The 284,067-nt window shown below is 51.9% G+C and overlaps 5 protein-coding genes, 1 non-coding gene and 4 pseudogenes across 13 annotated transcripts in view; 5 read left to right on the top strand and 5 right to left on the bottom strand.

Annotated features, from left to right (window-relative positions):
• The first annotated feature begins 16,284 nt into the window (after positions 1-16,284).
• LOC141407864 (ADP-ribosylation factor-like protein 5A pseudogene) lies at positions 16,285-17,050 on the top strand (annotated as a pseudogene).
• Positions 16,974-18,507, top strand: LOC102139725 (actin-related protein 2-like; annotated as a pseudogene).
• A 27,070-nt stretch (positions 18,508-45,577) lies between these two features.
• LOC102142823 (putative POM121-like protein 1) lies at positions 45,578-47,982 on the top strand. Its single transcript, XM_065522433.1, has one exon. It carries the CDS (start codon positions 46,160-46,162, stop codon positions 47,879-47,881), a length of 1,722 nt encoding a protein of 573 aa, XP_065378505.1. The 5' UTR covers positions 45,578-46,159; the 3' UTR covers positions 47,882-47,982.
• Positions 47,983-54,149: 6,167 nt separating this feature from the next.
• BCR (BCR activator of RhoGEF and GTPase) lies at positions 54,150-189,678 on the bottom strand. Of its 2 annotated transcripts, none has more exons than XM_045364424.3 (23): positions 188,266-189,678; positions 115,551-115,732; positions 108,110-108,214; positions 107,624-107,809; positions 100,997-101,104; positions 97,944-98,004; positions 96,414-96,466; positions 95,785-95,925; positions 85,679-85,800; positions 84,586-84,754; positions 82,477-82,596; positions 81,610-81,685; positions 80,131-80,235; positions 79,340-79,414; positions 76,985-77,082; positions 74,458-74,589; positions 62,659-62,718; positions 61,703-61,812; positions 60,314-60,453; positions 59,136-59,270; positions 58,064-58,169; positions 57,434-57,596; positions 54,150-56,723 (listed from the first exon to the last, which is right to left on the bottom strand). In XM_045364424.3, exons 1-23 carry the CDS (start codon positions 189,542-189,544, stop codon positions 56,634-56,636), a joined length of 3,816 nt encoding a protein of 1,271 aa, XP_045220359.1. In that variant the 5' UTR covers positions 189,545-189,678; the 3' UTR covers positions 54,150-56,633. The 2 variants fall into 2 exon arrangements, with proteins under 2 accessions (XP_045220359.1, XP_065378504.1); XM_065522432.2 differs by lacking the exon at positions 188,266-189,678 and adding an exon at positions 121,219-121,367.
• Positions 105,035-106,141, bottom strand: LOC107131045 (F-box/WD repeat-containing protein 4 pseudogene; annotated as a pseudogene).
• Positions 118,828-118,936, bottom strand: LOC123567402 (U6 spliceosomal RNA). The gene has a single exon (XR_006690311.2). It is a non-coding gene; the product is annotated as a U6 spliceosomal RNA (small nuclear RNA).
• Positions 189,679-206,150: 16,472 nt separating the features above from the next.
• RAB36 (RAB36, member RAS oncogene family) lies at positions 206,151-225,392 on the bottom strand. 6 transcript variants are annotated; one of them, XM_065522434.2, is made up of 11 exons: positions 225,119-225,193; positions 223,992-224,072; positions 219,570-219,661; positions 217,512-217,577; positions 216,904-217,005; positions 214,067-214,131; positions 212,365-212,416; positions 211,429-211,510; positions 211,154-211,244; positions 209,457-209,554; positions 206,151-208,926 (listed from the first exon to the last, which is right to left on the bottom strand). In XM_065522434.2, exons 1-11 carry the CDS (start codon positions 225,185-225,187, stop codon positions 208,675-208,677), a joined length of 1,050 nt encoding a protein of 349 aa, XP_065378506.1. In that variant the 5' UTR covers positions 225,188-225,193; the 3' UTR covers positions 206,151-208,674. The 6 variants fall into 6 exon arrangements, with proteins under 6 accessions (XP_065378506.1, XP_065378507.1, XP_045220367.1 ...); XM_065522435.2 differs by having other exon boundaries at positions 209,435-209,554; XM_045364432.3 differs by having other exon boundaries at positions 224,641-225,193.
• A 3,152-nt stretch (positions 225,393-228,544) lies between these two features.
• Positions 228,545-284,067, top strand: part of RSPH14 (radial spoke head 14 homolog) — an 83,382-nt gene continuing 27,859 nt past the window's right edge. Inside the window, exons 1-4 of the mRNA XM_005567809.5 lie at positions 228,545-228,668; positions 230,784-231,034; positions 232,307-232,409; positions 236,714-236,832. Of these exons, the coding sequence (XP_005567866.2) occupies positions 230,836-231,034; positions 232,307-232,409; positions 236,714-236,832 (421 nt within the window). The 5' untranslated portion in view covers positions 228,545-228,668; positions 230,784-230,835. The remainder of the gene's footprint in view (positions 228,669-230,783; positions 231,035-232,306; positions 232,410-236,713; positions 236,833-284,067) is intronic.
• On the top strand, positions 233,720-233,785 carry LOC123567346 (U7 small nuclear RNA; annotated as a pseudogene).
• The window catches only part of GNAZ (G protein subunit alpha z), a 54,224-nt gene continuing 15,970 nt past the window's right edge, over positions 245,814-284,067 (bottom strand). For both annotated transcript variants that reach the window (XM_065522437.2, XM_045364436.3), the window contains 2 exons: positions 274,591-275,762; positions 245,814-247,726 (listed from right to left, as the gene is read on the bottom strand). In XM_065522437.2, coding sequence (XP_065378509.1) covers positions 247,382-247,726; positions 274,591-275,313 — 1,068 coding nt within the window. In that variant the 5' untranslated portion in view covers positions 275,314-275,762 and the 3' untranslated portion in view covers positions 245,814-247,381. The remainder of the gene's footprint in view (positions 247,727-274,590; positions 275,763-284,067) is intronic.

Here is a 284,067-nt window from a genome sequence, read left to right on the forward strand (position 1 = left end):
TTTAGGCATCATTTCTGAAAGTTTAACTTGGGTCTTATATCTTCTGTATCTCTACTTAACCTGGTAAATCCATCCTCTACCCTCATAATCAAGTAGAATATAGTTGTAAGAATTGCTGTTGTGCTCCTGCCTGCAAAGTTTATCATATGTCAAATTTAAAGGCCATTTTGGATTAATTTTTCTTTTTGTTTCTTATAGCATATTTTTTCTTTGCAGACAGTGTTGATTGGATGCAGACCATGTACGTTTGTCCTTGTTGGATTCAGAATATTTTTGCATTTCTTTCTCTATTTTTGTCTTTTATTTTTGGATCCAGTAAAAATATTTGAAAACTGTTTGAACTTTCCTCACCTTTTACACTGTCTTAGTAGAGAACTGGCAGTCTTATGTGACATTTTCCCCAGTACTGAAATTCTTGGATAGTGGATGCAAATCTGTTCTCCATTCCCTAAAATATTTGCCCCAGTTCTTGTCTGAGCCCTGAGCCTGAGGGCCTTCTCTGGGTAATTTCTCAAGATCAGAAGGGCCAGGTGGGTTTCAGAATTTTACTCAATAGAAGGAGTTTCAAAGGAAGCAACAGTTAGGCCCTGTGCACTTGAGAACCACAGGGGAACTTGGACTCATTAGGGTCCCCAGACCAAGGTTCACGGTGCCCATAGAATGAATGCAATTTTCTATAAATAACTAAATCACAATGACTATGTATGAACCCTTAATATATGCCAGATGCCTTGGTGATTGTTTTACAAACATTACCTCAAGAAAACTTTCATAACATGGAATAGGATGATGCCAAGCCCTATGCTCAAGGCCCAGTGTTTATTAGGAAATCAGTATTGGGAGGTTAAATGTTTTCCCAAGTCTCTCCCAAACAATACTGAGTGGAGTCCAGATTCCATCCAGGAGATGCACATCAGAGCCTAAACTTCCAGCCCCTCCCTGCCCTGCCTCCTGCACCCTGCTCTGTCTCCTCCTCCTCCCACATCCAAGGTCTTTGGGGTCCGTTTTGTTTTCATTTGCTAGCGCTTCCTTAATGAGATACCAAAGACCTGCTGGCCTAAAGAGTAGACACATCTTTTCTCACAGTTCTGAAGCTGGGGAGTCAAGATAAAGGTGTTGGTGGGTTTAGTTTCCCCTGAGGCCTCTCTCCTTGGCTTGCAGGTCACTACCTCCTTGCTGTGTCCTCACGTGATCTTCCCTCTGCACGCTTGTCTCTGTTGTCTCATTTCTGTGTGTGCAAATTCCTTTTCTTAGGAGGAAACCAGCCAGATTTGATAACAAGCCACTCTCATGACCTCAATTTCACTCCTCTCTTTAAAGATCCTATCCCCAAACTCAGTCACACACTGTGTGTTAGAGTTTCATTGTACAAATTTTGGGACACAATTTAGTCAATAATCCCCTACCCTATAGACTCCAAAAATTCGTGTCTTCCTCACTTGTAAAACACATTCACCCCATCCCAACAGCCCAAGTCCTTCACTAACTCAGCATCAGCTCTAAGACCCAACTCTCATTTGTATAAAATGTAAATCAAGTGTGAGTGATTCTCCAGGTGTGATTCATCCTGAGGATTTAAAGGATAACAGCTTTGGGGAGTTTCTCCTTCTTTCTGCTGCTATCATCTGGGTGTCTAGAAAATAAAATGCCTACTTTATTTGCTAAGATTGAAAGAAAAGCGTGAGTCAGCATCAGCAACATTTGTGAGTTCAATGCGGGGGAAGTCCCGTCTGTGCATTCTTGAAATAATTCAATAATCCCAATGCCCATGAAATTAAATTTAATAATCAATAGGTATGGAATATCTCTGTCAGTGTTTAGAAAAGAGCAATAGTTGATACAGAAAACAAAATATACCAAAAGTTGTTTTCAGAGTAGAATACATCCAAGTTAACGATGATGAATCATAAACAGAAATGGTTTAGTCCAAAGAAAATTAATCACTTGTATAGATATGAAACTACTAATTCCAATTTTAGCATTAAGCATCAATATATTTTTAAAAATTTTATTTTTTATTTATTTTTTTACTTTAAGTTTTAGGGTACACGTACACTATGTGCAGGTTTGTTACATGTGTATACATGTGCCATGTTGGTGTGCTGCACCCGTTAACTCGTCATTTACATTAGGTATTTCTCTTAATGTTATCCCTCCCCCAACCCCACAACAGGCCCCGGTGTGTGATGTTCCCCGCCCTGTGTCCAAGTGTCCTCATTGTTCAGTTACCACCTATGAGTAAGAACATGCAGTGTTTGGTTTTCTGTCCTTGTGATAGTTTGCTCAGAATGATTGTTTCCAGCTTCATCCATGTCCCTGCAAAGGATATGAACTCATCCTTTTTTAAGGCTGCATAGTATTCCATGGTGTATATGTGCCTCATTTTCTTTCTTTCTTTTTTTTTTTTGGAGACAGAGTCTTGCTCTGTTGCCCAGGCTGGAGTGTAGTGGCCGGATCTCAGCTTACTGCAAGCTCCGCCTCCTGGGTTTACGCCGTTCTCCTGCCTCAGCCTCCCGAGTAGCTGGGACTACAGGCACCCGCCACCACATCTGGCTAGTTTTTTTTGTATTTTTTTGGTAGAGACGGGGTTTCACCATGTTAGCCAGGATGGTCTCGATCTCCTGACCTCATGATCCACCTGTCTCGGCCCCCCAAAGTGCTGGGATTACAGGCTTGAGCCACCGCGCCTGGCCTGTGCCTCATTTTCTTAATCCGGTCTATCATTGATGGACATTTGGGTTGGTTCCAAGACTTTGCTATTGTGAATAGTGCTGCAATAAACATACAAGTGCATGTGTCTATATAGTAGCATGATTTATAATCCTTTGGGTATATACCCAGTAATGGGATGGCTGGGTCAAATGGTATTTCTAGTTCTAGATCCTTGAGGAATCGCCACACTGTCTTCCACAATGGTTGAAGTAGTTTACACTCCCACCAGCAGTATAAATGTGTTCCTATTTCTCCACATCCTGTCCACACCTGTTGTTTCCTGACTTTTTAATGATTGCCATTCTAACTGTTGTGAGATGGTGTCTCATTGTGGTTTTGATTTGCATTTCTCTAATGACCAGTGATGATGAGCATGTTTTCATATGTCTGTTAGCCGCATAAATGTCTTCTTTTGAGAAGAGTCTGTTCATATCCTTCGCCCACTTTTTGATGGGGTTGTTTAATTTTTTTCTTGTAAGTTTGTTTAAGTTCTTTGTAGATTCTGGATATTAGCCCTTTGTCAGATGAGTAGATTGCAAAAATTTTCTCCCATTCTGTAGGTTGCCTCTTCACTCTGATGGTAGTTTCTTTTGCTATGCAGAAGCTCTTTAGTTTAATTAGATCCCATTTGTCTATTTTGGCTTTTGTTGCTATTGCTTTTGGTGTTTTCGTCATGAAGTCCTTGCCTATGCCTATGTCCTGGATGGTATTGCCTAGGTTTTCTTCTAAGGTTTTCATGGTTTTCGGTCTAACAAGTCAGAAGACAGGTGATTTCTGCATCAATATTTTTATGTACAAATAGGAAACTTCTCAATGGTTACAAAAAAGTGCAATTGTCTTCTACTTAATGTTAGAATTCCTTTATGGGGTCACTTTGTTCTTGACAGTGGAAAGAAAAGAATGTTCCTTATATAGAGGTTTCCTTATACCTAAGAAAAGGAAAAAAAAGACTTTTACAGAAAATAATTTGAAGCATAAACACTTTTCCTGGAAACTTGCTTTGGGGTCTTTATATCTTAAAATCTCAAATTCTTTATTTCCTTGTCACATTCTGAATTTTACAGTCTTCATGCTTTATATAAATGTCCAATACATTTAAAACTTAAACTTCATTTACTTACCTGTTATAATCCCCAGAACTTTAATGATCTTGTATGTTTTGGTTTCAGATACAAGGCTCATCTTAGGACTTTTTTCTCTGAGCCTGTGCTGGATTATTCATGACTTGGTACAAGCTGCCTTGACCATTTGCCCCTCCTTCTTCCTCTGTTTTGCCTCCTGGGGGGAGTCTATTCCTCATATACTAAAGCTCTCCCAAAACTCAAAGCAAATGGATAGAAATAAAAGTAATGAGATTGTGACACAGGGCTGCCTTGGGCAGACCTAAGATCCAATCAGATAGATGATACACATATATTCATATATATATATATATGTGTATATATGTATATATATGTATATACGTGTGTATGTGTATATATATAAAGACCCAGGCCACTATGGGAGGTGAAATACAGGGTTGCCCTCAAAGAGACCTCCACCTAGAAAATATGCTGGTGGACTTTTCAAATTTCAAGTGACTCTGCAAACAAGGGACCACATTCTATAGGCCTTCCCTTGTCTGCCACAGAACTCAGAGTGGTTTTTATAGTTTTAAATGGTTACATCATGAATGGTGTTAAGTACCTGCATAATAGTCTCAGAGTTGAGTCTCGGGCACCAAAGAGTAAAATCCTTCTTATCTGGACATTTAAGAAAAAGTTTACCAAATCCTAAAAAATACACAGTGCTGAAACATTTGAGAAAATGCTCCACTTCAAGCAGAATAGGTGGAATCAAAAATAAAAGTGTAACAAGTAACATTTTAAAATCTGAAATATTGGCAAAAATTCAAACTTTCGACACTGTACTCTGACCAGGTATTTATGGCTGGCATTATAAATTGGTAGAACTGGCCGGGCGCGGTGGCTCACACCTGTAATCCCAGCACTTTGGGAGGCCGAGGCGGGCGGATCACAAGGTCAGGAGATCCAGACCATCTTGGCTAACACAGTGAAACCCCGTCTCTGCTAAAAAAAAAAAAAAAATACAAAAAATTAGCCGGGTGCGTTGGCAGGCACCTGTAGTCCCAGCTACTGGGGAGACTGAGACAGGAGAATGGCGTGAACCTGGGAGGCGGAGCTTGCAGTGAGCCAAGATCGCGCCACTGCACTCCAGCCTGGGTGATGAGCAAGACTCCATCTCAAAAATAAATAAATAAATAAATAAATAAATAAATAAATAAATAAATAAATTGGTAGAACCCCTCTGGAGAGGAATCTGAGAATAATGAGTAAAAATTACAAGTGCACATCCTTCTGACTCAGAAATTTGGCTTCTAGAAATTTAATTTATCCTACGTTCATATTCACGCATGAACCCAAAGAAGTCTGCATAAGGATGTTCACTGCAGTGTTTATTTGTGAGATGAAAATCATGGCGATAACCCTTAGAGTCGAGTTGGCTAAAATTCTACCGTGGAATACTCTGTAGCCTTAGAATGAATGGGGAGTGCTCTATGCCTAGGGTGTCTCAGGAAAGAAGAAATGGTGCATGCATGGGATGCTCTTTAACCTTACACTTCACTCTCTCCTTTTCCACTGAGTTCATCTACATCTGCCAAAGAGGTTAGGGACAGCGGGAGCCTCCCTCCGGCTGGGCCTGGCCACCTTCTCTGGCCTCTGGATGCATCCCAGCCTGACAGCTTGGCTGCAGCTTTATGACCAACACACAGCCAGAACCACTGAACTAAGTGGCTCAGCAATTCTAGGTGCACCAAAGTATCGAAATCACAAACGTGTTCTCTTAATATGCTGAATATTAGGAATGATTTTTATGGAGCAATAGACAATACCCTTTGGGTTTTAAAGTAAATTTAATGGTGTATGTTTCAGATATACAACATGTTATTGGATACAAATATATTAAAATGGTTACTTTGTTTGTAATATAATCTATATAATTAAAGTTCATGGGCCGGGCGGTGACTCACGCCTGTGATCCCAGCACTTTGGGAGGCCAAGATGGGTGGATCACAAGGTCAGGAGTTAGAGATCAGCCTGGTCAATATGGTGAAACCCTGTCTCTACTAAAAATACAAAAATTAACCAGGTGTGGTGGCAGGCACCTGTAGTCCCAGCTACTCGGGAGGCTGAGGCAGGAGGAGAATTGCTTAAACCCGGGAGGCGGAGGTTACAGTGAGCCGAGATTGCGCCACTGCATGCCAGCCTGGGTGACAGAGCAAGACTCCGTCTCAAAAAAAAAAAAAAAAAAAAGTTCATAAAAGCCAAACTGTATATGAGGTTGGTACACAGGTAATTGTGGTTTTTGCCATTGATAGTAATGACAAAAACTACATTAACTTTTGTGCCAATCTAATGTAATAATGGTTCTGCTTAACAGCTGGCTCAGAAAATATAAATTTTGAACCCAGCTCTTGTCCGAATATTTTCTAAATTCTTACCATTAGTAGATGAATAAAGGTTCAGCAACAGAAGTATTGACACCCATGGAGATTAGAAATGCTGGATGTCAATGAGAAAGCGGGGCTGACTCAGGTTGACTCTTCCCTGGGGAGCCATATTGGAACTTCCATCCTGTGTGGAGACCATCTGCTTGTGGGGAGTTTCTAGGACAGGGACTCAGTGATATGAGGAGCAGGGGATTCTGAATGAACACTGAGCCCATCGATAAAATTCTCCCCAGCTCAGCAACCTTAGGTATTGGGGCAAAGAGCAGGAGCAATAAAAAGAAAACAGCTTCCTTTTTGTTCCTAATCCCTTGGAAACATCTTCAGATCTTAGCGGTCACTGCCTCAGGTGCAGGAGGTAGCTCAGCCAGGAGGGCCATCCTCCCTAGAGCGTGGTGGACAGAGAGTTGAGTAAGATGCGGTTTCTGGAAACTCCCCATAATGGCTTCCGTCCAGATTGGGCTGCACAGCGTGGGAGATGGGGATGCAGTTAGAGTGAGGCTGTTCCTCGAAACAGCAGGGACTGTGTCAGTCAGGAAGCTGCTTGTCACTGTCCCTGCATTTGAAGAGCTAGGAAGAGTTGTGCATTCAGGGACCACAGCACAAAAGCAACAGGAAGCTTTCCCTGTGCTGGATGAGAAACCACAGAGCAGGTTTCCTTTGGACTTCATGGTGGAAAAGGAGAGGAGCTGAGAGAGAATTCTCGAGGCCGTGCTGCAGGAAGCCCCTTGCACAGGGTGAAGAAGCATCTTCAGAGCAAGGAGGAAGCCTGAGAGCCCAGGGCAGGTTTTGGATGAGGAGGCAGCTGAGATTGAGGGCTGGAGACCCCTCCTTTACAGCCACAGCTTCCTTTATCTTCCTGCTCCATCAGCAGATGTTGACCCATATGCACATCTGGGATCGGGCATCCTCAACACTGTCCCTCTGTGAGACTCAGTGCCCAGCAGCTATGACCGACCTTCCTGCTGAGAGTCACATTTGCAGTGGACTCAGCTGTGGACATGGTCCTACTAAGCACGGGATCAGAGTCAGTAGCATACAGAGCCCAGCGTTGGGCATGGTGTGCATTGGCCCCCCCGCTGCTGCACACCCAGCATGGTCCTACTGTGTGGAAATGGTTCTGCTGCCTAGAGTGAGCACTGTCCTTTCTTGGGGAACTTTGTGCAAAGCTTTACAGAAATCTCTCATGACAAATGATGGGGTTGAGAAATGCTGGCTCCAGACAGCTGACAGCCAAATGGGAGCATGGGAATCTTGAAGACTCTGCCTGGAAAACAGATTAACAGCTACAATAGACATTCATGCACAACTGGGGAAGTGTGAGCTTGGACTGGAGAGAAGATTGTTGTTCGTTATTGAGAGAGAGAGGGAGGGAGAGAGAGGCCCAAGAGCACAAGGGAATCAGTTGCTGCTACAGTGAGAGGGAAAATGGTGCTTACTATACTATTCTCTCATTGTTATTAATTGAACGATTTCAAAATTAAACTAGGCTCACTTTTATCCAGAGTATGCAGTATTTTTATTATGGAATGAGGAGTAAACCAACTTGCTCTTCAAAATGTTGACAGAAAAAGTGTGACATAGAGGAGGCAGGTAAAATAAACATTTTCCTTACCGTTTTAATTATTTGTAAGTGTGCGATTCAGCAACAGTCAGTACATTCAGAATGTTTCGCAGCCGCAGCCATGACCATTATTCATCTGCAGAGCTTTTTCACCATTCCACACAAACACTGTGGGCCCATTAGACACTGACTTTAGAAACTTTGGAGGTTGGGAACAAATCGCAGAGTGTGTTGTCAGGAGAAAGTCCCCAGGTAGGACCCTAGGTGGTCTTTGCATATCCTCCACAGTTTCCTTGGAAACAAAAACAAAAACAAAACAAATAAAATGGCTTCCAATATTTTTTTCCTTTCTAGTAAAGAGTCTGTGAGTTGATTTTCTTTCTTTTTGTTTTTTTTGAGACGCAGTCTCGCTCTGTCGCCCAGGCTGGAGTACAGTGGTGCGATCTCAGCTCACTGCAAGTGCAAGCTCTGCCTCCCGGGTTCACACCATTCTCCTGCCTCAGCCTCCAGAGTAGCTGGGACTATAGGTGCCCACTACCACACCCGGCTAATTTTTTTTTGTAGTTTTAGTAGAGATGAGGTTTCACCATGTTAGCCAGGATGGTCTCGATCTCCTGCCCTCGTGATCCACCCACCTCGGCCTCCCAAAGTGCTGGGATTACAGGCCTGAGCCATCACACCTGGCCCTGTCCTGATTTTTAAATAGTATTGCGTCTACCGTATGTGGAAAGTAAGAGAGAGCCCTTTGTTTTCCTCAGTAGGTTTTAATTATGTGATCTCCTTGTAGAAGTAACGGAAACTCTGGAGTTTCCTGTGTGGTTGTGAATGTGTAATTAGCTTTGGGCAGGGCTCCCAGAGCTGTGAACCCTGTCCTGAGGAGCACTGGGACATTCTAGTGAGCGTTCAGGCCACCCAGATTGCAGCCTCGTGAATGAAGGGTTTATTTCTCTAATGAGAGTGGTCTGTGTCTTCACCCAAGTAATGTTTTAATATAAAATGATGACAAATATTTTAAATTTAAAAATAGGTATCTATAAATTAATATGATTTTTAAAAACAACTTCAATAAATGTTTAATGAAGTCATTTCAATACATTTGAATAATTTAGTGTAGACTCAAGGGGTGCATGTGCAGGTTTGCTGCGTGGGTGTGTTGCAGGATGCTGAGGTTTGGGGTGCGGATCCTGTCACCCAGGTAGTGAGCATAGTCTTTCAACTCAAGACCATCCATCATTCCCTCCTTCCAATTAGTATGATTATAACTAAGAATTTTACTTTTACAGCTCTAATTTAATACATATTGATCTAGACCTGGCAATAACTATTCTGCTCTAAGAAAGTTGGAATGGAGTCTTGCTCTGTCGCCCAGGCTGGAGTGCAGTGGCACAATCTTGGCTCACTGCAAGCTCTGCCTCCCGGTTTCACACCATTCTCCTGCCTCAGCCTCCTGAGTAGCTGGGACTACAGGCGCCCACCACTAAGCCCAGCTAATTTTTTGTATTTTTTTTGTATTTTTAGTAGAGATGGGGTTTCACCGTGTTAGCCAGGATGGTCTCGATCTCCTGACCTTGTGATCCACCTGCCTTGGCCTCCCAAAGTGCTTGGATTACAGGCATGAGCCACCGTGCCCGGCCAGAAAGGCTTTATGTTAAATAACATGGTCCTTTCAAAATGAAAAATTTGATTAAGAATACCAGCATGGGCCTGGAACAGTGGCTCACGCCTGTAATCCCAGCACTTTGGGAGGCCGAGGGCGAATCACCTGAGGTCAGGAGTTTGAGACCAGCCTGGCCAACATGGTGAAACCCCGTCTTTACTAAAAATACAAAAATTAACCAGGCATGGAGGCAGGCACCTGTAATCCCAGGTACTCGGGAGGCTGAGGCTGGAGAATCACTTGCACCCGAGAGGCAGAGGCTGCAGTGAGCTGAGATCACCCCATCACACTTCAGCCTGTGAAATTGTGCAATATTCATTGAGATCAAAATCTCGCATTCCTAACTTGTGTTATATGTGTATTGGAGGACATATGGAGTGGCAGAAGCAAAGTAGGGTTTGAATTCAGACTGTTGTTCCTCAAGAATGAATTGACCTGGAGAGAATTACTTATAATCTCTGATCCTTAGTTCCTTCATCTAGAGATACCCACCTGGGCTTTTGTGAGGATTCAGTGAACTGTACGAGGTACTGCACAGGACATGGTGCTTGCTGCCTGGGAGAGGCTCAAGGCCTTCAGTGCCTTTCCCTGTTATTTTGGGAGCAGTACATCTGTGTTGGTGTTTTTAAGAAACACTGTTTGACAAATACATGGGGCATACATGGACTATTGTTGTTTCAGATTTTTCTTAGAACACAGAGGCAGGATCCACAATGTTTTTATGAGGAGAGCTACTTTTTGTCCCCTCATCCCGCCCAGACCTTGACTTTACTGGACTAGAGGTTTCAGTGATGCGTGCTGATGTGACACCCTTGAGCAAAGTTGGAGAAGAGATAGTGGTAATTTCCACCACTTCCCCTTCTCCGAGACTGGAAGTGCTATGAACTGTGCTCCTTAGCTCCTCCGCTCTGTAGTCTCTGCCTGGGGGCTCCAGAGGGGCTCTAGGAAGGAGTGTCAGCCAGTGATTCCTCCCCCTTGGCCAGGTGGGGACCCAGAATCTTCTGGTGAATTCTAAATTTTTTTTTTTTTATGAGCCCAATGGTTGTTTTAGGCATTTGTGGAAGCATTTGTGATTGTCTCAATGGTTGATGGATGCTATAGGCATTTGTTTAATAGGTAGGGCCCATGGAATTCAAGGCTTAGTGCAGTGACAGTTCTGTAAAATAGAATTTTTCCTATGATCTGCACAGCTTTAGAATATCTTTTTTTTTTTTGAGACTGAGTCTCACTCTGTCGCCCAGGCTGGAGTGCAGTGGTGCGATCGCAGCTCACTGCAACCTGGGTTCAAGTGATTCTTCTGCCTCAGTCTCCCAAGTAGCTGGGATTAAGAGATGTGCCACCACACTTGGCTAACTTTTGTATTTTTAGTAGAGGCAGAGTTTCACCATATGTTGGCCAGGCTGTTCTCAAATTCCTGACCTCAAGTGATCTGGCCCCTTCGGCCTCCCAAAGTGCTGGGATTACAGGCATGAGCCACTGCACCTGGCCTAGAATATCTTGCTGAATAATTTATGTAGATAGAAAAAAAACTGTTTAAGACTGAACCTGTAACTGAATTCCATTTTACATAAAGGATTTTTAAAAATATAATTTTAGTATAAATGGAAATTTCAGGAAATGGAATTAGTCTAGTATATTTTATAGTATATTTTGAAATCAGGTAGTGTGATGCCTCCAGCTTTTCTTTTTATTTAATATTTTTTTGTCTCTCTGATGTGTTTTGCATTTCCATGAGAATTTTAGAATAGTTTTCTGTTTCTGTGAAGAATGTCTTTGTAATTTAACGTGGATTGCATTGATTCTGTAGATCACATTGAGTGATAGAGATATTTTAACAATATTCTTCCGTTCTTCCGGTGCATGGACATGGGATATCTTTCCATTTACTTGTGTCTGCTTTAATATCTTTGATCTATGTTTTATGATTTTCATTGTAGGATCTTTCAGCTTTTTGGTTATGTTTATCCCTAGGTATCATTATTTGGGGGTGGGTAGCAACTGTAATGAAACAGCTTTCTTGGTTTCTTTTTTATGTGTTTCACTGTTGATGCATGTGTGTGCTACTCATTTGTGTATATTGAGTATTTTGTAACTTTACTAAATAAATTATTTCTAATAGGTTCTTTGTGGAATCTCTAGGGTTCTCTGTGTATATATGATCATGTCACCTGCTAACAGAAACAATTTGACTTTTTTTTCCCACCCAATTTGGATGGGTTTTATTGCATTCTCCTAATTGCTCTAGCTGGGGCTTGCAGGACCATGACGAATAAAAGTGGTAAAAGTAGCCACACTTGAACAAGATCTTAGAGGAAGAGCTTTTAACTTTGCCCCATTGATTATGATGTTAGTTATGGGTTTGTCATATACAGCCTTTATTGTGCTGCGTTCCTTCTCTACTCATTTTGAGTTTTTATTATGAAGTAATATTGAATTTTATTTTTTTCAGCATCTACTGAAATGATTGTATGGTTTTTGTTCTTGATTCGTGATGTGTGACATTTATTTATTTGTGTTTGTTGAATCATTCTCATATTCCTCTGATGAATCTCCAAGTATTTTGTTGAGGAATTTTTGCATCTGTGTTCATCAGGGATATTTGCCTGCGGTTTTCTTTCTGTGTTGTGTCCTGGTCTGGTTTTTGTAGCAGGGTAATGCTGACCTCATAGAACAGGTTTGGAAGTACTCCTTCCTCTTCATTTTTCAGGGAATATTTTGAATAAAGTTGGTATGACCTTTTTAAAAAATGTTTGGTAGAATTCAGCAGTAAAACCATAATTCTTATGTTTTTATTTGATGGAAGATTTTTATTACTGCTTTAATTGCATTACTCATTATTAGTCTGTTCAGGTGTTTTATTATTATAACTTGTGAAATTGCTATGTTTCCAGCAATTTATTCATTTCTCCTAGATTTTTCAATTTGTTTGTATATAGGTGTTTTTAGTAATCTCTTATGATCCTTTGTGTTTCTGTGTTGTCAATTGTAATGTCTCCTTTTTCATCTGTGATTTTACTGCAGTTTTCTTTCTGTTTTTCCTAGGCTCGTTATAGCTTGTCAATTTTTTTTTCAAGAAAAACCCCAGCTCTTTGTTGCTTTGTCTTTTTGTAATTTTTTTTTTAGTTTCTATTTTTAAAATTCCTTCTCTAATCTTTATGATTTATTTCTTTCTGCTAATTTTAGCATTTGATTTTTCTCACTTTTCTCATTACTTGAAGTGTACTGTCAGGTTGGCTATTTGAGGTCTTTCTACTATTCTGATTAGGCATTTAAAGCTATGCACTTTGCCTTTTACAACTGCTTTTGCCGCATCCCACAGGTTTTGTTATGTTGTGTTTCTATTCTTATTTGTTTCAATTAATTTTTAATTTCCTTTGTTCCTTTCAATGAATTTTTAATTTTTTTATTTATTGGTTGGTCGTGAGCATGTTTTAATTTTCATATATTTGTACAGCTTTTAAAGTTCCTGCTATTACTCATTTCTAGTAGTATTCCACTGTGGTCACAAAAGATAGTTGATATGATTTCAGTTTTTAAAAATGTGCCGTTACTTGCTTTTTGTCCTAACGCACAGCCTATCCTGGAGAATAAGCCATGTGCTACTGAGTAGAAATGTGCATTGTGCAGTCATGGAGTTGTGCAAAGCTGTGTAAATTTCTGTTAGGTCTATTCCGTGTAGAGTACAGCTTAACTTATGATTTTTTGTTGTCTGGATGATCTGCCCATTGACGATAATGGTGTGTTGATTATAGTGGAGTGTTGAGGTACTCTATTATTATTATCATTATTATTATTATTATTAATTATTTTTTGAGATGGAATTTCTCTCTTGTTGCCCAGGCTGGAGTGCAATGGTGCAATCTCAGCTCATTGCAACCTCTGCCTCCCAGGTTCCAGCAATTCTCCTGCCTCAGCCTCCTGAGTAACTGGGATTACAGGCATGTGCCACCATGCCCTGCTAATTTTTTGTATTTTTAGTAGAGACTGGGTTTCTCCATGTTGGTCAGTCTGGTCTGGAACTCCCAACCTTAGGTGATCCACCCACCTTGACCTCCGAAAGTGCTGGGATTACAGGCGTGAGCCACCGTGTCCGGCTGGAATCTTAAAAAGTTTAATACATGGAAGCAGAGTAAAATGGTGGTTACCAGGGACAGGGAGGTGGGAAAAAAGGGGATCTGTCAGTCCAAGAGTACAAAGTTGCAGTTATGTGATTATAGTTATTAATACTGTATACTGGAAATTTGTGAAGAGTATATTTCTTCTAACTATATGAGAAGATAGATGTGTTCATTAGTTTGACTGTAGTAATTATTTATGTGTGTATATATATATACACACAAACACATAGATTTTCATATATATGAATCAAAACAGGCTGTCCACTTAAATATATTTAATTTTATTTTAAAAATAAAAATATGAAACAGAAAAAAAGCATGCATATAGTCTTAAACTCAATTACGGATATAAATAAGTGCACTGCTAATCAGAGCAGTGAATTAAATATCAGTTACATTTGTTTGTTTATATTGTAACCGTTCCTTTTATTTTCATATGTTTTCTATTTATAATTAAGCAAATATTTAATGAGTTCACAATGCAACTATATATTAAATATGCTCACCATATTTGAGAGGTGATGAATGTTACAAGTTTTAGGTCATAGTCACTGTAAGAATGTTCCCTTGGGAAGTGTTATTTTCTGTTGGTTTGTATTTTAAAACGTTTACCACCACCAAGAGATAGCCTGGGTTTTTCTCATCTTCACCTGCCATAAAGAATGTTATAATGAACGCCTCTGAGCCTATATCACTATGGGCTATTAAGCATGCTTCTGACAGATAGCTTCTTAGATTTGGAATTGCTGATCCAAAATCAATGAACATGTTAAAATATGACAATTTTCACCCTCAAATATGCTGTTAAAAATCATAATTTCATTAATTTTATGTAATAGTACAGTACCAATTTTCCCACGCTTCACACTACAATCAGATACTATAAATTTCTTTAATTCTTATATATATTACAGGCAATAAAATCATCTCATTGCTCTTTCAACTTGAAGTTTCTGATTACTGTAATTCTAAATGTACTGTGTCATGTTTATTATATAGTTTATATTACATTTTGTGAACTCTACTTTCAGTCTCCTTTACTGCAAAAAGTAATATGTGTGGAAACAAAATTGGTTTTATTCAAGAGTATCTTTTCTTTGTCTAAGGTCTGTTTGAATTAGGCAAGAAAAAAATCACATATTCATCCAAACAGTACAATGTCTGTGTCCATTTCACAGTAGCAATACAATGTGAATAGAATCACACTCATGTCTCCCATGACAAAACTAACGCCTTAAGTACAACATTCATTTTGCATTGAAAATTCATTTTTTAAATATTTTCAGCTACATATGGTCAATTTCTCTTTGTATGTTGCATAGCTTCCAGTTGCATCTAGGAGTCTTTTATTTTTCGATAGTTTTGGGATACTGGTGGTTTTTGCTTACACAAGTAAGTTCTGCAGTGGTGATTTCTGAGATTTTGGTGCACGTGTACCTGAGTAGTGTACATTGCACCCAATATATATTCTTTTATTCCTCACCTGCTCCTCCTTTTCCCTCCGAGTCCCCAAAGTCCATTGTATCATTCTTATGCCTTTGCATCCTCATAGCTTAGCTTCCACTTACAAGTGAGAACATATGATACTTTGTTTTCCACTCCTGAATTACTTCACTTAGAATAATGGCCTCTGGCTGCCTCCAGGTGGCTGCAAAGGCCATTATTTCATTCCATTTTATGGCTGAGTAGTATTCCACGGTGTATATATACATCATATTTTCTTTATGCACTTGTTGGCTGATGGGCATTTAGTTGATGGGCATGGTTGATGGGTTTCATATTTTTGCAATTGTGAGTTGTGCTGCTATAAACATGCATGTGCATCTGTCTTTTCCATGTAATGACCTCTTTTCCTCTGGGTAGATACTCAGTAGTGTCATTGCTGGATCGAATGGTAGTTCTACCTTGAATTCTTTGAGAAATCTAGGAGTCATTTTAATATAGATAACTGAATTGCAGTTAATTCTCCATCTGGTTTTCCACATTGGTTACTTACTGCTGCTGATTTGAGGCCATTTTTCATTTATATTACTCTATCATTTTATTCATTGTCACATCTCTAACAGTACATGCTGCTTCCAAAGCATATCATGTGAACAGATTAAAATTCTCAAAGTATAATTCTTTGTTGAAGCATTTGTAAGTTTTACACAAGCCCTTACATGATCTGTGTTTTGATTTTTAAGTCATCATCTCTTCTATTTTATTTATATTTACTTTTCTTCTTGTTAGATGTAATCTTATACAAACTTTATAGATAGAAAGATGTTGGGAAACTATCACATAGTCTGTTATGTTTATGGTTTTATTTTAATAGGCCAAATTCGTTGATGAAAAGAGAAATCTTGATAGTTTTTTAATTATGTAGGACACGACATTATTTTATCAGAAAATTGTACGTTGAAAATGTATCATTGTGTATAAAGTGGCATGGATTCAACTTTATATGTGTGAATTACATTTGTAATGTTTGAATAGTGGATTACAGTTTTAACATACTTTCACTTCATTTGGTCCTGTTAGGTAAGCAAGGGACCTTGTGTGTTGGAAAAAGAATTACTTCGGTGCAGCCGCCCCAGAGGAGCTGGGGGAGGGCGCTGGGCCGCGAGGCTCCTCGCAGACGACGTGGCAGAGATTTCGGCGAGCCAGGCAAGTGCCGCGGCGGCAGCGGCCGGACCTTGCGCGCAGCAGGGCGGCCTGGACTAGGGCCTCCCTCCGGTTCCCTGGAAGCGGGCCCGCGGCGAGCACCCAAGCAGCAGCAGAGGCGGAGGCTCCAGCGCGTCTGTCTTCTCCCTCAGCCTGAGCCAGGGGAGTCCGGGCGGCCCGGGTGTCTGGAGCGGGGGTCCGTGACGGAGAATGAGAATTTTCTTCACCAGAACATGGAGACTGTTCCATCACCAGGAGCACAAAGTTTTCATTGTTGGGCTGGATAATGCAGGGAAAACTACCATTCTTTACCAATTTTCTATGAATGAAGTTGTACATACATCTCCTGCAAGAGGAAGTCATGTAGAAGAGTTAGTGATTAATAATACACATTTCCTAACGTGGGATATTGGTGGCCAAGAATCTCGTCGTTCTTCGTGAAACACCTACTATACTAACACAGAGTTTGTAATAGTTGTTGTGGACAGTACAGAGAGGATTTCTGTAACTAGAGAAGAACTCTAAAATGTTAGCGCATGAAGACCTAAGAAAAGCTGGTTTGCTTGAGTTTTGTTAATAAATGAAATGTTAAAGAATGCATGACTGTAGCAGAAATCGGCCAGTTTTTGAATCTACCTTCTATTAAAGATCACCAGTGGCATATCCAGGCATGCTGTGCTCTAACTGGCGAGGGATTGTGCCAAAGACTTGAATGGATGATGTCACCACTTTAGATTAGATGATCTCTACTGACCTCATAGATTTTGTATAAATGAAGTGCTGGACTTTACCTGAAAGCTGCCAAAATTAATGGTTTAGATATATTTATAATAAACATTTAAACTTTTTCTGTAAGAAGAAATATTAAGACCACTTATTTGAACAGAAAGATGGAGAAGGAGGAGGGAGAAGAAAAAATGCCCCAGCGACGGCGGCTGTCGGTTGTGCGGCGGCAGCGGCTCTCCCCCTGGCGGAGGATGGACAGCCAGGACGGGAAGGGGGTGGTGTGCGGCAACGGCACCGGGTTTGTGAAGTGTGGATGTGCAGGCTCTAACTTTCCAGAACACATCTTCTCAGCTTTGGTTGGAAGACCTGTTATCAGATCAACCACCAAAGTGGGAAACATTGAACAAGGATCTTATGGTTGGTGATGAGGCAAGCGAATTACGATCAATGTTAGAAGTTAACTAGCCTGTGGGAAATGGCATAGTACGAAATTGGGATGACATGAAACACCTGCAGGACTACACGCTTGGACCAGAGAAACTTAATATAGATACCAGAAATTGTAAAATCTTGCTCACAGAACCTCCTATAAACCCAACCAAATACACAGAGAAGATTATAGAGGTAATGATTGAGATTTAGCAGTTTTCCAGTGGGTATGCAGCCATCCAGACCGTTCTGACTTTGTACACGCCAAGTTTATTGACTGGTGTAGCCGTAGACTCTGGAGATGGTGTGACTCATATTTGCCCAGTATATGAAGGCTTTTCTCTCCCTCATCTTACCAGGAGACTGGATATTGCTGGGAGGGATATAACTAGAAGCGTGTTGCTTCTATTGCGAGGATACGCCTTCAACCACCCTGCTGATTTTGAAACGGTTCACATGATTAAAGAAAAACTCTGTTACTTGGGATATAATATTGAGCAAGAGCAGAAACTGGCCTTAGAAACCAAAGTATTAGTTGAATCTTATACACTCCCAGATGGACATATCTTCAAAGTTGGGGGAGAGAGATTTGAAGCACGAGAAATTTTATTTCAGCCTTATTTGATCAATGTTGAAGGAGCTGGTGTTGCTGAATTGCTTTTTAACACAATTCAGGCAGCTGACACTGATACCAAATCTGAATCCTACAAATACATTGTGCTTTCTGGAGGGTCTGCTATGTATCGTGGCCTGCCTTCACCGTTGGAACGAGAACTTAAACAGCTTTACTTAGAAGGAGTTTTAAAGGGTGTTGTGGAAAAACTTTCTAAATTTGAGATCAGCATTGAAGACCCACCCAGCAGAAAGCACATGGTATTCCTGGGTGGTGCAGTTCTAGCAGATACCATGAAAGACGAAGACAACTTTTGGATGACCCGACAAGAGTACCAGGAAAAGGGTGCCCGTGTGCTGGAGAAACTTGGTGTGACTGTTCGAAAACTCCAAAGCTTGTTCCCATGATACCCGTAATGCTTTTTTCCTTTATTGCCAATCTTTGAACTCATTCAACTCTGGGACATGGAAGAGGCCTCTCTCTGCCTTTTGACTGGAAAGGTCAAGTTTTATTCTGGTGTCTTGGGGAAGCTTTGTTAAATTTTTGTTAATGTGGGTAAATCTGAGTTTAATTCAACTGCTTCCCTACATAGACAAGAGGGCTAAGGGTCTTGTCTGCTGCTTTGTTTCTTCTAAGTAGGCATTTAGATCATTCCTGTAGGCTTCCTATTTTCACTTTACTACTCTAAGGCTGCTAGTTGTAATCTTTAGCACACTAGGTGGTATGCCTTTATTAGTGTAAGAAAAAAACTTTAACAGGAGCTTTTACATGTTACTGAGATGGGGGGCGGTTCGGGATGGGTGGGCAGCTGCTGAACCCTTTAGAGCATTTCCTCTGTAGTGTGGCGCTTTCAACTGTACTGCTGCGGCTTTAATTACCTTAAAGCTTCTCCTGTGAACATCTTAGGGAAATGTTAGGTTCAAAATGAAAGTGTTTTGGGTAGTTTTTGTTGGGATGGGGGGATAACAGTGAGTGGTCTTCTGAGTTTTATTTTTGAGGTTTTCTCTCTGGAGTACACAGAGGAACTTTATTTACAGTAGTTTGATTTGGCAGGTTTTCTTCTACTTGTGCTCTGCCTGGAGCTGTTTCCATATGATATAAAAAGCACAAGTGTAGTATTTATGTGTTTTTTAAAATCAACTGTGTTAGCTGGGACTAGACTCCCTACAATGTATCAGTGGAAAAGTAACATTTAAAAATCATTTTGGGCCGGGCGCGGTGGCTCACGCCTGTAATCCCAGCACTTTGGGAGGCCGAGACGGGCGGATCACGAGGTCAGGAGATCGAGACCATCCTGGCTAACACGGTGAAACCCCGTCTCTACTAAAAAATACAAAAAACTAGCCGGGCGAGGTGGCGGGCGCCTGTAGTCCCAGCTACTCGGGAGGCTGAGGCAGGAGAATGGCGTGAACCCGGGAGGCGGAGCTTGCAGTGAGCTGAGATCCGGCCACCGCACTCCAGCCTGGGTGACAGAGCGAGACTCCGTCTCAAAAAAAAAAAAAAAAAAAAAAAATCATTTTGGTAATTCAAATTACAGATTTAAAAGTGCTTACGATCGGGTGTTTTGTTAATGCTTCTGTTTATTCCAGAAGCATTAAGGTGACCCATTTCCAAGTGTCATTCTTGCAAATTACTCTTTTATGTAACTGACCAGTGCTTAATAAAAGAAGCAGGTACTTACAAGTAATTACTGGCAGTAGGTTATAATTGGTTTAAAAATAACATTGGGATATGGGACTTGTTGCTAGTTGGGTAATTTTCATTAGTTTTTTTGTTAGTTTTGATTTGAAAACTGAAAGTAGAGTAAAATTTGACTGTTTAAAATGTTGGCCCCCCCCAAAAAATCAAGATTTAAATTTTTTATTTGTACTGAAAAACTAATCATAACTGTTAATTCTCAGCCATCTTTGAAGTTTGAAAGAAGAGTCTTTGGTATTTTGTAAATGTTAGCAGACTTCCCTGCCAGTGTCAGAAAATCCTATTTATGAATCCTGTAGGTATTCCTTGGTATCTGGAAAAAATATCAAATAGTACCCATATATGAGTTATTTCTAAGTTTGAAGAATAAAAAGAAATTGTATCACACCACAAAATACAGGTTCTGGAAAAAAATATTTTTCTTCATTTTAAAACTTTTGTTAACTAATAATGGTTTTGAAGGAAGAGTCTTAATTTGGGGGTGACTAAAATCAAAGACATTATTGACTTGAGGGGCCTCTGTTTTGTAAGAATACATAATTAGCTTAAATAAGCGGTAAAAGGTTAGTTTTAATTGTGTAGCTTTTGTTAATATTGTCTTTTTTGTCTGTTTTACCTCAATATGAACAGATAAGTTTGCCTGCATGTTGGAGATGCCTTGGAACACATGAATAGCCCGTACTAGATCTTGGGAATGTGGATTTTAGAGTCACTTTGGAATAAGTTCTTATATAAATACCCCCGGCATTTTGAGAATGGGGCTTGTTAAAGGACGCATATGTAGGGCCAGTACCTACTGGCAGTTGGGTTCAGGGAAATGGGATTGACTTGGCCTTTGATCCTTTGATCATAATTTTAAAATATGGGAGTAGAAAACAACAAATAATGGAATGGACTCCTAAAACAAAGCATTTATCATTTGTCCCTTGAATGTAGAATTTGTTTTTGATTTAATAATTCTGGTAAATGTGACAGTTAAAATGGTGTATTATGTATATATATATTGTAATTTAGAAATTCCATTTTATAATGTTACTATTCCAAGGTGAAATAATGCATTTGAATTTGGGATTTGGGTGGAGTATTAGGTTTAACTGGAGTTGTTGTCAAGTATGAATCCCCTAGGGAAAAAAAAGTTCTGTTTTAAAAAGCAATCTGATTCTTAGCTCTTGAAACTATTGTTAAATTTCCAGTAATTACAAATTATAAATTTTTAAATTACAATTGCCAGTACTTTGACCTTGGAGAAGGGTTTCTTAGAAATACATTTAGTAGGCCGGGCGCGGTGGCTCAAGCCTGTAATCCCAGCACTTTGGGAGGCCGAGACGGGCGGATCACGAGGTCAGGAGTTCGAGACCATCCTGGCTAACACGGTGAAACTCCGTCTCTACTAAAAAATACAAAAAACTAGCCGGGCGAGGTGGTGGGCGCCTCTAGTCCCGGCTACTCGGGAGGCTGAGGCAGGAGAATGGCGTAAAAACCCGGGAGGCGGAGCTTGCAGTGAGCTGAGATCCGGCCACTGCACTCCAGCCTGGGCGACATAGCGAGACTCCGTCTCAAAAAAAAAAAAAAAAAAAAAAAAAAAGAAAGAAATACATTTAGTAATCTCCCCAAGATTTAGTCTTGCATTTAAACTTTTTTCTTTAAAACATGGTGTTGGTTGTTCACTTTTACACAGTTCTGAGTACTGTTAGTATCTGGAAAGTATCTTGACATAGTGGAAAGCTAAACAGTCTAAATTTTTTTTTTTTTTTTTTTTTTTGAGACGGAGTCTCGCTCTGTCGCCCAGGATGGACTGCAGTGGCGCGATCTGAGCTCACTGCAAGCTCCGCCGCCTCCCGGGTTCACCCCATTGTCCTGCCTCAGCTTCCCAAGAAGTTGGTACTACAGGCGCCTACTACCAAGCCCGGCTAATTTTTTTGTATTTTTCGTAGAGACGGGTTTCACCATGTTCGCCAGGGTGGGCTCAATCTCCTGACCTCGTGATCCGCCCGCCTCGGCCTGCCAAAGCACTGGGATTACAGGCGTGAGCCACCGCGCCCAGCCAACAGTCTAAATTTAACATGAAATACTTCTTTTTCATTCAGAAAATGCAATCAGATTTTTTCAAAGTCAAAAAAAAAAAAAAACAAAAAACAAAACAAAGATGAAATCTCACCTTCCAATTTACTTTCTCATTAGTTTTTACCAAAGTAAGTTATTAAAGCCGTGTTATTTTTCTCCTAATGAATCCTCTGAGGGTATTGTGTAGCCTGTGGTAAGTACAAAGGGAGAGGAAGACATTTTGAATTTTAAGAGCTTTTTAATCAGTATAACCCTCCCTAGTTGAATGTTGTTTTCTTCTTGTTCCATTAAGTCAAAATACAAATCAGCACAGATACTGTTTTCAATCTTTTAAAATGTGATGTTACTTATGAAAAGTATCTTGGTTAAGGTTGTGTGTGTATTTTGTATACACCTCAATTTCAAGTTAATGGCATTGATTCATGTTCTTAAAACAAATAATACAAATATTAATAATATCCTTTGTTATAACCATAATAAGTATAGTATTGGCATCGGTGTTCAGTGCCATTTTATACTTTCTCCCTGTGTTCTCTGTATTGTACTAACCAACTTCCCAAGTGATTGAGGTGTTTGTTAAAAAAAAAAAAAAAGGAAAAGGAAAAAGCATGACATTGTGTATCGATTTTTTTAGTGTTGACCAAAATCACACACATGGAAACATGTAATTCAACAGAGTGGAATAGCGATCAGATTCTCGGCTTAGTATTACTAATGGGCAGGATTGTACAGCGAGCAACTATTAGATTATTCCTTTCAGTGTTTTGTATGGCATCTAAGTTACTGAATAAATTATTAATCCATTAATCATGAATCAAATTATGATTAAAATTATTAAATGGATGCTCAGCATTAACTGAAAACTATTGTGTGAAACGTGTCTACCCAGAAAAGTAACATTCTATAAATACTATTAAACAACTTAGGTGTATGATTTTTAAGTATTAAATTATATGTCAAGCAGTTAAAGTGAATTTCAGAGTAAAAGTACGGCATGTTTCTGAGCAACATTAATAATTCCTTAATTTGCAAATTTTTTCTTTCTTATTTGGGTACTTGGAATATAGTGTGAGATTTTTTATTTCTAAATTTTGTTGCATCTTCTATTACATAAATGCATTGTTTGACAATTATAAAATGCAAGTGTTTTTTGAATGATTTTAAGAATTTGGCTTAAAAATTGATTGACACAATGTATTATTTGTACTAAGAAGCAACTTGACACAGTACACTCTATGTTTGCTTAGGGTATTTTTCTTCAGTGCCTGAAACTCAAAGGTATTCCTGTCACAGCTGGAAACAAACTTATCCTAAATGTGTTAAAACATATTCTTGGGTACTTTATTTGTGTATCATTCATGCCTTGAAAATCTGAAGGTTAATCCAAGCTCACATGTTTTAGCATATTTGAGGAAGAAAAAAACTACTTTTAATAGCAGCCTTTTAAATTTCATGAAGATTTTGGTGAGGAATAATAGTATATACTTAAGTATTGACAAAACTTTGAAAGTTTCTTTCTATAAAATGGGAAATACTCAATATCTAAACCCAGGTCAGGCAGGGAGATCAGTATTTAACATTGTATGTTTTATATTTATAATGCTCAAAATGCAAGGATAACATTTAGTCTTTGTCCACATGGTTTTAGAAAAGTAAATCTTAAATTACCAAGCTTTTCTCATGTGTTCTCATACTTTCTCAAATTACTATAAAGAATTATTTGTTATCTGTTGAAAAATCCCCTTCACTCAAATCTGTATTATGGTTTTACCAAATATTCTGTGATGTAGCCCAGAAAATCCGCACCTTTTGTCCTTTTTATGTTTTAATTTGAATAATCATGTACCTTGGATTGCTGCCACATCAGTTTAACATGATATCAGCACATTCCCATGTCATCAAGGTATTGGCTCAGATTTGTTCTTATTTGGATGTTTAAAGCTTGCAGTAACTTGTTACAGTTGGTTTAGTGTAGTGGGTTATTGACATGACACCATGAGAAGATGTGGAATTTTATACCACATTTATAAAACATGATTTTGTTTTCTACCCTTCAAGGTAAACATGAAAAATAAGGCGGTATCTGTGTACCTGTACATAAATCCAAAATTATAGTTGGGAAGAAAGAAATTGATATATGAAAATGTCAAAAAAAATTACTTTGGTGCAAGAAAGGTTAATTGATGATTAGGACTTTCGATAAGTTAGCAAATTGGATACTGTATTCAAATCTTGGATTCAATATTGGGCTGACAATAGTACTGTTTTTAAGGTTTCTATGAGGACTAAGTGAGAGAACTTACTAAAAATGCATTCCATATATGTTTATTATGTCATTATCTCCTTACTCCCTTTGTAGAGTTTATGAAGCAAGTCTCACAGAAGTTTGAATCACTTGTCAAATATAACCTATTTCAGAATCCCCGAGGATTTATGCTTTCTATTCTAAAAACTGCTTTGTAAAATGTGGAATAAATGACCAGTGCCATTGTCTAGTCCAATTTGTTTATTTTACATCAGAGAAATCTGAGTCACGGAAGGCTTACTGTATCAGCCCATGGCCAGGCCATTAGGTTTTGAGTAGGTCGGAAATTGTGATGGTACCTTCTTTTGTATTTTAAGATGTGTTAATATTGTGAGTACAAAAATGATGATTTCATAACAGAGTGTGAAATCTGAGTGTGGTAATCCAGCAAAGTGCATTGTAATTTTAAATATGGAAGAATATTACTGATTTTGAGTTTTCGTTTTGTTTTAATCTGTGAGAAATACTGCATCTCACATTTGCCATGTTTAAAAATGTATGCATATAAACTCAAACATTTATTTTTTCTCCTCCGAATAGCATCAGGTCATCTAACACAGGTGCTGTTCAGAGGAGAAACAAATAAATGTTTGAGTGAATGAATATTTTTACAAGATTAATATTTTAATATAATTTCTGAAATTAAAGAAAATGGTGTTACATAGTTTAGTTTAATCCATGCTTTCCATAGCAATTAACCTGTGTGCTTACGTTTCAAAGCAGAGAACCAAAACGAGATGAAAGCTGTTTATTCTTGCAGTGTGTGACTGATCAATCTAAGTTGTAGATGCAATTTCTAGCATTCATTAACCTTATCCTTTTATAAAAATTCCTATGGGATGAACTGATAATTTGGAGCCTATTACTTGCACAAAAGCGACACTTCTTGCCCTGTTGAAAGAACTAGACATGCAGTTATGTGAGAAGTAAAATAACCTAATATGTCTTTACAGAAAATGTATTCTGAGAAGAAATAATGTTTTGAATTAACGGTAAATTATTGAAGAATTCACCAGCTTTTCAGTGCTTTATTTAAGCAATAAACAATACATTAGAATTTTCTTTATAATATAAATTTACAAATAGTCATATGTGGGAAGAGTTATAGAAAGCACCTTAATTAAGTAGACCAACAATTATAAAGTGATATGAAAAGTATTTTACAATATATATTTACTAGTCAAAATATTGCCTTATAACTTATCATTCCAAACATAATTTATACAATAGAGCAAATTTAGAGGAAAGAGCTTTATTCATGTAAGAGTTCTTAAAGGAATTTTTATAAGAATCATTGGGGATATTTTTGAAATTATTTTAAAAATTATTAATAGTTGTGTTAAAATACTCATAAAATGAAACTTATCATCTTAATGTTTAAGCACACCATTCAGCGTTGTTAAGCCTATTAATGGCACTGTGCACTCCGTCTCCTGAACTCTTTCTCTGAGCTCATTATATAGCTGTTCATTCCCTTCCCACCCTCCCCTCCTGCCAATCACCCTTCTTTCTGTCTCTAACTTTAGGTACCCCATGTAAGTGGAATTGTAGAGTATGTGTCTTTTTGTGACTGGTTTAACATAGCATAATGTATTTCATGTTGTTGGATGTGTCAGAATTTTTGTCCTTTATAGCTGAGAGTAACATGCCATTTTGTATCTATACTATGTTTTTTTTTTTTTTTCTCTTTGACATGAAGTCTCTGTTGCCCAGGCTGGGGTGCAGTGGCACAATCTCAGCTCACTGAAAGCTCCGCCTCCCAGATTCATGCCTTTCTCCTGCCTCAGCCTCCCAAGTAGCTGGGACTACAGGTTCTCGCCACTATGCCTGGCTAATTTTTTGTATTTTTAGTAGAGATGGGGTTTCACCGTGTTAGCCAGGATGGTCTCGATCTCCTGACCTCTTGATCTGCCCGTCTCGGCCTCCCAAAGTGCTGGGATTACAGGCGTGAGCCCCCGTACCCGGCCTCCATGTTTTGTTTATGCATTCATCCATTGGTGGTTACATAGTTGTGTCCACTTTCCGACCATGGTGAGTATTATTGCTATTAACATTGTGAACACTGTTGTTATTAACATGGAGGTACAAATATTCTGAGACTCTGCTTTCAGGGGTAGATTCCCAGAAGTAGAACTGCTGGATCATATGTTGATTCTATATTCAGCAGAACTTCCTGGTGTCCTGCTGGGGCCTGGTTTCTGCCTGGGGCCGGGTTTCTACCCGGGGTGTGGGTATCTACTTGGTTGCTGTTGTTTACCTTGGTCCTAGATACCCTCCTGGGACCTGGTGTGCACCTGGGGCCTATGTCCACCTTGGACCTGTTGTTTCTCTGGGGCCTTGTGCCACCCTGGGTGTCAGTCTGGTTTCTGATATCCACGTGGGGCCTCATAAGCCACCTGGGACCTGCTGGTCCCTTGGAGCCTGGCATTCTGGGTCCTGATGTCACCATGAGGTGTAGGTATCTACCTGGGGCCACAGGTCCAGCTCTGGTCTAAGTGTCTCTGAGTGTCCCTGTGGGGCCTGATACTCACCAGGGGCCTAGGCGTTTATTTGATGCCTGGTGTCCATGTGGAACATGCCATCCCATGAGGATAGATAATCAGGTGGGGACTGGGTATCCATCTCGGGCCTATTGTCCTCCTGGGGCCTCAGTGTTTACCTGAGTCTGATATCCATCCTGTGCCTGCTGCCTACATCGGGCCTCATGTTCCCCTTGATGCTGGATGATCACCCGAGTCCTTGGTATCCTTTGTGGCACAACTGTCCACCTATGGTTTTGCATCCAGCTGTGGCCTGGATGTGACCCCGGTGCTTGATGTACAGCTTGAGACCATGTCCACCAGAGGCTTGATGTCCATCTGGGGACCGGTGTCTACCTGGGGCCTGATGTCTACGTGGGGACTGAGCACTCACCTGGGGTCTGATGTCCATTTGAGGCCTCCTGTGTTCACCTTGGGCCTGATATTTACCTGGGGCCTGGACATCCACTAGGAGCCTGGAGTTCAAGTGGGGCCTCATATTCCACTGGGGCCTGTGTGTCAATCTGAGACCTGACATACACCAGGACGTCTGATGTCCCAACTGGGACCTGGTATGTACGTGGGGCCTTGTGTCTACCTGGGGCCTGGTATTTACCTGGGGCCTGGGTGTTCACCTGGGGCCTGATACTTAGCTGGGGCCCGGTGTCCACCTTGGGTCTGCTTGTGTGCCAAACTGTGACATAATTTGTCCACTTGGGGCCTGATGTCCATGCAGGCACTGGAGTCCCCTTGAGACCTTGTGTCCACCCAGGACCTGCTATCAACGTGGTGTCTGATGTCCAGTGTCTGTTTGTGGCCTGATGTTTTCCTGGGTCCTTGGCTTCCACTGGGGCCTTCTGTCCACCTGGAGGGAGTGTGTCGTCATGCACTGGCCCTTGTCCTGGGGAGAATGGGTGGGGAGATTCCCTGGCCCTGCCCTTCAATGTCCAAGAACTCTCCATCCTACATATTTTATGGGGAGATTCCTCTGTTGCATTTGGCCAGAGAATATGTTACCTTTCGGTTGTTGAGGACTGGTGTTTACGACTGGGGACTTGGGATCCACTTGAAGGTTGGGTGTCCATGTGTAACCTGATGTACCTCTGGGTCCTGTAGTAGCTTCCTGCTGTCTCCCTGTGGCCTGGGTGTTTCACTGGGGCCTGGGTATCAGCTGGGAGCCTATTATCACCAGCAGTCTGGTGTCCACCTGGAGCCTCATCAGGCTGCCTGGTCTCTGGTGTCCACCTGAGGCCTGATGTCCATTTGTATCTTGGTCTCGTCCTGGGTCCTGGTGTCTGCCTGGGGCTTGGTGCCCTCCTGGAGACTGAATGTTCACCTCGGGCCTTTTGTTCACCTGGGTCCTAGATATCCACGTGAGATCTGATATGCACCTGGGGCCTGTGTCTACCTTGTGCCTGTAGTTCTTCTGGGGCCTGGTGTTTACCTGGGCCTCGTTTGTCCATCTGGTACCTGCTCTCCACCTGGGGCCCACATAGCCACCTGGGGCCTGGTTGTCACTTGCAGTCTGGTGTCCTCCTTGGACCTGGTTTCAGTCTGAGGCCTAGTGTTTATTTGAATTTCATATCCTTGTGAGGCCCAGTGTCCGTCTGGGGCCTGAGTGTCCATGTGGGGCCTGATGTTCAGCAGGGTCTCATGTATCCACCTGGGTGCCTTGTATCCACCTGGATCCTGCTGTCCACCCAGTGCCTGCTATTCACCTGGGGCCTGGAATTCTCCTTGGTCTGCTCTTCACTGGAGGCCTGGGTGTCAACCTGGGGCTGAATGTCCACCTGGGGGCCTGAGTGTCCACTGGGGCCTGATGACTTCCTGGAGCCTGGATGTCCACATGGGATCTGAAGTCTGGACCTGTGGGGTTTTGGTTTTGACTCGGGGCCTGTGTGTTCACCGGGGGCCTGATATTCACAAGGGGCCTGGAGTTTATCTGGGGCCCGGCATCCACCTGGATGGAGCCTCGTGAACACTGGACAGCCAACACCAAGTTGACACTGTGTCTTAGGCGTATGCCAGTTCCCAGGTGGACTCCAGATTCCACATGGACATCAGGCACCAGGTGGACATCAGGTTCCCAGTTGAAAAATAGGTTCCAGGTGTACACCAGGCTTCAGTTGAACATCAGGCCCCAGGTGGATCCCCAGGCCCCACATTGACACCTAGGCCCCAGGAAGACATGAGGCCCCAGGTGGATACTTACGTTCCTGGTAAACGTTAGGCCCCACGTGGACACCCTGGCTCCAGGTGAATCTAGGGCCTCAGGTGGCCCTCAGGTCCCAGCTGGGTGCACACTGGACTCGAGGTATACATCAGGCACTGGGTTTACACCCAGGCCCCAGTGGGACAGAATGTCACAGATGGACTTCAGGCCCAAGGAGGATACCAAGGCTTTGGGCGGATACCCAGGCCTCATGTGGATAATAGACCTCAGGTGAAAATCAGGCCCCAGTTGGATACTTAGTCTTCAAGTGACATAATAATGCCCCAGGCAGACCGCAGGCTTTAGATGGATACCAGGCTCCAGCTGGACATTAGGTCCTAGGGTGACACCAAGGCTCCAGGTGAACCGCAGACCTCAGGTGGACATCAGGCCCCTGGTGGATACCTACACTGCATGTGTTGACATCAGGCCCCAGGAGGACACCAGGCCTCAAGTGACCATGAGGCCCCCCAGGTGGCCATCAGGTCCCAGGTTGACTCTAAGGGCCCAGGTGAATACCAGACCGCAGATGAACAATACGTACCCAGGGTCGGTGGACATAGGCCCCCACCCCGCGAACAGCAGGTCCCAGGTGGATACCCAGCCTGATGTCCACCTGCAGACCAGTGTTCACCTAGGGTCTGATTTCTTCTTGGGCCCTGGGTGTTTTTCTGGGACCTGTAATCTGCCTGTGGTCTGGTGTTTACCTGTGGATGGTATTTACCTTGGGTTTGGTGTCCACCTAGGGCCTGGTTTCAGCCTGGGGACTGGTATGTACCTGGGGCCTTGTGTCTGCCTTGGGCCTGCTATTTACCTGAGGCCTGGTCGTTCACCTGGGTCCTGATATTTAGCTGGGGCCTTGGGTCCACCTGGGGCCTGTGTGCCAAACTGTGACCTGATTTATCCACCTGGGACCTGCTGTCCGTGCAGGGACTGGGGTCCCCTTAGGATCTGGTGTCCACCCGGCGCCTGGCGTCAACCTGGTATCTGATGTCCAGCGTCTGTGTCCTGACATTTTCCTGTGGCCTCCGTGTCCACCGGGGCCTTATGTCCACCTGCAGGGGGTGTGCTCCCATGCACCTGCCCTTTTCCTGGGGAGAATGGGTGGGGAGTTTCCCTGACCCCGCCCCTCATCGTCCAGGACCTCAACCTCACCCTCCCGCACAGGCTGTGAGGAAGGCGCCATCGTGGCTCAGGTGGTGCCTGGGTAAGTTGCCCCTAGTGCTTTGGCCATGGCATGAAGATCTCAGGCGGGTGCTGACCTTGGGGTCCCGGAGCCGTGCCCCACCAGACTGTCCATGGGAAAGGATGCGGTGCCCAACAGTGAGAGAGCACCACGATGCCAGCTGCCAGGACCATTTGTGAGCATGCAGGGTGGCTCCTTGAGAGGGCCAGGATCCCGGCCCAGGCCACTCAGGTCATCAGTGGCCACGCACCAGAGCTGAGGGAGGGGGCTGGGCCAAGGCCGCGGGCCCTCGGGGAAAGCCACAGAGGCAGCCAGTGATGCCCAGGGACTGCAGGAAGCTTCTCCAAGGTAAGCTCCGGAACTGCACTGCTTTCTGTATCTTTTCCCAGTGGTGAATTTCTGCAAGGTGGGTTGGACATGTTCAGGGTGGCCTTTGCAATTTGTAGGCTTTTAAGCCATCTGGGAGAGACCCACACTTGAAAATCTACACAGATGCTGGCTTGATTCGGCCTGTCACTTCATTTCACAGTGTGGTTTCTAATGTTTCTTTGGAAACCGGGCCTGGGTTAGTTATTTCTCCATATCACCCTTTCTTTCTTGGGTTTCTTGGCACGCACGGTTGCCTTTTCCTCTTTTCTTACATTGCAATCCCAGGTCCCACATTTCCATTCTTCTCTTCTAATCTGCGCGTCCTCCATGCAAAGCCTGTGGCGGGTCTTGCTCTGGGGCTAGTTGAGCAGTACTGTGCTCATGTTGGATGCAGGAGTTTCATGGTTGGTTCTTTCGGTGTGTCTTTGGTCTTCTATTAAGAGTTTCTTTACTTGAGATTGAGAAGTATACTTTTCAGTTTCCCAAATACATATTTTTGGGGGAGATGACTGTATTGCATTTGGCCAGAGAATATGTGACCTTTCGATATTTGAGGGACTGGTGTGTACACCTAGGGGCTCAATACCCACTTGAAAACTCGGTGTTTATGTGGAACCTCTGGACCTGGTTGTCCACATGGGTCCTGGTGTCCACCTGGAGCCTGATGTTTCCCAGGGGCCTGGGTATGCACTTGGGTCCCGATGTTCATCCAGGACCTGGTGTTCACCTAGGGCCTGATAGTCACCTGGGGACTGGTTATGTACCTGGGGCCTCATGTCCACCTGTGGTGTAGGCATCTATGTGGGGCTTGTGTGTCAACCTGGTGCCTGATGTCCTCCTATGGATTAGATACCCAACTGGGGCTTGGTGTTTACCTGGAATCTGATGTCCAGCTGGGGACTGGTGTCTGGATGGAGTCTTACAGCTACCTGGGGTGAGGTGTTCTCCTGGGTGTGGCTGTGAACCTGGGGCCTAAAGTCTACTTGGAGTCAGTGTCTACCTAGACCCTGATGTGACCTGGGGCCCTATGTAAACTTGAGGCTTGGTATTTAGGTCGGGTTCGGGAGACCACCGAGGGGTTGATCTCAGTTGGGGCCTGACATTTTCTTAGTGCCTGGTGTTCACCTGAGGCCTTGGTGTCAACTTGGGACCGGATATCCAACTGAGGCCTGAGTGTTTCCTGGTGACTGAGGACTTCCTGGGACCCAGATTTCCTGGACCTGGGTTTTCACATGGGGCCTGATGTCTGGAGTTCTGAGTCCTAGGTGTTTACCTGGTACCTAGATGTGCAGTTTGGCAGAGCCTCCCTAACAAAGGCCTGGGGGCCACCAGGAGGCTGTGAAAAAGAAATAGGGCATCTGTTTCCCAGATGCTTGTGAGTTTGTCAGAGCCTTCAGCGACAGGTGCCCTGGACATAGGAAGGATCCCGGGCTCCGATATCACCCCAAGGCCCATTTGTGCCCCAGCCTAGACTTTCCTCAGCCACCAGGGGGTGCGTGGAGTGGGGAGGGCATCTGTTCATGCGCGGCGGCCTCTCACTCAACACCGCCGTCTCTCTCTCCTCCGCAGCTGAGGTGCGGGACCTGTGGGAAGGAGGGGGAGGGCAAAGGTCATTGTCACACCACCTGGGCTGCAGATGACAGGCAGGTTCTTACCGAGGTGGCACGGAGGGCCCCACCACAACCCTGGTGGAGGGTAGGTTCCAAGGTGCAGCCCCAGCCCCACCCCTGCCTGGGATGTTCACCTGGGCCTGGTGGAGGGTAGGTTCCAAGGTGCAACCTCAGCCCCACCCCTGCCTGGGTTGTTCACCTGGGCCCGGGGAGGGGGGCAGCAGTCTATGGGGCTGTTTTGTCCCAAGGACTCAGGAAGCCTGGGGCTCCTTGTGGGTGGAGAAATCAGAACGCTATGCCTGAGTTTTCAGAACAGCCCAGGGCTTGCCGCATGTTTTCGAATAAAGGGTAGTTACCCTGTTCCAAGACAGAGCTAGTCAGGGCTGAGAGGAACAGAGGCGGGAAGGCACCAGCACACAGAGGTCCCCAAGTACCCAGCAAGGCCTCCTCACACAGAGATGTGACAGTGGAGGGTGGAATGTCACCATGTGACTAGGGAATAGGCAGGCAGCACGTTGACCCCTGCCTGGGAAGGGAGCTCCTGGGCCTCTGGCTTGGGCACCTCAAGACCAGTCATGAGCTCGGCCCCAGGACCTTCACGCCAAGGCTAAGAATGTTTTGCACTTTTAAATGGCTGGGGGAAAAAATCAGAAGACTATTTTGGGCTGGACACAGTGGCTCATGCCTGTAATCCCAACACTTTGGGTGACTGAGGGTGGATGGCTTGAGCCCAGAAGTTCAGGAGCTCAAGACCAGCCTGGCCAACATGGTAAAACCCCACCTCTACAAAAAATACAAAAATTAGTGGGGCGTGGTGGTGTGTGCCTGTAGTCCCAGCTACTCAGAAAGCTAAGGTAGGAGGATCACTTGAGCCTGGGAAGTCAGGACTGCAATTAGCTGTGATCAAGCCACTGCCCTCCAGCCTGAGCAACAGAAGTGACATTGTCTCAAAAACAAAAAACAAAAAAAAAGTTATTGAAACACAGTCACATTCATTCATATCTGTAGTGTCTGTGGTTACTTTTGCACTACAATGATGGAGTTGATTAGTTGCAACACAGACATTAAGGTCTTCAATGACTAAAACATTTACTATCTGGCCCTTTACAGACAGTCTGTCAATCCCTAATTTATTATAAGCCTTATTCTCCCTCAGCTAATTCCCTCACCCCAGGAATGTTCATTACTACCTCTTCTTTGTTCAAGTCCCAGCTACTCCTCAAAACCCAAAACTCCCTTCTTCCCCTTTCCCAAATCCTAACCATATCAGCAGTTTGTGTGGAAGTAGGTAAGCAAAACACTATTTGTTATTATGCAAATCAAGGCATTGGAGATGCTGTCTCTATATGTACAAGGGGAGGCTGATGACACCCCAATTCATTTCCAATTTCTCAAAGCAGGTTGGCAGGCAGCATCTAGGAAGGAGAGAGCGAGCAGATGATGCAGACAGAGCACTGAGAAATTCCTCAGTAACGCATGAGAGTTAATGTGTCAGTCCCCTTGTCTGCTATGTCATCCTTTAGACACCAATTCAAGACAGCATAATTCAAAAAAGAAATGAGGAAGAAAAAGGTGATGAAGGGCAGAAGGAAAAGGGAAGAGAACTTGTCACTTCACGATGTGGAGACTGTCACAAACTGTGGCGAATGGAAAACTACAGCCGGGTGTGGTGACTCACACCTGTAATCCCAGCACTTTGGGAGGCTGAGGTGGGCAGATCACTTGAGGTCAGAAGTTTGAGACCAGCCTGAACAACATGGTGAAACCCCGTCTCTACTAAAAATACAAAAAATTAGCCGGGCATGGTCGCACATGCCTGTAATCCCAGCTATTCAGAAGGCTGAGGCATGAAAATCGCTTGATCCCAGGAGGCAGAGGTTGCACTGAGCCAAGATCGTGCCACAGCCTGGGCGACAGAGTGAGACTCCGTCTCAAAAAAAAAAAAAAAAAAAAAAAGAAAACTAGAGACTCTAGTGAGCAAAGAGGCAGTCCTCCATCACTAGGAGGCCCAAGCAGAACAGCCTATAAAGTAGGGAGCATAGCAGAGCTTTAGCTTGAACACTTCAACTCATCAGGTGTCCTGATTTCTTGAGTTAGCACACAAAATGCAGGGCAAAATCTGCTGGCTTAACACTCAGGGATTACTACCTTCCTTGCGTGCCATTTGGAAACAAATATTTTTGTTTGTTTGTTTGTTTTGAAACAGGGTCTCACTCTGTCACCCAGGTTGGAGTGCAATGCTTCGGTCACAACTCACTGCAGCCTCAATCTCCCAGATTCAAGGGATCCTCCCACCCCAGCCTCCTGAGTAGCTGGGATCACAGGCGAGTGCCACCATGCCCGACTAAGTTGTTTTTTTATTTTTAGTAGAGATGAGGTCTATGTTGCCCGAGATGGTCTTGATCTCCTGGGCTCAAGCAATCCTCCCTCCTTGGCCTCCCAAAGTGGTGGAGACCACTTTTGGACCGCCTCGGTAGGAGACCGAGGCAGGAGAATCACTCGAGCCCAGGAGTGCGAGATCAGCTTGGGCAACTGGTGAGACCCTGTCTCTACAAAAATAAAAATTAGCTGTGGTGACAAGTACCTGTAGTCCCAACTACTCAGGATGCTGAGGCGGGAAAATCACTTGAGCCCTGGAGGTGGAGGCTGCAGTGAGCTATGATTGCACCATTGTTGCCCTCCAACCTGGGCAACAGAGCAAGACCTGTTTCTAAAATGATAAAAATAATAATAATAAAATGTACATTTCTAACTTCATTTCAAAGTTAAGGCCAGTTGCAGTGGCTCATGCCTGTAATCCCAGCATTTGGGAGGCCGAGGCAAGAGGATCTCTCGAGCCCTGGAATTCGAGACCAGCCTATGCAAAATAATGAAACCCTGTCTCTAAATAAAAATAAAATAAAAGTAAACAAAGTCAAATTTTTTAAAAAAATCAGAAGCCAGGCACGGTGGCTCTAGCCTGTAATCCCAGCACGTTGGGTGACTGAGGTGGGTGGATCACAAGGTCAAGAGTTCAAGACTAGTCTGGCCAAGATGGTTAAACCCTGTCTCTACTGAGAATACAAAAGATTAGCCAGGGCCGGGCGCGGTGGCTCAAGCCTGTAATCCCAGCACTTTGGGAGGCCGAGACGGGCGGATCACGAGGTCAGGAGATCGAGACCATCCTGGCTAACAGGGTGAAACCCCATCTCTACTAAAAAATACAAAAAGCTAGCCGGGCGAGGTGGCGGGCGCCTGTAGTCCCAGCTACTCGGGAGGCTGAGGCCGGAGAATGGCGTGAACCCGGGAGGCGGAGCTTGCAGTGAGCTGAGATCCGGCCACTGCACTCCAGCCTGGGCGACAGAGCGAGACTCTGTCTCAAAAAAAAAAAAAAAAAAAAAAAGATTAGCCAGGTGTGGTGGCACGTGCCTGTAATCCCAGCAACTCTAGAGGCTGAGACAGAATTGCTTAAACCTGGAGGGGCGGAGGTTGCACTGAGCTGAGATCATGCCACTGCACTCCAGCCTGGGTGACAGAGCGAGACTCTGTCTCAAAAAAAAAAAAAAAAAAAATCGGAACTAAAACATTTACCTGCATTACTTCTAGACTCAACAGAGTAGGGGTTAGCACAGGCATAACCAGGTTGCATATCTATATACAATCTGCTTTGGCAGGAAGGACATCCTTTTTTTCCAGGCTTAACCATGCTAGGTGACCCAGATTATTTTAAATTATAGCGTCAACAACTTAAAGCACCTTTTACTGTAAGGCACAAGCTCAGTAATGAATAGGGCAGTATAATAAATACATAAAAGCTCAGGAAGAAAACAAGACTCTTGAATGGGCCTGGAAGTTTCGCCATGTTCCCCAAGTACTCTTAGTTGCATCCATCAGAACCTTTCAACACATACACATATACCTCACTCATCCTTTTGTCAAGAGTGTCTATTAATCACTCTCTCAAAGGAGAGAAAAACAATGAAAAAATGGGGCAGAAGATTTAAAATTGGCTCTACCACACCAAAGTTTCAAAAAGCATGAAAGAAGAAAATTCAATTGCTCCCGGGCAAGAATTCTTGGGCCCAGTGGGGTAGAACCAAACCATGATAAGGAGACACCAGTGTTTTGTAAGCAAGAGAATATATTAAGGAGAGAAAAGAGCATTTATTGGGAGAAAAGGTCTCACGGTGATTGTTCTGGAATAAAGTAGCCCCATCAGACTGCCTCAGGAATGCACGGTGGAAGAGGTGCCACTGGAAAATGGCTTAGTAGGGATCTTCCCCAAGAACACTAGAAGAGAGAGAGGAAGAACAGAATAGCTTTAAATTTTAGCAGATATTTATTTTTCTTGTTTAATTAAAATAAACCTTATTGACCTATTTTTTGAGAGACTGGGGTCTTGCAATGCTGCCCAAGCTGAGCTCAAACTCCTAGGCTCAAGAGATTCTCCCACTTTAGCCTCCTGAACAGCTGGCACTACAGGTGCGCACCACTGGGCCCAGTGTCATGGCTATTTCTTGACAAATCTTGACAATGCCACCAGCATGTTTTTCTTTAGAGACAGAGTTTCACTTTGTAGCCCAGGCTGGAGAGCAGTGGTGTGATCCTAGTTCACTGCAGCCTCAAACACCTGGGCTCAAGAGATCCCCCTGCCTCAGCCTCTCAAGTAGCTGAGACTACAGGTGCGTAACACCACACTCGGCTAATTATAAAATGTTTATTTGTAGAGACAGGGTCTCACTATGTTGCCCAGGCTGGTCTCGAACTCTTGGCCTCAAGCAATCCTCTCCTCTTCACCTCCCAAAGCCCTGAAATCACAGGTATGAGCCATCACATCCAGGCTGCCACCAGTTTCTTTGCATACTTCTTTCCGAGGCTTGACCAGGACATTTTCTTTTGTGTACGGCTCAGCATTAAAGAAAAAAAAAAAAGTTTAGGTTGGGCACAATGGGAATCCCAACACTTAGGGTGGCCAAGGCGGGAGATTTGCTTGAACCCAGGATTTCCACACCAGCCTGGGCAAGATGGTGAGACCGTGACTCTCCAAAACAATTTTTGAAAATTGGCTTGAACCCAGGAGTTCCACACCAGCCTGGGCAAGACGGTGAGACCATGACTCTCCAAAACAATTTTTGAAAATGAGCCAGGTGTGCTGGTGCGGGCCTGCAGTCCCAGCTAGTGAGACAGCTAAGGCAAGAGGAACCCTTGAGCCCAGGAATTCAAGGCTATGGTGAGCTGTGTTCACCACTCCAGCCTGGGTAATAGGGTGAGACCCAGTCTCTGAAAACAATTAAAAATAAAAAAAGTTTAATAACGAGTCTTCTTTTTAGAGGCAATGTATTTTTCCTCTTTAACTTTTTGTTTTCCTTAGGCTATACGCACAATAGACAAAGTTGAAATTTAATCTTAATCTCTTAAACCCTTACTATTCAAACACATCAAACTTAAAAAAAAGGTGAAAGGTGTACAAGAAAAAAAGGGAAGTAATCTGTGCCAAATGCACATTCCTTCCAGAATTTGGGACAAAAATGATGCCTACCTGGTCTCTGGGTGCTAAAATAAGACATTAGAGACACTCCCCTCCTTCAAGAAATAAGACTGGAATCAGACGCTAAGATACAATTAAATAGACTTTGAAAGTTGGTATGCACTACTGGGAAGTGTCTCACAGCTGGCAGGGTCAAGTGCAACTAGAATAAAAGCTCCTAAGGGCAGGATTTAAGTGGCCCATTTCCTCTGTAACAGTGCCATGCCCAGCACTGTACCAGCACAAAAGATTGAACAACTTTCTGTCAAGCCACACACTTACGGTCTCATCGTGCAGTGGAGGCCGCAGACGAGACACAGTGTGCCAAATCCCGAATGTACAGGGTACCAGACAAGTCTGCAGGAGGCAGGAGGACTAGGGAAGCCTTCCAGACAAGGTAATGCCTGAGCTGAGCCGTTTTTCTTTTGAGTCTGGAACATTAATTTAATTGGAGGAAAACAAGGGACATGAAAAGGGCAAGGAAATAAGAAAATGAGCTGAGTTTTGAAGGCAATGATCAGATGAAGTGAGAGAAGAATATTCCAGCAGAGGGAGACAAGGAGACTGGAGAGATTTCAAGGGGCCAAGAGCTGTTCGTTGCAGCTCAGTGAAGCACCTAAACAGAGATGGGGGAAGGAGAACAGGGGTCAAAGGCCAGTATTGAAGTGTTCTGGATACCAAGCTAAGGAGACCTTATTACGAAGGTAGGGGGGCTGTTGAAGGGTTTAAATGGGAGAGTGACTGTGAACAGATTAATAGTTTGGGAAGATACAGGCAGAAGTAAAGCTCAGGATTTAACCAAAAACTAAAGGACAGAACCACAACGAAGATATTAGAAAAGATCAGGAAAAACACTGTTAAAAGATATTCACTCTCTTCTCTTATTTACAGATTTCCTTTATGGAGTTACCAAATTATCTTTGAAAATAGAGAACTCAGAAGTGGCTGAGAGCAGTCAAGTCTTCAGAATGTAAAAACTGCTATTCTGAAGAAGTAGATATTACATTATTAATTTCAAGATGCTTTAAAAATATGCCTTTTGGTGCACTGCAGGTTTTAAGAGTATGTCACAATAACTCGAAATCTTGAGATTAACAGAAGAGCACTATAAATTTTAAAGGCTTGACAGACAGACAGGGATCATCTCTTATGTTCACTTTGGAACAGATCGTAACTGTCCTTCCCCCTCGACATACCCAAAATACATTATTTAAGCCTACTTTCTTCATGGTCATGTTATTTCACAGCAAAAGACTGAGGTCACAGTGATTTCTGAACTGATAGAAAACACCGTGGGGTTTCTTTACCTCGCAGCTAGTCTATTCAGCACTAACAATTCCAAGCACCAGAAGGAATTTCCCTGCCTAGGCTTATTTTGTTGGCACACCACAACACAAAAAAATCTCCTGGGGCCAGGTGAGGTGGCTCGTGCCTGTAATCCCAGCACTTTGGGAGGCCGAGGCGGGCAGATCACCTGAGGTCGGGAGTTCCAGACCAGCCTAATCAACATGGAGACACCCTGTCTCTACTAAAAATACAAAATTAGGCAGGGGTGGTGGCACATGCCTGTAATCCCAACTACCTGGGAGGCTGAGGCAGGAGAATCACTTGAACCCGGGAGGTAGAGGTTGTGGTGAACCGAGATCACACCATTGGACTCCAGCCTGGGCAACAAGAGCGAAACTGTCTCAAAATAAAATATCTCCTGACATTTTATATCTAATAAGAAAAGATCTATTTAACAATGTAGGAATATCTTTAATGCCAGGCAAACTTAACAGCTTTCTCAGTGGATTTCTCAGTAAACTGAAATATCAGATGCATTGTGAGTCAAGTCAGTTATAGAGAACCACTGCTTCAGAGAAATCACATCTGAGGAGGAAACACTGCAGATACACCTCCTAAAAGTTCATGTTTAAAACAGAAATTTTGATACAAACTTCACTTTAACTACAACTGTAATTGAAATTATTACGGTTATTCTCCACTCACTAGATACCACACTTGACACTCAAGTATTTGGTTGGCTGCCAACGTGCACCAGTGATAAAGCTTTCCTATGGCACAGCATTCACTTTCTTACTGAAAATGTCAAGAAAACCCCTACACACCTGCAACCATTAGGAAGCATTCTCCAGCGATCTAAAAAGTCGCTGAGTCGGCTAAGCGACTCTGTGTGGTGTACACTAAATCAAAGGGGAAAAGGTCTTTTTCTGGAGGAAAAAACACTGGATTAGCCATTTATTCATAGAAACAATTTTACCCACAATTCTTCTCCTTTCACTATATACCCTTCTATATTGGGTTGGTTATTTTACAACATACATGTATATTGTAACAGCTGTGGTTTTTTTTTTTTTTTTTTTTCCTTTTTTGAGAGGGAGTCTCATTCTGTCGCCCAGGCTGGAATGCAGTGGTGAGACCTCAGTTCACTGCACCCTCCGCCTCTTAAGCAATTCTCCTGCCCTGGCCTCCCAAGCCGCTGGGATCACAAGCATGTGCCACCACGCCCGACTAATTTATATATTTTTTGTAGAGACGGGGTTTCACCATGTTGGCCAGGCTGGTATCGAACTCCTGACATCAGGTGATCTGCCCTCCTTGGCCTCCCAAACTACTGAGATTACAGGTGTGAGCCACTGCGTTTGGCCTTATTATGTCTGGTTTTTGTTTTGTTTTTTTGAGACGGAGTCTTGCTCTGTTGCCCAGGCTGGAGTGCAGTGGTGTGATATTGACTCACTGCAATGTCTGCGTCCCGAGTTCAAGTGATTCTCCTGCCTCACCCTCCTCAGTAGCTGGGATTACAGGTGTGTGCCACCACGCCTGGCTAATTTTTGTGTTTTCAATAGCAACAGGATTTCATCATGTTGGTCAGGCTGGTCTCAAACTCTTGACTTCAGGTGATCCGCCCTCCCCAGCCTCCCAAAGTGCCGGGAGTGAAGGCGTGGGCGCCCGGCCTGGTTTTTAATTACTAAGAAAAACTTACTATAGTCCTTTTGGTATCACCTACGTTAGCAAAACGGCAGTCCCCCTCTGCTCCCGGAAGCCACCAGAAATGACTGCTGTTGTCTACAAAGCCTACAACTCTGATTTCATCTCGAGATGTGTCCTACTGGGTGACTGCAAATGTCATTCTTTAAAAGCTTGTATCTATGATAAGCTTGGGAAATATCAAAGGCGTAAGAGGCTCTTTTGACAAAAGAAAATACTGTTCCCTGAAATCCCAGCTACTCGGAAGGCTGAGGCAGGAGAATTGCTTGAACCCAGGAGGTGGAGGTTGCAGTGAGCCGGGATTGTGCCCCTACACTCTAGCCTCGGCAACAGAGTGAGACTCAAAAAAAAAAAAAAAAAAAGGAATATCCCCAACCTTCATGTCATGAAGGCCATGCAGTCTTTCAAGTCCCGAGGCTACTACATGAAGGAACAGTTTGCCTGGAGACATTTCTACTGGTACCTTATCAATGAGGGTATCCAGTATCTTCGTGATTATCTTCATCTGCCCCCGGAGATTGTGCCTGCCACCCTACACTGCAGCCGTCCAGGGACTGGCAGGCCTAGTCCTAAAGGTCTGGAGGGTGAGCGACCTGCAAGACTCACAAGAGGGGAAGCCGACAGAGATACATACAGAGGGAGTGCTGTGCCTCCTGGTGCCGACAAGAGACCCGAGGCTGGGGCTGGGTCAACAACCAAATTCCAGTTTATAGACGGATTTGGTCATGGATGCGGTCAGCCACCTCAGTAAAATTGGAGAGGATTATTTTGCATTGAATAAACTTACAGCCAAAAAGACTTAAAAAAGAAAAAAGAAAAAAAATTAAATGATGTCGCAAATGACCCCATTGCAATGATCATACAGGTTTTTTCCTTTGATAGTTTGTACTACTATAATAGCTTTTTCTTTTATTACATCATCTTAGTTTCCTAGAAAAACCACAACGTGGTCGTGATACATGTTTAATCCATTACTGGATTATTTGCTAATATTTTATTTAGCATTTTTGCATATATGTCCATAAGAAGTTAGCTTATACTTTTGCTTCCTTGTACTATTGATGTCTGGTGTGGTATTAAGCCTATACTAAATTCACAATGAGTTGGGGGAGAATTCCATTTGCTTCTTTTTCTGAAAGATTATATAGGCCGGGGCCGGGCACAGTGGCTCACACCTGTAATCCCAGCACTTTGGGAGGCCAAGGCCGGCGGATCACGAGGATAGGAGGTCGAGACCATCCTGGTTAACATGGTGAAACTCCATCTCTACTAAAAATACAAAAAATTAGCCTGGCGTGGTGGCGGGTGCCTGTAGTCCCAGCTTCTTGGGAGACTGAGGCAGCAGAATGACCTGAACCTGGGATATGGAGCTTGCAGTGAGCCCAGATCGCGCCACTGCACTCTAGCCTGGGCAACAGAGTGAGACTCCGTCTCAAAAAAAAAAAAAAAAAAAAAAATGTAGACTGGGCACTGTGGCTCATGCTTGTAATCCTAGCACTTTGGGAGGCCAAGGCAGGCAGATTACCTGAGGTCGGGAGTCCAAGAACACCCTGGCTAACATTGTGAAACCCCGTCTCTACTAAAAATACAAAAAAATTAGCTGGGTGGACCTGTAATCCCAGCTACTGTGGAGGCTGAGGCAGGAGAATGGCTTGAAGTTGGGAGGTGGAGTTTGCGGTGAGCAGAGATCACGCCACTGCACTCCAGTCTGGGCTACAGAGCGAGATTTCCTCTAAAAAATAAATAAATTATTTTTTTAAAATTATGTAGAAGATAGACTTTCTGTTCTCTTTAATGTTAGCTGGACTTAATCTATAAAATCATCTGGGCCAGGCTTTCTTTGGTTTTGTTTTTTGTGAGATTTTTGAAGGGATGGGATACAGATTTTAAAATAACCATTCAATTCCTGTAATGGTTCTAGATCTAGACAAACATTTCTTTTTTATGAAGTTGTATTTTTCTTTTGAGACGGAAGTTCTCTGTTGTCCAGGCTAGACTGCAGTCACCTGATCTCGGCTCACTGAAACCTCCGCCTCCCAGGTTCAAGTGATTCTCCAACCTCAGACTCACGAGTAGCTGGGATTACAGGCATGTGCCACCATGCTCAGCTAATTTTTGTAGTTTTAGTAGAATTGGGGTTTTACTATGTTCGCCAGGCTGGTCTCGAACTCCTGGCATCAGGTGATCCGCCAACCTCGGCCTCCCAAAGTGCTGGGATTATAGATATTAGCCACCGCACCTGGCCTGAGTTATATTTTTCTATAAAACTGCTTGGATATTTTCAAAAATCACTGGTATAACATGGTTTATGTAATGTCCTTATTTTTGTCTTAATAATTATTTATTTATTGAGATTGAGTCTCCGTGTGTTGCCCAGACTGGAGTGCAGTGGCCTGATCTTGGCTCACTGCAACCTCCACTTCCCGGGTTCAAGCAATTCTTGTGCCTCAGCCTCCCGAGTAGCTGGGATTACAGGCACCCGCCACCACACCCAGCTAATTTTTGTTTTGAGATGGAGTTTCACTCTTGTTGCCCAGGTTGGAGTAAAATGGTGCAATCTCGGCTCAGCACAACCTCCATCTCCCAGGTTCAAGATATTCTCCTGCCTCAGCCTTCTGAGTAGCTGGCATTACAGACATGCGCCACTACGCCAGGCTAATTTTATATTTTTAGTAGAGATGGGGTTTCTCCATGTTGGTCATGCTGGTCTCAAACTCCCGACCTCAGGTGATCCGCCGGCCTCAGCCTCCCGAAGTGCTAGGATTACAGGAGTGAACCACCACGCCTGGCCATTTTTGTATTTTTAGTAGAGACAGAGTTTCTACTAAACTCTGTCTTGAGGTCAGGAGTTTGAGACCAGCCTGTCCAAGATGGTGAAACCCTATCTGTATTAAAAATACAAAAATTAGCCAGGCCAGGTGGTGCATGCCTGTAATCCCAGCTACTAAGGAGGCTGAGGCAGGAGAATCGCTTGAACCCAGGAGGCAGAGGTTGCAGTGAGCTGAGATTGTGCTATTGCACTCCAGCCTGGGGGACAAGAGCAGAACTTCATCTCAAAAAAAGAAAAAAGGATGAAAAATTTGGAAAAATATGGAAGAAACCAAATGGATTTCTAGTTCCTAAGCAAATTGAAGACAGGCATAAAAGTGCATTAATAACCCTTTCTCTTTTTTTTTTTTTAATATGTTTTAAGACGGAGTCTCGCTCTGTTGCCCAGGCTGGCATGCAATGGCGGGATCTCAGCCTACCACAACCTCCCTCTCCCAGGTTCAAGTGATTCTCCTGCCTCAGCTACAGGAATAGCTGTGACTACAGGTGCGTGCCACCATGCCTGGCTAATTTTTGTATTTTTAGTAGAGACGGGGTTTCACTATGTTGGCCAGGCTGGTCTCCAACTCCTGATCTCGTGATCCGCTGGCCCCCACCTCCCAAAGTGCTGGGATGCGTGAGGCACCACGCCTGGCCATTACTTTTTCTTTTCTTTTCTCTCTTTTTCTTTTTCTTTTCCAGACGGAGTTTCGCTCTTGTTGCTCAGGCTGGAGTGCAAGGATGTGATCTTAGCTCCCTTCAGTCTCCAGCTCTGCAGGAGAGCAGGAATCTTCAGTGATCCACTGGCGGATCTGCAGCCATTGTGCGCGCGCCTGGTCTTCCCATGTCTTTTCTGCGCGCGCCTCTCCCTCCAGTACCTGTTGGGCGAGCGTCCTCCAGCCTCCCGCCATTGCCAGCAGGTGCTGAGATTGCGCCATTGCACTCCAGCCTGGGGAACAAGAGCAAAACTCCGCTTCCAAAAAAAAAGGATGAAAGTTTTGGAAAAATATGGAAGAAACTAAATAGATTTCTAGCTCAACTAAATTGTAATTATTCAGTGTCTATTAAAAACCCTTTTTCTCCTTTTTTTTTTTTTTTTTTTTTTTTTGAGAGGGAGACTTGCACTGTAGTCCAGGCTGGAGCGCAGTGGCCAGATCTCGGGTCACTGCAAGCTCCGCCTCCCGGGTTCACGCCATTCTCCTGCCTCAGCCTCCCAAGTAGCTGGGACTACAGGCGCCCGCCACCAGCCCGACTAATTTTTTGTAGTTTTAGTAGAGATGGGATTTCACCGTTTAAACCAGGCTGGTCTCCAACTCCTGACTTAGTGATCCGCCCGCCTCAGCCTTCCAAAGTGCCACCGTGCCCAGCTTTTTTTTTTTTTTTTTTTTTAAGGACAGAGTCTCGACCGGCCCGTGGCTCACGCATGTAATCCCAGCACTTTGGGAGGCCGAGGAAGGTGGATCAGGCGGCCAGGAGATTGAGACCATCCTGGCTAACACGGTGAAACCCCGTCTCTACTAAAAATACAAAAAATTAGTCGGGAGTGATGGCGGGCACCTGTAGTCCCAGCTACTCCAGAGGCTGAAGCAGGAGAATGGGGTGAACCCGGGAGGGGGAGCTTGCAGCGAGCTGAGATCGCGCCACTGCACTCCAGCCTGGGTGACAGAGGGGAGACTACGTACAAAAAAAAAAAAAAAGTCTGGCTATGTTGCGCAGCCTGTAGTGCAGTGGCGGGATCTCGGAGCACCACAACCCCTGCCTCCGGGGTTCAATGATTCTCCTGCCTCAGCCGCCCGAGTAGCTGGGACTACCGGCGTGTGCCACCATGCCTGACTAAATTTGTATTTTTAATAGAGACGGGATTTCACTATGTTGGCCAGGCTAGTCTCCAACTCCAGATCTCATGATCCGTCCGCCCCGACCGCCCAAAGTGCTAAGATTGCAGGCATAAGCCACGGTGCCTGGCCTCTTTTTTTCCTTTTTCTCTTTTTTATTTTGAGAAGGAGTGTTGCTCTTGTTGCCCAGGCTGGAGTGCAATGGTGCAATCTCAGCTGACTGCAATCTCCGCCTCAGCAGAGCAGAAATTTTCAGTGATCCACAGGCAGATCTGCAGCCGTTGTGAGCACCTGTTCTTCCCACAACCTTTGTGCGCCGGTCTCTCCTTCCAGTATCTATTGCGTGCCCCCACCAATGTCCACCTCCTGCCATTGCCAGCAGGCACCTCCCACGTGGTGTCTTGCCGCGCTAATCCGTTAAGGTCGCTCTATCACTCGCGCCGTTCTGTGCACGCGCACCCACTCCCTTAGGTTTAAAAGGCGCGTTGCCTGGCAACAGAAGAAACTGCTCGCTTAGCCTTCGGCCGAGTTGGCAGCTCGACGAGGACCTCAGAGCCCAGCTCTCGAGAGTTCAAGCGTTGGATGATTCCCCACTGCTCCCAGGAGCGGTTACCTGGGCACTCTGTGCCCCTTATTCCTGTCCCGGCCTGTGGCTGAGGACCTGCCAGTAGGGCTCAGTTGCCTGGAGCCCGTTCAACCCATCCCCCAGTTCACTTTGCTTGTGGGATCTCCCCGTTGCTCCTGTCCCTGGACGGAGTGGCAGGACATCCTACAAGTATCCAGACACTTGGCATCAGTGGTGTCAAGACAACTCCAAGAAGGTTTTCTGTGATTCTTCAAGCCCTGCGTTCCTTCCTGGTGATCCTGCCTTCAATTTGATTGTACAGGTACCACAGCAAGCCAGTGCTGTGTGCTCCAAATTCCAGGGCGTCCTGCAGCTCAGCCCCTGCACTGAGCACAAGGAATCTCTGTGGAGCCCAGGGGCAGGGAGTCACCCCTTTGGGGCCCACAACACCCGGCTGTCCCCAGACTTGTGTCCAGGGAAGATCGTGTTGAGGGGACCTTAAGGAGAGCGGGGCAGGGATGCCTAAGCAGGACAAGGACCCCAGAGTCCAAGAGAATCCTGATGATCAGAGAAGGGTCCCCGTGGTCACCGGGGATGTACGGTCTGCATTTCGGCCCCTGCGGGACAATGGAGGCCTCTCTCCCTTTGTGCCCAGGCCTGGGCCACTGCAGAGAGACCTCCATGCCCAGAGGTCAGAAGTCAGATATAAGCAGACATCCCAGACCTCCTGGACGAGCTCGTGCACCAAACGCAATGCCATCTCGAGCTCCTACAGCTCCACGGGAGGCTTCCCGTGGCAAAAGCGGAGGAGGATGGGGGGGCCAGCCTCATCCCACTGTCAGCTGACCCTCAGTTCCTCAAAGACAGTGAGTGAGGCCAGGCCTCAGGCTGTCCCTTCGGGTCACACCCAGTGTGAAAAGGCAGCGGATACAACACCAGGGCAGACACTCACTCCCAGGACTGGCTCCCCCAGATCCCAGACCTCTAGGCCCCGTAGACGCAAGTTTCCCCTGCTGCCACGCAGGCGAGGGGAGCCTCTGATGCTGCCACCTCCCTTAGAGCTGGGGTTCCGGGTCACTGCTGAAGACCTGGACCTGGAGAAGGAGGCGGCATTCCAGTGCATCAACAGTGTACTGCGGGGTGAGGCCAAGGCCATCTGGGACTGCAGACCCTCACGGCCTTCCCATGCTTTGTCCTCACTTGCAACAGGGACTTGTGGTCTCCCTGCTGTTTCTAAAGCACCCAGGATGGATGCACAGCAGGACTCCTGGGGCCCAGTGGCTCCCCTAGCATCTGTTGCAGAGGCTCCCTCTACAGCTCCTGTGTCTAGGAAGAAGCACAGACCACCAGGCCCCCTGTTCTCCTTCTCAGATCCCCTTCCTGCCACTTCTTCCCACTCCCAGGACCCAGCCCAGGTCACCTCGCTGATTCCTGCCCCCTTGCCAGCTGCAAGCATGGATGGGGGCATGAGAAGAGCAAGGCCTGGCACTTCTGCTCCTGCAGCTGCTGCAGCGGCCCCTCCCCCCTCCACTTTGACCCCCACGTCGAGGTCCCTACTGAGTGGAGTGGATGGAGGCCCTTCACATTTCCGGGCCTCAACCACAGCTGCAGCAGGTGCCCAGAGGTCAGAAGTCAGATATAACCAGAGATCCCAGACCTCCTGCATGAGCTCGTGTCCCAAACGAAATGCCATCTCGAGCTCCTACAGCTCCACGGGAGGCTTCCCGTGGCTAAAGCGGAGGAGGAGAGGGGGGCCAGCCTCATCCCACTGCCAGCTGACCCTCAGTTCCTCAAAGACAGTGAGTGAGGCCAGGCCTCAGGCTGTCCCTTCGGGTCACACCCAGTGTGAAAAGGCAGCAGATACAGTACCAGGGCAGACACTCGCCCCCAGGAATGGCTCCCCCAGATCCCAGGCCTCTAGGCCCCGTAGACGCAAGTTTCCCCTGCTGCCACGCAGGCGAGGGGAGCCTCTGATGCTGCCACCTCCCTTAGAGCTGGGGTTCCGGGTCACTGCTGAAGACCTGGACCTGGAGAAGGAGGCGGCATTCCAGTGCATCAACAGTGTACTGCGGGGTGAGGCCAAGGCCATCTGGGACTGCAGACCCTCACGGCCTTCCCATGCTTTGTCTTCACTTGCAACAGGGACTTCTGGTCTCCCTGCTGTTTCTAAAGCACCCAATATGGATGCACAGCCGGAGAGACACAAGTCCCAAGACTCCTGGGGCCCAGTGCGCCCCTAGCATCTGCTGCAGAGGCTCCCTCTACAGCTTCTGTGTCTGGGAAGAAGCACAGACCACCAGGTCCCCTGTTCTCCTTCTCAGATCCCCTTCCTGCCACCTGTTCCCACTCCCAGGACTCAGCCCAGGTCACCTCGCTGATTCCTGCCCCCTCTCCAGCTGCAAGCATGGAGGGCAGCATGAGAAGCCCAAGGCCTGGCACTTCTGGAGCCAGTTCCAGCCCTGCAGCCACACCCACGGGCTTTGGGAGCAGAGAGGCAGCCCCAGCTCTGAGTTCCCTCAGAAGAAAACAGGTAAAGAGAAAGGCCCCGATCACCACCCATGGCAATGGGGCATGAGGGGGCCTGAACACCAGGGGGCCCCCCAGGCTGAGCACATCCATGGTGACTGCAGGACCTGGCACAGGGAGCAGGTCTGTTGCTCACATCCTGGGGAACCATTTAAGCAGACACCCCCAGTTGCAAGTCGAGGACCCAGTGCCACTGCAAACAAGGCAGGCTGCACATGCAAGTCTGGGCCGGCCTCTGACCCTAGCAACCCCACTTCCCATGTGGGCACAGCAAAGAGGAACCTGGCCTCTAAGGCTCCCTCGTGAGCTGTCAGGGGTTCTGCTGGACACACGTCCAAAGGACCTGTCATCCAAAGGACAGCTCATCCTTCTCCACATCGGGCTTTTGAGCCCGTCATAAATTCCTTGCCTAGAGTGAAGTCCAGGAGAGTTTTCTCTAGGTTTCCTTCCAATATTTTTGTAGTTTTGTATCTTAACATTCACATTTAAGTCTTGGATCTATCTCGAGGTGATTTTTGTATATGCTGAGAGATAAGGGTCCGGCTTCATTCTTCTGCATGTGGCTCTCCAACCCTCCCAGCACCATTCATTGAAGAGGGTGTCCTTTCCCCAGTGTGTGTTTCTGTCGGCTCTGTCAAAGATCAACTGGCTGTAAATATGTGGCTGTTTTTCTGGGTTCTCTCATCTGTCCCGTTGATCTAAGTGTCTAGCTTTATGTTAGGATTATACTGTTTTGGTAACTACACACTTGTCAAACATTTTGTAGTTGTAATTTGCAGTGAAATGGGATGCCTCTAGTTTTGCTGTTTTGACTGAGGATGACTTTGGGTCCTTGAGCTCTTTTTTGATTCTTTTTTATGAATTTCAGGACTTTCCAATTCTGTGAGTGGTGACATTGGTATTTTGGTAGGGGTTGTATTGAATCTCTAGACTGCTTGGGGCAGTGTGGTCATTTTAATGCTATGAATTCCTACCATGAGCATGAAATGATTGTCCATTTCTTTCTCTCCTCTTAAACATTTTCTCAGTGTTTTGTAGTTTTCCTTGTAGAAATCTTTCGCCTCCTTGGTAAAATTTCTTCTGTGGCATACATTTTTCCATTTTGTTGCTATTGTAAATGGGATTGCCTTCTTAATTCTTTCCCAACCAGACCATTATTGGTGTGTAGAAATGCTGCTGATTGTTGTTGTTGTTGTTGATTCTGTATCCTGCAAATCACTGTATTAATTTATTTATCAAATCTAGGAGTTTTCTGGTGGATGTTTCTAGATCCAAGATCACATCTTCATCAGACAAGGATAATTTGATGTCCTGTTTTCCAGTGTGGATGCCTTTTACTGTTTTCTCTTGCCTGATTGTGTGATGTAGAATAGGAGTGGTGAGAACCGGCATCCTCATCTTGTTCCTGTTTACAGAGGAAATGCTTTCAACTTTTCCCTACTACCTTCTGTAGTAGGTTAGCTACGGCTTTGTCGTATGCAGTTTTTATTATTTTCAGGTATGTTGTTTTGTTTGTTTTTGTTTTTTGAGACAGAGTCTCGCTCTTGCCGCCCAGGTTGGAGTGCAATGGTGCGATCTTAGATTATGGCTACCTCCACCTCCTGGGTTCAAGCGATTCTCCTGCCTCAGCCTCCCGAGTAGCTGGGATTACAAGCACCTGCCACCACACCCGGCTAATTTTTGTACTTTTAGTAGAGATGGGGTTTCATGTTGGCCAGGCTGGTCTCGATCTCCTGACCTCAGGTGATCCACCTGCCTCAGCCTCCAAAACTGCTGGGATTACAGGCATGAGGCACTGCGCCCAGCCCAGCCATTTTCAGGTATGTTTCTTCTATACCTAGTTGGTTTGCTCCTTTTTTCAAGACATGGTCTCACTCTGTCTTTTGTGGTGGAATACAGTGGCACCATCAGAGCTGGAGCTTTGAACTCCTGGGCTTAAGCTACTTCAGCCTTCTGAGTAGCTTAGACTATGGGTGAATGTCACCAGAGCAGGCTAGTTTTTATTTTTTTGTAGAGATCTATGTTCCTCAGCTCGGCCTTGAACTGTTGACCTCAACTGATCCTCTCAGCTCAGCCTCCCAAAAGCACTGGGTTGACAAGGATGAGCCACCGCCTGGCCCAGAGTCACATTTTAACATCACATCCTCACTGCTGGGCTCAAGTTTTGGCAGTGACTGAAAACCCTCAAGGAGAGTTTCTGGTCAGGCCCTGCCCAGTCTGTGCATAGGAGGGGAATGGAAAAGTGGCCTGTGGATGGTTCTTCTGGACAACTGACCAGACAAGCACTGAGATGCCGTTTCCTGGAATACAGGGCTGTGTGATGTCCAGCCCAGCTGCCAGGTCCAGGGCCCTCGGCACCATCTAGTTTGGGAGCTTATGCAGAGGTGGCCTCGGTTGCCCAAAGCAGCTGGTCTCCCTTCCAATCTAGTCCCATTTGACAGATGCAACTGGGCCCCGTCTTCCAGGAAAGCATTTCAGTGTGTGCTGTCTTTGTCCCCGCACTGGCTGGCCTCTCTGTACCGTGAGAACTTGGGTTATGCAAGGCTCTGCCAGTCAGCTGAGCATCACGAAGCAGCTCTCTTCTGTTCCAGTGAGGCCGACCAGGCTCCAGCACCCCTGCCCCGGGTCTGACCGTTCTCCCCTCACCTGGAAGTGACCCCCAACCCGATCCTGCTCCCTGTCTTCTGGCAGCTGCTCTGGGGAAGGGCATTTTGGCCTCAAGGGCTGAGCGTGTCATTTTCTGTTTTCTGTTTATCTTTCCAGAGCTGTTTGGGACAGCCCATGTGTCAGTCCATGTACTGCTTTGGAAGGCAATCGGGGCTTTCTTTCAGGGGTGGGTATAAAAGTTCTTGTGGCTGGGCGCAGTGGCTCACCCCTGTAATCTCAGCACTTTGGGAGGCTGAGGCAGGCAGATCACAAGATCAGGAGATGGAGACTATCCTGGCTAACAAGGTGAAACCCCGTCTCTACTAAAAATACAAAAAAATTAGCTGGGCATGGTGGTGGGCACCTGTAGTCTCAGCTACTCCAGAGGCTGAGGCAGGAGAATGGCATGAACCCAGAGGCGGAGCTTGCAGTGAACCGAGATCGCAACACTGAGCTACAGCTTGGGTGACAGAGTGAGACTCCATCTCAAAAAAAAAAAAAAAAAAAAAAAAAAAGGAAGAAAAAAGTTCTTGTGACATTTGTGTATGAAATCAGCCTTTGCTACATGGATAGGACCAGCACGCTTCCGCGGCACGACTCTGCAATCTTACAACATTTTTTTTTTAAATTTTGTATTTTATTTATTTATTCCTTTTGAGACAGAGTCTCACTCTGTCGCCCAGGCTGAAGTGCAGTGGCAAGATCTTGGCTCACTGCAACCTCCAGCTCTTGGGTTCAAGTAATTCTCCTATCTCAGCCTCCTGAGTAGCTGGGACTACAGGCACACATCACAACTCCTGGCTAATTTTTGTATTTTTGGTAGAGATCGGGTTTCGCCATATTGGTGAGGGTAGTCTCGAACTCCTGACCTCAGGTGATGGACCTGTCTTAGCCTCCCAAAGTGCTAGGATTACAGGTGTACATTTATTTATTTATTTGCGACAGAATATTGCTCTGTATTAATTAATCTATTTATTTGAGATGAAGTCTTGCTCCATCGCCCAGGCTAGAGTGCAGTGGTGCAATCTCGGCTCACTGCAACCTCTGCCTTCCAGATTCCAGCAATTCTCCTGCCTGTGTTCTAGGTAGCTGGGACTACAGGTGCCTGCCACCATGCCTCGCTAATTTTTGTATTTTTAGTATAGACGATGTTTCACTGTCTTGGCTAGACTGGTCTCAGACTCCTGACCTCATGAACCACCTGCCTTGGCCTCCCAGAGTGTTGGGATTACAGGCCTAAGGCACCGTGCCTCGGCCACATTTATTTATTTAATTTTTTAGAGACAGGGTCTTGCTCTGTTGCCTAGGCTGGAGTGCAGTGGCGCCATCTCAGCTTACTGCAGCCTCCGCCTCCAAGGTTGAAGTGATTCTCATGCCCCAGCCTCCTGAGTAATTGGGAATACAGGTACGCACCACCACGCAGGGATAATTTTTTCTGTTTTTTTGTAGAGACACGGTTTCACCATATTGGCCAGGCTCGTCTCAAACTCCTGACCTTAGGTGATCTGCCTGCTTCGTCCTCTCAAAATACTGGGATTACAGGAGTAAGCCACCATGCCCGGCCTCTCACTACATTTAAATGATGCAGTGACTCATGTCTGTAATCCTAGCACTTCGGGAGGCCAAGGCAGGTGGATCACCTGAGGTCAGGAGTTCGACATGAGTCTGGCCAATATGGGGAAATCCCATCTCTAGTAAAACTAGCTCTGTGGCTGAGCTGGGTACGTTGCCTCACACCTGTAATCCCAACCCTTTGAGAGGCCAAGGCGGGAGGATTGCTTGAGGCTGGGAATTTTGAGAATAGCCTGGACAACATAGCCAGACCCCATGTCTACAAAATAATAATGATTAAAAAAAAAACAGGTGCAATGGCACACAGCTCTAGTCCAAGCTACTTGGCAGGCTGAGGCAGGAGGGTCCCTTGAGTCCTGGGATTGGAGGCTGCATTGAGCTATGATGGCACCACTGCACTCCAGCTTCGGTGACAAAATGAGGCGCTGTCTCTAAAAGAAAAACAAAATTGGCCTGTGAGTGTGGGTTTGATTTCCAAACAGGACCCAGAAGGCAGGGGACAGAGAGTGTGGTCACCCTTAGGTGCTGAACACTCAGAAACGGGCCAGCGGCAGCCCTCGCCTCGCCTGCAGACACCAGATTGGGCAGAACAGCACGTGGCACTCACAGCTCTTGCAGCGAGGGCAGAACCCAGTGTGGACCCTTCTGCCTCTGGGAGGGGCTGCTGAGGCCTGTGGAGAGGCCAGGCTGGAGGCTCGTCCCCTTGTCCAGCCCTTGGTGTGGTCTCTGCCAGGTCCCCAGCCCACCAGTGCAGGGCGCCCCTGAGCCTGCTGCTGCCATGGGCCTGTCTCTACCCAGGACGTCCCCACACCCTCGCAGTGTCAGGGAAATGGTCATGGTGGCGGTGACACTCCCCAGGCAGGACTGTTGAGAGAAGCTGAGAAGGGTCACACTGCAGGCAGGGGCCCGTGTGACAAGCCCCTCTCACCCCGAGAGAGCTGACCAGGCAGCTCATGAGCAGAGCCACGTCCCCGAAGTTCGAGAAAGATTCTGGCTGGGCTCAGCCACCTCACTGGCCCCGGGCAGCCTTTGTCGTGTGAGCCTTGCTCTCCTGGGGAGGCTGAGGCTGATGGCTGATGTGGGCATTGCCGAGGGTAACCTGTGGCCCAGTGGATGTGGCCGGGTCTACTCAACCTGCACTCACCCAAGTAGGACCCAGGCTGCACGCCCATCTCCAGCCCAGGGCAGCTCCCCTGTAAGCTGGGCGAACTACTGAGGCCAAGGCGGGAGGCGGCTGACAACACCCACGGCCCATGCGGAGGTGGTGGAAAGGCTGGACTCAGCAGCAACACCAAGCAGAAACCACCCGAGACTGAGGGGCTTGTGCCAGAGCGGTGGCCACAGGTAAGAACCCGGGACCAGGCTGTGTGTGGTGGGAGTCCTCCCTGTCCCAGGGCTCAGCACAGCAAAGACAGACCAGCTGCATCATCCTGGCAGCCATCTGTCCCTGTCCCACCTGCAGAGTCAGAACAGCCTCTCCCCAGTGGGGATCGTCTCTCCCTGCCCCAACCAGACTGCCCCCACTCCGTGGAGTTATGGCTGCGGCTCCAGTGTCCTAACGCTGCCCAGCTGGCACTGCCTGTGCTCACCCACACCCCCCAGGCCGGCCTTCCCTGCAGCCTGGGCTTAGCCACCTTGGCCTGATTGAGCACTGAGGCCTCCTGGGCACCCAGCCCCATCATGCACCTGCTGCTTCCAGCCCCACCCCACCGGCTCAGGGGTTCTTCCCAGCGGCGCTGATCATGAAATCAACATGCACGCAAGTCGTCTCAGGGGACTTTTTAATGAAAGTGTCCGCAGTTCTTTCCCCCACGGTGGTGCATAGGTGGCTGAGCTCAGATTGCAGCTGCTAAGACACCAGCCACTTACTGAGAGAAAGCCAGGCTGCTTCAAACCCAGGGCCTGAAGCAAAAAAGCATCACTTCTGGTCAGGGAGTCTTGCAAGCCATGCCTTGTGGGAGGTCACACTGGCATCTAGGCCTTTGCCTGCATTGCAGAAGGAGAGCCGGGTCCCCTCCTGGAGAACGCTGCGTTCCCCAGCCCCTCACCAGCTTTGCCACCACACAGGCTTTCGAGGCAGGAGGCCGGTAAGACACAGCTCTAGACCCAAAGCAACCATCAGCTCTGGGGCCCTGCGGGAGAGGAGCACTTTTAGAACATGGAAAATTGTGGTCATCCCATCATTAGACAGCACACATCCTACATAAATAAAGTCATATGGGGAAGGAGGTTGGGGAGGGAACAAAAAATTGGCACAGACATTGATAGATTGGCTTCCAGTCTCAAGGCGACAGATGCACATCATGAGACCAGAGGAGACAGAGACAAAGGCTGGATTTGGCTTTTCTAAGCAACATGTGTTCCTGCGCAGGGCTGGATGGTCGCTGAGACAGAGATGGAAGCCAGGACAGGGGAGCCCACAGGGCCCAGATAGGTACAGAGGGCAGAGGTTCCTGTTCTGTCCTCACCACCCACGAGAGTGACACTGCTTGTAAACGGTGGCCGTGCTCACCTAGCAAGAAAAAAGCAAAACAAAATCCATACCACACACAGATGCAAACAGAAAGCCGTCCAGAAGCAGAGAGAAGTGTCAGGTGCACGGCCCTGCTGTCAGTCTCCCTGATGAGCTGTGGGCTCAGCAGGAGCTGCCCATTGACACACAGGGGAAACCCACTGCTTCCACCTTGGGAGCGGTCGCCAGACAGAGCCACACTGGGGGCTGGTGTCATCCAGGGACCCCACACACTCTCTTGAATTCGATCCTGCTTCCCTCTGGGCAGCTGCGTCCTTTCCAGGACCGTCTGGAAACTCGGCTCTGCTCTCCCTTCTCTCCTCCCTCTGCCCCAAAGCCCTCTTTCTAAAAAAGTGATGCAGTGTTCATGGGGTTATTTCTTGAAAATACTTGGCGGCCTCCACGCTTCCGTTTTCTTTGAGCCAGGTGGTCAGGAGGGTTTACAAAGAATGCCTGGGCTCCCCCGCAGGTGCCGGCAGAGGGGGTAGCGATTGGTCCTGTGCCTCCACCTGCTCTGGGAGGGAATCTTCCATCTCTAGGACTGGCCCCTTCCTAACCCTCCATGTATCCTGTTCTCCAGACTTCAGAACCCCACTCCTAAGAGCAGTGGGGCCAGGCGCTTAGAGGAAGAGCAAATGCTGCCAGGACACGGATTATCCACAGAATACATTCTAGCATCGTATTAGGTATCTGAATCTGTTAGGAAAAAAAATTAGAAACTACGTATAAAACTTAAAAATATTCAAGTATCAAAAGGTTATTTAGGATTAAAGTTTTAAAACAAGTCATCAGCAAGCTGCTACCACCAAGTGGAGACTTTTACAAAAGTTGAGCGAGTCTGCTGAGCTGAGGGGACAGAAATGAAGTCACCTGTGCTGGGGCAGGGGCAGGGACACCTGGGGCAGGGAGTGTGTGGGCAGAGAGAAACCAGAGAAGTCCAGGTCTGTGGAAGCCAAACAGGAGAGCGTGCGCCGGAAGGGCGGTCAGGATCCGGGCACAAGGTCGCTGTTCCTGGAGAACGAACCCTAAAGTGCATAGCCTGAGACTCCCTCCTTGGGGGTCCTGTCCCCCAACATTTCACAGGCCTCCTGGAGCTGCCTTCTAAGGAGGACAAACATGGCAACAAAAGACCCATTTCTGCACAACAATCCTTCTGGAAAGAAAAGAAAAAGCCAAGAATGGAGTCAAAACGCTACCCAGTGCTGACTAAGCCTCTCAAACCCTGTTCTAAATGGAGTGTGGTTTCTAAGTCAGGGAAATGGAAGAGGCCCTACCCACACAGGGACAGGGCCATGGCCCCACAGGCTGAAGCAGCAGCGTTTATTCAAGATACAACAGTGAGGGAATCTGGTCACATTCCCTTCTCCCCACAGAGAGTGCATCTTGACAAGTGATCCAGTAGAAACCTTTTAAACTCTATAAGTTAAGTTCATAAAAACCACTGTTTTCACCCTGTCTCCCAGGGCCAGGCCTGGACTCTCAGATGCACTGGCTTGGGGCGCCCTCGGGTGGCCACAGGGAAAAAAACCACAGTCTGAGGCCAGTCTGGGGCTTCCAGACCTAGGCGGGATTTGCCCAGTCCACCTGTCCTTTGCCTTTGGGTCGCTGTTTCTTGGCAGATGGCCCGACACTTGGTGGCCCAAGGACACCTCAGGAAGGTTCCCACTCTACGGATGGCCTGATTAGCCAGAGGTTTCCAGGCCGTCTGTTCGCCTCCTGGAGATGAACTGGGGCTCTTAGACTTCAGTGGAGAACAGGATGCTCTGTCTCTTGCTGTCCGGGGCAGGGATGGCCTCCAGCTGCAGGAAGTACAGCAGCACCTGGACCTGCCCGGGCAGAGTGGGGAAGAGGAGAGCGGCTCAGAGGGGGGCTCACAGCAGCTGGTGGGGAGGTCTTTGGGGCGTAAGCCTCCAAGTCCACCTCAGGTGCTGGAAACCCCTGCTGGTGTCATGAACCCCTTACAGTGAGACGGGGGTGGGGTGGGGTCCTGACAAAGCATGACTTGGTAGGGTGGTGTTTATTTTAGAGATGCACAGGGCCTTGCTCTATCCCCCAGGCTGGAGTGCAGTGGCTCCATCATGGATCTCTGCAGCCTCTAACTCCTGGGCTCAAGCGATCCTCCTGTGTCGGCCTCCCAGGTAGCTAGGACTACAGGTGTGTGCCACAATGCCTGGCTAAGTTTTCTTTTAATTTTTTCTAGAGATGGGGTTTGCTATATTGCCCAGACTGTTCTCAAACACTTGGGATCAGTTATCCTGCCTCAGGCTCCTAAAGTGCTGGGATTACAGGCATGAGCCACCACACCCGAACACTTGAGGTGGTTTTAAGCCCCCAGCAAGGTGCACCAGCAGGACCAGGAGGTGGCCTGGGCCCCCCCGCCATCACTCCCATCCATGCAGACCTAGGCAAGTCCCTCTCTCTGAATCTCGGCCACACCACATACAATGCAAGTAGGAAGATGGGCAGGACTGGGGGGTGGGACAGGCAGAGGCCACCTCTGTCAGGCTGGGTGGGCTGGAACCTGTTCTTCCCATACCTGGGACATGACCTCCAAGGACCAGCTGTCGGTCATGGTGATGGGCTGGCTGGGGTTGGCAGGGAGCTTGCTCTCCTTCTCGGAGGGCCGGAGCAATGTGGGGCCAAAGACCGTGGCGAGGTTGTGCAGGGACATCTTATTGACTGCCTCCTTCTCTGCCACCCTGTAGAGGACCAAAGCAGAGGTGCTGTTTCACCACCACCACTAGCAGAGAGGCGGAGGGGCTGTGCCACGCTGGAGTCCTCAGGAAGGGAGTGACCTCGACCCTGGCTGTGCTGCAAGCTGACTCCAGCCCTGGTACTGCTGGGTCTCGGCGGCCCAGGAAAAAGGGCCAGCTCCGGGCTGGTGGGGAGGTCTCCTCCTTGATGTCACTGGGAGGGAAGAGGGGGGTCCAAGTACACTGCTGGCCATGGCCAAAGCTCTGAGCTCTTTAAGGCCACAGTCCAAAGCGAGGAGGGTGGCAAAGATGAGAGGCTGGGGCAGGGGTGGCAGTGGCACTAGTCCCCAAAGGCAGTGAGTGACTGCAGTCAGGGGAAAAGGTCCTCGGTGCTGGAGGTCCGGTGGGAGCAGAGGGGCACCCCATGGCCTGGGGACCTGCAGCCATGGGCAGTCACAGGAGAGCTGGGCTACCTTTTCAGGTGGTCCAGAAGGAAAAGGAAGGTGAGCAGGTTGGCCTCCGGCAGGGACAGCAGCAGGTTGAGCATGCAGCTCTCCTTTGCAACCGGGTCTGAAAGAGCTGGAGAAGGCGGTGGGTCACTCCGCAGGGTCACACTGAGACAGAGACCTCTCCTGAGGTGGTTACGTGGAGTGCCTGGGTCTTGTGTCCCTGCACAGCCCAGGCTCTTCATCATCCTCAGTCCCACAGCTCTGGCCCCCAGTGAGGAACCTGAGAGGGGCGCTGGTGTGCGGTATGAGCCACCTGAACACCTTTTCTCTACCTCACAGGGGTCAGCAGCACCCAGCAAACGGCAGCAGGAGGAGCCGTGAAAGCCGCTCATGGGCAGAGCTGCCCTTGGGCATCTCCCGCCACCACCCCCTCCCCAGGGGAGCCCAACGCAGGGGAGGCTCGGCGTGGAATGAAACGGGAGTGAGGGACACAAGGAGGTGGGAAGTGGGAAGTGGGAAGTGGGAAGTGGGAAGTGGGAAGTGGGAAGTGGGAGGGCCCCAGCCCCACCAAGTACGCAGAGACCCCCTCATTGTCCTGGACACCACAGGGCCACCTGCAGCCTGGGTGTGCATGGGCCCCGCGGGCAGAGCTGCCCTAAGGGTGACGTGGAGGTTACAGGTGCTGCACGTGCCAGCGCCCACTCTAGCCATCAGCCTGCAGGTTGACTAAGGGTCAGGCCAGGTTTGAACCCATGCTTGACTGGGCCAGGACCCATGGCCAGAGCACCTGGGCGCTCCTTCAGTCCTGTTCTGCAGGAAGGAGGACAGCAGACTTTAGGACCCCACAGCACGGCAGTGCTGACCATTTCACCCTCTTGGTCCCCTTGAGGAATAGGGACGGGGAGCCCTCTGGGGATGGGCGAGGTCTTCCAGGACAGGCTTGATTTTGGTCCTGTTTTCTGAGGTTGGGTTAAAACACCGACCATGGCAGAGGGGGCACAGCTCGGGTTCCCACACATCACTTTTCACAGCCTCCAAGGGCAGCAGTGCATGTGGAGGAGACGTTTCCCATGAGGCCAAGGCCTTCAGTGCTCACCGATGCCCTCGGCGAAGTTGGGGTAGAACTCGTCGGTGAAGAGGGGCTCGGGCAGCTCACGGAAGTACAGCTTCAGCGTCCCTGCGATGGCGTTCACGTCCATCTCGCTCATCATCACCGACACGTCCTTGTTATCTGGAAAGAGCATGGAAATGCAGCGGCCTCCTTCAGGATCCCAAGTGAGTCTCCCACCATCCCTGCCTTGGCTAAAGCACCGTCCCTGCCACGCTGACCACTGTGCGGGTCCCTCCCCGGCTTTAAGCAGCTCATCTGACCCCTCCCAAGAGCTGTGCGTAGTTCTGTGTCTGCAGAGTTGATGGGGCTGCATGGGCATTCCCATTCCTCTCCCCTGCTTGGCCTGATGTCACGGCCAGGAGGAGGCCAGCATGGCAGGACACGGTGCCTGTGTGGGAATCGGGTGACTCTGCCCTGTACCTAGCAACCACCCCTGCACCAGTGTCTTCTGATGGCAGGAAGGCTGTGGGAAAATCTGATTGGTTTCAGTGTTTGAACCGGTGTCTTCCTTTGGACCCAATTGGTCACTGGTGCTTACGTCCTCACCACAGGCCAGGTCTATTCTGGGCCCCCAGAGGGAGCTGAAACTACCACAGGCCCTCCCAGGGGTGCTGGGCATTCTAGGGGTCCTGGTCAGGGTCAGTGGTGTGTGCACCAAAGAAGGGTCTGCAGGCACAAAATCCTGTTGCTTTGAAGATGCTGGGAAGGACCCTCTGGGGTCTCGATGCCCTCCCCTGGCATTTGTGGCAGTTCCAGGTCCTTCATAGCCTGTGAGGGTTGGTGAGATAGAGGCGGAGATGACACAGCCCTGGCCTGAGTTGGGTCCCATCGGTGCCCTCTGTCTGCCGCATCCTCACACAGGGCAGTGGACAGACTGTACTGAGTCCTGGGTGTCCACCCCCAAGGCAGGAAGGCCAAGGCCCTGCAGAAGCCCCTGGTTCACCCCAGCAAGCGGCATGTGTAGCAAAGATGGTTTGAATACTGGCTTCTGTAGAAGCTTTTTCTACAACTCTTGTTTTCTCTTTTTTAAAAATAATAAAACAGTAAATGAAAAAAAGACACAGCGAAGGATATGACATGCCCAGGCCATGGAGTGCTCTGAGATCTCATCGCCAACACCACCACCCACACCTCCATCCCGTCCTGCGCAGGCCGACACTCACTGACGTCGAAGGCTGCCTTCAGTGCCTGGATGTCCGTGGCCACTCCGGACACGCGGTAGATGCCCACCTCCTCCATGCCTCGGCGCTCGATCTCCTCCACGCACTGGCGTACGATGTAGGGCACCTTGGACCTCTCTCTCCTATGGAAGGAGGAAATGTTCTCAATGTCCTGACAGCCCTGCTTGGGCCACAACACAGGAAACCTGTCCCCTATCTATACACATGGAGGTGGAGTGAGGACAGTGACGAAGATGCCCAGGTCTGGGACTGCACACACAGCCTTCTGCATGCCTGCCCTCCCTCTGCAAGCCCTGTCCTCATTGCATGTACTTTCTCAGGACCTTTCTAAGAGGCTGAAGCAGCCAGACCCTCTGCAAATCACACATGATCTTTGTGGGAAGGTCAGGAGTCCTAAGTAAAGTCAGCACAGAAAGGGCATCTGATAGATTCCAGGCCTGGGGTTAGCAGCCTGTGCCCCCAGCTGGGGGATCAGACCCGGTGTTGGTCCTGCCACCCGCGTGCTGTGTGAGAGGAGAATCCCTGACCCCTGCCCTGGGCTTGGACCTTAACACATCTGACAAATGAAGGGTTGCCTCAGCACCAGCAGCTCCTGTGCTGCTAAGTGCTTTTCTCCTCTGAATCTTAGCGATGAACAATTCCAATACCGCCACACAGGACACTAGAGTAAGAATACTTCAAAGTGAGCGCCGTGCTGAGGCCTTTAGTTCTGTTTTGCAACTGGATTTGGGAGCACATCAAAGCTGCTTCTCAAGCCACCCTCATTAGCAGTGGTTATTTGGGGGAGCTGCTGCTGGAGTCCTCGCTGCTCATGCCCAGAGCCCTCCCAGAGTGCTATGCAAGTGGCTGCCGTGCAGTTGGGGGTGGGGAGTGGTGTTTAGACACAGAAAGGAGTCCGGGGTGTGACTGATGGAGGCCCCAGCCCACATGACCAGCAAGTTCAGGGGCCCAGCTGGATTCCATCCTGGGGAAGCAAATGAATTCTCAGAGGAAGTGGTCTGTGTCTGCAAGAACTGCTCTCAAACCAAACAGGTTTCTCTTGGCAACTGACTCGTGACAAAGGGGCAGGGGTTATGGCCATTCAACAGGAACCTGGGACTGTGACAAATTCCAAGCGAGGGCAGAAAACCGTGCACTTGGGCAGTTCCTGGAGCCAGCCCTACTGCTTCCAAGCAAGGCGGCAAGGACATTCCTGAGCTGGTGTTGAGTAAACACAGGAGGTAGCTGAACACACCAAGTGTTCCCTGGGGCCCGACCTCACTGTGCAGCGGCCACGCAGAGAGAGGAGAGACCCACACATGCTCTTCTCTGCAGAAACAGCTGAAGGGACAGGCACCCTCAGTGCATGAGCCCAAGCCCCTCCCCACTCACTTGGTGACCACAGCAATCTTGACTCCGAAGACCCCTGTCTGTTTTCGGGATGGCATCCTCTTCAAGCTGAACTCCCTGCTGTTGAACTTGATCGAGAGCTTTACTTCAATCTATAGAGGGGAGAAAGGGCACAGTCCTCTGATCTGTCTGGTCCTCAAAGCCCAAGGTCCCAAGGGCCCCTGGGAGTCTCATCAAATATTTCTACCCCCAAGGCATGCAGCGGTCTCAGCATGAGGTAGGGCTGCCCCTCAGGGAATCCCCTAGTCTACTTCAGCAACAGCCGGGATTGTTGAAGATGGTGTAAAAGACTGGCTTCTGCAGAACCACCTCCTAAAATCCCCGCTGCTTCTCTTGCTTGCTTGCTTGCTTTTTTTAGATATAGGATCTTGCTATGTTGCCCAAGCTGTACTCGAACCCCTGGGTTCCAGTAATTCTCCTGCCTCAGACTCCAGAGTAGCTGAGACCATAGGTGCACTGTGCCCAGCTCTCTCTTTCTTAGTAACAATTAAAAATTAAGTGAGAAAGACTAACAATAATATAAGAAAAAGCCAATAATCGCAAATATTAACGTTTTGCCATATATGCCCAGACCTTTTTGGGTGTGTCATTGCTTTTAAGGTGTAAACCTTTCTGGGGTACCTAAAGACAAATCGGGGGTCTCCATTTCTACAGGCAGCCCCCAGGTCCCCGAGTGGAGGCCCCACCTGTCCTGGTGGTGCCATGAGACCTTTGTTTGAGGAGGGATGCTCAGGACCTGGCTGGCAACTGCATCCCAGTCAGTGAATGACGATTCCCGGGCACCGCGATTCTGCTCTTCGGGGAACCTCCCTCCTCCAACCAGGCTCCGTGTCAGACGCTGGCTCAGGCTCAGCCACCTCTGACCGATTTGAAATGAACAGAGGCCACCCTACCCTTCTGGGGGAAGTGGGTGCCAGAAGAGTCCCACGGATACGTACCCCATTCATGGCGATGACGGTGCGCTGCCAGTCTCTGTCCTGCAGGGCCTGTGGGTCCAGCTGAAAGCAAGGAGTCATGATTGGCAGAGGCCCTGGCGTCTGTTCAGAGGCTGCACGGGGCAGCAGCCCACACCCGCCACTTCTCCAGTCCTTAGTCAGAGGCAGAGCCTGACTGTGGCCAGCATCTCCACCCAGAGGCCAAAAGAGGTAGAATAAGGAGGGGACTGCCAGACACCCCTGGAACCCAGGGCCCCACTGCTCCCAGAGCCCTGCTGCCTGGGGCTCCCACTCCCTCCTCCCTCTGCCCCTCCCAGTTGGGAGCTGATGCACAGGCTGGCAGACTCTCTCCAACCGGCTCCCATCACCACGGGTGCTATGTGGAGCTCAGTGAAGGGCGAGCTGTCCAGCAGCAACTTCAGTAACAACTCCTGGGGCCCTGGTATCCACTGCTGCTGTCTGGGGAACTGTGGACGCTGTTCTCCCCCTGCATGAACAGCTTGTGGCAGGAGGAGCCCGCAGGCCACACCACTCCCGTGGTTCAGAATCAGGCCCAGGAGGACCCAGAGCCAAGCCCTAAATCGAGCAGCTGGTGAGGCGGCCGGGAGGAAGCCCCTCTGTGACCTCTCTAACTTCTACCCCCACCCAGCCCTGTCCAGGCAGCTAGCCTGCAGGAACTTGTGCTTAATGTCACCTGAACACAGTCTGTGCTGGTACGAAACACCCTGTCATGACCAAGCCACACGTCCCCCGTCCGTGAAGGCTGTCTCCCGTTTTATGGGGAGCACCAGCTCTGTGTCAGCAGTTCCTGGGTACACAGAGACCACTGGCTGGGCTGGGTGAATGAGCAGTACCATCGTGTTAAAAATACACCTTCCTGGGCTCCACCTGTAGAAAACTGGACTCATAATCTGGGTGGAACCTGGGATTTGCACAACTAGAAACCCCAGGTAGTTCTGGAGTGAAGCCAGGTCACGGAGCCACCATCTGACTCCAGACAAGGCCACTGCATCTGGCCTTGTGTTTCCACCCCTTGATGCAGGTGATGGTTCATTTCAGCCACAAGGCAAGCTGCCTAAGAGCAGGGACCACACCTCATGATGTCTGCACACATTCACGTGCGTGCACACATACACACATACGACGGTGCTGAGCACAGCCCCAGGCCTAGAGAGGAGCTGAGGACAGGCGGCATGTTCACTGCAAGGGACCCTAGAGACCACAGCCACCTGGGCCTTCTGCAGGTGAAGTGGCTAGAAAATAAGAAGTTCTGGAGCAGGTCAAGGAGCCCAACCAGCTGCCCCTACTTCACAGACGTGTGCACCTGGGCCTCCCTCCCTGCACCTGCTCAGCACAAAGGCTCACCACAGGCACACCTGGGGCGTGACCCCTCCTCACCTCCCCTTCTAGGTCCTACCAGTTAACGTTTCCCAGGGATCTGAAATGTACAGCCAGAGTGACACAGAGAAGCAAAGGGTGGCAGGACGTCTCCCATCAGGGGCTATGTGGCCACAGGCTCTCATTCTGCTTCTGGCCCTGAAGGTTTTCAGAGGCCACACTCCAGGCCTCAGGGACCCCACCCTGAGAAGCAGCAGCTGTGAGCAGGGACCGGTCAGTCAGAAGCCACACACAAAAAGGAATCTCTCAAGTGGCACTTCCCCCAGAGTGAACCCTAAGCAGAGGAAGGAGAGGATAACATGAGGGATGGGGACAGAGTGCGCTTTCTCTGGAAAGGGAGACTTTAATACCCCTGCTGGGAGCTTTAAAAAATTGAAACCCTGCCTGTAATATCAGCACTTTCAAAGGCCAAGGCAGGAGGATCACTTGGGCCCATGAGTTTAAGACCAACCTGGGCAATATAGTGAGACCCTGTCTCTATAAAAAAATTTTCAAAAACATTAGCCAAGCATGGTGGCACGTGCCCGTAGTCCCAGCTACTCAGGAGGCTGAGGTGGGAGCATCACTTGAGGCTAGAAGGTGGAGGCTGCTGTGAGCCAAGATCATGCCATTGCACTCCAGCCTGGGCAACAGAGCAAGACCCTGGCTGTACTAACCAACCAAGTAACTGGAAACACAGAAACATGTTAAGCAGGAGACATTCTTCCCTTTCCTTCAAAAAACAGCCATCACTGGGTCCCTCTCCCCTTAAAAACCCAGAACAGGCAGAAGCAGCTAACAAGCAACCCAGAGTCCAGGTAAACAGAGACAGAGAAGCTGTCCACACATCAGGCGGCTGCCCCTCAAAGCCCCCCTGGAACCACGGCCCACACGTCAGCCCACCTTGCCCTTGCACACCAGGTTTTGGATGTGGGTCCACAGGGCAGTGCCGCGAGCACACCGGTACTTTTCAGCAGAAGCTGCCTGGCTCCAGCCCGCCCGGCCGGGATGGAAGTACTGAAGGAGGCCCTGCATTGCGGCCGGGGCGGGTGTCGACTCTCGCATGCTTGACCTTGCTGCTCTGGGAAGCTGGTGGGGCTAAACGAGAGCTTCCAGCCTCCACGGCCTTTTGACCAGGCTTTGAGGGAAACCCCGCCCCACAGTCCAGCGGGCCAAGGTCAAAGCTTCCCATCACCCCGGGTTCCACTTTTTTGTCTGTGTGTGGGAAGAACATCCTCCCACCCCAGCCTATCGGTTACGGGAATTTCCAACGTGTCTCCATCTTTAAAGCCCAGAAAAGCTGAGCTTCCTTGTTAAGTGGCTAGTTTCCTGTTGCCCAAGTTTGGAGACTGAGTAAAGTATGACTGCTCAGCCTGCCTTGTGCTGGAAGCGCTCTAGAGTGTACAGAATCTGTACCACTCCCAGCACGTAACCCCAATAATCACATGCAGTGCCCCTGATGGACCCAGGGCGGAGGACACCCTGCTCCGGTCCTGCTCCCCCAGACTAAGCTGGCCGAGCAATGTGCAGCCTGGGCGGGGCTCCAGCCAGCGTCCACTCCCCAGCACTGGTGCTGTCCAGCGCCCACCCCAACCTGGCACTGATGCTGCCAGCTGGACTCTTTACTGGGTCCCTCTCTGTGACTCCCAGTGACTGAAGACCAGGTTGTTGGCCTCCGGGCACCAGCTCTCACGGAGGTCCTGACTGGCGGCTCCAGTGGGAAAGGCCGCCCCGAGGCTGGCTCTGTTCCAAAGAACTGAGTGTGCTCCGCAGAGCGGAAGTCGTATAAAGAATAGCATGATAATGAGGCCTGTGCCTCGGCTTGGCCAACCCCAAACATTGCTCAAGGCTGGCACGCTCTCTCGTGAAGTTATTTAAAGCACCAGAGAAGTAAACAAGGAAAAGACGGGGGTTTGGAAAAACAGATGACCAAGGGGGAAACAGTAGTTTTCCCTTAAGGGAAAAACTGAGGCACTCCAGATGCTTTCCAGGGTCCCCCTGGGTTGCAAGGTCTTGGTGAGAAATACGCCTGCTGCCTGGACAGGGACCGGATGGGCGGGGGCCTGTCTGCTCACGCGCAGTGGTCTCAGGACGACGACTAGGTCGCTGCTCATCTCCCCCCGAGCTGGGTAAGGCAGGAGCCTTGGAAGAATGACTGTGGTCAGCGGGCCTGGTAGATGGTGGCCTGGAGGTCTGCCTAGAAAACTACCATGCACATCCATCCCAGGGAAGTGGTGGGGTGGGGGCTGAGGGAGGCCAAAGCCCAACTGGGGCAGGTGTTGCATGCTGCCCTGAAGCGTCACTGACCACCTTGCATGGTGGCTCTGCTGGGGGCCCAGCACTGCCCTGCTTGCTCTGTAGTCTGTGGCTGGATTGAGTCACCAGTGGGCAGGCAGAGGACATCCTCTTGCCCACCCTCAGCAGGGGCAGGGAGGAGGCTGAGTAAACCATCCAAAGGAGGAAATGCTCATTCACTTAGCTCCTTGTAGACAACAGCTTCCTCCACACCCATCGTCACCAGCCTGGATGGTCCCGCAGGGCATCCCCAGTTGTTCCCGTCTGGGCCCCATGTGTCTGCACTATAACCTACTCCCAGGGGTGGGTCTTTGCTGAGTCTACCAGAGAACCTCTGTGTTCACCAGGAGAGAGATCACAGGCCTCCTGCTGAAGTCTATGACCACAATCTGCTCTCCTGAGATCCAGCCCACACCTTTTTTTTTTTTTAGGACGGAGTCTCACTCTGTTGCCCAGGCTAGAGTGCAGTGGCGAGATCTTGGCTCACTGCAACCTCTGCCTCCTGGGTTCAAACCATTCTCTTGCCTCAGCCTCTGGAGAAGGTGGGATTACAGGCACCTGCCACCATGCCCGGTTAATTTTTGTATTTTTAGTAGAGATGGGGTCTCACCATGTTGGTTAGGCTGGTCTTGAACTCCTGACCTAAAGCAATCCACCCACCTCAGCTTCCTAAAGTGCTGGGATTACAGGCGTGAGCCACTGTGCCTGGCCTCTATCCCACTTTTAACTCTTTGCTGTTCTTCTCTGATCCTAACTAGTATCTAATATCACTTCAAAAGGAACACCCCCTTCTCCCTTAGGCTAGACTATAACCAGCATTGGTGAGGATGTGGAGAAATGGGCTCTCATACATGGCCAATGGGGATGTAAAATGGTGCAGCCACTCCAGACAATGTAGGGCAGTTCCCCAAACAGTCACCTTGTTGCACAGCCCAGCAATATCACCAAGTGTCTCCTAAATGAATGAAAACATACGTCCATATAGAGACTGGTACCAAGGACCAGTACCAGTCTGATGATGGCTGCATCAACCGTAACAGCCTAAACTAGAAATGATCCAAGTGTCTGTCAAACAGTAAATGCAGAAACAAAAACATGGTATATGTATGCAACGGAAAATTATTCAGTCATAAAAAGGAATGAAACAATGCTACCACATGAACAAGTCTCAAAAACATAATGGTAAGTGGAGGAAATCAGTCAAAAAAGTCGGCTCTAGTATGATTCCATGTTTATGAAATGTGAAGAAATGGGCAAATCTCTAAAGACAAAGGCAGATCAGCTTGGGTCTGGGAGTGGCTATAACTGGGAACAGGGGCTGGGCATGGTGGCTCACACCTGTAATCTCAGCTGTTTGGGGGGCCGAGGCAGGAGGATCACTTGAGCCTAGGAATTTGAGACCAGCTTGGGCAGCACAGCAAGACCCTGTCTCAAAAAAAAAAAAAAAAAAAAAAAAAAAAAAAATTAGCCTTGCATGGTGGCGCATGCCTGTGGTCCCAGTTACCTGAAAGGCTAAATACTTGAGCCTGGGGCATCAAGGCTGTGCTGAGTGCGGCTGCACCACTGCACTCCAACCTGGGCAACAGGGCAAGACCCTGTCAAAAAAAAAAAAAAAAAAGGAACAGGGAAATTGTTTGGGGTGATAGAAATATTCTAAAACTGGATTGTTGGTGAAAGTTGTAGAGCTCTGTAAATTTACTACAAAATCATTCAGTTATAAAAATGGATGCGTTTTTGGAGCATCCATGGAAGCTCCGCCTCCCGGGTTCACGCCATTCTCCTGCCTCAGCCTCCCAAAGATTACAGGTGCCCGCCACCACACCCAGCTAATTTACTTTATTTTATTTTTTAATAGAGACGGGGTTTCACCATGTTAGCCAGAATGGTCTCGATCTCCTGACCTCATGATCTGCCTGCCTGGGCCTCCCAAAGTGCTGGGATTACAGGCGTGAGCCACCGCGCCCGGCCTACTTTAAGTATTTTTAAGTGTGCAGTTCAGTGGCATTAGGCACATTCACGTTGTGCAACCATCACCACTGTCATCTCCAGAACTTTTTTTTCATCATCTCAAACTGAAACTCTACACCCATTAAACAATAACTCCCGGGGGCAGGTGCAAAAAGAACAACTCCCCATTCTCCCTGCCCCAGCTCCTGGTAACCTCAAATCTACTTTCTGCCTCTATGGATTTGACTACTCTAGCTACCTCATGTAAGTGGAATCATACAGCATTTGTCTTTTGTGTCTGGTTTATTTCACTTAGCAGCATGTCCTCAGGGCTCACCCATGTTGTAGAATGTGTCAGAATGTCCTTCCTCTTGAAGGCTGAGTAATATTCCATTGTATGGATTGACAGACATGCACCAGCAGGTGGATGTCTGGGTTCTTTCCAGTCTGAGGCTGGCATGGTCAGTGCTGCTGTGCACATGGACATATCCACCCGACTTGGTGTCATCTTTGCATTCACAAGCTGTTGCCAGGCACTTCCGTGGGCTCTTGGGGGAACAGGTGCTGCAGAGTGGGCAGTCCAACAGGGAGACTGCCTGAAAATGGGTGGACCTCACTGCATGGTGGGGACTTGAGAGCAGCTGCCAGGGAGGCACCAGGAGGGCCCCAGTCAGACCTGCTGGCTTGTGCCTCATCAGATGCCCACATAACCTGGGCTGGCAGAGAAGTCTGGGAAACTCCAGCCAGCCAGAGCACCAGCTTCAAATGAAGCAGAGGCTCACTGGCAACAACAAAAATGAACTCTGATGCCCCCACGGGAACGTGAGTTGTGAGCCCAGCAAGACACATAAACAGAGCAGGAGAAATGGGAGAAGACAAAAGTCTATGACTTGATATAATGTTGCCTTCTAAGGAGAATAGACAGGGCTAATGTGATTTAGCAACCTAGAAAATTTGCAAATGAAGAGAGATGCACCTATAATCCTAGCACTTTGTGAGGCCCAGGAGGGTGGATCATTTGAGGTCAGGAGTTCAAGATGCACCTGACCAATACGGTGAAACCCTGTCTCTACTAAAAACACAAAAAAATTAGTTGGGCATGGTGGCACATGCCTGTAGTCCCAGCTACTTGTTAGGCCAAGGCAGGAGAATCGCTTGAACCTAGGAGGCAGAGATTACAGTAAGCCAATGTCACACCACTGCACTCCAGCCTGGGGGACAGAGTGAAACTGTCTCAAAAAGACAGAAACAACTGAAGGAAGAAATTCCTAATGGCAGCAAGGCTCCAACTTCCCCAGCTCTGCCGGCTGGTGACTCCCTCTTCCATACCCCATCCGATGAATCTTGGATGGATATTGATGCCTTCACCCTGAAAAATCCCTCCCTGAAGATGCAGACTCAATGTCCCTTGCTCTGTGAAGGCATCTCTGTCCCCTGACCTCACTTCCCAAACAACCGTGCCATCTGAGCCAGCAGTCACTCTGGGCCAAAGTCTGCCCCAGCTCTTGGCACATTTGCCACATCCTTCCTTTCCAGCTTCTCTGATCTAGACCATGAAGGCTGGGGACAGGGGTCTTCTCGTTCTTGGGGAGACCCCCAGGCATGGCACACAGGAAGCCTTCCATGACTAGGGTGGCACAGCAGGTTCCTGGTGTCTGAGGATGGACCAGGATGGTCTCGCTCACTCAAATGGCTCATTCAGGGTCGGAGCTGGTTTGGAAAGGACACCTGGCTTGGGTCCTCTTGCACCTGCCCACACACAAGGGCTTTGATTCGTGCTGTCAGTGGCTCTTTTCTGAACTGTGGGCACCACCACAGCTTTGTCCCTGCTGTACTGTGTATCCCCTTGCCTTTCTGGCTCTGAACAAAGCAGCTCACTCATCCTGATTTCTACAGCTCCCACCCCCCGCCACCCCCACCCTCATGGAGCCTCTATCATGCAAGAAGGGAGGTGGGGACCTGGCAAGTCATCCAGGACAGGTATTTGAAAAGCAGGAGCCAAAATCTGAGACTCGGGCAAGTGGTTCCTAAACCCAGCTCATCAGCACCATTAAGGGGAGCAAAAAAACCAGACCGCGCCAAGCCCCCCGCCCAGAAGATCCTGACTCCTGCTGCCCACAGACAGGCGCATGAGCAGCTTTGCTGAGAACTCCTTTCCATCCCAGACCCCTGCCCTTGGGGGAGCCCCTGGGGCCTGCCAGGGGCCTCTGCCCTCATGGTTGGATCTGGACACTCCTGGGATGCTGAGGCTTCTCTACCTGCTGCAACTGCCTCACCTCACGGGAGGGTCTCTCTACTCAACTTCTGAGTCAAGGTGCATAATCAGGGTGGGGGCTGTGGGCCCCTGCAGCGGGCTGCAGAGAGCCAAGCGCCTCCCACACAGTACAGTGCAGAAGGCGCCTGGTGTCACTGGGAAAAGCCCAGATTCAAACAGGCTGGGCTCCGGAGTCGTGCACACCCTCCCTCAGGTACCCCTGTGCAGAAAACAGTGTCCACAGGGGAGAAAGAGGCCAGGCTGGTGTCGCAGAACGTCAACGGCATAGTCACCGCCACTCCCCCGACTTCCTTCCTCCTGGGATCCCACAAACAACCCCCCGGCTGGGAGCCTGGAACTCCAGGGACCACAGCAGCCGCCATCTACTTGGCATGAGTCATGAATGCCCTTCACACAGCAATCGGATTCCTTCCTGTCTAGCCATGGTTCCCACCCATCACTCCCACTGACACAGGGACCAGGGGCTGGAGCCGGACAGTGTCTGCTCCATTGCCTCCTCACAAACGACAACAGATAAGGATAAGAACAGCAGCAAACGCTGACCCCCCACCCGTGAGAGCATGCGTCACTCAACCCTCAGGGTCCATGGCCCCCCACCCCCATTTAAAGGCGAGGAGGCTGGGCGCAGTGGCTCACACCTATAATCCCAGCACTTTGGGAGGCCGAGGCGGGTGGATCACCAGAGATCAGGAGTTTGAGACCAGCCTGGCCAACATGGCGAAACCCCGCCTCTACTAAAAATACAAAAAAATTAGCCAGGCATGGTGGCACATGCCTGTAATTACAGCTACTCAGGAGGCTGCGGCAGGAGAATCGCTTGAATCCAGGAGGTGGAGGTTGCAGCGAGCTGAGATGGTGCCACTGCACTCCAGCCTGGGCAAGAGAAGGAAGAAGGAAGGAGGGAAGGAGGGAAGGAGGGAGGGAGGGAGGAACCCATTTGAGCGAGTGGGACAGTAACTTGCCCAGGTCACACTGAGTGTGGTGGGGGAGAGACAAAGACTCTCCTTGATGGAACTCATCTGGTCCCTCCAGCTCTTTATTCCAGCTAGATCCCATCCTTGGGCATGTTCTCAAGAATCCAATTTTTGCAACAATCCTGCTAAGTCAGTTTAGCCAGAACCCCCTGCCCTTGCTATCTGATCAGATTCCTCATCCCATGCCATCCCCCAGGGGAGATCGATCACTCTGGCCTGTCTTCAGCAAGAATCCTGTCGGGTCGGTTTCACCAGAAACCCTCTTCCCCCTGATGTTACTTCATCATTTTCCATCCATCAACCCCTACCCTTCTTCTTGGCTGTAAGTCTCCACTCGTCCATGTGAATTCAGCATTGAGCCCATTTCTAAGCTTTCCATTTCTAGTCTTTTTCCCATCACAATAGTTACAAATAAAACCTGCTTTTACCACTTTAACGGCTGTCCAGCTTGGGTTTTTCTTTGACACTGCTCTCCTCTTCCCCAGGACGGAGTGGGGTGCTCGGCCAGCACCCCTAGACTGACAGAAGAGCACAGGTCATGTGCACAAGTACGTCAGTAGCACCGCAGAAAAGAGTTTCAAAAGAGGGCCTGACACAGTAACACAGGAAGAGGCCTATCAGCTCTTTTCTCTCTTTCACTGAGACCCCCAGTTACTTAGCAACAGTACTCAGAGGTCCTGGTTCAAATTCAGCCACTCCCAGGATTCCAGTTGAAGATGTGGATGAGTTGAGTCAATGGTTGGCAGAACTGGAACCTACCTTTACCTGGTTTGATGAGCTGAAAAAAGGAGCCGAGGACCCAGGCTGTGAGTATCCCTGGGCTGAATGGTGAGGCTGTGCCAGATGCAGGCTGGACTGTGGGGGAGGAATGCCCTAGGCTGAGTGGGGGAGACGGAAAACACGGAGAGGGAGAGGGAAGGGGGAGCAATGGGAGCACAACCGGCTTTGTAGTCTGCTCCCTCCACCTCCCTGAATACCCGGGACCCTGATTCTGAGCAGGTTAGAGAAGCATCTCCTGAGTGTCAAATGAGCTCTCTCAAAGATCTGCTGCAAGGACCAAATGAGAAAGCACATGTGGCCAGGCACAGTGCCTCAGGCCTGTAATCCTAGCACTTTGGGAGGCTGAGGCAGGAGAATCGCTTGAACCTGGGAGGTTGCAGAGAGCCGAGATCACACCACAGCACTCCGGCCTGGGCAACAAGAGCAAAACTCCAGTCTTAAAAAATAAAAAAATAAAAAAACCTTAGCTGGGCATGGCAGGGCATGTCTGTAATCCCAACGACTTGGGAGGCTAGGGCAGGATTGCTTGAGCTGAGGAGTTTGAGGTTGCAGTGAGCTATGATCCTGCCATTGCACGCCAGCCTGGGAGACAGAGCTAGATACTGTCTCAAGAAAACAAACAACAACCACCACCAAAGAAAGCACATGTAGAAAAGAGCCTGAGCCGTGACCATCACCCAAACTATGACCATCACTTGACTGATGCTAAAACACTTCGGATCTCAAAGGAGACCAGCACCAAGTACTCCATCAAGAGCTGTGTGGCCCATCTGCATGGTAAAATCTTCCACCGTGAGAATCCACACAAAGGCTGGGAGGGTGAACAAGATAGTGCAGTGGGACAGGGACAGGGCAGCTGAGAGCAATTTTTAGTTAATTTATTTTGTTTTAGACAGGCGTCTCACTGTGTTGCCCTGGGTGGTCTTGAATACCTGGGCTCAAGCAATCCTCCTGCCTCAGCCTCCTGAGCAGCTGGATTACAGGCACGTGCTAGAGGAGCCTTTTTGATTTTAAACCTGATCTCGAAGTACAGGGAGCCCCAGGAAGCCCTGAGTCACTGATTTCCCGTGTAAGCTTCCAAGGCAGAAAAACAGCCAGTGGCTGCATCTCCCAAGACGTGGCCAGCAGAAGGGGTGGCAGAAGGGGTGGCAGAAGGGGGTGAAGCCGGCACTTGGTAAAGATTTGCTGATCCGAATGAGAATGTGGAACCCATCAGCAAGATGACAAGTTACTCAGGGAAGGGCCACCCTCTCCCTTCATTCTTCCTGGCGCTTGGTATTTAACCGCAAGAGGATTTTTACTTCCTGCTTAGGGAGGGAGCTGGGGCTTCCTGGGGAGCCCTGTGCTTCCAGGGGCATGTGGAATGCCAGACCCACTCCCTCTAGAGGCCTCTTGTGAAGATGGAAGAGAGAGCTGTAGCCACAACCCACCAATATAATGTACTATAAGGAAAGCGTGACCAGGGCTTCCTCCCAGCTACCCCCGCGGAACTGTGAGGGTGGGAACAGGAGAAACAGGGCATGGGGTGCCTGCTGTGATCCTCCAGGAAACACTGGTGGCGGGCTCCCAGGGGCTGGATAAGCTTCTGAAGGACAGAGGGCCCAGGCAGTCTCCTTAAGAACCACGGCCCCCTGCTGGTCCTGTATGGACACATTCTTGGTCCCACCTGGGGGCTTCCAGGCTAGCCTGGGAGGAGACCTGTCTGTGTGCACCCTGTTCAGAGATACAGCTCTACACCCTGGGAACTGGGTCTAGACCACAGATAGCGGATGCCAAACAGGCAGCCTCTGGGACCCCTGTGCTTTTCTAAGAAGACTGGCACAGGATGCGCCAATTTTGGCCCAGGGCACCACCTAACCATTCTGCCTTTGGGTTCTCCTATGGCCAGGCAGGAACTGAGGCCCCAGCTGCAAAATCAAGTTGAATGGAAATTCCTTTGGGAATGAGCCGACACAACAGACACGCAGACAGAGAGCAGAACATCAAGACCCACCAAGACACATGCAGGCACCGACTCAGGTCTCCCACAACGGATGTTTCAGAGTCACAGCTGCCCACCCCACCCTTGGTGCAAGGCCATCTCAGTGTCCCCAAGGGCTGCATGAAAAAGGACACCATACATCAGGCAGGGGAGGGTAGAGATGGCCGCCTTACTTGGACCTGGCCCTTCCCCATGAGTCTGTCCGTGCTCTCGCCATCCTCCTTGGGGATCTTCGTCTTGTTGTAACACTTTTCGTAGCACAGTATCCTCAGGGTCTGGGAACCCTCCAGCTCTATCTCAAATTCCTGCAGGCCCGAGGGAGAAGGGAGGAAGTCCAATGTGAACAAACAGGTCAATGTTATAGCTGAAGGGTCCTCTGAACCCAGGCTCTCCCTGTCGCCCTTGCTGGCCCAGGGGGATTGATGCCTGAGACCCTCCTCCCTTAGTCCTGGGACACATGGAAATGTTTCCTGTAAGCATCCCTGGCATGAGACTGTGGCTCAGCCTGGATGCTTCCAGAAGCTCCGACTGCCAGTCAAACCTAATCCAAACTCTTTACACCAGCATCTCAAAGGGTGATCCCCACACCACCTGCCTCACAATCTCCAGGGTGCTTGTTAAAAGATATTTCTACGGGCTGGGCGTGAGGGCTCACACCTGTAATCCCAGCACTTTGCGAGGCCGAGGTGGGCAGATCACTTGAGACCAGGAGTACGAGACTAACCTAGCCAACGTGGCAAAACCCCATCTCTACTAAAAATACAAAAAGTAGTCGGGTGTGGTGGTGCATGCCTGTAATCCCAGCTACTTGGGAGGCTGAGGCACAAGAATTGCTTGAATCAAGGAGGTGGAGGCTGCAGTGAGCCAAGATCATGCCACTGCATTCCAGCCTGGCCAACAGTGTGAGATTCTTCCTCAAAAAACAAACAAACAAAAAAAAACCCCACAACAACAAAAAGTTATTTCTATGGACTCTGAATGATAATGATCTGTCAACATAGGTTCACTTTTTTGGTGGTGAGACTGTTCCGTAAGATATTATCACGGTGGATACACGTCATTCTACATTTGTCAAAACCACGACGTGTAACACCAAGAATGAACCCTATCTAATGTCAGCTATGAACTCTGGGTGATAATGATGGGTTAACGCAGGCTCATCAACTGTCACTCACGTCCCACCCTAGGGTGGAATGTCCATAATTGAGGTGGGGGGCGGGGGTACATGGAACTCTTTGTTCTTTCTGCTCCATTGTACTGCATACCTAAACCCACTCTTTAAAAAATGAATTCTATCTAAAAGGAAACAAAGAGTGATCCTTGGGGTTGACACAGGAGGGACAGGGACTTGGAGGAAAAACTGCTCCCCTAGCTTTCAAGTTGTCTGCGTGGGTGTGAACTCTATCCTCCGCCACCCCGATGGTGACACTGGTGAATCAGCACTTCACGCCAATGTGTGTGCACGTGTGGCTTCTTGCTGGGGAAATGGAGGAGGATGAGGGAAGAAGAAAGCAGCAGGAATTTCTGAACCTGAATGGAGGAGTGGGTGGGTGGGTGTGTGCGCCAGGAACATGTGAGTGTCCCCAAGCCCAGATCTTCATGGACAGTGAGGGTGGTGGAGGTGACCTGCTGCAATCTAACCCTCATGACTTCATGCCTCCCTGGAGCTTCCGTAGATGCCTGGCACCTGAACCTTTTGCACACTGCCTGGCACCCTCTCTTGTTGTCTCTGTTGGGTCGTGGCACTCTTGGTCTCTGCAAAGGCTTCTTTGATGGACCCCATGTGGCTCTTATACCCCCTGTCATCACAGCTGCCACTCAGCCCTTTCTGCAGGGATGTCCAGGTAATTTTCCTGAGCTCCTTGTGCCCTTGTACTATTCAAGCAACATGTCTAAAATGGTCAAAGAGTAGTGGATGCTGAGAAAGGAGACCTGGGTTCCAGCCCCACTGCTCGCTCTACCAGCCTTGTGACCCATGTCAAGACCAAGCAGCCTGGGGGCTCCTGGCTTCCTCCTTCACAGAAGCGGGGGTGGGAGGCAGCTCTCTGTAGGCCCAGCTGCCTCTACCTGCATCATCAAGAATGAGACCTTCGAGGTCACAACTGCTGCAGAAGCTGGGAAACGGCACCTCTCATGGATCTGGGACTTAGTCAACACGGGCCTCTCTGCAATCATTCCTCCACTCCCGAAGGGGCAGGGCCACATGGCTATGTGACTCACACAGCAGCTCTCCAAGGTGGAGGAAGGCACTGCGACACACAGTACAAGCCCAACACCCCGAGACAAGCAAGCAGGACCCTACAGTCCCTGCCCCAGCCCCACAGCAGAGCCCCAGGCTTCCGGAAGCCACGAGGGTCACGGGAGCTCATTCCAACTTCTGCGGAAAAACACTATGGAAACCTACCAAATAAACATAAGCGCTAACAAAGGCAGACAAAAAGCCCTTTTAAGTCTCTTTCCAAACACTTCTCCAGCAAAATAGGCGGCTTCTTTGTGACGACGGGGGTGGGTAAGGTTTTCAGGAACAGAGATAAAATCTCTTGGACACGTCACCTCCTGGCCCCCCAGGAGATTCCTGGAATTCAGCAGCACTGCCTTCGGGGGAAGCCCTCAGGGAGCCCCTGAAGGTTCAGATTCTCTCCAGTGGGAAACAGCCTGCCCCGGCTGGCAGGCTCGGCCCTTGTAGAATCAGCTCCTCACCTCGTTCCAGTTTGGCTCAGCTGTGTCCCTGTAGACGCGCGTCTTTGCTTTATTCACAAAATACCCAAAGGAATCCACCTCCAGGGTGCAGTACAGATCTGTGGGGAGAAGGGAATATGGAGAAGGTCACAGCTCCTCTCCACATCACCCACATGGTCTGTAAGAGCAGGTGTTATTTGCAGAATCAGAAAAGAAATACAAAAGTTTTTAACTTTCTTTTTAAAAATTCAACACCTAATGGGGGACTGGCATGAACACCAGCACCTCACGCGACGCCCCTGCCTGCTCTGTGGCATTTCCCTGGGGGCAGCTGGGAAACAGGACTTCCCACAACATTCGTTCAGTCAGTCAGTCCACAAACCCCAGCTAAAGCCCCTGTGATGAGAAGGCCCCTGCACTAGTGGGGACAGAGAGGTGTACATGCCACCGTTAGTGACGCCACAGCAGAGGCCAGCCGTCCTGGGGGATGTGGGAAGCTCCTGCATCCTACACAGCAGACCCCGCTGCAAGTATTATCGGGCAAAGAGTCAAGGCAAAGGGGACTCCAGGCCACTGTGGGGCACAGGAAGCAGCTCAGTGCTGGCGAAATCGTGGGGTGCAGGAGGAAGGGAAGGAGGCATGGGCTGCAGAAGAGTGGGGCTGGGCTGTAGGCGGTAAGTGGCAGGGTGGGGTTTGTGTTTTAGAAAAACTACCTGAGACGGGGGATGGACAGGCCTGGTGGTGGGGACCCTTTCTGCAGGGGTGTCCAGAGCTATGACGACCAGGGAGGAGGCCACAGCCAGGGCCTGGCCAGGCAGCCAGAGACGATCAAGAAGCCTCACTGATGGAGAATGGCATTTAACGGAGGGAGAGCGGACCACGGTTTCTGGCTTGGCCACGGGAATGGATGGTGGTGCCCCTCAACGGGATAGGACAGAGGAGGAACAAGTTTGGGGGCCATGAATAATAGGTTTGGTTTGGGGATGCAAGGTTGAGTGCATGGGGCAAGGAAGAGATAGAAAGAAAAGTAACAGGGAGGCAAGGACAGACAAGTCTGGGACCACGGGGCAGCGTAGGGTGTCACACTGTACTGCTCACAGACGGGACCCGGGAGGAGACACAGGGATGGAGGGAGGTTGATGAAGGAAACACCAGCGTTTATGAGGCAGCCAGAGACAGGCCCAGGGGAAAGATTATGTGTTACAGTGTTATGAAGGTGCAATCTGCATGTCATATAATTCATCCATTCCAAGTGTAGGGTTTAAGGACTTTTAAGAAATTTAAACGCCAGTGCAAACAGCACCACAATCTTTTCACAACTGCTCTGACCTAAAAAGTCCTCTTAGGTTCATCTGCAGTTAGTCCTCTCCTAACCCCATCCCCCAACAATCCCTGGTAAGCTTTCTTCCTCTACATTTTGCTGTTTCTAGGAACTTTTTTTTTTTTTTCCTGAGGCGGAGGCTCCCTCTGAAGCCCAGGCTGGAATGCAGTGGCACAAGCTCGGCTCACTGCAAACTCTGCCTCCCAGGTTCAAGCGACTCTCTTGCCTCAGCCTCCCAAGTAGTTAGGATTACAGGCGCCCACCACCTTGTCTGGCTAATCTTTGTATTTTTAGTAGACATGGGGTTTCAACATGTTGGTCAGGCTGGTCTCGAACTCCGGATCTCAAGTGATCCACCTGCCTTAGCCTCCCAAAGTGCTGGGATTACAGGTGTGAGCCACCACGCCTGGCATCTTTGTATTTTTAGTAGACACAGTTTCATCATGTTGGTTGGGCTGGTCTCCAACTCCTGAGCTCAAGCGATCCCCATGCCTCAGCCTCCCAAATTGCTGGGATTACAGGCATGAGCCACCGCGCCTGGCCTCTAGAAACTTATACAGTGCAACTGACGTGTTACCAGCCTTTACTGTTCTGACAGCTCCAGTAGCTGGGGGAGACCCCCACTTAGAGGAGAAGGAAAAAAAGCGTATTATCCATCCAGCTCAACAGAGCAGCCAAATCTGCTCTGCTGTGGGGTGAAGCTGCACTGCTGACAGCCCTCCTGGCTTGGACCCAAGACTCCTAGGCACCCCAGGGGATGTCTGTCAAACTCCTTCCCAAACCCCTGCAATTACACGATCCACCTGCAGGGGGCAGCTCACCAGCTCCCAGGATCTGAGACAGGCTAGGGAGAGGGCAGAGGCCACTGCGGGAAAAACAATTCCACACCCAGAAGGCATCAACAAGCACAAACACTCCACAGCGGCCAGGGGTCAAAGGTGTCCCGTGGTCATCTGAACAATCTCCCCGTTTCCCCACACCCTGCCCGATGAGTCCTTCCTGGGTGGAGGCCCTGGCTTGGCCGCTGCAACCTTCCTCCCCATACCAGTACTTACTTGAACTCTGCTTAAATCCAGTGGCTGAGTGGACGATGACATTCAGAAACCCATAGAGCCCCGGAGACTCATCATCTGCGCAAGAGACCAAAGAGGTGAGCTTCTGTTGTCCCGGGAAAGGGAGGCAGGTGACAAGCTAACTTTGCTTCAGAATCAACCATCCGGTGGACACCGCGTGGCTGCCATCTGCCCAGCACAAGGCAAGCCAGTGTCATGGGCCAAAAACATACCCATCATGATTTCTGTCTTGGGGACCTCAGGATCCAGTTGGTTTCACAACACAGGCAAACCAGTGACCCAAAGTGTAATAAGGTTCCAAGGACAGCAGAGGGGGTCGGGGTGACGTGGGATGTGAGTGGGGTGTGTGTGGACACATGTGCATAGCATATGCTATGTGTGTGACTGAGCACACGTGCAACAGTGAATGCAAAACTCAGCTTGACCAAAAGTGCCGGCTGGCAGGTAGCTGGAGGAGAGGAGGGCTGGGAGGACGGGCGTGGGGCCAGATCCAAGGCACACAGCATCTGAGGAGCATCTGCTGCAGCCTCCTGACTAGGAATAGAAGCTGTGCATCTCCTCAACCACCCAGCAGCAGCCACTCAGGGAGAAACCACTCCTAACCCACCTCGTCCACTCCTGGGAGGAGACAAGAGGCCCTAATAAGCACAGCTCTTCCTTCCGAACCAAAGTCCACTAGTCCCAACAAAAGTGCTAACAGGAAGAGGGGATCAGCCTTCGGGTAGCTGCCTGCCCTCCCTACAGGTGCCCTGTACACAGGAGGGCGGGCCCACCTTCCTTGTTGATGGTCAGTGGAATGCTGTGGACGGTCTGGAGTTTCACACACGAGTTGGTCAGCATCTGCAGCTCCACAGATGTCAGGGAAAAGCTTTTGAAACCTGGGAGGTTGGAAAAGAGGTGCACCAACTGGTCAGTCTGCTCCTTGGCCCTCTGGCTCCTCCCGCTGGACCCCCACCACACCCTGGGGAAGGGGCATGGCAAGAACTGGTGCCAGGGTTGAGGGCTCAGGAGAGGGCACTTGGCTCCCAAGTGCAGTGCTGGTCTGGCAGCAGAGCAAGGTGTGGCCTTGGAGAGCCCAGGCCTGCAGAAGTCTTAGCATGAGACTTACAAACACACACGTCCCACGCTACCTATGCACAGCCACGCGGCAGGTCTGAGAATGAGCGGCTGGACTGGGAGCACCTCCCTGTGAGGTCTCCCAGACAGCAGCATGGCTCTGCCCCTCCTCTGCTAACACAGGCCCTGTTTCTCCACCAGGTGAGGAAAAGGGGCTTATTTCTGGGCATAATGCTGAACAGGCTACAGAGGCTGCCACTCTGGAAATGGCTGGGGCTCCCATGTTATGACAGGAAATCCCGGAACACAAGCACTGGCAGGGCTGCCCGGAGATCCGTGTTCCTCCAGGCCACGGTGGCATTGGGAGCTGAGATGTGGCTCTGCATAGGTGAGAATGATGAGCCTGAGGGCGCAGGAGGTCAGGCCAGGCCAGAGGTATGCAGAGCCCCAGCCCAGCATCCCTGTGAAATACGCTGCTTTGCAGGAGATGGCCCACAGCTGTGGGAGGACCAGGCCACCTGGATGCAGTGCTCAGCCCAGCTCCCCCTGCAAGAGGGACAGTGGCACACAAGAGTCCCAGTGGGAAGACCTTGGTAAGGATGGCATGTGAATCCCAAACCTCCAAGGAGGGAACCGGGTCTGCCTTCCCCACTGACACTGCCAGGCAGGAGCTGAAGGAAGGAGCACCCTGACAGAGGGAAGTGCCCAGAGAAGGAAGGGGCTGCCCCAGACAGGCGGGAGTGCCCCTGTGCTGAGAGCTAGCCACCCTGGCCATATCAACAGGGCAGTGGGGCCAGCACACTGTGGTTGCCCAAGTGGGCCGGGAGCAGATGAGGGGAAATGGGGTGGTGGCAGGGTCCCAGAAAGGCCTAGGGGGCAGGCCAGGGGTGGGGTGTATGGGCAGCGGGCTGGGGGCGGATGGCAGGGGTGTGTGTAGGGGCGGGTGTGGAATCAGGAAAGGGCCTGGGGAAGGGGGATCACAGGGCAGTGGGGAAATGAGTGCCCAGGGGATGGGGGCAGGATAGGCAGGCGGGGAGACAAGAGGCCTGGGGGCCTATCAGGGCGGCTATCTCCAATGCAACACTTCACTTGGATAAAACCCCTCAAAATAAAAAAGAAGGTTTAAAATCACAGGAGCTGCCAGCCTGGCCCTAATGTTTTGAAGCCCAGACCTTCTCGGGACAGAGGATACTCACACTTCTTCTGCTGCTCCCGGATGTTCTCCCTCCACTCTGCACGCTCATAGTCAGAGGAGATCAGAAACGTGTAACTCTAGGGTGGGCGAGAAGAACACACTCAGTTATCTCCACCCTGGCTACGCAAATGCCTGGTAGGCCCAGGGCACCTTAGAGCACACAACTCATCCCTCCAGCTGGCTGGAGCCCCGTGGCCAGGTGTGCTCACGGCCTGGCATGTCGCTTCCGGTACTCCCTACCCTTCCTGCCAGCTGGATGCCACAACACGCGTGGCACAAGCTCTCACCTGAACCACATGGGTCAGGGTGTGATGCTGGCAGAGGGGCACAGCTTAGGGACATGGAGGTGACCAGGTGGGATCTGCAGAGGTGAAGATTAATCCAGACCTGACCTCCTGCATTCAACCCACAAGCCCCACCAGCAGAGCCCACCAGCAGCCTCTCCCGGCCAGGCTAGAAAACAAGCCATTCTGGGCGTTGACAGATACGTGTTGACAGGAGGGAGAGGCCCAGGTTACAGATGGCAGCAGGAGCCAGACTCAGGACAGAAGATGCGTCTCTGGCCCTCAAGGTCCCGGGACAGCATCCCTGTACCAAGGGCCAGGTCTGCACCTGCTAGGCTCCCCTGCCCTATACCCTCCCTGGAGACCCTGCCCACTCCCAGTTGTGGAAGCTGAGCCAGCTGCCACTCAACCTGGGGGCTACGGCCCAAAGCCCCAGACAAGGGAATGAGTATGCTTGCATGCACCATGCTGGACAAGCCTCTCTCAGTGTGGGGTGCGTCCAAGTGAAAACGCGCTGCCATGAGGCAGTCAGGAGCCCATCCCAGGCCGGGAGAGCAGGAGGGGCCAGCACAGCAGGCACTCACCTTGCCATTGCGGCTGTGCACCCTGAAGGCCATGCTGGGAGACATGAGCAGCAGCAGCGACTCCTGCTCCGACAGCTTCTTCTTCAGCCTCTCCGTGGCCTTGCTGCCCTTGTTCGCCCTCTGCGGGGAGATGCCACAGCCTCACCTTCCCATTCCAGCACCCCACACAACCCACTCCCACTCCATCCATCCCCACCCACTAGCTGCATTCAGCCTGCACAGGGCGAGAATCTCATCTCTCCACTCAGCATAGCCCAGGGCCCCAGACCGCAGTTGCTGGTGGCCTTTGGAGGACAGAAACAGTCTTTTTACAGGGTGAAGGCATGGCACAAGCTGCAGGACATGCTCAGTAAACCTTTTTTATAGGAATTAAGTCTTCCCTCTCACAAGGGCGGAGAGAAGAGACTTTTACAAACATCCCTGACTTTCATTTTCCCAAATTCAGACAATGTCCAGGAGGCCGTTGTGACCTAGAGGGTCCCTCACCCCCTTCCTAACCCAACTAGGTTTCAGCATCGGGCCCCCTGGGCACGTTTGTGGAGGTCTCAGCAGAAGGCCAGACGACTGTCAACAGAACCTGGATGGGAAGGCCCTTCCTACGCTGAGCTGCGTGTTTCACTCTAGAAGCCACTATCCCTGGGGAGGAGAAAACTGTGCTGCCTGTCACCAGGTAGGGCCCCATCCTATCCCATCCCCCAAAGAGCTGAACATGGAGAATGCAACAGTAACAGTCAATAGGCCTCAGCTGCCCTGAGCACTGGCTCCCACTCTGTGTGGGGACACCGTACCTTGGAGGTCACAGTCCCACAAGGATGAACGATAGAATGTTCACCCCAGTCTCGAAGCTCCCTGTGTTCCTAAGTGTGCTGGGTTTGGGTACAGCAGGCTGGGCAGCTGGGCAAGGGCTGAGGAACTCCTGTCCTGCTGCATCCACCCTACCTGGGCATCCCTGGACCCAGGCCTAATCTTCTTGCCACCCGCTTCCTCTGGCCTGGCTAACCTTTGATTGAGGGGCTCATCCTTGCCATTTTTACAGTCTTCAAACATCTCTGGGAAAAACCAAGCGCCAGTAGTCCTGAACACCTGGCGGGGTGGCACTCTCACCTGGGCCTGGCCCACATCAGGGTAGCTTGTATGGGGGACAGCACCTCCCCCAGCCCTGCATCCTGGACTACTCCAAGCCCTCCACTGTCTGGCTGTGACTTTCTCTCTGGTGACTTGGTACTTCACCCGTGTAATGGAACCACACAGCAAAGGACGCAGCCTGGGTATCAGGAGACCACACACTGGAACAGCTCAAGCCCGTGGCCAGAGGTGAGAACCCAGAAGCCTCTCTCCCGCCCAGCTGACTGAGCTCCCGCGTTCCTGCTGCTTCCTTAAAAGGACCATCCAGGCATTCGCCTGTGAACTTAAAAGGGATCACACCCTGTTCCATTATAAACACTGCTAGCTGTCATGTGCACGCTCTCTCTCTCTCTCTGACTCTTCATTTCTGCCTTGTGTGACCCAGGGACAGAAGACTGCCCTCCCTACTCATGGCGCCTCCTTGTCCAAAACCTGTAGGTGAAATCTCTGAACTTGTTTCGTATTGTGGTGGTGTGGTTCTGAAAAACTAGGAGGTGTTGGCTGAGGTTAAGTTTTCCCCGGGCATGCCAGTGAAAACACAAAATCAGGCTCCCAGTGCCACAGCAATGGTCAGGTAGGTGTAAACCGGACCCAGTTTAAACTTGCCAGTATAAACAAGTTTCTCTCGAGAGGGACCCCCGGTCACAGGTCGGACAACTAAGTATGAGGCGGTCCACCAGGTGCAGGAAGTATCCCATGAAAGGCACATTGTAGAGACCACGACCAGTTCCCTTCATTTTTCTGGAGGGCTGGATTGGCAGCCGCTCTGGTATGGGGCTCCCCACTGAGCTGGGGGTTCTCAGAACAACTGGGCACCTACCTGTGCCCAGATGCCAGCCCTCCCAGAGCTGAGAGCTTAGAGGGGTCCCAGAGACCAGACCTGGGGCCCAGAGGCCTGATGGAGAAAGCACCCACTGGCCGGGTGCAGGGGCTGCTGCCCATTCAGACCACACCGAACCCGGCCCTCGCTCCCCTGGCGTGCACCTTCTCTCTCTGGATGTCACTCTTGATCTGGGAGATCTTGATCTTCAAAGCATCCAGCTCCTCGTCCGGCACCAGGGGAATGTTGGGCACTGCCTCCGATTCGTCCACCATCTGGAAGCTGAGATCCGTGAGCGGAATGTACCATTTGCAGTCATACTGCTGGGTTTTGCTGGGGATGGGGAGAGAAGAACGTTCACATGCAGTTCCGGCTGCCTTCCGTGGTTGATGTCACTGCTGTCAAGAGGCCAAGAGCCCATGTTCCTGGCCATACATGGTTTACCTGACCCAAAACCCAGCACGTGTTCCATGGAACAGACTGGGAAGAGGCCACTGGCAGGCGCTGGGATTCCTGGGAACTGTGATTCCTGGGAACAGACACTCTGAACATGTGACCACAGGCCCCAGGCATCTCAGGAGTCTAGATCCACCTTATCCTGAGCTGGCCCTAAGGTTGCAGGCTCATGTGGGAGCACATCAAGGCTGCACAATGACAGGACAGGACTGAAATCCACCCCCAGGGCCGCAGAGTTTGAGGGACTACAGATCTAGCTGGTCATCCCCTCACCTGACAGAAGGGGGAACTAAGGCTGTCCTCTGAGTTGACTGATTAAACCCACTCAGCAGGGAAACGGCAGGATGCAGGGAAGAGCCCCGTGCTGGTCCTTCCCAACATGGCCCTCTTTGCTCCATTCCAACCTGGTGCAACCTGGGTGAATCCAATCCCTGGAGGGAGGAGGGGAACGTGTGCAGGCCTGTGCCGAGAATAACTTAGAAGCCACCACCAGGCTCGGGGAGACAAGGGGCAGTCACCACCCAGCACTGCCTGCAGCCCCTGACCTCACGCTTCCCGGATAGGTCCCGAGGTAACCTTTCTGCAATGGTGCCGGAAGCCATGGTCGGGTTTACCCCTCACTACGGGAGTCAAAGCTGGTCACCATGATGCCTGATGACGTCTCCAGATTGCTAGTGACAATCTTTAACCTTGAGCCCGGCATTGTGCTCAAGTGGAGACGGAATGTAAAGAGAGGGCCCTCCATGTCCTGGAGCGTCAGGGGGAGGTCACCGCCGGGATGGGGGCCACATCGTCACTCACCCTCCACTCTGCTTCTTGAGCTTGGTGCAGAGAAGCAGGTCGGTGAAGAGGAAGACGTGGCGCAGCTTGCGGGCCCCCTCCACCAGCTCCACCATGAAGCTGTCCTTCAGCAGCTGCCGGTGCTGCGGGCACAGGGAAGGCGGGGTCAGGGCAGCCTGGGGTGATGGGTGGGGTGTGGAGCAGGCTGACCCAGAAACTTTCTCTCCCTGGGAAGATTTCCCTCCCTCCACATCTGACCATCACACCCACTTTCCAGAATGTTTTGTTCATCTCACAGTCCTGCTAACAGATCAGGGCTTATGTGTAACTTCTTTGTTCAGCAAATTTCCCAATCCCTCCTGTGTGTTCCACCTTTGGAAGAGGGTGGGAGGGTGGGGGAGATGGGGAGGTAACGGCTGTGGGTCTGGAAGGGCACAGAGCCAAGCAAACAGTCTGCTGTGAAGATGGGTGATGGGAGGGCCTGCTTTAAACAGGGAAGCTGGTGGCAGTGGAGAGCCAGAATGGCAACAAGCCAGCTATGCCAGGAGCAGGTATTTCTGTAGAGGGACCATCGCAGGCACAGGCCCCTGTGGTGGGAAGAGATTGGTGCTCGAGGTAAAGATGGGGTAGTATGGTCTATGGGTGGAGATGGGCCCAGTGCACTCTGAAAAGTGGCAGCCCTCAAGGTCACGGCAAGGGTTGGGCCTGGTTCTGAGGGCAGCAGGAACTGGGGGTCTCACATCTGGAACTCCTAGTCCTCCCAACTAGCAGGATGGATAGGGTCCCCGGTGTGCAGGGGCTGCACCTCTGACACCTGCCTGGATACCTGCGGCCTGAGAAGGGTTAAAGCAGAGTGCAGGTGGGCAGCACAGGGCAGGGGGCATAGGCTAATAAGCCACGTGCCTTTCTGCATCTTGGTCTGCATCTGAAAGGCAAGGGTAGGTCCTTCTTGCTCAACGGGCTGCTGAATGGGCATGTCTAGGTAAGTCACCCATGTCTGGTACCTCACAGGGTTGGGCGCTGTGCCAAGGGCACAGGGATAGGATGAGAGGCTATCGCAGCAAGCCTTCCCCATGTTGGGACCAGTGCACGAGCCCATCGCCTGAATTATTTGATCCAGTCCCTACAACAGGCTTAGGCAGGTCCTTAAGGAGAAAACTGAGCTTCAGCGAGGTACACCCTCTGTTCCAGGCGGCGCAGAAAGCGAGGGGCAACATTCACAGGCCTCTACCCTCAGGAGCCCACAACCTCGTGGGAGAGAGACCAAGTGTTTAGTGGGCACCCAGCCCACCTGGTCTCAGGGAAGGCTCACTGGGAGGACGACCCCTGCCCTGCACTGAGAGCCAGAAGCGTCTGCAGGGGAGGCACATACAACAGAGAGTGTGAAAACTCAGTGTCTCCCCGCAGGCGGTGCACCTGTCCCCACCTCGAGAAGTGAGGAGGCCCTGTACTCTCAGGGAGCCAGGCTGGTCCTAGAGTCAGACCAGGGGCCTCGCCCTGCTGTCAGCTGCAGCCTGAGGTTCTTCTCCGGGAGCCTCTGTCTCTCTGAACTTCCCCGATTCTGGGGCCGGAGGCAGCAGAGCTCCCCACTGGCAAGTACAGCCTGGGCCAGGCCTCATGTCACCATCATAAGCAGCTTGGCTCACGACAGCCAGCTGGCTCTTGTGAGGGGGAACCAATGACTTACGCAGGGGCCGCTGGTGCCCATAAGTGGAAGGGTAGGAAGACTGCCGGCGTGCCAAGGCCATGACTCATCGGCACTCACCCATACCCCGCCTGCCGCCTGGTGACAGCACCCACGGGAAGCAAGAAACTGCATGTGCACCTGGAGAAACATCATGTAGAGCTGGAGCGCTGAAGCCAGGTAACCCAAACTGCTGCGTCTGCGGCGGGGACCAGGTCTGGGTAGGGTCCCAGGACACTGAGGTCCCTCTTGGCAGGGACACAGCAAACAGCCTCCTGGCCAAGGAGGAGGGGTCTCAGGCGCCTTCCCTCTGGGGGCAGTGGCGGGGCTGGATGGCAGGCTTCTCCATACAAAGGCACTGAGCTTCTCGCCATCACCAGCAGAGGGCACCCCATGCTCAGCTCAGAAGCTGCAGACTTGGCCGGGCGCGGTGGCTCAAGCCTGTAATCCCAGCACTTTGGGAGGCCGAGGCGGGCGGATCACAAGGTCAGGAGATCGAGACCACAGTGAAACCCCGTCTCTACTAAAAATACAAAAAATTAGCCGGGCACGGTGGCGGGCGCCTGTAGTCCCAGCTACTCAGGAGGCTGAGGCAGGAGAATGGCGTGAACCCAGGAGGCGGAGCTTGCAGTGAGCCGAGATCGCGCCACTGCACTCCAGCCTGGGCAACAGCGTGAGACTCTGTCTCAAAAAAAAAAAAAGGAGCCGCAGACCCAGCTCACTCTGCCTGCGGGCCAGAAATGCAGCTCCTCTCCAGCAGAGGCTCCCCACAACTCACCTCTGGGGCACCCTCGGCCTTCGGCAAGGCCAGTGAGTGTCACACTGGGTGCCTGTAGCACCCACATGCCAGCATGCCACATTGAGAGGACACAGGCTTGACTGTGGGGAGGATGTGGTCCCACTGGGGTGCGAGCTGCAGGCCTGGGAGGCTCGGACAGTGGACTCAGCTGGTTCTGGGCTACTCTTTTGATGCTGCCACAGCCTCCCCAAACCCCCACCCACCTGTGCAACTCTTATCTGAGAGAAGCCCGAAAGCCACAGGCACCCCAGCATGTCACAGCATCTTAGGCCCTGCTCTGCAGTCCCTCTCACCTGGCCCCTGCCCTCCCAGCCCACACAGCACCAGCGCATAGCTGGCAGGCCCACATGGTGTGGCGTATGTCACTCCCTGCCCAGGAGATGTCCCTCTCAGAAGCGCTCAGCAACTTGGTCCCCGGCCTGGAATACAGGACAGTTGGCCTTGAAATCAGCACAGGCTTCCCACATAGCCCACCCGAGTCATCCTCCAGGGCACACGGCAAGGGTGGGCCAGGGTCACAATCCTGACTGCATCTCAAAGCTGGCATAAGGCCACGTGGCTAGAAACCACTGTCCCCAATGCTCAGCATCTCACCTAGGGCAAACACTCCCAGCTGGAGCTGTGGGACAGAGAGGGCCAGGACCTCAACGGCCCAGGACAGGGACAGCACCACACTTTGGAGAGCTGGCTTGCTGGCGCTGTGGGAGCCTGTGTGTGAGAAGGGCACAGGGGAAGATCCTATGTGTTCTGTGTCTGCGTCTCTGTGTGTCCCTTTGTGCATCTCCATGTCTCTGGGTGTGTTCATTCTCGTGTGAGTGTGAGCGCCTGAGCGTGTCCTCATGCATGGAACCCCACACAGGCCTGTGGCCTGGGTAGGTGAGTGCCCGTGTGTCTCACTGTGTGTGTCTCCATGTTTCTATGTGAGTGTATTTCCAGGCAAGGGCAAGTCCCTGTGCGTGTCAGGCCTGTGTGTGTCCTGGTGCAAGTAACCCCATGTGGGCGTGGGTCCCCGTGTGTGCTGCGGGGCAGGGCAGGGCAGTGGGACAGCAGGCCCCAGCTGGCAGGACAACACTCCCCTTGGGGAGCCCCCCAACATCCCAGGTGGGAAACACCAGCTGGAAGAAACACCACCTGTCTCCGTGAACAACTAAAATCATCATCCCCACAGGAGCCCCCAGAAAGCAAGGGCGGCCAGGACAGCCTGCATCTTCACTGTCACTGGCCTTCAGGAAGGCCAGTCCGGAAGAAGCACACTGTTAAGACTGAAAGTTTCTGTCCCCCTCAGAATTCATGCTGAGGCCCTAACTCCAACGGGCTGGTATCTGGAGGTGGGGCCTTTGCAAGGTGAGTAGGTACAGACGAACCCACAGGATGGGGTGAGTGTCCCCATAAGAAGAAAGACAGGTCCTTTTCTCTCTCCATGTCCACTCCCAGGAAGGCCATGTGAGGATACAGGGGGATGGCAGCCGTGCTTCTTACTGCCCTCACCAGAACCTGACCCTGCTGGCACCCTGGCCCTGGATCTCCAGCCTCCAGAACTGTGAGAGGTAAAGGCCTATGTGTGGGCCTCCCAGCAGACAGTGCTTTGTTACAGCAGCCTGAACCGACCACGACATGCTCCAGCAATCAGAGACCACGGCTCCATGGAGATGCTGGAAATCTTCCCCAGGTACAAGAACTGCAGTTTGATCATCAACAAATCAGCAGGGCCTTGACTGGTGGGACAAGGAAAAGTTGCCAAAGATGCCCACGCAGCAGCTGAGAAAGTGGAGAAGGAAGACAGCCCAAGTGAAGACCAAGGTGGAGCTGTCAGCTGCTGGCTGGTGGGGGGGGCCCTGAAGGCAGCCAGTGGCCTCAGCCCCCACTACCCTGCCCCCAGAGCAAAGTGCACACCCCTGGAGACCTGGCTGAGTGCCACTGAACTGGCTGCCACTGCCTGTCAGTGGCCCTGTCTATGCAGAGATGTGGCAGACTCCAGAGGTTCGGCAGTGGGACCAGGAGCAACGAGGGTCACCAGGCAGGCCAATACACACTGCAGCCGAGAACGAGGTCAAGGGTCCTGCTCATCCTTCCCTCCCTCTCACTTGCTCTTGACTTGCCCTCCCTGCAGACTCTCTGGTCCCCAGGAAAGCCTCCCATGGCCAATCTGGCCCAGAAAGTTTCCTATGCCCTGAGAAACCCTATGCCAGGTGGAGGATAGGGCGGGGCCTGGGAAGAACAATGCTGGCTGATAGCCACAGTCAGGGTGGCTGGTAGCAGCTAGTATTTGCTGAGCTCTTTCTGGGTGCCAAGAAGGTGTGAAAAGAGCATGACGTAAAACATCTCATCTCACTCCACAGAACCCTCCCATGCAGCAGGCTCCAGCTTCACCACTGCCTGGAGAAGAAACAGCTCAGAGGTAAGCAACGTGCCCACGCTCCTGGAAGGAATTAGAACTTGGCCCAGACAAGTCGAGAACCCAAGCTTTGTTTGCCAATGTTTATGAAGGGCCCAGAAAGGCCTAGCTCTCGACATAGGCACTAGCCTTGCCATTACAGCTTCTGTTTGGTGTCCAGTGGAGCTGAGAACCCCACCCATCCCGTCTTCACCTCTGGGGTGGGCACCTCCCTCTCCGTAGCACCCCTGCAAACTTTGCCAAGAGGTTCTGGCTTCTCCAACAGTTTTCCAACTCTTTTTTTTTTTTTGAGACGGAATTTCACTCTGTTGCCCAGGCTGGAGTACAGAGTGCAATGGCGTGATCTTGGCTCATGGCCACCTCCACCTCACAGGTTCAAGCAATTCTCCTATCTCAGCCTCCCGAGTAGCTGGGATTATAGGCACATGCCACCACGCCCAGCTAATTTTTGCATTTTTAGTGGAGACAGGGTTTCACCATGTTGGCCAGACTGGTCTCGAACTCCTAACCTCAAGTGATCCACCCGCTCTGGCCTCCCGAAGTGCTGGGATTACAGGTGTGAGCCACCATGCCCAGCCTGCTCTCCAACTCCTTAATCATCAACTGAAAGACCTTGGTTCTCCTCTGCCCGAGCCTCACCATCTCAGCCTCAAGCCTGCACTGGTGGTACTTCCCTGCTCTAGGGCCTTCCTGCAGCTCCCGTTTGGACTGCTGCCGGTGTTCTTCCTACAAGAGGGGCCTCTGGGATCCCAGGCAGAGAAAGGGTATTGGAGGTCATTGCCTGGCTGGCTCTTGGGAAACAAAACAGCCAAACTGGATCATCCACTATGCTGCGGAGCCCAAGCCGAGGGGGTGCTGAGCAGCACATGGTGCCAAGGCTCTGAGGAGACAGACAGGCAACCACGTGGGAAGTCACCCAGTAGTGGGGATCGGTTATCTAACTGTGAAGTTAATTCAGCTAAACAAATGAGCGCCACCCACCAGCCCTCAGAACCCAGGCCTGGAAAGAAACTGTGCCTGTGGGATCCTCTGATCCTGTTATTTTGGGGAGGCTAAGGAGGGCATTCTCCTGGCAGCACCTGTGGCTCATGGCCCCCAGGTGTGCTTGGGCCAGGATGCTGGGAAGCTGGAGCACCTGCTGGCCACCATTCAGCATCAGGGAGCCACCTGGAATGCAGCCCAAAGTCACTCTTCCCCAAAAAACACAGCCCTGGAGCCGTGCGATGTGGCTGAAAAGGGCCATGAGATTACAGGAGCCACAGTGAGGGTCTGGGGCTGGGGTGGCTGACCTTGCACAGAGCTCACATCTGGGCCTCTCCTCAATGCCAGACTTGCCCAGGCTCAGCAGGTAGCAATGGGCCACCTCCCAGGAGGCCCAGTAGTTACTGCAAGAGAACCTCGAAACACCCAGGCCGACAGAGGCAGCTTTCCTTTTGACATCAAATGCCAGGGAAGCCAGAAACAGCCCCAACCCCTTGACGCACTCCCAGCAGCAGCAGCAGCAGCAGCAGCAGCAGCAGCAGCAGCAGGGAATGGGGTAGTGTGCAGAGCTGAAAGGGACATCTCCTCCTCTTTCCTACCTCCAGGTAGTGCAGGCACAAGAGGATGGGTGGAAACGTCCTATTGGCTCACAGAGGAGTAAGGGAACCAGAGTAACACACCCGAGGGGCAGACAGGTGACCAGGGGGCCTGTGGCCTCACTCGCATCCTGGCTTAGCTACTTAGTGGCTGTGTGACTGTGGGCAAGACACTCAACCTCTCTGAGTCGCAGTTTCCTCATCTGTAAAAGGGAGATCATCTCTGACCCCAGAGTTGTCATGAGATCTCAGAGGCACGGTTCCTTTCTCCCTTTGAGAACTTGACACTCCATGGCATGTACCAAACTAAGAGATGGGCAGAAGAGAAAAGCTCAGGCCCCACCCCTGGCTGCAAATTCTAAGAGGAAGTAGCCTGGAGCTCCTGCCCCCCTTTCCTGGCTAGTGACGTCAGGGGAGCTTGCCCGTCACCTCCAACACAGATGGCGGCATGCAGGCAGGTCACCACCCCTCACTTTCATAAAGTCCCTCTCAGGCTGTGAAACCTTTTCAGTCTCAACACCCAGTGGAGGGGCCACGGACCCTGCATCATTGCCCTCAGAGAGCCCGGGCACCCAGGGAAGCAAAAGGGTGTCCCCAAATCAGTACACTGTTAGCAGTGAGGGAGAGCGGAACCTGACGGGGCTTCGCCCATCCGGCATCTTTCTTTCTGCATCAAGGACTGCAAACCCATTGGGCAGTGCCAGAGGATACTGAGGAGCATGTCCAGGCTTGGAGTGCCCAACTGATTAGCAGCATCTGCCCCAGGAATGGCAGGGGCTGGGGCACAGCACAGGCATCTATCATCCTGGCTTAGCCACCATCAAGCCACCTCCCTTAACATGCCTCGGATAGAAAGCTCTGAATGAAGGGGTGCTGGTCAGACTCACAGTGACTTTTCTAGAGTCATTAGTCCTCCATCTTGCTTTGCAGTTGAGGCACCCAGGTGACCCCTCCTCTATGAGCAAATGCCCCTCCACCAGGGTGAGGTGCTGGGGAGGATGCAGATCCAGGCCCTTGCCTTTGTGAAGCGCCCAGCCCTTCTTTTTTTTTGAGACAGAGTCTCGCTCTGTTGCCCAGGCTGGAGTGCAGTGGCACGATCTTGGCTCACTGCAACCTCTGCCTCCCAGGTTCATGAGATTCTCCTTCCTCAGCCTCCCGAGCAGCTGGGACTGCAGGTGCCCACCACCACGCCCAGCTAATTTTTTTGTATTTTTAGTAGAGATGGGGTTTTAACCGTGTTAGTCTGGATGGTCTCGAACTCCGAACCTTGTGATCCACCTGCCTCGGCATCCCAAAGCACTGGGATTACAGAGGTGAGCCACTGTGCCCAGCCGCACCCAGCCCTTTTTAAATTACACTTCCTCCTTGGTGGTCCTGAGATGTGGCCATGGGTAAGCATGGAAGTCAGTCCCCATGGCGACGGATGCAGGAACGAGGGCCTGGGTGCCAACTTCTAGGCAACATGGCATTTTTCTCAGTTCCCCAAAGCAGTGGATTCCAATGATCCGAGCGCTGAGAAGGCCCTTCCTTTTCTCTAGGGATGCTAAATGGCAGCTGGAGTTGCAGGGAGCAGACTTGGCACAGGGGAAGCCATGGGAAAAAGGACGCCCACGGCCACCTCCCAGGAGGTCAGAGCGCTCATAAGAGAACAGTCGGTAGAAAAGAAAGAGCAGGCGTCTCAGGAGGGTAGGGCGAGCCTGGCAGGAACCCACCCAGCACATGGAGGCTTAGGAGAAGCAAACCCAACATCCACTTAGATCTGTGTGGACTGCCCACAGGTTTGTCACAGGTTTTCTCTCCTTCTGTGGCCCTGAGCCAGGGAAGAGAACCAGGGGCAGGGCCCGGTTGTTGCTCCAAGAAGCAAGATCTGATCCCCCACCACTCCCAGGTCCCAGCCACGGGATGATCAGCTGGGGAACACCTGCACTGCTCAACGCCTCCCCTGGGAGGTGCCACGGACCCACTTCCGCCTTCAAAGGGCTGAGATTGCCAAGGAGTCAACATGGATGGCCAGGACTGCCACTAAATCATACCCATTTGGGAGCCCAGGTGCCTAATGAGGTGGGGTCATGTTCCCATCCTGCTGCAAAGACAAGGAATAGGCCCAGCTGGGAGAAGCTCTAGGCCACCCAGTGGGTTGGTCCTCACGATGCTGGCATGGGACCCTGAGTCTGCCCAGCTCCAGGGCTTGGACAAGCTGGAGGGTGGAATGGAGCGGACAGCTCCTTCCTCCTCCATGCCCTTCCTGGGCCAGGCCCACCAGGAGAAACTTGACCAAGTCCCTCACTCCAGGTCAACTCTGATTAGACTCTGGGTACTCAGAGTACCATTCCCAAAGTGGTGTGCGGCAGAGGGGGCTGACAGCTGCCTGCCTGATGGCCCAGGGCAGGAGGAGCAAGCCCCATGTGCTGGGCAGGTCCACCCTATGGGGGCCCTGAGGACAGGGCCTGTGTCCTTGGCACACTGCCAACCACATGGCACACGAACAAGAAGAAAGAGTAGGAGACGGTCTTTTTGTTTTTGTTTTTTTTTTTTTTTTTGAGATGGAGTTTCACTCTGTCGCCCAGGCTAGAGTACAGTGGTGAGATCTCGGCTTGCTGCAAACTCCGCCTCCTGGATTCAAGCGATTCACCTGCCTCAGCCTCTCGAGCAGCTGGGATTACAGGCACCTGCCACTGTGCCTGGCTAATTTTTGTATTTTTAGTAGAGACGGGGTTTCACCATGTTGGCCAGCCTGGTCTCGAATTCTTGATCTCATGATCCACCCGCCTAGGCCTCCCAAAGTGCTGGGATTACAGGCATAAGCCATGGTGCCCAGCCATGAGGTGGTTCTCAGAGGCAACTACAGTCAGGTTCATGCCCATTCTGTGTCCTGCCTGGGCCAGACAGCTCCTGTCCCTGCATGAGACCCCTGACGCCATGGGTCAGCTCCCCTCACCTCAGCGCTACTTCTGACAAAAGCTGCTCCCCCTGGACACCGGCTCCCCAGCTTGCACGCCTCGGCCATTCTCAGTAGCTGCTACCTGCCTGGGAATGAAACAGCCTCACTATGTGCCAGGCCCCGCCCAGGAAGGCTCAGAGCGGCACGGGCACAGGCCATCCCTGCTCATCGATGACGTGCACACAGAATACGTCAGTGACAGGGGGAACGGGAAGGAGAGTCTTCCCAGAGGAAGACATGAAGTGCTTCATCCAGTCTCACATCAGACACAAACCACGAATCCCCCTTTCTAATCCTTAAACCCGACGTTAACTGTTTTTTAATGAAAGCACTCAGGAGGAAGTAGGAGGATTCCAGGCAGACAAAATGCCATCCTCCTACTCACCTCCTTCGCACAGGTCTCCTTGGCTGGGGAGCCTGAGCTGGCAAGAGTGTGGGGGATTAAAAAAAGGGGTCCCTGGACATAACCCACAATGACAGAAAAGAAAAGAGGTGGCTGAGTGAGGCATGGTGATGGCTGCTGCCTGGAGAGTATGGTGCATGTGGGGTCACCCCTGCAACTGCACCCAGACACCTTCCACACGGGACTGAGTGTGCTGCCAAACTCACCAATCCCAAAAGGCAAGGTCTGCTGAGGACCAGGAGGGGCTCCAGGCCTCAGATCGAGGGTACCCTGCATGCCCCCAGCTCAGCAGGCTGGGCAGACCCAAGCCATCCCCTGCCACGCTCACCTCTCCCTTCTTCACCGTCATGGACTGCCGTCGGGGTGTGATCTCCTCGTTGATGCTGGACAGGAAGTTCTGTGAGATGCGGAGGGCATCCTGCAGCAAGGGGTGGTCGGGGTGGCTGGCAGGAGTATGCTTCAGCAAGTCCTGCCCCAGGAAGAAAGATTCGAGTTAGACACAGAGGAGCACTGACACCTGCCACTGTGTGCAAAGTGCAGACACAAAATGCAGACGGAGCCCAGAGCACCAGCTCCCTCAGTGTCACCACTGCCTCTCTCACATGGGCATGGGCTTTGCGGACAGAGCTCGTGTGAGCACCGTTCTGGAAGCAGGTCCTAGATGTGTTCCACGCTGCATGCACACGGCCAAGAGGGGCTCCTCTTGGATCTAGGGCAGGGTTTCTCAACCTCAGCACTGCTGACATTTTGCGTGGAGTAATTCTTTGTTGAGGGGCAAGAGAGAGCTGTCATTTGCATTACAGAATGTCCAACACCATCCCAGGCCTCTACCCATTAGAGGTCAGTAGCACCCCCTTGGCTGCAGCTATGACAACCAAAAAAGGTCTCAGAACATTGTTGCTGTGTGTGTCTGAGAGGGCAGTTTTGGTCCCAGTCTGGAGGGGCGCTGTGACTCACATGGAGGACCAGCGTGCTCCTTGTCACACGGTCCACAGGCTTGTAGAGTAGAGCTGTGGAGAGAGAGGGGTGGTGAGAGAGGCTGCACATGGAGAAGCACACCAGCTGCCTGACCACCCTCGGTGCAAGGGTGAGTGGGGAGGGGGCTGCCCCACCCTCCACAGGCCCCATCTCCCCTCTGCGCAGTGACCAGGGCAAGGCTAGAGCACCCACCTGGAACGCTTTAAGTCCAGGACATTTACTGCATGCAGAGTCCAGAGCAGCTGTCAGACCCAAGCCTGCACGGCTGGCTCAGTGACAACAGCTACAAAGGCTCAGCACTGCCGCTCCTCTAGCCTGAGGTCAGGGAGCCCACCCTGGCAAGGTTGGGCTGGGGAGGGCCCCAATTCTGGAGGGAGACCTGCTCCCCGGCCCAGAGGGTAAGCTGAACAAACCGCTTAGCTGCTCTTACCATCAATCCCGAGACATTTCAGACGCCTGACTCTGAGACAGGCAGAAACCTACTCAGATGCCGACACAACTCTTGGTTTGACAGGTTCTCTGGCGACCTGCCTGCCCGAGGATACCCGAACTCCAGAGGCACATGAGCCCCACTGCAGTGGGAGCAGCTCCGTGGCATGGCAGGAGCCCTGGCCAGCCTCAGCCACCTGTGCTTCTCCATGATGACAGTGAGCGTGGCCAATCCCAGGCACGGATGCTTACGTGTGTTCTGAGACATGCCTCCCACAACCAGCGTAAGGCACACATCGCTATTTTCATTTTGCAGATGGGGAAACTGAGATTTGGGGCAAAAAGCTCCAGGGCCTGCTGTTCTCTGCAAGTGTAACTATTCACAACACCCTCACAACTAAAGAAAGAAGTGACTGATAATTCCTGATACCACTTTCCCAGCAACTCTGGACTCAATCCCTGCCCAGCCACGTAGAGCCTGTGCTCTGCACAGATTACTTTATGACTAAACTTGTCATCGGCAAAAACAGAAAATAAAATCCTCTTTACAGCCGGGTGCGGCAGCTCACGCCTGTAATCCCAGCACTTTGGGAGGCCAAGGCACTTGAGGTCAGGAGTTCAAGACCAACCTGACCAATATGGGGGAAACCCCGTCTCTATTAAAAATACAAAAATTAGCTGGCCGTGGTGGTGTGTGCCTGTAATCCCAGCTACTCGGGAGGCTGAAGCAGGAGGATCACTTGAACCCGGGAGGCGGAGGTTGCAGTGAACCGAAACTCTGCCTCAAAAAAAAAAAAAAAAACCCTCCTTACAAGGCCACTGGGGTCAACACGATGACATTTAAGTCAATTGAAGCAGCACCTTGTTGCTACTCTTGGTGGAGAACTGGTACTGATGGTATCCTTCCCTGCCCTCCCTGAATTGTTCTTTCCTCATCCCCACTCTATTTGAAGAGCAGAACAGGGAAGGCGCCAAGGGGTGACCCAGCTGGGCACTGTGTCTGCTTTTCCACGACGCCCCCTCTGCCAGCAGCAGCCTCCCTGACAAGGGCACACAGAGACCTCAGCATGCAGAACTCACTTTCTAGGGAGTTCTTGGTCGTTGGATCCTTGGCATCTTTGTTGCTTCTGGCTCTCAGGTTCTGCAGAGAGAAAAGCGCATGTTCGCACAGATGACAGAGCAGCTTTGATGCAGAACGTTCCCCCTTTGGCAGCAGTTTCAGCTTTCCCTCCTCACTGCAACGAACCCCAGGCGCATTCTGAGCCGAGACTGAAATCACAGGGTGTGCAGGGACACACGAGCAAGCCGAGCACGCAGGATGCCCTGGATGCTGCGGTCTACCTGGGACAAGGCTTCTCTGCCAGGGCACCGTTGACATTTTGGGCTACAAATTCTCTAAGCAGCTTTCCTGGGCACCATAGGGTGCTGAGCAGCTGCCCTGGCCTCTACCTATAGGTACAGGAGCATGCCTGCCTTCCTGCTGTTGTGACATCCAAAAATGTCTCCAGGCATTGCCAAGTGTCCCTTGTGAACAAGATCATGCCTGGCTGAGATCCTCTGACACAGAGAATCCTGTAAATGGAGGCCAACAGGAGCACGCTCCTAAACACACATCACTGTTTTCTTGGGGGCAATTAGACAGCATGCAGGGGGCTGGTGGTTCAGAAGAGCACTCATATTTGGAGACGGCCAGGGCAGGCCCACCACTGCAGACTGACACTGGATTATAACTCCACCTGCCCCCTCCGGATTTGCAAGTGTACTTACTAAAAAATGAGGTGCTAAGATTCCCAGGGCAAAAGCAGGGCTTGTAACTGAACAGCCTAGGCTGTTTTGATACAACTGCGTTGAAAGCATCACTAGAGAAATGTAGAATAAAAGATCCTGTGTGCCTAAAATCCCCTGGGAAGGAGCTGAGATTAATTTCTGGTACTAAGCTTCTGAACAAAAGCATAAACAGCAGAGACGGAAGAGGTTCTGAGGTTGCTCTGCCAACCTCTTGTGCTGCAGGAAACATCTCAAGACCAAAAGCCAGTGTTTTCCAGCTCACTGGGGCCAAACGCTGCCATGCACTTTGGTACCTTTCCTGAGAGTTTAACAGCCCTCACAGTGATTTTTCCTCTGTACATCTGACTCAGCAGTTCCCAAAGGGTGTGAGGGGGTGGGAGAGCCACACAAAAGACTGCAAAAACCAGGTGCTGGGCTCACACGAGCCTGGGAGGCGGCCCACGTATCCGTGGACAGTGCTATGCTTGGGAGTTATCTAGGAGCTCCAGGAACACCTGCCTCAAGAAAACTTATGAGTTTGGTTTAACCCTGTATTTCCCAAACTGGCCTGACTCCCAAAGCCCTTTTCATGTAATTCCTATTACCCACTGTCTGGAGAGCTGGCGTTCCATGGAACCAGATCTAATAATGCTGCCCATCTCTCAGGACTGTCCCAGGAGAGGATGAACACTACTCCACTCCTTCCCGTACTTGAGGGTGATCCTCGAACTCCCATGCCTGAGCACTGACCCCCCACACCTCCACAGGGCTTGCTGCTTTCTCTTCCTTGAGTTTGACTCTGCTGTCTTTGGGTGGCTCCAATTCTTCTGGGTCTTTTTTGAAACACCGAGAACCAAAGTGCAAGTCGCCCTGACGGTGCAGGTGCCACAAACCTTCACGGTGGGTCGGTTTGCAGCTGGTCCTGAGCCCCATCCCACTCCCCGCATTTCAGCCACAGCTCAGAATCCACCGGTGCATGGTTGGTGGGACCACGTGATCCCCAGGTGGCGTCCCATGGTGTTTCCTCCCTCCTCTGCAGAAACCTGTCCAGGTGAACTTAAACTTGTCCACCTAACTGTAACCTGCTCTTAAAAAATCAGGTCCCTGATTTGTCAGGGTCACTTGAAATTCGGTGCCATCATTCCAGCTGTTGGGGAGGAGGGTTGCTAGTTTAATGAAAAAGGAAAAGAGAATAGATTGAATGGTCCAGAGGGAGTCTGGCAGTGGGGAGGGAGCTGCAGCCCCAGATGCATGCAGAGCCTGTTACCAGCAGCACCTGGCGGAGCAGGGTGCCCCACAGACTCTGGAGGAACAGGGCGGCAGGTACTGTCACCACCGGAGACATCAGAGCGAAGCCCGTGATGCTCCATCCTGCAATAAACAATAAGACGGCACAAAGCCTCAGGAACAAAGCCTAGGGGTGACAGCTGAGGGTGTGTCCCAGCAAGGGTGACCGCATTCACTCCCTATTTCTAGTGCGCATGTCTCTTTCTAACCCTGCGGTTCTCACCTGGAGGGCTTTCTCCTCAGAACGCTTGCTGGGTGGGGAAAGCCAAGCCAGAAGGCAAAGCTACAGCGAGATGGGGGGCTCATGAAGAAGCAAGGGACCCCGAAGAGGAAAACGTTGCCGAGTGGCCACCAGGCAGACAGGCTGGGGAAGGGCAGGAAGAACCCCAGTCTGGAGAGTGCAGACCCAGGGGTGCGGCTGGGTTCTGCCTGAATGGCCCATTCATGGTCTCTGTTTCTGAATGAGTCTTTCGAGGCCCTGGGTGCTAACACTGTATGGTTTGAGGTTTCAGCTTCCTGGGGCTAAATGCAGGCAGGGAGTCAGCAGCCTCTCAGACCCAGGGCCTGGGGTAGTGCAGCTCCAACCTGTCGCTTTGCTCCTGCATGTGGGTCTACAAAGCACAGGTGACATGAGCCCTCGCCCCATGGCATTAGCCCCTCAATGCTTCCTCAATGCTCTCAAGGTCTGGCAGGCTAGAAAAGGAAAAGTGGGACACCTCCAGGCTTGCCTCCAGTGCCAGGTACAAAGTCAGCCTCAGGACTCCTGTGGTGAGAGCTGTTAACGGGCAGAACTACAGACACCCCTCACTGCAGACAGACAGTGCAGTGTCCCTGGAACCCGGCCAACCCCCAGAATCAGGCCCTCGCCCCTGCGGGGGCCGGACACCCTGTGGGCTGCTCCTTCTGTCTGGGCACAACAGCATCCCCAGCATAAGGCTGACGCAATGAACCCAACAGAATCTGGAAACACCTGTGGTTCACGACCAGCTCTTGACCTGGTGCACTCTGTTCTCCTGGGGAGGTGGAGGGTACAGGTGGGAGTCAGCGGTGCACCTGTCTGAAGAGCATCAAGGCATTACCTCAGAGATTTCTGCAAACTGAGCATTGGCCTGACAGCACTTCTCAGCCATTTCCATGGCAACTCCGTAGTTGTCCACAAAGGCCCGGTACACACCCAGCTGGCTGGCCTGAGGGGGAGGAAGGAAGAGAGAGTGGGACAGGTGCTGCTGCTCCCCCCGCCTTTCGGAAGAGCAGGCTCCTGTGCACAGCTCTGCAGAAACTCCAGGGGCAGCAGACGGCTCACAGGCTGCAGAGGCCTCGGCGCTTCCATGCTGCTCCCTCCCACCTGCTCCCCTCCCCACGCACCCAGCACACTTCCCGCTCCCAAAATGACATGCTGAGAAGTGACTCACAGCACCAGGCAGGTAACAGTTCCCTTCCAGAGCTACTTATTCCTCCCACCCCATTCGCTGAAATGGTGCTATGAGCGGCAGCTGAAGTTCAAGATTGTCAGTGAATCTGGACAAGTGTCTGCACGCAGCACCTTCTCATTCTGGCTGCAGGAGTGTACCCTGGACACGGAGGTCACCCCCATCCCACCCATGGTGTTCCACGCCATGTCCAGTCCCTTCAGACACATAAGAAATGCCAAGTCCGGCTGCTTTTGCAGAGGAGAGCCTCCTGCTGCACAGACACGAGCCCATCCTGGGCCTGGTGAGGGTGCTCAGGTGTCATGCTGCACACCTGGCGGGGGGAGACTGGCTGTAAGGCGAGAGGTGTTCTGTTTGTTATTAAACCAATGGCAATAAGAGCGCTCCTCACTGCTCAGACACGCACTCAATTCAGCAACAATTTGCCTTGTGTGTGAGTGCGGCAGACACCTCCATCTCTGGGCCCCACAACACCTTTATGGGCAGCGAGGGAAAAACCAGCAAACCCAGGCCTGGGGAGTGTAAGGGCAGACCCAGGGGACACACTGGTTAGGGTTGGAGACTCCCACTGTAGTTGACTGCAAGCTGGAAGCCCAAGGCATTCACGGCTCCTGGCATTTGTTTTGTGTCAAACCTAAATTTTATTTCCATGTGCATTTGCATCTATATTGAATTTTATGTTTCTACAGATGACAATCCCAGATGCTGGATAAACCAGGCACCCTTGGCACTGTCTGATATTCTGGCCCTGCTCCCTACAGGGGCTGCAAGAAGGGGCTTAGAGTGTATGAGGAAAGGGTAGCAGCCGGAAGACACCTGCCAGGCCCCTGCCATGCTGACCACCTGGAGGAGTCCTTGCGTCCTCCAATTCTAGGTTCTTCCTCATCCGTGCAGTGATGAGGCCCAGAGCTCTTCCTTCTTTCCCTCCTCTGCAAGTCACTGAGTGCCTCCCAGTCAAACTAAGGGCCTGCTTTAGGCCTTGTCACCACAGTGGTAAACAATTCAGACACAGCGCTGCCCTCCAAAGCTGGTGTTCTAACAGGAGAGCGCTTATAAACACATGCATGAACACACACAAGGAATGTAATGGCAGATGGTTACAAGCGGGACAGGGGCTGAGAGCGATGAGGCTGCTTTCAAGAATGTGGTCAGGACCAGGACAGCCTCTCAGAAGAGCTGACAGCTGAGCAGGGTCTCGGGGGTCTTGGGAGGAGGACTCCTTTCAAGACTTTTCCTCCCTCCTGCTCCAGGAGCTCACATCTTCCAGGTGGCTTGTGAGAAGTTCTAAGCAATTCCTTCTCACATTTTTCGCTAATCAAAAACGTGCCTCTGGATCTGATGCACTGAGAAGCACACAGCCTCGCTGCTGTGGTACTGTTACACAGAACGTGAAGCTATTCCTGAGGAAACTGGCAAACCCGAGCAGGTCTGTGCCCTTCAAAAAATGTCAAGGTTGGCTGGGCATGGCAGCTCATGCCTGTAATCCTAGCACTTTGGGAGGCCGAGGCAGGCAGATCACTTGAGGTCAGGAGTTCAAGAACAGCATGGCCAACATGGCAATACCCTGTTTCTACTGAAAATACCAAAATTGGCCAGGCGTAATTGCAGATGCCTATAATCCCGGCCACTTGGGAGGCTGAGGCAGGAGAATCGTGTGAACCTGGGAGGTGGAGGTTGCAGGGACCCGAGATCGCACCACTGCACTCCAGTGTGGGTGATACAGCGAGACTCCATCTCCAAAAGAAGAAAAAAAAAAAAAGGCAGGGTGCAGTGGCTCACACCTGTAATCCCAGCACTTTGGGAGGCTGAGGCGGGCAGATCACCTGAGGTCAGGAGTTCAAGACCAGCCTGGTCAACATGGTGAAACCTCGTCTCTACTAAAAACACACAAAAAATTAGCTGGGCGTGGTGGTGCACGCCTGTAGTCCCAGCTACTGGGGAGGCTGAGGCAGGAGAATCGCCTGAACCCAGGAGGCAGAGGTTGCAGTGAGCCAAGATTGCGCCACTGCACTCCAGCCTGGGTGACAGAGATAGAGAGGGAGACTCTATCTCAAGGAAAAAAAAAAAAAAAAAAAAAGTCAAGGTCATGGAAGACAAGCAAAGTCTAAGGAACTGGTACAGATTGAAGGAGACTAGAGAGATGTGACAACCAAGTACATAACATGATCTTAAACCGGGGCCTGAATCAGGGAATGAAAACAGCTGTGAAGAATGCAACTGTTAACTTGGGGGAAATTTATATGAACTACATATTAAATAATAGTATCTTATGAATGTGAAATTTCCTGAATTTGACAAATTGTACTGTGGGTTATAGGAGAGAATATCCTTGTTCTTAGCAAATATACAATGAAGTATTCAGGGGGCAAAACATCTTGTGCTTGTGTGTGTGTGTGTGTGTATGTGCGTCTGTGTATGCACAGAAAGAGATAAAGCAAATGTGGCAAAAAGTTACAATCAGTGTATCTGGGTGAAGGCTATACTAAAGCTCTTTGCCCCATTCTTACAGCTCTCCTGTAAGTTTGAAATAATTAGAAAAATAAAAACTCTGAGTTGTGAAAACTTCAGCCAGAAACATAACCCAGAGCAGGGAAGTCAGCCCGCACAGCCCCACAGGAGGAGGTGGCAGGAGCCGCATTTGAGTCTGGCTTTCTGAACCACTGGACGAGGATTAGGAGTTTCTGGGCTTGGAAGAGGCACCGGAGCTGGGCAGGGCACTGCGAGCTCCTTTGGTTCTAAGACTTGTCCAACTGGGATGCCTGACGGAGCGATGCTGGGCCAACCCTACTGAGCTGGTCATGGGGACAAGGGCAGGCACTGGGCCTATCTGTCCTTGGGGAGTCCCCAGCACCCAGCCCAGGTTGAACACACATGAGTACTCAGCTCATGGTTTTGGGGAACAACTTCCCACTGCAACCCCAGCCTCTCCCCCGAGTCTTCCGGCTGCATCATCTGACACATGAAGGTACCTCAAGGCCTCCAGGGAAGCCAGCGGAAACTTTCCAAAGTTAAATTCCAGTGTTCCTGAGATATTAAAATTTTAAAAAAGTCTCTGAGTGATTTCCGAATATTATTTGGGGAAGAGCTCTGGATGTGTGTTTTTTTTCCCCAACACCACGATTCTCCGTTTCTCAGGAGGGCGGCAGGCCAAGTCACGTCCGCTAGGTGTTTGCTTTTTTTTTTCTGTGAACAATTGAACAATCAAGCTTTATTTTTACAAAAATGAAAACTGTAGCATGTCTCAACAGCCAGACTGAGTCAGGGCTGGCTCAGAACTCACTCAGAACTGCTGGGTTCCCTTTGCCCTTTCTTGGTTTCAAGGCAAAACCAGGCCACGGTGCCCCAGTAATGAACCCCTGGCCCCGAGAGGTTAATCAAGGGTGAGGTCTGGCTGGTGCCAGCCAGCTACTGGCAGCCTCATCCTTCTTTCCAGGAAGGGGCAGAAAGGAACCATCTGGGAAGGTGGCAGCATCTCACCTCACTCCGTAGGCTATCGTGGCTCTAACAAGGGATGTAGGATGGGCCTCTCCAGGCCAGATCCTTGCTCTGGCCAAACAGGGTCGCAAAGCCCGGGTTCAGCCTCACTCCTCTAAAGCAGCAGGTCCTGCCTCTCCAACAGGTTCCTGGGAGGGACTGCATCTCTGGTAAGCCCCAAAGCCCCAGGATTCAGAAGCCTCTAGTGTAAGGTGCCTGAGCACCGGGGTCACAGGCCCAGGAGGACAGTGGGGCAGTGGGGAGGACCTATCACTGCACCCTCCAGGCAAGAGAGGTCCCTGACTCGCTGGTCTCCTTGGCCCACAGGCAGGGGTGGCCCTGACAGTCATGGGTTTTGAAAATCCAGGACGTGGAGGTCATAAGACAGTGCAGCATAGAGATGCTTGGTGGTGAGACGCAGGCAGTACGCAGGGCTGCTGGAGGGGGTTGATGTCAGCGGGAAGGTGTGCAGGCAGCCGCAGGCCCTTTGGCACCGGTCTCACAGCCGTACAACACTGTAGTAGGAGGAACCTGTGGCCAGCAAGTGGTTGCCATCTGTCTGCAGACAGTACAGGGTGCTGCTGTGGGGCTCCTCCCACTCCATGACACCTTTCCGGACACTGGTGCAGAGGTCCCAGTAGCGAACGTAGGTGTCATAGCCACAGGACAGCAGTGTGAAAGGGGACTCATACATGACATCCAGCACCCCAGCCCCTGGGAGAAAGTCACTGCCCAAGTATGTCATCAGCTGCCCACTGTTGAGGTCCCAGACTCTCAGGGGTGAGAAGTGCCCGCAACAAGCCGTCCCTGTCACAAAAGAGCTGAGTAATGGGCTGATGGCAATGGACCAGACTCAGTCTTCAATCTGGATGGTGTGTAAACACTGCTCCAGCCGGCCTGAGGCCAAAGGCCACACCTTGGCCATCCCGTCCCTGGAGCCACTCACAGTGATGCCCCCTTTGCAATCCACACAGTTCACCTCCTGTCCATGAGCCGAGTACTTGACAGTGAAGGTGCTGTGAATCTTACCAACGCCAATCTTCCCATCTCCTCCTGCACTGACAATATGCAAGCTGGCCAGCACAAAGTGGCAAATGTCCTCATCATGCCCAGCAAAGACTCCCAGAGCAGGTCGCAGCCGGTGAAGGGCCGTAGCCAGCGGCACACCTGGGCCAGGCAGCTGAGGGCCCGCATGTCCAGGTGAGAGCAGGTGAGCAGCAGCAGCACCTCCGGCAGGCGCCAGAGCGTGGACCCTGCAGCCGGGCAGGCGGCAGACTCCCGAGCTGCCGCCGCCTCCTCCTCCCTGGCTGCCACGGCCATGGCCGCCCCTGTCCCAGAGATGTAGGCCCAAGCCTGACCCCCTCGTCCTTGTGCTCTTCTCAGCCTGGCACCCTCCCAATGCCTAGCCCTGACTCTCCATTCCTCCTTCTTCCCATACTCTTCCATGTGCCTCCTTCCCGGCCCCTGAGCTCCCCTCATGTCTTTTGATGATGCCTCTTGCCCCTTCCTCCATGCTTCCGCCTCCCTGTTTCCTCTCTTGGGCATGCCCTTGCTCCTGCCTCAACCCCCAGCCCCACTGTCTTCTTCGCCGTCTGCGGTCCGGGCTTCCCTTCCGCCCCGCTTCCTCTTCCTCCTTGCCCCTCTCGCTCGCTTTTCCCTTCCTCTTCCCCTTCCTTCACTTCCCCCTCACCACTCTCCCTTCCTGCAGCTTCCTTGCCTCTACACCCCCCGCCCTCGCCCAGGCCACCGTTGGTGGGGGCGGGGGGGTTCCTGACGCAGAGCCCAGCCTGAGCCACCACCCTCCACTAGGTTTAAAACTGCTGACACACACAGGGAGAAATTGGGGGGGGGGGGGGCCTTCAAAGATGGAGGGGGCAGCATATATCAAAATACAGCCTCCTGCTCTCTGGCCATGGCGGGAAGAGCCCCAGGAAGCAAGAACTGGAACAAAGTAAGTGCCTTGTGTGTTCCTCAAGCCTTAGCTCTGGCTTGGAGTTTGGGGGTTCTGCAGCACAGGGTGGCAGAGGGAGGGGTCCCCCTACGGGAAAGCCACACCTCAGAGCAGAAAACTCAGTCCCCAGCATCAGCCAAGGGGAGGCCCAAGGCCAGAGCTGGGTGTCTCAGCAGTCCAGAAGTGCTGGGGGCAGGGCTTGTAAGGAATCACATGCTCTTCACGCTTAGAGGGGGCCTGGCCTCCGGCCACACCTGCCCCTAGAGGACTTGTTTCCCAGTGGAGGAAGCCTGCTTCAGGGAAAGTGTGTGCACACAGGGTGTGGCGGCGCGCACCTGTAGTCCCAGCCATGCTGAAGGCTGAGGCCGGAGGATGGCTTCAGTCAGGAGTTCTGGGCTGCAGTGCACTACATACTAAGTTTGGCATCGATATGGTGACCTCCCAGGAATCGGGAACCACCAGTTTGCCTAAGGAGTGAAACAGCCAAGATTGGAAACGAAGGAGGTCAAAACTCCCATGCTGATGAGCAGTGGAATCATGCCTGTGAAGAGCCACTGCACTCCAGCCTGGACAACGCAGGGAGTCCCCAGCCCTTTCTAAAAATACCTATCTAAATAAATATAAATTAAAAAACAAACCAAAGAACAAACAAACAAAAAAGGATGGGCATGGTGGCTCACGCCTGTAATCTCAGTACTTTGGGAGGCCAAGTCGGGTGGATCATTTGAGGCTGGGAGTTCGAGACCAGACTGGCCAACATAGCAAAACCCTGTCTCTACTAAAAACACAAAACATTAGCTGGATGTGGTGGTACATGCCTGTAGTCCCAGCACCGGCCCTGGGTCACTCACCAGCTTCTGGAAGAGGTCGCCCACCCGCTGCTGGTGGCTCCACTGCTGCACGCGGGGAAAGAGCCCATCATAGAACTCCTTGTGGATCTCATAGAGCTCAGGCACTTTGAAGAAGATGGTCTCAATCTGCTGACTCGTCAGTACCGGCTGAGAGGTGGTGGCAGCAGCTTTCAAAGGCTTCATGGGCTGAAAGAGGACACAGGTGAGGTAGCACAGGTGAGAGGGGCTGCCATCTGTCAGGTGCATTGTATGACAGTAGACAGTCATGGTTACCTGACATATGCACTTTTATTTTTAAATTACATAACAAATACAATTTTAAAACCAGCTTGGTTTGGCAACTCAGTCTTCCACTGGTATCCACTCCAGGGATGGCGAGCTGCACCCAGGCTCTGACAGCTGACCTAGGACTTAAGGGCAAAGAGGCTCCCCAACCCTGTCATCCTCCCCCTTCCCGCCCTGCTCAGCTCCCTAAACCCTCCTCACCAGCAGCAGTGCCTCCAGGTGGCTCAGGTAAGTCTCCTCACTAGCCAGGATTCCAGACAGGACCCATTTTCTCATCTCCAGGCCCTTTTCCAAGTCCAGCTCACTCTGCAGGAGAAACAGACAGAAGTCAGCCTGGAAGGGCGGTAGGGGGATGCTTGCATCAGGGCCCTCTGAGAGAGGAGGGCCAGCTTGTTGACCTCTGGACAAACCCCTGCCCCTACGAAGGCTCCACATGGAATTAGAGAGGCAGGGGACCCTCCGCACATACTAAGCCACATGCTCGTGGTCGCTGAGAATCCCAGGGGTTCATCTGGCAACACCCAGGGCAACCCTTAGTCTTGCCAGACCACGAAACAGAGTTTGGTGTGGAGCAGGCCGGGCCAGGCCTCGCTCCACACCTTCTGCCTGCAACCCAAGAGCAGCTGCCTCACACAGTCGAGGAAGGAGGAGGCGGCTCTGAGCCGAGGGGGCGTCGGAACCCACAGCATGGCCACCTGGCTCCTGCTGCAGCCAAGCTCCACTCCCCACTGCTCACCTGGGGCCCTCCTCACCTGGATTCTCTGACTGCTGTTGCCACGTGACCGACCCTTCGACTGACGCCCTCCAAGCAGCACCGCCTTCTCCAGATGCCCTCCCTCCCAGCCACAGGGACTGCTACCACCTGCTCCAGAAGAACCCTGTCCCTGGGGCTCAAGGCCTGTGTCCCCTGACCCTGCTTTTCAGACCCCAACATCACTGGCAGGGACCCTCTTACACGAGGGCTTTGACAAAGTCCCCCTTCCCATTAGCATCCCTGCCAAAAGTTCAGGGAAGCTCTACTGTTTTTGTCTCCAAATGATGAAGCTGACACATTGTTGGATGTTGAAGTAGGGGACAGAGACCATGGGAGGCCACCTTCTAATCCTAGTTATGATAATGTCTCCCCTCCCCACTCAGATTCATGTTGAAGCCCTAACCCCCAGTACCTTAGAGCGTTACTGGATCTGAAGGCAGGGCCTTTAAAGAGGTGATTAAGCTAAACTGAAGTCAAAAGATTCCATGTGTCCCATTCTTTTATTTTTGAGACGACGTCTCGCTCTGTCACTCAGGCTGGAGTGCTGTGGCACAGTCACAGCTTACTGCAGCCTTGAGAGCCCAGGCTCAAGCAAACCTCCCACCTGAGCCTCCCAAGTAGCTGGGACCTCACGCACCCACCACCTTGCTCTGCTAACTTAAACATTTTTGTGGGGTCCAGGCGCAATGTCTCACGCCTATAATCCCAGCAGTTTGGAAGGCCGAGGCGGGTGGATCACCTGAGGTCAGGAGTTCGAGATCACCAGCCTGGCCAACATGGTGAAACCCTGTCTCTACTAAAAATACAAAATTTAGCCGTGTGTGGTGGCAGGCACCTGTAATCCCTGCTACTTGGGAGGCAGAGGCAGAAGCATTGCCTGAACATGGGAGGGGCAGGTTGCAGTGAGCCGAGACCATGCCATGGCACTCCAGCCTGGGCAATAAGAGCGAAACCCCATCTCAAAAAAAAAAACTTTTTTTGTGTGTGTGTGTGTAAACAAGGTCTTGCCATGTTGCCCAGGCTGGTCTCAAACTCCTGAGCTCAAGCAGTCCTTCCACCTCAGCCTCCCAGAGTGTTGGGATTACAGGCATGAGCCACGGCACCCCACCAGGACCGGAGTGCTGGTAAAAGAGATTAGGACACAGACTCAAATGGAGGGAACATCATGTGAAGACACACAGAGAAGACAAGTCCACGAGAGGGACCAGAGAAGAAATCAACCCTGCCCACCCCTTGATCTTGGACTTCAGGCCTCCAGGGCTATGAGAAAGTAAACTCCTGTTCTTTAAGCCCGCTAGTCTGTGGTGCTTTGTTACAACAGTCCCCGCAAAGGCATGACACCAAAGATGACGACGCCAAAGGCCACAGAAACCGCCGCCTGACTTCCTGGTCACTCCCGTCTGCTCCCTGGCCACTGGCAATGTTGGAGGCTGGCCGTGCCCATGGCAGATGTCAGTGCTCCACCGGGCTGAAGCCATGCTCCCTCTGTCCCGCCTGTGCCCACTGGCCCTGCCTGCAGTCAGAAAAAAGTGCGTGAGTGCATGCGTGTGTGTTTGTGTGTGCGTGCGCGTGGGGCGGGGGAGGGGGGTCAGGTCTGGTGTCTGTGACAGCCCCACCCACTTCTCCACTGATTGCTGGGCTCACAGGTATGGAACTGGGGTGGTGGTCCCTGATCACTCACTTTCCCACTTTCAGGGAAGATCACTGGCTGCGGGCAGGCTCCTCGTTGGCCCCGCTGACATCTAGGCCTAGAGGAGTCTGTCAGGGGCTGTGTGGCATCCTGCGCCTTGTAGGATTCTGTGAAGCATCCTTGCCTCTACCTACCGTATGTGAGTAACACCCTCTCCCCCGATGTGTGGCAGGCACAAATGTCTCCCGGCGCTGCCACACATGCCCTGGGAGCAGAATCACCTCCAGTGAGAACTGATGGGTTTCAGGAAGGATCTGACTGAGGTTACCTCAGGCCTGATGCTATCTGTAGAATTTGGAATCAGGGTCCCAGCACAGCCCCTGCCTACTCCAACCCTGCTGTCCTATTTCCCTGGCCCACTAGAAGGGAGGCATGTCATGGTATGGACAGCAGGTTCAACACAAAGCACCCAGGGCCTGGCCTGCCCCATGGTCTCAGGCAAATGTACTCTGGCCCTGAGCCTCCACTGCCTGGGGAGGGAGCCCCACCCTGTGCCCCACTTGAGTCCCTGGGGCTTGGACCACACAACTTCACTTGCCCACTGGGACCATCTAAAAAGCCTTCCTGGGTCACCATTTTGCCCTGGGAATCTCCTAAGTGTGTGCACACTTGTGTGAATGTATGCATGAGCTGTCAGCATGCCCGGGTGCCTGTGTATACGTGTGTATATACATGCATTTATACACAGGTACATGTGTGTGTGTGGAGGGGACAGCCATCAAGATCTGGGTGGACAGCAGCTCCAAGGAAAAGGACACGCAGGTCCCATGCACACCTGTCCCCCCGGCAGGGTAGGCAGTGGCTCCGCAGGTGGGATCCAGGCCATGGCTGTGCTGAGCTGGGAACCTCCTTGCCTAGCACATTGCCTGGAACACCCAGGTGCTCAATTAAGATTCGTTTAATAAATTAGTGAGTGGATCTCAAAGACCTGGCTGTATCCTAGCATTGGCTGTGTTTTTATGAATCTCTGAGGGCTCCTTCAGGGTCTCCATACTCTCACTTGGAGACAATTGGGTCCAAGGAACCCAGGACTGTCAATTGAGCCTGACTCGGTGCCCTGAAATGCTTCCCAAGTTCAGCAAGTCTGCTGCCCATGTTGCACATACACATAGGGTGGGGTGGCCTATGACACTCCCTCTCTGCCCATCATGAATGGTGGAGTCTTGGGGAAAGCAGCCCCCAGCTGCCCTGCAGGTGCCTCCTACCGTGCGCAGATGCCGCTCCCTGCTCCATGAGAGAAGAGGTTAAGGGAATGGTGGGCCCCTTGGGCAGGGCCACCCACCCAGCCTGCCAGCTCTGCTCATGTTCTGAGGACAACCTTGCTACTATGAGTACGAAGGGGCCTGCAGGGCCCAGGGAGGCTGCTATGGCTGCAGAGCCCATGAAGGCCCCACCCAGTGTGAGATGCTTGTGCCCACGTGGGTGGGAGCACTGTGTCTCGTTCTGTCCACGTGGTTTGGAAAGCCAGGAGGAAAAACAGCGCAGGCAGGAAGGCAGAGTCTAGCTCTCCCTCCCTATTCTGAAGGGCAGGGCCGCTCAGGGAACATCTGGCCCAGGGCATGGACTGGGTAGGGTGGAGACAAGACTCAGGATGAGGGCACTTCTCCTTAGACTGAGAATCTTCTAGAGTCCTGAATAGTGCTGGTGGCATCAGACAGGGATGGCTCAGAAACCAGCCAAGTCCACGGAGAGAAAACGAGAGAGCAAAGGGCAGGGCCCAGCCTGGGGCTATTTATAACTCAGAACTGTGCTCCTGCCAGTTAAGGGAAAGGACGTGAATGCAGGGAGGGCCATGATGGCAGGCAAGGAGGCTGGGGCGGGTAGGAAGCCGGAGGTAAAGGGAAATTGGAAAAAGAAGTCAGTGACATGGAAGGAAGTACCTCCTACCATGATCCTACCCAGGCAGGTACAAACACAAAACCTGAGGCTAAATAAAAGCCAACAAAGAACCCACAAAACAAAATGGGCTTGTGACAACCAAGCAGGAAAAGCTGACAGAGAACGAGGTGAATAAAACTGTTGTCAGCTGACTGCTGCCAGGCCCACAGGTGAGCTGAGGGAGGGAGCTGGAACTGAGCTTCAGGACAAGGCAGAGCGCAATGAGGCCCCTTCTAGTCCCTCCTCCTAGTTTCCCTAATCTGGGGGAGCCCAGTGGTGATCAGGGTGCAAAACCCTGGCTGCAAGGGGCAGGCTGCTCCGGGCTGGGAGTGTGCAGTGAGCACCGCTGCTGGAAAAAGGACCCTCTTCTGCTCTGGGCAAGGGCAGATTTTCATTAGCAACAGACTGGACATTGTCCTGCAGCCCAGCCAGCGAACACCCCAAGAACCTGGCCCTGATGGCATACAGAGGGCAAGGGGCTGGCCACTGTGCAGGGTCCTGGGGCTGCAGGTTGTTGCAACAGGCCAACCTGTGTGAATCCTTCCCACAGCAACCTGGGCAAGGGGGCACCTGGCCTCTGTCCAACCTCTGCCTACACTACGAATGGGTATTCACAGAGAAGACCCGTGCCACAGGAGTCCACTGAGACCCCAAATTGCCAAAAAGTTCCCTGAGGGCTTCCTGGTGGCCCCATGGCCCAAAAGACTCAAAATCAGCATCTGGGACCAAACGAGGGGTGGGTGGCGTGTAGGGGGAGGGGGATGAGCACGCTGATGCCCACGTCCCACTGGCTGGTCAGGATCAGCATGCCTCTGGCCTCAAGATCACCATGCTCCCTGGGGGAAGTGAGGTGTCCTAGGAAGCGACAGCCATGTCTTCAAACCAAAGATCAGAAATGAAAGATGACATTTGCATGGCTTGTTGCGTGGCTGGCAGGGAAACCAGGAAATCAAGGCTATGCTTGTCTCCAGAGCAGTGAAGGGCACCCGTCCTGGGGCCCCAGCCACTGGGAAGGAGCACCAGAAGGTTTCTAGAAAGGAGCTACACACAGCTCTCCAATCAAATCCCCTCCTCTTCAGACCAGCTCTGGGCCAGGGGGCGTGCTTGGGACTGGAAACCCTGGACCTGACAGGCAGAGATGTGCAACCTTCTGCAGGATGTGCACCATGAGAAACGTCTACAGCTCCTGTGAGGGCAGAAGCAGGGAGCAGGGGTCGGGGGACCAGGATCTGGAGTGGCTTCACAGAGGAGGAGCCCTGCACTAAAAGGTGAAGGCTGTACTCCAAGTCAGAGCCAGGTGTGGGAGGGAGGCCCCCTCCCCCGGACAGGGACCAGGGGCACTGAGTGGGCAGATCAGCTTCCTTTCGGGGCCAGAAGTACATCAAGGACTGGCTGGGTGAAGATAGCCCTCAAGGATGATGGAAAGAAATAGCCTTTCTTAAGTTCAGCACTTAGCCTACCTGAACTTAGTACCAAAACCACGCTCACAAAGCAGCAAGAGAGAGGATACACCAAGAAAGACAAGACAGATGAGGGAGAGAAAGTGTGTCCACTGAAGAATCAGGAAGGTTTCAAACCCTGGAGCTGCGTGGCCCAAGCAAGTTACTTCACCTCTCTGAACCTCCTAGTCTGTACAAAGCTGACGCTAGATGTGGGATTGGAAGCTACCTAAGGCAGCAGCCTGTGTGTGCTGCATGGAGCAGGTACATGTTACCCACTGGCTTCCTCTCCCATCCTCTCAGTTCAGGACGAGAAGCCTGCCCAGCACCAACGCCTTCAGAAATCACAAAAGCATATACATAAGCAGCAGTCCCGGGCCTGCAGCTAACACGTCAGCCCCAGAGAAAAGCAGCTCAGTGAGAAGATGCACTTCTGGAGCTTCCTTATAGAACCAGGGGAAAGTCCATCCCTCTCGTGTTCTTTTTATTATTATTATTGTTTTTTTGTTTTTGTTTTTTTTTTTTGAGACGGAGTCTCGCTCTGTCGCCCAGGCTGGAGTGCAGTGGCACGATCTCAGCTCACCACAAGCTCCGCCTCCCAGGTTCACGCCATTCTTCTGCCTCAGCCTCCCGAGTAGCTGGGACTACAGGCACCCGCCACCACGCCTGGCTAGTTTTTTCTATTTTTAGTAGAGACGGGGTTTCACCGCGTTAACCAGGATGGTCTCGATCTCCTGACCTCGTGATCTGCCCGCCTCGGCCTCCCAAAGTGCTAGGATTACAGGCTAGAGCCACTGTGCCTGGCCTATTATTTTTTTTAAGACGGGGTCTTGCTGTGTTGCCCAGGCTGAGTGCAGTGGTGAGAATCACAGCTCACTGTAGTCTCGAGCTCCTGGACTCAAGCAGTTCTCCCACCTGAGCCTCCTGAGTCGCTGAGATTATAGGTGTGAGCCACCGTGCCAGGCTACGATGTTGTCAGGGTAGAAATCATCTAGAAATAAGCTAAGCAGAGTGGGGAAGAAATCTGTCATCAGGGACCAAAAAGACAGAAAGGAGCAACTGCCCTGGGGCAGTGATTTTCTCAGCCCAAGAAGGAAGGAACCCAAGAGGTCGAGTTGGGGGATATGCACCAATGGCAAAGGGTGAGCATCTGGGCCCCAGAGCACTGCTGAAGCAGCCCCCTGAGCAGTGGGACCAGCGAGAGGAGTCAGAACTTCATGCAGGGCCGGGCGGCCCAGCACCACCCAGCCTGTGACCATTCCAGGCTATGTCCTCACGTGAGTGGGGGCGCGGGTTCACTGCTTTCTCAGAGGGCATGGCAGAGCTTGTACTGAATGTGCCGCTGCTCACTAGCCATGATACCTTGGGCAAGCCACCACTGGACTTCAGTTCCACATTTGTAAAGTGGAAGTGACAGCAAGGCCAAGAATTACTAATGAGGGTCAAGTGAAAACTCACAGGAAAGGCTCTGATCACATGGATGGAGCCAGCACACGCTTTGGTAAAAGGTAGCAAGAAAACTTTATGAAGCAGAGACCCAAGCCCAGATACCACCCGGCTCAGCAGCGTTGCCGATGCCACCATGCAGGTCTTGCTGGTTTTGGTGGTTGCCTCTGGTGCTGACATTCTCAACCTCAAGACCACGTGCTGCGTGCCTCCTCCATGCTCCGTTCAAAGCATCCCCCGATCTCCCTGACCAACACGTCTGGCAGGCTGTCTGTGTACCACATGTAGAGATGAGGAAGGAGTTTTTGGTAACCCCCTCGGCTTCCAAACCATTGGCTGCTCCACCACCTACCTGCTATGTACCCCTGAGCATGGGGCCGCACTTCAGGGAGCCTCACCTGGCCCTCCTGCCACACGTACACCATGGGGACTCACCGCTTTAGTGGACTCCAGGGCTCCCGAGACCAGCGCATCCCGGCTGCCCCTGCCCTTGCTGCTGAGGTGGGGCGATGAGGAGGGCGAGTCATCAATGTAGGGCAGCCCGTCTTGGTGCCGGCGCTGCTCCTCTGCCCGGTCTGCAGCGCAGCCGTACCCAGGTGGTGTTCCGAACGAGCCATCTGTGTGTGCAAAGCATCCTGTGTTAGAGACAGAGAAGGGAGCATCCATACCCAACCTGTCCCAGCAAGCACCCAGCTGACACCATCTCTGTCCCCAACAGGCATCTCACAAGTACCTCGGGTATGCTGATGTCCCCTTCACAACTGACTGGTTAACGACCACAAGGTGAGGGGTGATGAACACGGGCTCACTGCCCAGACAATACAAGGGGCTTTCTGAGATACGTCTGCCCCCGGCAGGGGATTGTGACTTCAGAAATGTATATTTGATCTTTGCATACCCCACTCCCTACTTTCCTGGCATGCAGTTCCTAAAACCCTTGGAATCTCCAAAGTAATACATGTCTTTATGTGTGCTAATAAATGACAGGTGGCTGGGGCTCCTGGATAGCCTCAGGAAGCGGGCTGGTTGCCAGGAGAATCAACCACATGATTAGACAGTTGGCACCCCCAACTCTCTGGGGAAGAACCACAGCTAAAGGGTGAGTTGATCACTAATGGTCAGTGATGTAATCAATCATGCCTACACAATGAAGGCTGTCCAAAAGGCCAGGGTTAGGAGAGCTTCCAGGTTGATGAAAATGTGGCAGTGCCTGGAGAGGGCATGGGAGCTCTGCACCCCTTCCCACAGACCTTCCTCTATGCACCTCTTCCATCTGGCTATTCCTGAGTTGTGTCTTTGTATTAAAAACCAGTCACCTAGCAAGTTATTTTCCTGAGTTCTGTGAGCCTTTCCAGCAAGTGATCAAACTCAAGGAAGGGGCTGTAGGAGCCTCCAATTTATGGCCAGTAGACAACCTGGACTTGCTACTGACACCTGAAGTTAGGGGCAGTCTTCCGGAGCTGAGCCCTTAACTGTGGGATCTGACGCTAACTCCATGTCAGCACTGAGTTGAAATTGTAGGACACCCAGCTGGTGTCTGCAGAGAACTGCCTGGTGTGGGAAAAAGCCCCCACATTTGGTCACATAAGCTTGTGTACAGAGAAAACAGTCGGTTCTCCCTCATACAGGGGGGTTGGGTTGCTATAGAAAGGGGGACCCCTGGCCAGATGCAGTGGCTCATGCCTGTAAGACCAGCACTTTGGGAGGCCGAGGTGGGCAGATCACTTGGGGTCAGGAGTTCAAGAACAGCCTGGCCAACATGGTGAAACCCCATCTCTACTAAAAATACAAAAAATTAGCTGGGCGTGGTGGCAGGTGCCTGTAAGCCCAGCTACTTGGGAAGCTGAGGCAGGAGAATTGCTTGAACCCGGGAGGTGAAGGTTGCAGTGAGCCAAGATTGTGCCACTGCACTCTAGCCTAGGTGACAGAGCAAGACTCTGTCAAAAAAAAAAAAAAAAAGAAAAAGAAAAAAAAGAAAAAGAAAAGAAAAGGAAAGGAAAGAAAATGAAAAGAAAAGGAGGAACCCAAAATGTTACCGTCTTGTTCTCTGGAATGGTCCTTGCGCACCCTGCCCATGGGGTCTGATGGGGTGAGGAGCACAGGCCAGCATGCTGGCTGGGGTGCAAGTCCTGGCCACCATGAGCCGTGAGTCCTACCATGTTCTTCCCATCCCAGCCCAGGGAATTAGGGCTACAGGTTCCCCCATCCCTTGGTCCAGCCCAGCTTCTGGATGACTCATAGCCCACCTCCCAGCAGGTCTGTCAAAATCCCAGACCACCTTACCCCAATGTGAGTACCCGCAGGAGGACAGAGTGGCTTATTCTACAAGAGTCCCCCTGCCTGTTGGGACTATCTGGTTATACGGAGTAATTCATTCCTCCCAGAGGCACCTGGAGATAATCACTCCCTTCCTCTCAGGCTGAATGACAAAGCCCAACACGTGTTTCCAAGGCCTTAGCCATCTAGAGCTCCTCGATGGCCTGTCCTCAGCCTGAGTTTTCTAAGCCAGTGGACTCACCACGACCATTGTCAACCCACAAGGATCTTCTAGCCCAATCCATGGCTCATATGAGGATCCCTTCTCCACTCCTTCCAAAGGGGGCCTCTGAGGCCCATGGGACTTCTGAGAGCTCACCCTGATGGGGTGGCGTCACTCTCACCATGAGTCACCTGTAAGTAGCCCTACCCAAAGGTTACCAGCAGAGGTGACCTCGGTGTTCGTTCACGAGTTTACAACTGCCACCACACACACCCAGGCTGGGTGGGCACAGGGCTGCCCTCAGGCATTCAGAGCAGCTGACCCAGCAATCCTGAAGCGGGCACAGTTGTCGTTCCTTTCCATGTGGATGGCCAGGGGGGAGCCGTGTGCCTGGAGTGATCTGCCACTAGCTGTGAGTGCAGGTGGCCGAAGTCACGGCTTCCTTGCGCACCTCTGCCTCTCCCTCTCCCAGGTTCTCCACTTCCTGTCCTACAGGACTCAGCGCTCTCTAACAGGTGTCCCCAGCCCTGGCTGCACATCGACAACACCTGGGAGGCTTTGAAAACAATTTCACTGGGATCCACACAGACCTGCCGAATCTGAAGCTATAGGGGCTTCCTGGGGAATCCAGCTGGCAGCCAGGGCTGAGACCTGCTGAGCAACCCCAACCCAGCATCTAGCACTTTGCCAGCTGCTGACCTACAGCACTGTCCCAGGTGACTGCACACAGCTAATGGCTGCAAAGGCCAGGCCGGGTTCTGTTTCTGTGCGTATCCAAAGGAGAATTCCAGGAAGAGGCTGGGTCTGGGTTGAGCACAGCAGTCAATGTATTAAGACATCAAGAGCAGGGGGCACCCACCAAGTCCCTCAACAAGCTGTATGGAGGAATCTGGTCTCCTTGATCCATGGGACATTGAGGGGGCTCCAGGTACCAACATCATTATGTTGGTTATCAATGCTCAGTTCCTTTGGCCTTTGGGTGGGGCAAGCGAGCCGTGGTGTAATCCCTCGGAAGCAAGGCTCGGGCCCTCCCCGTTGCTACCTCTCTGTGAGTTATCCACATCACTGAAGCCATCCATGCCTCACCTTTCTTGACTTCATTTATTAATTTTTTTTTTATTTTTTGTAATGAAAACCACAATTTCGTCATTGGGTGCCACCCATTTTTGCTTAGATTCACACTATTTCCTTAGTGCTAGTTAGCAGATACTGAAATGATCTTCGCAGACTATGCAAAATGTGGAACGCTTCACGAATTTGTGTGTCATCCTTGCGCAGGGGTCATGCTAATCTTCTCTGTATGGTTCCAACTTTTTAGTATACGTGCTGCCGAAGCGAGCACGACTTCATTTATTAATTTAACAGAGACGCTGACTCGCTATGGTGCCTGGGCTAGTCTCCAACTCCAGGGCTCAAGCAATCCTCCTGCCTCAGCTTCCTTTTTTTAAAATCATGCATGTGAACTAGACAATCGATAAAGATCCTCTAGCTCTAAAATGCTACCGTCACTATTAGATGAAGGCCCTGCCATCCCCCCGGCCTCCTTCAACAACTTCCTCACCCTAGTCTCCCACCCCATGACCCTCCAGACTTGGCTTTTACATTAGCTCGGAATTGTCAGCGTCTACTAAATGTTCTAGCAGGAGTGTCCAAGTGCCCAAGGGAGACAGTACACTCATGGGTTCTTTGTTTTGTTTTTGGTTGGGCCAGCAGAGCCCCTTCCTCATCCCTCTTTTCCACTTATCATTAGAGAAAGAGACTAAAACCACAGCTTCAGGCTGCGAAACATCTAAAATGAAACAAACAGCTGGGCGTGGTGGCTCACGCCTGTAATCCCAGCACTTTGGGAGGCTGAGAAGGGTGGATCACGAGGTCAGAAGATCAAGACCATCCTGGCTAACAAGGTGAAACCCTGCCTCTACTAAAAATACAAAAATTAGCCAGGCGTGGTGGCGGGCGCTGTAGTCTCAGTTACTCGGGAGGCTGAGGCAGGAGAATGGCTGAACCCGGGAGGCGGAGCTTGCAGTGAGCCCAGATCGCGCCACTCTACTCCAGCCTGGGCAACAGAGCGAGACTCATCTCAAAAATAAATAAATAAATAAATAAAATAAAACGAAACAAACAACAACAAAATAAGGTGGGTTAGACCAGCTTTTAACCAATGGTTTTAGATGATCTTTTTTTTTTTTTTTTTTTTTTTGAGACGGAGTCTCGCTCTGTCGCCCAGGCTGGAGTGCAGTGGCCGGATCTCAGCTCACTGCAAGCTCCGCCTCCCGGATTTACAACATTCTCCTGCCTCAGCCTCCCGAGTAGCTGGGACTACAGGCGCCCGCCACCTCGCCCAGCTAGTTTTTTTGTATTTTTTAGTAGAGACGGGGTTTCACCGCGTTAGCCAGGATGGTCTCGATCTCCTGACCTCGTGATCCGCCCGTCTCGGCCTCCCAAAGTGCTGGGATTACAGGCTTAAGCCACCGCGCCCGGCCTAAAGATGATCTTAAGACATCTTCATCACCTGGTGGAGCACCTTTCATCTGAGCGCTTTCCATGCCCATGACTACACTGACTCCCAGGCAAGGCCAAGTCAACACCCAGTAGGGAGTCAACCCAGCAAGAACTTCAGGGTCAGACTCGCGGTCTCAGGGCTTGCTCCAGAGTAACTGGAAGACTCCACAGGTGCAAAGCCACGTGCTGACTTAGCAACGTCCACGCTAAAACCTGGTGCAAGAATCAAGTGCCCGGTGAGGGTCTGCCCGCCCGTGTCCAGTGAGACTTTGAAGTGGACACGTCACCCCGCCAGGTGAGACAGACCAGGTCTCATGGCCAGACTCTGCTGGGGAATTAAGATGCTCCAGACAGCTAAAACCCCAGCCGTTTCCCCCTCTGCAGAGATCTCAAATCAATGTCTGGGTGACTGATGCTTTTAAGTCTGGATTCCAGATGGCCTGCTCATCCCTACCACATTCCATATGAGGGCTTCGGCCCCTGCCTCAGCTCACCCAGATCACTCCAATCCAGACTTGTTGCCCCTCATTCTGCTGACTCTTCCAGTCTGCTCCAAGGCAAATGATGGGGTGGGGAGGACTGCCCCTCAATTTCCTCATTCCCCCAGTCTAACCAGCACAAAGGAACCTGCTTTTTCACAAAGCAGTATTTCACACCTGAGTTCCCCAAAGTACACAAAGCACCACCCCCCACCTGTTATTTTATTTTCAGAGACAGGGTCTTGCTGTCACCCAGGCTGAAGTGCAATGGAGTGATCACAGCTCACTGCAGCGTCAAACTCCCGGACTCAAGGGATCCTTCCAAGTAGCTGGGACTATAGGCGCACACCACTATACACAGCTAATTTGTAAAAACATTTTTTGAGACAAAGTTTTGCTATGTTGACCAGGCTGATCTTAAACTCTGGCCTCAAGGAACCCTCCTGCCTCGGCCTCCCAAAGCGCTGGGATTATAGGCTTGAGCCACCAAGCCCAGCAAAGCCCCTTTCCTCTTGAGGATAAAGTACATTATTTGGCATTTTGAAAGCCACCATCTCCCAAGAGCCAGAACCAATTGAGAGGCCTGGTTCCATGCCCCCATACCACGAATACCCAGTGGAAAAAGCTCTCTGGGCCTGCTCACCCTTGGCAGGACTGAGGTTGGTGGTCTCATCAGCCACATCCTTCCTGCAAAGCTCTATCCAAAGCAGAACCCAAACACTAGAAGGCAGAAGAAGATGGGGGCTTGGAATCTGGCTGCTGCTCACCTGAACCAGGAACCAGACTAGGAGTGGGGTTGGGGAGAGGAAGGCCAGTGCAAACAGCCCAGGGTTGGTGTGGAAGAGGGAGGGTCCAGTGAAATCTGAAACCCTCTCCTCTCCAGGCAGTTTGCTTAGCAACCCAACCCCGGAACTCTGCAAATCTATTCTCTCACAAAAGAAAAAAGGGCAGCCAAAAAATAAAAATAATACAGCGAAAAGAATAAGGCCTGGTTAGGTCACAGTAAGCCCAGGCCCAAGTAGGTGCTGAGGTCACATCCCCTAGACTACACTGGTTTAAAAAAAAAAAAAAAAAAACTTTCAAGAAATTAAACAGAATTACCATATGATCCAGCAATTCTACTCCTAGTTATATACCCAAAATAACTGATTTTTCTTTGGTTTTTTTTTTTGAGATGGAGTCTCACTCTGTCACCTGGACACTGCTGGAGTACAATGGCGTGATCTCGGCTCACTGCAACCTCCACCTCCTAGGTTCAAGTAATTCTCCTGCCTCCACCTCCCAAGGAGCTGTGATTACAAGTGTGCACCACTACACCCAGCTAATTTTTGTATTTTAAGTACAGACGGGGTTTCATCATGTTGCCCAGGCTGGTCTGGAACTCCTGATCTCAAGTGATCCACCAGCCTCAGTCTCCCAAAGTGCTGGGATTACAAGCGTGAGCCACTGCGCCCTGCCTCCAAACGAACTGAAAGCAGGAACTTGAAGAGATATTTGCACACCCATATTCATCACAATATGGGAAGGAAGAGGGGGAAAGGACCCAATGTCCCCTGACAGAAGAATAGAGAAGCACAATGTAATGTATACACGCAATGGAAAATCATTCAGCCTTAAAAAGGAAGGACATTTAGACACATGCAATCACATGGATGAACCTTGACGTTTTGCTTAGTGGAATACGCCAGACACAAAAGGACAAATATTAGGATTCCACTCATGTGAGGTACCTAGAGTAGTCGGATTCATAGAGACAGAAGGCGGAACGGTGGGCTCCCAGGAAATGCATGCAGAACTGAGTTCAGACCACCGGCCATGTGATACCTGGGTGCAGCCAGGCAGGAGAGGCTCTCCCAGGCCAGGCATGCCTAGAGAGGCCCCAGATCCTCCTTCAGTGGCGTGGCTGCCAGAGGTGTGGGGTTCCAGGAACCCAGCCCCTGTCCCACACTCTGCCAACATACTCCAGGGTGAGATGGGAGCAAACCCTCAGGGGATCAGAGGTCATGCTCCGGGCCCTCCCTACCCAGAACAATGGGAGCAGCTGTAAAAGGCCCTCCAATCAACTTGTACTGGAGTCAAGAGAAGAAAGGGGCACTGGGAGGAATCAGGTGGAGAAGGCAGGAACTCCACGGAGCTCAGAGATCATCAGCAGAGTGGTCTCCATCCTTGTTTACACCGGCAGTCAAAGACTGGGCAGTATTTATTTACAAAGGTAAAAGCAGATCAAACATCCGGTGGCTTGGCCAGCTGTGGTGGAGAGGTTTTCACAGAGGCGGGCATCGAGCCCCTACCCTGTCTTGGCTGCAGCTGCCCTCCTTCCCAGCTCCTGCCCTCCTCTTGGCCTCCCATCTTCTCCCAGGTCCTAGGCAGGCCACGGCAGCATGGTGCCAGCGACTTCTACAAACAGCAGCTCATATCCTTTGGAGGGATTGTCAGACAGGCACTGTCCTCCAGAGAGGCTTGGAAAACCATGGCTGGGACAGAGGTTCAGCTCTCACTAAAGGGTGCAGAGTCCACAGTCAGAGCTGGCTCTGCACCCCATGATCATTCACAGCCTGGCACCTTCCTCCTACCGCCATGCACCCACCAAGAGCAGACTCTACCCTTGAGAAGGGCCGCAGATCTTGGGGGCTCTGAAGCTGGCTCTTGTAGCAGAAACTCAGGTAAGGTCAGGTAATACCTGCAATGCTTCAGGGAGGTAAGTTCCTCTAACAGCAAAAAAGACCCAAATCTTTGAAGTAGCGGGCAAAAGATAACTGCCACCTTTTACGGGGCACTTCCTCTAGGTCACACATGGTACTGAAAACCCACAAATCATCTCTTGGAACATGCACCTGAGTGGGCATGAACTTTTAGATTGCTATTTTTCAGACAGGAAAAACTGAGTCTCAGGCAGAGCTTGACTGTGCCCAACTGCACCTGTGTGACCTGCCTACTGGGTCAACTTCCAAACACCTTCCAAAGAGAAGGCATTTCTAAGATGCGCCACTGATAACCTTACGACGTAGCAATTCTCTTCCTAGGTGTATAATCAAAACAATTGAAAACTGGTGTTCAAACAAAAACTTGTACCAGAATGTTCACAGAAGCATTATTCACAAGAGGTAGAAACAACCCAAATATCCATCAGATGGATAAAGAAATGATCCAATGGAATAGCACAGCTCACCACAGCCTCGAACTCCTGGGTCACGTGATCTCCTACCTCAGTCCCTAAGTAACTGGCAATACAGGTGTGTGCCATTACATCTGGCTAAAATAATTTTTTTTTTTTTGGTAGAGACAGGGGTCTTGCTATGTTGCCCAGGCTGGTCTTGAACTCCTCGCCTCAAGTGGTCCTCTCATCTAGGCCTCCCAAAGTGCTGGGACTGCATGTGTGAGCCACTGCACCTGGCCTCTGCCTTCAAAGGGAAGGAAATTCTGTCACATGCTACAACACGGACGAAGCTTGAAAACATAATGCTAAGGGAAATATGCCAGTCACAAAATGCCACATGCTGTATGACTCCATTGATATTAAATGCCCAGAATATGTAAACCCATGAAAACAGAAAGTAGGTCGGTGACTGCTTAACAGGCAGGGGTTTCCTTCTGGGGTGACAAAAACGTTTTGGAACTAAACAAAGATGGTGGTTGCACAACACTGTGAATGCACTAAAAGCCACGGAATTGTTCACTTTAAAATGATTCATTTCATGTTATGTGAATTTTACCTCACTTTTTTTTAAAAGCTGACCTGTTTTCCTCTCCTAAGCAGGGAATTGGGAACAGAATTCCGCTGTTTCCCGAGGGCTGAGAGTATCTTTCCGGATGGACGTCAGTACTGCCTGGCTATAACCCCAGGCCACCCACAGGCAGTGAGTGCTTTCGGAGATGCGTGGTTGGTTCTGGTGGTTTTTCTACTTTCTCCTCCTCTGCCAGGCTGGCAGCTGCCCCTTCTTGCATCCACACCAAGTGGCTCAAAATTCTTTATAAATGAGGCATGCCTCATCCAGTTAGCCACTGCACCCTGGCTAAAGTCCTGCCACCAGGGTCCTTGGTTCTGTGGTGGAAGGGTACAAAGAGAGCACCCCAGGATCCTGTGGCCTCCCAGCTCTCATACTGTACCCCAACAATGACATCACCAGGCCAGCACCCAAGAACGGAAAGCCGCAGCTGCCCGGGTAGACAGAGGTCAGGGTCATGAATCAGCGTGTGCCACAGAGAAAGCCACCAGGCTAGCCAAGGCCCCCCCACAGGCTGGAAAATGTCAGTCAGGAAGGGCCTGAGCCTGCCCTCCTCCCTGATGCCTTGGCTCCCCAGGCAACCCTAGACATAGCAAATGAGAAACAGGTATTTACAACTATTTACAACTCTGAGCTTTCTTGAAGGAGAAAGTCCAACCCATACAACCAGCCCTGACAGCTCTGCCTGCTTGAAGGCTGAGCTGGTTGGAGACTGAATCACCAGAAGGTCAACTTTGCTGGCGATTTTTGGGGGGCACTAGACAACCATTTTCCTCCACAAGCCGAGTGTGCCTCAGTGTGGGCAGACAAGAACCCCCTCTCCTCTCCATCAGCATCCAGAACACTGTTAAAGGACCCTCCCCAGTCTCCAAGGACCCACCTGTGCCTAAGGTTCCCAGTCATTCCAGGAGGCCATAATAATTCGATGCCTTAGGCTTCAGGTTGGGGCCGGCTGGTGCAGGGGCAGGGCAGACAGAAGCTGAAACCCCAGCTGGGAAGTGGCAGCAGCCCTCGGCTCCAGGATGATACAGTTATCATTCCTCAGCAGCACCTCGGCTTTTTAGGACTCTGGGGCTCAGAAAGACTTCCTGGAGACACTGAAGGTTTAGCCCCAGACAATTGTACGTACTGAGGACCTAACACATGCAGGGCACTGTGCTGGGTATGCAAAGGTGAGCACTGCACAGCCAGCCCCTGCCCATGGGAGCCAGCGGAATCCACGGAGTCACGTGACATGGGCATCACAGCAACCATGACAAGGCCACGGGAGAGAGGCAGGTGACACCGGAGCATATGCAGGAGGGAGGAAGACAGACCCAGGAAGGACAGCAGGGCCTCTCCCTGAGGAACATCAGGGTGAGAAGTCCACTGTAGTGGGCCCCCGAAGGAACACGTTCATATCTTAACCCTAGAATCTGCGAATGCTACCTTATCTGGAAAAATAGTCTTTGCAGATGTAATGAATGAGATCACCCTAGATTGTCCAATACTACCATGATGTGTTTCTATTCCCCCAGAACTCTCCTGACAACACACGTGTGGGTTTTCTCCCTTCACCAGGCAATCCTCCCAGTGTCTGTACACCAGCTGGGTGTCCTATAATTTAATTCCATTCTGCCAATAAGTATGTGGAATGAGTGTCAGACTCCACAGGTTAAGGGCTCAGTACTACAAGACTGTCCCCACTTAAGGCACTGGGGGAAAGTCTGGGCCACCTGTACTTCTTATCTACTGACCCTAAAGCTGGGAGTGGGGGTGAGGTGTTCCCACAACCCCCTCCTCAGATTCAATAATTTGCTAGAGTCAGGCACGGTGGCTCACACCTGTAATCCCAGCACTTTGGGAGGCTGACACAGGCGGATCACAAGGTCAGGAGTTCGAGACCAGCCTGGCAAATATGGTGAAACCCCATCTTGGCTAAAAATACAAAAATTAGCTGGGCATGGCGGCGGGCCCCTATAGCCCCAGGTACTCGGGAGGCTGAGGCAGGAGAATCGTTTGAACCCGGGATGTTACAGTGAGCTGAGATCTCGCCACTGCACTCCAGCCTGGGCAACAGAGTGAGGCTCCATCTTAAAAAAAAAAAAAAAAAAAAAAAAAAACTGCTAGAGCAGCTCACAGAATTCAGGAAAGCCCTTTACTCACATTTACCAGTTTATTATAAAGGATACCACTCAGGAACAGCCCAACAGAAGAGGGCTGGGTAACAGGATGTGTATTGTGGGGGAGCTTCCACAGCCTCTTGGGGCACTGCCCTTCCAGCACCTCCATGTGTTCACCAACCTGAAAGCTCTCTGAACCCCACTGTGTAGTGTTTTCATGAAGGTTCCACTAGGTAAGCAAGACTAAATCATTGGCCACTGATGATCAGTTAAGCCGAGATCAGGCTGGCATGGCTGCAGACACCAGTGATCAATTCAATCTCCACCCCTCTCCCCATCCCCAGAGTTCAGGGGTGGAGCTAAAGTTCCAACCCTCTAATCACGTGGCTGGTTCCTCTGGCAACCAGCCCTATCCCACAGCTATCTAGGGGCCCATCAAGCATCACCTCATTAGCATAACCTCAGGTCCCACAGAAAAGGGCTTCTATGAATAACAAAAGATACTCCTATCACCCCATCGTTCAGGAAATTACAATGATTTTAGGAGCTTGTGCCAGAAACCAGAAGGAAGACCATATACAGATTTCTTATTGTATCACAATATCACACCGATGGACCCTAAATCCAATGACGAGTATCTTTAAAGAGATAGAAACACAGGCATATAGGAGGCTGTCTGAAGGCGGAGACAGGGACTGGAGAAATGCTGCCACCAGGCCGAGGAATGTCGGGGGCCATCAGATGCTGGGAACACAAAGGAAGGATCCTCCCCCAGAGCCTCCAGAGACAGCCTGGCCCTGCTGACACCTTGATGTGGGACTTCAGTCTTCAGAACTAGGAGAGAATAAACGTTTGTTGTTGTAAGCCACTAAACTTGTGGCATTCTGTTAAGGAAGCCACAGGACACTACGACATGGCCTGAAGTGGGTGCCATGGAGTCTGAGGACAGAGATAACCCAGCCCCTGGGAGAGGCCTGGAAGGGCTTTGCAGGGGCACAGTCTGTGAGAGAGAGAAGAATGCGACCAAAGGAGCCTTCAACCAGCAGGGGCAGGGAGCTGCAAAGACGCCCCACGGAGGGAGTCACGCTGACTTAGCTGCCGGCTCTCCTGGGACTTACGAATGCAGAAAGACTGGGAAGGAGTGAAGGAAGCACCATCCCAAAATACGCCGGATGGGTACACTGACTTCGAGCTGACAAGACACTGTAGCTTCAGAAAGGGCTAGCTGACCTGTTTCTTGCTGTACTCAGCGAGCCACAAAAATTCCTCTGGGTTCCTGAACCAGGGGAGAAAACAGCCCTTATCACCTGAGACTGGGAATTGGGGGCTGCAGTGGACCTGAACAAATATACTTAACAAAGTAACCCTTATCTTCCACCAGGTTTACACCCCTCATATATCTCCCAGTGACTCCTTGAGAATTTACTTCCCCTAGCCAGATCCCCCTTGTCCTGCCACTTCTCAAACTTATTGCTCTTTATCTAAAAAGGATACAGCATCTTGCTTTGGCCACTTCTCCGGACTTGACTCTGGTGAAGATTCCCATGTGCCTGTAAAACTAACGACATTTGTGTGCTTCTCTCTTGTTAATCTGCCTGGTGTCAGTTTGGTTTCTAGATCCAGCCGGAGGCCACTAAGAGCTAAGGGGGGCTGGAAGTGGCCTCTGGGAAAGGGAGTACAGCTGGGAAAGGGGATACAGGCTGGCAGTGAGAGGAAAGAGAGGAAGGGGGTGATTTTCGGGCTCAATTTAGGAGGTGTCTGGGTCTGGAACAAGAGGGGAGCCTGGGGGCTGCAGGGGGACAGGTGAAATTCTGGCAGCACATCTGAGTGTGGCACTGGAGGTGGGGCAGGGCTGGGGGCTTCTGTGATGGTCCCTCCAGGTAGGCGTGGTATTGGTAGAAAAACGTAGGCGGGGGCACTGATGCACAGTGAGCCTGGGTCTGGCTAAGAGGACAAAGGCAAAAAGAGGAAGAGCACAGGGGACACTGAGCTTCGAGTCCCTGAGGTATAGACCTGGCAGCAGGGAACTGGCCAGAAAAGTCCCTGGGAAAAGGGTGGGAGGGGGCAAGGCAGGGAAGGTGGGCAGTGCCCTTCAAAGGAGGATGGCGCAGGAACAGTGCCCTGGTGTAGGAGCAGTATGGGGAGTGAGGTCTGAAAATGATCGGTGGGGGTCCCTCCACACCAGCAAAGGTGCTCAGCCAGGATGCGGGCCGTGGCCGCTGCACACCTGCGGGTCCTCCCTTCCCACTCACTGCCCCTCCAAAGAGGAAACATAGAGGATTAAGGCGGGGGAAAATGGCAGGAAGAGGGGCTTCCCCCTGCTGGCGGTCACCACCCTGAGCCTGGGGCCAGGACCCAGTCACGGGCAGACACTCAGCAAGCCTGGGAGGGCAGAAAAACCACCTTCTTCCCCCATCTCGGTCTTGGGCTGCCCCCCTTCTGAAGGACGCCTGGGGCGTGTTAGGAGAGGAGGTGCACATTCACCACATTCCCAGCAGTGCCATCCACAATGGCCAAGAGGTGGCAGCAATCCCAGCGTCCCTCAGTGCATGAGTGGAAAACCAGAACGTGCTATATACATGAAAAGGAGTATTATTCAGCCTCAGAAAGGAAGGAAACTCTGACACACGCTGAGTAAGATAGGCCTTGAGGACATTATGCTAAGTGAAATCAGCCAGGCACAAACAAACAAATACTGTAAGATGCCACATACATGAGGCTCCTAGAGTAGTCAAATTCCTAGAGACAGAAAGTAGAAAGGGGGTGGTCAGGTGCTGGAGAGGAGGGGAGGAGGGACTTAGCGTTTAGTGGAGTTTCAGTGTGGAGAATATGAAAAAGTTCTGGGGATGGACAGTAGTGACAGGTATGTGACAATGTGGATGTACCTAATACCAATGAACTGCACACTTAAAAATGGCTAAAACAGTAAATGTTATGTTACATATATTTTCACACACACACACACACACACACACACACACACACACACACGCGCGCGCGCGCAAATGATCAGCCAGGCTTTGAAATTTAAAACAAAAGAAAAGAAGTATAGTTTTAGGGGATAAATCGTGTTCCCTCCTAAATTCATATGCTTAAGTCCTAACCCCTAAACTTATTTGAAAATAGGGTCTTTACCAAGTTAAAATGAGGTCATTAGGTTAGATCCTAATCCAATATGACTGTGTCCTTTAAAAAAGGGGTGGCTGGGTGTGGTAGCTCATGCCTGTAATCCCAGCACTTTGGGAGGCAGGATCACTTCAGGCCAGGAGTTCCAGACTAGCCTGTCTCTATTAAAAATATATATATATAAAAATTAGCCGGGTATGGTGGTCAAGTGTAGCTTCAGCTACTTGGGAGGCTGAGGTGGGAGGATAACTTGAGCCCAGGAGGCTGAGGCTGCAGTGAGCTATGATTGCGCCACTGCACTCCAGCCTGGGACTGGAGCCAGAGGGAGACCCTGTCTCTTAAAAAAAAAGTCGGAGTGAGTGGGTAGAATTTGGAGACAGACTGGCATATAGGGAGAATGTCATGTGAACTTGAGGACTGCCACCTATAAGGATCCAACCCAGCCAACATCTCAATCTCGTATTTCCAGTCGTCAGAACTGTGAGATGATAAATTTTTATGATTTGACTGCACAGTTTGTGGTTCTTTGTTACGCAGCCACAGCATACTATTACATGAATGAGGTCATTGTGGAGCTCAGACACCAGCACTGAGGAGCTGTCCACATGCCAGGAGTGCCCACAACACCCATATCACTAACACATTCCAGACTCAGAGTGGCAGACAGAGGGGAAGAGCAGACACCAAGGCCCACAAGATCAGAGTAGGAGGCAGCCCAGGGCTTCGCCCCCTTCAGACACACAATGTATCCGGGCTCTCTTGTGCCGGACACTTGCTCACAAGCTAAATTATTACAGATTGACCCCAGACTCTCCTGCTAGAGAACAGACCAGAGCCACCTGAGTATCCTGTGCTTGCACAAATCAGAATAAAAACCCAGTCACATTCTGAATGTCCTGCACAACACTGCCAGCAGCCAATCAGCCCCTCCCGAAGCTACGCTCCATCCTGAGCACAGCCCCTGCACCTTCAGACTCTCCTTCACACACACGGCCTGAGGAGCTTTGCTTTCCTCCCCTCATCCAAGCTGACAGGTGGGCTTCCATGCAGATAAGGAAACTGAGGTACTAAAGTGACAAGCTGGGCAGGACCATAAGAGTCCAATGCTGGAGACAGACTGAGAAGTGCCTATGAACCCTGCTGGGTCCACAAACGATTCCATAGCCTGGGTTCCTTCTGTTGAGGGAAAGAAGGTAATCCAGAGGACAGTCTGAGACCCGACCAGACCCGACAGAGGACAGTTTGAGACTCGAACCAACCCCCGAACCAATCCCACCCCCGCCCCCCGCCCCGCTTGCAAGCCACAAGTCACACACACACACACACACACACACACACACACACACACACACACACACACACACACACAAGCCTAGCCCTGGGTCAGGTCTGGGGCATAGTCTGCAATTCCCACCCCCGGCCTAATCCTATAGGGTCATCCTATCTGTAGTGCTCCTGGGAGGCTGATGGGGTTGTGGATGCACAGCTGCTCAGGACGCCAGCCTGAGTCAGGGCCAGGGATACAACACGCAGAAATGGCAACAGGTACGGGCCAGAAGTGCTGCCTCGAATTCCCACACCTCTGCAAGGGAGCCAGCAGTATCCCATTTTACAGATGAAAGTTGAAGGTTTGGATGTGGAACCAACATACCCTGAGCTCCACAGCGAAGAAAGAGGATCCCCAACTTCAGGTATCCTGGGGGACTGAACTAGGAGTGAGCTGGGGCAGGGGAGTGACATTTTGTATTCTCCACCAGAATTTAAGATGTTCCAGGTGTGGGCAGATGTCAAAAGCCTGAGGAACAGACCGGGAGATGGCACGGTCTCCAAGTCTAAACTCAATGGATTTTCCCCTGGAAAATCTGTGCACGTGGATTATGGGCCATGAACTTTTCCATTCTTAAACAAGTATTTGGAAAAGGAAATCTAATTCCCACTGTTTCCAGCTTCCCCTACCCTACCTCCAAGGCCTTCTTCAGTCATCCCCCTAAAAAAAACAAGACAATAAACCAACCGGGATGACTGGGATGACCAGAGGGCCCAGGGGCCTGCGGATGAAACTCCGGATGAAACTCGTTTCATGTCTCAATGTTCCCACCAATGAAATGGGGATAATGACACTCTCCACCCACGTTCCCTGTGAGGTGTCAAGCAGGCCACAGCAGAGGGAGGTAACAGCACTGAGAAGCACAAGCATCACTTATGATAATTACCGGAAGCCTCACCTATTCACGCGCTCCCAACTGCAACATTTAGCAGCACACTCTTTTGTTCCTTTCCAGAAAACTGTATGACCTCCTCTTGCCTGGCTTCTGGGGGATGCAGTGTGAGGCTGAGGGCTCCACTTCAGGAAATGTGGCAGAGCCCCTGTATCTGCTCAGGCCACTGCAGGTTAGCGGGTAACCCTAGCATGGCAATCTGGTCCTCCTCGTTCACTACAAAGGCCAGCCAGGGCTCTGGAAGCTGGCCTTCACGCTGCCCATCTCAGCAGCCCAAAGCTGACCCACTGCAAAGTCTACTGCCCTGACTTCCACATTTCTCTTCTCCAGTAAAAATCAGGCCAGAGCAGAGCTTTCCTCGCTCCCCTGGGGCTGCAAACTCTGCAGGCCACAGAAAACAGCTGAGGAACGAGCCAGAAAACCAGCCGGCAAGGATCTCTCTGTCCAGATGCAAGAGGAGACAGAGGACCCGGCTCTTGACCTGAAACTCGAAACTGTCATGTGGGAATTACCACCCACGGTGATAATCCCAGCTGTCCTGCGGGTGTGACAACCTGGTCCAGATCCCACCTGTTACTCCCAATCGGCCAGGCTCGGGAACCAGGCCCAGTTCCTATCCTGCTTCCCCAGGGGGCCGTGGGAGGAGGCGAGATTCACACGCCCAGCCTGCCTCCATAGGCACAGCTGCCAGACACCCGCTCAGGGAGCTAACTCAGCCACCTGCCAGCCCAGCCAAATGAGCAGATACTGATGAGGATTGTGGTACGTTGCATTCTGAAAGCACCTTCTGGGAAAAGTGAGTTCTGCAGAGATTCAACTCACAAACAGGGGCAGCGTGGACACATCACCATGCCACTGCCGACATGCCAGGAAAAGGCCTTCCTTCAAGAACTCCATGATCCTGGGAGAGCCGTGACAGCTGGAAAGACTCTCAGAGGTATCTGACGCCAGTTCTGAGCCTGGCACTTCTCCCGGAAAATCCTCAGGTGGCAGAATAACAGCTTGGCTCAATCAGGTCACCCTGCCCAACACTCTTGCCTCCACAGCTACCCCCTGCCAGGGCCAGCACAGGGCTGGCACCTGACTCGGGTACCATTCAAGACACAGAATTTGCTTAGGCTTCCCAGACAGGCCAGTAGAGAACACGGCTGATTCCTGCTCCTTGCTTAACAGACAGACCCCAGCTGGCTACCTAAGGTCGCTGTTCCAGCCTCTTTACCTCCAGGGCAGGCACCGCCAACCCCCTGCCAAGGAGAGCAGCAGACACCCAGTCACATCCCACACTCAGGTCAGCATCAGGAACACAGCAGACATCTAAGAGGTGTTGGCCCCTCTGGGTCCTGCCAACAGGACTCCTCCCTGTATTAAGTGTTTTGTATCTTGACTAGTAGGTGTGCGTTGCCCTGTTCTCGCCTGAATCCCACCTGAGCCATGCTCTCCTCTTGGCTGGCAGGTGAAGACTGTACCAGGAAAGCCTGAGATGTTCAGAAGGTTGGGGTGGTCTATTAGGACAAGTGGATTCACACCAGTCTCCTCAGCTGCTGAGCCCCTTCCAAAGAAGTCTCATGAGTCAGCAACACAGCAGCAGCACAGACAAACATCCCCTGGCACCCTGTGCTGCTCAGCCATAGAGTGCAGCAGGGTGCAGATGAGGCTGCAGGTGGGGAGGAGGCAGCCATGAGATGCTCAGAGTCACCTGGGACCAGATGCCAGGGGTTTGAGGAAACTCTTAAGCAAGTAGCTCTTCTCCATGAAACAGAAGGTACGTGGAGGCCACCTGGCTGGCTAGTGTGCAGGAGGTGGCATCCAGAGGACCTCAGAGCTGGGTTATTAAGCCAGGCCTCCAGTCATGAGTCATACCAGCCCCAGAAGAGTCAGCTCCCACATGCAAAGTCCTGAAGCTTTGGGGACGTGGGGGTGGCACTCTGAGATGCCCCTAACAGCACACAGAATAAATGTTCGCATCCCTCCAAAATTCTTACGTTGAAATCTAACCCCCAATGTGATGGTATTTAGAGGTGGGGCCTTTGGGGGTGATTAGATTAGGAGGATGGAATCCTCATGAAGGGGATTAGTGCCCTTTTGAAACCCCAGAGACAGCCCCCATCGTTTTCACACCAGGTGAGAATACAGCAAGAAGATGGCTAAGAACCAGGAAGTGGGCTCTTGGCAGACTCCAAATGTTCCAGATCCTTGATATTGGACTTCTTGCACTGTGAGGAGTAAGTGTTTGTTGTTTAACGTATCCAGTTTATGGCATTTTTGTTACAGCAGCCTGAAGTGACTAAGACACTCCTCCCTGAAAAAAATCTGACATGTACACCCTCATATTCCGAGATTCCAAGACCCACTTGAGACATAAACATGTCCCTTCCTCTCTGCAGTCCCCACGTTATGTGGAACACATGGGCCTGGACATCTACGTCCTCACCACCCAGTGGGAATATACATGTTTCCCTTAACCAGGGAGGCACTTAAATGCTGCTTACTCCTAACATTCTGCCCCAGAGTGCAGGGCAACAGCACAGCTGCTTTCAGGGAACTCAGAACCTGGGGAAGGCCAGGTGCAGTGGCTCACACCTGTAATCCCAGCACTTTGGGAGGCCAAGGCGGGCGGATCACTTGAGGTCAGGAGTTCAAGACCACTCTGGCCAGCATGGTGAAACCCCATCTCTATAAAAAATACAAAAATTAGCTGGATGCATGCCTGTAATCCCAGCTACTTGTGAGGCTGAGGCAGGAGAATCACTTGAACCCAGGAGGCGGAGGTTGCAGTAAGCCGAGATCGCCACTGCACTCCAGCCTGAGTGACAGAGCAAGACTCCATCTCAAAAAAACAAAACAAAACAAAACAAAAAACCCCACAGAACCTGGAGAAGACCCAGGAGGTGAAATGGGAACTGGGTCATAGTCTCAAGGCCACCATGATTTTCACCCTCACTGTGGCTGAGAAATCAAGAGTACGAGGGACAATGTGTGGTCACAGAGTCGGGGGAGGAGCCTGACTCCTCTAAGCATGGTAGGACCCTGTCCACACAACCCACGCCCCTCCACTCCCCAACTTTCCTGCAGGCTCTGGGTGGCCCTGGGTGTCTGGGCCCCGAAGACTGTCCAGTATGCAGGCTCAGCCCTGGTCCCATGGCTCCAGCTCACACACACACCCACATCAGGGCCCAAGACCGGGGAGTCTGGAGCTCATGGCTTCGCACAGCCCCCTCGTGCTTGCTGCGACCCGATCAGCCTGGGTCCCCTGGGTGCTCAATTCTGGGCCTTGGCTCACACCTTCCCCATCCAGATGGCCTCCCTGGGTCTTGGCCCTCCCAGTTCTTCACAGCCCACCATTCTCATGGTCCCATCCCTGCTGTGACTTAACCTGGCCATACTCCTGGGCTGGGGGACACTCTCTCAGGTGCTTTCTCCCACTCACCGTATGTAGGGTCCTCCTCGACACTCCACCTATGCTACAGACCATGTCCAGGGACCAGTCCCCTCGAAACTTCTCATAAGCTCCTTAGGACAGGCTGGAGTCTGGTCCCTCCTCAGGCCACTGACCACCCAGAACCCAGGGACCATCTGTAGAACACACTTATTCAATGCATGGGGCCACCCCAGGGCCCAGATCTAAATAAACAGATGAAGTAAATAATTTCACATTCACATAACCACTGGTTCCTTGGACTTGGGAGCGACAGAAGTCAGGGTGGCCAAACTGGGTGCAGACATGGATCAAACACACGGGGTTGCAGAAAACACAATTCAAGGCAAGTTCTCCTCCTTTATTAGCTGATAGGACACACAATAGAATTTCTGTTTGCTGTCTCCGGAGAGTCCAGCCGCACACGGTCTCTGTAAAAATGCCAGAAGAAAATGCTCATGCACACGCCATTAATGACATCCCCAGAGGACTCAGCCTGGGGCTCATCACATCTGCAGGGTGTACAGGCTGAGCTCATTTCTGAGTCACAAAACCCAAAAGTGATGTTTTTGGTCAACAACCACCCGGAGAGTCTCCCACACCCTGGCACTCTGCCCTTGTCTGACATGCCCTTGTCCCTGGTGAAGTCACTATGCTCTTCTTTTTCCTTTTTTTTTTTTTTTTTTTTTTTTTTGAGACAGGGTCTTGCTCTGTCACCCAGGCTGGAGTACAGTGGTGTGATCTCAGCTCACAACAACCTCCAACTCCTGGGTTAAGTGATTCTTGTGCCTCAGCCTCCCGAACAGCTGGGACTACAGAAGTGTAAGCCACCACGCCTGGCTAATTTTTATATTTTTAGTAAAGACGGGGTTTCACCACGTGAGCCAGGCTGGTCTTGAACTACTGACCTCAAATGATTCACCTGCCTCAGCCTCCCAAAGTGCTGGGATTACAGGCGTGAGTCACCGCGCCCGGCCGCTCAGGGCCAGGTGTGCACCACGTGCACACACAGAGCCAGCATTTTACACATACACCACAGAACGTGAACCTAGTGTTTTAGGAAGTCTGTGTGGGGAAGCAGTGGTGTCTCTTCTGTCTTCAAACGAGAACAGCCTGTCACCGCCGGACAGAGAAGCAACACAGGCTGCTTCCGCCAGGAGAAAGGCCGGCAAGAGTGGCGTGGAGATGCTGCCAGAGCCTGGAGCCTGCACAGGCTGCTCCGGAAGCTTGCTCCAAGAACCGAGCATCCAGGCAGGAGACGGAACTACAGGCACTGGGGCCCACAGGGAACTCTGATGTGGATGCTCTGTACAGGCTCTGCCTGGAGACATCAAGGGGCCCCAGGACACAACAGAAGGCACACAAGAGCCTCAGAGGGCAGATTTTCTACAGGATCCCAATTGCCTGGAAGGATGCTTCTATCCAAAGCTCTGGACCCAAGTCCAGGCTGAAGCTATCAGAGCAGCTTTTCTTCCCTCAATGCGATCCCCTACCTCGAAGAAAGGTGTCTCAGCCTATGTGTGTGCACACACAGGTGTGGCATTTGCATTTACTCAACAAAGCCTATCCCAGCTTCTCTCTCATCTTTGCCAAACGGATCCAGAATAGGGGCTCCGCGGTCTGGCCTGACCACGTCAGGCCTTCTGACTGCTACAGATGGTTTGTTAATAAGGCCTTCCTCCACGAGTGCGACCCAGCAGCGTTCATTCAGTCTTTCTGATCCTGCCATGTCACCTGAAGGGGGCGGCAGATGGGGGCGGCAGATGGGGCCGCCCATGCTCACAGGTGCAGCAGGTAGGCTCGCTGATGAGCCACACAGCCAGTAAGCATCCCAGCTGGGCCAGAACCTGGATCTGCAATAGGCTCTGTCAGACCCCAGGGTCCTGCCCTTCCAAGTGGGGAACCCCACCAAGATGCTGGTCAGGTAAAGGGTGGTGCTTTGGGTCCTGTCCCAACCCACTCTGGTGCACCTCCCACTCCCAAAGAGCCAGGTACCCTCTCTGACAGGCTTGAGTTCCCCTACCCTTGTGCCAGCAGTGCTGCTGGCTCCCAAGCAGCAGAATTCATGAGCTGGGCAGTGCAGACCTTGGTTCAAACCCAGCCCTACCACTGCCCAGGTGGGTGACCTTAGCACGTGACTTAATCTCTCTGGGCCCCAGACTTCTCACCAATAAAAAGTGGATTCGGCGGATCAGCCAGCACACCCGGAGTCCCTGTGAGGTGCTAGCTAGGCACCATGCTTTACAGCACCCAGAACAGTGCCCGCCCAGAGCACTTGGGGTCCTGGGTCCTACCATCCCTGCTGCACCAGGAGATCTAAAACAAGCAGGCCCTGTCGTTGGCCAAATACTGGGTCTCCAGGCTTCCAACAACCATGGAAGCGAGAAGGCAACAGAAAATTAGAGGATCACACTAAGGTATGAGTTACTACATCGAGAGCAAGCCCCTGGGCTGGGAGGCTGGAAAGACAAGACAGGGCAGGGCCTGAGGGACGAGCTGCCTTGGGACAGGCTGAGGGCACCCAAAGGAACAGGCAGGTAGGACAGGGCCAGGGGAACCAAGGAGTGGAGCAGGGCCAAGAAAGATAACAGGAAGACCCCCAAGACTTACTCTCTCGCCTGAGACGTGCCACCCCGCCACACCTGCAGCTCCAAACAAAATTCTCCCACTGAAAACAGGGCATAAAGGTTGGGCGTGGGCACGGGTGGGGACATAACTCACAGGCTCATCTGCTCCATGAGGCTGGCCAGATGGTGCCCAAGTATCCAGAGAAGGATGAACTTCACATTCCTGCAGGATTCCATGCCTGCTGCACACAAGCAGGGGGCTGGGGGAGGGGCAGCCTAGGTGGCAGACAGAGCACTGCCAGCTCAGGCATGGCCCAAGTCCATGGGCCTCTCAACACCACGGCTCCAGCCAGCACAGACTTGGTATTTTATGTTATTTAATGTTTTATTTTATGTTATTTTATGCTATGTTATTTTATTTTATGAGACGGGGTCTTGCTCTATTGGCTAGGCTGGAGTGCAGTGGCATGAACATATCTCACTGCAGCCTCAAATTCCTGGGCTCAAGCAATCTTCCTGACTCAACCTCCTGAATAGGTGGGACTACAGGTGTGCACCACCACGTCCAGCTAATTTTATTTTTTGTAGAGACAGGGTCTCACTAGGCTGCCCAGGCTGGTCTCAAACTCCTGGCCTCAAGTGATCTTCCTGCCTTGGCCTCTCAAAGCACTGGGATTACGGGCAAGCCACTGTGCCCTGGTCCAATTTTAGAAAGGCACCCACGTGTTCCTATGCAGCAGTAGAGGAAGGTAATTGTCTCAAAAACAAAATTCCTTCTTTCCCATTAGGAAAAAAGGGCAGCTTTCATTTCCCGGGCATCTACCACACGCCAAACCGTTACTGCTAATCCCAACACAGCACTATAAGGTTTCTACAATAAGTCTCATTTGACAGAGGGGAAAATAAGACACAGAAAGAAACCATAACTGGCCTGGTGCACGGTGAGGGTGACTCAGCCCCGTCAGATGGTTCGGGATACTGTGCTCTCTACTCCACCTGTGGCCCCGTGAGGAACGCTATGTGTCCAAAACAACTGCATGGGATGGGTGCTCTAGGAAATGACAGCTGGATGTGCAGCTGGGGAGCAGGCTGGTGGAAAGGAAGGCCTGGCATGCAGGACAGGCAATTTTTGGGATCTTCTGGACATTTCCGAAGATCTTTATGCACCAGTGGCCTGAAGCCTTTCTCTCTCTGGAAATGCAGGCAGGCCCTTCAGTGAACATGCAAATGGCCATCCCTACCCTGCAAAGACCATTAGGTCAGAGACAATGGAATTCGATAAAAGGGTCTGAAGCAAAGCAGGCAATGAGCAAACCCTGGGACACTGCTGAATAAACCAGCAGGAGGCAGAGAGAGGTGTTTTGCCTGGAAAAAAAACCAAACACCAGGAAGACCCAGCAGGCAGGCCTACATCCGCAGTGTGTATATCAGCTTAGCCCTGCTGGGGCAGGGGTCTTGGGAGGGGCCGCAGGAAAGTTACTGGGGTGGGCTGAGGTGATCAGTATGGGCCACCACCCTCAGAACGCTGTCTAAGGGCAGTAGTGGTCTATCCCAGGGAACATCACCACACACAGAAGGACATGTAAATGTAGAAGCTTGAACTTCCAATTCCAGGCAAGATGGAAAAGCACGCTACACCCTTTCCCACTATCCACAGGTACAAATTCTGCGTAAAACTCATGAAACCTCTATCATGGAATTCAAAAAGGTAGATAAGGGCAGGAGGACTGAGCAGAGATTGCAGGACTTTAAGGACACCTCAGCAGTGATTTTTCTGGTTTTTTTAGTTTTTGGAATTTTGCCTTCCAGCCTGGGCACTAGAGTAGCTTGAAACTACCAACAGGCACAGACAAGAGGAAAAAAAGAAAGAACCAAACAGAAAAGCTTGCTCTCTCTAACCAAAGGCCCAGGAAGGAGAAATCCTGTGGATTGAATTCTTTTGGCTTTATCCACCTTTCCCCAGCAGAAACATGTCCATTCCTCTCCCCAGAGATGCAAGCAGTGGTCTTCCTGGGGTGGAGGCCCGTGGACTCCTTCCACTCTACACTAGCCCAGCACCAGCAAACAGGTGAAGCCCCTGTCCCCCTTCACCAGCACAGCAGCAGTGGACCTTCAGGGGGAACTCTGGCAACAGTGCCGGGTGACAGGCTAGAGCCCCAGCCTACTAATCAGAACACCTGGAAGGGTGGACATGGGGAAGCAGAGAGTATAGGGAAGATCATGGAGAGGAGGGAGCTGGAGAAGGGATCCTTTAAATCTACATAAGAAGCCCTGGGCTCACCCCCAAACTGCACATGTGTGAAAACCCTTGGAATCAGCACAGCATAGATCACTGCCCAGTTTCAAACTGATCCCTGGGTGGTAAACAGCAGGGAGGATACTGGAACCACAGAGCAGAGAAAGTGAGACAGGATGTGCCATCTGAATCTAACTGGGTTGACTGCCTATTAAAAAAAAAAAATCATTCAACATTTTCAGAACATTTAAACAGGGTCCAGAGTCTCATAACATTATATTCAAGATGTCTGGGATATAACTCAAAATTACTTGACAGAGAACTAAGCAACATAAACTGTCAAAGGAAAAAAAGCAATCAACTAACATCAACCCCAAGATGACTCAAATGTTTGAATTATCGAATAAGACTTTAAAGCAGGTATTATAACCATGCTCTAAGAAGAAAACGCAAAGACTCTTGAAACAAATAAAAAGACAGGCGTTGTCAGCCAAAAAAACCCCAGAAGCTATAAAAAATAACCAAACAAAAATTTAGAACCAAAGAATAAAAAATCACCTGGAGGGGTTCAACAGCAGAATGGAGATGACAATGGAGTCAGTGAACTTAAAGATATATCAATAGAAATTATCCAATTTAAGTAACAAAGAGAAAACAAGAATGGAGAAAAATGGAATAAAACCTCAAAGATCTATGGAACAACATCAAAAGATGTTGATGTCTAATTTCATGTCACAGGAGTGCCAGAAAGAGAGGAGAGATGGAAGCAGAAAACAGTATCGGAAAATATAATGGCCGAACACTTCCCAAATTAGGGGAAGAACACAAATTTACAGACCTGAGAAATGCAGTAAACCCCAACCAGGATAAAGAAAACCACAGCCAGACACATCATAATAAAAGTACGGAAAACCAAAGTTAAAGAAAAAATCTTGAAAGCAGTCGGAGAAAAAACAACATATAGGAGAATAAGGATTCAAGTGACTGTAGATTTCCCATAAGAAGCTATAGAGGCCAGAAGAGGATGAAACATCTTAAAGTCCTAAAAGAAATGAACTGTCGGCCGGGCGCGGTGGCTCAAGCCTGTAATCCTAGCACTTTGGGAGGCCAAGACGGGCAGATCACGAGGTCAAGAGATCCAGACCATCCTGGTTAACATGGTGAAACCCCGTCTCTACTAAAAAATACAAAAAACTAGCCGGGCGTGGTGGCGGGCGCCTGTAGTCCCAGCTACTCGGGAGGCTGAGGCAGGAGAATGGCATGAACCCAGGAGGCGGAGCTTGCAGTGAGCCGAGATCGTGCCACTGCACTCCAGCCTGGGCGACAGAGCGAGACTCCATCTCAAAAAAAAAAAAAAAAAAAAAAAGAAATGAACTGTCGACCCAGAATGTTATATCCAAAGAAAACATCCTTCAGGAATGAAGGTAAAATAAAGACCTTCGCAGATGAAGGAAAACGAAGACTTAGCCCTATAAGGCTTCTTTTGAACTTCTGGCCGGAACTATAAGGTAGTATGTTTTCTTGTTTGAAGTCGCTAAGTTTGTAGCAATTTATTGCAGCTGCAATAGGAAACCAATACATTTATCTTTGACTAAAGATCAGTAACAGAATGACACCTGGAAAAACCTCCAAATACTTAGAAATTAAACATTACTATTAAACACTACTAAATGATCCACAGATGAAAAAGGAAGTCTCAAGGAAAATTAGAAAATGGTTTGGAATGAATGAAAATAAAAATGCAATATATAAAAATTTGTAGGATGCAGCTAAAGCAGTGCTTGGAGGCAAATTTACAGCATCAAATGTTTATATCAGAAAAGAGGAAAGGTCTCTAAAATTTTTTTAAAAAGATGAACAAAGTAAATCCAACAAGAAGAAATAATAGACTTCTAGCAGACTAACAAACACAAAAAGAAAGGCACAAATTACCAAAATCAGAAATGAAAGAGGGGATATCACTGATCCCACACACATGAAGAAGATACTAGGGAAATACTGCAAACGACTCTGTGCACGTAAGTTTGGCAACTTAGATGAAATGGACCAATCCCTTGAAACCCGCTGGTGAACACTCACCCTGACCACCATACCCCTAAACATTCATGGTGCCAACTAAGGCCTGCAGGAAAAAGAGCTCTGGGGCTGACAGTAACCTGAGGCAGACAGAACCATGACCCAACAGGCACAAGGACCTCACAACATGACCCAGGCTTCTAAAAGATTTCTTAGATTCAAGAATCACCCTGGAAACCAAATCTCCAATAACTCAGGGCCTTAGAAGTTCTAAAAGGGCGTAGCACTGGTTGTACTATTGTGATCTGAACCAGCAAAGGGTCTGATGTGACAGGAGAGAGACCGCTGAAATCAGAAAGGTCAAAAGGTCATGTCCTAGAGGCCATCAAGGCCAATGCCCTGTGTCACCATGCAGCTAAAAACAGACTTGCAAATGGTTTCTCCTTCCCAGATGGGGATCTCTCACACTTCCCTGACAGCTCATCCCAGTGTTTAACCATGCTTACAGTCAAGATGTTCTTCCTTATGTCCTACAGGATGGTTGCAATTCCAGCTAATTTCTCCAATTCCTGTGCAGAGGGCTGGACCACAGGGGACGGCTTCCTCCCTGATAGTGGGCTGTGCGATTCACGCAAAAGATATATCTTTGGAGCCTCCACTGGTAACTGGGGGACACTGGGAGCTACTTATCAGGGTTGTTTTAAGACTGAATACAATAGCAAAGTGTCTACTGCTATGCCTGGCACACAGTAGGTATGGAAAGTGGTAGTCACCATTAACAAGTGGCACTTGTCAGCCTGCTTCTCCCCGCTCTGAAAATCCACCTCCTCAAATACTTTATGAAAGACCCTATTTTCTACCCTATCAATCATTCGGCTTGTCAGGCAGCTCCATATTTGCATGGTTTTGGCTTTGAAGGAATTGTTTTGTTTTTTTTTTGAGACGGAGTCTCGCTCTGTCGCCCAGGCTGGAGTGCAGTGGCTGGATCTCAGCTCACTGCAAGCTTCGCCTCCTGGGTTCACGCCATTCTCCTGCCTCAGCCTCCCGAGTAGCTGGGACTACAGGCGCCCGCCACCTCGCCTGGCTAATTTTTTGTATTTTTTAGTAGAGACGGGGTTTCACCGTGTAAGCCAGCATGGTCTCGATCTCCTGACCTCGTGATCCACCCATCTCGGCCTCCCAAAGTGCTGGGATTACAGGCTTGAGCCACCGCGCCCGGCCTGAAGGAATTTTTTTAAAAGCTCAAGGTGAACTGTGTTCCCAGCAAGCAGCTCGCCTATTTAAAAGGATCCTGCTCCAGACACCTCCAGGTCACCACTGGCAAATGCTCAATCCTGGCCTGGTCTCTGAACCAAGGAAGTCTAACTTCAATCTCCCCCAAATCCAAATTATAGGACTCTTGGCCCCTTTCAGGTGCAATGGAGGGGACCTGTTCATTCATGTTGAACCTAGCTGAAAAGATATTCTGCTATTGCATGTCTCTCCATTTCTCTGTCTTATCCTAAAGCAGGGGTCAGCAAACTTTTCCTGGAAAGAGCCAGCTAATACATATCTTCAGCTTTGCAAGCCACGTGGCATCTGTCTCAACTACTCAACCTTGCCATCACAGCATGAAAGCAGCCATATGCTATACATAAGCCAATGAGTAAGTTGTGTTCCAATAAAATTTTATTTACAAAAACAGGCAGCAGACAGGACTAAGCTGTAATTTGCCAACCCCTGGCCTAAATGTGAGGGAGAGGCCTCAACCACCATCCTTTCCTCCTACATTTCCCGCAGTCAACACAGACTTAGAAATTCACCACGGAGCTTAGGAACCTCTCTCTTCCTCTCTGCCTAGGCAAGAACCAATTAGCACAGGTAAAACACCGTTAAGACAAAAGAATATCCTTTGCTCTCTTACTATGTGGCAGCTGATACACCACCCCCGATACACACACACACACACACACACACTCCTTCTCTCTCTCTCTCTCATACACTTAATGCCAATAAATATAAAATAATTACTTCAGGCCCCGTGGGAAGGATATTTCTGATGGGAAAGCTCACAACCGCTGAGGCAGAAAATGTCAGCCAGGATCTTGATTCATACAGAAAGGAGATTCTGCTGGAAAACAGCATAGGACATTTGAAGGAAATGAATCATTTACGGAGCGCAAGAAGGTTTGCACCGTTTCTCAGGCAACACCCCACCCCACCCTGCCCCACCCTGCCCGGGGACCCAGGCTCCGGCAGGTCCCAAAGAAAGGGCGCCGGATGTGGGCACACGAGAGTGCCAAGCCCAGCAGTTTGTTTGTGTAGCTTTTCACTCGCCTACTTTTAAAAGGATCCAAAGCAGCCTTAAGAAATCAAACAGCGTAAAAATAAGGCCACTGGGAAGAAAACAAAAATGAAGGCTCAAAGCATGTTTCAGGTCCCGGGATGCACTGGCTGTGCAAAATGAACAGTGAATTGGCCCCCGGGCTCCCCGACAGCAAAGGCCAGAAAAGGGAGGAGTCTTGGATGACTGCCTTCCAATGACAGAAGGGCTCGGATGCAGAAGCACAGGGACCTGGAATTCCTTACTGTGGATTCCTCAGCTCTGTGATTCTAACCCATCACTCTATCTGCTGAAGCGCATTGCAAATAAACCATGGTGTCAGTGGGATATAAACTAGAGGTAAAGGGTGAGAAACAAGCCCCGGGCCATCCCAGCCATCTCCAGACCCACAGAGACTTCCCCATACCCACGTCCTGATTAGCCACTAATGCAGACTGAAGGAGACTGAGCTTGGGCCACATCCTCCAGGTCCCCGTGCAAGAGCCTGGAGGATGGCCCTGCAGTCCAGTCTCCAGCCAGCAGTCTTGCCTTCAGCAAAGTGCATGCCCTCCACCTGGCCTGGCCAGCTTGCCGCAGGCAGGGTGTGAGAAGCAGGATGGGGACAGAGAGGAAATCTCAAAATAATCACAATGCATGCTACTCTGGAGTTCAGATGATAACTCTGGTCCATGCCCCTTAGGGTCAGGTGTCTTCTGTATTTAAATGGAAGAACCAAGGCATAGGAAAGAAAAAAAACACCACAGACCAGCCAAGTCAATTCGGGTTCTCCTGTCTCAAACACTAGACTGTTCCTTTCATTGAACAGAAAATACCGAGTCTCAGAGGGGAGCTCGTCTTATCCTGCTCCAGGCAAGCTTGGCTGCCTCCTGCTTGGGCCCCCCTCCCTGCAGCATCCCGGCCACCTGCCCCAAATGCTGGGTCTCGGTGGCTGTCCCGGAGCCAGTGGCCAAGAGGACCAGAGACATCTACAAGAATATTTGTTCCAGCCCCAAGAAGCGGGGTGCCCGCCAGGGGCCACTCTGTCCAGGTTTTGTTTTTTTGGGGGGTATGGAGTCTTGCTCTGTCGCCCAGGCTGGAGTGTAGTGGCGTGATCTCAGCTCACTGCAACCTCTATCTTCTGGGTTCAAGCGGTTATCCTGCCTCAGCCTCCCAAGTAGCTGGAATCACAGGCGTGTACCACCATGTCCGGCTGATTTTTGTATTCTTAGTAAAGACGGGGTTTCACTGTGTTGGCCAGGCTGGTCCTGAACTCCTGACCTCAAGTGATCCGACCGCCTTGGCCTCCCAAAGTGTTGGGATTACAGGTGTGAGCTACAGCGCCCAGCCTCTGAGCAGGTTTTGGAGGGCGTCCTTCCTTCTTGGAGGAGGCCAGAGTCTCTGGGCAGACTCGTGGCATCACAACGAGTGGGTAATCAGGGAGTGGGCTCTTGTTCCAGCCATCTGCCACCCCACCACCCCGCCGAGAGAATGTGGCTCACCTCACCTTGAGATGGCTCAGAGCAAGGCGGCAATTTGACTCTCCTGGAGGCATAAGTGAGAGCTGAGCCTTAGAAGAAATGCCATCCACTCCAAGGTACCGCCTAGCACTGACAGTTAGAAAGCAGCCATCACCACCACCTAGACCTCGGTCCTCCCACTACAGTCCATAAAGAACTCTAAGAATCGTTAACCAAGTAAAGGTATAAATGCCAGCGCAAAAAACCAATTCAGGCAGCCACCTGGGACAGGAGAGCCCTGGGTATCAGAGAGGTGGCCCAGGACAACAGCAGTGACCACTGTGTGGCGGCCACAGTCGAGATATCTGCACCCAAGCCTATCTTCCTGTTGTGGAGTCAGTCCCTTTCTCTGCCATTTCAGCACCAGCTTCCTTTAGACCATGTGGAAAAAAGAGATAAACTGTCCCTCCAAACCAGCGGGTGAGATAAGGGCACTCCTGCCTGTCCCTGTGTGTCCCACATGGGGTCCGGGGCATCAGGGCCTGTGCTTCTGGGAAAGGCAGGAAGAGGCGGCTCCCCATGGGCAGGCAGGGCCTTGGCCAGGAATCATTTAGTGGGGAGAGGAAGGAAAAGGTCAGCAAAGTGCTCCCATTACAGGGAGGACAGGGATCAAAGCCCCCCGGCTGTCAACGTCAGGAGGAGAGGCGGGGTGAAAACCACATGGCACTCAGGGTCAAGAAACAAAACCTGAAATCTCACTGTGCACTGGGAGGGTGGGAGACTCGCCTGGACCCTCACCAACTGGAGTGGAGGAGGTCGCAGACCCCACAGAGCCAGGCCCTCCTGGCCACTGCCGCCTTCCTGAGCCCTCCTCCTTGAGTCCCCCCTCACTGCAGCCGAGGGCCCAGCCAGCCAGAATAGGGGGGCTGATACTAGGAGAAGAGGGGAGAAGGGAGCGACTGTGCACACAGAGCTTTGGATATGCTCTCATTTCACCTTGAGAGGCACCATTGGAGGGAGTCAGCATCCGCATCTACAAGATGCTAAGAAATGTAAGCAAACCCGAAAGCCCAGCCTCGAGGTCCCTGCTCCTGTCCCACAATGGGCCACACACACAGGTCCATGCACTCACACACCCATACATGGACACTTGAAGATATGCATGTACACACACAAGTGTGCACATACAAATACTCGCACATGCTCACACTCACACCCCAATTCCCTTGGTGGAGTTCTTGTCACACTGCTAGGTGGTCACCCTCCACTCACTCCAAGGTGCCACCCCTTGTGCTATGGACTGAATACTGTATCCCCCACCAAAGCTCTTATGCTGAAGCCTAACCCCCAATGTGATAATACTAAAAGGGGGGCTGCTGGGAGGTGATGAGGTCGTAAGGGTGGAACCCTCAGGAATGAAATTAATGCCCTTACAATAAGAGGCCCAAGAGAGCTTCTCTGGCCTTTCCTCTACATGAAACACAGCAAGAAGACGCCATCTATGAAGCAGGGAGCCCTTACCTAACATGTAATCTGTAGGTTCCTTGATCTCAAACTTCCCTGAATCCAGAACTGTGGGCACTAAATCTCTCTTGTTTATAAACAGCCCAGCCTGGCATTTTGTTATGGCAGCCTGAACAGACTAAGACACCTTGTTATTCTCTATCAGAAGCAGGAGAGATGCTGCCCAGAGACCAGGACAGGAATTCTGCCCAGGTAACCACCTCAAGGTTCCAATGGAGGTGTTCGCAGCCACCCCTGCGCCGCCGTCGCTCTCTAACGCCAGCGCCGCCTCTCGCTCGCCGAGCTCCAGCCGAAGGAGAAGGGGGGTAAGTAAGGAGGTCTCTGCACCATGGCTCGTACAAAGCAGACTGCCTGCCAATCGACCGGTGGTAAAGCACCCAGGAAGCAACTGGCTATAAAAGCCGCTCGCAAGAGTGCGCCCTCTACTGGAGGGGTGAAGAAACCTCATGGTTACAGGCCTGGTGCTGTGGCGCTCCGTGAAATTAGACGTTATCAGAAGTCCACTGAACTTCTGATTCGCAAACTTCCCTTCCAGCCTCTGGTGCGAGAAATTGCTCAGGACTTTAAAACAGATCCGCGCTTCCAGAGCGCAGCTATCGGTGCTTTGCAGGAGGCAAGTGAGCCCTATCTGGTTGGCCTTTTTGAAGACACTAACCTGTGTGCTATCCATGCCAAATGTGTAACAATTATGCCAAAAGACATCCAGCTAGCATGCCGCATATGTGGAGAATGTGCTTAAGAATCCACTATGATGGGAAACATTTCATTCTCAAAAAAAAAAAAAAAAAAATTCTCTTCTTCCTGTTATTGGTAGTTCTGAACAGTAGATAATTTTTTTCCCATGGGGTCAAAAGGTACCTAAGTATATGATTGCGAGTGGAAAAATAGGGGACAGAAATCAGGTATTGGCAGTTTTTCCATTTTCATTTGTGTGTGAATTTTTAATATAAATGCAGAGGCGTAAAGCATTAATGCAAGTTAAAATGTTTCAGTGAACAAGTTTCAGCGGTTCAACTTTATAATAATTATAAATAAACCTGTTAAATTTTTCTGGACAATGCCAGCATTTGGATTTTTTTAAAACAAGTAAATTTCTTGTTGACGGCAAAAAAAAAAAAAAAAAAAAAAAGGTTCCAATGGCATGAGGGAGGAAGGCTTGGGCTCTTGAACTCAGCTTCACAGGCCCAGATAACGTGGCCCACGTCTAGTCTGTTCCACAAGCATGCTGTTGGTCACAGCCCCCAAGCCTATGGGCCGCCTGCCATGCTCCCCTCTCCCAGGCCACGTCTCCTTCTACCTTTCGCCCTTCGCCAAATCCCACCCTCTCTTAGCCTTCTCTACAAAACCTACACTCCTCTGCCTCCTTCCTCCGGAACAATTTCCCCTGCTCTGAACTTTCTCAGCACTTAGCACTTGTGCAATTTATCTGACAATTGTATCAACCTTTTCCACCAACACACTGTGAATTATCACTTTACTTCTCATTTTAATCTTCATATGCTGTGTTCCACCTTCCCACTTAGCCTGGAAACTTGGCCAGAATCAGACGGTTTTCTGTGCCTTACTGTGCCTAGTAAGGGGCCCAAGACGCGCCAGGCAAGTGTGTCACTGTTCACTCTGCAAGCATTAGCTGGGGACCTACTACATGCCTGACATTGTTTTAGGCACTGCAGATGTAGAAGTGAACAAAGCACACAGTAACTGCAGGAAACTAGCGGCAGGAAACTTGCTCCACAGGCAGACCAAGAGGAGTAACAGGTGAGAAGACAGGGGGAGGGCTATCACTTCTCTCTTTCTCTTTTTTTTTTTTTTTTGAGACAATCTCACTCTGTTGCCGAAGCTGGAGTACAGTGGCATGATCTCAGCTCACCGCAACCTCCGCCTCCCGGGTTCAAGTGATTCTCCTGCCTCAGCCTCCTGAGTAGCTGGAATTACAGGCGCCCGCCACCACGCCCGGCTAACTTTTGTATTTTTAGGAGAGACGGGGTTTCACCGTGTTGGCCAGGCTGGTCTCGAACCTTTGATCTCAAATGATCCACCTGCTTCCGCCTCCCAAAGTGTTAGGATTACAGGCGTGAGCCACTGAGTCCGGCCAGCTGTCACTTCTCATAATAAAGACAACCCCGCCATCCTGAAAGCTGCCCCATGAAGAAAAGTGGGAACAGACAGAAACTCGAGTGAGCCTGGCGGGAAAACAAAAATGACTCTTGCCACTGATTGAGGATCTGGCCTGAGTCCTGAGAAATAAGGACCCTGCCCCCTACCAGAACTAATCAGAGCCAGCAGCTTTCCCTAAGAAGCACTGAGCAGTGTGTGCATCCTCGTGTGGCCTCTTCATTCAGCATGGAGGTGCAGGAATGGGGCTCCCCAGAACCCCCCAGCCCTTTGCTCCAAACCTATCATCCTGGACCTCACCTGTGAAGACATCTCCCACCTGCTCTGGTCCTAAGGGAGGTGCATGGGGAGACAGGAAAACCATCATTTACACCCCTGATGAAGGGGAACAGGGTGAAGGAGGGAAGGGAGAGAAGCAGCAGACCGGATGGGGCAGAAAACCCTTCAGAGGTGCTGAGACATGGTCCCCCACGGCTCCTCTGCAAAGCAAACGTGACTCCACTCTCTCTAGGGAGGCTCAACCTCAAACATGCACCTCAGAAGCCTGAAGTCTTGGTCTGATGCATGAGCAGGTCATTTTCCATCTGCATCGCCATCCTCCAATTTGTAAAAGAGGGATCAAACAGTGGATACGAATTACTCATGCACTAGGAAGAATGAAGTATTGCATCTGAAGCAATTCTAGTTTGTTGTCAAGGAAGCTGAACCAGGAGGTAATCAGAAGGTACCGCAAGCTCATTAGAGTGAGAAACTCAACCCAAAGAGGCCATCACCTCTGCAAATCCTGCCCTACCATCAAAAGGGTGGGTTCTAACAGACAGGCTTCAAAGATACCAAGAGGCAACGATGTGAGAGCAACTCCTGTGTGTGTCCCCGGGGACAGTCTGATGAAGAAAACAAACCTAGCCCCTTATCCAAAAGGGGAACCACGGCATGAAATAAATCTCCCTGGCAGCCCACAGTGCAAACTGGCTGCTCTCTCTGATGCACCAACAATTCCAGGAAGCAGCGAGGGTGGAGGTTACTACCTCCATCTTACAGATGGGAACGCAGGTCCAGAGAGGATGGTTGCCCAGCTCCGAAATCAACACCCACAGCTGATTTTCATTATATCCCAGAAGCATGCAAAGAGTGTGAATGAAACACCAAGTATACAGTAAGAGGAAGTGAGCTGAGCTTGCAAGTGGGTGGAGAAGAAACGCACTCCCCAGGCAGCCTCAGGGATTCAGAAGCCCTGCTTCCAGCTCCCGTAGCAGACCAAGCCTGGGTGGGGCTGGGCTCAGGGATTCCCATGTTCTCAGCACTTCATACCTGAACGCAACCTGGAAGTAAATGCTCTTCCCAAGATAGTCATAGCCACTGAGCCAAACGACCCAGGTAGAGAGGCAGCAGGAGCTGGCAGACACAGAGGCCATTCCCTGACACCTGTCTCTGGCTTCTCCAAGGGAAGTCACTCACCCCTCCTTCCCTAGAACCAAACACGCACCTGTCACTACAGCAGGGTCACAATCCCATGGATGGTAGGTGAAACTTCAAGGTAACCTTCCTCCTTTCAGGAGCACATTCGACAGAGGGAGGTAGATCCTGTTGGTCCCCATGCAAGGGGTGAAGTGGTTCAAGCACCATCGGAGTAGGGGCACAGCAGGATCCCGGCATGCTCTACTGGACATGGAGCTCTAGAGGGAACTGTGCCCAGACAGCCTCGAAGAGCAGGTGGCAGAACAGCCCCTCCCCTCTGTGCAGCCACACATGACACCAGCCAGCCCCACGGGGCCAGGTCCTCCGAGTAAGAAGCAATGGTAACAGGATGGCTCAATGCTCCAGGAACTGCAGGCTTGGAGGCGAGAAGGCGGCACACACACAAGTACCAAAGGGAGCCCAGATGGTGCGGGAAGGAGGCATGAAGGAGGGACTGAGAGTGGCCGGAGGGATACAGGTTACATGCAGGTCACGGAGAGAGAACGACATGGGGTGGGACAATAGTGGCGACTGCAGAAAGTAGCCTCAAAGCCAGACACAGAGGACAGCGCCGGGCAGGTGGAGACATAGTGTGTGACATTCTAGGCAAGGAGAGGGGGTGCAGGAAGCACACAGAGGGGTAGTGGGGGACTCTCAGAACTAGCAGTGAGGAGGGAGCTGTGCTCCCGCACTGCCAGTGCCCACCAGCGTGAAGGGTCCTGCACTCCTGTCTGCCTGAGATGCGTGGCCTTGACCTTCAGCCTACGGGCAACTGAGAGGTTTGTGAGAAGGCAACAGCGGTCAGGCCCCTGTAAGGGTGAATCTGGCCATATAATAGTGGACATGGGCAGGAACCAGGGACAGAGGTCAAGGGTGGGACAGGGTCAGACTACCCCGCTGGGCTCCACATAGGGATGACTCTGGAGGCATGGTGGGGAGAGGCTTGGGATCTGGGGGGAGGCTTTGTGCTAAAACAACATCGTCTAACATAAGGAACAGACCGTGAAAATGCCAGCCGCCCATTCAAGTGTCTTTGGTGGGCACGCTCAGTTTTCGCCGACTCACTGGAATTTTCAGCTTTGAGAAACACCTACCCAGTTGGAAGACATGCCCCACCAGGGCCATCTGTTGGCTTAAGGGCTTTGCTGCTTCACTTTCTCCCCTCCCCCTGGATTATTTTTAAAAGATTAGGTTTCCTGTTTTCACTGCCTGGTTGGCCCGGCCCTCCATCCATCCATCCATCCGTCGTCACAGCCATTAGGGCAGTGGCATGGCAGGAATGGGCTGGAAGCCGCAGGCCCTCTCAGCTCCATAACGAGGGATCAGCCACCTCCTCACCCGGCACCAGCTGGCCGCTCAGTAAACACCGCTTCCTCCCTGCGCAGGGCCAGGCTACGACCTCTCCCTCGGCAAGGGGCCTCTTAATGAAACAAGTCAACAGGCGATTTTTCCTAGCTGCTGACAGCCGCCCACCCTCAGAACGGGCTCATTCCAGGACAGAAAAAAACAGCCCTTTACAGGAGTCCCCTCTGCCTTGCCTTGATCAGCACACTGTTCAGCTTGTCCCTAGATGAGTCTCACAGCTGAAGAACAGCCACCAGCCTCACCTCCGCACCCTGCCACTGAGCAAACCAGACCCCTCCTCAGTATCAGACCAGAGACTGGCAGGGGCTGAGGTGGTGGCTACCCAGCTCTCTGGTCCCATAGTGGCCCCGTGCCAAGGCTGAGCAGGGACAACTAGTTGGTGGGGGAGTTTCCACCAGCTTTATCTGCCTTACATAGTGGCGGTTCCCCTGAATGCTGTCTGGTTAAGAGCTCTGTGGCTAGAAAGTAAAAAGTTGAAACCCGGTGGGTCAGGGAAGGGAACAGAGTTTCTGGTCACCCTGGGCGCGAGGCACTGTCCCAGGTCACCTCCTGCGATCCTCACATGCCCCAGATGCTCACCCAGCTCTGGGGGCTCAGACCTGCCTGCCCAGATCTGCCTGGAAGCCAGGACACTGGCAGGGCCCGAGGGTCAGGTCAGAGCACAAACCCCACACCGAGGGGACAGCACCGGGGTTGTGATGACAGAGGGGTCCAGAATGAGAACGGTGAGGGCAGGGACGCCGATGCGACAGGGGAAGGATTCCTCTGGTCAAAGGAGGGTTACTGCAGGCCCCAAGTTTCCCAGGAGCCAGGCCCATTTGCCCGGAGCAGGTTCACACTCCTTCCCTGCAGGGCCTGACTCTCCTCCCCAAGGCGATGTAAGAGCCTGCACCACGGCTCTCCCACCAGCAGGATCTGGCCGTCAAGGCCTCTCCTGTCCAAGCAGACAGCCACAACTGCAGATCACTGCCTACCCGGGAGCTCTAGCCTTCACGGGAGCGCCCTCCCTCCAGGTCTCACGAGCATCCCACACGCAGGCAAAGTGTGGTTTCCCATGTATTTATTTATTCCACTTTTTATTTCCAAACATTTACAAACTTACTGAGAACTTGTAAGAGCGCAAATAACCATCTGTTTAGGAAACAACAATGACCTTAAAAAGGAGCCTGAAGAATGGACAATTCCACATTCCCCACCCACTTCCCTAACTCCAGTCAACCAGACTTGAGTGTCCTTGGACACCAGGGTTCTCACTGATGCCCTCAATCCTATATAAGTAAGCTTTTGCAGGCTGGGCCCCACGCCTGCCTTACAGAGGAGGCCAACCAATGCCCCTATGGCCTGGGTCCATTCATGCTGAACCCAAGGCCTATCCCTCCATCAAGGTCAGCAAGGTGAAGAGAGAGCACCAGAGCTTGAAGACACCCCATGGTGTGGTCACTATCTTGGACATCTTCTTCCTGAAGGCCAGGCTGCAGAGGTCCTGTGCTGGCCGAGCCTGCAAGTTCATGGGACCTAACAGTGGATCTGACACCCTAGCAATCTTGAACTAGGAGTCCAGTGTATAACACGCTAAGGATTTTTACTTTAAATCTACTACATAACATGGCTAGCAAAAATCTAAAAAATCACAACCTCACCTCCTCTACCAATGGTCTAGGATCGTTTTCCCACAGTCACTTCCAGTCCCTGTCCTGTGACTGTATAACTAAAATCCTGTGGTGGGAGCAATCACCAGAGCCCCTGAGAACCATGCCTTGTGTCCACATGACACTGCTGCTCCTCCCATCAAGAGGTAGAGTCCAGCTTTCTACCCCCGCCTGGATCTGGGCAGGACTTGCGACAGACTGTGACCAACAGAATCTGGTGGAAGTTCAGTTGAGAAGTTCCACAGCCCAGGCCTCAAGAAGCCATGCAGTATCCACCTTTGCTCTCGGAACCTACCCTCCATGAGAAGCAACTCAGGCTACACTGTAGAACAATGACAGACCACAAGAAGAGAGAGGTCTCCGCCTTCCGGTGTCCCTACCAAGTCCTTAGCTACAAGGGTTAGGCCACCTCAGATGCCAGCGGCAGTCAAACCACACACTGAACACAGTCACATGAGCAAGCCTGTGTGACAGCAGAACCTCACACCAAGCTAGATCGCACTGCGATTAAATCACATTGTTTTAAGCCTCCAAGCTTTGGGATGGTTTGTTACTCAGCAAGAGATGACTGATACAAATCATCACACTGCGGGCACTCACTTTTTCCACTTAAGACAATGTTCCACGTTGCTAACTCATTTTCATCCTTACCATCAGAGGACAATGACAGAATAGTCTACTAAGCTAATGGAACCCCTTTTGTATTGCAGGATGCTCAGTTTGTTTCCAGCTTTCCACTGTTATGAATACAATGAATAATTTCACATAATAGCACTGAAAAGGAAAAGGGGGAAACAATTTTCCTTAGGAAAATGCCCTAGGGTGGAATTACTGCATCTGAGGTTATAAACATGGTAATGCCTCTCGAACAATGTAAGCACAGAATTCAAAGTGAAAGATATCCTTGTAGCATGATTTTAAAAGGAGGCAGTGAGTACACTTGGTTTTGCAGAAACACAGGCATTCATGTTCTGAAGCCAGGCCCCACAAAAATCGGTGGTGTTGCCAATGCTTATCAGAGCCACTCAGGCTGGACCAAAGCGGAAAGAACTCGGAGCACCTATCCATAAAAACGTGCCCACAGCTTCCTCCGAAACACTCAAGGGAAACAGAAGGTTATATATAAGACATTTCTCAGTTAGACTTGGTAATTACCAGCTCAGCCAGATTTCCTAAACATGGCAAAATTAAAGGGAATGTGGTAATTCTAGAAAATGACCCATGTTTACAGGAAAGGTAAAATTCCTGGAGTCTCAGTCACCATCTTAATTCCTGGAGTAACTGGTCCCATATCCCTTGTACACATGCCCGTCCCCTGAAGACAGGCTCTAATTTTGGGTTCCTGAGCTGCTGAGTGGGGTGCAGAACCACTGTCTCAACCTATGAAGGCCCTACTAGACCTGTCCACTTTGTTCCACTTAGGAGGCAGTGTCATAACTAAGCGGGGTCCCTGTCCTACCGCCACTCTGCTTTCATCACTGACTTGCCCAAGGACAACCAGCCCCGAGGTTTGTACCTGTCCCCATCAGCAGATGGAATTACACTGAAACACCTCCCATCTCCCCTGAACCATAGCTGAGGCTCACCACTTCCCAGAAATGGCTGGCTCAAGCTCCCAGAGAAGGTAGCAGAAAACAGGTATGGGGCTTGAAGCCAGAAACCCTCCTTTCCAAGAACTGGCCCCCTCTTTATCAAGTGACCTGCTACGTTCCAGAAAGCTATGATCACAGTAGTTACTCAACAGAACAGGGAAGGTTCTCCCCTCTCCCATTAGTGAGCAGCTGGCTGAGTGGTACCTGGGTCACATGCGCAGGACAGACCTGTTTGCAAGCGGTCAAGAATAAAAGCATGTGTACCCATGTTCACAGCGGCATGCTTTACAAAAGGCAGAAACATGCCAGGTCTCCACCCACCAATAGATGGATAAGCAAAACGTGGTGCAGACATATAATGGAATGTTATTCAGCCTTAAAACGGAAGAAAATTCTAATACATGCCACAGCAAGGATGAAACTTGAGGACATTATGTTAAGTGAAATAAGCCAGATGCAAATGAACAAACGCTGTAGGATTCCACTCATACGAGGTCTCTTTAGTCAAATTCATAAAGACATAGAGTAGGATGGCGGTGGCCGGGGCTGAGGGAGGAGGGAGTAGAGAGTTGTTTACTGGCTATAAATGGGTACAGACTTTCAGTCTGGGGAAGATGAAAAAGTTCTGGAGATGGATAGTGGTGATGGTTGTCCAACACCGTCAAAGTAGTTAACGTCATGGATCGATCGTATACTTAAAAATGGCTGAAGTGGTAAATTTTACATTATGTATAGTTTATCATAATTTTAAAAGAAAAAGAGTAAAAACAAAGCCCAGCCTACTTTGATCCCCTCCAAATGCAGGTTTGGACAATGCACACTCACAAACACAGACTCTTTCTTTGCTCTGAGAAGGAAATCGTGCCAGGTTCCCTGCCTAGCCAACTCCACCTAAAAGAAGACATGGGCAACAGAGGGAGCCGATCCCCAGACAGCATCCTCACAGCTCCCCCGTCCCCGCCCTGGGAGGGCACACGAAGCACGAAAAAATCCACCTGAGCAGAGAGACAGTCGGACGGAAACACAGGTCCTCCCGGCCACGGCACAGGCCACAGGGGTGGAAGGCTGGGACCGCCAAGAGCAGCGCCTCCCAAGCCAGGTCCTCAGAGCCCAGGTTGGGTGGGGAGGCTGAGCTGGGCAGTCTTCAGGACCTGTGGCTCCTCTTTCATCTTTTTCATGTACTGGGGGGTCATCTGAAATACCATTTGCAAAGAAGGGATCTATCCCTAAAATAAAACCATTTGAAAAAAACTACTGCTGAGAAAAGAACACTCCAGGCTTTTCCAACTCTGATGGAAAAAGGCGGCTTCCCATCTCCCACTTTAGCCCTTAAAAAAAAAAAAAAAAAATCCAGCCAGCTGATAAAGCAGCCAACATCCTCTCCTGCTATCTGTCATAACAGCAACTACGATAACAACAATAAAATGAGAATAACAAGTGTTATTAAGCACTCAGGGCATGCCAGCAGCCACGCTAAGTGCTTTTTCTGCACGCATCATCTCATTTAATCTTCACGGCAAGTCCCTGAGTCAACGACTACTGGGATTTCTATTTCACAGACGAGGAAACTTACTGTATTTTATCCATCATCAGGCATGCATTTTCCCCAAATTTCAATGTGATTCAAAGTGGAATCTCGCATCTCGCCCTTCGCAATGATAACTGGGAGTATTATCTTCCTTCTTTTTTTTTTAAAGAGACGGGGTCTTGCTCTGTTGCCCAGGCTGAAGTACAGTGGTACAATCATAGCTGAGTATAGCCTTGAACTCCTGGGTCACTCAGGCGATTCTCCTGCCTCAGCCTCCTCAGTAGCTGGGACTACAGGCATGCACCACATGCCCCGCCAATTAATATTTTTACTTTTTTTGGATAGATGAAGTCTCACTTTCTTGCCCAGGCTGGTCTCAAACTCCTGGCTTCAAGCAATCTTCCCACCTTGGTCTCCCAAAGAGCTGGGATTACAGGCATGAGCCACCACGCTCAGCCTGCTGCTGTCCTTCTTAGTGGCACATCTACTAACAGTGTGCCTTACCCTAGAGGGAATCTCAAAGTGAATGACATGCTCAGTGCACAGGCTGGGACCTGGCTCTGTGTCCCTCCGGAATTTGAGCCCTTAGCCACTGTGCTTGACCATCCCTCAAGGGAACGACTCTCCAAATCTCTCAGCCCAGCCCCTGACTTCTGTGTGGAGCCTCACTCAGGGTCCCCAGGACTCAGGAGCACAAGTCAGCAACACTGCCCACAGCCTGGCTAGCACCTACCCTGGCAGGCAGAGACCTGGATGTACCCACCAAGGACAGCCAAGTTCAGGGCCACCAGTGTCTGTGGAGAGACAGCTGCAGCGGTCAGCCGCATCCTCTCCGGGAAGGCTTTCCTGAGAGCCAGACAAGCAAGGAGATAGGTGAATGAGCCCAAGGGTCAGAACAAAACTAGACAAGGGACGTTCTTGTGGCGTGTCCCCAGAAGCAGCACTCAGCGAGGAAGCCCCAAAGCCTCCCAAATTAGAGAGAATGCTCATCTGACTGCCAGTCCTTGTCCTTTTAGAGGCCAGCAGCCTCCCAGGAATTAAGTTAAAGCCGCCGTCCCTCACATTGCCAAGTCCTCTGCAGACAAGACACTGATTTATGACCAAATAATTCATACTGTGGTCTGGGTAATATTCAGAACAGGGTGTGCAGCTTGCAGCTGCCACATCGCTTGCCCAGAGAGCAGGTGCATCTATGTTCCTCTTCAGAGAGGAAACAAACCAATGGACAGAGTCATAAACGCCCTCTCCATCAGAATTGGAGTGAGCAGCCCATGGAGGCTGTGTGTGTTGAGAGACAGCAATGCTCACGGGTACACACAATCCACGAGCCAAGTCGACACGCTCATTCCAAAAGGCCCCTATGTCTCCAGAGCAAGCACTGCACTTCTGCTGGAGATGCTGGTGGCCCTGCAACAGAGAAGGCCGCCCCAGGCCCCACAGAGTCCAGTGGGGGCTTACTCCAAGCCTTACTCCAGTGCTGGGATTTTCTGCACCTACGCAGCAACAACTCCATCAAGCTTCCCAGAAGCCAGTGTACTCCCTGCTAAGGCCCTGGGGTCCTGAGTAACGCGTGTCTCTACAGACTCCAAATACCACAGCAGTTCCTGGGGACACCTGTCACCAGTTTCAGATCCAAGGACTATGGACAGTGAAGGGATCCCACTTTGACCACAGCCCATCCTTCGGGGTCCCCTCCTGTACAAACCCAGTGTGTCTGCCAATCCTAACTGCAGCCAATCCTACCACAGCTCAGATTCTGGGCTGTAGGCGTCCATGTGGCTCGATGGCTTCTCTCCTCTCTCCAGCCCGCTTCCCAGGGTCTGGCCACTCCAGCAGCAAAGATAACAAAGAACCCAGCAACAGGAAGAGGAGAAGTTCATGGGAAAGCGGCAATCCCCTTGCAGAGGTCGGAGAGTACAGTTTCCTGTCCACATGCCACTTCTGGGGTCCAGACCCTTATGGGAGGCTGAGGGTAGGGCTGGCAGGAACCCGGTTATGGGGCAGGGGAGTCTTGCAGACAGCAGGGACGTTGGAAGAGGGAGGGGGTTTTGTTCTAGGGCACCCCGAAAGGAGCAGCCCCAAATCTAGAGGGAAGGGTCCAGGCTCAAGGAGGAACTGAGGACAAACAGAGTGAGAACAGTTCCACCAGCCCCTACCCCCGGAGGGTGAGATGTGGCCTGGAAGATAGGACTTCTATTAAGAAGCTCTAAGATAATCCCAGCACTCTGGGAGGCCAAGGCGGGTGGATCACCTGAGGTTAGGAGTTTGAGACCAGCCTGGACAACATGGTGAAACCCTATCTCTATTAAAAATACAAAAAAAAAATTAGCCAGGTGTGATGGTGGCCGCCTGTAATCCCCGGGACTTGGGAGGCTGAGGCAGGAGAATCCTTGAACCCGGGAGGTGGAGGTTGCAGTGAGATCGTACCACTGCACTCCAGGCTGGGCAATAGAGCGATCGTACCACTGCACTCCAGGCTGGGCAATAGAGCGAGACTGTCTCAAAAAAAAAAAGGCCGGGCGCAGTGGCTCATGCCTGTAATCCCAGCACTTTGGGAGGCCGCGATGGGCGGATCACGAGGTCAGAAGATCGAGACCATCCTGGCTAACACTGTGAAACCCCATCTCTACTAAAAATACAAAAAAGATTAGCCAGATGTAGTGGCGGGCGCCTGTAGTCCCAGCTACCTCGGGAGGCTGAGGCAGGAGAATGGTGTGAACCCAGAAAGGGGAGCTTGCAGTGAGCCGAGATCGCGCCACTGCACTCCAGCCTGGGCGACAGAGCGAGACTCTGTCTCAACAACAACAACAACAAAAAGAAGCTTTAAGAACTCTGTCACCAAAAGCCACATACCATGTGATCCCAGAAAAGACAAATCCATAGAGACAGAAAGCAGATTGGTGGTTGCCAGGACTAAGGGAAGAAGGGGGTGGGGAGAGAGTGCTAATAAGTATAGCGTTTCTTTTGGGGGTGATGAAAATGATCTGTAATCAGACAGTGATGATGAGTGCACAACTCTGAGGTAACACTAACCACCACTGAATGGTCCACTTTAAATGGGTGAACTCTATGGTATGTATGTTACATCTGAATAAAGCTGTTAGTAGGATAGAAAGGGGAAGAACAGTACTGACCCATCTGTGGGATGAAACAATCCTCGGTAATAAAAAGGAATGTGTCATCGGTACACACAACTTACATGAATTTCAAATGCATTATCAAAGTGAAAGAAGCCAGAGCCGAAAAGTACTGTACGATTCTATTTCTATGACATTCAGAAAAGGCTAAACTGTAAGGAGAGAAAGCACATCAGTGGTGTCGTGGGCTTCAAGTGGGAGAAATGCCTACAAGGAACAAGGGGTAATGCAAGTTTCCGGGGTGATGGGCCTGCTGTGTATCTTGACGAAGGTAATCGTGACAGAACGCTGTCACACCTCACAGAACAGTATACCAAGAAGAATGACTTTCGTTGTCTGTAAATTACACTTGAATGCACAGACGCGCACATATACAACCATCAAATGACATCATGACATCTTTCAAGCCTTTAATTTTTTTTTTTTTTTTCTTTTTGAGACAGGGTCTTACTCCGTCACCCAGGCTGGAGTGCAGTGGCACAATCATGGCTCGCCGCAACCTCGACCACCCAGGCTCAAGCGATCTTTCCACCTCAGTTTCTCGAGTGGCCAGGACTATGGGTCCATGCTACCATGCCCAGCTAAATTTTTAAATTTTTTTGTAGAGATGGGGTCTCACTTTGTTGCCCAGGCTGTTCTCAAATTCCTGGGCTCAAGCAATCCTCCCACCTCAGCCTCTCAGTAATACAGGTGTAAGCCACTGCGCCCAGCCTAAGTCTTTAAGATTTTTTAAAAAGAACAGATAATTCACAAGATATGTATTTTTGTTTTACCTTCAACCCAAAATTTCTTTTTCCTAGGGTAAAAATTAATATAATTGGAAATCTGTTGAAACAGGAAAGGAAGTTGGTTGAAAACCAAATAGCTGAAAGTGGGTGAGGGGCAAATAATGTAAAAAATCTGATATGAGAAAAATACCATTGAGTGGGGGCGCAGTGGTGCATGTTTGTAATCACAGTTACTCAGGAGGCTAAGGCAGGAGGATGGCCTGAGGCCAGGAGGTCGAGACCAGCCTGGACAGCACAGCAAGACCCCATCTCTAAATAAAATTTAAAAATAAATAAATTAGCAAACCAACCATGAAATTTGTACACCCATGTTCTGCCAACATTATTCACAATAGCCAAAAGGTGGAGGCAACCCAAGTGTCTATTGGCAGATAGATGGATAAACAAAATGTTTATCTACCAATGGAATATTATTCAGCTTTAAAAAGAAAAGAGATTCTTTTTTTTTTTTTGAGAGGGAGTCTCACTCTATAGCCCAAGCTGGAGTGCAGTGGCATGATCTCGGCTCACTGCAATGTTCGCCTCTGGGGCTCAAGCAATTCTCCTGCCTCAGCCTCCCAAGTAGCTGGGATTAGAGACGTGTGCCACCACACCCGGTTAATTTTTTTGTATTTTTAGTAGAGACGGGGTTTCATCATGTTGCCCTGGGTGGTCTCGAACTGCTGAGCTCAGGCGATCCATGCCTCGGCTTCCCAAAGTGCTGGGATTACAGGCGTGAGCCACCATGCTCGGCCAAAAGAAAGGAGATTCTAACGCATGCTACAACACTGATGAACCTTGAGGACATGACACTACGTGAAATAAGCCAGGAACAAAAGACGAAGGCTGTATGAATCCACTCATATGAGGTACCTCGAGTAGTCAAATCCATACAGAAAGTAGAAAAGTGGTTGCCGCAGGGAGGGGAAATGGAAAGCCTGTATTTAATGAGTCCAGAAGCTTTTTTTGGTTTGTTTGTTTTAGATGGAGTCTCGCTCTATTGCCTAGGCTGGAGTGCAGTGGATCAATCTCAGTTCGCTGCAATCTCCGCCTCCCGGGTTCAAGCGATTCTCCCGCCTCAGCCTCCTGAGGAGCTGGGATTGCAGGTGCCTGCTACTATGCCTGGCTAATTATTTTGCATTTTTAGTAGAGACGGGGTTTCACCATGTTGGCCAGACTGGTCTCGAACTCCTGACTTCAGGTGGTCCGCCCGCCTCGGCCTCCCAAAGTGCTGGGATTATAGGCCTGAGCCACCGTGCCTGGCTGAGTCCAGAGTTTTTGCTGTACAAGACAAAACCATTCAGAGATAGATGGAGATGGTTGCACAACATGAACATGCTTACCACCACAGAACTGTGTTATTTTTAGATGGTTAAGATGGTAAATGTTACATGTATTTTACCTCAATTAAAAAAAAAAAACAAACAAACATAAAATCAAATGAAAAACCCCAATGAGTATTTCTCAAAGTCCACCACCGTGCATGCTCTGGGCCTGGTGAGCGGGGGTCACAAACTTAAACCTGCAGCAGACAGAGCTTCAGTGTCATACAGACATGGCACAGGTGAAAGGGACAAGGCCTTTGAGGGGCAAGGGCTACTCTCCTGCACTGCCAGCTGGATGGGTTCCAGCCCAAGGTTCTCACCAACGCTAGACGGCCCAAATGTGGTTTCTGAACAGCTGCCCACACAGGCCTCGCAAGGTACCAACTGCAGTGTGAAGCTCTGCAAACACGATGCTCCAGCCTGTCTGTTTTGCACAGACACAAAACACCATTCTGTCTGGACAGATGCTCAGCAACAGGAGACCAGGAGCCAATGAGCCAAAGCAAAGGTGGGTACAGGTGGGCACACCTGCCTCGGCCAGAGCAGCCAGGGTCTGCTGTCCAGCTGTGTGTGTGGGGTGCATAGGCCATAAGGTGTCACAGGTACACTCGGGGTGTAGGGCACTGAGCAGGGTCTATGGCAGTCGCACACTCCACGCTCACTCCATCCTCCATGCAGAAGCCTTCTCTGGCCTCTGCGGGTCAACACCAGACCACCCCACATCATCACCAGCTGGTCTCTCACCCCAACGCCATGTGCCAGCTACCCCAAGTGTCTGAGAAATCTGCAGCAGGCCAGGCTGTTATGCTCTTTCATTCCTTTGTGACTGTCCCTGCTTAGAAGGCCTCTCCTCCTCCCCTACAATGGCTTAATATACCCCTTTTGTTTGTTTGTTTTGTTTTTTAGAGACAGGGTCTGGCTCTGTCGCCCAGGCTACAGTGCAGTGGTGTAATCATAGCTCAATGCAGCCTCAAACTCCTGGGCTCAAGTGATCCTCCCAACTCAGCCTCCAGAGTTGCTGGGACTACAAGTGTGCACCAAAACACCTGGCTAATTTTCAATTTTTTGTAAAGACAGGGTCTTGCTATGTTGTTTAGGCTGGTTTTGAACTCCTGGACTTAAGCGACCCTCCCAACTCAGCCTCCCAAAGTACTGGGATTACAATATACTCCTTTTGAGTCCATTCAAGACCCAATTAATGGGCCATCCTCTCCATAATGTCTTCCTTCTGCTAACCCAGCAGAGTCAGTCACTTCTCAGTGGCTGGTTGGTACTCACTTCCATCCCAGCATCCCTTTATCAGTTGTTTTTAATATATGGCTATGGGTTCCTTGAGGTCAAGGACAAAGTCAAGGCCTAAGCATTGTGCTTGGACCCCAGTAGGTGTTACATCAACTTCAAATGAACAGATGAATGGTTGGAGGATGAATGGATGGTTGAATAGGTGATGAGTGAATGGAAGCATGTTTGGATGGATGAGTGAATAATGGATAGTTGAATGTTGAATGGATGTATGGTTGGCTGGATGTTAGACAGATGATGGATGGACGGATGGATGGAGGAATGGATGACAGGAATGAACAGATTTAGTTGGATAGATGAGGAATAAAGAACAGGTGAATGGATGGTTGGATGACTGTTGGTTGGATGGGTGGATAGATAAATAGATAAATATTTGGATCTTGGATTGATGAATAGATGGATGGATAGATGGATGGCCTGGATGAATGACGGAATGGCTCAAGCACTGCTACCCCTTTCTCAGGAACATCTGCTGCTAGGAAATAAGAGGAGCAAGTTTACTCATCTTGAGGCTTGAAAAGGTTTCTGGGTTTTAACACCCTGTTCTCTCAATGTGGAGGGGCTTTTTGGTAACTTTGATCAATAAATGACTATCTTCTTTTTTTTTTTTTTTTTGAGACGGAGTCTCACTCTGTCACCCAGGCTGGAGTGCAGTGGCCCAATCTCGGTTCACTGCAAGCTCCACCTCCTGGGTTCACGCCATTTTCCTGCCTCAGCCTCCCGAGTAGCTGGGATTACAGGCGCCCGCCACTACACCCAGCTAATTTTTTTTTGTATTTTTAGTAGAGACGTGGGTTCACTGAGTTAGCCAGGATGGTCTTGATCTCCTGACCTCGTGATCCGCCCACCTTGGTCTCCCAAAGTGCTGGGATTACAGGTGTGAGCCACCGCGCCTGGTCTATTTTCTTAACTTTTTATCCTGGAAAATTTCAAACAAATACAAAAGTAAGAAAGCACAGCATGATGAATACCCATTACCCCATCATTTGGCTACAAGGATTATTAGCTCATGGCCAGCCTTGTTTCAGGGAATATTCATTCAGGCCTGGGAAGCAGCAGGAAACAGGAAAGAAAAAGGGGAGTTAGAAACCAAGTGACCATCTCTTATCCCACCTTTTCCACCTCCGGCAACTTCCTTGAGGAAAGAATCCTCAGGGGAGATTGGAAGACTGACCCTACCTGCCTCACAGGTTCTAGGAGAGCAGCTCCTGTGAGCTCCGGATGCCCACGCTCGGCTCTGTCATCGATTGCATCATCACCAGGCATTTGGATGCAGTTCGTTGTGAAACGCAGGTTGGCAAACTGCAGCCCACAGGCCAAATCCAGCCCATTGCCACCTGTTTTCATGTGACCTAGGCCATAAGAATGCTGTTTATAGTTTCACACACTTACATTCTAAAGGGTTATGTAAGTATCCACATAGTAGCCTCGATTTTGCCTTTCAGCCACAAAGGTAAAATTAGTTACTATCTGGTCATTCAAGGAACGTTCAGCCAATCCCAATACTGTAAAGTCAAAAAAAAAAAAATCTTGGTTCAAACCCCGGCTCTGCTGCCTGAGCTTCTGATCCTTCCTAGGCGTTAGCTGTCTGAGTATCCCCTTGGCAAGCAGCAACCACCAGCTCCTTGCAGAAATACAGCAAGGCTTGGATCCTGGACAGTGAATGGGATCGCCTTACAAAGCACAAAGCCAAACCCAAATGCAAAGTTCCAGTAAAGGGAGGGATCCTTTCTCTCCTGCAAGTGTGCCAGAGAGGGAACACTGCAAGATCTGTGAGGAGGAGGGTCTCCAGGAGTCAAAGTGCACCTTGAGACAGGCCCACCAAGTGGAATATTCTGAAGGAAAGCATGGCTTCCACTGAGGCATCTGTACCCCACAGGAGTGACAATGTTCACTGCCGGTGTTCTTCCTGTCCTTATGCCCTCCAGACTGACCAGCCCATCTCCAGCACCGGCCAGCTCAGTACCAAGACAGCCCCTACTCCAAATGGCACTAAGAATGCTTGGGAAAGACTAACAGGCTCTCCCTGCAGGAAGGATGCCTTGCCTTCCGATCCCAGGTGGCGCCTGCAAAAGGGTGGGAGGCTGTTGGGAACTGGTCTTCTGTAACAAAGGTAAATTATGGCCCCAAAGTACCTAATGTGCCCCTCACACTATAGCACAGAAACACGGGTGGCCACACACGCATGCCTGCTCATCTCAGTGCTGGCCTCAGCACATGCATTCCTGACCAAGCGGGGCTGTGCTCTGGCTGGCAAGACACCAGCTGGCACTACCAGGCCTCCTGCTGCCAACCACCTGCCTACACATCATCACCTCCACCCTGGCAGACACCCCCATGCTGCCGTCTCCCCCATCCACGTGGGCAGGGCCTCCCGCCCCACGCTCTGCACTTTGGCAGGTTTCCCCAGGTGACACCTGCACGGCCTCTGAAATCCGTTCCAGTCCTGGTGGTGATCTATAGACTGGCCAGTGGGCAGTAAGGGAGGACAACAAATCAGCCAGCAAAGCAGTGTCCTGGTTCCCGTTAAGGGCACACACCGAGGCCACTCCACTTCAACCCATGTCACTGCAGGAAGCCAGACAAAACCAGGACCCTACAGGAAGGCTGCTTAGACATCCACCAAGAGGGATTTCCAAATAATTTGCTGGGAACTCAGAGCGACATGACTTAATTTTATCTAGAATCACAAAACTAACGGATCTTAAAGATGCTGCCATTCAGCTTCATCATTTTCAGACAGGAATTCAGAGGCCCAAGGAGTCTATGTGATTCACTGGAGTCAGAGTGGCGGCCAAGGGCACAGTTAAGATGGGCCACACAGAGCAAGAGAGGAGCAAGCGTGGGTCCCAGCTCCAGAATCCATGAGCTGGGATGGCTAAAACTGAACTGCTGGCTCCCAGTTGTGAGCACTGGAAAATAAGACGGAACACCCTCCACAGTGCGGGACGACTAGTCAGTGCTGAAGAAGGGGCCATTCCTCTCCTTTCCTCCCCAAACCCGTGATACCACGCTGCCCTCCCTCCAAACATGGCCTCGCCATTATCTGCTCTCCCTCCAGCCGAGACCATCCAAACCCACTGCCTGCACAGGGAGGTGTTTGTCCTCCCATCCCAGCCCAGCTTCTGCCAGCCAAGTACAGCCATGCAAGTCCCTCTCCCTTTGTAAAAACCCTTTCTACCATGGCCTTCTGCTTCCTTGGAGCTTCAATGAAAGCCAAGCAGGAACTCCATGAGCCACAATTAACTGGACAATGCTATCTGGCAGATCTAACTCATGATGCACAGAAGCTGCCAAAATGCTTTTCAGATTCAGTTACAAGCAGCCCACAACAGCAATACACTAGCAAACTTCACAACAGACAAGGGGACAGTAAGTTCTTTCCCTACCGAGAACCACAGCGCCGACAAAGAACTGAGTGTCACACAGCCAGTGGCCTCAGGAAACTTCTCGAATGAGAGTGGAGCAGTGTGACCCCAGCTCAGGGCTCCTCCCTATCAAGGCTGGGCTGTTTCGAGGGTCATCAAGGAATCGGGAATTACCATGGGGCCCAGTCTATCACAGACTCCTCTGACCCAAAGCAAACCTTAATCTCAGATTCTGCTTCTCTGGAATGAAAATCCCACATCACAATTTTGGATTTTTGGAGGGTAAGGCTCCATACAGCTCAGACTTTTTAGCACCTGATGTAACTGCTTCAGTACAATCCCGAGAACAGAAGTAGGGCAAGAAAAAAGTCAAAGAAGAGCAGGCAATTAACCATAAAGCCAAGGGCAAACTGGGGCAGGATTTCTGGAAGGTGACCTGGCAGCAGCCATCAAGGGTCTTAAGACCATCCACATCTCTGATCTGGTAAATCCAGTGACAGAGGCCCACCCTGTCATGGGCAGAAACTCATATAAAAAGGTATTAACTTGGCCAAGTATGGTGGCTCGCACCTGTAATCCCAGCACTTTAGGAGGCCAAAGCGGGCAGATCATTTGAGACCAGGAGTTTAAGACCAGCCTGGGCAACATGGCAAGACCCTGTCTCTACAAAAAGAAAAAAACGACAGAACGAGTGTGGTGATGTGCACCTGTGGTTCCAGCCAGTCAGGAGGCTGAAGCGGGAGGACCACAAGAGGGCAAGGCTGCAGTGAACTCTTACTGCACCACTGCAGACGCAGAGCGAGACGGCATAGCGAGACTCGGTTTCAAAAACAAACAAAAACAAAAACCCACAAAAAAAAATTCACTGAATGTAACTAATGCCACTGAACTGTACATTTAAAAATGGTTAAAATGACCCAAGTGCCCATCAATGAATGATAGATTAAAATATATATATATACACAAATAATTGAATTATTATTCAAGCTGAATAATATGAAAATGAAAAGAAGGGATTCTGAAACACAGTAAAACACAGATGAACTTTGAGGACATTACGTGAAATAAGTCAGTCACAAAAAGACAAATACTGCATGATTCCACTTAAATGAGGTTTCTAGAGTTGTCAGATTCATAGAGACAGAAAGGAGAATGGTGGTTACAGGGACTGGGGGAGTGGGGAAGGAGCACTGTTGTTTAATGGGTAGAAATGAGTAGAGTTTCAGTTTTGCAAGGTGGAAAGAGTTCTGGAGATGGATGGCAGTGATGGGTGAATGACAGGAATGTACTTAACACCATTCAGCTGTGTGGCTAAAAATGGTAAATTTTATGTTACATTATTTTACCATAATTTTAATTTTTAGTGGTTAAAATGTCAAATTTATATATTTTACACAATTAAAAAAAATTAATAATGTAATATACCAAAAACCAGTAAATTGGCTGCTTTAAAGGGTTGAATTGTATGGTACATGAATTACCTCAGTGAAACTGTTTAAAAAAAAGAGGGAGAAGTTCGCTGAAACATTATACTAACCAGCTGCATACAGAATCACTCGAAATGTCCAACAAAAATTCATTAAAATTAGATAAATTAAACCATAACTCCTTTACAAAGTAATAATATGGCCCCTAAAAATAATATTTACACAAGATTTACTAATACATGGAAATGTTCACATTAACTAACAAAGGCTGGACACCCAACTACACAGCAACATCTTAACTATATATAAAAAAAGTATACATAATTATCTCAAAAGTTGGCAAGAAAATTAAACCTTCCTTCATACTGCACAGAAACCTTCTCCATGAAGAGATCTGCTCCCCTCTTGAGATGCCAGCCTTTCGAAACCTGCAGCCAGTGTTCACGGACTCCCAGAAACAGAAGGGTCCGAACCCTGAGGGCTAGAGTCAAGTCACCCAGGGAGCTTTTCAAAAAACCCAGACTCACTGGGAAGAGAAAAGCAAACAGTTGTGTGTGAACTGTCTATGAACAGGGTAGGCTCTAGAAGGGGCAATCCAGCAAGGAAATGGGGACTTAGTCCTAGAACTGCCAGGAGGTAAGCACTGCCAATGCCCCAGGTGAGCTTGGGAGAGGACCCCAAGCCCCAGCACGGAATGCAGCCCTGGCAAACACTTCAACTGCAGCCTGAGGAGACCTCGAGCAGAGGAGCCAGCTCTGCTGTGCCCAGAAACTGTGACATCAAAAAACAAACTCATTAATCAGACCAGCTGCACACATGTGTGTGACTTTTTAATTACATGGGCAGGCAGAGTAGGGACCTACTGCCCTTGGCCTCTGCCAGGCTAAATGTTCCACTTCCTGTAACCACTTTGTTCCTTGGGCTTGGGCTTAGCAGCACCAAGCACTAGGAGACTACGGCCTCTCAGGCCTGGATACGTCCACCAGCACCAGGCAAGACTTGGGCTCCTAATGCCATGTATCAGCCTGCTGACTGGCAGAAGTCCTGGTGAAGTGAAAACATCCCCGACCTTTTTCCAAATGAACAGCCCAGCCCAGCCTTTGAAAAGCCCCCTTGGCCAGGCATGGTGGCTCATGCCCAGAGTCCCAGCACTTTGGGAGGCCGAGGTGGGTGGATCGCTTGAGCCCAGGAGTTTGAGACTGGCATGGGCAACATGAAGACACCTCATCTCTACAAAAAAATACAAAAATTAGCTGGGCATGGTGGTGTGTGCCTGTAGTCCCAACTAATTAGAAGGCTGAGGTGGGAGAATCGCCTGAGCCTGGAGAGGTCAAGGCTGTGTGGTGAGCTGTGATCGCACCACCGCACTCCAGCCTGGGTGGCAGAGTGAGACTTTGTTTCAAAATTTTTTTTTAATTAAAAAAAATTAAAAGTCCCCTTGTAGCCTGGGCAACATAGTGAAACCCTGTCTCTACAAAAAAATTAAAAATTAGCCAGGCATGGTGGTGCTTGCCTGTAGTCCCGCTACTTGAGATGCTGAGATGAGAGGACTATTTGAGCCCAGGAGGTTGAGGCTGCAGTGAGTCGTGAGTGTGCCACTGCACCAGCCTGGGCAACAGAGCAAGACCCTGTCTCTAAATAAATAAATAAAAAGCCCCCTTTGAGCTTCAAACCAAAACAGTTCTGAAAAAAGAGTAGCCAAGGACAGATCACCAGTCCTAAGCCACCAGCTCTGGGCCACCCTGGGTGTTTGAGCCCACACGGTGGCACCTACATATCTGAGGATGTTCCCTAGGAGGAAGTCCTGCTCCAGCCTTTGATGTCCAAGGTCTCGTCAGTGTGATGCCCCGTCATGCCGTCTTTTTTTTTTTTTTGAGACAGAGCATAGCTCTGTCACCCAGGCTGGAGTGCAGTGGCGCCATCTTGGCTCACTGCAAGCTCCGCCTCCCAGGTTTACGCCATTCTCTTGCCTCAGCCTCTGGAGTGGCTGGGACTGCAGGCCCCCATCACCACGCCCAGCTAATTTTTTTTTGTATTTTTAGTGGAGACAGGGTTTCACCGAGTTAGCCAGGATGGTCTCCTGACCTCCTGATCTACCTGCCTTGGCCTCCCAAAGTGCTGGGATTACAGGAGTGAGCCACCGCGCCTGGCCCTTTCTTGTCTTAAAATTCAATAAAGTGACCCTCCTCCCTTGGGAATGACTCCAATTAATTCACAGACTTGAGGGCAGGGAGAAAGGAGAGACAAAGAAGAAAACATCCATTTTCCCCTCTCCTTTCAGATCCATCCCCTGCACTCATGGGGGCAAAGGAGACAGGGCACCCCAGTCCTACCACCACCTTCCCCTGCATCCCAACAGCTGACTGCAATAGTTTCCACCCATGGAATTAGGAGGCAGACCCCTAGCTGGCTTTCTGGGGGCACAGCTGCCCCGCCCAAAGCAGCAGAGGCTTCCACAAGAAGCCCCAGGCTTCCTGAGGAGTGAAAACAAAGCACCTCTCCCAGCCTGCCAGCCCATCCCCATCAGCCTTCCCAGACTTCCTTGCCAGAGTTTCTGGAACCTGAGACTATGGCCTTAGCAGGATAAATAAGCAACCGCGGGGCTCACAAGGGCCGGGGAAGCCAGGAGATGACACAGGCATGCCGGACCGAGTCTCCGATGCTTCCTCAGACATCCCTTTCTAGAGTCTTCCTGGCTCTTGCACAGAGAAGAGTCTGCTGGAGCAACTCACACCATCTGGCCACTGAAGAAATGCCACGGGAGCGGAAACCAGACTTATGGTAATAATCACAACCTGCATTTGTTAGGGCCAAATTCTTTTTTTTTTTTTTTTTTTTGAGACGGAGTTTCGTTCTTGTCACCCAGGCTGGTGTGCAGTGGTGTGATCTTGGCTTACTCCAACCTCTGCGGGTTCAAGTGATTCTTTAGCCTAAGCCTCCTGAGTAGCTGGGATTACAGGTGTGCACCACCACGTCCAGCTAATTTTTGTATTTGTAGTAGAGACGGGGTTTCGCCATGTTGGCCAGCCTGGTCTTGAACTCCTGATCTCAGGTGATCCACCAGCCTCAGCCTCCCAAAGTGCTGGGATTACAGGTGTGACCCACTGGGCCCAGTCTTGTTAGGGCCAAATTCTAACAGTACCTCACCAGCTGCTCCAGGAAACAAGGGCAGGCCCATGCGACTGCTCCTGGACAAGATGCATCCCTTGGGTGGGTTCCATGAGTTGGCCTGGTGCACAGCAGTCCTGGATCCCAGATCCTCACCCTGCTCCACAGCCCCACAAGGCCAGGCTCTGCCCCAGGCACCACCAGCATGGTGCCCAGCACCATGTTCCTCTTCACTTGCCCATGGCCACCAGCCATGGGGATCAGCCGCCATAGCCACCCTTTCGTTCCCCTTACCTGCGGTGGCCTCCCACCAGGAAAATGCCTTCAAAGCATAGCCACAGCACGTCAGGCCCATGGACTGGACCCCTGCAAAGCCACATCATCCCTGATAGCTGTTCAGTAGTAACCCAGCCACCTCTCTGTGGGGGCAACCAACCTTCCCATAGACCCACACACATCACTCACCTTTCTGGAGCCCCTACTTGGAAGAAGCTCCCCCTGGGACTCTGGCCCACCAATTCCCTCCTCGGCACACAGACAAAGATGTGGCCCTGTCCCTGGAACAGAGCAGGCCAACGGTGGACACTCGGGGAGCACTCAAACCCCAATCCTGAATCCTCACTCCCCTCTTCCCCGCTGCCAGAATGCTGGATACTGCGGTCCATATTTAGTGCTCTGGTCTCTCCTATACTCACTTGGAGCCTGGCTTCTGCCCTTCATCCCATAACCTCCTAACAGTCACTTCCTTTTAGCCTTTCTGCAACATAAACTCCCCCACTTCTTTCTCTCATGTGACCTCCCCTTGCATCTCATGGGACACAAGGCCTGTGGGCCTGCTCCGGCCCTCCACTCCACACACCCTCTGCAACCCACACTTCTGTCCTTCCTCTTCATTCCTGGCCTGGTCATCTCTCCTAAAGGCCCACCCTGAAACCCTCCAGCACAGCCCTCGCCATCCCCATGCTCACACAGCCTCCCCTTCTGTCACCCCCTCCCCAGAATTGGCTCATATTCCTCGTCCTCTCCATCCCTCCCCACTCCTCCCCACCTCCCCTCAAGACAACAGCTCTAGGTACCGGACTCCCACTGGACCATCACACACACTTCTGCTAAACCCACCTTCCCAACGCAAAGCTCCAAAGGCACCCCCTCTCCTGCTTAACAACCTTCAGTGGCTCCCTATTATCCTCAAAGAAAGCACAACACCCTCAGTCTGGCTTCTGAGACCCACAGAGGATGACCCCAACTCTCCTATCCACCCTCACCTTCCCTGTTGCCCACATTTTACATCAACTCTCCAACCAGAGCCTGCCTCTTTCTGAGCATACAGTGTGCCCTCCACAGCCTCAGGTTCCACACCTGCAGATTCAAGCAACCTCAGAATGAAACTATTTGAAAAGAAATAACCAACAATAAAAATAATACAAATATAATAACAATACCGTGTAACAACTATTTACAAAGCATTTATATTATATTAGATACAGCCATACCTTGCTTAAAAGAGGATATGCTGAGAAATGTATCATTAGGCAATGTCGTCTTCATGCAAACATCATAGAGTGTACCTACGCAAACCTACATGACAGTCTACTACACACCTGGGCTACATGGTACAGCCTATTGCTCCCAGGCCACAAACCTGCACAGCATGGTACTGTACTGAATACCATAAGCAATCGGGACACAGTGGTATTTGTTTCTAAACATATCAAAATGTAGAAAAGGTACAGTGAAAATACAGTATTATCATCTTACGGGACCACCGTCATTAACCAAAATGTCATTATGTGGTACATGACTGTATTATAAGTAATCTCAGGATGATTTAAAGTGTACAGGAAGATGTGTATAGGTTATATGCAAAAGCTAGCTTGCCATTTTACATAAGGACTGAAGCATCCAAGGATTCTGGGGTCCCCAAGGGCAGGGGTCCCCAACCCCTGGGCCATGAACTGGTATCAGTCTGTGGCCTGTTAGGAACTGGGCTGCGGCGCAGGAGGTGAGTGGTAGGCAGAGAGCGAAGTTTCATCTGTATTTACAGCAGTGAGATTGCTCCATTACTGCCTAAGCTCTACCTCCTGTCAGGTCGGCAGCAGCATTAGATTCTCGTAGGAGCAGAAGCCCTATTGTGGCCTACTTATGCGAGGGATCTAGGCTGTGTGGGCTCCTTATAAGAATCTAATACCTGATGATCTGAGCTGAAACAGTCTCATCCCGAAACCATCTTCTAACCCCTGGCCTGTGAAAAAACTGTCTTCCATGAAACTGGTCGCTGGTGTCAAAGAGGAGGCTGGGGACTGCTGCGCAAGGGAGTCCTGGAACCAATTTCCTGTGGATGTTAAAGGACGACTGTACTGAACGCTTCTAGACCCCGACCTCTTGCCCACATTCCCTGCCTGGAACACCCTCCCCTCCACAACCTCTTCCCCTAAGAAGCAGGATAGATGTGAGGTTTCCCTTCCCACACAGCCCCTGGCCCTGATCCATCCACAGAGCCTCACCACCTGCCCTATGTTACCATCATTTTAGGTGCCGGCTTGTCCTGGCTCCCACCCTGGCCTGCTGGCTCCTGGCACCTATTTAAGGACTGTATCTGAACCATCTTTTTATCTGCCTGCACATCTAGAGGGATGCTGGCACTGAACAAACCCCTCCTGAAGATCAGTGTTTTCCCATCAACTCTGCCACTTACGAAACACTGGAAGCTTAACACTACTGAACTGCACACTGAGAAGTGGCTGAGATGGTACATTTTATACTAAGTGTATTATACCACAATTTAAAAAAACACACACATTAAAAATGAGGGAGAGAGAAGGGATTGTGGTGACTGCAGAAAGTGGCTGACTGGCACTGTCCTGTCTTTCCATTTTTGTGGAGATTTGAAGATGCCAATGTTTTTTTATTTTTTAAAATTTGTACCTATTATGAAAAAAGCAATGGTTTTTATTTTTATTTTTTTTATTTGTTTTTAATTTTGAGAGTTTCACTCTTGTTGCCCAGGCCGGAGCGCAATGGCACAATCTCGGCTCACTGCAACCTCCGCCTCCCGAGTTCAAGCGATTCTCCTGCCTCAGCCTCCAGAGTAGCTGGAATTACAGGCAACTGCCACAATGTCCGGCTAATTTTTTGTATCTTTAGTAGAGATGGAGTTTCACCATGTTGGTCAGGCTGATCTCGAACTCCTGACCTTAGGTGATCCATCCACCTTGGCCTCCCAAAGTGCTGGGATTACAGCTGTGAGCCACTGTGCCTGGCCGGTTTTTATTTTTTGAGATAGCCTCGCTCTGTCACCCAGGCTGGAGTGCAGTGGCAAGATCTCGGTTCACTGCAACCTCTGCCTCTCAGGTTCAAACAATTCTCCTGCCACAGCCTCCTCGAGTAGCTGGGATTACAGATGTGTACCAACATGCCCAGCTAATTTTTCTATTTTTGGTAGAGACGACATTTCACCACATTGCCCAGGCTGGTCTTGAACTCCTGACCTCAGGTGATCTGTCTGCCTCGGCCTCCCGAAGTGTTGGGATTACAGGCATGAGCCACCACTCCCGGCCAAAAAAAAAAAAAGCAAGGTTTTTGTGTGTATTTATTTATTTGCTTTTTAGAGATAGGGTCTTGCTTGTTCTGTCGCCCAGGCTGGATGGAGTGCAGTGGTGCAATCATAGTTTGCTCAAGCCCTGAATTCCTGGGCTCAAGCCATCCTACCACCTCAGCCCCTAGAATAGCTGAGATTACCGGCACATGCCACCATGCCCAGCTCACTTTTAAATTTTTTGTAGAGATGGGGTCTTGCTATGTTGCCCAGGCTGGTCTCAAATTCCAGCACCTCAGCTTCCCAAGGTGCTGGAATTACAAGCATGAGCCACCACGCCCAGCCTGGCAACAATTTTCAAATCAAGAACATCTGAAAAGCAGGTTTCAGGTAACAATCCATGTTTCCAGAAACAAATGTGGAGATTTTATCCATGTTCCTAAGGGAGAAAGTGGAAAGCTTTTGGAAGTCAGAATTTATAAATGAGTTCCATTTATCACTCTAAGATTTGGGCAAAAATAAACAGTGCTTCTGCACACCCCCACAGAGGGAACAGGCTACGCCGAGCTTCCACTTAACTAGGGTGATTCACAAAATCAGAGCAGAACTCCAACCAGTCAGACGGCGGCTCTGAGCGCAGCACAACCACCTCCGTGCCTCAGGGACAGAGAACTGAACGTGGGCATTGCCAGCCCACCCTTTGCACCCTTGGGCTCACGCCAATGCATCACTTCACAAAACCGGGGAGGACTGTGGGACAAAGATGATCCTATCTACCCAGCTAAGGTAGAAGTCAAATGAGCCCTGGGGGTGACTTTGAGCCCTCCACCTAAAACCTCCCGACACTCAGCTAAGGGGGTTCTTGTCGCTCCTCCACAGGAACCCCTGTGAGAGAAGACATTCTGCAAAATGCAACAGGCTACACAAAGTACCATCTGCCCAGCTCCCTCAAGCACAGGGCAGCTCAGCCTCTTTGGGATTTGCTGCCCAGTCACCACCCAGACAAGGCAAGGAAAGGCCAGAAGGAAAAATCAAGGCGCTGGCAGATTCGATGTCTTCTGAGGGCCCGCTTCCTGCCTCATAGACGGCATTTTCTCACTGTGTCCTCATATGTGAGATGGTGTTAAGAGTCCCTCTGGGGTCTCTTTTAATAAGGGCATTAATCGCATTCACGCAGGCTCCACCCTCATGACCTAATCACCTTCTGAAGAGCCTACCTCCTAATTATACTGTCACCTCTGGGGTTAAGGTTTAAAAATAGGAGGCTGGGCATGGTGGCTCACACCTGTAATCCCAGTACTTTGGGAAGCCGAGGCAGGCAGATCACCTGAAGTCAGAAGTTTGAGGCCAGCCTGGCCAACATTGTGAAACCCTGTCTCTACTAAAAGTACAAAAAAATTAGCCAGTTGTGATGGTGTGCGCCTGTAGTCCCACCTACTCGGGAGGCTGAGGCACGAGAATTGCTTGAACCTGGGAGGTGGAAGGTTGTAGTGAGCCAAGGTCTCACCACTGCACTCCAGCCTGGGCAACAGACAACACTGTCTCAAAAACAAACAAACAAGCAAAAAACAAAGGGGGAATTTGCAGGAGGATACAAACATGCAGTCCATCACATAACCTTTAAAATGTAAGAACTCCACTCGGCCCAGGGGGATTATGGGAGGAGAATGAGGGCCCTGGCACACCCCTGGGTCCCCCCGGAGCTCATACTGGTTATGCAGTGGCTGAGCCGAGTGAGTGAAATGTCCATACTAAATTATGCATTTCTCCTTAAAATTTTTTTGCTAAGTGGTGTTGAATCTACTGACATTAGATGCATGAACAGGAGACTCTATGAGACCAGACAGGAGGCCAGACGGTCTGCACCCGCTACTCCCATGAAGCCCCCAAGGGGAAGGGTCGTCCTCTCCAGGTGACAGAAGCCAAGGGAGAATTAAGTCGCTGTGTGAGGCCACACAGTGGCAAGTGCCAGGGCTCTGGGCAAGTTCAGATCTTTTCCCTTCAAAGCCTGCATTCTTTCCCCGCACTAAGTCAACATATGTTGCCTGTAGGCTGCTTCGAATGCTCATCAATACCTTGTCACGTGCAGAAAATCTCTCCCTACTCTACAAGCATACAAACTGACCCCAGTAGCACTTTAAACATGGAAGCATGTCAGGCCTTTAAAGTGAAGTGAATCTTCAAAAGCTCTTCTTGAGCCAACAGTGGCACTTGAGTCGAGGATCTCCTCGGGCTGCTCAATTTCTGGCGCGCGCTCTCTCTCTCTCTCTCTCTCTCTCTCTCTCTCTCTCTCTCTCTGTGGCTGCTGCACAAGGCCCCCCTCTCTTCTTCTGGGGTCCCCTTGGTTGTGTCCTGGCCTTGCCTGGAGATGGTTCCTTCCCAGTGCTCCCTGGTCACTCACCTGGCTCTCTGAGCCCTGCACCTGGCCCTGTGCACACACAGCCGGCTACCTCTGTGTATCTCCGCTGCATTTTCCCAGCCAGATCTCGTCCCTCTGCCCCTCCCAGAACCTGCACAACAGACCACTGTCAGCAGCAGGTCAGCGTTCACAGCCCTTGACTGTTGGTGGGAAAAGCAGATGGATGGGCAGTGCCCTTCCAAAAGTTCTGTCTTCTGGGGCCCCCTGCCACACAACTTGCTAGAGAAGCCTTACCAAAGCGTCCCAGAAGGAACTATCAAGAGCCGGGAAATCTCTACCTTGGAGATTTGCAAAATAAGAGAGGGGAAACATGTTCCTAGACGGCTGACGCCTTCAAGACCCAGACTAAAGGCTGGGCCAGATGATTTCTATCATGGCACTTAGGTTAATGAGGCTGTCTTCCCACCAGACCAAAGCTCACCTGCTGGAAGGCCTGCCTGACCATACTGAGTGCCATCTGTGCCCGGCACAGCAGGTGCCCAAAACCGGTTTGCTGAGCAACTGATCCAGGTCTCCTCCACCTCGGCAGTCATTCTGTGTCTGCTCTCCTGTGATCAACACAACCACTCAGTCTGAGGAGAGAGGCAGCGCCAGCCCCTCCACCAACCACTTGACCTTGGGCAGGTTACTCCAGGCCAGAGTGTTTGTCTCACACTCCCTCCGACTCAATCAGTGGAGGGAGTATAATTACAATAATCCTGCTCCAGCCACTTTACAAGAATCTTTCCAGGGCCCATGAAGCAGCCTCCATGAAAGTCATATTTACTACATCAGTGGGGTGTCTGGTCTTCCCACCCCAGCCCCAGGAACGTGGGTCTGTGAATGTGCTGATTGCTCTGCCCAGGGGCACCGGCCACCATCCAGATCTATAGGCATTTTGCAAGGTCATGGCAGTGAGAGCTAGGATCCAAGACTGCTAATTAGCAGGCCCCAGTCTGAGGATTTGGGAAGCTCTCTAAGGGTGAGCCAGGGAGGGCCAATCATCAGCAAAGAAGGAAACAGAACCAGCGGGATAATCTCCAAAGCCAACAAGTTTCATTGCCGGGCCACCTGTGTCACTATGCCCCCGAAACCCACCACCACTTATTAGACGTGATAAAGTGGGGTTGGGCCAGAACAAGGGAAGGTCTGAGCAAATAAAAATCTCAGAGATGGCGTGTATCATTCCATCTTCAATCTGCAAACGCCCACGGGGCTCGAGGCACAGACCTCCGTGGGCTCAGGTGCATCGTCACATCAAACACCGTTAAAGGGTCAGAGTGTGGCCCATCCCGCAGGACACCACAGCAGGGCATACTCTGTGCTTGTCTTAAGGATCCTATCACCCTAAAGAAGGAAGCCAGACAGACAAAGGATTAACAGGAAACAGCTGCAAATATACCGTTAAAGAAAGATACACGGGGAAAACGCTTTGACTTTAGAAAGGTTTTGTTTGTTTGTTGTTATTATTTTAAAGACAAGGCCCTTGAAGATAAGCCTTTCCGTAAATCAATGAATAAAGCCAAGAAAGGATCTCCATGAAGATAGTGCCAGGCACATAGAAGATGCTCAATAAACACCTTTGAGAGATTGGATAGGGAGAGGTGGTTGCCTTGGTTTTTAATAAGAAAGGGAGATAGGCTCATGCCTGTAATCCCAGCACTTTGGGAGGCCGAGGTGGGCGGATCACGAGGTCAGGAGATCAAGACCATCCTGGCTAACACGGTGAAACCCTGTCTCTACTAAAGATACAAAAAAATTAGCCGGGCGTGGTGGCGGGCGCCTGTAGTCCCAGCTACTCAGGAGGCTAAGGCAGAAGAATGGGGTGAACCCGGGAGGTGGAGTTTGCAGTGAGCCGAAATTGTGTCACTGTACTCCAGCCTAGGCGACAGAGCAAGACTCCGTCTCAAAAAAAAAAAAAAAAAAAAAAAAAAAAAAAGGCGGGTGGGGGGAGACATAAACCAAGATAAAGAGAAAAGAGATGGAAAAAGTTGTGTTAATAAATTCAGGCTGGGTGCAATAACTCACATCTATAATTATTCTCAGCACTTTGAGAGGCCGAGGCAGGAAGGATCGTTTCAGGCCAGGAGTTCGAGACCAGCCTGGGCAACAAAGCAACAAAGACCCTGTCTCAACAAAAATTAAAACTTAGCCAGGCATGGTGGCATGAGCCCGTAATCCCAGGTACTCAGGAGGCTGAGGAGAGAGGATCGCTTGAGCCCGAGAGTTTGAGGCTACAGTGAGCTATGATTGTGCCACTACACTCCAGCCTGGGCAACAGAGCAAGACCCTTTATCTATTAAAAAAAGTAATAAATTTTAAATTTAAAGAAAAAAATTAAAGAAGCTAAGGAAAGAACCTTAGCAATAATCTATTCCCACGCCTACTTTTGGATGTGGAGAGAGGGCAGCACATGAAGCTTTAGCATGCAGTTCTCCTGATGCCTGGCTCAGTGTCCTCTCGGCCCTGCTAGGTTGCCTAAAACCACATGACACTTGACTCACATTCCTCCTAACAGGTCTGAGGGAGCCAACACAAGCACGATCTCCCTCTGCCTGGCAGCCCTTTTCTCTGCTGCCCAGTAACGGACTAACCAAGTGTTACAAGCTAAGCCATGCCTCACCCACCATATGTTGATGTTCTAACTCCCAGTACCTGGGAATGTGACTGTATTTGGAAATAGGGCCTTTCAATAACTAAGTTAAAGTGGGGGTCTTTACTGCCCACCTTAATCCAGTCTGACTGGTGTCCTTTTAAGAAGGGAAATTTCGGCCAGGTGCAGTGGCTCACGCCTGTAATTCCAGCACTTTTGGAGGCCGAGGAGGGCCGATCACCTGAGGTCAGAAGTTCGAGACCAGGCTGGCTAACATGGTGAAACCCTGTCTCTACCAAAAATACAAAAATTACCCAGGTGTGGTGGCAGGCACCTGTAATCCCAGCTACTTGGGAGGCCAAGGCAGGAGAATTGCTTGAACCTGGGAGGTGGAGGTTGCAGTGAGCCGAGACCGTGCCATTGCACTGCAGCCTGGGTGACAAGAGTGAAACTCTGTCTCAAAAAAAAAAAAAAGAAGGGAAATTTGGACACAGAGAGATGCCAGGGGTGTTCGTGCACAGAGAAAAGACCATGTGCAGAGGCAGCAAGATGATGGCACCTGCAAGCCAAAGAGAGCCCTCCAGGGAACCAGCCCTGCTGGCATCTTCATCTTGAACTTCTGGCGTCCAGAAGTGTGAGAAAAGAAATTTCTGTTATTTAAGCCACCAGTCTTGGTATCTTGTTATGGGACAGCCTTGGCAAACTAATATTCTGGGCCACTTCAAAGCTAAGGGCGTGAAGGCTCAGGGAAGATCGCCATTGCTAACAGGTGTTTTCCGGAAGAGAACACCCCTGTGAAGGATCAGAGCTGGGAGTTAACTCAGTCTTAAGACTGAGAGTGCTAGGCCAGGCGCGGTGGTTCACGCCTGTAATCCCAGCACTCTGGGAGGCCAAGGCAGGTGGATCATGAGGTCAAGCGATCGAGAACATCCTGGTCAATACGGTGAAACCCCATCTCTACTAAAAATACAAAAAATTAGCCAGGTGTGGTGGCTCACACCTGTAATCCCACCTACTTGGGTGGCTGAGGCAGGAGAATCACTTGAACCTGGGAGGCGGAGGTTGCAATGAGCCGAGATCGCGCCATTGCACTCCAGCCTGGGCAAAAAAAGAGAGAAACTCCAAGAAAGAAAAAGAAAGACTGAGAGTGCTGCCCTGGGGAACTTCAAAGCCCTGCTTGAATGAAATCAGCCATGCACAGTTATATGAGGAATGTAGGAGAGGCAAAATCATGGAGACAGAGTAGAAACGGTGGCTTCCAGGAGCTAGGGATGAAGGGGAATGGGGAGTTAAAAGTCTGATGGATTATAAAGTTTCAGTTTGGGAAGATGAAAAAGTTTTAGAAATTGACAAGTGGTGATGGTTGCAAAACAATGTGATGTACTTAATGCCACTGAACTGTACACTTAAAAATGGAGAAAATGGTGCATTTTATACTATAAATTTTAGCCAGGCGCAGTGGTTCAGGCCTGTAATCCCAACACTTTGGGAGGTTGAGGCGGGGCGGATCACCTAAGGTCAGGAGTTCGAGAACAGCCTGGCCAACATGGTGAAACCCCGTCTCTACTAAAAATACAAAAATCAGCCAGCCGTGGTGGCACGCACCTGTAATCCCAGCTACTCAGGAGGCTGTGGCAGAAGAATCACTTGAACCTGGGAGGCGGAGGCTGCAGTGAGCTGAGATTGTGCCACTGCACTCCAGCCTGGGTAACAGAGCAAGACTCTGTCTTGGAAAAACAAAAAATATATTAAAATTTTATAATAATAAAAACAGTAACGAACCTCTAACATGTTACATGGATACTGTATTTTAATTAAAATAACTACACTTTCAAAGGGGGAAAAAAACACCCTGTTTGAGCCACAACAGTTGTATTCTATCTAGCCAGGGTCAAGATATTCCCTGGGGTTCATAGTTAATTTAATTCCCCAACACCCCGAATCTTGATCCAAAAAGCAGCAGCCTCTGCCAAAACTCAGACCTCCTCTTTGGTAACCTGAGAAAGCTTCCAAGATGCCCATTCATTCACTCTAAACAGGGGACCTTCTCAAATCACAGGGGTGAGCTGCAGCCTGGGCCTCAGGCACTGCTGTGTCCTCTCTCAAGTGTGCTAAAGCTAAAGCACATAGCTCACCTGGGCTCTTTGTCCTGGTGAGGGCAGCAGTCACAAACACAAGCCCTCCTGGCCACAGGACTCCCAACCAAGGAAGGGAGGGGGCTATAAAGCTAGAAGCAACAAACTAAGCAAAAGGCACACTCCCCTGAACTCAGTCAAATCAACAGCACTCCCAGCGCCTTCTTTAGTGAAATGTTTCAGAATGCTCCATTCTGTTCCCAAAACAAGTCAGCCTTCCTGAACCAGAGAACGCTTGTAAAATTTGATCTAGACTCTGCTTCTGTGCTGTTGATGCCTTTAGCAGCCTCAGACTCCACCCAGATCTGCCCACTCTGTCTCCACCCATGGAGAGGAGCCTGTACTCAACTGAGAGGTGGCCACGAGGCTCTGGACTTAAGAGATGATGATGGAGCCAACTCCAGGCCTGGGTGACCTTTCTCTGCCCCACAGTTACTCAAACTGGCTGCCAGTCCAGTCCATCACCCAAGGGAAAAACAATGCAGTGGTCACTCTGGCGCCAACACATCGCTGGAATCCAAAGGGCAAATTAAGCTGCTTAATAAAAATGTGAAAACACAGGGCAGCCACTCACATGAAGTCCATGAAGAAATACAAGATCTGTCCTGTCTCAAGACTGACACCTGGAAGAAGGTTGACAGGCACACTGGGCTGGGTGTTTGGATCAAGAATTCCTCAGACCTCCCAACACAAACAAATAATAAATGTGTTTGAGGTGATGAATATGCTAATCTCCTTGATTTGATTATTATGCATTGTAGATATGTATCAAAATATCACAGTCTCTGAATAGGTACAATTATTATGTATTAACAGGGAAAAAAAGAAAAGAAAAAGGAGGAGGCTGGGTGTGGCGCCTCACGCCTGTAATTCCAGCACTTTTGGGAGGCTGAGGTGGGTAGATCGCTTAAGCTCAAGAGTTCGAGGCCAGCCTGGGCAACATAGGGAGATCCAATCTCTACAAAAAAAAAAAAGAAGATTGAGAAAGAGAAGGAGAAATGTCTGGTGTCCCAACTGATATTGAGCCAACTGCAAGACAAATAAGAGAGCCCCTCCTCCCCAATGCCAATCAGCCTGCAATCACAGAATGTGTGGGTGAGGCTAACTAGACCATCCTATTTCAGCCCAGTCGGCCCACATCAGGAAAACTGCCTAGCCAACCAGAGAACTGTGGGGGGGAAAAAAAAGGTTGTTATTTTAAGCCACTTTAAAAAAAAAAAATCCTCTGAAAGTAAAGTACAGGGATGAAATGAGAAAAAGACAGAGTAATTGATCAGTCAGTTCCCAATGATCAGTAAAATTCCCCAGCCCCATGGGCTATGAAAGGAGGAAGGGCGCTTCCAGTATGTGCTATGCGTAAAGCTCAGAACCAGGTTCCCTGGGAGACCCAGAAATGAAACAGTGATTCCTGCCTTCAAAAAGCACACAGTTGGCCCAGAGTGGTGGCTCACGCCTGTAATCCCAGCACTTTCAGAGGCTGAGGCAGGAGGATCGCTTGAGCCCACGAGTTTGAGACCAGCCTGGGCAACATCGTGAGACCCCATCTCTACAGAAAAAAATAAAATAAAATAAATTAGCCAGGCAAGGTGGTGCATACCTGTGGTCCCAGTTATTTGGAAGGCTGAGGTGGGAGGATTGCTTGAGCCTGGCAGGTCAAGGCTGCAATGAGTAGTGACTGAATCACTATAATCCAGCCTGGGTAACAGAGCAAAACCCTTTCCCAACAAAGAAAAAAAAAAAAGGCCGGGCGCAGTGGCTCACACCTGCAATCCCAGCACTTTGGGAGGCCAAGGCGGGTGGATCACTTGAGGTCAGGAGTTCCAGACCAGTCTGGCCAATATGGCAAAACCCTGTCTCTACTGAAAACACAAAAATCAGCAGGGTGTGGTGGTGTACACCTGTTAACCCCAGCTACTGGGGGGCTGAGGCAGGAGAATCACTTGAACCTGGGAGGCAGAGGCTGCAGTGAGCAGCGATCACGCCACTGCACTCCAGCCTAGGCAACAGAACGAGACTCCATTTGAAAAACAAAAACAAAAACAAACCACACAATTTCTGCCACCACATGGATGAACCTTGATAACATTACATTCAGTGAAATAAGCCAATCACAAAAAGACAAATATTGCAGGACTGGACTTACATATCTATCATAGTTGAATTCAGAGACACAGAATGGAGAATGGTGGTGCCAGGGGTTGGGGCGGGGAAATGAGGAGTTATTATTTAATGGGTACAGAGTTTCAGTTGGGAAGATGAAATTCGAGATGGATGTTGGTGATGGTCATACAACAACGTGAATGTAGTCAACACCACAAAACTGTATGGATAAAAATGGTTAAAATGTTCCACTCCCTCACTTGACTGGCTTTACCAAAAAAAAACAATTTAAAAGGGTTAAGATAGGAACTTTTGTTATGGTTATTTTACCAAACTTTTAAAAATTACAAAAATGGTAAATTTTATGTATATTTTACCATTTAAAGAAAAGCACACAGTCTAGAATCACAGGGCAGATGTGGGTGACCCCAAGCCTTTGCTGCCATTTTTCCTTAGGGCAAACGGCTACTCTCTGCTCTCCAACTTCCGCTGACTGATCAAGTCCTCTTCAGTCCTGCCACTTCTGGAAGCTTCTTGGATCTCACTTCCCTTCAACACATACACGTGTGTGTGTGTGTGCATGTGTGTGTGTGTGTGTGTCTCTCTCTCTCTCTCTTTCAGTAACTTGTAAGTTCCCAGATGGCAAGAACCACACGCTCCTTCTGTGGGTTCTGCACAGTTTTACAGCAGGGCTCACGGCCATCTATCATTACCCCCACAGGCGGGCCCAGGGTGCAAAGACTGGAAGGACCCCCTGAACCTCCCCAGTGGTGCTTTGCAGGTAGCAGTGTGGAGTAGTGGGAAGAACACCGCAGGGCCCCCAGGTTCCAGATGGAACAGCTCTGCATTCACACAGAGACCCAGAATCCCAGCCCTGCCGCTTCCCAGTTGTGTCTTTACCTGTAAATGGGCAGCCCCACCCCAGGGGGACAGATGAGCCCATGAGGGGCCCTATAGGAAGCACTTTGTCACCGTGCCCACAGGTGGCTTCGGCCCCCTCCCGTGAGGGCCCCTCAACTTGGAAATGGGACGGTCCATTCATCCAAACAGACTGATTCTGAAGTTATTAGATCCGGGCCACCGCGGAGCATTAGGGCAACTTCCTCCCCCCACCCACCCCATGAGTGATTTTCCTCATTGTTCCTTTTCAGACCAGCAGGCTCACAGCCCTCTAAAGAACATCAGTAAACAGTTAGGCAGAGACAGATGGCTGAGCCAGTGAGGATTCCTCTTTCCACGCCAGCCACACATGGATGCACGTCAGAGCAAACTGCTGGGCAAAGAGTGTCAAGGTGCCCAGGGCTAAAACAAGCAGGAGTTGTAAAACCTAACAGGATCCAAACTCGTAGACTGTACAACACCAAAAGTGAACCCAAATGTAAACTCTGGACTTTGGGTAATAATGAGGCATCAATGCAGGTAGCTTCATGGACTGTAACAAACGTGCCCCTCGGGTGGATGTTAACTGGGCAGGTTGTGGGGGTGTGGGCGTACGGAGTGTATGTGTACTTCCCTATCAATTTTGCTGTGAACCTAATAGTGCTCTAAAAAAATTGTCTTTTTTTTTTTTTTTTTGAGACGGAGTCTCGCTCTCTCCCCCTGGCTGGAGTGCAGTGGCACGATCTCGGCTCACTGCAAGCTCCACCTCTCGGGTTCCTGCCATTCTCCTGCCTCAGCCTCCCAAGTAGCTGGGACTATAGGCACCCGCCACCGCGCCCGGCTAATTTTTTGTATTTTTAGTCGAGGCGGGGTTTCACCTGGTCTCGATCTCCTGACCTTGTGATCCAGCCACCTCGGCCTCCCAAAGTGCTGGGATTACAGGCGTGAGCCACCGCGCCTGGCCAAAAAATTAAGTCTTAAAAAAGAAAAACTGTCTGAGGGAAAATAATCTCTTTTAAAAGATGTTTTAAGTGACCTTAGTCACTAAAAACGTCTAAGAGGCCTGCTGAGGTGGCTCATCCCTGCAACCCCAGCTACTCAGGAGGCTGAAGCTGGAGGAATGCTTGAGCCCAGGAGTTTGAGACCAGCCTGGGCAACACAGCAAGACCCTGTTCTTTACAAAACAAAAAAAAATGATAATTAGCCCAGTAGAGTGGTTTGAGCCTGCAGTCCCAGCTACTGAAAAGGCTGAGGTGGAAGGATCACCTCAGTCTGAGAGTTTTGAGGTTGCAGTGAGCTATGATCACACTACTGCATTCCAGCCTGGATGGCAGAGCCAGACCCTATCTCTTAACAACAAACAAACAAACAAAAAACATTTACGGGGAAAAAAATAAAACCTAATGGGAAAGAGACTGTGGGACCTTCAGGACATTCAGAGAAGAATCCAGAAAGTGCTAAAAGTGGGCCCAAGTGGTAAAATTAACTCCTCAGCCATTTCCTGAGGACCTGCCCTGTGTGACTCAAGGCACTGGGCTTTCCATCCTTCTATAATCATTCCTATTTTCATTTACTGACTTGCATTCAGGGTCTAGTGATGTGGTGGGCAACATGGCCAAGTCTACAGGAGCTGTAGGAAAGGCTGGGCCCAAGGTTCTGGAAACCCACAATTCTTCACCAGCAAAGATTATCATTTCAATTTGAACATCTCCCTAAAAACCTCTCATTTTCTTTATTAATAATTCTCCTGCACCACAGCACTGAGAGCCAGTTCAAGTTGGCTCGCCTGACCAACAGCTGGCCAGACAAGGCTGGTGCCCAGTAACCACAAGGCAATCCTCCAGACCGGGAACGAGCTGAGGTGCCTGCAAAGCAGGCTTCTGAATAGTACAGCCTTCCACCGCCGCCCCCACACAGGGACTTAGGGAATGCAGCCGGGCCACACTGCAGGTCGGAGTCGAGGAGCCGGACTCCACAGGAAACCCCGGCTGCAAATGGAAGATCAGCAACTGAAGTACCTAACACAAACAGGACAGAGTGCCCATCACAAAAAAGGCTGCAGCTCTAAGAGCCAAAAATAGCCTCACTTGTTTCAAGAGGATTCCGACAAACCAAGCACATCCAACTCCTCCATCAGCAGAAAAAGAAAAATCAATGAAGCAGAAAACCAGATCAGCTTAACAGGGACCAGGACTCCAAGAGATTCCCGACAGCCTCACACACACCCCAGCTCACCCTTTCCTTACCCCAATGGCAAACAGTGCCTGGATCTCAAAACACAGTCCCATCACCCAAAACGCCTGATGGTATTTTCATCTAGCACAGAAGTAACGTGTACAATCCCATAGTTTTAATCTTAGCGCTAGAGTCTGACCACAGATTGGGAGCCCCGATGGGTGCTTATCCTTGGCAAGATGAAACAGCAGGAGCACACTGGAGGCTCAGCAAATGGGGCTGGGTTAGCACCATAGAGGAGCCTGGTGGTGAATGATGGGTGCAGCCTCCCATCAAAGCCAGGCAGATTAGAACGGGTGTGGCTCTGCTTCAGCCCCAGATAAAATCCCCATGTAGTTGATTTTCGGTGGCCCACTGATTCACAACTGTCTGTCGCCTCACTTCCTTCTAATTCCTATTCTCACCTGCTGTGACCTGCCCGTTCAGGGCTGCTGGCTAGCAAGCAAACCTGACACTTCTATGGCCTGGGAGCAGCTAGCATATCTCAGGTTTCACAAATGTTGTCATATAACCCCTCCAGAACAGGATCACTGGGGTGGCGGAGAGTGTCCAAGACATAAATCCGTCCCTGCTAACAGCATCCGATCCGGGCGCTACAGATGACTCCGGCTTTTATGCCATCCTCACTGCCCGGCGTGGAGAGAGTACAGGGCAAGGAGGTTACCACCTGAAGCATCTTCCTCCAACTCACAAGCTGTACTTCACAAACACATTGCTCTAGAATGAAAGGAACAAACCACCTCCCATTCCTCACAAGACCATCCTCAACCCAATCCCATTCCAAACACTAACAATCTGCGTTCAGGAAGGAGGAGGGAATGGAGTTTGTTCGGGTGCAGGATACGCGTGAACCACAAGTGCACCCGATAATCACTCAAAAGTTACCTATCCACTCCTCCCTCCCAACTTGTTTTGTATCCCCTACTCGTCTCTAGTTTTCCTCCCCGGTGCAGGTGTGCCCACGCACGTGGCGTGAGGAACTCACCTGCGTCTCCATGGAAGGTGCCCTCCCCATCGTTGGGCCAGATCTGCCCGGTCTTGCGGACGCCCACGATGGTGGCCTCGGACACGACAACTGGGCAGTGCCGGTGCCGCTTATGGCACTGCGGCGTGGGGGGACTGCTGCTCTCGAAGGACTGTTGCGAGTTCTGCGAGGGAGAGCGGCTCTTGTCCCGGAACATGCGGTAGGTGGTGGGGCTTGGGGACACTCGGCTGGACTGGCCGGAGGAGAAGTCCTCCTCGCTGGAGGTGAGGTTCTCGTTGGAGCTGCAGTCCGGGGTATAGCCGCCTCCGCAATCCTCAAAGCTCCGAGGGGAATAGGACCTGCGGGGCCAGGTGAGGCGCTTCTCCTGCTCAGAGGTGCTCTGGCTGCGCAGGAGCGGGCCCTTGCCCTCTCCTTCCATCATGCCCCCGACATAGATGCTCTGGTAGGGCTGGTACTCCAGGGGCGGCCAAGGTGGCCTGCTACCTCCATTGGCGTTGATCAGGTTGTCCTTCAGGAAGCGGGGGTTCAACTCGGCGTCCTCGTAGTCGCCATCAACGCCGCAGCTGCTCTCCGAGCAGCGTCCCCGGTAAGGGGGCCTGGAGGCATCCCCCACGCTCGAGCCCGCGCTGTGCTGGGACTTTTTGCGCTCCATCTGCATGGCCTGGCTGCCCAGGGAGCTGATGCGGTCCGACACCTCTTTGTCGTTGACCTTCACCAAGCCGCGCTCGTGGTGAAACTCGACGTTCACGTAGAAGGGCTTCTCGGCGTCCGCCCCGGACTGGCCATGGCCCTTGCGGATCCGCTCGAAGTTGGACCTTAGCGCCGCCACGCTGGCGGGGGGCCCCCGGTCATCCCGTTCCCCCGACGCGGCGGCCCCGGGCCTGCGGGCGGCCCCGGGCTTGGGCTTACCCGGGGAACCCTCTCCGTCCGGCCGGGCCTCGGGTTCCTCGGCGGGCGGCGGGTCGGCTCCGTCGGCGGGCGCGGGCTGCGGGCGCGGCGCGGGCGCTCGGGGCTCGGAGGCGCCGTCGGGGCCCTGCGCCGCGCGCCGGAAGCCCCATCGCTGCCGGTCATAGCTCTTCTTTTCCTTGGCCAGCAGCGTCTGCAGGTATATCATGCGGAAGCGCTCCTGGTTCACCTCCTGCTCCAGGCGCCGGATAGAGGCCTTGCAGCGCTCCAGCTCCTGCTCGATGTCGCCCACTGAACGCAGTTCCATGCGCGGCGGCTCCGAGTCCGGGAACTGCGCCTTCCACGCCTCCGCGAAGCCCACCGGGTCCACCATGGCGCGGCCGGCCTCACCTGCGCCGCCGGGCTGCGCGCGGCGCCCGTCTCAGCGGCGGCGCGGCGGCCTCGCCAGGCCCGGCCCCGGGCGCCCGGCGGCCCCCATGGCCCCGCGCAGCGGCGGCGGCGAACAATGCCCGCCCACTCCCTGATGGCAGGTGAGGCGGCGCGGGGCGCTAGGCGGCGCGGGGCGCTGGGCACGCGGGGCGGGGCGCGCTGGGGGAAGGGCGCGGGCTGCGCGCGCCGCTATTGTGTGCGGGGCTCCTCCGCACGGCGAGGCGCGCGCGCTGCTCTCTGCTCCGCCAGGCCGCCGCCAGACCCCGGTCGCGGCCCGCGCGCTCCTGGCCTCTCGCTCCCGCACCGCCGCACAGCTCCGCCGCCTCAGCTGCCGCCGCCTCAGTGGGCGCTACGCTCGGCCAGCCCCCTCTCGCCGCACTCCCGCCCGGCCCGCACTCTGCGCCGCAGGAAGGGGAGGGCCGGGGGGCGGTGGCCGCGGCGCGGCTGACGGAGCCAGGCGGGCCTCTTAAAGGGGCCGCGCCGTGGGCACAGGGCGGGGGCCCCCGGAGGCGGCTCCCCCATCGAGCCGCCACCCTCCCCCCGTCCCTGTGCCTTTTGGGAAACTGAGGCCCTAACAACGGCGAATTGGACTGTTCAACTCGCAGCCCAGGGGTACCCCATAAAAAGGACACCGGACTCCCTGGTTCAGAAAGACCTTTCCAACACAGAGGTACGGGCCAGTTTTGCAATCCTGAAACAGGAACACTTGGCTCCCCTCCGGCCAGGAGGACTTCTTCACTGGCCAGTACAGCCGCGTGTCCCCAGGCCCCACCACCTACCTCATGTTCCGGGACAAGAGCTGCTCTCCTTTGCAGAACTCGCAGCAGTCCTCCGACAGAAGCAACCTCCCCCCTCTGCCCCTCACCACGTCGCAGTGCCATAAGCGTCACCGGCACTGCCCGGTTGTCGTGTCTGACTGAGGCCACCATCGTGGGCGTCCGCAAGACCGGGCAGATCTGGCCCAACGATGGGGAGGGCACCTTCCATGGAGACTCAGGTGAGTTCCTCACACCTTACAACCCGGCCTTTCACCAGCCTCAGGGCTGGGCACAACTCACAGAGAGGCCAGGACCAGGCAGGTGACTCAGCGAGGCAGAGAGGACCAGGCTGGGTCGCCAATGCCAGCACCCCTGTTTCAGCGTGCGTCTCACGTTGTGGATCTGCTGTGGGTGACTGCCACACGGGTTTTTCACAGCAGGACGACATGATGTATGATAAATAGGGATTTCTCCCTCAGGTCACTCAGTACCCACACCTGCCTTCCCGTGTGCTAAGCCATGTTTGTCCCCTGGCCTCACCTGAGCTCCAGAGGCCAGTGTAGTTTTTCCAGGATGACCTGACTCAGAACTTCCCTGATTAGCCTCCCTCTAAGGGGGCCAGCCTGCACCGAGGCCCACAGGGCTGGGTGGAAGACAGAACAGCCCAGAGCAGGGAGTGAAACAAAATCTTTGCGGGTTCTCTAGGGACACAGAGATCTGACACACAGCGGAGAGCACTGTGCAGGGAATCTGATGGGCACAAAATGAAAATACCCAAACCAGCCCGCTGGGTTAGGGGAAAAGGAAACAGGATATGGCAAATGAATGACTGGGCTTGAGTCTTGACCACCTCTCCCTCTCTGCCTCGGTTTCCTTGAAGTGAGAAGAACATCCACCTCCAAGTGCTGTTGTCCCTGTGTGGATGTGAGGGATTTTCATGCCCTCCTCCCAATGCCAGTGTCATCTGGAGCAGATGCTTTGAAGTCCAATCTAAGGGACTGAGCCCAGACTAGTAGCCAGGCCAGCCCTGCTTGGGTTCAGGTCTCCCTGCCAATTCCTGGCTGTGTGATCTCATCAGTGTTTCTCTGAGCCTCAGTTTTGTCATCCGTTCTTCATGTGCCCAATCCTGCTTCCTTTTCCCCTAACCCGACAGGCTGGTTTGGGTATTTTAATTTTGTGCTCATCAGACTCCCTGCTCTCTCTGCCCTGTCTCAGATCTCCCGGCTTCCCTAGAGAACCATCAAAGATTTTGTTTCACTGCCTGCTCTGGGCTGTCCTGTCTTCCACCCAGCCCTGTGGGCCACGGTACAAAATGTTGAGAGCACCCTGTGTAAAATGTCCAGATGGGGCAAACATAAAACACACCCGGATAAATGGTGTGTAGGGGTCGTTTCGTGATTGCCTGTTAATATTGGTACCCCTGGAGAACATTCCTGCTGCTGGAAAACCCCTGGGACCCAGTTTCCAGGCCCAGTGGGCGGTGCGCAGCTCACTGCTGCCCTCTGCAGGCCTTGCTAACCTCCTGCCATCCTGGTCCCTTGGACCCAGCGGACCTTCTCATCCCCTTCCCCTTCAGGCTGCAAAATAGCCCATTTTGCAGGTGAAGAAACTGAGATGCAAATGATGCCCTGCCTTTGGAGTAGTGGGGAATAAAGGGGCTGGAATCCCAGTAGTGCCATACTAAGCAGTGCTCTCATCCTTAGTGGCCTTTTTTCCTTTTTTTTTTTTTTTCGAGACAGAGTCTCACACTGTCGCCTAGGCCGGAGTACAGTGGCGCGATCTCTGCTCACCACAACCTCTGCCTCCCGGGTTCAAGCGATTCTCCTGCCTCAGCCTCCCAAGTAGGTGGAATTACAGGCGCCTGCCATCACGCCTAACTAATCTTTTGTATTTTTAGTAGAAACGAGGTTTCACTATGTTGGCCAGGCTGGTCTTGAACTCCTGACCTCATAATCTACCCGCCTTGGCCTCCTGTAGTGCTAGGATTACAGGTGTGAGCCACTGCACCCAGCCCTAGTGGCCTTTTCTTTAAAAAGGGTATGATAAAGGCCAGGCACAGTGGCTCAATACCTGTAATCCTGTTGCTTTGGGAGGCGGAGGCAGGAGGATCGCTTGAGCCCAGGACTTCAAGACCAGCCTGGGCAACGTAGTGAAATTCCGTCTCTACAAAAAATTTAAAAATTAGCCTGGCATGGTAGCTCGTGCCTGTAGTCCTACCTGCTCAGGAGGCTGGGGTGGGAGGATTGCACTGAGCCTGGGAATTTGAGGCTTCAGTGAGCTAGGATCACGCTGCTGCACTCCAGCCTAGGTAACAGAGCAAGACCCTGTCTCTAAATAAACTCTGAAGCTGTTTAGTTTGAGTTTGCATGCTCTGTTCTCTTGGCATAGCAAATGGCTTTTTGTTAGGCACAAGGACACGTCCAGATAGTGGCTCTCTCCCTTGTGGGACAGCCTCTTCTGGCCCCAAGGACACTGCTCTCTCCTCAGGACTTCCCTGAGAGCACCCCTATCCTGGGCCTCTGGACCTTTCCTGCAGAGTTTTCTTATCATCCATCCCTCCCTAGGGAGGAGTGTAATGGGGCATGGGCATGGGGTTCAGACACATATAACACTCTGTAATCCCCCACTCAGTGTCCGTTCCAACTAGATCTAAACTCTGCAAGGTCACAGACCTGTTTGTCTTGTTCCCCTATGTCCCTCATATAGTGAGCTCAGAGTAAGTGCTCAGCCAGGTCTGGTGGAATGAGGAACCAGATGTGTGCATGGCCTGGAGGGCAGATAGGTCACCAAGAGCGATGCCAGTGTATGGGGGAGGAAATGATAAGGCATTCACAGCCCGGCTATAGCAGAGGTGTGTGTGCCCTGTGGGAAAAGGCACAGTCCTGGCAAAGGCTTGCCAGGGGAGGTGATGCCTGAGCTGGTCTTAAGGACAAGGACCAGGTAGGCAAAGGACAAGGAGGCTTCAAAGTTGTGTTTGAGGAACAGCCAGGTTGGGAGATGAGGCTGGTATGGGCAGTAGGAAGTGGAATCAGAGGTGAGGCAGGGCCTTGTAGACCTGTACAAAGTTTGGGTTTTATTTTAAATGTGAGGAAAAGCTACTCAAAGGTTCTAGACCTGCACTGTCCGATAGAACTTTCCAGCGCCATGGGCATGTTCTGTAATCTGTGCTGCACAATGTGGCAGGCATGAGCTGCCCCGTGCAATTACTAAGCATCTGAAATGTGGCTGGGGGCAGCTGAAGAACTGAATGTTTGCTTTCGTGTTAGTGAGTTGAAGTGGCCACCATGGCTGCTGTATTCGACCGCACAGGAAGCAGTGGGTGACTTGCTGGGGTCTGTTGCATGGAAGGTTGGGCATGGGAGGTGAAAGCAGGGGGAGTGGTTGGAGATTGTGGCAATTGTTCATGAGGAAGGCATTGGTGACCCAGAGTAGGGCAGAAGCAAGGTGGCCTGGAGAAGGGGTTGGATTTCAGGAGCATTCTGGAAATAAAACTCATGGGACTTGTAGATGGAGTAGGTGTGGAGAATGAGGGATGTTGGGGTGATCGGACCCAACACCAGGCCATGGGGGCAACAAAGTCGGGTGAAATCAAAGGAATGAGAAAAGACAAGAGAGAAAGTGGGACCAGGGGGCCAACGCTAGTTTGGAGGCTGCGAAGGCGGGGAGCCCTGGGAGCCCACATTGTTTATTGGTGATCAAACAAAGAAGCAGGTGGTGAGGATGTGGGGGTTGAAAGGAAGCGGTGTATCAAGCGAATGAGCTACAGCTGTGATGGTTTTGCATTTTCTTTGAAACATATGGCTACTTGAGATAATGGGAGTGCTAGAAGCAAAGCAACTCTAGCAGACATGCAAGCCCTGCCTCGGCTTCTCTCCCAACACTCAGCTTTTCTCCCAACAGAGGGAGGCCAGCTACAGGGATGACTTTGGGATGCTGACTGCAACAGACAAGCAGAGGTGCCTGCATAGGGCTTCAGGTCACCATAGCCCATCCATGAGCCAGCGTTAGGCAGACAGAGGATGACCCTGTGGCACCAAGGAGCAATGAAGACCTCAGAGAGAAAGTGGAGTGTTGCCAGTGAATCGCTATTGTTTGTAGCCTCGGGGCTGGAGACTCTTCCCCCTGCCTGCATGAGGCGGGGTGGAGAAGGGACAGGGACTGGACTAGGGGGAAGTAGAGGCAGAGAGACTGAGAAGGGACTGGCCAGGGAGATCATGGGGACCCAGGAGTCTGAGTGGAGAAGACTCAGTGAAGAAGGTAGAGCCCCATGCTGATTCCTACTGTTCCCTCAGTGGGAAGAACACTAGCTGAGCCTGCATCATGAGGCCCGCAGAGCAGAGGTGGGCCCTGGAGCTTGACTGCAGAAGCTGGAGGCTGGATGGGCCCTGAGCGCTATCCCAGGAGCCTTCTGAGGGGTTCAGCAGGAGAAGGGGGCTTCACCAAGGGCTCCACAGCAGTCTCTGAGCAGTGGGTGACATTTATTTTCTTCATCATCATGCTTTTCTAAATTCTTCATAATAAAATGCCTATCTATGGCTCACGCCTGTAATCCCAGCACTTTGGGAAGCCAGGCAGGCAGATCACTTGAGGTCAGGAGTTTAAGACCAGACTGGCCAATATGGTGAAACCCCGTCTCTACTAAAAATACAAAAATTAGCCGGGCACGGTGACTCTAGAGGCTGAGGCAGGAGAATTGCCTGGACCCAGCAAGCGGAGGTTGCAGTGAGTGGAGATTACACCACTGCATTCCAGCCTGGGTGATGGCGTGAGACTGTCTCAACAAAAAACAAACCAACCAACCCACCTATCTTTTGTAATTTAAAAAACAAAATAGATTTTTTTTACAACTATTATTATTATTATTGTTTTTGAGATTGAGTTTCATTCTTGTTGTCTCGGCTGGAGTGCAATGGCGTGATCTCGGCTCACCACAGCCTCCGCCTCCCAAGTTCAAGCAATTATCCTGCCTCAGCCTCCCGAGTAGCTGGGATTACAGACATGCGCCGCCATGTCTGGCTAATTTTGTTTTTTTAGTAGAGACGGGATTTCTCCATGTTGGTCAGGCTGGTGGCAAACTCCCAACCTCAGGTGATCCGCCTGCCTTGACCTCCCAAAGTGCAATTACCTGGCCTTTTTTTTTTTTTTTTTTTTGAGATGGAGTGTTACTCTGTCGCCCACGCTGGAGTGCAGTGGCCAGATCTCAGCTCACTGCAAGCTCCGCCTCCCAGGTTTACACCATTCTCCTGCCTCAGCCTCCCGAGTAGCTGGGACTACAGGTGCCTGCCACCTCACCCGGCTAGTTTTTTTGTATTTTTTAGTAGAGATGGGGTTTCACCGTGTTAGCCAGGATGGTCTCGATCTCCTGACCTCGTGATCCGCCCATCTCAGCCTCTCAAAGTGCTGAGCTTTTTTTACAACTTTATTGAAGTATAATTAAAGTGTCATAAGCTGCGTATTAGGAGTGTGATTTGATGAGTTTTGACATCTGTGTATACTTTGAAGCCATCGCCACAATTAGATAACAAGCATTTCCATCATCCCCAATCCATGTTATGTTTTTAAATCTCAAAACTAAAATAGAACAGAAAAGTGGGGTTTTTGGTGATGTTCCCCCTCAATTTTCCTTGTTCTCTGAGTGTGGTTACATGATTCTATTATTTATTTACTTATATTTATTTACTTATATTTGAGATGGGGGTCTCGCTCTGTCACCCACGCTGGAGTGCATTATTGTAGTCCTAGCTCGCTGCAGCCTCAGACCCCTGGGCTCAAGTGATCCTCCTAACTCAGCTTCCCGAAATGCTGGGATTACAGGCATGAGCCACCACGCCCAGCCTAGAAGTAATTTTAAAATCAAAACACACACACACCTCACACACCCTCAGCAGCAGCCCAAGTGGTTCCTAAGCCCCAAGCAAAAGTTCCAGCAAACACCTCCTGGATGCCACCCTTTGCCTTTCCTGAAAGAACAGGCTGAGACCCAACAGCCCCCTCTGCTGGAGAGAATGCAGAACTTCTGATGCCTCAAATCCCTGGAGATGGAAAGCATGCAGGTGTCAGTCAACAGATGAAAGAATAAATAGAGGCTAGGCACGGTGGCTCACACCTGTAACCCCAGCACTTGGGGAGGCTGAGGAGGGTGGATCATTTGAGGTCGGGAGTTCAAGACCAGCCTGGCCAACATGGGGAAACCCTGTCTCTACTAAAAATATGAAAAAATTAGCCTGGTGTGGTGGCACATGCCTGTAGTCCCAGCTACTCGAGAGGCTGAGGCAGCAGAATCGCCTGAATCCAGGAGAGGGAGGTTGCAATGAGCCGAGGTCGCGCCCCTGCACTCCAGCCTGGGTGACAGAGTGAGACTCCATCTCAAAAAAAAAAAAAAAAGAAGAAGAAGTTTGAGAGCAGCCTGGGCACCATAGTGAGACCCCCATCTCTACAAATAAATAAATAAATAAAAATAAAAATAAATTAGCTGAGCATTGTGGCATGTGTCTGTAGTCCCAGCTACTCTGGAGGCTGAGGTGGAAGGATTGCTTGAGCCGGGGAGGTTGAAGTTTTAGTGAGCTATGATCACACCGCTGCACTCCAGCCTGGGCGACAGAGTGAGACCCTGTCTCAAATTAAATAACTAAATGAAAAGAAATAAACTGTGGTACATCCAGACAATGGAATATTAATCAGCACTAAAAAGAAAGGAGCTATCAGGCCATGGAAAAACATGGAGGAAACTTAAATGCCTATTACTATATGAAAGACACTATTCTGAAAAGGCTACATACTGTATGATTCCAAATATATGACTTTTTTTTTTTTTGAGACAGAGTCTCGTTCTGTCACCCAGGCTGGAGTACAATAGTGCGATCTCGGCTCACGGCAACCCCCACCTCCCAGGTTCAAACAATTCTCCTTCTGCCTCCTGGGTTCAAGCAGTTCTCCCACTTCAGCCTCCCAAGTAGCTGGGGCTATACGCACACCATCACTATGGCAGAGATTGCAGTGAGCCATGATAGTGCCACTGCACTCCAGCAAGGGCAACAGAACTAGACCCTGTCTCAAAAAGAAAAAAATGAAATGAAATATTGTACTGATAAATGCTACAACATGGATGAGCCTTGAAAACATTATGCTAAGTGAAAGCAGCAGTCACAAAAGGCCACATACTGTATGATTCCATTTGCATGTCTTATTCTTTTTTTTTCTTTTTTTTTTTGAGACGGAGTCTCGCTCTGTCACCCAGGCTGGAGTGTAGTGGCTCGGTCTTGGCTCACTGCACACTCTGCCTTCCGGTTTACGTCATTCTCCTGCCTCAGCCTCCCGAGTAGCTGGGGCTACAGGCGCCCGCCACCACACCCGGTTAATTTTTTGTATTTTTTAGTAGAGACAGGGTTTCACCGTGTAAGCCAGGATGATCTTGATCTCCTGACCTCACGATCCGCCCACCTCGGCCTCCCAAAGTGCTGGGATTACAGGCGTGAGCCACCGTGCCCGGCCTACCTGTCTTTTTCTTACAAAATCAGTTTATGATGGCAGTTGTTTCAACAGATGGATATAAAATGCATTGAGAAAGGTGCTTTTAACAATTTTTTTTCTTCCTCCCAGTATCCAGGTGCTTGAGGACAGGCCTGGTAGATAGGAAGCTGACTACAGATATGTGCCACCGATCCTGGCTTCTATTTTTTCACTATTGCGAATAACATTGCTTGTTTTTTTGTTTTTTCTTGTAGTTGTTGTTATTTTTCGAGACAGAATTTCGCTCTTGTTCTCTTGTTGCCCAGACTGGAGTGCAATGGCAAGATCTCGGGTCACCACAACCTCCACCTCCCAGTTTCAAGTGATTCTCCTGCCTCAGCCTCCCGAGTAGCTGGGATTACAGGCACGCGCCACCATGCCCAGCTAATTTTGTATTTTTAGTAGAGACCGGGGTTTCACTGTGTTGGTCAGGCTGGTCTCAAACTCCTGACCTCAGGTGATCCACCCCCCTGCCTCCCAAAGTGTTGGGATTACAGGCGTGAGCCACCGCACTCGGCATAAATAATATTGCTTGAATGTGTATGTACGTGTACACAATGGACTGAATGTTTGTGTCCCCCAAAATTTGTATGTTGAAATTCCAGCTGGGCATTGTGGTACACAGTTGTAGTTCCAGCTACTCCAGAGGCTGAGGTGGGAGTGTTGCTTGAACCTAGGAGTTCCGGGCTTTAGTCACTATGCCCATCAGGCGTCTGCACTAAGTTCAGCATCAGTATGATGACCATCAGGTTTCCTAAGGTAGAGTAAACGTGCCCAGGTAGAAAGTGCAGGCCAGGCACAGTGGCTCACACCTGTAATCCCAGCACTTTGGAAGGCCACAGCAGGTGGTTCACGAGGTCAGGAGATCGAGACCATCCTGACCAACATGGTGAAATCTCGTCTCTACTAAAAATACAAAAATTAGCTGAGCATGGTGGTGCATGCCTATAGTCCCAGCTACTTGTAGGGAGAATTGCTTGAATCCGGGAGGCAGAGGTTACAGTGAGCTGAGATTGCACTACTGGACTCCAGCCTGGGGACAGAGCAAGACTCCATCTTGAAAAAAAAAAGAAGAAAGAAAGTGCGGCCAGGCGTGGTGGCTCACGCCTGTAATCCCAGCACGGTGGGAGGCCGAGGTGGGTGGTTCACGAGGTCAGGAGATCGAGACCATCCTGGCTAACACGGTGAAACCCGGTCTCTACTAAAAATACAAAACCAAATGAACCAGGTGTGGTGGCAGGTGCCTGTAGTCCTAGCTACTCAGGAGGCTGAGTCAGGAGAATGGCGTGAACCCAGGAGGTGGACCTTACAGTGAGCCAAGATGGCGGCACCACACTCCAGCCTGGGCAACAGAGTGAGACTCCGTCTCAAAACAAAAACAAAAACAAAACAAAACAAAACAAAAAACTTGCAACAGATTAAAACTCCTATGCCAATCAGTACTGGGATTGTGCCTGTGAATAGCCACTGCATGCCAGCCTGGGCAACATAGCCAGACCCCATCTCTGAGGGGAAAGTATGTAGTTATATATATGAAATTCTAACCCTCAATGTGCCTGGGAGGTGGTTAAGTCTTGGGTGGAGTCCTCGTGGGGATTAGTGGCCTTATTTATTTATTTTTGAGGTGGAATTTCACTCTATTGCCAGGTTGGAGTGCAGTGGTGTGATCTCAGCTCACTTCAACCTCTGCCTCCCGGGTTCAAGCAATTATTCTGCCTCAGCCTCCTGAGTGGCCGGGACCACAGGCATACACCACCATGTCCGGCTAATTTTTTTTTTTTCCTGTATTTTAGTAAAGATGGGGTTTCACCATGTTGCCCAAGCTTCTCTCAAACTCCTGAGCTCAGGCAATCCACCCACCTCGGCCTCCTAAAGTGCTAGGATTACAGGCGTGAGCCACCGTGCCTGGCCGGGATTAGTGGCCTTATAAAAGGAACCCTGAAGAGCTCTCTCAAATTCTTTTTGCTATGTGAGGATACAGTGGGAATTCTACAGTTTATGACCTAGAAAATGGTCCTTGCCAGAATCCAACCATGTTGGCACCCTGATCTGGAACTTCCAGCCTCCGGGACTGTGAGAAATAAATTTCTGGTGTTTTAAAAACCACCTAGACTATGGCAGGCCCCACTAAGGCAAAGTACTTGTTTAAGTCTGCTTTCATTTCTGTGGAAGATATACCTAGGGATGGAATTTCCAGGCCATGTCATGTGGCAATTACATGTTTTACTTTTTGGGGAACTGCACAGGTGCCTTTTTCTTTTTTTGCTTTTTTTTTTTTTTTTTTTTTTTAAGACAGGTTCTGTTTCACTTGCTTAGGCAGGAGTGCAGTGGCACAATCTCAGCTCACTGCAGTCTCAAGCTCCTGGGCCCAAATGATCCTTCCACCTCTGCCCTACAAGTAGCTACACACCACCATGTACAGGCACACACCACCATGCCCAGCTAGTTTTTATATTTTTTGTAGAGACAGAGTTTCACCATGTTGCCCTGTTCTCAAACTCTTGAGCCCAAGGGATGCACCCACCTCCGCCTCCCAAAGTGCTGGAATTACAGGTGTGCACCACCACACCCAGCCAAGGTGCCTTTTTCTAATTCACCCAAAGGCCACATGTGGGTGGGTGCAATGGCTGTGCTCATGAGGGTCACACAGTCTTCAGGAGTCCCATCCACCCAGCCCTCACCAGGGGCCCAGCCTGGAACTGAGGTCCCTCAGCGTGATTTCTTTCCACCTCCACAGCCATCACCCCAACAAGAGGCAGGGAAAGGGGCTCAGAGAGTGACCCCCCATAAGTCATAACTGGGGGCCCAGACTTGAGCCCAACCTCCTGAGTCACAATCAATGCTTTTAACCATTGTACCATCTAGCAAGACATTGTAGATGGCTGGACTTTCTGCCCTCAGTTCTGCCTGAGCCCGACTTAAAAGCCTGGGTGAGCTTTTATTCTTTCTTGCTCCTTTTCTGCCCTGTCTCCACCCCTGTCCCCACCCACCTGGGAGGCAGGAGGCCAGAGGAGGGCTCCCTTCAAGTGGGATGTGGCCATGTGACCACCATCCATCATCTATCATCCATCATCTGTCATCTGTCAACCCTAGGGAGCTGGGGGCAAGATGAGAAAACTGGGCCATCAGTACAGCTGTCCTCTATCCCCGCCCCCAGCCAGAGTGTGGAGCAAAGCTCTGAGGGCCATCTTTGTCCAGTGAGAAACGAGCACTTTTGCAGCTGCTGGTCACAGGTTCCGAGGGACTGGGGCTGTGAGCCTGCCCTTCCAGACCTGGGCCCCACCTCAGGAACTCCACTGCCTTCCGCAGGATCAATATTGATGAGGATTCTCCCTGCAGCCAGGAGAATCCCAGCGGAGTCCCCTGGCCACCGTTGGCAGCCTTCACAGGAGGCAAAATTGCTGGGACAAGACGAGCTTGTTCCCAAAGACAGGGCCAGTGAGTTGGTCCAGGCTGTGGCTTCCAGGGGTCAAAGGCCCAGAGCACCCTCAGGCTAGGGGTGCCAACCACCTGTCAGGAAAGAGGAAGCCCAGGCCTGGTTTGCCTCCTAGACCACCCACCATATGTCCCAGAAGACAAGGGATGAGCCTGCTGACAGTCGCCCAGGGACAGGAGTCCCATGCCTGCTTCCTCACCTGCCTGGGGCCCAGGCTTAGACACTGGCTGGTGGCCCTGAATACTGAGGGGGTGCCTAGACAAAGGGGAGGAGGCCAGGAAGGGTCTGTGCTGCCTGGAAGGAGCATGTGACAGTCACACATCCTGGCTGCTCATCAGTTTCCTTCAGGGGAAGGCTGACATATGGGAGATGACATTGGCAGGCCACAGCAGATGGCAGAGGAGCCTGGGAACTGCTGGGAGGGCATTGCATCTCAGACAGTGCCTGAAATGGCAGGTGTCTGTGTGTGGGTGGGGGGGTGCCCAGGGTCCACCCAGTCTCCAGGAGCTGCTTCTCTCTCAGGAGAGGAGGAGTCCCTCTCTGTGCTATGAGTTTCTTCCTCTGAAAACCCCACTTGTCCTCTCTCATCCCTGTCCTGGGCTCCCTTGGTTGCTGGGTCCCTCTGCAGTCCCCTCCAAGCCTAGGATTCCTTGGCTACCTGCCAGCATCCCCAGGGGCCCAGGGCTCCAAGAGCTGGAGGGAGCTGCCTCCCAGTCTAGCCCCACCTGTGTGGACCGAGGGCTTATGCCCCATGCCAAGCCTGGCTTACCTGTGAAAATGGGGTCGGGCTGGCATCTGCCATGTGGGCTGTGGGAGGAGTGAATGGGAGAATGCAAACGGCTGGGCCAGAAAGGGGGCTCCAGAAAAGCTGAATGCATGAATGAGTAAGAGCTAATGCAGCCTGGGCAACACAGTAAGACCCTGTCTCTGTGAAATTTTTTTAAAAAATTAAAAATTAGCTGGGCATGCTGGCTCATGCCTGTAGTCCCAACAACTTGGGAGGCTGGGGTGGGAGGATTGCTTGATGATGGAAAGTTGAGGCTGCACTGAGCTATAATCACGCCCTTGCACTCCAGCCTGGGCAACAATGCGAGACCCCATCTCAAAAAAAAAAAGTAAATGAAGCCAGGTGCAGTAGTGTGTGTCTGTAGTCCCAACTACTCAGAAGGCTGAGACAGAAGGATTGCTTGAGCCCAGGAGTTTGAGGCCAGCCCAGGCAACACAGTGAGCCCCTGGCTGTATTGCCTTAAAAATAATAATAAATAAAAATAAAAAATAAAAATAAAAAGTTGATGAATGAGTGAACGTGTCAATTTAACCGATCCTCTGTCCATTTCAATACTCAGTTACCTAGATTGTAGGTGACCTGAGCTCTCCTGGGTTAAGATGCCCTGCATTCCTCCAGAGAGTGAGGTTTGTCTGGCAGTGGTCCCCATCCCATCCCCCAGGCTGAAATGCGAGTCGAATGGATCCTGGTAGCCTCGTCTCCACTCCAGAGGCCTGCAGCAGGACTGGGAGGAGGGGGAGACAGGCAGGCGCCCAGGGCACAGGGTTGAAGGATGCTGAGAGCAGTTGCCCTGCTCCGGTCCCTATGGAGCCTGTCACCATGGCCGGTGGGCTGGGAAGGATGGACTCATAGACTCACATTGGGAGGGTGCAGGGAGTGGCAGGGAAGGGGAAGGCTCAGCCGGGGGACCCTGAGGAGAGCTGAGCTTGGTTGGGGCCATGGGAATAAACTCCTGGGGTTCAACCCTGGATGGCAGTGTGCTGGGGCCACCTGACTGAGGGACATTGAGCCCCAGGGGTGAGGGCACCTGGAGCAGATTCCCACTGGGATTAGACTCCAAGTGGGGTTGGGAACAGAGGCAGGGGAGGGACCAGGAGTTTGAGGAGGAGAAGGTGCTCAGGTGTGTGCCATCTTTTCAGCTGTCTGCACCTCGGTCTCCCCACCTGTTAGGTGGGGACAGGGCGGGGGTGGTAATGAGCCCACAGCATTGCCGCGATTAAACAAGCTTCCAGAGCAACTCACTGCACACAGGGCTGGCACAAAGAGCATGCTCCATAAATGGGGCTCTTGCTACTCCCCCAGGAGGCACCCCGCTCCTGGATGACTTCTGCTTTGGGGAACACTGGGTCAGAATTTCCACTGCAAGTGGGTTCGAGTGGGTGGTGGGTGGTGGTGCCTGCCGGGGTCCGGGGTGACCTGGGCTCTGGCCTCTCCCTCTTGGGAGCCAAGGTGTAGAGAGAGCACCAATTGTTAACAACATTGTGTGAGGCTGCACTGTGAGACCAGCCATGCACTCATTCCGAGGCTTACTGGTGCTGGGGACGCAGCAGTGCACAAGGCAGGCCACCAAGGCCACCAGGTTGGTAAGAGAATTGTAAATCAGGATGCCTCAAGAGACCGGGATAGGGATCAAGGGCAACCTGACCCAACTGGAGAGGCCGAAGCAGACTTCCTTGAGGAAGCACCTCTACATTGAGTTCACTGGCAAAGGTCAGGGTAAGGAGCTGTTGCATAGGGAGAAAGCCCTTGCCTTGCCTCAGGACAAAAACGGAGCAGACATTGGGATACGGCCCTTCATCTTCTCACTGTCTCCCTTAGTTCCCTATATTGGCCCCCAATGCATCAGACCTCCAGTTCTTCACACCCTTATGAAGTCCCCTCCCACACTGACTCTGGGCTTTGGACATTTGGCCAAAATGCCCCATTATAGTAAGTGTGATGCAAACACAGGCTTTATAAGCACATGTACATTGGGGCTTGTCCCTGGAAACACTCCTTTTTTTTTTTTTTTTTTTTTTTTTAAGACGGAGTCTTGCTGTGTCGCCCAGGCTGGAGTGCAGTGGTGCGATCTTGACTCACTGCAACCTCTGCCTCCCGGGTTCACGCCATTCTCCTGCCTCAGTCTCCTGAGTAGCTGGGACTACAGGTGCCCACCTAATTTTTTTAGTAGAGACGAGATTTCACCGTGTTAGCCAGGATGGTGTTGATCTCCTGACCTCATGATCCACCTGCCTCGGCCTCCAAAGTGCTGGGATTACAGGCATGAGCCACCATGCCCAGCCTTTTTTTTTAGATTGAGTTTCACTCTGTTGCCCAGGCTGGAGTGCAGTGGCGCCATCTCGGCTCACTGCAACCTCTGCCTCCGGGGTTCAAGCGATTCTCCTGCCTCAGCCTCCCAAGTAGCTGCTGGGACTACAGTCGCCCGCCACCATGCCTGGCTAATTTTTTGTATTTTTAGTACAGACAGGGTTTCACCATGTTAACTAGGATGGTCTCTGTCTCCTGACCTTGCGATCCGCCTGCCTTGGGCCTCCCAAAGTGCTGGGATTACAGGCGTGACCCACTGCGCCCGGCCTGGAAACAGTCCTTAGAAACCAGTCACCATGCTGTGAGGAAGCCCAAGCTGCCATGTGGCAAGGCCCTGCCAAACATTCATGCTGGGCCACACCACCTGCCAGCCATATGAGGGAGGCCATTTTGGACTCTGGGAAAGTCATCTTAGTGGCCCAGCCACCAAGCAGGGAGCAGAAGAATAGCTGGTCAAATCGTAGAATCATGAGAAATAATAAATGCTTGTTGCTTTAAGCAATGAAGTTTTGGAGTGACGTAGTAGTAAATAGCGCAAACGTTTTTCTGCCCCAAGTCCAATTATTTCCTGTGCCCAGAGCCTCTCTAGTGGCATGAGCAAGACCTGTTCAGTTCTGCCCTGAAACTTGCTGTGGCTGGCTCCTACCAAGCTCTTTGCAATATCAGAACATATCCTCCGGCCCCAAACCGCCTTCACTGGCTGATGCCCTGTGAGGGTCTCTGGGTCAGACAGGACTGGGGTTTGCAAGTGAGGGATGAGGCACAGCTGTCCCTGGCCACCAAGGAGAGCCAAGCACAGGAATGTTCCCCAGGCAGGTCTAAGGTTCGTGTGGTGGCATCTTGGCTCAGAGTGTAATCTGTCTGCTGGGAGCATGGTCTTGTTTGAGCAACCTCCTTGCCTCCCTGCCTTCTTTACACATCTATTGAGCACCTACTGTGGGCCCTTCCTCCCGGAGGTGCGAGGGGAGACAGTAGAGGTGATGAGGTCACTGTCCTGGTCCTTGGGGTTCCACAGATGGGTGGGGGAGAAAGCCCAGATGTGACCAGTCACACTCAAGGTATCAAGTGCTGCGAGAGCAGTGGGGGTGTCCACAAATGCCTCTGGGAGTAGGGGTGTCCCAGCTGTTGGGCACAGAAGAGGGGCCTGGCATCTGCAAAGACTGCATTGTGACCAGGGATGAAACTGGAGCACCGGCCTGTGGGGGTGGGGTGTGCGGGTGGTGAGGAGCCTCGAGTGCCAGAGCGAGAGCACCCTGGGACCTAGCCCTGGGAAGCCAGGAAGTGACAGGAGAGGACCTGCCTCAGGTAAATGTGTCCAGCAGAAGAGACAGATGAATGGAAGGACACACAGACGGACAGAGAACAGGGAAGGGTCCGGGGAAACAGGGAGGAGGGAAAAGGCATTTCAGCAGCACTTGGATGTAGTCACCGTGGTCACTTGCTGTGCCTTGGCTGCAGGGGGCTGCTTGCCTGGGCCCGCAGGACCAGACCAACAGAAAGTGCCTCTGTCCAGGAAACTTACTGCCCGATGCTGGGAATGAAGGAAATGTCTTCATTAAATCATCAAAGTGAGGGTACGCAAACCACTCTGAAGTGATTCTGACCGAGAAGATGCTGCATCAACTTGGGGTGGGGGGACAACTGAGCCCCTTGCGTTTCCCTGGCAACCTTATTCTTCTGTCCTCCCAGGCCAACTATCAAAGTTGGAGAAGCCACAGCTGTCAGTCAGCATGCGCGGGAATCAGTTGGCACATTGCCGGAGGTAATAGGAGGATTTAATCAAGGACCATTTACATAATGTATGTGAGGCAGTGCAGCTCTAGCTCAGAAGCTGGCAACAGCTGGACACCACCCCCTGTGCCCCCCGTAAACACATCCTGGAGGCCTGAGGGGCAAGGGAAGGGAGCTGTGGAGAACGACAGTCCACCATGGCCAGGTTCTCCTGTCCTGTGAAGCTTATGCCCAGTGAACCTGGTCTTCCTAATGGACCCCAGTGCTGTCTGCCCGACCACAGGCTGCACTTAGTGGACGAGGCTGGGGGCCACAGTCCAGAGGCCTTCCTGAGTATGCGAAGCTATAACTACAAGATGGCCATTGCAGCACCATCGGTAAGAGCTAAAAGCTGGACACAAGCCGGATGGCCTGCGAATGGGAAGGGTCAAATGAACTGCGATCCGCCCACATGAAGGAAAACTGGGCGCTGCTACAGGAAGGAGGCTCTTCGTGTGCCAACAGGGAGAGGGCTCAGCGCCAGCTCCCTAGGAAGGCAGGCTGCCAGTGAGTATGTCCAGAAGGAGGTCACTCTGGTAAAAACAACAAACAAGCCATCAACACTGGCTGTGCAGGCAAAGGCGCAGAGTTCAGAAGCAATTGTCCCGACTGTTAGCAGAGCTTACTTCAGGGGTGCAGCCAACATGGTGGGGGGCTTCCACTTTGTATTTTATATGCTTTGTACTGTCTTTGTTCACACTAAACATACAACCCCTTTAAAAGTCATTTATGGAGGCTGGGCAAGGTGGCTCACGCCTGTAATCCCAGCACTTTGGGAGGCCGAGGTGGGTGGATCACAAGGTCAAGAGATCGAGACCATCCTGGATAACACAGTGAAACCCCGTCTCTACTAAAAATATAAAAAATTAGCCGGGCGTGGTGGCCGGCACCTGTAGTCCCAGCTACTCAGGATGCTGAGGCAGGAGAATGGCGTGAACCCGGGAGGCAGAGCTTGCAGTGAGCTGAGATGGCGCCACTGCACTCCAGCCTGGGCGACAGAGCGAGACTCTGTCTCAAGAAAAGCAAATAAAATAAAAATAAATAAATAAAAGTTATTTATGGCCAGGCATGGTGGCTCACACCTGTAATCCCACCACTTTGGGAAGCTGAGGCGGGCGGATCACCTGAGGTCAGGAGTTTGAGAGCAGCCTGACCAACATAGTGAAACTCCATCTCTACTAAAAATACAAAATTAGCCGGGCGTGGTGGCACATGCCTGTCATCCCAGCTACATGGGAGGCTAAGGCAGGAGAATCACTTGAACCCAGGAGGCAGAGGTTGCAATGAGCCAAGATTGCACCATTGCACTCCAGCCTGGGCAACAAGGGCAAAACTCCATCTCAAAAAAAAAAAAAGTCATTTATATAAAAATGTGCAAAAAATATGTCCAAGGGAGAATGAACAGAAAAAGATGCCAGTGTTCTTCCCTAACTGGTATTTGGCAATTGCTGAGCTGAACATTTACAGGGCAGCTGCAGTGTGCCAGGCCCTAGGAGAATGGCACTGATCAGAAGCCTGCCCGCAAGGTGCTCACCATCTACGGGAAGCAACAGCACGGGGTGGGTGGGATGAGTGGGCATAGCCAGGCAACAGGAGCATGGGGCGGTGGGGCTGGTTCATAGCTGTGAGAAGATTCCGTGGACAAGCATACTGGGCAGAGACGCTGGGCAAGGTGTTGAGTATTTCCGCCTGCTCTGCGTGTGCAGGGGGAGGCCGTGTCGGAGACGGGAACATGCTGGACTCGGCAGGGCCTCTGAAGTCCTCCAAAGATGCATGGACACCATTACAAAGGTCCTAAGAGATGTGCAGGCCAATGAGAGAGGGATGGAGAGGCAGCAGTGGGCATAGGCCCAGTTTGAGTGCTAGAGGTGGGCAGTGCCACGTTCAAGGGCTGCAGAGTGAGTTACCCTAGGGCAGCTGTGCAGCCTTCCTCCCGCAGCACACACGTAAATGCACTGTCCAGGTGGGCCAGAAAGGCCTGAGTGGTTGTTCTGCACATCCTGGCCCACTGACCAGGAGGGCAGGACCTAGGGATCTCAGAGGTGCCAGAGACAACCCTTCAGCCAGAAAAGGTCTAAGAGACTTTGTCCATTGTCCTCCAGAGGTGCTGGTCTTCCCAGGAACCTTGAGCATCCGGGGCAGAAGGACAGTGAGGCCTGAAGCTCTGACACCCAGAACTGTAAGTCCTGCTGACAAAAGAAAACTCCCAGGGGGAATGGCAGGTGGCCTCTCCCTCAGGTGCTGACTTTGACAAGTCCACATTGCCTGGAACACTGTGATGGATCCTGGGGACACATCCAAGATCACTGGGAAAGAGTGCAGGATTGACTGCTGGTGTGGGCCATGGCCGAGGGATATAGACCAGTGCAGGAGTTTGCAGCTCTGACGCCTCTTGAGGCCAAAGGTGACTGATGACCCTGCCAATGGACTGGCCTTTCAGGGGACCACCACAGTGCCTGCACTGGCCTGGTGGTGTGGGGCTCCCAGGCAGCCAGCGGGGGCCTTTTCTAGCGCCCAACCTGCAACAGAGAAGTGACTGTGCCCTGGGGCTGAGTGCAGTGGATGGGTGGAGGGACTGGAACTACAGCTTGAGGGCAGACCCACTGCAGAGCTCGGGCTCCAGTCTCCGCTCCAGTCACGGAAGTTCCCGTCCGTGTGCGTGCAGGGAGCAGAGGCCTTCCACGCAGGCCCCAGCTAGCAGCAGCCCAGGCTGGAGGGCCTCTTGCTTTCCTGGGTCTCAGGTGGACTCCCTTCCATTCCTATAAGGAGGTGAGAAGTAATTTAGCATCAACCAAGAATCCTGTAGCTGACACTGGGCAGGGGATGCCGGCCCTGAGAGTCAGAGCTGTGAGCTGAAGCTCCTGGCCCTGTTGTTCAAGGCCTGAATGACTTGACACAGGACAAGAGGCTGAGGGGCATTCCAGGCACTGGAACAGAGTGGGCAAAGTTGCAGACTGGGAAAGCCGGGGCCAGGACACATCTGCAGGGCCTGGGATGCCCAGCCCGGGCCATGAGAACCAAATGGATGCCCATGAGGTCCATGTGTCAGGAGACGAGGGAGGGCTAGGGACAGGCTCTCACCTGGCAGGTGGGATCAGGGAGGCTACAGGCCCAAGGCTGCAATGACACCCTGAGAGGAGAGTCAAGGGATAGGAGAGGGCCACAAGTTCAGAAAATGGGAGGGTCTCGGGTGACAGGAGGATGGTGCATGTGGATTTTAGGCCTCCAGTCTGCTCCCCAGCCCAACCTAGCCACATCTATACGCACGGATTAGTTCTCCATCGCCGACCTGGAGCCGGGCACTGCTCCGCCTCTCCAGGTCCTGCAGCACCGACTGCTCGAATGCCAGGGCGGCTACACGGCTGAAGAATGCCTTCACATTCTCGCCTGTGGGCTCACAAGACAGCCAGGACCTCATCAGTGTTTGTCCTTGCCCCTTAATGCATCTGGGTGTGAAAGCCAGGCCAGCCCACCTTCAGGTTGGCACATAGCCCTTTCTAGAGCACCCTGACAGTAACAGTGATCACAGGAGGGCACAGCCCCACCCAGTCACATGGACAGCACAATGCCGGGGCAGGGCCCACTGGCCTGGCTTCCCACCTGGCTCCAGCCTCCCCACTCCCACCCCACTGCCTGCTTGGGCCACTCCCTCAAACTTATGAGTCTTTGCTTCCCAGCATCTCCTCTTCCAATCAGATGCTAATATGGCCCAGGTGTTGGAACATGTGGAACTCAGGACAGACATATGCCTGCCCTCCTGTCACTTTCCATACCTGTCCGGTGGGGCTGTGAGGATTGAATTGCTGTCAGCCCCCACACGGAGCCTTTATGCATCCTCCTCCAGGTAGAGGTGGCTGCCCATCAGAGAGCAGGCCAGTTTCCAGCCCTTAACATGCACACTGCCCTTGTGCAGCCAGCAACCTGCACAACCGCACAGGGCAGTTCTGCTTTGCCCATAGTGAGCTGTTGGTGAACTTACTGTTACTCTGATAAAGGAGGGAGGGTCTCACAGAGCAGTTCTCACTGTCAGGAAGGAGCAGTGGAAGATACTGCCAGTTGTTTGTGTTGGACGGGAAGTGGTGCTTCTACTTGTGATGCCAACCCTCAGTGCTCAACCCAGTCTCTGACTAGATATCTGCTGTCCCCTCTTACACAGGGTAAAGACTACTGGGCCCAATTCCTGAGTCCCCAGAGCCTTGGGGGCCTATTATGTGCCAGGCCCTATGTATGACTTCATTTCATCCCCCAACAACCTGTGTTTTCCATCTGCTCTTTGTGTCTTTGGATTTTCTGTTTTCCTCAGTAAATACACATGGCTTTTGTAATTTAAAAAGTTTTTTCACAAAAAAGGGAGATGGATGGCATCACCTGCTTCCCAGATGAGGAGATGGAGGTTCAAAGATGCTGGGCATCTTGCCTTGGGCTGGGGGCCCAGTATGGCCAGGGATAGACCCGGTGGGCAGTGCGTTCAGTGAGAGCTGGGGTCTGTGAGCCACAGTGATACTGGAAGGTGTGGAGCCCCTGTCACTGGGCCCTTCTCTATGCCAGATGATGTCACATGCCTGGCATTTCAGGGCCGGAGGCAGGACAGTGCAGTGGTTACAGGTGAGAGTGTGTTTGGGTCCTGGTCCTGCCACCCTGTGACCCTGGAAGTTACTTCACAGGCATAAAATGGAACCTGCCTCATGAGTAGTTATGGGGTTGCCTTGGAGAACGGGCCAGCACGGCAAGACACAGGGTTGGAGTCACTATTCCCCCATCTGTGGGGCAGGCCTCCCAGCCTCCTTCTAGAGATGAGGCAGCTCCTCTTAGGCAATGAAAGACGCTGCCAGGCACCAGCACAGCAGGGCTGTGATGCCAGTGTGCACAGGGCCACAGAGGGAACAGACGGCTGGCTGCAGAGGGAAATGCTGCATGGCAGGCCCCATGGGACTGGCCCGAGAGCCGGGCTCTGCCCCACCATGCTGACAGCCCCGGCCCACTCACCGGTCTTGGCCGACACCGACCAGTACTCGGCCTGCATCTCCTTGGCCAGGTGCACGGCCTCTGCTTCGACCTGCTCACATGCCGCTCCTGACTGAGAGAAACAGCCCTTGTTGACCCAGCGTCCCGGGCTCTCTTGCAGGGAGGCCCCGGGGGATAGGCCGCTGCCTGCTTCCCACAGTGCCGCCTCCCTCCCCCGCCATGGCTCCTCCAATGAGGGCTGAAAGGGAAGGCATTTTCCCAAGGGCCACCCAGACCTCCAGTGCCACTCTGCTCACCAGAAGGTCCTTCTTGGTTCCCACGAGGAAGATGAAGCAGGAGCCTGCCTCGTTCTCCCTCAGAGCATCTTCCAGCCACTGCCTGGAGTGCAAGGGGGAGAGGCTGAGAGATTCACCCATCCTCCCACCCCAAACAAGGGGCAGAGAGCACACTTGGGACCTCCCCAGGGCTGGGGTGCTGGGCTGGGAGGGACAAGGAGGGCTTCCTGGCCCACACTGGCTGAGAGGATGCTGCACCTCCAGCCGGAAGGGCCTTAGCTGGACCCAAAGGGGTGGGAATACCAGAGCCCTGGCTGGAGGTGGTGAAGACCCCTCCTGGCCCCCCTCTGGCCTCTCCCAGTGAGACCTTGCGTGAGTCCTGCACGTTTATCAACTAGAATGGTCACCCCCGCCTCCCTCACCGGGTTTGGAAGATGCTGGGTGCGAATGCCCCAGACCAAGGTAAGGCGAGAGGGCTTTGCTCCAGTAGCTGGCCAATTCCCAGCAGAAGTAGATGGCCTCTTGAATGGGTCACATTGCCAATTCTCTCTTCTCGAGACTGCAAGTGCCAAATTCACGTCCCTTCAAAGACTGGCGATACAGTTTTCAGGGCCCAGAGTGAACTGAACATGTGAGGCACCTCATTCAAAAAGTATCAGGACTTGCAACACAGCAAAGGCAGAGTATTGAAGCAGGCTGGGGCCCCTCTGAGCACGCGCCTGGGGCGGCTGTGCTGAGCTCACACTCATGTGCTGACCCCTCCAGAATAAATGGGGACAAATCTCTAGGGTTAAAGGCAGCTGGACAGTAAGTGGCCCGTGGGCAGCTGGTTCTGACAAGGGGCCCAGTCACTCACACCCACCATGGGGTCAGGGTCCACTGGCCGGGCTCTGGGAGCCCTTCCAGGCAGCTTCCTGAGCCCAGGGAGACTGCAGGGGCCACAGAGCCCAGACTTACCTGGTGTGCTCCAGGGTCTGCACGTCAGTGAGGTCAAAGGCCGTGATGATCACTGGACACCCGGAAAAAGCCAACAGCCAATCAGTGCCAGGTGAGGCGGGCAAGGGGGCTCCCCAAGAGGTGCCCAGCTCCCAAGTAACAGCCAGGGCAGCCCCCCAGGCACTCAGCACTGGAACCTCCTACAGTGGAGGCTGAGGAGGAGATACCCCATGGCTGTCCCCCACCAGGACCCTCCAGCCTGCACCCGGCAGCCCAGCCTCAGTGTGGGATCCAGGGAGGCAGGACAAGGTGGGCATGGAGTGAGCGCATGGGCTTTAGCATCAGACACCCTCTGCCACTTATGGCGAAGGGAGCTCAGGTGAGGGCCTTAACTGCTGAGAGCCTCAGTTTCCCCATCTGTAAAACGGTGAGGATGAGACCTCTAGCTCTCAGGGTTGCTGTGAGGATTAAACGAGAGCAGCCATTTTAAAAAGCTGTTAGTCCAGGGCCCGATACAGGGCCAACTTTCAACCAGTGGCAGCTACAGCAGTGATGGTTTGCAACAACCCACTTTAGCGAAACAACTTCCGGGGAACCAGCTGGGCAGAAAACCGGCAGATGCAGCCCGGGCCCTCAGCTCCTCTCATCACTGGCTGCACCCCAGTCCTGTTGGGGTCCTGAGGGGACCCCCATGTGGAGGACATTACAGGCAAATGCTCTCTACTGCCCCCGGGGGTGTGACCAGGGCCGGACAGGGGCTTCCTCTGCACCTTGGCTTAAGGCTTCAGGGAGACCCACACCCCTTCCAAGGCAGGTGGGAAGAGAAAGGAAGGGGAAAACAGGATAGGGATGACAGCAGCCAGGCTGCCATGTGTAGAGGTGGGCCAGGCGCCTCGCACCTCTTATTCCCAGGGGAGAAGCATCCTGTTGAGAAGAGAGGCCCGAAGAGGCAAAGGGCGCAGGAGGCCATGCGGCCAGGGCAGAGCTGGAGCTCCAACCCATAGCTGAGGGCTGCATGGTTTGTTCCTATTTTTGCTTCTTTTAAGTCTAAAATAAAATGTTGTAACTTTTTCACCACTACCGAGTAGACATAACGGTGCCTTATAATTTGAGTCTGGTTTTGGATACTTTTGAGGTTCTCTCACATCTCCCACTGAAATCCATTTCTGTCTTCTTCCTGGGAAGGTGGGGTAGGCGATAGGAGCTTATGCTGCCGCCCCCTGCTGACGGTGAGCCCTGCCCAGCACCACCTGGCTGCCCTTGGCCATGGAAGTGGTGGGCACCCAGCTCTGCTGGCCCCCACGTGGGACCTGCCAGTCCTCCCGAGGTCCCCCTTTCACTCCTCCTCCCTGGCCCAGCCCCCTCTGCTAAGACAAGACAAGCCTCCTCCCACCTGCCCCTGGAGTCCAGCGCTGCCCTTCTCTGAGCCTCTGGAAAAGCACTTTCATCTCTGAGCATCTTTATGAGCTGAAACTGGGGTGAGACTTAAAGCCAGCACCCACTGCCACAGGGTCCTTAAAGGGTGTGATCGCCAAGGTCAGCCAGGGCCTGGGGATGAAGGCAGCTTCCCTGTTCCCAAGTAGTGGCCTGGGGGTTTTCTCAGTGGGTCTCGGAGGACAGAAAACAGGTGCCTGTGCAGAGAACTTGGGATTCCCACTGTGGAGCCTGGCAGAGACCCCGCTGCTGCACGCGGTTGAGAGCCCCGACGTGGCATGTTGCTCACCCTGGGCGCCCCGGTAGTAGGCAGATGCGATGCACTTGAACTTCTCCTGCCCAGCTGTGTCCCAGCTGTGAGGTGGGTGAGAAAGAAAGGGAAATGATGTCAGGTTACACAATCACAGTGTCTTGAGCCAACAGATTATGGGACCATGGGTGGGAGACCCTAAGGGCCTCTGCCAGCTGCATGGGCTTCAGGAAGTGCCTGTTGTGAGCCAGCTGTCCCTACCCCCAGCTCCTTATGATCCCTTCCTAGGGTGCCCCCAGTGGACTTCTCTCATTCCTAGTGGAGAAGGGTGTGGCATTAGTTGTTCTGCTGCTTGGATGGATGGAGTTGCAGCTCACTCCCTTCTGAATGAGACATTAAAATGGAACATATGGCCCAAGACATGCCTCGCTCTGAAGATGTAGCAGTCCACTTGTAGAGAAGGCTCTGTGAATGGCACTGGGGCTCCAGGCTGGGCCTCCAGCAGTGGCTCTACCACTTGCTTGGGTGTGACTGGGGCATTGCTTCACCTTCCACGCTGCAGGTCCCAAAGTAGGGGTTGGGGATACCTAACAGGGGAGCAACAGGTGGATCTCAGCAGTTAACTCCAGCTCTTTGGAGCACAGTAGTGAGAAGAAATTAGAAGCTAAGCTCTGGCTCCATGGAAAGGAGTACAACAATCGATTAATGATGTCTGCCATGGGCACAGTCTAGAAGAGGGGAAAGAGCACCTAGTGAGATCTACCCGCCCTGGTTTAGAACAAAGCAGGGAGTCACTATGCAGGGCTGAGTCTGAAAATTCTTCCCCAATTCATTGCTTTTTAAGGTCAACAGATCAAAATTGAACTTTTCTCAATAAACTGCAAAGTAGACAAATCACAAACAAGACATCAATGGTCTGAATTTTTTTCTTTTTTCTTTTTTTGAGGTGGAGTTTCGCTCTTGTTGCCCAGGCTAGAGTAAAATGGCATGATCTTGGCTCACTGCAACCTCCACCTCCCAGGTTCAAGCAATTCTCTTGCCTCAGCCTCCCAAGTTGGACCACTATGCCCGGCTAATTTTGTATTTTTAGTAGAGATGAGGTTTCTCCATGTTGGTCAGGCTGGTCTCAAACTCCAGACCGCCTTGGCCTCCCAAAGTGCTGGGATTACAGGTATAAGCCACCATGCCTGGCCATGGTCTGAATTTTTTTCAAGTGATCCAGCATGACACTGAAGGTTTGGTCTTCATTCTTTCATTAATTCATTCATATTTTCTTTCATATCTGAAGACTCTGAGGGAGGAGCTGGTGGTGGTGGCCTAGAGATGAGCCTGTGGGGAGGCTGGCGAAGGCCTCAATGTAAGACAATGAGAGGCTGAGCCAGGGCAGTGTCCCTGTTTTGTTCAGGGCCCTCTAATGAGATATGGCCTGTGGTCACACGGGTGAGCCCAGCCCCTAGCCAGTCTTTCCCGGCTCCGCCTGGGCTACCCCTACCAGTCCTTTGCTCTTCTCAGCTCTCTGGATCCCTCAGTCCTGCAGCCTTGCGTTCTCCCAGCCTCCTTTGCTCTTGACTGACCCGTACTCTCCCTTGGGCGAGATTTGTTATCCTCCATCTCCAGGGCTTTGCTGGGGCTGTGGAAGTTCTGAGAGAAGGGGGCACTATCTTGACAGAGTTATGAGCTGACATCCATAGGATCTGAAGGCTCAGTCCAGGCAGGGCATGGAGGATTGAGGAACCAACTCAGGCACCAGGAAGGAGCTTGGTGAATGCCAGCAGGCAAGTGGAGATGGGGGGCAGGGCCAGCCATGTAGGGGAACATGGAAGGGTCTCACAGGAGAGTAGAGGTGAGGGCCCGGGCCCAGGCAGGCCTGCAGCATTCTCCAGGTGCTGGGGCAGAGGGAAGCTGCCCAGCTGGGGTGGGAGCGGGTAAGCCCTGGGCCACTCAGAAGGAAGGCAGAGGAAAGGGCTGAGGCCAGTGGGGGCCATCGCGAGTCAGACTCCCAGGGCCTAGCAAGGAAGACAAACAGAAGTGGGCCGGGCATGGTGGCTCACACCTGTAATCCCAGATACTCGGGAGGCTGAAGCGGGTGGATCACTTGAGGTCAGGAGTTTGAGATCAGCCTAGCCAACATGATGAAACCCTGTCTCTACTGAAAATACAAAAACAAATTAGTTGGGTGTGGGGGTGCACACCTGTAGTCCTATTTGGGAGGCTGAGGCAGGAGAATCGCTTGAAGTGGAGGTGGCAGTGAACCGAGATTGCGCCACTGCACTCCAGCCTGGGTAACAGTGCAAGACTCTATCTCAAAAAAAAAAAAAAGACAGAAGTGGAAGGAAAGCAAGGCAGGGGAGAGGGAGTGAAGGCTTCAGTGTGAGGAGGAAGACGAGTGCCTCAGACCTGAGGAAGGATGTGGTGCTGCAGACTCCATCTCAGCCCTCCTTGCCCAAGCCTGGCACGCAGGGACTGGATTTGACCCCATTTTACAGGTGGGAACAGAGGCTCAGAGCTCAGAAGCGACCTGCTGGAGGCCACTCTGCTGGCCTGGTGAGTGGGATCACAGGAGGCCCAGGTCAGGGAGGGACTGGAGCCAGGGCCTCGAGAGGAGCAGGGGGGGGATTGGGGAGGTCATGGGCAGGTGAGCAGGTCAGGCTGTGGGCATCTTCCCCAGAGTCAGTGACCAAAATGAGACAACTTTGGGACTGACGGAGCATCTGGGGGTTCTGGGAGCTGGGAAGCTGAGTGTCACACAACACCCCCAGGCTCTGCTTGTCTAGACCAGTCCTCCTTGACATGGACACAGTGCAGGAGCTCCCCAAATCCTTTCTCAAGTGCCCCTAGGAAGCCGCCCACGAGTCATGGGGGAAACAGCGACTTACATCTGGAGGCTATAGGGAATTCCAGCAATCTCAAAGCGCTCAATTTCAAAGTCCACCCCAATGGTGGCCTTGTAGTCTCGGTCAAAAACATTCTTGCAAAACCTGTGGGGGATAAGGAAGTCGTCACAGGGGGTGTACTCACAGAAATGTGCCTGGAAGCTTCACTTGTGACAGTGAAGGTCTTTAGGCAAATAAGGTCCACTTCCCATCAGGAAGTGATGGTCCACACAGGCCATGGGTGGGCAGGGCAGCCAGCAAGGACAAGGTGGGGAAAGGGAGGCTGCAGGAGCTCGGAAGGCAAGCTGCGAGTTAGAAACTGAACGAAACTGAGCAGCCATTTGCAGGGAGGGCAGTAGAGGGGAGAGCCCTGGCCCCAGGGGGACAGTCTGACAAGCGCCAGGTTCCTGGGATGCCACAATGTCTGCCCAGCCCTGCCATCTCCCCGATTTCTTGTACCCCCTCTTATCTGGCTCCCAGCAGGTTGAGGCCTGGCAGTTCCTGGAAACCACATGGTTTCCACTATGTTGATACTATCTGGGCCACCCAGGCAAAGGTATGACAACCTGGTGCTGGGGGAGGTAGCCGACGGGGCAGAGGAAGCCTTGTACCTGTGAATGAGGCTGGTCTTCCCCACGTAGAGATCGCCAACCACCACCACCTTGGAGAGTTTGAGCCTGTGAGAAATATGGCCTTGTTGCCCTCGGGCATGCCTTCCAGGGTGTCTTCACACTCACAGCCCCTTCCTTCCCTGAGCTCTCTGCTGGTGAGACACCCCTCACTCCTGGACGCAGGATGGGCCACCCTGCCGAAACACTGTGTTCCCCTCCACACTCCCCAGAGGGGAGATGGGAGAGGCTGGGGACTCTGCTTCCCCTAGAGCTTCACCCCTCACCACATTTGGTCAAAGTCCCCATCCTGAGAATTAGGAATGGGCATAAAAAAAGGCCAAGTCACAGGAGGAGGGGGCAGAGGCAGGAGGCCAGAGTGCGGCTCTGGTAACCAACCAGTAGCCATGGGCATGTCTATGCTGTGGGGGAGCTGTGCTGAGGGTGCAGACACAGGGTCCACGTGCAGGGAGACCCCAGCACAAGGGACGGGCAGCCCCTCACCCTCCCATGCACCCCCTGGGGGTGTGCGCCCATGTGGGTTCTGGCCTCTTGCAAGCAGGCACTCCCTGACCATGACACCACCATGCCCTGCTCACTTAGAGGTATCCGTAAGGGTCAGACAGGCCAAGGGCACACCCTGAACAGGGCTCAGGCTCTATACATCTGGGCTGTGGCTTGAGGCGAATCGGCTCTGAGGTTCTTGGGCTCTCTGGGGGTCACTGCTCCCCAAGAACAGCCGCCACCCTCACCCTTTGTGTGTGTCCTACACTCTGTGCAGAGGCGTTTCTCGGACTGTTTATTATTTTTTTAGAGACGGGGTCTCGCTGTATTGCCCAGGCTAATCTCAAACTCCTGGGCTTGAATGATCATCCCACCTCAACCTCCTGAGTAACTGGGACTACAGGTACCATTGTTCCAGCTTCCCAGGACTGTTGACAACACCTTAAGAGTTTTTGCAGCTCATCCCAAAGGAGGCAAACGGTCACAGCAACCAACCTGGGTAAATATCTGACAGGCACTTCCTCTGCCTGCAAACAGCAAGAGGGCACCACTGTGTCACCTGGTGACCTGGGCTGCAGGTCACCTCGCCAGGTCCATGAGAGCAGGGACTGTGTCTACGCTGCTCCCAGAGGGCCCTTTCATTCTGACTCCATTTCTCCTATGAATGAGTAAAGGTATTGACAAGGTCTTGCAGCAGGTACCCTCTGATCCTCAGTCTCCCCACCTCCAGTGCTGCCATAAGGGGTCAGGGAGATCATCTGCGTGAAGCACCTGATATGGCACCAGCATTCCCCAACAGATGCCACTACTCTCATTCCACCACCATGGCCACTTCGGCCATTCTGATCTCAGCTCTGCCTCACCCACTCTGCAGTTTGGTAACCTCTAGCTGTGCTCTGTGGCAGCCTCATCGCACCTGTGTGACCCCTGTGAGCTTAGCCAACTCCCTGAGCAGACTATGATCTCCTAAGGAAGAGGGGCAAAAGCAGGCCCTTGTACCTATTTGTTAAAAGAAGGAATGACTATTTCACAATCCCTGTGCCGGTGGTGGCAGGTGCTGCCACGGCAGGAACAGGGCAGACACAGCCCTCGCCCTCTTGGGCTAGGTCCAGTGAGGAATCCAGCCTGCAATTCTGTGAGATACATTCTTGGGGGCACAAGAGCACCCAGGAAGGGTACTCTCCCCAGTCCAGGCTTGGGGGCAAGGGTAGTGGGGGGTCAGAGAAGCCTCCTAGAGGACTTGACACTTATGCTGAGACCTGAAGGGGAAGGGGAAGGGGAAGTGAGGGGATTAGGAAAGACATTTCAGACAGAGGAAATGGACTTGTGCCAAGACCTCAGGCCGAAAAATCACCTGCGTGACTTAGAAGAGGGAAAGTTGTTCCATGTGGCAGGTGTGTTAACTGAAGCCAGATGAAAACCCCAGTCATCCTCAGGCCTGTACAGGGCTGCGCCAGCCTCGTGTGTGTGTTTCACTTGCTCATTCTTTCACACGTGCATTCATGCACTCATTCCTTCCTGCCACCTGCTCCCCCATCCCACACCCTGCAGGCTCACCCGACAGTCCCCGTGTTTCTGCGTTGGCAGGCAGCGCTGACCTGCCTGTGGAAGTGCTCCCTGAGCTGCAAACAGGCTTCTGGCGTGTACCACTGCAAAGAGACAGACAGACACATCATCCTGCAAAGCTGCAGCTCCTTCCCCGTAGCGAAGCAGTGAGGGGAGATGGTCTTCCCAGCCTTCCTTCCTAGGCCTCACAGCTGGCAGCCTCAATAGCTTTCCCTGACCCATCTGTCATGTGTATCCTCTATTTCTTCAGCCTTGAGGCTCTGGGGCCTTGTGAGTCCAGAGGGGCGAGCCGAGGCAGAGACTCGGAGATCTGGGTCTCACCTGGGGTCGTGGTCCCCTTGCTGCATGCATGTGACAGGCCTCTGTCTGCTCTGGGCCTCAACCCTCTCAAGTGGAAAGGAGTGGAGCTCTTTTGGTGCCCAGATCCTCCAAGATCCAATTAGCCAGGTGCAGGAGTGAATGCCTGTGGTCCTAGACACTGAGGAGGCTGAGGTGGAAGGATTGCTTCAGCTCAAGAGATAGAGGCTGCAGTGAGCTACGATCATGCCACTGCACTCCAGCTTGGGTGAGAGAGTGAGACCCTGTCTCTAATCCATACCTTCCATGAATCTCTGATGACATTTTGTTTTAAAAACATGCATACATGTGCCTGGAAAATGTCCTAGAAGGCACTTTCTGTTGTCCACATTTCTTTTTTTTTTTTTTTTTTGAGACGGAGTCTCGCTATGTTGCCCAGGGTGGAGTGCAGTGGCCGGATCTCAGCTCACTGCAAGCTCTGCCTCCCGGGTTTTTACGCCATTCTCCTGCCTCAGCCTCCCGAGTAGCCGGGACTACAGGCGCCCACCACCTCGCCCGGCTAGTTTTTTGTATTTTTTTTTAGTAGAGACGGGGTTTCACCGTGTTAGCCAGGATGGTCTCGAACTCCTGACCTCGTGATCCGCCCGTCTCGGCCTCCCAAAGTGCTGGGATTCAGGCTTGAGCCACCGCACCCGGCCCACATTTCTTGAAAGGCAGACCTGAGCAGTGGTTTAAGAGCATGGGCCTCAGGGTCAGAAAAAACTGCATATACCCCAGCCACCCTCACCTGGTGTGTAATTAGAAAAAAATGAGATTAAACAAATTAAAGATGACCATTATTTTTTGCCATTGGATTGGCCCAGGCTAAATACAAAATGTGGCAAGGATGTGCGGAGAAGGACACCGTTGAGGCCGTTGGTGTGATCTGTGTATGGCAACGGTCCCGCCCCCCCGCCCCCCACCCCTGCACAGTCACAGCCACCTGCTCTGTCCTTCTGGATGCTGCTTGGATCCACAGCTCCCCTCCCCCAGCCCCAGTGTCTTGGCCATCGATTCGGGCTCTGCCTGGCCCATCTGCCCTCTCAGTGATTGAGGCAGCAGTGATGGTGAAAGGAGATTAGCAAAGGGCAAGTTACAGAACCTTATTGAGCTCCAGTTTCCTCAAAAGTTAAACAGGGATGCTCATAATGGCACCTTTTCATGTGGTCTTTGGAGGAGTAACTGAATAATGCAGGTGAGCAGCTTAGCCCGATAGTCTGCTTTTCTGCAGAAGAGTGGCAGCTACCATGAACAAGCTGGCTGCTTCTTTCTGTCAGCTTCCATGACGGCTTTAAGCTGGGGACTGGCCCAGACACAATGGTCATTACAGGATGACTGGAAGACTATGGTAATGAAGGCTGCAGGGTAAGAAGTGTGAGCTGATTTCAGAGACAGGGAAACTGAGGCACATAGAGTAAAGGGAAGGACTTGCCTGGCAAGCAGTCTGAAGACCCTGCCCAACCTGGCTCTGAATTTCTCAGGGCCCTGGGGTGCAGGATGAACTTGGCCAGCAGTGGCCTTGATCCCTGACTATTATGGGCAAGAGGGGAGAATGCCACCTGTGAAACCAGGACAGATTCCCTAGACTGCTTCCCTGGGGTAGGGAGCTCTGGAGCCAGACACCGCCAGGTCAAATCCCAGAGGTACCAGGCACAGCTGTGTGATGTCAGGCAACCCTGCTTAACTCTGATCCTCACCATCTGCTTTGCCAACGGGTTCTTCATGTCATGATACCTGGAGTGTTTTATGCCAATCACACTTTCCTTCGTTTTGACTCAAGAAAGACCAGTCTCCGTCATCCCTAGTTACCACTGTCAAGCTCTGCAGAGAAAACAATTGCCTGAGCCTCTGTTGAGATGGAAAACCCATGGGGAATTGTCTACGGGTCTGAGACACAAAGGCTTTCTCTGTAGGTGTGTGAAGAAGGAACTTAGGGAGGAAGGTAAAGAAGGGGGAAGGAGGAATGGCCACATACGCCAAATACCCAGGACCTATCTAGAGTCACCTCCTCCTCACCAGCCTGGCCACAGAATCTAAGATGCAAAAGGCCATTCCATGGAGAGGATCTCTCCCTCCGCACCTGTCCTAAGCCACAGACGCAATCACTGAGAGTACGGGCTTATCTCTCCTTCCAGAAATACTTTCTGCATATATAAACAAACAGACATTTCTCCCTATCCTTGTTTTCACACACGGGAGTGTGCTGCACACACTCTACTGCACACTGTTCCACACCCTGCATTTTTACTTAACGGTTTACTTTGGCTCTCGTTGCATGTCAGCTCCTGAAAAGGTTGCCTCATTCCTCCTCACGTCTGTGCCAGGATGTATGACTTGTTTAACCAGTCTCCTCTCCGAGGATATTTATGTTGTATCTGATCTCCTGTTCTTACAAACTGCTCCAACCCTGGCCGGGCGAAGTGGCTCACGCCTGTAATCCCAGCACTTTGGGAGTCCAAGGAGGGCAGATCACGAGGTCAGGAGATTGAGACCATCCTGGCTAACACAGTGAAACCCCATCTGTACTAAAAATGCAAAAAATTAGCCAGGAGCGGCAGCGGGCGCCTGTAGTCCCAGCTACTTGGGAGGCTGAGGCAGGAGAATGGCGTGAACCCGGGAGGTGGAGCTTGCAGTGAGCCAAGATTGCGCCATTGCACTCCAGCCTGGGCGACTGAGTGAGACTCCGTCTCAAAAAAAAACAAACAAACAAACAAAAAAAAACTGCTCCAACCCCTATCCTTATGCACATTGTAAACCCATGCCAGGATATCTGCCAAGTAAATTCCTAGAAATGGAATGGCAAGGCCAGTTGCAGTGGCTCACACCTATAATTCCAGTGCTTTAAGAGGCCTGGGTGGGAGGATTGCTTGAAGCCAGGAGTTCAAGACCAGCCTGGGCAACATAGCAAGACTTCGTCTCTATTAAAAAAATTAAAAATTAGCCAGGCATGGTAGCACATGCCTGTGGTCCTAGCTACTCAGGAGGCTGAGGCAGGAGGATTGCTTCAGCCCAGGAGGTAGAGGATTGAACTATGATGGCACCATTGCACTCCAGCCTGGGTGACAGAGCAAGACCCTGTCTCTAAAAAAAAAGAAAAAAGAAACGGGATGGCTGGATCTCACAGGGCAGGGTCATCTGCCATATTGGTAAATATTGTCCACTGCCCCCTATGGAGGTTATACTCAATTTGTATTCCCTGCTGCAATTAATATTGGATTTTAATACAGACACAAGAGAGCTGTGAGTTTGCAGCAGAAAACAGAGGCAGAATGGCAAGGGGAGAGAGAGCCCTGGATTTGGGGTCACGGAACTGGAATGCTGTTTTGATAATAATGATGATAATGAGAACAACAGCAACCATGACTGCAGGGGAGCTGCTGCATACCGTGAGCTAGGCACCCAATATGAGAGGAATTACCTCCATGTAACATGGAACAGTGGCTCTGAGAGGTTGAGTAATTTGCCCATAGCCACACAGTTTTTCTTTTTTTTTTTTTTTTTTTGATACAGAGTCTGGCTCTGTGGCCCAGGCTGGAGTGCAGTGGCGCGATCTCGGCTCACTGCAAGCTCTGCCTCCCAGGTTCACGCCATTCTCCTGCCTCAGCCGCCCGAGTAGCTGGGACTACAGGCGCCTGCCTCCGCGCCCAGCTAATTTTTTTAAATTTTTTAGTAGAGACAGGGTTTCCCTGTGTTAGCCAGGATGGTCTCGATCTCCTGACCTCGTGTTCCACCTGCCTCGGCCTCCCAAAGTGCTGGGATTACAGGCGTGAGCCACCGCGCCCAGCCAAGCCACACAGTTTAATGACAGAATCAGAATGAAGGACTCACATAGAGGACTGTCTGGCTGCAAAATCCTAGCCCTTATAACCTCCAGGCCACATTGCTGCCCAGTGTCACCGTCAACTTGCTACCCCGCCTTGGGCAGTCAATGGCCAGTCTCCCAGCTCCTCAAGGTAAATCTGGCAATGGACAGACCTCCTCGATTCACCTGCTTTACTTCCAGGCATGAGTGTAGAGTGGGGAGAGCTGATGTGGCTGCAGTGCCAGGAGAGCACTGCAGACATGATGACTCTCTACCTTAGGGAAGGTGGCGATGACACGGTCGCGGCTCACGGGGGGCCCCAAAGGTGTCAGGGAGGACCTCATTCTTCCAGAGTCCTGTGGACCCAACCAGGAGAAAAACAGTTAAGGAGCTGTGCAAATACCTGGGGACTCACCCATGAGTTTTCACGTAACTTTTCATCAGATCCAGGCTGGGTGCAGTGGCTCATGCCTGTAATCCCAGCACTTTGGGAGGCCAAGGTGGGAGGATCACTTGGGCCCAGGAGGTTGAGACCAGCCTGGGCAACAGTGAGACCTCAGTCTCTTAAAAAAAAAAAAAAAATAGCAGGGCGTGGTGGCCTGTGCCTGCAGTCACAGCTACTTGGGAGGAAGGTGGGAGGAATGCTTGAGCCTGGGAGGTCAAGGCTGCAATGAACTGTTAAGGTGCCACTGCACTCCAGCCTGGGTGATAGCGTAAGACTTTGTCTCAAGAATAATAAATAAAACCAGATCCAGGCCTCCCTCTCCGTCAGGAATACGGGGCAGAGGCCATTTCTCTCAATCTGCATACAGCAGGCAGCATGGTATGGGGGAACCAGGCCTGCCCCACCCTGCCTGGGAGTCAGAAGACCTGGGTCTCCCCTTGACAGGTGTCTACCAAGGAGGAGCTCCCCTCTGAGCTTACCTTACTGGGCTGTGAGGCATGACACAGCTCAGGCAGTGGAAGTAGAGCCGGGAGGGGTCTCCTGCTCCTAGTCTGCAAAGGATGAAGGCTCTAGGTGGGCCTGGGGGCCCTAACTTTCAGCCAACTAGGCCTTTTCCCTGAAAGCCCTCACTTCACCAGGCCTCTGACTCTTCCAGCCTCCTCAACAGCCCTCTGTCTCCTTTCTCTCTCCGGGCTCCTCTCCAGGTTGCGCTTGGGTGTCCTTGGCGGAGTCCGGTTGTCCTCCCGCATCTGACCTGGCTCTCCTCCACGACCAGCGCGGGCCTGGCCCAGAGTTTGCGCTCCGGAAATGAGGACGCCCCTGGGCCCTAGGCCACTTTCAAGTTATAAGGGCGGGAAGTGGGCGCGGACGCGGTGCCCTCGCGGCCCTGGCCACGGGATGTGCCAGCACGGGCGTGGGTGACCGGGAGGGTCGGACAGAGTGGGCGAGCGGACTCACCACCGGTGGCTGCGAAAGCTGGGGCTCGGCGCGGCCCGGTTCGCTAGAGCCAGCGGCGGTGATCACCATGGCAACGAGAGCCGCGCGGGACCGGCGGGCTACAAGAATCGCCGACGTCGTGGGCGGGGTCTGCGTTGGACTGACAGCGGCGCGTCCAAGCATCCAGCTTGCACTGGCGATCACCACAGCAACGAGAGCCGGCCCGGAGTCTGGGCGGGGCTTGCAGCAGATAGACTCCCGGACACCCTGGAGAGCCAGAGATCACCAAGACAACAAGGGCGGTGCTGGATGGGGGGGCGGGGGACGGGGCCGTGGAGGCCCGGGGGCGGAGCCTGGGCTCTGGCTGGCGCTGACAGTGGAGAGATTTGCGCCGGTTCTGGTGATCACCTCGGCTGGGAGGGGTGGGGCGGTCATGGCATAAGAGCTCCTGATGTAGTATTGATGTTTAATTGGAGTCAAGCACCCTGCAGCTGCAGGAGATGGACTTGCCTACTGACCTTAGTCTGCATAGATCTGAATCCAGTGTTGTCTGAATATTATATGCCTGGCTTCTAAAGCCCACGGTACCAAATTAATTTCCTTAATAAAAAGCTGACCTGAGTCAGTGATTCCCTCTGAACTAGTTTCGGTTTGGAAAGTTAGCTGTTTTGGGCTAGATGGCCTCTCGTGGCCCTTATAAAACCGTGGAACCAGCTTCTAAGTCCAGAGTTCAGTTTGAGAACATACTTACTCCAGCTCCTTAACTTTTCTGCATCACAATATGGAATCCTTGGTAAACAGATTTAACTCAATCATCTTCAATTCAAAGCTAAGTGTGCTGGAGGCTGATGTTCGATGTCTTTTTTTTTTTAAGAGATGGAGTCTTGCTATGTTGCCCAGGCTGGACTCAAACTCTTGAGGCTCAAGGAATCCTCCCGCCTCAGCCTCCCCAGTCCTTGGGACTACAGTCAAGGGCCACCACACCTGGCTCTGTTTAATGTCTTTTAGTGAATTTCACTGCTAAGGTTGAGGCTTAGGGGGTGAACTTAGGTGAGTTGTTCCACCTTCCACATCTCAGTTTACTCAACTGTAAAATAAACGCAACTATCTATTTCAACGGATCACATGAGATGGTGAAAGTGCTTTTATATTGTAAAGCTTGATTCAAGTCCATTAATCATTCATTCACGTACTGAAAGCTTCCTGGTATATGCCCAGCACTGGGGAGACAAGGAAACAGAACGGACATGGTGTCCACCCTCAGGGAAATTGGAGTCCGCTGTGGGAAGCAAAGAATTAAATAGAGAATTAGGGGGAGTGTGCCAATGGGATTTATGAGAAGGGAAGGTTAAGCTGTGGGATCACTTACTAATTTGGATTTGGGGATTTGACAAGAGCTAGAGATCACCTTGAACCCCTCCTTTAGCTTTTTTTTTTTTTTTTTTTGGAGATGGAGTCTCACTCTGTCACCCAGGCTAGAGTGCAGTGGCGTGATCTTGGCTCACTGCAATCTCCGCCTCCCGGCTCAAGCGATTCTCCTGCCTCAGCCTCCCAAGTAGCTGGGACCACAAGTGCGCACCAACCATGCTTGGCTAATTTTTTAATTTTTTTTAGTAGAGACAGGGTTTTGCCATGTGTGCCAGGCTGGTTTCAAACTCCTGGCCTCATGTGATCCGCCCGCCTTGGCTTCCCAAGGTGTTGGGATTACAGGCGTAAGCCACCGCACCTGGCCCCGGCCCTCCTTTAGCTCTTAAGTGGGCTCTTTGCTTAGATCTAGAAACCAAATTGATACCAGGCAGATTAGCAAGAGAAAAGCATACAAATGTTATTAGTTTTACATGCGCGTGGGGATCTTTACCAGAGTGAAGTCTGGAGAAGTGGCCAAAGCAAGATGCTTTTATACTTTTTAGACAAAGGATGACAAATTTGAGAAGAAATGGCAGGACAAAGGGGATCTGGCTAGGGGCAGTAAATTCCAGGGGATTCACTAGGAGATAATATGAGGGGCATAAACCTAGTGGAAGACAGGATTAAGTATATTTATTCAGGTCCATTGCAGTCCCCAATTTTTAGTCTCAGCTGATAAGGGCTATTTTCTTGCCCTGGTATAATGAGGGTACCCCTCCTAGAGGAATCTTTATGGCTTGCTGAATGCAGAAAGAAGCATATCTGTTTGCCTTTTCTTGTATCTTTTTTAAAAAATTATCTTTATTTATTGATTTATTTTAGAGTTGAGGTCTCACTCTGTCACCCAGGCTGGGGTGCAGTAGTGTGATCATATCTCACTATAACCTCAAACTCTTTGGTTCAGGCAATTCTCCCCCTTCAGCTTCCCAAAGTGCTGGGATTACAGGTATGAGCCACTGCACCTGGCCCAGCTAGCCCTTTCTGAGGCTACTATTTTTCCAATGTTGTCAACTCAAAATGGTCAATATACCAATCCAGCATATTTTGGGATGGCGCATACTTCACTCCTTCAGGCAGAAGGAAGGTTTCATGGAAGAAGTGTTCACCAAGTTGCATCCTGAAGGACAAAGAGGTAATAATTAGTGTTACAGGGCACTCAGGTTTCAGGAGCGAGGTGGCATTTGAGGGATTAAGAGAGAGTCTAGCATGGCTGGAGGAGGCCATCACCCAGGGACTTCAGCACTAGGCTAGGAGTTTGGACTCAGCCCTGAGACCAGTGGGGAGCCATGGAGGGTTTTATGCAGGTGGTGGCTGGGTCTGGCTTGCTTTTGAGAACAGCTACACCGGCCAGCAGTGTGTTGGGTCCACTGCTGGGGCTAACCTTTGTCATTACCAGGAGGTCAGCCCGCAAAGCAAGGGGCATGGGCAGGGCTAGGCGGTACAGAGATCAGGCCTGTGTAATTTGGGGGAAACTGGCTGAGCGCAGTGGCTCACGCCTGTAATCCTAGCATTTTGGGAGGCCGAGGCGGATGGATCACCTGAGGTCAGGAGTTCGAGACCAGCCTGGCCAATATGGCGAAACCCTGTCTCTACTAAAAATACAAAAATTAGCCGGGTGTGGTGGCGGGCACCTATAATTCCAGCTACTTGGGAGGCTTAGGCAGGAGAATCACTTGCACCGGGGTTGGGGGAGTCCGTGGCGCGGAGTGGAGCGGAGGTTGCAGTCAAGATCGCGCCACTGCACTCCAGCCTGGGCGAAAGAGCGAAACTCTGTCCAAAAAAAAAAAAAAAAATTGGAGAATCGACTGAACTGCTCTGAGGTTCTTGTCCCTAAACTAGATGTTGCCATCTTATGAATTTACTCTGAGGATCAGAGACATGCAAAGTACCCAGTACAGAGAAGGGCGTAAATAAGTCACTTCCCTTCCCTTCTGTACTTTGAAGAAAGCTGAGCTGCATTTGGTCCCCGCAGCAACCCTGTAAATGATCCCGCTTTGCAGCCGGCCGCAGCCTTGGGCTGTTTGCGCCTGCGCAGTGGGCGCTGAGTATGTAGACAGCTGCGCTGGGGACGCTACCGGAGTCGCCTGGCAACGATGTCGCCTGGCAACTGAATAGGTTGGCCACTGACACGCGCTACTGGAAGCAGAAAGGGCTGCGGAGGCAGGTGAGGCGACGGCGGTGGGCTAGGGGCCCGGGGACGGGAAGCCCAGTGACCCACCCAGTCCCATTCACACAGGGCCCTGTCCCCACACTCAAAATCACGCACTTTCGTCTCCGGCCGGACTCTCCCAGCCCACGCCCCTTAGAAGAGGGCAGGCCTCTGTGTCTCCAGCGCCCACCGTTCCTGCGAGGGGAGCTCAACTCAAACATGGCCACGTCCCTCCCAGCCCGGCCCCCACTTCTACTGTTGTCATCTGGTGTCCCGCGTGAGCATCTGGCTTACCTTTTGGAGTAGATTCCTACAGGCCTGGGGCCTGTCCATTCTACTAACCATGATAACAACCATAGTAATAACCACAGCCAACATATCTGAAGCCCTGGTATGCCAGGCTTACGTGTATTCGTTAATATGACAATTCTGGGAGGCAGGGAAGGAGGTACTGTTATCATCTCCCCTTTGAAGCTGCAGAAAGACACAGATAGAGGAAGAAACTTGCCAAGGGTCACCCATGGCCTGAATCTGGAGCCAGTTCTTATTTTTATTATTTTTTTTTTTGCGACGGAGTCTCGCTCTGTCGCCCAGGCTGGAGTGCAGTGGCGCGATCTCGGCTCACTGCAAGCTCCGCCCCCCGGGTTCACGCCATTCTCCTGCCTCAGCCTCCCGAGTAGCTGGGACTACAGGCGCCCGCCACCTCGCCCGGCTAGTTTTCTTGTATTTTTTAGTAGAAACGGGGTTTCACCGTGTTAGCCAGGATGGTCTCGATCTCCTGACCTCGTGATCCGCCCGTCTCGGCCTCCCAAAGTGCTGGGATTACAGGCTTGAGCCACCGCGCCCGGCCGGAGCCAGTTCTTAACTACTAACCTACACTGCGCATAGTTGCTGAAAGCGTGTGTGTGTGTGTGTCTGTAATAAAAGTAAATCACCTTTTTTTTTTTTTTTTTTGAGACGGAGTCTTGCTTTGTTGCCAGGCTGGAGTGCAGTGGTACGATCTTGGCTCACTGGAACCTCCCCCTCCCAGGTTCAAGCGATTCTCCTGCCTCAGCCTCTTGAGTAGCTGGGACTACAGGCACGTGCCACCACGCCCAGCTAATTTTTGTATTTTTAGTAGAGATGGGGTTTCACCATGTTGACCAGGATGGTCTCCATCTCTTGACCTTGTGATCCGCCCACCTCAGGCCTCCTAAAGTGTTGGGATTACAGGCGTGAGCCCCCGCGCCTGGCCATAAATGACCTTTTTTAAATTAATTAATTTATTAATTTATTTATTTTGAGACGGAGTCTCGCTCTGTCACCCAGGCTGGAGTGCAGTGGCGCGATCTCAGCTCACTGCAACCTCCGCCTCCTGGGCTGACACCATTCTCCTGCCTCAGCCTCCCAAGCAGCTGGGACTACAGGCACCTGCCACTACGCCCGGCTAGTTTTTTTGTATTTTTAGTAGAGACAGAGTTTCACCGTGTTTGCCAGGATGGTCTCGATCTCCTGACCTCGTGATCCGCTCGCCTCGGCCTCCCAAAGTGCTGGGATTATAGGCTTGAGCCACCGCGCCCGGCCCATAAATCACCTTTTAACATTAATTCCTTTTCATGGATGTGTCAGAAGCATCTGAATATGGCTCCCTGGCAGTGAATGAGCTAGACCCAGATTTCAATATTTGCTCCTAGTCTTACCACTTTCACAGCCTCCAGTAAGGTCCTTGGCCAGAACCTCAGTTTCCTCATTTGTAAAATATGGATAAAACAAGCCCCCTCCTTATGGGGTAGTTGAGTTGGATACTACTTATTGCTGGCACAAGATAAGCACTAAACAGAGTGACCATCTCGGAGTTTGCTTGTTTGGTTTGTTTTGCCTTTGACTGAAGATCCAGATGAAAGTATCAGTGGTTTCTTCTGTGAAGCACTATTGTGGGGGGGGGCGGGGCTCTGGAGTTTGCAGTCTGGGTTGCTACTTACCTTCACTGGGACTTTGAGCAAATCTCTTAATTGCTGTCAGCCTCAGTTTGCTTATCTGTAAAATGAAAGTAAAAATACCCATTTGCCTGCCCTCACAGTTTGGAGGGTCAAATGAGAAGTAGCTTTTAAATCATAGTAGAAATAATGACAGCTTTTTGGTTTCTTTTAGTGAGTGGTTTCTGCAGAACTTCATTTGGAAAGGCCTCTGTCGTTGGGGATAGATGGCCCATTCCCAGAACTCCATGGAGTTTCCCGTTAACATCAACACTACCCAGATTACCACTGCCTATGGCCATCGGGCCCTGCCCAAGCTGAAGGAGGAGCTGCAGTCAGAGGACCTCCAGACGAGGCAGAAAGCCCTCATGGCCCTGTGTGACCTCATGCATGACCCCGAGTGTATCTACAAGGCCATGAGCATAGGTAAGCGTGACACAGCACAGGTGGCCATGACTGGGGTCCTAGCATGGCTTCGGACACTGGGTAGAACTTCAGTAATAAGGGTTGCTGTTGTTTGAAGCTGACTCCAGGCCAGTTCCGCTATAGGCAGAGTGCCCAGGTTCTTTATAAGAAATATTTGTTTATTGAGGCAGAGTCTTGCCATCTCCCAGGCTGGAGTGCAGTGGCAGAATCATAGCTCACTGTAACCTTGAAATCTTGGGCTCAAGAGATCCTCCTGCTTCAGCTTCCTGAGTAACTAGGACTACAAGCATGGACCACCATGCCTGACTAATTTTTAAATTTTTTTTTAATAAAGAAGATCTTGCTCTGTTGCCCAGGCTGTTCTTGAACTCTTGGCCTCAATTGATTCTCCCAGGTCAGCCTCCAAAGTTTTGGGATTATAGATGTGAGCCACCACACGCAGCCTGGATTATCTTAATCCTCAGAAAGGCCACCTACAAGGGAGAGTCCATTCTCAACCCAGAGATAAGAAAAGCATAGTTCAGAGAAGGATTGTCAGTCTAGGTTTGCCCAATAAATAAATAAAGCTGAATTTGTATTTATTTATTTATTTTTTTTTTTGAGATGGAATCTCGCTCTGTTGCCCAGGCTGGAGTACAATGGCACTATCATGGCTCACTGAAAGCCCCGCCTCTTGGGTTCAAGTGATTCTCCTGCCTCAGCCTCCTGAGTAGCTGGGACTACAGGCACCTGCCATCATGCCTGGCTAATTTTTGTATTTTTGTAGAGATGGGGTTTCACCATGTTGGCCAGGCTGGACTTGAGCTCCTGACCTCAGGTGATCTGCTTGCCTCAGCCTCCCAAAGTGCTGGGATTACAGGCATGAGCCACCATGCCCAGACAAAGCTGGATTTTTATTGGCTAAATCTGGCATCCCTAGGTGTAACCCACTCAAGGTCATGTGACTAGTTTGACACAGGGTTGTAATTTGACCCCATATCTCTCCTGGGGTCAAAGAAATGACAAAGCCCATTTTCTTAATCTTATGGCAGACTTTGTGAGAAGGCACTGGTAGGAAGTGTGCAGGGAGAATCACAAGGAGGGTTGGATGAGACATGAGCCTCTTCAGTGACTCTGAAATGCTGCATAACCAACATGATTCCCCAGTGCCCCAAAGCAGCAGAACCTCTGGTACATTCCTGCCCCAACTGGCCCACTTATTGACTTCTGGGTTAGTTGGTTTCTGAGACTGGCAAACATTCAAGGGTTGGTTGGTTGGTTTGTTTTTTGTAGGCTGTATGGAGAACCTGAAAGTTTTGCTGAAGGATAGCAACAGCATGGTGCGGATAAAGACGACGGAGGTGCTCTACATCACGGCGAGCCATAGCGTGGGCAGGTGGGATGCTGTTCCGGAAACCAGTGTGACGCTTGCCAGCCGCACTTCTCCCCTGGGTGGATGATGCCCTTGAGCTGCATAGAGTGCTCTGGAGTTTTATCTGCAGCACCAGTTTTTGGAGGGGCTTCTATTTAGCCAGAGCAGGACTCTGTGGGGGTGGTTTGGGTTGCCTCTGTGTGGATCTTATGGGACCCCCTGTTCCAGACTAATTTTTATTTATTTTATGTTAGTTCCGAGCTCTGAGCACTCTCTCTCTCTCTCTCGCTCTCTCTCTTTTTCTTTTCTTTCTTTTTTGAGACAGTCTTTCACTCTGTTGCCCAGGCTGGAGTACAGTGGCACCATCTCAGCTCACTGCAGCCTCTGCCTCTCTGGGTTCAAGCAATTCTTGTGCCTCAGCCTCCCGAGTAGCTGGGACTACAGGCATGTGTCATCACGCTCAGCTAATTTTTGTATTTTTAGCAGAGACAGGTCTCACCATGTTGGACAGCCTGGTTTCGAACTCCTGGCCTCAAGTGATCTGCCTGCCTCGGCCTCCCAAAATGCTGGGATTACAGGCGTGAGCCACCGGACCCAGCTGAGTTTCCCACTTTCAAGGTGGGAAGAAAGTTCAGATCTTACCTCTGCAACAATTTTGCCATTTCTTAGCTTTTTACAGAGAGCCCAGTTCCCCAACCCAGATCCCCACAGGGCCTGTGGCTTTGGCTCCTGTCCCTGTGAAGGTGGTAAAATAACAGCGTCAAAGTGCATATCTGGTCTGGGCTGGTGGCCTCACTTCCTGTTCATGATGGCTGGGTTCTTGGTTTCTGGCACCTGCAAGTGTCCTTTTCCTGTGTAAGCACAGCTTCAGTTTTTCTTTTTTTTTTTTTTTGAGGTGGGGTCTTGCTCTGTCACCCAGGCTGGAGTGCAGTGATGTGATCTTGGCTCACTGCAAGCTCCGCCTCCCAGGTTCACGCCATTCTCCTGCCTCAGCCTCCCGAGTAGCTGGGACTACAGGCGCCTGCCACCACGCCCAGCTAATTTTTTGTATTTTTAGTAGAGACAGGGTTTCACCGTGTTAGCCAGGATGGTCTCGATCTCCTGACCTCATGATCCGCCCGCCTCAGCCTCCCAAAGTGCTGGGATTACAGGCGTGAGCCACCACGCCTGACCACCACAGCTTCACATTTTACACTTAAAAAAGATTTCATAGAGTATTTTAGTTAGGTGTTGGGGCAACAGGGTAGACGTGGTTGGAAAGGCTTTCCCACATCAGCTCAGCTCACCCTCTTCATCAGCGATCAATAGTTTTACTTTGTATTAGAAAAAAACCCCAGTGTTAACAGCTCTTTTAGAATTTGTTTAGGAGGTTTTCTGGTTTTCACTGGAACTTCTCCCCACCAGCCCTGTCCCCATCCCCCAAAAATACAGAACCGCACATCACAAACACCCCCAAGCCCTGGCCCAGGTCTTTTGGATAAAGGGGCCACTGCCCAGTGTGCACAGGCCCAGAAAGAAGAAAAGACAAGAAAGGCAAGGTGCTGACTGCCTTGGGGGGTTGTTTGGTATAAACAGGTAGCCATTTAGAGAGGCTTCAAATCGTTTCAGGAGTGCCAGGACATCTCACAAAACCCAAAGTCACTCAGCCCTGCCAGTCCCCAAGCTCTCACTGCCTTGGTGGCTGATCCTGTGTGTAGCCCTGGCCTTGTGTGAACCGTATGTATGTGTAGGTGGAGGTGGTGCCATGGCTAGCATCTTAATTCACATGCTTTGTACCAAAAAGGGCAGGCTGGCACTGCAGACAGACTGGTGAAGTCAGGGCACAAGCCCCAGCCTTTTGGGGGGCCCCCTCTTTCCTGCTCTGTGATCTGGGCAACACTCCTGATCCCAGCCTCACTCTGCAGATCTTAGATGACCCAGGCAAGGTACTTTAAAAGGTTAGGGGCACACAGGATCAAGTCACCTTTCCTGCTGTTTTTTTCCCCCCACTTTTCTGGACCTGATATGGACATTAGATAGTAATCCCCAGTGAGGGGGGACAGATGCTGGGAGGACAGCTCCTTGAAGCCTGAGCAATTATTAGGTTAGTGCAAAAGTAATTGTGGTTTTGCAATTAAAAGTAATGTCAAAAACCACGATTACTTTTACATCAACCTACTTATAACAAATGGTAGTAAGGATTTGTTTAGCAGAACCTGGAGTGCCTAAGCCAGGGGTCCTGGCTGTACCCACATTAGCAAGGCAGGAAGACGTGGTGAAGTGACCATCCCTGAGCAAGGACCTGATAAGGGCCTGGCCCATGCACTCCTTCAGCGTTCTCAGAAATGTGGCCAACTTCTAAATTTCCCTTGAGGTCAGTGGTGATCTTTTTTTTTTTTTTTCTTTTTTTTTAAGACGGAGTCTCGCTCTGTAGCCCAGGCTGGAGTGCAGTGCCGCCATCTTGGCTCACTGCAAGTTCCGCCTTCCGGGTTTACGCCATTCTCCTGCCTCAGCCTCCCGAGTAGCTGGGACTACAGGCGCCCGCCACCACACCCAACTGATTTTTTGTGTTTTTTAGTAGAGACGGAATTTCACCGTGTTAGCCACGATGGTCTCGATCTCCTGACCTCGTGATCCGCCTGCCTCGGCCTCCCAAAGTGCTGAGATTACAGGCGTGAGCCACCGCGCTCTGCCACACAACTGACTTTCAAAGCACGAGAGACATGGAGTGGGTGACTAGGCACTGACCAAGGAGGCCCCCACGGTCAGGGAAGACCCCTGCAGCTTGTGTGTCCCACGGTGACTTCTTCTTCCAGAACGATTCAAAACACATGATAAGTGAAACTGTGACCAGTGCTGCAGTGGCACAGCTGATTGGGCACTTCCTATGGACACTTGGCTGAGCGGTTTGCACATGCATGCTCATTCATTCCTGGACCCAGCCCTGACAGATGTCACCTCAGAAGGCCTCTTTCAGATGCATTCAGGCTCAACAGTCAGTTGGTTAATCAAAAGAAATGATTACAAAGCAAGGAACTGAAGAAATGGTTTCCTTTAAATCGTTCATTTTAACCCAAAACACATATGATAGGGCATTCACCAATCCTCATGTGGGACCCAGGCTTTTTGTTGAATATGAGATCACTGATTGGTGTTTCCTCTCATATATATATATATTATTTTATTTATTTATTTATTTATTTTTTGCTTAAACCATACTCATAACATCATCTGATTTGCAGCTTTGGTTTCTTTAAAGTAGAGCAAGAACTCAAAGACATTAATGAAATAGTCTGCATGCAAAACCCTTCTAGAATCTTTTTATTTTTTAAGAGATAAGATCTAGCTCTGTCATCCATGCTGGATTTTAGTGGCACGATCCTAGTTCACTGCAGCCTCAAACTCCTAGGCTCAAATGATCCTCCTACCTTAGCCTGCTGAGTAGCTGGGAACACAGGCACACACCACCAAGTCTAGCTGAACTTTTAACATTTTAGGTAGGGACGAGGTCTCACCATGTTGCCCAGGCTGGTCTTGAACTCCTAGTCCAAGTGATTCTCCTACCTTAGTCTCCCAAAGCACTGGGATTAGGTGTGAGCCATCTAGAATCTTTTACAATCATCTCTTTTTTTTTGTCTTTCTTGAGACAGTCTCATTCTGTCACCCAGGCTGGAGTGCAGTGGTGCAATCGCAGCTCACTACAACCTCTACTTCCTGGGCTCAAGTGATTCTTGTGCCTCAGCCTTCTGAGTAGCTGGGATTACAGGCATGTGCCACCATGTCTGGCTGATTTTTTGTATTTTTGGTAGAGATGGGGTTTTGCCATGTTGGCCAGGCTGGTCTCGAACTCCTGACCTCAAGTGATCTATCTACCTCGGCCTCCCAAGGTGCTGGGATTACAAGTGTGAGCCACTGCGCCTGGCCAATCATCTCATTTTTTTTTTTTTTTTTTTTTTGAGGCTCAATTTTGAGTCCTTTCAAAGCATTCAACTTTTTCTCATGAGAAAATTTGAAAAAGAAAACTCTCTTCGCAACTAATTGACTTGCCTAATATTTACTGAACTTGTATAATGATAATGACACGCATAACTGGTGTACATAGATGTGGTGGCAAGGGAGACCAGAAGAACAAGGGGCCAAGGTGGGCTGGGCCTGCTGAGCTCGCTCCCCTGGAGGTTCAGGTGAGATAGGTCATGCACCTGTAGCCTTTCTCTGCTCCCAGAAAGCCAGAGGAATGTGGTCTACCCCAGATAGCATGGATCAGATTCAAGCAGGGACCCTGATCCTTCTTATTTGAGCCTCTCAGGGCATGGTCTCACTTATGTCACTATCCACCCTCCCTTCCCTAGATACGCCTTTCTAGAGCACGACATCGTCCTTGCCCTGTCCTTCCTGCTGAATGACCTCAGCCCAGTCTGCCGGAGGAACCTGTACAAGGCATACATGCAGCTGGTCCAGGTGCCTAGAGGTAGGCTCGCGTCCTGCACACAGATCTGCTGGGCACTCAAGTTGTCCATCAGTCTCCTCTCCAGGTCACATATGTACCAGGGTGTAGATCATCAACTTTTTATTAAATTATAACATACATATTAGAAAAGTACATATCCGCTGGGTGTGATGGCTCACGCCTGTAATCCCAGCACTTTGGGAGGCCGAGGCAGGCAGATCACGAGGTCAGGAGTTCGACACCAGCCTGGCCAATATGGTGAAACCTTGTCTCTACTAAAAATACAAAAATTAGCCAGGCGTGGTGGTGTGCACCTGTAGTCCCAGCTACTCAAGAAGTTGAGGCAGAAGAATCGCTTGAACCTGGGAGGCAGAGGTTGCAGTGAGCCAAGATCATGCCATTGCACTCTAGCCCAGGGGACAGTGCAAGACTCTGTCTCAAGACAAAAAAAAAAAAAAAGAAAGAAAAAGAAAGAAAGAAAAGACAAGCACATATAAACAAACATTTGGTTAAATTGTTCTGAGTGAACGTGTCGTGTAACTGCCACCCCAATCAAGACATGTAGAATATTTACCACCTCTCCAGCAACTTCCCACATGCTCATACTGGGTACTACCCTTACCAATGATAAACAGTGTCTTCAATTTATAAGACTACAGATGATGCCCCTTTTAAAACTTTATATAAATGGAAACATACAGCTTGTAATATCTTGCTTGTAGCTACTTTTGCTTAATGTTTTATTTCTGAGATTTCCATGTGGTATGTATTACTGATTTTTGCTGGTTAATGCTGGAGTATGGTATTTACACTATGTGAGTATACAACATTCCATTTACTTACCCATTCCATTGCTGATGGACATCTGAATTGTTTCTAGCTTATGGCTACCAAGAATAGAGTGGCTATAAATGTCTTTTGATGGACATGTATATGCATTTATTTCAAAACATAACTAAGAAGAGAATGGCTGGCCTGGGTAAGTTTGTGTTCAGCTTTTAGAAGGTAGTACCTGGCCGGGCATGGTGGCTCACACCTGTAATCCCAGCACTTTGGGAGGCCAAGGCGGGTGAATCACAAGGTCAGAAGATCGAGACCATCCTGGCAAACATGGTGAAACCCCATCTCTACTAAAAATACAAAAAAAAATTTGCTGGGCGTGGTGGCGGGTGCCTGTACTCCCAGCTACTCGAGAGGCTGAGGCAGGAGAATGGCATGAACCCAGGATGTGGAGCTTGCAGTGAGCAGAGATTGCGCCACTGCACCGGGCAACAGAGCAAGACTCCATCTCAAAAAAAAAAAAAAAAGAAGGTAGTACCCAGTGGTTTTCTAAAATATTTGCATCTGGCACATGCCATGTCCCAGCTACCAAAGAGGCTGAAGCAGGTGTATTGCTTGAGCCTAGAAGTTCTAGGCTGTAGTGCCCTATGCCCATCAGGTGTCTGCACTGTTTGGCATCAATATGGTGACCTCCTGAGATGGGGGGACCACCAGTTGCCTAAGGAGGGGTGAACTAGCCCAGACCAGAAACAGAGCAGGTCAAAACTCCTGTGCCGATCAGTAATGGGACCGCAACTATAAATAACCACTGCATTCCAGCCTGAGCAATGTAGCAGGATCCTGTCTCTAAAAAAATGTAAATAAAATATTTGTACCAATTTATACTTCCATTAGCAGTATATGAGAGTTCCAGGTGCTTTACATCCTCATCAATCGTAGATTTTTTTCTGTCTTTTTATTTTAGCTATTTTGGTGGGTGTGTAGTAGTATCTCATTTTGGTTTTAATTTATATTTCCCTGATGATTAAAAGGGGATGTCCTGTAAATGTTTTCTTTTGTGAAATACCATAGCACACATTTAAGGGATAAAAAAGGCCTGCCCCAGAGGCAATGTTGCGTACAGTTCCTGGCCCACCAGCCCCGCTGATTAGATGGGGCGTCCGGGGTAACAGCTACCCAGTAACCACAGCTAGAGAGTTAAGATTTATGGCAGATTGATATCTGCCCGGTTGCATGATGCAATAAGTATTTTTAGACGAGGGAATCATTTCAAGGGCCATGATAGGAGGCCGTGAAGGGGATACCTTAGCTCAAGGTGGATAAACAGATGTCATAGCCCAGGAGTCAGATGAACCTGGGCTCCCTCTGCCCTTCCCCTCACTCCCCGTGTGCCCCGAACAGGTTATTTCCCATGTCTAAAGTACCTGCCTCAGAGGCCAGAAGTGAGGATGAAGTGGAAACGCTGGCCTGGTGTATAGCTCAGCGTCCTGCCAAAGGATGGAGTGTAAATGCTCAAAACCAGGCGTGAGCATTCCCTGGGTTAAGGCTCAGAGAGAAATGACTACGGGATCAGGCGTAGATAGGCAGGCCCAACAGAGCAGACCCCATGAGGGTCCAGGATTGTTGCTTGGCCCCGAAGCACATCTTCTTCCAGCTGATCTGAGCTGGGAGTTGAGCACGCTAGGGCTATGGTTTTTTAAAAATACCACCATGCCCCTGGTCCTCTCCCAGACCACCAGGATCAGTCTCTGGGGGTGGGGCCCTGCACATATGTTTCTGAAAACGCACCTTGAATGATAGTCATACGTGTCCCAGGGTTGAGAACCCCTGGTTTATTAGGGTGATCCACAGGGGACCAGTGCTGGGTTGAGCTAAATGAATGCCCTGCGCTCACCATGCAGGAACCTGAGGAATAAGCAAGGGTCTTGTCCGCTCATTCTTGGAGTGTGGAGAGAGGGAACTTGCTGCTCTCAACCAGTCCTCTTACAATGATTGTGAACTATTTAAGGCATTCCCAGAAGTACAGAGATGGTGATAAGGAACATTGGATACCACCAGCCAGCATTGCCAAATCTTCACATTCTACATCCATATTTTATACTTGCTTGAAATTTTTATTTGAAGAAATCATAGGTACAGTCCAAGCACCCTGTGAACCTCCCCCCACCCACAGCACTCTTCCTCCTGCCTTTCCTTGAACCACCAATAATTTGGTGACTACGTCCTCAAAATGCATATCTTTATATTTTACCACAGATATAATTACTTACGGACTATATATAATCTTGCTTTGCATGTTTTAAAACTATGTAAGTGGATCTCGCTGCATGTATCCCTCTGCTACTTCCAAAACCTTAAAAAACCTAAGCAACATTAGAGATTTATAGAAATTTTGAGATGAATCCATGTCGCGCCACTGGCTGTATTTCATTCATTTCCATCACTGCACACTGTTCCGGTGTTTGAATGTATCACGATACACTCGCCCATCCCAGGCTGGCAGGCTTGTTGATTGTACTCCTGTACTGCAGAAGGACTGTGCCATGGCTGTTCCTGCCCAGGGCTTCCTGGTACCCTGGAAAGAGAGTCCCCTAGGGCCTCTGCCAGGGAGGGCATCACTGAACCAGGGAGAATGTGTGTTTGCCTTCAGCTTTGCTGGATATCGCAACTGCTTCCAGCCCAGCCTCTGGCCTCCAGAGAGCTCGGAGCATATCCCAGCCTGATAGGTGTGCTATGGTGTTTCACTGTGATGTGGCTTTACTGTCCCTGTCCTGGTGAGAGGAAACATCTTCCCTCTGCCTGACACCTCCTCAGATTCCTCTCCTGCGCAGTGCCTCTGGAGACAGTATGTTCATTCCGTCGCCGAGTTGTTTTTCCATTTCTTATTGATTTGAAGGAGAGTGTAATTTATCCTGGATTCCAACCCTTTGTCAGTTACATACATTGCAAATATCATTTCCCAGGCTGTTTTCTTGGCTTCTCACTGTGCCTTTGTTGATTCACTGCTGCAGCAGTTCTTCTTTCTTTTCTTTTCTTCTTTTCTTTTCTTTCTTTTCTTTTTCTTTTCTTTCTTTTTCTGAGACAGAGTCTCGCTCTGTCACCCAGGTTGGAAGGCAGTGGTGTGTCTCAGCTCACTGCAACCTCCACCTCCCAGGTTCAAGTGATTCTCCTGCCTCAGTCTCCCGAGTAGCTGGGAGTACAGGTATGCACCACCATGCCCAACTGATTTTTGTATTTTTGGTAGAGATGGGGTTTCTGTATGTTGGCCAGGCTGGTCTTGAACTCCTGACCTCATGATCCACCTGCCTCGGCCTCCCAAAGTGCTGGGATTACAGGCGTGAGCCACCGCGCCCGGCCCTAGCAGTTTTTCATTTGAATAATGTAGTCAATTTCATCAATTTTTTTCCTCTGCGCTTTTTTTTTTTTTTTTTGAGAGCCGTGTAAGAGAATCTTTCTTTCTTTACCCTGACTCATTAAGATATTCTGCCGTATTTTCTTCTAAAATGTAGGAGTTTGCTTTTCCCCATCTCCTCCCCTTGGCTTTTTCTGTAGTCCATAAACACCGGGTGCACCATTAGGAGTAGGGGGCTGTGGGGCCGGGCGCGGTGGCTCACGCCTGTAATCCCAGCACTTTGGGAGGCTGAGGCGGGTGGATCGCGAGGTCAGGAGATCAAGACCATCCTGGCTAACATGGTGAAACCCCATCTCTACTAAAAATACAAAAAAAAAAAAAAAAAAAAAAAAGGCCAGGCATGGTGGCCGGCACCTATAGTCCCAGCTACTCAGGAGGCTGAGGCGGGAAAATGGAGTGAACCCGGGAGGCGGAGCTTGTAGTGAGTCGAGATCACGCCACCTCACTCGAGCCTGGGAAACAGAGCGAAACTCTTGTCTCAAAAAAAAAAAAAAAAAAAAAAAAAAAAGGGTAGGGAGCTGTGGTGCTGCCAAGCTCACAAACAAAAACCTCACTGGGGGTCAGGATGGGGAGCCTCGGCCCTTCATCGCAGGGTTTGCTGGGTACTGCTCGTGATCTGTGAAGGGCCCAGAAGGGAAGCCTGGGACACTGGCTATGCAGGGGACAGTTGGACAATGAGCAGAGGGAGGAAGGGAAGGGGGCAATATAGCGGGTGCCCAGGAGATCCGTTCTGGGGTACACTGAATGCTGTGGCCTCTGGATTAGCCAGTGTGACTATGCCCCTTCATGGGCCTCCGGGTGGGGGCCTGGGGGATGGCGAGGGCATCTATTTCAGTGGCTCTATTCTTACCAGCATGTGGCCTTGGGCAGTAGCATCACCTATGGGAGCGTGGGTGTCATCTGTGTGGCTAAGCTGGGACACTCTCTGAGCAGGGCTTAGCTGGCTCCCAGTGGATGCTGGTGCCCATTGGTATGGTTTCCTATCAGTGGCCACACTGGAAGGTCGTTTTCACCATGGCACCCTCTGCACCTGGCAGGGCACCTGGCATATGGGTAGCGCTCAATAAATATTGGTTGTTTAGTAGGTTTTATGTCATATCTTAAAGGATCACTTGTTGGTTGTCTTCTTGCTACGGTTCACTTACCTGCTTGCTCATTCATTCATTCATTTGACAGTATGTGTTGGGCCCTTGCTCTGTTCTGGCCACTGTGCCTCCGTCTCTTCTCCTGAGTCATGGGGTGTCTGTGGGAGAATGGTTTCAGAGTCTTTGCTCTGGCCAGGTCTGACTTGCATGATTTCCCAGAGTAACCAGGAGGGGGCACCCCAGGACTGAGGATCGTCCCAGGTGGGCCCTGGCCCTGCAGGGGCCCTGGGTCCACGGTGCCATGCTCAGCCACAGGTAGCGGTGGCTCCGCATTTCTCTAAGTTCCTTCCAGGCTGGCTTCTCATGCCCCGTGGTGGTGCCGTGTCAGGAGAGGAGAAACTAGGATTGTAGAGGCAGATGCCACACACAGGCTGCCAGCCCAGGCTCCCTGCCAGCTGGGCCCTGAGTGACGCACAGGGTCCGCTTCTGCTCCGTAGCCTGTCTAACCCCATGAGAAAACAGGTTTCATTTTGTGGGAGAGAGAGTTCTGTGGCTGAAATTGACAATTCTTCTCTAACCAGATTTGGGGTGCAGTTGAACAGCTCAGGGCCCCCGGAAGTATCCCTCTACCATCCCACCGGTTCTGACTGGGCACACCTGTGAGTCTGTTTTGGCCCTGCCTCCAGTCACCCTCTCCTTGTGCCAGGCTCTGAGACCCCAGCCCAGCTTTAGAAGCAGCATGATGGGGCCTGTTTGACCCTGACTCCACATGTGTGCAGCCTGGGGGTGGAGACAGATGACCCTCCCAGCCCAGGGGAGAGCACCAGCCTGGGAGGAGGAGGGAGGCAGCAAGGATGCACCTGGGCCCTGCCTGTGGAAATTGGCTCCTTGACCTCGGAAAGGAGCAGAACTGGGCTTGGGAGTGGGAGGGTGCTGCGGGGGAAATGTCTGGATGCAGTTTAATCCAAGTCATTTGGGAGTGCAGGGGACATCCCTGGAGTCATAGCATCTAGGCTAGGGAGAAATCTGGGGTCTACAGCCATATCACCCAGAATGCACCCAAATCTCATCTGAACCCCAGCATGTGGGCTGCTGGAGAAGCAAAGTAGGTGCTCGTGCTGCAGTGAGCGGTGCACCTCATCCCAGGCTAGTGGCCTTGGGCGGGCCACCACTGCACCATCCCTCCTCAGCAGCCACCCGTGGACACACAGCATCCTTTGATGGGCCCAGAGCAGCCCCCTCCTCCTCCTGCCCTTGATGCCACAGGCTGAGAGGTGGAGACCAGCTGCCCTAGAGGAGCAGGCCCTTTTCTGTCTTGCCTGCCCTCAGGGCAGGGTGCACCAGGACCCCAGGCACATCCTTGGCCTGACAGTCTTTGGTGGGTAGTTGTACCCGATTCCTAGACTTAGCAGGAATGATGGTCACCGATAGGGACACTCTGGCCTCTTGGTTCCCGGACTGCCAGGCCTCCCCCTCTCGTCGGGCTCATCTGGGTGAGGTGAGTGTCCATGGCAAAGTCTAGTCTCAGTGTTGCCCCAAGTCTTCATGGTGCAGTGCAGCCCTTCCTGGCACTGTCCCTGAGCCAGATGGACCCATTTGTTCTGGATCGCTGATGTTGGAAGTAGGGTGCCAGGGCCTGTGGCCGCTGTGGGGATCTGGGGAATGTGGACAGAGTAAAGCCCCTCAGGTCCTGGCCTGGGGGGGTCACTTGTCACACACTGTGTGATACTGATAAGTCATCGCTTCTCAGGGTCTCTGCTTCCACTTCTGTAGAATGGAATCAAGCATCTTGGCCTCCCATGAGTGTGCCCCCGCAGTGAGCCGTCACAGAGGAGAGCTGGGATTATCGTGACCACTGTTGTTGACCCATTGCAAACCAGGTGACCACATGGGCTATAGGTGAGGATGGCAATATCCCACAGGAAGCCACATGATGGTGGGTTCTGGGAAAGGAGTCTGGAGCTGCGTGAAGTAGAACAAGGCGGGGTTAGTCACCTGCAGAGGGCAGGGCCGGTCCAGCCATCCCCAGACCCTCCCCTTCAGGCACCCTGCCACCTGCTGTAACCTCCTCTCACCAGCTCCCTTGGTGCGTCCTGGTGCTTACCTCCCCTGGGCTAAGACTCCTGGACCCTCCCAGCTCAGCATGCACCTTCTCTGTGGGGCATTGTTTGGAGGGACGAGGTGGATCAGAGGTGCCGGCCTTGAGCTGCTCAATGGAGTTTCCAACACCCCTTCCCACTCCACCCTGGAGCCCTGGCAGATGGAATGTGGGGAAGGAGGAGACTTCCAAGAAGCCACCCAGGTGACTTTGAGCTGAGAGGATGGGGAAGGACATGTCAGGCAAAGGGATCGTTGGGAGCAAGAGCGGAACAAGGCAGGTTCAGGAGGAGAACCAGTGCAGGTGAACTGTAGGGAAGGACAGAGCCAGAGAGGCCGACCGCGCCCGAGGTTTCTCTGCAGCCTATGGGGGAACTGGAGACTCCTGACGAGGTTCTGGGAACCAGGAGAAACCACGCTCCAGGGAAGGCCTCCTCTGATCTTTGCACACATTAGGAAGCGAGGCTCAATCCCTTTCTCCCTTTAGCCATGTATTTTTAGATTAAAGATGCTCACAGTGAAATTACTGCTCTTTTCACAGTTGGCATTAAAAGCACAAAATAAGTCTCAACGATTTTAAGTCACACGTTATTTCTTCAGAAACAAAAGCCCCTTTGGGTTCTGGCTGTTTGGTGACGTAGGAAGGTGTGAAGGGAGTCCCTGCGTGGGCTTAGGAGTGGGGATGGGGCGGTGACAGTGCCAAGGCTGCGTGTGTATCTGCATACGTGTGCATGTGCTTGTGTGTGTGCATGTGTGTGTGTGCCTGCCGACCCCCCACTTTGCTTGAGGTCCTGCTTTGAGGAGGCTGCAGGGTGGTTCTGTGCTGCTCCCTGTAGGTTTCTGTCCTGTGCAGGTGCCGATCCAGGCGAGGACCCCGGCAGCAGGAAAGATCAGCTCCAGGGGGAGCAGGACAGCTCCCTGGCCTGGTGAATCCTGGCTTGACTGCTCCCTGGCCTCAGGCACCTTTCCTCGTCTGTAAAATGGGCACCTCTGGCAACCTGCCGAGGTGGGGTGTTACATAAAATCATTAGTAAGGAGCTCGACTCCGTGTCTGGTTCGCAGCAGACCCTTGGTGAATGCATTCCGTTGACTTCTGATCAGCACTTTTCCACTATATCTAGATACCTCTAACCACACAAGCCAGTCAGCAAGCACTGCATGCTCAGGGACCCCTCCTCCCCACAACCCTACAAGGTTTGCCCTACACTACTGGGGGCACAAGCACCCTCCAGGCCCTCAGGGCACCTCTTCCACTCTGCAGGATGACTCTGACCTTGGCCAAGGTGTCCACATGGTGGGAGGGGGCCAGGGTATGGCACAGCCTGGGTCAGTGTTGGGTGGGGTCTTGGGAGCAGCGGGAGGGGCAGGAGTTATCATCACCCACAAACCTCCACACCAGGAATGCATGGACCTGGCAGGTTTCCCCTCTTTGCAGTTTCTTTCCTCTCGTGATGTTTATTCTTGATGATGTTCATTGCAAAATGACTCTACCTAAATGTATGGAGGTATAGGGGTGGGGTTTGGAATATGGGACCTCAGAATGGAAGTGTCCCCGGCTGCCCTCCCAAATGGCACCAAGTCCAGCCACAGGTCAGCCACACACATAGCACACCAGGACAATGCTGGGCTCCATTCAGGGTATTTTATTTTCTTAAAGTAGACAACCTTTGACTTTCATCCAATCACCGGCTTCTCGTTCCCCTGTACATCTCTTCACGTCCTTGGCTGTGATTCTGTGCACTGACCTCAGACACACGGAGAGAGGGAGGGAGACCCAGCAAGGGTTCCGGTGGTGCCTCTCCTCTCCATGGCACAGTTTGTATTTACACACGGCCCTTGGCGAAGGTCCTTTCCACACAGTTGCCCACAGGCCCTGGGACAGGAAGGCCCAGATCAGGGTCCCAGCAGGGCCTCCCTCAGGCCACAACGCTGGCTGTGCCTTCACAGGGGTCAGAGCATTCCCAGCCAGTCTCAGGCGCGGGCATGCCGGGACCAGGGGTGCCACCTCTTTCTCCCCTTCCTTCACTCAGCAAAGCCACAAATAATTTACTCTTTAAATACCAAGACACTTAGCTATTGTTCATTTGCTCCCAGGTGAAAGAACCTTCTTTAAATACGTTGTGTTTATTTTCTTAAATAAAAATAAAGCAGAAAACTGCACCATTAACAAGAGGACACTGCAGAGGCTTATGTACAACACGTGTCCCGCGAGGCTGGCGCAGGACTGCCACTCACTTCAGAATTTCTTTGGAGCAGAGAGACAGAATCGTCCAGATAACAACTTTTACACTCAGCAAGCCAGACACAAAAAAGACCACCTGAAAAAAAAAATATGTTTTGAAAATCTGCATTTAAAAAAGAATACTCAACCGCATTTGAAATTTTTTTCTGCGAAACACCACGAGATTTGGCCAAAAAAAAAAAAAAAAAAAAAAAAAGAATGTCAGAGAAGGAAAACTAGGTTTTGATTTATAAAACATCAGACTAGTAGAAGAAAAGCTGGAATCCCAGCTGGCCTAGTTTGAAATAAATCGTGCCACTCATTTTGTTGTGTTGGTTTTTGCTGCATATTTTGAAGCTGTTTAAAAAGAGCTGTGAGTGGCTGGAGGTCTGGTTAGCGCTGTCACCTGGCTCCTAAGGTCCCGGGTCCAGAATGAAAGTGGTGCTGAGCAGCTGTGTGCAGGCCAGCAGGGAAGGTGCACAGACCCTGCACTGGTCCTCCCTCTTGGTCAGCGGCAAGGTCCCTAGGCCAGAGCTTGGGCAGTGAGCTGGCCCTCCTCCAGGTGACAGGGGCGCAGCTGGCCTACCTGGCCTCAGCCCTGCTGCCTATCCCCAACAATCCAATGCAGACCCCCCAAGTGGAGTGGGGCCAACTCAGGAAGGCAAAGTGAAGGGGCAGGATGGGCTCGTAGTGACCTTGTGACAGCTTCTCAAGTCTTCAAGAGACCTCGACATTTTAGAGGATTTTGCCATCTCCAGATGTGTGTGTGTGCATGTGTATGTGTCTATCTACCTAGCAATCTATCCATATATATTTATGTTTGCAGAAATGTGGGGCCAAGGAGGCAGAGGCCAAGGGGCGGGGACATTCTTTAGGCCCCCTGTTTTTTGCCCCTGGGTTGGGCCTCTCTAGCACGCGTTGGGGCATGACACCCCATAGGTTTCACCATAGGCAGGCGGGCCCAGGCCTGGCTCCTCAGCAAAGGCCAATGTACTTGAGATTGTTCTGTATGATGACGTCTGTCACCGCGTCAAAGACAAACTGGATGTTACTGGTGTCGGTGGCGCAGGTGAAGTGGGAGTAGATCTCCTTGGTCTCCTTGTTGCGGTTCAGGTCTTCAAACTGCCGCTGGATGTAGACGGCGGCCTCCTCGTACGTGTTCTGGCCCTTGTACTCGGGGAAGCAGATGGTGAGCGGGATGCGGCGGATCTTCTCTGCCAGCAGGTCCTTCTTGTTCAGGAAGAGGATGAGTGAGGTGTTGATGAACCAGTTGTTGTTGCAGATAGAGTCAAAGAGGCGCAAGCTCTCTGCCATCCGACTCTGGGGAAAGGAAATTACTGGCATTAATCAGGCCCGCAGCAGGCAGAAACAGACCTTAGGCCCACAACCCTGGCAGAGGAAGCCCTTGCCAGGGTCTCCAGCCCAAGGCTGGTCCCTGCAATGGCACCTCCTTCTGCTGGGGAGGCTCAGGTTAAATGTCTTCACCCATCTCCCACTGAAATAGCCGGCACCACCCTCCTTGCCTGTGGCAAGTGCTTGGAAGATGTTCTCTTGCCCCTTTTGGGTCTCTCCTCTGGGTGCCAGTGACCTCAACATATAGCTTTGGGGCTACAGGTGTGCCAAGCACAGCTTCCTAAACCCCTGGGCACTTCCAGGTCCGAGGACCCCCCAGTCTTCCCACTGCCCATCCACAGGCTGCCCCACACCTGCACAAGGCAGGCCATCTTCTACAGGAGCCCCCATCACGTCACAGCTCCCTTAATGCAGGCGTTGGCAGCCTTGTGCCCTATCTGGGTTGTGGCCCAGTCCTTCAAAACTCTGATCTTTCCGTGTGGTGCCATCGGACACTAGGAAGTCTGTGAGGGAGCAGCCTTCACTTCCATAACCAACGTCTCCAGTTCTTGAGAACTGGGAAGTAAACACCAGCCAGGGGGCAGGCTCCTCCCCTACCCTCCAGCTGCGGGCACTCCCACCAGCTGCTGTGGGGCATCTGGCACTGCCTCTCTGCCCAGGCAAGACCCTGGCATCCTGGACAGAGCTCTCAATACGTGCAGGAGTGTGGTGGCCCAGGACGTGGCAGCGACCACAATGGAGCGTGGTGCCTGGCGGCTCCTAAATTCTCTTCTGAGAAACTTCCATGTGTTACAGTCAGGGGTCTGGGATTTTAAGAAGCATGATGCTCTTGTCTGACTCCCCAGTTCACCACTTCCCTGCAAAATGAATACATTCTAACTTCTAGAAGGAGTAACTACCTGGAATTGCTGCTGGCAAAAGCTACCCCTGCTTCTAAGATAAACTCAATGAGCAAAGCATCCAACATCTGGAACCAGTCTGGCTTAGATCTGACGCTTTGGATTTAAGAACTTTTCTGGCTGGGCGCCGTGGCTCACACCTGTAATCCCAGCACTTTGGGAGGCCGAAGCAGGTGGATCATGAAGTCAGGAGTTCAAGATCAGCCTGGCCAACATAGTGAAACCCCATCTCTACTAAAAATACAAAAAAAAAAAAAAAAAAAAAAAGCTGGGCGTGGTGGCAGGCACCTGTAGTCCTAGCTCCTTGGCAGGCTGAGGCAGGAGAATCAGTTGAACCCGGGAGGTGGAGGTTGCAGTGAGCCAAGATTGCCCCACTGTACTCCAGCCTGGGCGACACAGCAAGACTCCAAAAAAAAAAAAAAAAAAAGGAGCTTTTCTGACTAGACTACATCACCAGTGACCATGGTCATGCAAGTGGTAACTGCAGCTGGTGGTGATGACTCAGGCACAAAGCAACAGCATCACCAATGACTGCAGTGACAATGACGCTGGTAACCACAGCTGGACGTGAGCTGCCAGCCTGTTCTCACATGTTCCCACTCCTGTTTTATATATGAAGAAACTGAGGCTCAGAGAGGCAGGATATGTGCTCCAAGCCCCACAATCAGGTGCTCGGGCTTGCTGCTCCTGCAGGCTGGACCCAAAGGAGGCTGCCTGAGGGCAGGGGTGCCCAGGAGGATGCTGCACAGAAACCCTGCTCTCCAGGGCCCCTGGGTTCTCTGAGGAACAGCTCTGGCAGCATCTGTGCAGAGACAGGAAGGATACCCAGAGATACCTGTCATTACCCTGGAACCCTGCACTCCACCTGGAAGACTGTTTTTTCAAACCAATCTTGCTCTTTCTTTAGAATGAGCTTAGGGATAACAGGAGTACTGAAGAGTGAGCAGCCTCAGGTCAGGGTATGGGGGGTGCTGGCCTTTCTGCAGAGACAAGCAACACACAAGATCTCATCCCCAGCAGCGCAGAGGAGCCAGCACCTCCACAGTGAACCTGGCTGCACGTTCCCAAATGTGAGATAAGTGGTGGTCTAGGAGTGTCACATTCTGCTGAGGGAGTAATTAGCTCTAATGGATTCCTGGAAGCCACATCATAGAGGACTGTGGTAACGGGGCTGTCATTTCTCATAGAAATGATGCTGTAATTGGGGGCCACGCTTCTGACCCCAAATTTTGCATCAGTTAAATAACAGATACGACCATTAGCACTTCTTATTAATTTACTGAGCAAACACTTGCTGAGCACGCCCTGAGTCCACATCAGCTCTCATGCCAGGTGATGGAGCTTGAGGTGGGAGTCCTGGGGCTGCAGGAATACAGCCAGGCAGGGATGGCAGGGTCCTTTTGGGGTAGGGGACTTCCTCCAGGGTTGGGAAGGGTATGATCTGGCCACCAGCAGGGTATGGACCTTGGGGGGGAGTTCAAGGGTGAGTGGATAAGCACAGAGTTGGGGCTAGGCCTGGGTCTGCCTCTGTGAGCCCTGATGGGTCACTTGGGGATGACAGTTGAGATGGTTTTAATACCCAGCTTAGCCCAGCACCTCCCGGGCAGGCAGTGGAATTTAGGGAAGAGGAGGAGCAGGAGGGCCACCTCACTGACGTGGAAACAGTGCACGTGTACTGGCCATCTGAAGCCTTAGATCTAAACCAGACTGGTCCTCTGCAGGGCACCTGTGTGTGAGAAGAACTCAGCTGGCAGCAGTGGGGGGCGGGCGATAGACCACGTGGACCCCCTCTCTCCAAGGCCAACCCAGCCACTCTTCTTGCCCAACACCATGAAACACTCCTGACTGTGGCCCCCATGAGTCCTGGAGTGAGTCAAGCTGTCCCAATGCACCAGGAGCCCCTTCCATGCTGTCTAAACTGCTTCCCTACTGATGCCTCTCAGTGGACCTTGGGGACCCTGGACACCTCTTTGAGCCTCCCGTTCCTGACTTAGAGGTCATAGAAACTCAGGTACTTATCTCACAAGGCAGCTGGAGGTGGGCACAGTGCCTCACAGTACACTCTCATGAGGATTCCGCCACTGCGACAGCCTCATCAGGACAGACACACATCTCCTGAGTGTGGGCCCTTCCCTCAGCTGAGGCCCCTGCTCATGCCCAGGGCTCCCCTTGCTTTGCAGGCATTTCAGGCTCAGGCTTCCTGGTTTCCTCTGTTCCTTGAGACAAACCATGGGAACCATACTAATATTTAGTGGGCACCCAGGAGATGATGGACCTCAAATAATAACAAAATTTCTGTGTAGTCGCTTGGTTCCCTCGTCTCGTTTCTTGACTGGGCCCTGTCTGGTAGGAGTCAGGAAAGCCTGCAGGAGGCACCAACCACATGCCTCACTTCCGGGCTCAGACAGGAAGCTTCAGAGCGTGGGAAGCACCTGAGCTTGCCACCTCACTCCGTCCCAGCGTCCCTGACGCAGGCTGAGCCTTCGCTGCACATGGGCTCCACCCTACTAGGAGGTGGGTGGGTGCCCATCCTGGAATCTTTATAGAACAGGAAGGCTATAGAGGTCAGAAGGCCCAGCGTGGGACAGTGTGGTGCTAGCAGTGTGGTGCTGATGGACCAGCAAGTGAGGCAGGAGCTGCATCCTGCGTTTGTCCCTAGACCAAAGGCCTGCAGCTCTTAAGAGATGGGGGACAAGACACAGGGGTAGGCTGAAGAACCACAGACGGTTACAAAGTCAGGACTCTGACCCACTGAAGTTGATGAGAGGAAGCCAAACCCAGAGAAGAGCCTCATATTTGGGTATGAAAGATCAACTGCAGAGCAGGCAGTGGGGAAATGTGGTGCAAGGCCAGGAGCCCAGTCTTGTCCTCTGACCTAGTGCCCAGCCTGGCCCCTGGTGCTTGCCTGGTGACCTTGGGTGCCTGTGTCACAACGGTGCCTGCACTCTTGCAGCCTAGAGTGCAGACAGGTAGGCAAAGCGGCATCCTGACACTCAAATCACAATCACTGAAAACAGAGCTGTTTGAGGCTGTAGCTCTGGAAACTGTGACTCGAGCACGCATATAGGAGGGATGAAGCCCCAGCATGCCTTCTGCTGGCCTCCAGGGCCTGGCCTCGCAGCCCTCTGACCTGTCCGTGCTCTGCTCACCCTGTAAAACATGACTGGCTGTGCCTCCTGCACTCATCTGGCTTTTGTGGGCTCCCCTGGATCCTCCTGCCCTGGATGGATGTGGCTCCGTTCTCCTTCCTGGCCTCTTCTGGCCTGTGTGGGGTTTTGGCCTCCACATTGTCCTGGTACAGCCCACCTGTGGCTCCTGGGCCACTGGGGCAAAGCTGGATGCAGCTTTGGAGTCACGTGACCCTGCCCCACCATAGTGCATCACCCCCTTGTCCTGCAGTGACTTCCCCCATCAGCCTGACAAACCCTGGATTCAGAGGAGCTGCCTCTGCCAACTATGACCCCATGGCCAGGGGGAGGGCTCTCCACTTCACACATGGGGCCCAAGGCCTCAACAGGGGCTGACTCGCCGGGGTGCAGCTGAGAGCCTGGCATTTTCCAACTGCCACAGCATCCTCTTCTGGCAAGAAGTCCTCCTTACCTTCACTTCTGTGGCTGCCAAGGCAGCCGTGGGGGAGGTGGGGGAGGGAGGTGGAAACACTCCCACCATTCACTGCTGTGATGCCAGCCCAGGGCTCCAGTGCCCATCCCGCTCTCTCTAGGGCCTGCTTACCAGCAAGATGGCACCTTCTAGGAGGCTGGGGTTTGTCTGCACATTTATTTACATGAATAACATGGAGCAGACCGTTCCCATGAGAAGCTTGTGCACCAGTGGGAATCTCACTGCTTGGCATCGGGGAATGGTGAGGTGATTTGTAACAAGGCGTGTCAGCCACCAGGCAGCTGGATGCAGTCCCTGGGGTGGTGTGCAAGTCATTTCCTGGCCATTTGTGAGAAGAGAGCTCCTCCTCAGACAGGTCCAAATAGACTTACCATTGTGGAAGGGACTCTGCCCCAAGTGGTGGTTTTCTCACCACAGCAGGGGACCTGACAGCCCATCCCTAAGGGGTTTCCAGCTTGCTGGCCTGCCGGTCTGGGGTATTTACCCTGAACATGGCTGCCAGGCTGCTGGCCAGACCAGGTCCAGCACCTGGAAGTACATTCCCAGGCCAGTGGCCAGGGCAAGGTAGGGAGCGGAGAGGAGCCTGCGCCTGGTTAATTGGGAGGGCGAGGTCCCTCACTCTTGATTCTCCACCAAGATTCTCCTGGTGACACAAAGGGGCAGGTGTCCCTGGCCATGAACATGGGGTCTGGAGTTTACTCACTGCCAGTGCGTGCTGTACCTTGGACAAGTCATTTCTTTTCTCTGGACCTCAGTTTCCTCATCTGTACAATGCTGGGACTGTTGTGAGAAGGTACAAAGGTGCTGACACAGGAAGAACCCAGAGCTGCTGGGCCTTGCCCTGTGGCTACCACTGGCACCCCAGTGGGCCCTCTCCATGCCACACCCACTGTGCTTCGCCTTGGCACTGGGACGTCCTCTCACCTGCGAGGTCTCATTGGAAGACCCGCTTCCCTCTGTCCCAGCATGAGGCAGCTGAGGGAAGGCTACCCAAATGCAGGGCCAGCTCAGTGGGACAGAGCAGGAGAGGTCTTGACTTTGCAGATGGGGGTTCAGCCAGCAACGCCTCTTTGCGGGCCAAAGGGCCCAGGTCAGCCTGGCTCTTTGGGGGGCTCCTGTGGCCTCTTAGCCTGGCGATGCAATGGCCAACGCGATGAATGCTGGATGCATTTCCATCCCACCTGCAGCCACCTGGACCTTACTTAAAACATACCATGTCGGCACCTCTGGCCCAGCCCCTCTCTCATTCCCCATCAGGCCAGTCTCCTTGCAGTCGGTCCCTCTGTTTGTGGGGCACAGAACAGCCCCAAGTACCAGGCTGAGCTCTTCCAGTTACCAACGTTCCTGGGTAACAGGTCTGGCCCTCAGTGCTGGGTCATGGGAGGGCTGCCTTTGGCTTCCTGCATCCCAGCTGGACAGGACCTGACATGCATACTGGAGTCTGGCTCCCGCACTTTGGAGCTGAGGCGCACAGGTCCCCCAGCAGGTGCGCGCATATTCCAGCATCAGCCTCCTGCTGGTCTGAAAGCTCATGGGCCTGCGGTGGGAGGGAACAGAGGCATCCTCCAGGCTTCCTCGTCTCAGCCAGGGCCCTGTCTCCCTCCCGGGTGCGGCATATTTGCATTTTAAGAGGCCTTTGGGCTGGGGGCCTGTTTTTGGAGCTAGCATCCCTTTGTAGAGCCTAAACACCTCCCCACACCCCACCCCTTCCCCATCAGGCACTCATGGCTTTCCAGCTAATGACATCCCAGGCAGCTGTGTGGGACAAGCGTCTGGGCTGGGGGTGGGGAGGTGAGAGGCTCATCCAGGGCCTCACACGTTCTGACCTCTCATCCATTACACCCTGCCTTGGCAGACATCCACAGTCCTGAGTACCGCAGCCCACCCTGTGGTGTGGTTGCAGCTCCCTGAGGAGGAGCCCAGAGTGGGGCGTCCTTCCTGTCCCTGCCACCACAGGTGTCCTGCTAAGACCAAGGCCCTGCATATGGTAGCTCAGTGACCACCTGGGGACCAGGGACTGGGCCAGGTGGGAGGGACACTGGCCTGCTCTGAAGCGCTCCTCCTCCTGCACTCCAAATGTCCTCAGGTGCCCTGCCACAGACCCGTAGCCATGTCGTACCCTCACTGTGCTTCTGGACCCCTCAGCCGGACAGGCCAGCCCTTCATGACCCAGGTGGTCTTTATCCCTCTGCACCTCCAGCCCCACCTCCAAGTTACTCCTGGTTCCCACAACTCACTGAACCCCTCACCTGGCAGCCTGTCGCCCTGTGCCCCTCAGTGAGGAGACAGGGGTCATGGCAGCTCCACAAAGCAAGGCTTACCCAGGCAAACGCACACACAGACGCGGTCCCGGGCACATGGTGAGCACATGACAGAGGCGGGCACATGTCTGACTGTTTTTCTTATTTGCTGTGGGATCCCAGAGGCCTTGGGGCCCCATCTGGCACATGTGCGGCACCTTCCAGGTGTGCTTGGCCTGGCCCAGGCCCTCAGCCAACCGCACTGACTTGTCATCTTCACACCGGGCCCAGGGGGCGGGGATCAGGGTGATGATGACCACCACCCTCCCCCTGCATAGACGAAGGAATGAATAACTCTGCTGTGAAAACTTGAACAGAATTTCCTGAAGTGAGCAATCACATACTGTGCTTCAAGTACACTGAGGTTTAGAAAAGAAACTGAAAAAGACCCAGTCAAAATGGCTGAAACATGAGCCCTGGCCCCCAACCTCAGGTGGGGCCCCTCCATTTTCGGGGGTGGCCAGCAGTGCTCAGGGCCTCATGCCTGCTTCATGTACCTTCTGCCTTAGAGGTCACTGAGGTGTGGCAGGCCACCCTGCAGGGTCACCCCACCTTCCTGTTCTAGGAAGGGGTATGTTCTGGGCCTCCTCCTTGCTCCTCTCTGGGCAACCCAAGACCCCCTCCAGGAGGCCAGACGCACTCCCAGATTCCCATGTCAGCTCCCAGCAGGTAGGCAGTCCTCAGGGAAACTGGTCTAGTCCAATCCCTTCCCAAACCCCGACCCTTGCACACACCCCAGAGATGGTGGGACCATCACCTTCCTACTCTGGATCCACGCAGCCCCAAATCACACTGGTTTGGCGGCAGCCACATGCAAACACCTACTCAGGCTGAACACACACCATCAGCTCAGAGCCTCGCCACATACCTCAGCCAGGTGAGGGCCCCCAGACTGTGCTGTGTTGGGGAATAGGTAGGTGGTAGCAGTGTGACATGGCCACATGGCTGGGGAAGGCTCCGTACTGACCCATCTGGTCTCCCTGTCCACTCACTCTCCACCAGGTCCCTTACGCCACAGGACCCCATGCAGTTTGCTGTGGCCACAGCACAGAGCAAGGCCAGCTGGCCCAACTCAAACCTCACATAAAATGCAGGTGACATTACAGTTTCAGCTCCTCCTGGAACCAGCATGATCCCTGAGACACAGATGACCTGGAACCCCCAGCCCTGCCAGCTTCTGAGATGCCTTCATGGCAGTCCCCACCACCCTCTCCCCTTCCTCACCTCCCTGGGCAGAGGCTCTCCAAGTGCTCTCGTGTGAGGGATGGAGGCAAGCAGACAGCCTTGCTCTCAACAAGGTGGGTGGGAACAGGCAGGAGGAAATGCTGGAGCTGGTGTGGCAGCTGCGGAGTGACCAATGCAGGTCCAAACCCCTGCTCTGCCTGCTGCCAGCTGTTCTGAACCTGTCCTCCCTCCAAAAAAATAACCACACACACACAGAATATGTAAGCATACTTCCCTCGTGAGGAGGCTGAGGGCTGATGTGGGATATGCACGGACAGTTTAGTCCCCACACCCAGGCACAAGTGACTGTATGCAGCTGGCACTGCTGCAGACAGTGCTGGCCAGCTGTGACCCTGACAGGTGACACACCACAGGAATGCAGGGGGCGAGGGGTGATACAGGAGCAGGACACTTCGACTGGGCCTCTGGGGGCTAAGGGGAAGGAAAGGCATTGCAGGAGGGGCAGAGGCATGGAGATGCAGCCGCATTGCTGGGAAGGGTGGGGCTGGGAACGGTCTGTCCCACCCTGGGCCTCAGTTTCCTCATCTGTAGAACAAGTCCTCAGTTCTGTCACAGGCTGAAAAACTCAAGTCAGCCCACTGTAGAAAAGCCGGGAGTGTTCATCTGAACCGTGAATTCAGCTTTTATGCTGGGAGCGGAGCTGTGGGGCTGGGAGCAAAGCTGTGGACATGAATGCGCTCCATTCACCATGCACAGGCCAGCCCTGCGGCCACCCAGCCTGCAGCTGAGCCACCAGGCCTGACCAGGGCCACCGAGTACCAGGCTCTGAGGGCAGCGCCCTGACTGAGGGGCTGAGGCAGAGGTTTCATACAGAGATGAGCTTCATGCTGTCACCCTTCACAAAGTACTGGCCAAGTCTCTGACCCCTCTAGGCCTTGCTTTGTGGTGGAAGCTTGGGGACACCTTGGTGGGGCTACCTGTCTACTGGGCAGGGTGTGGCTGGAGGGACATGGGGCACTGCTGACACAGTGACCAACATGCCTCCATCGATAGCTGGTGCATGCCCTCGGCTGGCACTGACTGCCCATCTCCATTTCCCAGAGCCCTGTGTGATAGGCCTGGTGGGCAGGAGCCTCTGCAACCGGTCCGGGCCATCCTGAGTGCTGCCGAGGGGGTCTGGGACACAGGCATTCCCAGACTGCTCTAGTGGGGAGAGGGTGAGTGGATCCTACCATCAGGTCATGCGCGAGGTCCTGGCAGGTGCACCGGGTAGAGGAACCTGTGGTGTCAGCCCCCTGTGCCCGGCGCCTGTGTTAGATGCATCTGCAGCTGTAGAACAGTGAAGACACCAGAGGAAATCCAAGGATGGTATCAGTCACAAAGGAAAATAGCTTATTCGCTTGCAGCCCCGTGCTTCCCCAGCCAGTCCTGGAATCCTCATCAGGAATTCCTGAGTTCACTTCTCTTTTGGGGAAGCTTGTAGGTACAAGCTCTTGGCCTACATCTACCCTCAGGCCAAAGGGGTATGGGCAGGAGGCTATCGGAGACAGTTTAAGGTGGTGGCAGCAGCTGGGAGCCAGTGTGTGAGGGGCTGATGGGACTGTGACACAGAGAGGCAGTGCTGGCCAGAGTGCTGGGGTGGGAGCCAGGGTAAGATCTGTGGGAGAGAAGGATGCTGGGACCAGCAGGGCCTTGTCTGGGCACAGGGCCAGGTGGCGCTGGGGCCCCAGCTGTTGTAAAGATGCAGTTTAGCCAACGTGAGAACACTCAGCTCTCTTCCCAGGGGAGCTGCAGCCACAGCAGGGTACCAAGTCCAGGCAGCTGTCTAACATGTGTCTTCCTGGCCAGGGTCAGCCACAGGGCCAGGGTGCTAGCCTGGAGGTGAGCCCTGTGAGGTCCCAGGCAGAGGGGGTGCTATGCCCAGAGCAGCACTCCTTCTTCTGGTAAAATGGGTTGTGTCAGACCTGAAAGCTGGATGTTCCTATCAAAACGCTCCCTGCTCCTGGTCTCTTGGCTGGTGTTCCATGGCACAGCGCAGCACGGGGTAGCTCTGCCCAGCTGGAGCAGTGAGGCCCCCAGACCAGGCCCTTGCCTTCCTGATGGGTCCACATCGGCCACTTTGCTCCCTGCAGTCAGGTCCCTATCCCCACAGAGGGTCTTCTGTGCTTCAGGATCTGGCCTTGGTGTCCGTCTCTGGACTCTCCTGGCCAGGCCCCCCATTGCAGCCAGTCTGCAGGTCGCAGTTGCACTGTGCTCACCTTGAGCACTTGCAGTTCCCACCCTGCTGGTGTTTGTCTGATGCTCCATTGCTCAGGATGTGGCCCTGTCCCTGCGGGGGAAGGGGGTCTCCCTGCCACAGTCCCACCCTGACTCCACCAGGAGCTCAGCCCAGCCTCCTGCTAAGTGTCCATCTTGTCCTCCTGCCCTGGCCGCAGACCTGCTGTGCCCAGGGCTGTTGTACCCCTGGTTGTGGTCATCTGGCCTCCTGGCTACACCCTGGCATGCTCCCTGCACCTCTTCAACCACGTACCTGGTGGAAGGCATTGCCAGTGACCAGGTCCCTGGACCTCCCAAGGGTCTTGGGAGGCAAAGAGCAAATGGCCTGATGAGCAATGGGCCCTAGAGCCTGCTGTGCTTGGGAGCGGGGCCGAAGGATCCCTCTTCTGCTTCCTCTAGAGACCCCCAGGCAGGGCCTGGGGCTGTGGCAGTTGGGGAAGCAGAAGGGTCCCTCAGAAACCAGAAATGCAGCTGGGAACCTTTTTCTTGGTTCTGGGAGAGAAGTGAGGTCCAGGGGTCAGGCGGCCCTCCTTTGGGCTGCGGGGTGAAGACAGGAGGCTGAGGGTGCCTGTGTTCTGGCCCTCCTGCATGAATGCCAGGGGCATTGCCTGTCCTTTTCTGGTTACCCCAAAGGCTCCAGTCTTGCTATGGATGAGACTAAGGCTGCAAAGGAGAGAACTGGTCTAAGGATGGAAACCTGGGACCGGGCTCCCTGGCTTCTCAGAACATGCTCCTAGTGACATGCTCTGTGATCAGACGCCTCTGGTTTGGAAACAAGGAGCACCTTCGTTTCAGACACCCCACTGCCCACTGCCACTGGGATCTAAGGACTGTCAGGGACCAGGGCTGTCTCAAACAGGGCACCTGGGTGCCCTGTGGAGCCTGGCTGCGTGCCCATGGCCCTGCTGGCTCCCTGAGAAAAGGGCCTGGGAGGTACTGGCTGTCCTGTGTTCTGGAACCTAATTCTCCCACCAAACCGCAGTGAGACCCTGGGCATGTCACTTCTGCTCTGGGCCGCAGCTCCTGCCTCAGTAAAATAAGCTGTTTGTCCAAGATGGTCACTCGGTTCTACTAAAGTGACCTTGGGGAACCCCTGGAGTGCTTTGGTGTCTCTGGTGCAGCTGGCACTGGCATTAGCCTCACCTCACTGGCATCAACACTGACCTCAGAGAAGCCTGTCTTGATGTCTCTGTTTCCAGGCCCCAACACATCATATGCAGACGGGGCCTGTCCCAAGCACTTGAGACTTTTCTGGGCCTCTCTTTGCCGCTAGGCGGAACTGAGTCCAGGGTGCTTGCCTCTCTCCCTTGACCTGGGCTTGGAGATTTGTGGCTGCACCCCTGCTCGGTGCACAGCCAGCCATGTCACAGGAGAGCCTCTTTGGCTCTGCCACTCTCCACCTTCCCTGTCCTCAGGAGCTTAGGATGCACGACAGGTAATGGGACTGGGAGACAGAGGGGCAGACAGACAAAAACCAGGCAGACAGTGAGGCCCCTCCCCGGCAGAGGCTCAGTGTGAGAGCAGGTGGTGGAGGAGGCATGAGTCATTCCTGCTCACGCTCACAGGGATGGCGCGCAGGCCTCCCCAGCGACTGATGATCGCCTGCTGGAATCCCAATGCGATCCTGCCCCCTCATTCGAAGTGGCTCTGAGGCAGCGCCCCTGTGCTTGGTTCACCCAGCACCTAGATGGAATCGTAGCTGACCCCAAGTGGACAAGAGGACAGACAAGGCCACGGTGCAGCTGCCCAAAGAAAGATGGTGGGCAGGGAGGCCTCAGTTGCCCCGTGTGCTCACCAGCCTCAGAGTGTGGTGGGTCCTTGGGTCCTTCCCAACACTGAGCTCTCAGGAGTCAATGACAACAGCTGCCTCCCAGGCCAGCTGCTTCCTCCCTCTGCTGAGCTTGGCATGAACTCTCTGCAGACGCACTGCTGTTTCCATGACAACCAGGGCAGACACCCTCACCCTCAGAGTCTCTCACCATAGCACAGACCAGTGGCGGGTGAAGCTGCTGACCCTTGAGCTGGGGCCGGTGTGCCCCCACAGGGGCCTGGCTTGCTGTGCCCTGAGAGACAGGGCAGTGGGCAGGGGACAGGGGAGGACCTCTGGTGACCTGTTCCTGGCTGTAGCACCATGGCTGGGGTAGGCCTTCTGGTGGGAGGGGAGGCATCCTTGTTACTGAAGGGGCACTGGAGGGAGGGCCCCAGAACGTGGCTCGCCCTTGTCACCCTGTGGCCTTGTCAGTCTAGACTTCCTCTTGTGTGGCGGCTGCCGTGATGCCCTCCAGTTCTGTTCACCTCCGAGAAGTGGCTGTGAGAGGCTCCTGGGCTCACGAGGCTTGAAACATTTTCATTCTAGGTGTGGAAAGTGGGGCTCAGAGGGGTTACCCGGCTTGCCGAAGCTCCTCTGCCTGGCCCACTACCCTTGCCCCAAGGACAGCACCAGACAGCCCGAACCATCCCTCAGGCCTGGTCATCCTCCCACTGCTACTGGCCTCAGGAAATGGGGAGGTGTCTGGGGACAGAGCTGGATGACCAGGGTCACTTACAGTCCAATCTGGTTAGTGCTTCCCTCTTCCTCCCGCAAACCTCAATGCTACCTTGACAGATTGGAGAATTGGATTAATGAGGGTTAATGACTCAGTGAGCTCCTGCCTGTCCCTGGAGCCAGTCTGCGGGGACAGCACAGGGCACATGGTGCTGACGGCCAGCCTCAGGAAGTGGGAGGTGGGGGGGCTGGTGCCTGCTCAACTGCTGGGTCCTGTCTCCCAGCGGAAGGCCTGCCTGTGCTCTGAGCCTTCTCTCGCAGGGCAACCACCACTCCCACAGCTGCCAGGGCTGGGGCAGCTGTTTCCACTCCTCTAGCCTGGCCTTTAACACGGAACCCTGCTGCCCCCGTGGTTCTGTGAGCATCTGAAATGCTGGGGGCCACAGGCTCGGCCCTGCCTGCACGGAGGGCTGTGTTTCAGCTCGAACACCTCAGCTCCTGGCACCCATTCTCCGCCACTCCACGGCTCTCAAGTCCACACTGCTTCATCCTTGTGTCTCCTGGCCCAGCCACAGGCCTCCCAAGTGTAGGCCCTGGGTACCCGTGCTCTGGAGTCCCCTTGGTTTTGAGACCCTCGCTCGGCTCAGCACCCAACCCTCTTCTGACTCCCTTTCTCCCAGGCTCACTTCAGATTCAGGACTCCCAAAAAGACCTGAGAGGAGCAGCAGCTCATCCCTTAACAAGGCAGGGTGCAGTCCTAAAGAGTGGGGGCAGAGCTCGGGGCCCTGGGATGGCAGGCCCACCCCGGCCTCTGGGTGCCAGCAGGCTCTGGTGGGGCTGCCCTTGGCTCTGCTGCCAGGCCCACTTGGGCTGCCTTGGTTTTCCTTGAAGTCTACCTTACCCTAGAGGCTCGGGTCCTGGTAGTGGTGAGACAGCAGTTATTCTGGGTGACAGTGAAGTGCATCACAAGAGAAACATGGTCAACAGGTCTTCCAAGGAGGCTGGAGCCCACTATCTCCCACCCAGGCACTGTCCAGGCCTCATGAAGACACTGCTCTTCCTAAGATGACACATCAGATATGGAGCTGAACTTCAGGCCCAGCCTCCCCTGGAAGCCTCCATGTCTTCCTAGCACCTTTCCTCTGGACCCCCACTGGTCACCCTCAGACAATTCCTAAGCTCCTGCAGCATGCACAGCACTCTCCTGCCTCAAAGGACAGAAAAGAGCATAGCAAAATCCTGACTTCAGAGTACGGAGTCCCCAGAGAGGGACCCCACCTCTCTAGCAGGCAGAGAATGCTAACACTTGGGGTGGCCAACACCAGGCTGTGCCAGCCAGGGAACAGGTGGAGATGACTCCCGCCTGGGAAGAAAGGTCCCAGGCCATGACACAGCCTACCAGGCAGGAAGCTGGGGCCCTCCTCCATAGCATGCAGAGGGCCCGTTCTGGGCTATGGCTCTGCGTTCTGTCCCATGAGGGCACCTCTGGGCAATCTCCTTCCCATTCCACCACGGTCATGTCTCCTCAGGATCCACCTACCTGCTTCTGCTCTGGGGCTGCCCCCTGTACAAACCCTCCAGTACCTTCCATGGCAGGATGTGTAATCCAGGCCCCTCCCAGCTCATCTCCTGACTCCTGCTCCTGTCTCTGTCGCCTCAAGGCCTTTGCTGTGCTACCCTGCATGGGTTGCTCTTGGGTTTGTGTAGCTAGTCAGCTACCAGACTCCTTCACCTGAAGTAAGCCCTAGTCACAACCCCAACCCTTTTAATTTGCTGCACAGCTTTTAGCACCATTGGCCCCTGTTCTCATTGCCCATGGTCTGCCTATGAGCACAGTGCTCTCTGCTTGGGGACTGCTCTACCCAGCTCTGCCCAGCATGGGGCGGATGGCAGGCAGGGCCGGATGGCAGGCAGGGCCAGATGGCGCATGCTGCAGGTGTTTAGCGTGGCAGCTGTGCATGGGGGCAGGGGTTGGGATTGCCTGGTTGCTCCCCACCCGCGTGCCCCTGGCCCCACCCTTCTGCACAGATGCACCTGCTCCTGGCCCACAGATGGGCTGGGTCAGGGTAGCGGGCACAGGCCTCACACTCAGACCCGCCACTTCTGTGGATGCCTAGAGTGTGGCTGGGGTGAGTGATGGGCACCTGTAGGAGGCTCTGAAGGGGCTCAGGCTGGGCCTCCCTCCCCCGCAGCAGGCCCTGCCCTAGGCTGGCCCTCCAGCGACAGCTGGCCTGTGTCCTTCCTCACTGTGGCTTCGTCAGTCAATGGGTCAATCTGGCAGAACAGACTGAAGAGGCATTTGATAAGTAGGTGCTCTTCTGGCTTTAAAATAAGCAGGAACTATCTGATCCTGTATTCTGGTGAATGAAGCTGTGGGTTTTATCTTCACACCCTGTGGCCAACCCCCTGGGGTTCTGTGTGCAGAGGCCCCAAGACCCAACTCCACTGTTGCGCTCCCTCGGTGGGTTCCGGTGCTTCTTGCTGGAACACTGTGCTTGGGACCCCTGCTCCTGCCCCAGCTTCTGCTCCCTACACCCCAGCTGCTGCCACCTGCAGACAGAGGCCCCCAGTTCACAGGACTGGCCTGGCTGAAGTGGAGACTCTCGAGTGGCACAGGAGGGACTGACAACCTGGGGTGGCCACAACTCCTGCCCTCAGACACTCTCAGGCCCTGGGTTTTCATGAGGCCCTCGACTTTTCCCTGGGGATGAGAAAAGCCACCGCACAGGGCTGCCCATCCGCACAGGGCTGCCCATCCGCACAGGGCTGCTCAGCTGCCCATGCAGGCAGCTCAGGAGGGCACGGGCAGCTTGGGAGGGGCTCATTTTACAGAGTACTCAGGCTTGTAGGTCCCAGGCCAGTGACAGATGGGGCTCCTCTGGGATGGGGGCCAGGGCAGGGGTGTGTTCCGGCCGAGTCCAGAAGTCAGAGCCTCTGCTTGCCGGTGGCCCCCTCCTCCCTGCAACTATGCCTGGTGACAATTGCAGTGCTCATAGTAACAGCACCAGCCAAGCCTGGCACTTCAAACAGCAAGGGCTGTTTAAACAAGATAACAGGCTGCCGCTAAAGCCCTAGCTCAGGCCCTAATGGCCTGAAAAGCCCTTGCTCTGAACCTGCCAGAAACAGCTGAGCATGCTGCTCCCTGCCTCCCGCAGCGGTTCGGCCTTGCCACCTTGCCTGGGCAGTCCTGTCTGCCCTTCCTGGTTTCCCTATGTGTGCAGTGTGGAGGGGGTGGGGTGACCCGCAGTAATGGCAAGGGTGGCTGCTTCCCAGCCCTGCCCATTCCCCTGGGCAGCGGCGGGACCTCCAGGTCAGAAGACCCCCCACTTTGCCGCAGGGACTTTTCCTGAAACCCGAGTTTCCTCATCTGTGTGGTGGGGACCCCCTTCGGGCTGGGAGGCTTAGAGGTTGTGCATGTGGGGCACCAGCACACCCTGTGCCAGGCTCTGCCAACTGCCCACATCTCCGGGCCTTCCATTTCCACTATTCTGTTGTCAGCCAGCACACACATGCTATCTTACAGCCTGAGCCTTCAGAGTACTTCCAGAACTGCCCTACCTCCTCACTAGCCAGGGGAGGGGCGGGAGCCCAGGAGCTGTGCTGCTGGGCCAACCTCCACCTGGGCAGTCCAGATGGACACAGGTCCACATGACTACCCTGGGCCCCAGCCAGGCCAGGGCCCCAGCCACAGTGCCAGGGCCCAGTGTGAGATGGAGGTGGTGCTGTACCCGGAGCACTTTCTCATGCCTCAGCTGGCCTTCACCCACCAGACAGAGCTCTCCCAGAAGTCTGCGTGCAGCCTCCAGGATGTTGGCACCCCTGTCCAGCCCTGCAGGTGGGTGGCTGCTGTTCCCCAGCACAGGCCCAAGGCGCCACCCCCCTCACCCTCATGTCACTCTGTTTTGCTTTTTTGCTCTCACCAGATCTCAATCATCACTGACTTGCAGGGTCTTAGGTCCAAATGAGACCCTCCGTATTCCCACAGGTGTTGGTCAAAGTTGCTAAGGAGGCAGAGCCCCAGGGTAAGTGTGATATGTGGCAGGCATCATGTGACCGGAGGTGGTGACTTAACAATGCTCAAAGACTCCCAGTCCTGGGACAGAAAATGTCAAGATGTTGGGAGCATTTGCTCTGAAAGGGCCTGGAGTTCCTGTGTCCGGCTCCCTGATTTCACACCCAGACCCAGAAAGGGAGGCCGTGGGCACCCTCAGCACCTGGGTCCCACCTGCTCTCACATTGACCCTATATGCTCTCCTGCCCTACTGGGAGGACTGGCCTCTTCCAAAGCCCCAGTCCATTTCTGTTTCCGCTGAGAACTGTCTCCTATTTGTTTTTGTGTTAAATCTTGCTGCTTTTAAGTAACCTGCCCCCTCTCTCCCCACCAGCCAGTGTCAGTCGCTGAAGGGAAATTAACAAACAGCATGACACGGGTGTGTTGTAGACCGGAAGCTGTCAACACAGACACAGGCCTGGCCAGGGGCTTGCATGCCATCACCATGCGAAGAAACCACAGTGTGAGAAACCCCTCCTAGTTTCGGCTCCAGAGGATCCCCAGGAACCCAAGCCCGATACCCTTGCCTGGTTTGCCTTTGCTTTGTTTGGCAAGGTGGGTGCACTCTGCACTCCTAGCCGCTGGCACTGCAGCCTCAGACCCACACCTGTAGGCTCAAGGGCTTGTGAGCCCCTCTGCAGCAGGCTCAGGCTCTTTCCTGGGAGGGACATGAGAAACTGGGGGTAGTGGGGAGAGATCCCAGTGGGGAACCTCTGCCTGTGGCCAAAAAGATGGTTTTCAAAAATATTCACCCTTAAAAAATAGATATTTGGGTCGTTATTGCTTGAGCTGGGTGGCCCTGCGGGCCAGGGACTTGCCCATTGTTACTCCTCCAGCTGGGCCAAGCTGCCTTCAAGGCTCCAGGCCCCCTTGGTCAGGATGCTGCTGTGCTTCTCCCGTGGTCACCACAGGCTAGGAAAAGGTGTGTGGGGCTGTGGCCCTGGCCGGCCTAGGCAGGAACCCTTAGGACACAAGGCCCAGGGCCCCAGCCGACTCTGGTTTCATTATTAATGAAATTAGAGAAAGTACATGAGCTGAGGACATGTCCACCACGAGGTGTGATGAAGCAGGGATTAGGGTGAGCTGCAGCCAGGCTCCTGAGCTGGCCTAAGCTTGTCCACTATCCAGACGGGAGCCACGTGCAGGGAGAAGAAGCACCTTTCACTCTGCCCTGGCCAACACTGGGTGTCCCCCGTGAGATGCCCAGGGCCATACCCCCTAGCTGACTGTCATTCCAATCCCTCCAGAAACTAGACTAAGCCAGTGGGGCCTCGGATGAAGAGGGCTATGCATCCAGTCAGCACAGAGCCTTCGGCTGCATCCCGTTCTTGCTGCGCTCTTGTGTTGTTCAGGGCCGGTCACAGGACTCCCCTGAGTGGCAGATCCCCCCCATCTACACTGGTTACTAGGGACCCCCAAGTTAGCAAGGCCCCCAGCACTCTCAGCCTCCACCATGGAGTCTGTTCTAGATAGTGGAAAATTGTTTTTCAGTTATTGGATTATACAAATCCCTTAAAACAATAGTAATCTGTGTCTTAAAACCCAGAGCTGTTCTCATGTGTGTGCATCGAGCAGAGCTAATGCGCTCAGGAAATTAATTACCCGCTGGCCTGGGCAAGCCTAGCAGATGCAGGTTGAGGGGATGTGGGGTGGGAAGCAGCTCTGCCCTGAAGCTCTTGGAACAGTTCAGGCAGGGCATCATTGTGAGCATCCAGCCTGATCACGAGGCAGAGCAGGAGGTGCATAAACTGGGAGGGACACGGTCCTGGGGCTGAATCCTGGCTCCGTCATCACAGGGCGCTCAGGCAGCAATGCCCACCCTGGGCCATACTTGGGATTGGACACTGTGCATGGGACCTTGCCCTGCCTGCTTGGACCTTATGCTGCCTGGTCCTCCGTCACCTCTGCCGCAGGGCACTGTGCATAGCTCTGTGCTCTCCAACAGCCCCCTCAGTCCTGCCTTTGTTGACTGTCCCCACTGCTCCCCCGAAGCCTTGATTGGATTCTGCAAGGTCCAGATCAGATCACCACCCTCCACGTTCATCCCAATCTGCCCAGGCCCTGCTCCCAATGTCTAGGTCCCCTTCTCTCCTGCAAAGTTGGTCTTTGGGACAGAGGAGGCCCCCGCGCCTGGCTTCTCTGCACCTAGAAAACTGCTTCCTAGGGAAGGCTCAGGGCGAGTCACAGAGAGCATGTGGCCAGCATTCGTAGGCACGGGGGAAGCCAGCCTGAGGCCAGCCCTGGCTACACAGGTCCTCCAGGGGCTGCTTGATGCCATCCCCAGCTGACCTGGGGGAGGAAGGGATAGGACCGTCTCTGTCCCTAGACTGAGTTTGTCGGGCCCAGGGCCCACACATACTGTGTGAACGAGGACTGCTTCCTGCATGGATGTCAGAGGCCTTGTTCTCGGATGGAGAACATCAGAGGGCCCCCAGCTTGTGGTCTCATGTTAGCCAATCCAAGGTTGCTCTCTATGGAGTAGGATTCTCTAAAATCTGCCAAGGAAGAGCGGGAGGGAGGCAGGCAAGTGAGGAGCCGCTCTGGCAAATTCTCTTTCTCCAGCGGCGTAAACACGAACAGACACAAACCATGCGGCCACAGGGTCAGAGCTGGGAGTCACTGGGGAAGCACAGTGGGGGACGGAAAGGCAAGGACACTGTCAGGTTCTTCAGTAAGATGGCAGAAGCGGATCAATCCTGCCATACCCCAGTGACTGAGCCTGGCTGGCAGACTCTTCCCGCCACGCTTGGGAGTCACTGGCTGTGGTGCGCTGGTCTAACAACTGGCATGGAGGCGGGGGCTGGGGAGGAGTAGAACTGTTTTGTAGCATTTGCCAATTCCAGGGTTGTGATTACTCCCACCTGGCTGATTTGAAGCCACAAATATAATGTCAAACAGCTCACAAATGTCCTGAAAATTGAAAAATTAGCTCTTGTGAGCCAGTATGAGCCACAAGAGTAGCCCCTCACTGCCCTGGCATGCACAAAAGGAGGCTCTGCCACCACGAGCCCTGAGTCTCAGTACTCTCCTCTGCAGGGGGCAGCCCTGCCCGGCACGGTGCCGAAGAGAGCTTGCTTGCTCTCCTCCCTCCTCCCTCAAGGCTTATCAGCACTAGAGCAAGAGACTGACCCCTACCTTCCCAAAAAGGAGGGCCTGGCAGAGCCCACTCAGGCTGACACGCTGTGGCAGGAGCACTAGTCTGAGAGGTCTGAGGAACACCATGGACATCCCCATGGAAGTTCTGCCAAGGCTCCTGACAACATCATCATGGTGGAGGAGACGGAGCGATGGGGCTGGCATCCTGGCTGCTGCCCTGCTGTGTTCAGTGAGAGCTTGTGCCCTGGGAATGGCCTCTAGTGACACAGCAGGAGGTGACCATCATGGAGGGGTGGCTGATGCACTGAACGACAGAGCCACCAGGTTCATGACAACAAGCAGCTGGGGGCCAAAGGAAAAGGCCCTGCAGGCAGAGCAGGTGTGGGGGCAGCCCAAGCAGCAGGGGCTTGAGCCCAGGGCCCTGCCTCCTCCTGCCTTGCGGCTGACCTCTGACCAAGGACCTACCCAGGGCAAGGAGCCTCTGTACAAGGCAGGCTAAGAAATGGCCCCACCCTTGGAAGCTCCCAGTGTGACAAGAAAGGAGAAGCTGCTGTTGACAGGGGCCTTGTGGCTGCATCTTCCCTTGGAGCAGAGGAAGGAAGGAGCTAACCAAGGACGGATGTGCTAGCAAGGGCCTCAATTTAGGTGCCAGGACATGCTGCCTTTTCCACCCCTCCCTGCTTATCCCTCTCCCATCTTGGGCTTGAGCCAGCACCCCATGGGCTCATGCAAAAAGCCTGGGACCGTAGGCGAGCAGATAGCCAGCATTCGCTGAGCACCGGCCACAGGCTCAGAGTGGCCCAAGGCTGACTGAGGTGGCCGCAGCCCCAGTTAAGGCTGAGTGCTGGGCAATGAGGCAAGGGAACTTGGATGTGGGGAGCCGGTGCTGAAGGGATGGCAGGGGCTGTTCACAAGTGTTGGTGGGGCCTCTAGGCCACGGGTGGCCCAGCTATAGGTGTGTGCCCAGCCCTCTTGAGGCTGGCCCCGCCGCTCCAGTGCTCAGGAAGGATAACAGGCCATAGAGGGGAAGCCAGGCCAAGCTTAGAGAGGGATACGGGCTGGGGATATCATGTGGCCAGCTGAGCCCTGCTCCCAATTCCACGCCTGCCAAGCGAGGTGCCATCAGGGTGCTGCTGTGGGCTTGGTCCTCTGTGTCTCCCACCCCTGTGGAGCCTGTCAAGCTGCACTGCCATGGGGGCCGTCCAGTCCTCGGGAGCCCAGTGTGCCAGCCTGGCCCTGCTTCTGGATCTGGTCAGGAGGCTCTGCTGTTCCAGGGTCATTATAACTTAAGGATGCTGCAGACAAACTGCATGTGGCCCTGGCACATTGCAAGATCAGAGGGAGCTGCTTGGGAGACCTGTGTGTGTCGGGAAAAGGGCGGCAGGCCTTCTGGCTTGGAGCTATGCCCTTGACCAGGTCAGGAACAAGAGGCAGAGTGAGACCATGTTCTGCTAGGGCTCCCTGTGATCCTGGCACTGACTAGGCCAGGAGACAAAGAGAGGAGGGGAGTGTCAACCTTTGACAGCCACTCACTTCTCCCAAGCCCAGGTGTCACTGTCCTCCACTCTCCTGAGGGGACGCTGGCTACACAGCAGCTCCCAGGGTGGAACCCAGTCTATAGCCCCAAGGCCCTTGCTGGAGCACCCCAGCACCCACAGGATGTAGGAGCAGTAGGGTGAAGAGGGGGCCGCTGGAATTCCCAGGGGCCAGTGCCAGGACCTTCCCTGAAGAGCCAGTGTCTCAGCCCTAGGGTATGTGAAGGAGCCTCTCTGAGGCTCAGTGTCCTCATCTGCAAAGCCGGCTGGTTAAGGACACTAAAGAATGTGTAAGCCGGGCGCGGTGGCTCAAGCCTGTAATCCCAGCACTTTGGGAGGCCGAGACGGGCGGATCATGAGGCCAGGAGATCGAGAGACGATCCCGGCTAACACAGTGAAACCCCGTCTCTACTAAAAAATACAAAAAAACTAGCTGGGCGAGGTGGTGGGCGCCTGTAGTCCCAGCTACTCGGGAGGCTGAGGCAGGAGAACGGCGTAAACCCGGGAGGCGGAGCTTGCAGTGAGCTGAGATCCGGCCACTGCACTCCAGCCTGGGTGACAGAGCAAGACTCCGTCTCAAAAAAAAAAAAAAAAAAAAAAAAAAAAGAATGTGCAAGGTCCCTTCTCAATCTAAGCCCTGGTATGCTGGGCAGAGGGGATCATCCGTGTCTGGCTATTGGCCATTTGTAATTCCCTCTTTGGACAAATATAACCAGCTCTGTCATCAATAGGTGGAAGCCTGTCTTACTGGAAACACCTTGTTTCACCCACAACATACCATTTTATGGTACAAATGTTTAAACTCCATTTTTAAAGCACTAAAACAAGCTCCCTTTTTGGGGTGAATGATAAACCGCAGTGCTAGGGTGGCAGGAACATGCTGTGTTCACAGGACGGCCTTGGGCAGCCCCTCCTCAGGGCACTGCACACACTCCTGTTACGGAACAGCAGTGGGTCTCCTCGGGAAGGGCTGAGTGTCCCAGCTGCTCTGCACCCAGAAGCCAGGGCCTTGGAGCTCCAGCTTTTTCCAAGCCTACCGCCTTCTGCCTGCTCCACAAAGTCTGCAGAGCACCCACTGTGTGCCAGGCCCTCCGCTCATAGCACCAGCTGTGCCAGGTGGGTGTGGACCTGCCCTCATGGTGTGCTAGGGGTGCTGACCTGCCCTGGAGTGGGGAGGGGTTCCGCAGGAAGCCAATAGCCCAGGATGAGGGACCACTATCAGGGCTGGGCAGAGGCCACCTGCCTGGAGGCTGGCTGCTCAAGCACTTGCCACCTGCAGAACTTGCCCCACAAAAGGCATGTTCTTAGGTCCCCCGTTCCCTGGGTACGCTCACTGATAACATGTTGACCGGCTGTCTCTCAGATAAGTGGCAGAGACACCAGGCCTCCCACGGTGCACCTTGCTGTGACCCAGCCTGCCTATGGGGCTCAAGTGACTACCGTGGGTCCCGGATGAAAGCACAATGGGGACACTGCTGGGAACTGCTGCCTGCCAGCTCTAGAAAGACAGGGCAGGTGTCCCTGGCAGCACGAGGCTTTGTGGAAATGAAGCTATGGCTGGGCTGGTGTGGCTGCCTCCTGCTTGTCCCCCAGTTCCCTGTGCTGCTGGGAGAGTTGCGCTAACCCTCATGCCCAGCCCCCGCCTGAGCCTTGCGCCCGCACAGCAGGTCCATCACAGGTGCACAACAGACCCGCCGCAGGGCTGGGAGTGCTGACAGCTCCGTCGGGAAATGGGCAGTGAGCTCCCTGTGGGTTTCCACATGAGAACATTTGACACTTTACAACCAGACCTTTTAATCTCGCCTTCTGAAGGATCCCACAGCATTAGGCGGCCGGCAAAGCCCATCAGCTGATCCGCAAGGGCAGAGGTTGGGCAGCAAGTGCCCACCTACCCCCTCAGGTGCCTCCAGTGGGGCTGAGTGAAGACTCAGGCTCTGCTGGCCACAGCCACCTGGGTCTGCCCCTCAGCGTGGGCTGGTAGGTGCCAGCTTCTCCTCTTTGCCTTTCCCTCCTAGGGCAGCAGAGTGACTGTCTTTGCTGACTGACCCTTGTGTGAATGTACTAAAGAGGAGGGGCAGAGCCTCTGCCGTGGCTCTGGCTAAGTGGGAGGCCCATGGTGGGTCCTGTGTGTGACACATGGCCTCTCAGGAACTGTCCTCGTGGACTTGAGGGCTGGGGGCCCACAGCGCCGGCCGTGTGCCTGAGCCTTGGTGCCTCGATCTGTGACAAAACTAACAGGCACTGCTGCCCCATGGGATCGTTCAGGGGACAGGTGCGCCAGAAAAACCCTCTTGCATTGCTGCGCTGTGTTCAGGCCTCCCCTGCTGCCTGAGGAAGCCCCAGCTGAGTGTTGGGCTTGGGGGCACCGGGGGGTGCCTGCCACACCTGCAGGGCTCGGCCCTGGTCAGGACAACGGTCCACCAACTCCTTCGGATGAGGGTGGGAACTGTGGCCATGGAGGGGCGCGGCTCCCTGTATGGCTTGCTGCCATACTCCACAGACACCCTGAAATCTGCCTTCCCCGCTCTGAGGTGCTGCCCTGCACTCACTGCAGCCCTCACACCTGGGAGCCCAGAGACACTGATGTTCTCCTTGGCAACGTGCTGACGCAGAAGCCAGCGGGTGGGCTGGGGGGCTGTGGCTCCTTCGCCAGGCGTGGGGGTGGGGAGGCACTGCCAGCATCAGGGAAGATGAGGCCTTGGGAGCTGAGCACATGGAGAAGCAGAGCCATGGAGAAGCCATGTCCAGAGCCCTGGCACTGGGCCCCAAGGTTCATTCGGCTTTTGTGAAAACGAGCATGGCCTGTTCTTGGCTGCCTTGCCTTTGACAGGGCCCAGGGAGGACAGTTCAGCACATTCCAAAAGGAGACGGCAGAGAGTGGCAGCCCTGTGCCAGCCCCTATGCCAGCACTGGCCCTGGCCCTGGCGCGGCTGGAGGCGGGCTGTCCTCACTGCCGGCACCATTCTGGGGGCCAGTCCACCTCCAGGGCCAGCCCAGCCAGTGGGAGGAATCGCGGGAGGGGATTGTCTTTCCTCGGCAGCCTGTTTGTTTTCCATCTCCACATATTACTGGTAGAGCATGAAAGGTCAGAATCATTTGGAATCCAGTGAATTTCCAGCCTTGCTTGGGTTTCTCATCAAGAATTTCCTTTTCTGGTGAACAACCACTTCCCCAGGCCTGCAGAAACCAGGCTGATGATGGTGGGTGTGCCAGCCTGGCTGCCAGCCCCTCCCTTTAGAAAATGCCCTGAATGCCTGGAACCTCACAGGGATCCCTGAGGCCAGGCCAGTGGCTGCTGTCCCTGCTCATGGCTGCCCACCGTGGCTCTCCCCAGGGACAGCCCTGGGAGAGGGAAGACTAGAGATGCGAGGGCCCACAGCGGCCCCCAGCCCATCCAGGGCCTGCCCTGAGGAGCTCACTCACACATTACTAGATAGAGGGGTGTAGAGGTGCCAGGCTAGGTTAGAAAAGGCCTCCCAGGAGGCGCCACTTGGGATAAGACCTGAAGGATAAGGGCAGGGGGGTGAGAGGCAGGTATCAGGATCGTTACAAGCCTAAGGCTGGACAGAGCAATATTGCTGGAGCAAAACATGTTGACCACGGCTGGAGCAGAAGGAGAGAAGAGAGAGGCAGCAAGGTGGGAGGCACAGGCCAGGCAGAGCTGAGAGGGCTGTGGGCAGGCAAAGGCCTAGCCTTGGGCCCATCTGTGAAGACACCTGGGTCATCTCCTCACTGACAAGTTCAGAAAGCAAAGGTAACAGCCGAAGCCCTCCATGAAACATTGGACCAACTCAAGGCCCAGGTATCCTGCCTCCTGGGTCCAGCACACCTGCGGGCACAGCCGGTCAAAGGATGCAACTGGGAGCCAGGCCTGGTGTCTGGGGAATTTGCCATGCCTGCCACTGAGTTGATGGATGAGGCCAGTGGTGCAAGCCCGTGTGACTGGCAGCTGCAGGGTGGCTGGCAGACCCACCATGGCACTGTCCCAGGGGTCCAGCCTGAGCACCTCATTTTGCCTTGCAGCTTCTCAGCCCCAAGGCCTCTGCCCATGGCCATGCCTCATCAAGGGAGCCTGACCTCACTCATCTGCTGGGATGTCCCCTCTGCCCAGAACCACACATGGGGCTGAACTGGGGGCAACCATAGGGTAAGGGGCAGAACCCTGGAGAGCACACAGATACACACTGGGAGCAGGGTGGATGCAGCCGCCTGTGTACACACCTGCCTGCCCATCCATCATTCGTTTCCCCCAGGCATGCCATCAACACGTAGGCACAGTTCCAGGGAGAGCCCTGAAGCGAGGAGTGGAGGGAGGCAAGCCTGCCTCCCCAGCTGCCTGATGAAAGCCGAAGATCCTCTCTCAGAACACTCAGGCTCCTAGCACCATGGCCACAGCCTGGAGCTGTCCAGTTTCCCTGGCTGGGGCACAGGGCCAAAGCTAGAACCATTGTTGCTCTCGGCTGAACCCAAAGAATAAAGCTTGCCTTAGGACTGGGTGAAGCAAGGAGTGACCTCAGAGGCCAGTGCTCCCAAGTGGGAGGCTGGGCCCTTGTCTCCCAGTATCACCCTCCGCTAGCCCCAGGGCACCCACAACTTCATGACTCCTTGTTTGCCCCCACTATCCCATCCCCAGGGTCAAAGGCCTCTCTCTTAAGGAGAGACTTGAAATCTGTGCTCAGGGCGTCCTGCTGGGCAAGACAGCCCCTCCCTTGTCTGCCACAGCCTCTACCACTGCCACTCCTGGCTGTGGCCCCCTTCGTGTGCTAGACCTTCTGTATTGGCTGGGCCTGAGCACACTGCTCCACTGCTTCACCTGGCTCCCCACTCTCTCCAGCAACTCCACTCTCAAGCCCCCAGTGCTTGGCACTGGGCCCAGGTCTCCCTCGGGCTGTGCCCATGCCACTGTGAAAGAATCCCAACACCTGCTTTCACGTCGTCCCCTTTCCACCAGGACCTGGCTTATCCCTTCTAAAGAGCTCTTAACCCCATCTCTGCCAGACTCTCAGGCTCAAGATGGGGTTGCGGGGCTGGCTGCTGTTCCTGGACCTACATGCTGGTAGGAGACTGGTGCTGGCAGGAGCTTCATGGATTTGCCAAACTATCACACGGACTGACCACGGATGCCCGGCGGAGCCTCACACTCTCTTGCCCTGTGGCCTCCACACCCTGAGTACTTCAGGCATGGGACATGACACCTGCACTCCACACCCTGTTCCCTCTGCCCCCACCTTGCTGGAGCCGCCTCAGTTATCGTGCAGCAGGGCCAGGCCTGCGCCTGGTTCCCTTTCTGGCTGCGGACGGTCCTGGACCTCGCGAGTCCTCTTGCTTCCAAGAACCCGTGACAGCAGGAACAAGCAGAGGAAAACCCCCGGCCCCACTTACTGTCTGGTTATCCTCGTAGAGTTTCAGGTCGTAGCCGCTGAGCTCCACACAGAAGATGATGGCTGTGACGCCCTCGAAGCAGTGGATCCACTTTTTGCGCTCTGACCTCTGCCCCCCCACGTCCACCATCTTGAAGGTGAGCTCCTTGAAGGTGAACTTGTTCTCCACGATGCCCGTGGTCATGTCCCGGGAGCGCAGGATGTCCTCGACAGTAGGGATGTAGTCAGCTGCGGCAATGCGCTCCAGGTCGTTCAGGTAGTAGGCCGCGTTGTCCTCCAGGTGATACTCGCTGGAGCGGCTGAAGCAGGCCTGTGCCCCTGGGTCGGCCCAGAGCCGCCGCATGACGCCCAGCAGCTCGGGTGTGATCTCGCCCTTGCTCTCAGCGGGGCCTGTCAGCGCGAAGAGCTGCACAGCGTCGTAGGCGCGGTCGGGGTTGTGGAAATCGATCCTGAGGGCGGCCAGGGCCCGGATGATGCGGGTCAGCGAGTCGATGGCGTTGTAGATGATGAGGGGCTTGTACTCCTTGCAGGCCTCCAGGTTGAAGCCGCCGCTGTGGATGATCTTCATCTGTTTGACGATGGTGCTCTTGCCTGAGTTGCTGGTGCCCAGCAGGAGCAGCTTGATCTCGCGGCGCTGTCGTTGGCTCTCTGAGCGCAGGTGGCGGTCAATTCTCCGGGACCGCCGGGCTGCTTCTTTTTCCTCTGAGCTTTGCCGACATCCCATGGTCTGGCAGCAGCGGGCCCAGACAAGGAGCACGGGACGGGGCGCCTCTCCCTCTTACCACAGGGGACGCTGAGACCAGGCAGACGAGAGCCCAGCTGCCCTGGAGGCACTCAGTGCCAGCAGGGGGGTGAGGCCGAGCCACACTGCAGCCCCTGCCCCAGTGCTTCTTCTCCAGCCGGCATGGCGCTCTGTGCAGCGGGCGGCGGCCGCCCCTCCCCACTAGTGACACTCCACCTCCCTAGTCAGCAAAGTGGCCTGATTTGCCGTAGTCATTCCCTGTCCTCAGCGACGGTGGGAAGCCGTCCGCTTGTGTCTGCCTCGGCTGCTGCCGTCTGGTTGCTGGTTGCTGTGGCGATGTTGCTGAGTGGTTGGAGGGTTGGAGGGCTGGTCACTGCTGTGCTCCCTGCAGCCCCCCGCCTCCGGCTCCCACTGTGCATCCAGCCCTTCACCTGCCAAACACAGAGAAGAGTGTGAGCCTCCTCCCTGTGGCCCCACCTCAGGCTGGACAGTGAAAGGGAGCTCTTCTGAAAGCCAAGCAGCAGAGACTGGCCTTGGAAAATGAGCCGGCAACAATCCATCCGACCCCCTCTCCTCCATGGGGCACTGCAGGGTCCACACCACGGTGTAACACGTGTGTCTGCTGCTGCCTGGACAGTCTGCCTGAAGCCAGGTGCATGAGGGAGAGGAGGGTGTGTGCGAGGCCTCTGCCCACCCAGCCCCCATGCTGGACTCCCTTCTACCGCATCCAGTTAGGATTCAATAAGGTCACCCTGCTGTGATGCCCCCTGGCGCCCTTCTCCCAGAGAGCATTGATAGAGCTCAGCTTTGCCCTGTTTTACACGGGTGGCCAGGCCTCGGCCCAGCCCTGGGATAATTGAACACCTCTCTGACTCTCACTACTCCCGCAGGAGCTGGGTCACTGCTAATCACAGGGAGGAAAAGCACCAGGAGGGAGGCCTGGCCCCTGCCTTCCCTTGAGGGCACTCTGCTGGGCCAGCCCAGGAGCCAGCAGATAGGCAGGGACCAGAGCAAGGTGGAGGCTTCAGGCTGCGGGAGCACCGTGAGGTGCCTAAGCACAGTGGGCAGGGGCGGCCTCACTCCCGCAGAAGGAGGTAGAGGGGTGCTTGGGCTGAGACCAGGGAGTTGGGGACTGCACGTGGTGCTGTGGTGAAATCCACCTGGGAGAGCAGGAGCTGTCACAGTAGCTCCCAAGGGAAGAATCTTTCACCAACCCCGCGAGTCAGGGCCTCCCCATCCACCTTTCCTGCCAGCAGGGAGGGGCACACCCTAGGATGCCCCTGTGACTTTGTTGGGTGTTTGGACCAGGCCTCCCCACATGAAGGGCAGCTCAAAGTTCGGGCTTCTGCCCCTGGCTGTGAGCCCAGGGTGGCACCAGGCCCCACCCAGCTTGCACGCACCCCTCTTGCTCCTTCCCTGACCTCTGTCCCTTTCCAGAGACCCACATAGCCTCCCCATCCTGCCACAGGTAGCATTAGCCCCTCTAATACCACCCATCAACTCTGTGACTGGCCCTGGGGTGGGAAGGCCCAAGGCAGACAGACCCCAACAGCCAAGGCCCCACCCCCAACTCCTGCGTGTGACCAGCATCTGAAACTCAACCTGCTAAAACCTTAGCAAATGGCACTTCATCCTCCCAGCAGCCATCCGTGCCCCTCACTGTACCTTGCCCCTCACAGACCTTGACCACTAGTTCTGGCGATCCTGCTCTGAAGCAGGCCCCTGGTGGGCTATCCTCTCCCTGGGCAGAGGTTCTAATCTCTCCTGACAGTGGCAGTGGCCTCTCACACCTGCTCCCTAGCCCTGCCAGCCTCTGACAGCCAGAGGCTCTAATGCCACCTCTTTCCCTTGATCAAACCCTGATGTTACCCCCATCACTCTCAGGGTGGTCTCATCCTTCATGCCTCGATTGCCTCTCCCAGGTTGTGTGGCCTCTGGCGACTTACTCCCATCTCAGAGCCTGTCCCTCACTGGCCACAGGTATCTGTGAAGAGTAAAGCGTCCAGCACAAGCCTGGTCCTCAGAAAGTGACAGCCAGTAGCAGTCACTGCCCTGCTGTGCTTGTTGCTGTGAGCATCACCTTGCCCCCGTCATCCTCCTCCATAGCAGCCCTCAGCTAATGTGTGACCTACGTGACCTCATGTGCTGCCGTCGCCCCTAACCCCCAGCCAGAGTGAGGGTGAGGAGGGCCCGTCCTGGCCTCATTCCCCACTGGGAACAGGGCAGTGCCTCGTGCATAGTGGGTGTTCAGTAAGCACTGGTTGGTGGAAGGAGGGAAGGAATCACTGGAGAGGCAGAGGAACTTTCCCGCTTCACTGGACAGCCATCGATGAGAGGTGCACCAGGGAACGCCCTAGAAACATCTTTGCCAAGAGAGCAGTGATTAAACAGTCACTCAGCCCAATCCCAATGACGCTGAAAATTACATCTGAGAATGGAAGCCCCGAGATGACCCTCCCGCTCTAGCACACAGTGGGCAGAACATCCGCTTAAAGATGACATGTAGCCCCTTAGGTGTGGAAAGGTGTCCAAAGCCCTCAGCCCACTGCCTGGGGACCCAGGGTCCTCCCTGTCAGCACCATCATTCCAGCAGGAAGCCAACATGCTCCTTTCAGAAGGCAGTGTCCAGCCCAGTGGGAGGTGTCCTCTGTCGTCATGACTGTTCTTCTCAATTCAGCGTTTGAAAATGTGAGGTACAGCCAGGTGCCCCCTCCGTCCCCAGTGGTGGGCAGAGAAGCTGCTCTGTCCGAGGATGTGTGATTTGTGCTTTGGAATGTATATGCTCCATGGCTCCAAGGATCCAAGGCTGGGGAATCAGCGAGCAGGCCGGGGACACTGGGCTGGCAGCCTGGGCCCTGAAATGCTGTCGTCTGGAAGCCTGGAGCTAAGGGCTGCCCAAGCAGTCTTTGATCAGTGTGCACCAGCAATGGCAGGGCAATGTGGGGGGAAAGGGGAAACTGAGGCCAGGGAGCAATCAGGGCGTCAGGGCCACGTCTGTCATCTGCATGGGGCAGTGACGAACAGTCACAACCAAGGGGAGGTCCCCTGCTTGAGGACCCTTGTCTTTCAGATCACCTGAACCAAACAAGCAGAAGGCCCCACCCAGAACTCTCCCTGCAGCTCTGCCAGGCTCTGTTGTGTTTGGGGGTATGAGTGCTCTCTGCAGGAATGCCACGCATGGGACAGGGCTGTGCACGGATATAAGGAGGCCTTGCGTTGGGAGCCTGGATGTGGTCCATACCACATGACAGTATGACATAATAGGTATGACAGAATAGGTATGACAGTCCCACCTATTCTGAGGCTTGACTTCTTGGCTCTTACACAAGGCTCTGGCCGGCCCTCTCTCTGAATCTTTAAACCCGGGCTTTACTGGACATTCTAGGACTCCCCAAGTCCCAGGATGGAACCTGATGATGGTTGGCCGAGAGACAAAGGCCAAGAGCTGGATGACCACATTGTTCCCTGGCCCAGAAACCACTGATGGGTCACTAGAGCCCAACAACCAGGACCCCCCCACCACAGTACCTCTGGGCGTGGCTAGAAATACCAGAGGAATGGGCCAGGGAAAGAGCGTGCCAGGCAGAGGAGGAACATGCTCTAAGGCCCTGCAGTGTGTGGGGATGTGTGTTAGGGATGAAAGGGACAAACCATCCCTAACACACAGGGGAACTGAAGGAAGGACAGAGTGGCTGGACCAAGGGAGAGGAGGAGAGCGGTGCCAGGCAAGAAGAAGGGGCACAGGGCTCACCAGAAGTTCAACTGAGCCCTTGGTCTTCACTGAAGAGAAACAGGACACCACTGAAAGGTTTTAAGCCATGTGTGTACCTGCATATTTGTGGCATTATGTGGTGCCTGTGTGCAGGTACACTGCGGTGTGTGTATGTGTATGCATAGGTCCCTGTGTGTGTGCAGGTCCATTGCAGTGTGTGTGTGTGTGCATGCATAGGTCCCTGTGTGTGTGCAAATCCATTGTGGTGCATGTATGTGTATGCATAGGTCCCTGTGTGTGTGCAGGTCCACTGTGGTGTGTGTACGTGTATGCACAGGTCCTTGTGTATGTGTGCAAATCCATTGTGGTCTGTGTACGTGTATGCATAGGTCCCTGTGTGTGTGCAAATCCATTGTGGTCTGTGTATGTGTATGCATAGGTCCCTGGGTGTGTGCAAATCCATTGTGTGTGTGCGTGTATGCGTAGGTCCCTGTGTGTGTGCAAATCCATTGTGTGTGCGCGTGTATGCATAGGTCCCTGTGTGTGTGCAAATCCATTGTGTGTGTGCGTGTATGCGTAGGTCCCTGTGTGTGTCTGTGAGTGCGCAGGTGCATGGATGTGTCTGTGTCTGGTTGCTTGTATGCCAGTGTGTGCATGTGTCTATTCATGTACATGTCTGTGAGCAGGTCCATGTACACATCTTTGCGTGTGCATGCACAGGTCCATGCCCCTGTCTGCATGTGGTTGTGCGTATGTGTGTGCAGCTGCATGTGTACTGGTGCATGTGGGCATCTGCATGGGGTTGCATGTGGCATCCTGGGAGCAGAGATGCCCTGGAGAGGAGGAACCAGCTGAGGTGTGCAGCTAGGCTGAGGCGACTGGGGCAGAGGCAAGATGGGTCAGGGGCTCTCCAGCATCCCACACTTACTTGCTAAACCATGGCTTTGATTCTGGCACTTGGGCTGAGGCTGCTGAATGAGGCAGATGAAGATCCATTCCCTATTTTTGCTCAGGTGGGAGGGCAGGAGTCAGACTACAGACAGTAAATAAACAGCAAGTGAAGAAGGTGCCCAGTGCTACAGTGGAAATGGAGCTCCCGGTGGGCAGGGTTGGGGGTGGCGCGTGCAGGCTGCAAGTCTGCAAAGGTGGGTGGGGCTGGCCTCCTGATAGGTGAGAGATAAGTATGAACAGGTGATGAAGGAGGGAGGCAAGCAGGCATCAGGGATGAGGGAACCACCGGTGCAAAGGCCGTGAAGTGGGAGCATGCCTGACCAGTCTGAGGGGCAGGAAGGAGGCCATGTGGCTGGTGCCAAGAGGGTAGGAGGTCACTGTAAGGGTGAGTCGGGAGCCAGCCAGGGTTTGGGTGAGAAGTGCCATGACCTGCCCTGTGTGACCAGCATCCCTTGGCCGCTGCGCTGAAACCAGACCAGAGGAGGCTCCTGGATGCAAACATCCAGGCGATAAAAGGGGAGCAACATGGGTGAGGGCTGCGGGAAGTGGATGCAGTGAGGAACTCTGCAAGATGTGTGAGCTGTACGGTGCACAGTGCCTGGTGATGGAGTGGTAGCTGGGTGGGAGCAGGGAGATGATCAGGGAATTCCAGGGTCCAGCCAGTAGGCTGAAGCAGGGGCTGCTCTTGGAGAGGGGACATATCAGGTGAAAGCGGCAGGTACTGGGAAAGGGGGACTGTCAGCTGTCCCTGTGGTACAGGACCCTGCTGTGCTTATGGCCAGGGCTCAGTACAGATGAGTGGACTGTATCAGTGAACACCAGCTAGTATCCAGCCCCCGGTCCCCAGCAGATGCGTAGTGTTTGCAGCATGAAGAGTATGGCAAATTCACCAGGAGGTCGCTTAGGACTTAGTGTGACACAGGGCCAGGCATCAGGTCCGACATGCAGGCAGCCAGACGCCAGGAAGCCCTGGTAGGCTGCGCTCAGCCTGCCTCCTCCCCAGCAGCCTCAGGAAACCAGCTTCTCTTGGCCGTAGGCTCTTAAGGAGCGCCATCCTGGTCCCTGACTCACCTACCCAAAGGTTCCTAAGGCATGATCCCCAAACCCTGAGCCCACTCAGGAACCCTCTGCTGAGAGCCGCTTGCTTCCTGTGGTTTCAGGACAGACCCTTCAGCCCACACATGGACTTCCCCCTCAAGACCCTCCCTTCTCGCCCACCACCCAGCAGACCCAGCCTGCCCTCATGACCCTCCTTCCAGATGTGGCCCTCTCAAGTCTGTTCCTGTAACAGATGTTGAGTGACAGCCCTGAGCCAGGATGGGGACATGGTCATGGAGGTAAAGTGCTGCCACCTCTCTTGGGACCTTTGCATCCTGGATGCCCTCCACTCTAGGAACCACTTCCCTCCCCAGGCGCAATCCCTGGAGGCCCCGCCTGCTGCTGGGCATAGAGCTTGGGCAACACAATACTCATGCCCACACCTACCACAGCCTGAGCTCGCCAGGGCCGAACCAGGCCACAGGAGCCAGCCCGCCCTGCCGTAACCTCTAGGCTCTCCCCATAGCCTTGTACAAGGCCTCCGCCACAGCAGCCAGCACAGCACAGAGTCAGTGCCCCTCCCCGCCGAGGCAGAAGAGGACAGCCCACAGCCAAGGTCACCGAAGGTGTCACTGCCCAAGCCGGCTAAGCCGGGGTGGGAAGACTTATCAGCTTACAGACTGGCTCCCTCATCACTGTGCCCCACTTCCTCAGAGACAGCAGCCCAGCCCCTCACTCTCCAGGTCCCTAGCTACCTGCCTCCCTCCCTCCTCACCTCCCAGGAAAGCCTGCCCCATACAGAGCCTGGGTCATGGAAAGGGTGAGCCAAGATGAAGTGATGGTTCAACACACAGACCCTGTCCCCAGGGAGTTAGTTTAGGCTTGTTGAGGAGATGGAACTGTACCCAGACTGTGACTGGAGGAGACGCAGAGACAGTCATGCCTGAGGACCAATAGAGGCCACTCAGATGGCCACCTCTGCTGGTAACAGGAGCTAGGACCCCAAGAGGTAGCAGGCAGCCCAGGTCACAGGGCCAGCAAGGCAGAGCAAAGACACACCCCTAATGCCTGATGGGCTCCCAGCCCTCCCCAGATACCATAGATACCATACACCCTGAACCTTCAGGACTCTCTAGCCTCAGTGTAGGAACCAGTGGTGTCCACTATCCCAGGCATGGGGCGGCAGCAGGAGTCATGGAACCCACTTCAGACCAACAATTCCTTTCCACCCCACTAGAGCTGACCCCAGGGCTGCCTGCACCTACCTGCCACTCACCCTGTCCTGGAGTCCCCTGTGGAGGCTGAGCTGCCCAGCATGCCCCAAGCGGGGCTATGACTCAGCACTGCCCCACCCCCACCCCCACCCCAGTGTGCTGAGACGCCTTCTATCCTGGCAGCCGCAGCCCCTGTACCTGCCAGCACCACCTTGGCACCCAGCAGCTGGTCTGTGGTGACATGGGGGAGGGAGGGAGGAGGCCCATGCAGGGACAGATCTCCAGGCTCACTTATGCCTGTGACCATAGGGCCTTCCTCAGACAAGGATGTGGGGTAGAGCGGGTAAGGATCCAACCCCAAGCCAGCCCACAGCTCAGAGCATGCAGGGACCAGCAGGAGGAAATGCATTGGGGTACCTTGAACCCACATTTTGGGCGTGTAGATGGTTCATGTAACTCAGATCACTCGACTTGCTGCGTGAATATGGGAACCTGCAGGCCGAGCTTGAAACCGCCTTTGCAAAATTATGACTGAGACAGTGAAAGAGATTTAACTGACTCCATCTTGCATCTAACCTCCAAGTTGTCCTTGTTCATTCCTGGGTGTAGGCTGAACTAACTTTGGGAGAAACTTAGTTTATAGTTTAAACAAAGATGGTAATAGCCCTTTCCCAAAGCAGACCTCCTTCTGGCCTGAGGACTAGACTGCCTTTGTAGGACTCACATTAGCCACAAGATTAGAAATTACGGTTTAGGAGTCATGCAGCTGAAGTCTAAAGATTCTGACCCTCCCTAAACTGCTCCTAAGATCAGTGCTGGAGAAATTTTGCAGACCCTGCACTTGATGGATCAGCTGGCACCATCCAGATGGATTAACTGGCTCATCTGATCTTGTGGCCCCCACCCAGGAACTGACTGAGCACAAGACGACAGTTTCAACTCCCTTTGATTTCATCCCTAACCAATCAGCACTCCTGGCCCACTGGCTTCCCCCCATCCACCATGTTATCCTTAAAAACTTTGCTCCCTAAATGCTCTGGGAGACTGATTTGAGTAATAATAAAACTCCGGTCTCCTGCACAGCCGGCTCTTCATGAATTACTCTTTCTCTATTGCAATTCCAGTCTTGAAGAATCGGTTCTGTCTAGGCAGCGGGCAAGGTGAACCCCTTGGGTGGTTACAAGCTCAATTGAGGCATTTTTATATTCACAGTCTCACTCGTCACCCAGCTGCAGTGCACCATCACAGTTCACTGCAGCCTCAACCCCCCGGGCTCAAGCAATCCCCCCACCTCAGCCTCTTGAGTAGCCGGTACTACAGGTACACACCACCATGACCAGCTAATCTTTTTATTTTTTGTAGAAATGGGGGTCTCACTAGCTCAGGCTGATCTCGAACTCCTGGGCTCAAGCAATCCTCCTGCCTCAGCCTCCCAAAGTGCTGGGGTTTATAGGTGTGAGCCACCATGCTCATTCCATCACCTCTTAAAGAGTGGGTGCTGCCCCCAACTCTGGAGCCGCTGTCCCCACATCAGCTCCCACCATGATACTATTTTAGAAGAAGGTCTGGAAAAGCCTGTGCCTGTGGCCACTGCAGATTACCAGGTTTCCTCCTCGCTGAATGAGGAAGCACTTTCCACTGCCCTTTTACGCCTGACTTATCGGAGCTGTGTTTGCTTCCAGCTGACAAGCTGCACACATCCCCGTCCTGCCCCAGCCGTGCATCCCCTCATGAGTTTTCTAGGGCCTGGCCTGGACCTATGGGGGCCTCCTCGGTGGCAGCTCTCTGTGGTCGCCGAGGAGCCAGGTGTCCTTTGTGTTG

Source organism: Macaca fascicularis, chromosome 10, assembly GCF_037993035.2.
Source record: "Macaca fascicularis isolate 582-1 chromosome 10, T2T-MFA8v1.1".
Classification (NCBI taxonomy): domain Eukaryota; kingdom Metazoa; phylum Chordata; class Mammalia; order Primates; family Cercopithecidae; genus Macaca; species Macaca fascicularis.

Coding starts and splice junctions, on each gene's coding strand:
- BCR (XM_045364424.3), bottom strand. CDS start 189,544: ATGGTGGACCCGGTGGGCTTCGCGGAGGCGTGGAAGGCGCAGTTCCCG. Junction 84,755..85,678: donor CTCAAGAAGCAGAGTGGAGG/GTGAGTGACGAT, acceptor CCCCATCCCCAG/CAAAACCCAGCAGTATGACT. Junction 82,597..84,585: donor GTGACATCCAGAGAGAGAAG/GTGCACGCCAGG, acceptor ATCTCCCCGCAG/AGGGCGAACAAGGGCAGCAA.
- RAB36 (XM_074004278.1), bottom strand. CDS start 225,280: ATGCTTGGACGCGCCGCTGTCAGTCCAACGCAGACCCCGCCCACGACG. Junction 211,245..211,428: donor GAACCAAGAAGGACCTTCTG/GTGAGCAGAGTG, acceptor TGTTTCTCTCAG/TCAGGAGCGGCATGTGAGCA. Junction 209,555..211,153: donor GTCGGTGTCGGCCAAGACCG/GTGAGTGGGCCG, acceptor GTGAGCCCACAG/GCGAGAATGTGAAGGCATTC.
- LOC102142823 (XM_065522433.1), top strand. CDS start 46,160: ATGCCTAAGCAGGACAAGGACCCCAGAGTCCAAGAGAATCCTGATGAT.